We start from the raw sequence: 239,291 nt of genomic DNA, 5'->3' as shown, positions 1-239,291 counted from the left end.
ACCGGGTTCTCCCCTTTGGGCTACACGGGGCACCCGCAACGTTTCAGAGGTTGATGGACATCCTCCTGCGGCCCCACTGCATGTTTGCAGCGGCCTACCTGGACGACGTAGTCATCCACTCCTCCACATGGGCCGACCACCTGTTTCATCTAGGGGAGGTCCTGAAGGCGCTCCGGGAGGCCGGCCTGACGGCCAACCCCAAGAAGTGCCACCTAGGGCTGACTGAGGCCCAGTACCTGGGATACCACATTGGCCGGGGGATGCTGAAGCCACAGACGAAGAAAATCGAGGCCGTAAAGGACTACTCTTGACCCACATCGAAGAAACAGGTACGTGCCTTCTTGGAGTTGGTGGGGTACTACCGGAGGTTCGTGCCTAACTTCTCTGCTGTAGCTTCCCCCCTCTCAGATCTCACAAAGAAGGGCCAGCCAGACCGGGTCAGATGGTCAGCCGACGCAGAGAGGGCCTTCCAAGCCCTGAAAGGTGCCTTCACCAGCGCGCCGGTACTGTGCAACCCGGACTTTGCCCTCCCATTCACGGTGCACACTGATGCGTCTGAGACCGGGCTTGGCGCCGTCCTCTCGCAAACCTTCGACGGAGAAGAACACCCGGTCCTCTATATCAGCCGGAAGTTGTCCCCTGCTGAGAGGAAATACGCAGCTGTCGAGTGAGAGGCCCTGGCAATAAAGTGGGCCATCGAGGAGCTGCGGTACTACCTGGCTGGCCAGCACTTCGTCCTCGTAATGGACCACGCCCCCCTACAATGGATGGCCAAGGCCAAAGACACAAACGCCCGGGTAACACGCTGGTTCCTCGCCTTACAGGATTTCTCGTTTCAGGTTCAGCACCGGGCGGGGGCCCAACATGGTAATTCAGATGGGCTCTCGCGACGAGACGTACTCTGGGCCCACCACCGAGCGGCAGTAGGCTCGGAGCTGAGGGGGGGTACTGTCGCGACGGATCGACAGCCAGCGCACATAATAAGAAAGTCGCGCCTTCCCCAACTGCCGCACCAGCACGAAGCGGACAGCCTCGTGCCAAACACACCATCAGCCGGAAGGACCGTCACGGTGGGGCGGGACCGTTGACGCTACACCAGCCGGTGATTGGGGAGTCCGTCGAGGAAATTCCACCACTCAGGCAATGGCGGAGGAGGATAAAAGGACGCGCTTCCGGCTGGGTGGAAAAGACGGCTAAGAGACAGACTCCGTGCGTGCTCTTCAGCGGCATATAGGAACGCCAACATTGAGCACGACGGTATCCTCTCTCAAATTTCTAATCCCTTTCTCTCTCTCTCCTTCTCTCCCCGAAGGTGCGAGTGCGGACGAGACCGCCAGGTGGTGAGATCGCGTTCAACGGTGGATGACGGCACGGGAGACCCACGCACATGTCTCGGGAACCCTGACACGCCCTCGAGAAGGTCACAACGCCAGCCACACCCCCACGAAACCCCTCGCACTCACACACCCTCACCTCCTCACGACAGACAGCTCACACATGGACAAATAAAACACCCATTTTGACTGCAACCTGTCTCTTGTGGGTCTGTGCTCCGCCCTCCTCCATGCTAATTCCCCTACAGTACCCATGTTAGTTTTTTTTTAATACATTGTGCATATAGGGGTCAACATTACCATATTGGTCCTAATATAAGATATAATATCCTTATATATTATTACTATATTATATTTTCCTTGTACTCTGGCAAATACAGTAATACATAAAAACAAGTTTATACTGTATATGACACTTTTTGAGTCACGATTATTTCAGTGGGTAATTATGTGTTGCTTATGCCAGATGCCCAAGAAACCAGCAGTCAACAGGTATTCCATTTTCACAGTCCTCTGTTCATCAAAAGAGGCCATAGTCCAAAATGGCAACATAGCTACTCCTAATCAGAGCATCTGGACAGAGCTTAGTGAGCAGTTAGAAAATAAGATCACTGCAAAGGCTCTATATACTTTTGTTAAATTGAACAGACACAAAATCTGGACTGCTTTAGGGTTTATATATGAAAGTGATCATGAAACAAGTGCAGTAGTGATGACACTGATTTTGAGCCAGGGTCCCTTTCCCCAGACTAAAAGATTGCTCGACTTTTGAATTTTCTTTGTGTGAATTTCCCTCCAATCTGATGCTCCAAGAAGAGAGATTTACTGTAAGGGCAGCCATTGCTTTCAGAAGAGGCTTAACCCAGGATGCTCTTGGACATTATGTGGCCTACTCTAGGAGGTCTCCATGTGTCTGGGAGATCTATGACGACCTGAGAAGTGGAGTGACGGGAATGTCAGAAAAAAAAACAAAATGTGCCCACATGCTGTGTTATACACAATAGACTGATTGCACTGTTTAAATTTTCTTTCACAAATTCAAGTATTTTTGTTGTAGGCCACAAACCCTCATTTTCCTACTCCTGCTTGGAGAAGTCATCTCTGCTTTTCTGGAAGTCGGGCTTGAGACCATTTGGGGTGAACGATTGAGACCATTTGGGGTGAATTTGGAGCATGTGGGTGGGCTTAGTGACCTCAGAATGACCTATAAATATTCTTTTAATATCTCCAAAACCAAAGCAGCACAAACGAAATTTTTTACAGCACAAACCAACTTCACCCAGGTCCCAAGAAGATGTTTTTAAGTGGCATACTTTTTAAGTGGCAGTGGCAGTGGTGGTGGAAGTGAGAGGTATATGGGTTTGGGTTGTTATGAGTGCCAACCAAAATTAACAGCGTACTTTTATTTCTATCTCACCCCAGGGGCTCCATAGCTTGTGTGTAAGCAGTTAGCTATAGGCCTATCATTACACATCAAACTGCATAGACTCCGCAATGTAACTAAATTCAACACTTCATTTTAGTGATGCACTAATAATATGCTAATATTAATAACATTAACTTAGCACTGTTTCAGTACTGTCATTCTTTTATCTTTGTCTTAATGAACTATTCTTTAAAATATTACTTGAAAATATTCTATATTATTTTCTGCCTGCTGTTTGCCATTTTTATTTGCTAAATGTGTGGGCTGCATTATATGTCTGTTTCAGTGGCTTTAGGGCCTTTCTGCCGCAGATTTAGGCTACTCAATAAATAAGTACAATTAGTAGTAGCTCTACACAATTTTTACCCATTGTTTTAAGCTGTTATGCTTCTTTTTCTGCATTTTATATTCTAAAATGACTTCTGCATTTAAGATGTTATGCAGCCTCTACTTTGCTCTCTTCCCCCTCTTCATTAACTGTCATCTGATGACAAAAATGTGTGCTTAATGAAGTAATGTATGTTATTACTACCAATGTTGCATACACCATTAAAGTTAAAATCCTTGAAATAGCTCTGTATGGGGACTGTGTGACCCATGAAGACTAATATGAACTGGTTAAAGAACAGAATACAATCATATGACACTCATTTATGATAAGATTAGAAGTAACCATCACACATAAGAAGAATTGGTGTAGATAATTTTACTAATTTAAGTTCACTGGCTTGTTTCATGAATGTAATACCTAGATTTCATAGAAAGATGGCAGTAAATTCAATTACTAGCGAAGACAGAGATGTTTACTTTTGTTATTTTTGCAAACAAAATAAAAATAAATGTTTGTTTTATTCCCAACTACTGTGTAATATTTCTCATATCATATAAATACCAAATACTGATTGTATCTATATGTTTATGTTCAAGCAAGAAACAAATTATAGAATTATTCCATATAATTACACCATACTGAAGGCACCATATTGATTGTTGATTATAGTAAACAACAATTGAATTAAAATAATTCATAATTTTCATTAAAATGTGCTCAAACAACAAAGAATAAAATGTGTTCTTTCAGAGCTCTGATGTATCGAATGTTTCCTCTGTGTCCTTCCTGTCGTGGTTACATCAATGCTTTTTCCTCCTACTTATTGTGAGGAACCAGAAATGATCTCTCAGACCTCTGCTGCTGACTCCTACATCATGCAGCTCACCTCAAAGACAAGACACAACATTTTAGAAAAAGACCAAAAATGTATAGTTATATATCTCACTGTGCTGAGCTTAGAAAGTATGGTGTACAGAAAATAATGCAAACATTTCTGAGGACTCTATCCTTTTTCCAAGGTAAATTAATTACATTTTACATCAACTTTGTTTGGGAACATCACTCTGTTGTGTTGGATAAATGCAGATTTTCTATACTATTTAACTGATTCTGTCTTTTCAATAGTAAGTATTAATGACTCTTAAAATAGTTATGAAACACATACAAGGCCTTTGTACCTTGCCAAATACTAAATCAAGTTTTTTTTTCAGTAAATACAGGAAGTATTTATGTCTATGTAAAGCACTAAATTTAATATAGTAAAGTTTTTGACACATCTTTGTTGTTGCTTATCAGTTGCACTGAGCAAGCATATACAATATTTCTCTGTGTGTTTTTAGTTCTGATATGTGTGACAATGAAGATCAAGGCTGAAAGTGTTTTTACTGGAACAGAAGGAGGCAGTGTGGATATCTCCTGTAAATACCCTGCTGGATATCAATATACACCCATGTACTTCTGCCGTGATCTATGCTCTTACTCTGATGTACTAATTAAATCTGTAAAGGCTGATACGGTCATCTCTGAGGGAAGATACACTGCACTAAACACTCTGTCTACACGTAGCTTCTCTGTCACCATCAGACAGCTCACATTAAAGGACTCTGGAGTTTATTACTGTGGAGTGGATAAATGGGGCAAAGACAAGTTAACTAAAGTAAAGCTTACTGTCAGTCAAGGTATACATAACTATTTCTGAATGTCTGAACTCATATGTCTGTTATGTTGTCTGTACTTTTGTTAAATAATATAGACATACTGTATATATTTTAAGTAGCAAGAGGTTGTTACTACTGTATCAAGAAAATATCAATACTAGCAAAATTATTATTATATGGCATGTAACAGGTGAATAAATAAAGTGGTGTGTTTATAAGAGTATGAAGTAACACTGCCTTAATATTCTGCTTGGGGTCTTAAATTGAAAGTCAACTCATGAATGCATAACTTTATCTGAACTATGCTACAGCTTCATATATCTTTATGATTTTAATTCTTATACATAACAGTTCATGCTGTGTCTACACATGCTCCAGTGTCCAGGCAGAATCAAATTTCTGAAGTTACACTGCTATTCAATGCTACAAAAGTGATAACAACTCCTTCAGGTAGAAACCATGCAAGCACACTCAGTAAGCTCCAACTCCTTACTGAGCCTCTGTTAACCAATTAGTAGCATCAACAAAGTCATATTAAATTAGAATAATCATAGTTGGATTAATAATTTTGTTTTCATTGTTTTCATTGTTGTTGTGAACATTTATTTCCTTTTTTTTTTAAAAAAAAAGAAGAAGAAGAAGAGGAAATAGACATGAATTTCTTGTAAAATATAGATATTTATTTATTTTTAGATCATTCTACCTCATATGAACAAGCATCATCCACAAATCAAACTCAACATTCTTTAAACCCACATGGTAAACAGTTCATTTTTATAATTCTGTTTTGCAGTATTCAATATTCTTAATTGCCTGTGTAGTGATCAAAATGGGTTCTTTGATTTGAAGAAATTAAAATAAAATTGATAATTAATTTTCAAGATTATAGCCATTTGAAACAATGGCTTCATACACTTCTTTTCTGTTTCTTTCCTAACAGGACATCTGCTTCCTGTTTGTGGAGGGGTGCTAGGCCTAATGCTGTGCTGTGTTCTTGCAGCTCTTGTGATTGTCTACAGGAAAACCTCCAATACATACAGTTCATGTAGGTGTGCAGAAGAATTTTTTTTTTTTTTTTTTTTTTTTTTAAACCATATTCTTAGTAGTTATTTCTGTATACATACATTTTTCTTCAGGGAAATTAGCCTGCTGTTTACCACCTGCTCCTGAAAACCAAATTCCAAATTCATCAGCTGATCAGGTATGTTATACTGAGTACTGAACCAGAACCACTACTCTCATTAGAGAAAAAGCAATATGCCAGATCTAATTGTTGTAGATTTTTTCAGCTTGTTTCTGACAATCTTTTCACTGGGTTAAAACATCACACTAAAGTAGCGATGCACCAATACTAAATGTCTCAGCCGATACTGATAATCGATTATGCAGCGTGATATTGGCCGATACCAATAACCGATACCAATAGTTCTGCCTTTTATACCTTCTTTTAAATTAATAATAATTAATCCCACAATTCTGAAAGAAATGCAAATAAAAATTTTATTCTCTCCATTTCAACAAGTTGTTTCACTGTAAACAGAAAACACATTACTCAAATTAACATTAACACATTAACTAAATTCCGAAGATTAAAGTAAGATTTCTTAACTTATTGAATGTTATTAATTCATATCATCATTGACTGAATGAAAAAAAAAACCCTCCTGTTAGGCTCACATTCACTCAACACAAACAAAAGCATTTCTACTTCATCACTGAACATCAACCTGGTAATATATAGGCCTACTATAAACCTTTTTTTTTTATGATATTAACTCAAATTAACATTAACTGGATATGAAACATACTACTCTACAAATATAATTTTCTGTGCAATGTATACTCCTTTTTTGTCACTCATCTTCATTTAAATCTTTCAACGTTGTACTGGTGCTTTAATTCAGCGTGAGCAGCATGGGAGCAGCGAGTGTGTAGCGCTGGGGAAAAAAAATTGACTAGACGCCGCTTCACTGCTTCTCACTTCCGATGTAAAATTTTAGCGGTACAGAGCTTACAAACTGCAGTTTTGTGATCATTCCACACAAGAGACATCATCTTTACACACAGCACGAGCGTAAAAAAAAATGCTCTGTAGAAGTTATATTTTATTTTATATGTAAATGGTAAAGATGTAAACCTATGCAAAGAAAAACTCTTGGAATTTGAGTGTGCATCTACTTTATGTGTTCATATTTGCACATGCATCGAAACAGTGATGTCAGTGCAAATGCCTCTTACCATATTCTTATACCCCATCTATACTGCAACTAAGTGACTGCCATTTTTCCCACACTCCCAGGACATTTACCATGTGTATGATGAGATGTTGGCTGTACATAGTTCAGCTGGTCCACCTGTAGGAGATGATTCTTCAGCCACCTACAGCACCATTCAACTCCCTGCTCCAGCAGATAATGATTGCAGTCCATACTCTCTTGTAGCTCCTCACTGAAAACAGTTACAACAACCTATATATGTGATGTGCATAATACACAAAGGTAAAAACCATTCTGTCCATTTCAAGAAAATAAGCACTCTTTTTGGGACACAAGTTTTCTTTTTAGCTGATTACTATCTTATTTACACTTCTGTATTCCTCACATATTTAAACAATTAGCAAGAGTTTACCTGAGGTATATTATAGGCACATTAAGAGAACCCTGAGCTTTCTAAAAACATCCTGTGACAAACTGACACTTGGGCATCTACATAGTGCTTCTGGTGGGTGACTGTGAGGCGTATTTTATCATCCTGACTTGCAGCTCTTATGGAAACACATGTGCATTTCCTACGTATGCAAATTGAATGCACACTAAGCTAAACCAAGAGCCTGTCTTCACTGACCACCCACTGTTTCCTAACTTCTGACTAAATGTTCCACGATTGCGAAATAGTGTTGGTGTTCACTATGGGCTACACTTAATGTAGGTGTGTAATACATAAAAGGTTTCATAAATCAGAACAATCTCAGTATTTTATTCTCTGTGTCAGAAGTGGGTTTAACACAAAGTTATCAAGAGTTCAATTGAGAAGTAGAAAATGGAGTAAAATAGGCTTTCATATGTACCCAGTGAATGTGTTATTATTAAAATGTGACTGAAAGTCATGTTTGGCAAAACTACTACTACTATTATTAATAATAAGAAGAACCAGAAGAAGAAGGTTAAAAATGTCAGCTATAAACAAAAAAAATCTTATCTTAGTAAATATTAATAAATGTATATCTAAGTACACATGAATGTTTATGTACAGTATCTCACAAAAGTGGGTACACCCCTCACATTTTTATAAATATTTGATTATAACTTTTCATGTGACAACACTGAAGAAATGACACTTTGCTACAACGTAACGAAGTGAGTGTACAGCTTGTGTAACAGTGTAAATTTGCTGTCCCCTCAAAATAACTCAACACACAGCCATTAATGTCTAAACCGCTGGCAACAAAAGTGAGTACACCCCTAAGTGAAAATGTCCAAATTGGGCCCAATTAGGCATTTTCCCTCCATGGTGTCATGTGACTTGTTAGTGTTACAAGGTCTCAGGTGTGAATGCGGAGCAGGTGTGTTACATTTGGTGTCATCGCTCTCACACTCCCTCATACTGGTCACTGGAAGTTCAACATGGTACCTCATGGCAAAGAACTCTCTGAGGATCTGGAAAAAAGAAATGTTGCTCTACATAAAGATGGCCTAGGCTATAAGAAGATTGCCAAGACCCTGACACTGAGCTGCAGCACGGTGGCCAAGACCATACAGTGGTTTAACAGGACAGGTTCCACTCAGAACAGGTCTCGCCATGATCAACCAAAGAAGTTGAGTGTACATGCTCAGCATCATATCCAGAGGTTGTCTTTGGGAAATAGACGTATGAGTACTGCCAGCATTGCTGCAGAGGTTGAAGGGGTGGGAGGTGAGCCTGTCAGTGCTCAGACCATACGCCACACACTGCATCAAATTGGTCTGCATGGCTGTCGTCCCAGAAGGAAGCCTCTTCTAAAGATGATGCACAAGAAAGCCCGCAAACAGTTTGGTGAAAACAAGCAGACTAAGCACATGGATTACTGGAACCATGTCCTGTGGTCTGATGAGAACAAGATGAACTTATTTGGTTCAGATGGTCTCAAGCATGTGTGGTGGCAACAAGGTGAGGAGTACAAAAACAAGTGTGTCTTGCCTACAGTCAAGCGTGGTGATGGGAGTGTCGTGATCTGGGCCTGCATGAGTGCTGCCGGCACTGGGGAGCTACAGTTCATTGAGGGAACCATGAATGCCAACATGTACTGTGACATACTGAAGCAGAGCATGATCAGTATGCAGTATTCCAGCATGATAATGACCCCAAACACACCTCCAAGACGACCACTGCCTTGCTAAAGAAGCTGAGGGTGAAGGTGATGGACTGGCCCAGTGTGTGTCCAGACCTAAACCCTATTGAGCATCTGTGGGGCATCCTCAAACGGAAGGTGGAGGAGCACAAGGTCTCTAACATCCACCAGCTCCGTGATGTCGTCATGGAGGAGTGGAAGAGGACTCCAGTGGCAACCTGTGAAGCGCTGGTGAACTCCATACCCAAGAGGATTAAAGTAGTTACACAAGCTGTACACTCACTACTTTACATTGTAGCAAAGTGTCATTTCTTCAGTGTTGTCAAATGAAAAGATATAATCAAATATTTACAAGAATGTGAGAGGTGTACTCACTTTTGTGAGACACTAGTGATACATGCACATCTATATCTATATCTATATCTATCTATCTATCTACACACACGGCTGAATCCTGATTTCTTCTGTTGTTGTGTATATCTCATTTTAATAATTTTAGATCTTCAAACGAAATACAACATAAACAAGGAAACTTGAGTACACACACACAATACAGTTTTAATTAACTAATTAATTAATTTTACTGAAGCAAAAAATTTATCCAACACCTATCTCCCATGTGAAAAACGAATTGCCCCCTTAAACTTAAAATCTGGTTGTTCCACCTTAACATCAACAACTGCAACCTAACTTGATAACTGGAGATCAGTCTTTCACTTACTTCTAGGACTACGATTTACTCCTATGGTTTGGATCATTGTCTTGCTGCATAGTCCAGTTGCGCTTGAGGTTCAATTTAGGGATTGAAGACCGGACAGTCCCCTTTAGGATTTTCTGGTAGAATGCAGAATTCATGTTTCCCTCAATTATTGCAAGTTGCCAGGTCTTGAAGCAGCAAAGCATCCCCACACCATCACACTTCCACCACCATGCTCTACTGTAGGTATGATGTTCTTTTTGTGGAATTCTGTGTTTGGTTTATGCTAGCTGTAACGGGACCCTGTCTTCTAAACAGTTCCACATTTCACTCATTAATCCAAAAAACATTCTACCGATCAGCAAGGTGTGTTTTGACAAAATTCAGACGAGCCTTAATGTTCTTCTGGGTTAACAGTGGTTTTTGCCTCACCACTCTTCCATAGATGCCATTTTTGCCCAGTGTCTTTCTGATAGTTGAGTCATGAACAGTGACCTTTATTGATGCAAGAGAGGCCTTTTGTGACTTCCTGGATGAGTAGTTGCTGTGCTCTTGGAGGGATTTTGGAAGGTCAGACACTTCTGGGAAGGTTCACTACTGTGCTGAGTTTTTCCATTTGGAGATAATGGCTCTCAATGTGGTTCTTTGGTGTCCCAGATCCTTTGAAATAGCTTTGTAACCCATGTATTTCAATCACCTTCTTCCTCTGGAATTTCTTTCAATGTTGGCATAACATGTTACTGGATAAGACCTTTTAACCAACTTCATGCTGTTGAAAAAGTTCTATTTAAGTGTTGATTTGATTGAACAGGGTTTGCAGTAATCAGGCCTGGTTGCGTCTAGTCCAGCTGAACCCCATTATGAATGCAGTTTCATAGATTTGTGGAATTAGTAACTATGACGGCAAATACATTTTCACACTGGCCAGATGGTATAGGATAACTTTTTTGCTTCAATAAATAATATTATCATTTAAAATCTGTATTTTGTGTCTACTCAGGTTGATGTTGTTTTATCTCAGTTTTTGTTTCAATTTCTGAATAAATTTAGTACGAGATATACACAAAAACAGAAGAAATCAGATATTTTTTCACAGCACTGTAGATGGGAAGAGGGCCTGCAGAAACTGAATTTGTACAATGCGTATGCCTGTGTGCTACATGTGCTATTAAAACAGTTTGCTCTATGTCAAATTCCGCAATATCTCTGTATTACAGTTCTACAGTGCCCTTATTTTGGATAAGAGCAGGGTATTTTTGTGAATTTTTATTAAACAAAAGATCAACAGGTTAAACAACAATTTTTCACAGCCTTCTTTGCTCATATTTACCAAGGGTGCCAATATTAATGCAGGGCACTGCACATACACAAATCGTATTTAAATGCAGCAAATATTAAACTCTTTTTAATGAAGGGTTTGCATGTTCATCTGGATATCATAGATTGACTTTTATATAAACAGAAATAAAGTATTTTGTTTGGTACTCAGAATGCATGTTCTTTATTTAAAAGTGTGTACACCCATTTGTTAAAGCACATTTTGCTTGTAATAAAGCACAGTCTTTTTGATTTGGCTATTTTATTGCACCCTTGCGCACCCTTGAGTATAATGGATGTCACATACTTGATCTAGGTAACAGATAAGGCCCAAAGCTGTAACTTTCATGCTAATACTAACCACATTATATCATTTTCTATGGATGCACATTATTATTTTACCCCACACTAAATTGCCACCCCAGTAAACTCATCGGATCTAACCTGGCCACCCCTTTGTGAAACGTCTGGCTACACCCTGCACAAATATTTCAATATAAACATATTTAATGTATTTTATGGTTGACTTCTTCTCTTATACCAAGTGAATATCAACAAAGTGTACCAAAATGTGCCAACGTGATAAAATAACCAGTGAAGACAAACACAAGGTATGTGTATAAACTGTTCACTAAGTGCACACATGCCTTCAAATTGTTGTTTTAATCCGTGAGCTGCGCCATGTGTGCTGCTCGGGTCAGGGTGTCTACGCCGTTGCCCTTTTAAGGACGCTGTGGGAAGCAGGAGAATGACGTTTACAGGCGCGAGCCCGGAGTCGCTGCTCTCAGCGCCAGGCGGAGCGGCGAGAAACAACGCACGGTGAGTTCCACTGCTAACTTTCTCTCTTCATCAGTCTTGCTCGTATGTAGGAGTGTGTCCCGAGACAGCGCTATACGCTCGAACAACGACAACACTATAAGGGGTTCGAGTGAACAGGAATAGTCTCAAAACTCAGGAGAATACGGTGTTATTGGGGCGCGCGGTCGGCGCAAAGCTAGTGAGCTAAGGTAGCTAGCAGGCGCCGCTAGTCCCGTATAAACACACCAGTGTTTGGTTAGCAAGCTAGCGCTAGTCGGGGTTAGCAAGCTAAAACTGAGACTGGCGCTTGTTCAAATATGGCGGTGGAGGATGAGATGCCGCTACACATTTAGCTCCAACTTTCTGTGTCGTCTTCAGTGACATATCTTGTGTACTTGTGTATTGTGGTCTAAAGCGTTACCGCGAGTTCACCACTGAAGGGAACTCAAACTCGCGGTAGCTACTCTGTGTCTGAGAGAGAGAGAGAGAGAGAGAGAGAGAGAGAGAGAGAGAGATATCGAGCCAAGTCAGCTAGCTAGTCTGCAGTCCATATTGAGTTCAGCGTTAGCCTGCCAGCTAACCTAGCAAAAACTTCTTTAAGCATTTTTGTCTACAGCTAATCAGGTTGTAATGTTTAAAACTTGCTTTTTTTTTATTATATATTAATCCTTAGATCACTTCTCAGAGACGGCCTTGCTAGTTATCTATTTAGCTTAGTTTTCGGTTATATAGACTGAGCGTGCTCGGGTTTTAGCACAGTTACAACAGGCGGTTAATCTTATGCCAGTTATTTACATATGGCTGTATCATCTTGTACTGAACCATCCATGAGTGATGTGCACACACAACTCTGGCTCATATGCACTGAAGTTTTGTAATGAGGTAACGAGTTTCCCGAATGCTAGCAGTGATGCTATGATGGGCGTTTCTCAGTGTTTAATTAATCTTCTGATTCTTCTCTTATTATTATTATTATTATTATTATTATTATTATTATTGCCAGTCTGTTGGTGTTTATTGAGACCTTGCGTTCTGTGTTATTTTGTTTGACCCATCTTATCCATGCACACATTGGACAAGTAATGAAAACTTTTTTCATTTGTAAAGGGAAGTTGGAGAAGTCACAAGTAAAACCAAGATTTTTTTAGACCTCTAATATGCAGCCAAACTGTTGTATAGTGTTATGAATGCTTGCAAAATTTGCAGAAGTAAAATAAGAAGTAACTGATTTGTACAAATAAGACACTGGAGTGGTAGGAATGCCCATTTGTGGAGTGTAGTGGGTTTTTTATTTTTTTATTTTTTTTTATTATTTTTTTTTTACTTTTCTGGACACATCACCTTATGTACAGATGGTAAAGTTTTAACAAACAGAAACTTACACAGTTTACTTTTGTTTTTCTTTTGGCCTTCTTTAACTCAAGCACAAAGCACTTTTTTTTTTTGTTGTTTTATTAAAAAAAATATTCAGAATAACAATTCATTACAATTGCGAAACAAATCTTCTGTCTGACCATGTTAAAATTATTACTGAGCGTAAACAGCCTCTGACCTATAACTACATTTTCAGTGTTACTCATCCATTTAAATAAAAACATGTCAACATGGTTATTAATACACTTTTGAGGAAGTTTCTTCTATATAGTTTTGTTTGAGTTAAACAAAGAGCTAAATGTTTTTTAGGTCTTGCTTCGTGTCGCACACATCTAGTCATGTATGCAAATCTAGTCATGGATGGTGACTGTCATGGTGTTAATTATGGTTTGGGTTTGGTTTCCTTACAGAGCTCAACCCAAATCATGGACTAAATTGCCAAGCCATTGAAGATTCACCAGACAAACTCCTTATTGGTATTTATTTTGGGTTTAATCCAGGTGCGTCCAGCTGTGTCCTGTATCTTTTTTGTCTCAACACAACATGCTGCGTGTTCTGGGTGCTGTATGCTTGAAGATGTCTAATGCTGCTTGTGTGGTTGTTGGACCGTATCTGCTTAGTAGTGTGTAAATACCAGGAAGGCTCTCAAGCTCTTAGCAACCTCTCACAGTGGCATTTCATAATGTTTACTGGTTACAAAGGCAGCCGAACAGATGATCCTGACAGCGGCCTCTCTGATTCACTACCACCCCTTCAACTGTTCATTACAGGTTTGTAACATGATGTAACCTGGTTTAATATAGACCTATTGTAGCTGATGATTTCATCGACCAGAGCAGTACAACACTCCTGTGCTACAGCATGTACAGTATTTAAAAAAGGTGTATGACTTATTTAGGATGGCAGGAGTTTTCAGAGTAGGTTAGGCTTCGACTATCATGGCTGTCTATTGAAAGTTTCTGAGACTCGAAACCATTTTTTGTGTGATGCAGGTGTAAGTGTTTTTTTTTTTTTTTTTTTTTTTTTTTTTTAATATTATTATTATTATTTTTTACATTTATGTTCAAGCAAAATATTTAGGAAATGAATAAGTAATAAGCAGTTATGTATACAAAACCTTGTTATCGATACTATAGCGTCATCCTGTTTGTTCCAGTTTATTACTTCAGTTCCTAGATGAGTCATCTATGTTTTTTGAAGCTTTATTATTTTACAGTTACTTCACATGCACTATTGACTGTTTGGCCTGTTAAATGGATGTTATTAACTATCCTGTGGCACATAAAGACCTGGGACTGTATTCACAGGTTTTCTTACCAGCAGTTAAATTGGCACTAAAAGTTCCCGGGTAAGAATTTGTTTTCTAAAATTCGTACATAAAATGCACTTAAAACTCATAAGCAGTGTTTGAGGGTGAGGTTAACTCTGTTACAGATGATGTTGTTTTGAGAACATAGTTCATCAATGATTAATGCAGTAGCCGTGTTTGGTAAAATCTTAAATGAAACTGCAGTTCATGTTCCTGTATGTTCAACCGATTGCCAGCATGTATGTGTAGCAAATTGGACACTAATTAGAGGATAGAAAAAAATAGTAACTAATTCACTTATTTAAATGATTTATTTGGCCACTTTATGCGGTAGGTTTAATGAAAATGTCAAATATCTCATTGTGTCGAAGTAATTAATACAATGTTTATTAAATTCCCATTCAAGAATCAAAAAAGTATTAGTGCTGAAATGCTTTGTGAATTACTCTTACTAGTAGTCTTAAAAAAATTGTACTAATAGGTCCATTTTTAAAAAGAGGTTTCTCCCAAGTTGACCTGTCAGAAGCAGCGTTTTCTATATGGCCTCTGGCTTTTTCTCTTTGTGAAGTATATTTCTTATTAAACCTCTCAAGGGCATGTCAGAAAATTACGTCTGTGTTTAAACTAGTGTGACCGATCAGCAAACATGAGCTGTATTCAAGACTTAACTGGTTTCAGAAGTCAGAGACTCTGATTCGGTTTGATTTGAATGTAGATGCAGTTCTACTTTAAGCTGCATAGAGGCGATTGTGGGTTTTTGTTTTTTTGTCGTCGTCTCCCCCCCTCCCCCCCCCCCCCATTTATTTATTTTTAAAATAAATTTGGTCTAGATCTTGGTGTGTAAAATACCACAAAATAAAATAATGAATGTTTCGTTGATTGTTTTGTCTATCCCGTCTGTCAGGCATTATCTTCAATCAGGATTTATCAATGACATAATCATTACCCTTAATTGTTTAAATGTATATGTCCATGCCATAGTAGCGTTCTTGCCAACATGCTTGTAAAATGTGAGACGTTAGGTAGAGCTGCATAATAATGTATTAAAATCACGATCTCAATTTGATTTTCAATGCAATTTGATTGTAGAAAAGCATCTGACCACCACCACCTAAATTTCTCTGCGTCTGTGTGTCTACAGAAAAAGGAGAGAGTGAAAATTTTTTTTAAAATTTTTTATTTTTTTAAGAAATATATAATTTTATTAAATTATTTGTTTTTAAAATGACCCAAATGCATTTTATCCTAAAGAAATGTTTCATATTATATACGTAGTATTAAACTGCCTCTTACTAACCAAGCAAATGGCATCTAAATGAACACTTCGCTCAACTTCTCAGTGACTCATGGAGCAAAGAGTGATTTATCAAGATCAGCAAAGAGTGAGAATTTAATTTTTATTTTATTTTATATGTATATTTTTAAACACCCACAAGCGACTTGTTTTTCAGTCTGCAGAAGAACAGAAACATTTCCACAGCTAATTATTTAACTGGCCATTAATATTTCTTGTTTCCTTTTAATTGCGAGGACACATTGCACCCTTGGCACCTATATAATGAAAGTCTTATTGTAATTGGCAGTCATTTTTGCTCAGTATTTCACAAGTATAAATGTGACTGAATCACTATTTCAAAATGCAGCTGAGCAAATGTCTGCTAGGAAAGTATAGCTACCTCTGTCTGCTACAGTAATGTAAAAAAATATATACATATTGTTTAATACAATGTTGGTCAAAGAATTGAATAATAATCATAATCTCAATTCTATCCCAAAAAGTCGTCATTCCTCTTTCATGAAGAATTGTGAAGCCCTAATACTAGGTGGCTTTTTCTTTTTGTGGAAACTTGGTCCATGTGAGGATCTGTGTAGCTGAGACTGTAGGGATTACCAATGGTGTTTTTAGAACTGATTACAACAGGCCACTAGGACTTGGCTTTCCTTTGCCATGTTGCACAATATTGACAAAAATAGGATTGTGTGATTTTTAAATAGCTGCGTAAACACGAGCCTCATCTGAAAACAGATCAGTGAATTCATAACACGTCACAGTTGACACAGTTTGCCTGCATAATTTGAATGTCAGTGTTTCTGTTTAATATTATCAACAAAAGATTTGTCTTTAGAGTACAGATATTACAGATGTAATTGTGCAGCCACAGATGAGCATATGTGAAATTATAATGCTCAGGTTTACAGTTGTTTTCCTTACTAAAGGTGTGAAAGAAAAAAAGTGGTGAAACATAAGTTCATCACCCTGCTGAGAACTGATCACCTGGGCATAGTGTACATCAACACTGAAACTAAAACTTGCATAAAACTAGAACCTGCATATTTTCTAAGGGGGGGGGGCAAATGATCAGCAAACAAAATTATTAGTTACAGACAAGGCAGCTGTTCAGTAAATTATACTTTATTATTCTAGTCTTTATGTTGGTTAAGATAGGAATACAGGCTGCTTGTGGTTTTTATGGGTGTGAATGCAGGTGTGATACAGTAATCTCTTGTTCTGGTTCTTTTAGTCGATACAGGAATGTTTCTGTAGGTGGTGAGCTATTTCCTGTGGGCTTACGGATATGATGAAGTATTTTGTATTAAAATTAAGCACATATTTCAAGCAAGATTTATGCAGCTTGTCTAATCAAGCTGTATAATCCTGCTTTTATAAAAGTGCTTAATTTTAATACAAAATGTCGTCATATCTGCTGGTTTCAGATATGGTTTCAGGTAGTTCAGTAGAAATGTACAGCAGAAATGTTCAATAAAAATGAAACTGGAAAAAAAAATCTGCTGGTTTCATTTTAATTGGTTTTATACTAAAAAGTATACAAATATAATTAAATTTTTCTAATTGCCAGTTATTTTTGCTTAGGGTATTGCCAGTACGGATATAACGATGAATCACTCATTGAAAACACAGATCAAGTCAGTTGCTACTGTTGATCTTTCTTTTCCTTGTTACCTGTTTTAGTTGACATATCCTGCATACATCCTGTGAACGGTTGAAATACAGTTGCAATGTGCAGCGTCTGTGTGGGCAGGATGTTTGAGGCTGCTGTATAGGGTGTGGTGAGTCGTCCCACTCAGGCAAACACCAAAGTTTGAACAGGCGAAGATCACAATGGTGGTCAGCATTATGGACACTACATTGGCTTTCTCATTTTTTGATTACTGACATCTTGAAATTGTGTGCACTAGTATACTATCTATCTATCTATCTATATATAACATAATATAATATATAGTGGATCTAAAAGCAGCCACAGTGCGGTACTGTACAATACTATTGACAGACTCACATTTTCACAATTATATTTTAGAATTTGGTCATTGGAACTTTTGGAAGCACATAATTTGTGAGGAGGATTGTGATCAGTCACAGAGCTCAAAATGTTTCATAAGAAGCTTTATTGGTCACACTTCTCTGAGCAGTAGTCTCTTTTTGTAGTGAGTGCACTAAATATAATGCAGACTTGTTATTACTTATGTATTAGTCTCTTTTATACATAATATAGTGTGATTGAATAGTTGCAATTAACCTAAGCAACTTAAATGGCTCTAACCTGAAAAGAAGTGAAAGCTTAAAACATGAACATGTTTTTAAATTTTTCTTTTGTCTTTGAGGCCAAAGACATTTTCCATCTGCTTTTTCTAATCGTGTGTGTGTGTGTGTGTGTGTGTGTGTGTGTGTGTGTGTGTGTGTGTGAGAGAGAGAGCGAGCGCGAGCGAGATAAAGCTGCATAACAAGTGCTATTTGCAACCACTTTAGCCTTTTAACAGTAGAGCAAAAGAGCAATTAGCCCAGTTTACTGGTCTGCTATGTTGCTTCCAGCTATCAAACTCCCAGCTTATCTACATGGCCGCCTTTAACACCGAGCTGCTGCTAACACATACATGTACAGAGCTGCTGACCATTTCACACTTGCCATTACTGCTGGTTGCGGTTACAGCACAAAACTTATTTGGGTTTGTTCAAGCCTACACAGTTGGCATACACTTCACTGTCTTCTCTTTGGCAGATGATCACTGCTGTCCATGACCTTTTAATTAAAAAAAAAAACAGAAACATAATAATAATTCCATGTATAATGCCACTGCCCCTATGGTATTCATTTTGGTTTAATTTTGTATGTTGTATAGATTTGTAAATGGGGTGCATTTTGTTTTATGCAGATTCACATTAATACAAGTGCTTATTTGTTTGCTGGTGAAAGAGGACAATGCGTGCTTCGTGCCACTCTGCCATCTCGCTCCCATGCAGGGGCGGGCATTAGCAATGCTAATGAGGTGTTCGTGTGTGGGGTTGGCACTGCTAGCCTGTATATAATGAGAAGAGCTGTACCTACAGGGCAGGAAGTTGCCTGGGGCCCCACAATATTGAGAGGGCCTCTGAGGGATGATCATTTAAATAATCAGAAATTTTCATCTTAAAGTAATGCACAGCAACATCTCAGACCCTTAAAGTTGGCCCCTTTGCGGTCTCATTATCACGTTTGAGGACTCATTTATCCCCCTGCACCACTCCTCCACACTTCAGTCATGCAATCTCTAATTCCTGAAAATCAATCTTGAAAATGAACTTGAATATGAAATCTGGCAGCCAGAGGCTTAAGGGAACACGAGGAGGCAGGAAATAAAAAACAAGATAGTTGTAACTGATCGAGATAATGATGAATAATTTAAGAATAATTAAAGACAAATGAACCCGCATCTAGTTGTCCAATTTTTATGAGACAAATTACTGGTAATGGTTAGCTAGAGTTAGCATGTTTTGAGTCATGTTAGCAGGTATTAATGTGGGCTAAAATGCAATAGGTACAGGGAATGCTGCGCACAACGCCGATGGCACCGATTGGCATGTACTGGTACTGTGTTTCTTGCTCCTGCAGATCAATACTGTACTTTAGCTAATACCAGGGGTGTAACTTGGCCTGGGCATTTGGGGCTTTAGCCCTGAAGATCTTTTCTTTATCCCTGAATAATTCTCCACTTGGAGTAGTTTGTCACTACGTAACTTAACATCGGGGGAAAAAAAGATGGCCTGTAATTTTGTATCTTTACCGAATGGAGTGTTGTATTTTATTAATTACTTTTAAATGTACATTGTATAATTATATCTGTAGGAGCCTATGAAACATTTTGTTTCTTTCACAGGGGAACGGATACGGTTTTGAGACTGTGTTCAACAATTGTAGGATAGCCTCTTTCTTTGTTGTTCTATGTTCTTCCGGTTGCTTTCAATAAAGAAACTTGAAACGCACGTCTACTGCGATTCCTCCATGGAAGTAAAGAGTCAACTATATCTCTGGGTAACATGAACACATAATCCCACATAGGCCCCCCCCCCCCCCCCCCCCCCCCCAATTAGGTTTGCCTCTGATAATGGGCAGTATCCCTATAAAACCTTGATGAGCATGTAAGTCATGTAACGGTTTCTTTTCAGTCCCTAAGTGAAATCTCCCCAATAAAGGAATTAAATGAAGGCTTATTTCTTGCATCGAAGCACCCATGCTGTAAAAATTTATTTATTTAGGGTTTTTTTTTTGCCACCTCATCAGGGTGCTATAATTACGTTATTACATTAATTGCGAGTCTGTATATTGTCATTGAATGACTAGCCTTTGAGATGTTAAGTGTAACTGTTTTTGTGCTCTCAATAACAACTTTCTTCAGTTTTGTTTCAACTAGAAATTATTCGAACAAGCTTACAATAAAGCACTGCTGCATACACCGATCAGCCATAACATTCAAACCTACATACATTGTGTAGGTCCCCCTTGTGCCACCAAAACATCTCTGACCTGTCGAGGCATTGACTCCACAAGACCTTTGAAGGTGTGCTGTGGTATCTGTCCCCAACACATTAGCAGCAGATCCTTTTTAGTCCTGTAAGTTTTGAGGTCTGGTTTCCATGGGTCGGCTCGGATTTGTTTGTCCAGTACATCCCATAAACACATCCCATAGTCTTTTCTAAGATTTATTCCATTTTCATTTTTGTTTTGTAAAATCTGTATTGAAAATATGATTGGTAGTCCCATCATGGAGAACATAAGCAAACAATTCCAAAACCAAATTGAATTCCAGTTTGAATTCCTAAGCAGCTGAACTGGCTTTAGTGCTGATGTGATTTGTTCTCTCTGTTGGTAGGCTGTAGAGGTGTGTGCCGAGAGACCCCAGCATGCGTGAATATAAGCTTGTGGTCTTGGGCTCGGGAGGTGTGGGGAAATCTGCACTGGTAAGAGAAAATGCACATACTAAACTATACATTAATTATGATGGTCTCCAAATGTGTCAAACCAGACATTAAAGACTGAACAGGTTTATTAACCACCAAAATTACACTGTTCTTGGATCAGGTCACTTCATTGGTGCATAAAATTTTCACTGATTTGCAGTCTATAGCTGCAGCCATGCTGTAGAATTGCTTAATAGTAATTCATACTGCTTCTTTTTTTTTTCTTCACAGACAGTGCAGTTTGTTCAGGGAATATTTGTGGAAAAATATGACCCCACAATAGAAGACTCGTATAGGAAGGTAAGACAAAGTTTTGAGAATGTCCATATTTAAATTGTATTTTTGTATCTAATTGATCAAATGCACAAATTTAGTGTTTGAGACAACACTAAATAATACTTCTTTCTACCTCCCAAGACTGGAACAATGTGATCTCAAGCAATAGTCTGTGTTCTTCAAATCACCACGTGTGAAATCAGTATGTTAAAATGCTAGGATAAGATTTGACTGCAAGCTTTGCTAGGAGAGAAGGAGCACCAAAGTCATTTATAAGTGAATTGGCTTAAAAGCTATATAGATCGGAAGAATCATGATTCCTTTTGGTGATGTCATATAAGAAGGAACTTGTGGCAAGAGATCTGCAACTTCTGTCCCACATGGAGGTGTGTGTCAGGACTGGAATCCCACAGGACCCACCGAAAAAGTAATGAGAATGGGTAGATTTTAGTTTCATGCAGATGGTAGGGGGCTGTCAGATATGAAGCTTGAGAGAAAAGAAACTCCATGTTGATTAACATGGGAGCATATTAGACACACAAAGCCGCCTTTACCAATTTTGGGGTGAGTTGGGTTTTACTTCATTTATTTTTCATTCAGCTTCAGTTACTGCTTTATCCTGGTCAGGGTCAGAGTGGTTTATCTATATTTATTTTATATTTTGGGATATGGAATCAACAAAGTTCATTATAAAATAATGTGGGCAGTTGCAAACAAAAATCACTGCAGTAGCTGGTGGGATTGGTCAAACTGTCTGAGGGAGTGGGCACTATTGGTAAAGAGTGTTTGAGGGCAAGCCTATAGATCAGACAATAGTTGGAATTTATTTATTTATTTATTTATTTATTTATTAAATAAAAGTGCCACCTCTAGTCCCACCTGATGAAAAATGCATAAATGTACACTGACATGTTTAGGTCTTGCAGATTATTTGATAAATCAACAAATAAGGGCTTAAGTAACTTGAACACGGGACCAGTATCTCAGTAATCTTATATTAATTGCCTGTGACTTGGCCTGACCAAACGGAAATGTTTACTAATCTGTGCCCTGGTGTTCGCTTACATTTGCCTTCCCTTATTTTTGCATTCTTCATTATTCTGCTTCTCTCTTTCTAGCAAGTAGAAGTGGATGGGCAGCAATGCATGCTAGAAATCCTTGACACAGCAGGCACAGTAAGTACAATATTGACTTTTACTCATTACAGGACATTAAAACCTAAGACCAGTGTGATCACTCCAACCAGATTATAATATATTACATGGGATTAAGATTAAGAATTGTGAGAATTTGGTAAGAATTTTGAAACAAGTAGTTAATTTTTCAAATAATTCAATTATAATGAGCCTGTTAAATCTACTGCTTATGTACGTCACTGCTGTGGTTGAGGTTCTTTTAAACACGGTTTCATTTGTATGTGTTATAGGAGCAGTTTACAGCGATGAGGGATTTGTACATGAAGAACGGACAAGGCTTCGCTCTGGTCTACTCCATCACAGCACAGTCCACCTTTAATGACCTTCAGGACCTGAGAGAACAGATCTTAAGAGTCAAAGACACAGAGGATGTGAGAATTACAGCTGCATTGTTTTATTTTTTCACCATATCTGGGCCTAAGCCTAAGGCTGGTCCTGTTTTACTGTTTGTTTACCTATATAATTATTGGGAATTTAAATCAGTAAAAATATTTTGCTCTTTACTTTCAAGTAAGTTTTTGCTTCCTTTTAGCATGTCTGTGTATATTTCGATTTGTCAAGATAACAGCTTCATAATAAGAATGAATCTTACCACTGAGTTCAAAAACTCATTCATTAATGCAATTATGTCTGATGCATAGGAAAAATGTGCACTAGTTCCCTCTTTGTGCGTGTGAGCACAGATTGTTCATGCCAGTTTCATGTTTCGTAAATTGTGATCTGTATGTCACTTTTAATTGAAGATAAAATGCATGGAATTTAAAATGTAAGATGAATTTAAGATTAATTTGATAAATTAGGCCCCTGATGTAAACTTATGGTTTAATCCATGACTAATTCAGAAAATTGGTAAGCAGATCTCAAGCGAGGTTATCATCGTTAACAAAAACTAAAACTATCGGTGGAGAGGAAAAAAAAACAAACAAACATTTTCGTTAACTGAAATAAAAATGAGATCCCAAATAAACGAAAACTGCAGCTATAATGTTCACCTGCAATATGAACGAAAACTAAATGGAATTTCAGAGAATAAAACTAAGGTTTTTGTATTTTAAAGTTTGGTTGGTCTGAGTTTAGAATAAAGGTTGACCGGAGAGGATCCATCAATATTGTCGAATCATAAATAGCCAGTACTTGTCCGAGGAACATGTATTGACTCTTCTTGGCACAGCAGTGATTTAGTAGCAGTGGAGCGCTAATGGTGAAAGTAATGGGTAGGAAAAGATGGCCCAAGTTGGGATTGATTTTATTTTATTTTTTAAAGTATGATTCAAATACACATTTACAAATATCAAGGCTTTTACCATGATATTAAACATTAAGTCGATACTAAAACTAATGATTTTCAAAACTATTTATACGTCATTAAAACTAACTGAAATTGAAACCAAAATACAAAATGATATGTAGCGATTATTTATCTTTAAAACTATAATAACCCTGGTCTCAAGTCAGTGGTTTACTACCTGTCTCTGTGACTAGGTGCCAATGATTCTGGTGGGGAATAAATGTGATCTGGAGGATGAGAGAGTTGTAGGGAAGGAGCAAGGCCAGAATCTTGCTCGCCAGTGGAATAACTGTGCCTTCCTAGAATCCTCCGCCAAATCAAAGATCAACGTCAATGAGGTGGGTTTGCTATACTTTTTACTTTTTATTCATGTCAGTAGATTCCTTTCATGTTTGATGTCTGTGTGCACTTGTCAAAAGGCAGTAACGTCTGCCTGCTGCTTTGTAAAATGAAATAAACATTTCATGCCCCGAATCATTATGGACTGTGCGATTAAACCTATTCCCAATGAAAATCTCTACCAATATGTGATGACATTATTAGTACTATTCATTGAATTTGCATACAGTTAAAGATAAGGCCAGACTGATGAAACACAAAGTTGCACAGCTCTATCTGTGTGTGTTTCAGAAAACAAAAGTAATATATGGAGTGTGCTGCTGAAAATCTAGTACTTTTTACAGCTCTTAGTACTGTTGTTTTTTTGTGTGTTTGTGACAGATCTTCTACGACCTGGTCAGACAGATTAATAGAAAAACGCCGGTGGAAAAGAAGAAAGCCAAAAAGAAGTCTAATTGCACACTGCTCTAAAATGCACATACACACCCTACCAAGCAGCAGTTCTGAGCCAGGTAACCAGTGCTGTTTATCTCGGTTATTTTATCTCGGAGTGATGGTTAATATAGCCCTCTTGTAAAATGTTGGTGGAAAACTTTTTAGCAATTTGCCTTTTTACATTAAATAAATAAATAAATAAATAATTGTTCTTAGTAATATAATTGACAATATTATTTCCACACTCCCTCCACTATTCACTCCTGTGTATTGTCACTAGTGTTAATGATTTGGGTTCAGCTGTGATGGGCATAGAGAAAACTGGTCAACCAAATCATCATCATAGTTATAGTAGTAGTAGTAATAATAATAATAATAATAATAATAATAATAATAGTTAATAAAAAACAATTATGTGGTAGGTTTCTGAATGATTTTATCATACTCACTAAATATTGAGATCAGTATCTGCTTAACTCTTTGGCTACTATTTTAGCTGATTTCAGTTCAAAGTTCAAGATGTTGGAACATCCATCTAGATGCACTTGTTCGGGGGGGTATTAAGATCAACAAGTCCAACTAACTACATACCATATTCCAACAAGTGCAGAGTGGTTGGATAATTTATGGGACGGATTATATAGATGTAAACTTTTTACCAGGATGCTTTGGTTTGAGCAGAGTTGATGCAGTAAAATGTTTAAATTTTGTGTGTTTTAAAGAAGGCACCAGGCTTTGCAAGCATTGCCAGCATTGTCAGTGGGTTGTTGGGAAATTAATACATTTCAGAAGGATTTAATACAAAGAGGTTATCTGAACATAGCTCCACAGCTACATCCCCTCCTGCTGGTGGTAACAAGTGCAAGACCTTATCTGTCCTGCATTTTGAAGAAGTTATTTAGGTACTGACAACCTGGAAAAGGAATATCCCTTTGGATCATATTACCAAATCAAATGAAATGTTTTGAAAATTGGAATTATGATTAATTTTGAATAATGGGAAATTGTCAGCCATAATTGTTTTCTGTATTTGTTTGTTTCCTAGAATGCTGAGATGAAGACCTGTTGCCCTACTGGCCAGCATTCCAGCCCCATTCAGTAGTTCTTGGAAACAACGTTGGCAAAGGCAGAACATGTTTAAGACTCACTCCTCAGCTTACAGAAAGGAGTGAAGAGAAGTTTACCTTCTCACATGTTCAACATTTTTGCTTTTTCTTCCCAAATAAACTTAACTTTTCCTCTCTCCCCCAAACCCCCCACCCCCAGATATGATACATGATAAAACAGAAATGAATTGTCTTTCTTGAGCTTTTACAAGTTTTTGCAATTGCGATTTTTAAAGAAGGACTATAGGAACCGGACTCTTGTGGATTCATTTGGGGGAAGTGGGTAACATGCTGTTCATTAATACATTTCAGAAACACGACCACATTTAAAAATAATCATATTAATGTTTGCAAAAGTTTAATCATGATCGTATACTAGACTTTTTTTTTTGTTGTTGTTGTTTTATCCCCATCTTCATGACCAAGCCTCCTCCTCCTTGCTAATGTGCACTCCAGAAGTACGTCTGGGGCTATACACGCTACACACTTCTCCCTATTCAACCGGACCAGCTCATCAAGTAACATGTTTTTGCCCAAATTACTTTTTTGTAGTTGAACTGTCATCATTTTTCATATTTCCCATAATTTATGATAAATTCTGTTTTCTGCATAGAAAAGTTTTGGGAAATGGTTCTTTTTAATAAGAGATGGGCAGAAATAACAAATGGGTTTCTTTGTCTCATGCTGAAAAATATATTGTACTAAAACCAACTCTAATTACTTTGTGTTGTCCTATCATGCTCAAAGTGGTAATTTTTTCAGCTTTTATGAACAATTAAATTTTAGTACATTTTCATTAAGTTTTTGGTCTTTTGTATTTTGTTAAATCTCCCTCCCCCCTACTTGGATCTGTGATCTTTTGTGCCTGTATAGGAGAAGAATGAAAATCAGTCTATAACAGTGTTGACTTCTCCATCCATAACCAATAATTGTTTAATAGCTCTGCATTGTCAAGAACCAAATAACCATACAAAAGAAAGAATATTTTCACATATGTTTGATTTTACACTTTCCTTCCTGATGATTTCCTCCATATTGTCATGGTGATATGCTTAATTTTATTAAGATTATTATTTTTTGCCTTGTTCATAATCATTTCTGCTCTTTTATGTTGATTTAAATAAATGTATTTCATATTGAGTGTATACATTTTTAGGTTTGTAGATCCCACCATCAAATGTTCTGTTGTATGAATTACCATTAAAACAAACAAAAAAAACCTAAAGACATTAACACAAATCTACTAGGTTCATTGTCATAGCTTTATTTTATTTATTTTCTTATAAAACATTTCTCATAATTTCGATTATGTCGAGCCATGCGTTATCTTTGGGCTGGTTGTCAATGCATTTTTGTCCACTAGAGGGTAGCGCTGACCTTGCTCATCTTGACAGGATAAACGCACCAAATCTGATGTTAGAAGATAATGCTGTGTGTTGTGAGTGACTTTGCTTTAAGATTCTAATGTTTGAAGAACACAGCATTTGATGAACAGCTCTTCTGTTAGCATTTTGAGCCTTGATTACATTAGCGATTGTCCTGTTTGTCATCTGTGCCATTAATCTCTCAATTCCAAATATTTACTCACATTTTTCATTTTCCAAATTCTTTCATTCAAATAGGTTAAGTAAAAAAGTCTCAGATGAGAACTGAGAACCTCGTCACAAGCACGGAGCTCTGAGTTTCACTTCCAGGAGTCACTGCAGTGCTTTTCGTAATCTTCATATGTATTATTCTGCCATCTGACCGTTCAAGTGAATCGTACATCGATGAATTAAGTGTGACTAGCAAAACTAGCTCAAACACTTGGTAATGAACTTTTCATCATGATTATGATCTTAGGAGAAACAGGCTGACCTTTTCTTTTCTCAGGGTCACTGTCAGATTATAAAACTGATTATGTAACCAGTTCATCTTACACATTTGAGCTATACATTTGTGTTCTGTAATTTAAGTGCTGAGAAGATATTGAGAGAAAACATCAACCCCGTTTGTGTTTTATTAATTACATTGATCCCGGCTCTTGAATTCCCCTAGTCAGCTTAGTATAGTGCTGATCTGCATCTTGTCAGACTAACCTGGACAAAATAACATCCACACATCTATCCTTTTTCTGAACTGCTTGTCGTGTGGAGCCTGGAGCTTTGACTGCACAGGCCTCATTTTGTGTGATGGTGAATCACTCAGTGAAACAGTGTTCCACTAAAATGTCACTTACACTAAATGTGACCGTTTGTAAGGTTGAGGAAGCTCTAGGGCACTTGACTTTGTGGAATCCCTGGCCAGTGTGTAATAACAGCATTTTTAAGTCTAATTGAAGTGTGGTGTGTGGAAAACAGTTTAGCAATTATGTGAAAAACACGCATGGTAGGCTAAACATGGTAAACACCTCTGCATCCCACACCCAGAACACGACATAAACAAACATGTGACTACACAGTTTACATTGTAGCCCATCTTTAACGTTTATTCTAAAAAAAATTTCTTTTCCGGAGTGGCACTTGCCTCATAGAAGACTGGATTTGTAGGCTGCATTTAGCCACTGATGCTGCCTGTCGGTGTAGTTGAAGCGTTTTCATGGTAAACTTTGTGTGATTTTGTAAAGAATTCGTTTTTTCAAATTTGCACACTACCACCCCTGGCAAAAATTTATGGAATCACCACACTTAGAGGATGTTTACCTGCCTTTTTTTACTTCACAGCAAATAAACATCACAGATATGACAAAAAACATTTTTATTTAATAGTTCAACACTCTGGCTTTGTGAAACATACCTCAAACAAGTTAAATGAAATGATTTTGATGAATAGCATATTTTTTCAGATCAAGTAGAGGAAAAAAAATTGGAATTACCTTGTACTTTGCATTTCTAAAATAAGTACCAGCACAAGTCTAAAAATGCAAATTAGTCTGCAGTTAAAAGAGTGCGCTTACCGACCTTAACCTCGGACATTTTGACAGGAAACATGCTCTCAGCAGGAGAGCTGTCAATTGAAACAATGGAAAGAATTATAAAACTCCTTCAAGAATGAAATCCAACACAGATTTTAAAAAATTTGGTGCAAGTATATATAAAATGGGAAGGTTATAAAAGGAAAACATACAGATCGACCAAGAAAGACATCAAAGCGTCAGGATAGAAAATGCAAAGCATTATGCCTTGAAAATAGAAAATTGACAACAAAACAAATGAAAAGTGAATGGGTGGAAATAGGAGTCACTGTTTGTGACAGAACTGTAAGAAATGGACTGAATTAAATGGGATTTACATATAGAAAAGCCAAGGGAATACCTGCACTAACTCCTAAACAGAAGAAAACAAGGTTAGAGTAGGCTAAAGAGAAGCAATCATGGAGTATGGATGAAAGTGGTATTTGTTGTTGAATCACAAATCTGTATTGGCTAAGGAGATGATACTGGAACTTTTATCTGCTTTCATTTTACATTTACGGCATTTGGCAGACAGCCTTATCCATCACAACTTACATTTATCTCATTTATACATCTGAGCAGTTGAGGGTTAAGGCCCTCACTTGAGGGCACTGCTGAGGTTTGAACTTTTGACGTTCTAATCAGTAACCCATTGTCTTAACCACTGAGCTACCACTTCCCTATTTTGATGAAACATATAAAGAGGACTGAAGGAAACAGCCAAATCTCCACACTCATTTATGATATGTCAGGTAATGCACAGGTGTACATTGAAATTTTGGACAATTTTCTCATTCCACTGATAGAAAATAGTTTTGGTGGTGATGAAGTCATTTTTCAGGATGATAATGCATCTGGCCAAAGATCAAAGAGAGTTAAAGCTTTTCTTCAGCAAAGGCATCAACTCAGTGACATGGCCAGCATGTAGTCCGGATCTCAATCCGATTTCTAGAAATTTATAGTGGAAATTAAAAAAAATTGTCCATGACTAGACAAAACTGATCTGTCAACCGCTATTCCAAAAAGTTGAAATGAGCTTGATGGAGAATATTGTTTTTCATTAGTTAAGAATTCAGGCCTGAGGAAGAGCAAGACAATACTAATTATGTTTTTTTTCTTGATGTTTCCATTTTAAAATGCCATTAATTAAAACAATTGAAAATAACTTGTTTGAGGTATGTTTCATGAAGCCAGAGTGTTCAGCTATTTAAAAAAACAGTTTTGTGACTTATCTGTGAATTGATTATTTGCTGTGAAGTAAAACAGCTGGGTGAGGATCCTCTAAATGTGGTTATTACATAATTTTTGCCAGAGGTTGTATAAGCATGTATGTAAGTCAAATGACAATCAAATGCATTTTATATAAATGTAGCAATGTTCACTTTTTTTTTAGGATAAACTACATAAAAAGACCTTCCATCTGATCTGAGTATCCAAAACCCAAAATATCCAGCCTGGCTTTTTAGCTACAGATCAAGGTTAGCCTTGTCACACACCCTGTAAGTGTGTGTGTGTTTTCACAAGATTGCGTGTGAGGGATATGCCAACAGCTGTGGAGGTTGAGTAGGTGAACAGAAAAGAACATAACAATATGATGTTTTGGCAGTGGGGGGAGTGTGCGAATGATTTCATGTACAGCTGTAAAGGTATGAAGTATCACCTCTAATGTGTTCACACGCAGAGAATAGAATCAGGACAGATTTCTGCCCAAAGGTAACTGAATTCTATACGACCTCTCTAACACCCACACCTGTTTATCCTGCGGGCTGGTTTTGCTTTTGAGGTGTGTGTGCATGTAAGTGTGCGTGAGTTTGCACCCTGTTATTAGAGTCCTACATTAATAGTCATTGCATTGATCATCGGGGATGACTGATGCTGCTGTGTGTCTGCATCTGGAGCTGGAATCTACATCTGTGTCTCTCTCACTGAACATGATTCAGAGATTTGAAGCTATTAAGGAGTGGACCTTTTTTTTTTTTTTTTTTTTTTACTGCTTAGTGAGTTCAAAAGTAACTGTGTTTCTCTAGGATAAGTTGGTTTGCTTGATTAATGTAACACTGTCAGGGTTTACGTTTTTAAACTGTGGTTGCCCAGTAGACAAGTAAGTAGCAGCAACTGTAAAAAGAAGGGGAAAAAAACACTACTCCTCACTTTATTTAGCAAAAAAAAAAGAAAAAGGTTTTAATTTGATATGTAGCTATATGTAACTCTAGCTTCTGCTACTTGTTCTGACCCCCAATGCTCATGAAACCGAGCCAAATAAAGTCCAGACTGTTATATAACTTTTTCGCTAGCACAACACAAAATTTCCTCACAGTTAAAAATTTTAGTCACTCTGTATTAATGTGCTAATCAATAATTAATTAATTAACTATCTAACTAGTTCATCATATGTTATTACATTATATGTATCACTGTCAATTAGGTTTCTAGGCAACCAAAACATGGGCCTTGCAGCACACTTGTGTTTTTAATTGCACAGTGGGCTAGCTACAAAATTTTATGTGCCCATCCCTATCTTTTGATATTTGATCATAGGTTTTAGGTAAAGCAGTCATCCCATCCTAGATGTGGATCAGCTTTCTGAGATTGCTTTGTGTAATGTTGTACATACACTGATTATAAGATGGACCCAGCCTTGGGAAAGCTCACTATTCCATGTTAGTGTACATTGTTCACTGGATTGTAGGTGAAATAGCTCTGCCTATGCATTTAGTTAATGAAGCTCAGAAATGTGAGCGCTCATGCTGACATGGCTTCTTGGAGAAAGCCTGACCTGTCAGTTTCAAGCCGATAGCCTCCGGACTCACCCCTCATGGCCATGCAGGAGGGGAGAGGGATTTATAGTCTTCTTTGAATTAAGATTTACCACACAGGATCTTTGGGCAGTTAATGTTAAGCATAAATAAGTTAACTTGCTTTAAAAAAAAAGGAGAAAAAACTGGAAGTGTGTTTCTGGGAGTATGGGTCTTACTGTATGATCAGGTAAATGACATTATAGAGCTGATGCTTGACAACAAACTGCAGCATATTGTATAATCACAGATTGAGATCAGTGGACTAGGTTACTACTGATAAAGAGTTTGTTATGTAGTCTATGGGTAAAATTACAACATTAAGTAAAAGTACATTATATCCGTGTTAAGGTTTTCTTTTTTAATGTTATTTTCCATTAAGATATTCAGACAGGGTATATTAGGTGTCCTTCTGTTCCCACTGTATTATACCATATTACTGGGAAGAGTGTCAGTTAAGCATGTGTCTACTGCTTCCTGTTTGCAGAGTCAAAATGGAAGGAAATTGTTTAGCAAAACCTTGGCCCACCATGCCTATTAATATAGTAAGGGCTTTGTGTAATAAACCACATAACACATTTATCCATCCCCAATTTAGTGAAGGAAAAATCTAGATCTAGTTAAACATTCCATTCACCTAATTTATTTAGTTTAAGCATACATCAAGCAACTTTCATTTTTGTATTAAAAAATTATTTCACACAACATAATTTGCATAGATCACTTTTAATGATTAGATTCTCAATAGAAACATGAATTGATTTGTCAAAAAGAAGCTCTTTGCCATTATAGAAAATAATTAGCATAAAAACAAACAAACAAACAAACAAAAAAAACACTTAGTTTATGGTAAGCTCTTTTATGTACACACTAAAGCTTGGACATTCACAAAAAGTGAATGGATTTCAAACATGTTCAATAAACATCACTTAATTCTGAGTTAATATTTGACCTGATATATATCCTTATTTCAATTGATCAATTAATCATAACTGTGCTGTGTTCCAGTAAGTGTGCATGTTAAGTGGGTGACTGTATATGCTAGAGGGACATTTACTGCGTGATTTACTGTATGTGTATAGAATATTATGTGTTCACAAAGGAATTATGTTCATCATACATGAGTTTCTAAGACAACAAGAACATACAGTATGTGGAACATCATCAGTAGAGCATTTGCTGTTACTTGTTACAAACATTTCATCCTTTATTGTACTGTTACAGTTATGTATATGAACATTTTTGGTTTCTTATATAAGAAGTAATTAGATACTTATGGTTTGGGTATTCAGCACTTGATTTTGACTGACAGTTATACACTCCTACCTTTAAAGGTTGTCTAAACAGGCAGACAATCAATGAACAGATTGACACTAGTTAATTTGACTCATCAGGAAGTGACGGCTTGTTTTCCCTTAAAATTACCTTCATAGAAAAAGTCTTGATGTGCTCACTTTTTGCAATTATATACTAATTTGAGACCATTGTATACATTATTCTTACACAAAGACAAAGTACATAGTGTATATGGATGATGCTATGTTAAAGGAATGTTTGGTAAAGGTAATTACATGCTTCAGCTTAGCCTTGGGAACCTGCCATATTCTGAAAACAAATGGATACCTTTACCATCAACAACAAGGTTGATGACAAGACAGAAAGAGAGAGTTAAACAAACCCCCCTCTGTTACACACTGAGCATGTGTTCATTATTGGCATCTAAATTTCAAATAGGTCCTGAGAATAACTTGCAGTATTTCCACAGTTATTTGTTGGTAAACAAGTCATCTGTTTTTGCACCTGTGATGATCAGTGTTATATGAATAGCTCTTAAACCCAGACTGCGGAGCTATAATCAAATATTGGCCCTTTTGAAATTTTGATTTCTGCATTGTCTGGTATTGCTTTGCTTTTCCCTCTCAGTCCACCAGCTCTTGTCCAGAAGGGTCTGTAGACACTGTCTTTAGGTTTGGACCCTTTATTCTTCTTCTTACCCCTTTTACAGAGGGTTTCCTCCTCATCCTCTAAGTGTAACCATCCTGATCTCTCTTTGAGAAGTTTCTCCCGGTCAGGTCGAATGCTGCGCAAGACCTTTTTGAAGATGCTGGTGGTTAGAGAGAGTCTTCTGCAGAACTCCTGAGAGCAGCTGAGTCGTAGTGGATGATGAGATGCTTCAGCAATCCCTCCTGTGCTCTCTGCCTCACCAGATATTCGACTCTCCAGTTCAGGCAGGTCAAGCCAGTTACCCACTAAATCAGCAAAGACATTGTCTCCTAGCACTAATGGCTGCCTGTTTCGGCTTTGATTCATCAGAGAGGACGTCCAGTCATTGGAGTCGTCTGTGTCGAATTGAGAAAAATCACTGTCAATAGAGGGCCCTTCCCGTGAAAGTGTGTCCATTAGTCCTTGGAGCTCAGCCATTGTGGCTGAATGGAATGAAGGTTGACACTCTTCAAAAGTAGATCTTGAGGTTGAATGGCTTGCAGTATTGCATAAAGGGACACTATCTCGAGAACCACAGGAGGAGAAGCTGTCATCCTCAGAGCTGGAGAAGGAAGCAGAGTTGCACAGACTTCCTCTGTGGTGGGTTCCTCTAGGTTCCTGTCTTCTAGGTGCATGGTGTGAAACCAGACTATGTTTCTCAAATGGGGAGCTGGTGAGGTATGTACAGGGTTCCATTTCTAGGTCAGACAGTCTTGATTCTCTTGTAAAAATATGTTTTTTTGGCTCTTCTGAAATCTGTGTATAATTTTGTCTGCTTCCTCTTGAGATATGATTCAGATGATGTGTGAGTGCTGTATCTGAGGTCGTGGGTCTATGAGGAGAGTGTTGATAAAGCTGACTGTTTTTGCAGGAGATCTGAAGTTGTTCCAGAGCGGTCTGCACTTTAAGGAGTTTCAGCTCCTGCAAAGCTCCCATCATAGAGTTCATCTGAGTCTGGAGACCATCGCCTGCCTCCCGCATGGAGGTCTGAAAAAGAAAGATACTTTAATATACAGTAACCATCAGGTTTTTACCAGAGATCATGTTCAAAGGGGAACCAACATCTAAGTTTGTATCATTAAAGTCCTAAAAAATGACATCATTTGGCATCCTCAGATATAAAATATGTCTGAATACATGAGCAGAATTTTGTGGTTGGTGGTGATCTCCCATTCCACAGTCTCAGATTTCCCCTCAGGGATCTGACTTAGGAGGAGAACAAAAGAGCTGAGTCCCGCCTTTTGGTTTGAACTGGCAATGCTCTTACCTACGTGTAATATCATGCCAAGCATAGGGGGGAAAATAACACCTGGAAAAATAGTAGCAAAGCTGTTTTTCATACCTGCCACCTGTCAGCGTTTTGTATCAATCTCTTGCTATTCTGTATTCATCTTTCATAGTTTTAATAGTGTTCCTTCTTCTATGTCTCTCACACACCTGTTATTCTGTAACTGTATCTCCTCATGGCTAGCAATCAAGGTGAGACTCAAAGTCCCTTCACCATAACAGCATCAAATTGTGCATGTCTGTGTGTGTTCAGTCATGGGTAATTTTGAAGCTAGTAGCAACAATGAAATGGCTTTAATGGAAAACCTTTAATCTTTTAAATGGCTTTAATGGAAAACCTTTGAAGCAATTTGCTTCAGATTCAATGAGCTGTACATCTTCCTTTCTTTAATGTACATATATACATTAACAGTGCTGCCTGTAAAAGGTCTCTGCATCTCTTAGATTACAGATCAATAGCTGTTATCAGCTTCTGGAGAGGAAGCTGTGCACTCCCGATACAGTAACCTCAGTCAGAGGGCAAAAATACTAAATTCTTTTAAGAGAATCTTAATATTTGATAATGATCTGAATGAATACACCTACTTGAAAAGCTTATAAAGTTTATTTCAAAGAATATATTAAAAAAAAACAAAACAATGTGCTTTTCTAATAGTTGTTAGCTAGCATAGAAAGCTAAATACTCACATTTCAAGATGCAGCAACAGAATAATTAGATCAAAGAGCTTATATGAAACACTAAAATTAAGTTAAGTAATCTATAAACATGATTTTAGAAATATCTCTGCACTCCAGTAGTGTTTTGCCATAGTTATGCAATCCATTAGTTCAAAAATAAGCACTATCACCTTACCATACTCCAGTAAGCTCTCTCTCTCCTTTATGCCTCTCTTCCTCTCCCTTTCTCCCCTCTTTCTTTCTAGTGTGTATCTGTCTGTTAGCCAATCAGGTGACTGTCCAATTCATGCGTCACATTGATTTTTTTTCCCCCCAAGAATAAATTACAGGGCACAGTGGGTGCTGTAGTTTTAAAGAAGAAATTGCTTTATGAATCAAACCTGACTACTCTTATGGCTGAGACATGTCTTACAATAAATTGCTCATAATCAGTGGACTTATGTAAGAGGAAGTTCATTCGTCATTGTGTGTGTGTGTGTGTGTGTGTATCCATGGAGAACTTCATCACAGGTCATCAATTAAGCACATATCTTAAAAGCATTTAAATGATTGCAGTAGAAGGATTTACTGAAGATGTGACTATGTCTGTGTGTGGGAAAGAGAGAATTGCTCATTATTTGCCTGATCTATGCATCACACTTGTCAGAGCTGTGGATTATGATTACATTCATGTGACTGGGGATTTATAAAGATTTATAAAGATCAAATACCTTCTACCAGTGTAGACATGCCACACACACACATGCACACGTAGCACTCTGCAGTAAAATCAGGCAGTTTGGGTTCCCTTCAATGGTGTATATACATCTGTGTACACAATGTTATATTAACCAACTTAAATGAATAGAAGCTATCCTCAGCTATTTGAATATTTTCCTATAATTTCCTCCATAGTAATCAGGTAGTAGCGAATAATGTTCTTATTAAATTAGTATCTCACCTTTAGAATATTTAGAGAAAAATGTCTGTAGTAGAGAAAGTTACTGATGAGTCTAAATGACAGAATTGAGACATGTTCATTTGCAGTAACTAGCTATCAAGTGTATTTCTTGAAGACTGTGAGAAGCCATGTTTTATTTTGAGCAGCTCATTAAATATAAATGTGGGCATGTTGTAAAGTGCTTTTAGAGGTCATGTGGGGAAACTGACTCTGAAGTCATACAAGAAGAGAGTCTGTTGTCAGTGTCGACTAACACTATGACCTCATAATCATTTAGACATCAATAATGTCTGTGACACAAGTGACGTGGAGAAAGACTTCTTTGTATGGAAATGTCAAAAGTGCACAGAGGCATCATTCAGACTGAATGGGGAAAAAAATCTTTAAAGGGCCAGTACAGTATTTATACTGCTGCTGATTAAGAAATCTTTAATCAGAAGCAGTATGTATATTGTAAAATAACAGATTTGTAGTACTGTGGAAATTCAATTCAAGTCCATTTATGTCTGTCTTGGTTTTCTGTAACCGCTGCTATCTCATCGCCCTGGCATCCTGTGCTCTCCTTCTGGATGAGCCCAGACACATTGGAGGATTTAGTTTACGTCACCATAACGACTCACTCGTGACGGATGTGGTTGTGAGTAACATCCCTAAGGCAATCTCACATCCGCTAGCTAGCACCATGCATGCACACACACGAACACACTGTGGGAGTGTGTCTCCTTTTCTCAATTGTCAACAACTACATGTGACATGAACAGTGAATGCACAGATCATCAACACAGCATGCCTATCATCACAAAGCCCCCTCAGTGGGTTTATAAATCAGCAAATGTATTGATCGCTTCTTAATGATCTTTATTGCACTTCTGGAAAGGATAAGTGCAATTACTTCTCTTATAAACAGAGGAATGAAAAGGAGGTATTCATTCACAAAGTGCAGGAACACTGAATAAAAGCAGTAGTAAAAAGTTGAGGTAGTATACTCAATACCCTGATTGTTTAAGTGTGAATGCCATGTTATATTCACAATCAGCAGGTTTTTAAGCTAAGATTTAATGTTGTTTTCCTTTACATGGGCTAGAGGGAGAGAAATTTCAGCAAACAAGCACACTCAGTTTCTGCGTGTCAGGAATCCCAAGTTCTAATAATATTATGTGTATGTACACAAAATGTTTTCCAACTTTATATGACTGTATAACTGAAAATTGTGTGAACACCTAAATGCTGTTTTAATTGGATTGAAAAGTCTACTCATGAGTCTGAGATCTCCTTCTTCTACTTGGCTTCATACATGGAGCTGTTCAGAGGTCACAGACTGAACTAAGACACACACACACACACACACACACACACACACACACACACACACACACACACACACACATACACCCCCACACCCACCCATCAGCCCTGCAGGCAAAAGGAGTACAGGTAAAAAGCCTTGGAAATGACCGTCTGTACTGAAGAACTTTCTAAAAAATCTGACATGACTTAATCATTAGTAAATTTGCTTTTCACTAACATACTATGTATTCTGTCATCTATACTATTAGTTTTGGCGTAATTATACAACAATATTCGAATTCTACAATGCAGTGCCAGGCACATCAATGGCTTAGTCCCTTGTGTTTAGAGCTGTCATTAGCAGTTATGATCACTTGAGGAAAGCCATCCAAAATAACAGGGAACTTTCACTTTGTAAATGACAATTCATGCTGAACACAGCCTTAAACCACTGTACATACTGGACATTGCCTTACTGGCAAATTCCAGTACTTACTGAGTGTGGCATTACTAATAAATTCCAGTACACACTGAACATAGACATATTGGTGGCTGCCAATACATACTGATCATAGGCATATTGGCGAATTCCAGTATATACTGAACATGGACATATCACTGAATTCCAATACATACTGATCATAGTCATTGAAGAATTCCAGGACATACTGAACATAGATGTATTGGCAAATTCCAGTACATTCTGATCATAAATATATTGGCAAATTCCAGTACATAGTAAACATAGACATACTGGGAAGTCCAGTAAATACTGAACATATATGTTAATCTCAGTATGTACTAAACCTAGCCATATTGGTAAATCTCATAACTTGCTGAATATAATTCATTCATTCATCTTCGTGGTGGATCCTGAGCCTACCCTGGGAATACACCTATTTTGGGATGGCAGTCCACAGGGCACGATGCAATCACACACACAAATTCACACCTAGGAGCCCTAGGAGCAATTTATTGTAGTTAATCCACCTATACAGGAAGTGGGAGGAAACTGGCAAATCTGGATGAAACCCAAGTGTATACAGGGTTTGACTAACCCAAGCTCAGGATTGAACCAGGGACCCTGGATCTGTGAGAACACTAGACACTGCGGTGAATTTTCTTTTATTACATTATATTTGTTAAAAGGATTTGACAGTCCAATTGGATAGCTGACTTGAACATAAAACTCCCAAACAGCTCAACTGTAGCAGTGCATCATTTCTTTGTGTATGCACTCTTCAGCACTACATTCTTGCATTGTTGATATGCTTGAGGCTTTTTAAACTCTGGTGCCTTGTAGAGACAGACATATCAAGGCTTTAAGACTCTGTTTAGGGAAGCTCTGGACCATAAAGCCAGCCTTTGTCTCACGCCATTCTCCAAGACTGCATCATGAACCACCGCTCCCCCACAATGAAATCCTCAAACCTTTAACAACTCAGATTGCATAAGATTGCATACTTGACTTTACTCATTACAGACTGATTTACCATGAAAGAAAAAAAGAAAATGAACAGAATGATAATTTCTTCACTACCTATCATCTGGCAGAGTTGTTTTTTTCCCCCCGAAATTTAACACTATTTAGAAGTACTCCATTATATTTCTAACATAATAACAAATGCTAGGTATTGTGACCGAAAACAGCAATAATGCGCACTGGAAAGAGTTGCATCAAACTGGTGTAACTCAAATCGACCTGGGACACAAGATCAGGGAAAGGCAAGAGGCAGAACAAGCCAATCAGCAATAGGATGGTATAACAATCAGCCAATCAGCTTCGCTTATTTTAAATCACCGTTTCCAGCCCGTCGCGGGACAAACTTGCCCAGACTCCCAAACTTGACACAGTGCACTAACAAAGCGTGTATACTCCATTATTTCATTCCATATTTAGGACACATAGGCCCTAGGGAGTAGGAAATCATTTGGGCTCAGCCACAGATCTAAGAGTACAGTCCCTCCGGTAAAAATAAATAAATAAATAAATAAACAAAATCCAGAACCTTATTCACATGTCCAAGAGTCTAATAAAATAGAATACTTACCAGTTCCTGCTTTAAACGTTTCAGGCATGTGTCCATCTTTTTGCTCTCTGGTGCGCGCTCCATCATGCAAACGAGTTATTTAATATTTATTAAAGTGTGTATTAAACATAAGCACAGTGTATTAGTTAGAAATCATGAAGTCCAGTTATAGCAATGAAAGTCTCCGTGATGATGTGCGCCTTCTTCTGCGGCTCCTCTATTTTCAGCACCACAAAGCTGTGAAGATCTTTACTCCACGCGCACGCACTTCAACACACAAACTGCGCTTTAATTCTGCAGATCTCTCTCAACGGACATTTCTTCAACCCAGCACTCCTCGCACTCTAGTCCGTGATGAAGTGAGACTGCGGCGCAGTGCGCGTCCGTGGGAAAGTGCAGCAGTATGATTTGTCTCCACGTGTGGCGTTCAAACTTCATTTAAAATCTCCAGGACACACCTAATTAACGGGGGGGGGGCTTTCCGAGTACAAAACAAAACGAGCTTTACGGCCATTAATCTAGTCAATTGATGATCAATGGACACTTCAACAGGGGTTCATCCATAAGAATGGGACTGTCCCTATTGTTTCTTCATGCCCTGGGACAGTGAATGTACCTCTGAGATCCAGCTCTGATTAAATCACAAATCTGTGAAAAGGTTCTCTACAGATTTGTCTCGTGTTTTTTTATTTTTTATTTTTTTTTATTTTTTATTTTACATAGCTTTACGTCAACATTTAGGCAATGAAATATGGAATCTTGATGGCAAATCAAAACAGATAAGAGACCACTATTCCTCAAAAAATAATTAGTTAGTTTTATTTGACATACAGTATTTTGCTACATTTCTTATTTTTCCACTGGTATCTCATGTAATCGCTACCTTTATTTCTATTTTCATTATTGCTTATATTATAATAAGTGGGCGTGGTTTGATGCATGGGCGGAGTCTGATGCGTTATTAGTTATGGTTGTGCACAATTAGGCCACTGTGTATTCTAACGTATACCATATTAAGATCCCAGTGAAATTACACTTAGAAGATTCATTCAGCATAATTTTGCACAACGATCTGAATGGTCCCCTACTGTTAGCATTTGATTGCCCATTGTTTTTTCTTTTTTTTTTTTATTAACCATTTTATAACATTCTGTGAATGTTCTGTTTCAGTTTTGGTTAACAAAGTCAGCTCTGAATTTTAAAACACAAAGTTCTCTTATGGTTCTAGGATAACCATCTCTTATGGTTATGGTTATAGGATAATTGACCAGGAATGTTCATCAAAGTTCGCTAAAAAAAAAAAAAAGATCTGTTCTCAGAACGTGGAAAGACAAACGTTCCAAGAATGTTCTGGGAACTGATCATTCTTAGCTGGGAATCTGCTCACATGGTCAAAAACATTAGCACAATATTTTGGATTGGACTGAATAAATTTGTGAAAATATTTAAATGATATGTAATATGTGAGGCATGGTGACTTAGTGGTTAGCAGGTTTGCCCTGGACTTCCAGGGTTGTGGGTTTAAATTCGGTCTCCACCATGTATGCGTAGAGTTTGCAGGTTCTCCCTGTGCTTCAGTGGTTTCTTCCTGGTACTCTGGTTTCCTCCCCCAGAATACATGCCATGTATTCTGATTGGCATTTCCAAATTGTCTGCAGTGTGAATGTGTACACAATTGTGCCCAGCAATTGGTTGGCCCTGTGTCCAGGGTGTCCCCTGCCTTGTGCCTCAAGTTCCCTGGGATAGGCTCTCCTGTGACCCTGTATAGGATAAGTATAGGCCTATAAAAAATAGAACAATACCATCATTATCATTAGCAGCTTGTTGGGCAAAGGCAAAACAGTTGATCAAAACCTCTCAGAGCTGATGTCTAGTATCTCTAGCTTTAAAACAAGCTAATTTATTTTTGTTTTCATTAAACACATGGCTTATGGATAGCTCTTGGGTAAAATACAATATGTACTGTACGTGAATGTGTATATGAAACTCTTGTCTGGCGCCATCTTCTGGACATTAATATGCATCGCACATGAACCTCCTCTTTGTCCACTAGAGGGCACTATGGTCTCGAATAGAAAGAATATATTCACCCACGAACAAGTGAAATAAGGCGCACAGTATCATTCAGGGAGTGAGAAGTATGGCGTCGTGTTTGAGGAAGGCTGCTCATGCTATTGATGTAAGAACGCGAACAGACGATGTCCTCTCTTCGAGTGGAGTGGAGTTCAGCTCCTTACTGCTTTCTAAACCTGTTCTGAAGGGTTTGGAAGCTTCCGGGTTTCAGAGACCTTCACCAATCCAACTGAAGGCGATTCCACTGGGGAGGTGTGGACTGGGTATGGAAAACTAGTAGCCTCAGTTACTCTACAACGTCACTAGTAAATAAAAGAATAACAACAACAACAACAACAACAGTAGTAGTAGTAGTAATAATAGTAATAGTAATAATAATAATAATAATAATAATAATAATAATATTTAATAGCGCTTCCTATTTAGTTGCAAAGTTCGTGTTAATGCAGTATCAACTAGTTTAGGGGCCTCAAACATTTTGCAGTCAGGGACTACTTCAGCTATTTTAAAAAACCCAGCAACCTTCAGATTAATTTTTGGCGAGCTATTAAGATATTATGCTCTTTATTCAAACGTGAGCAATGAATATTATGGCTATTTATTTGTTCCAGCCAACCTTTTATTACTTAACTTTCAGACAGAATTATTCCAAATGAACATTTCATGATCTGTCCACCTTTTTTTTCCACTTGAGTTTGGATTAAACCCATTCAGTTCATGCCAAATAGGCTACTAACTGTAAGAACCCAATAAATACAGTTTTTATTAATGGTGGGATGAGATTTCCTCCATTGAAACTCCTTATATTTTAAAAAACTGTTTGTATTGGGCATAATGAATAACCGAATAGTGATTTTCAGTTTTCAAATACTGGCTTTTCAGATGATTAACCAGATTTTGAGATAACCCCTGTGCATTCTTATTATTTATCATTATTATTTACAGTTTATATTTTGTCTCTGACCTCTGCTTGTACATAGTTGTACCAAATTCAGATTTCACCATCATTGTGTGGCATTGTAGCCTGATTTTCTGTTGATTTTTCTTTAAAGATCTTATTGTTCAGGCTAAATCTGGCACAGGAAAGACCTGTGTGTTCTCCACCATTGCCCTGGACTCCCTGATACTGGAAAATGCTGCCACTCAGGTACTGTAATTATTATATTTTTTACATTTACTTTTCACATGTTAAGATTGAATGATTTTATCCTCACTGCTGATTTCAATGCCTGTCAATATATAAGAGCAAATTATTACTGGGTCATTCCATGAGAAATCATAATTTTGTGGTATAATTCCTCTTATGGTAGACCTTGTTGTATGTAGGTAAAATACATACAAAAAAACCTCCTCATAAATCAGAACATTTGAGTTCTTTTAGATTTACACCTAGTTAATTAAAAAGAGCTATAACATGAGTTAAAGATTGAAAGGTCTGATGTGGTTTAGTGTGGAGATATAGAGGGCCAAAGCACTTCGTTTTTCCCCACCACTCCACTTTTAAGCAGGTCGTAAACTGGAAACATGCAACTGTGGACCTTATTTTATAATATATATATTATAGTAGGCAACAATCTCTCAAAATTTCATGCATCTACCGAGAATAGTTAAAAATTCATGACTTGTGGGACATTTGCTCTAGCACTTGATTTGATAGGGCCACATCCCCTTATTTAAGCCACTATATCTCAGAAATGAATGCAAATACCAGCCTGAAATTGTGTACACAATTTAAAGGGAATAGGGATATTATTTCGAGAACGTATAAAGCAAGTCTGAGATGCTCATTTTTTTTTTTTTTTTTTTTTTTTTATTTATTTTTTTTTTTAAATCTGGTGATTTGATGTGGCTTTACCCTGCTGATGTTTAAAAAATAAAATAAAATAAATAAAATTCAAAAAATGTATTTATTTATTTTGAAACAGGTCCTTGTTTTGGCTCCGACCAGAGAGATTGCTGTGCAGATCCATGCAGTAGTGATGGCGATAGGCAGTGCCATGGAGGGACTGGAGTGCCACGTGTTTATTGGTGGACGACCTGTGAGTCAGGACAAACTCCATCTGAAGAAATGTCACATTGCTATTGGATCACCAGGTTTGTGTGAATAAAGCTTACATTTTGCAGAATGTACATTGTAGGCAACTCTTCTACCCTCCCTGTAAAAAGTAAATAAATAATAAAATACATGTTGTTAAATGTTTTTGTAGCTGTTTTTATAAAAGGTTTTTGTTCAAAAGCTTGACCACGGCTTTCCCATTCATTGGCTTTGAACTCGGAACCTTCTAGAAACTTTTGCGGAACTGCAACTGCTGATCCCCAGAGCCCCTGTTGAACCAGGAGCAAACACCTGGACCTTTTTAAAAGCTTGTATTAAAGTTTATTAGCTTTTTTTCCCCCCACCTTATGACTTATGAGGTTTTTTTACACTAATGGGGGAGTGAGATCTGAGTTCTAAAGGGCTGATTTGTATGTGTAGAGTTGTTTTGATTGTGGACCTGATGTTCTTTTTAGGTCGTATAAAGCAGCTGATCGAGTTAGGAGCTCTGCTGACAGCGAGTATCCGTCTGTTTGTTCTGGATGAGGCGGATAAACTGCTGGAGGAAGGCAGCTTCCAAGAGCAGATCAAGTGAGACACACAGACCCTTCCCAACTTATTTCTGCTGCATTAACTTTAATGTGTGTATCATATTTAATGATTTCATTATATTAAACTCACTGCTGTGCAGATTAGACGAGCTTTTAGGTAAATATCGATATCTTCACGTTTCAGCTGGATCTTCTCCTCTCTGCCGGCGAATAAACAGATGCTGGCACTCTCAGCAACTTACCCAGAATCCTTAGCAAAGCATCTGTGCAGGTACATGAGGGAGCCGACATTTGTGCGACTGAACCCCACTGATCCCGGACTCCTAGGTGAGGCTATACCTCCCTTCTGTTTTCTTTCTAATGGGCACATGTTATTTACCAAAGAAACCATGACTCTTGGGTGTGTTTCTGACCCATCCTTTCCCATGCAGGTCTGAAGCAGTTCTATAAGCTGGTGCACGCTCATGCCCTGCCTCATAAGATCTTTGAGGAAAAGGTGCAGAATCTGCTAGAACTGTTCAGTAGAGTTCCCTTTAACCAGGCACTGGTCTTCTCCAATCTGCATACAAGGTTTGTGATGTTCATTTTATTTATGTCCTGCTTTTCTAAAAGATCATCTTTGTCAGATAAAGTCCTATTCACTCTGCTGTATCCAATAGTTCATATGACTTAGCAACCCAGTGACCAGCTGAGGTCATGTTTGAGTAAAACATGCTCCTAGGTGTCTACAGTTAAAGCTTGTGTCATTTTGAGCTTTGATGTAAAATCAACTGTTTTACAACTAGTGGAACTTATGCAAACCTGTGGGTGAAAAAATATTCAGGGACTCTTTACTTAACATCTACAAATATTGATTATTCAGCATGGAAAAGAAGGGACAATAAATTATTTTGAACAAAAAATTGAGATTAAATCAAGTTGCCCAGGAATGGTGCAAAAAATTATTATTTGCATGCTGGGAGAATATGTTTCAACTGTTCGTTTGCATTTTAACTCTACTGATTTGGAGAGGTTCTGTTCCTCTGTAGAGCGCAGCACTTGGCTGATGTGCTCTCCTCCAAAGGCCTGCCTGCAGTCTGCATCTCGGGTGAGGCTCTTGGTTAAACAGCATTCCGCTGTGTATTTCAGTTCGTTCTTAAGCAGTTTGTGTACATGAAAATGGCAGATTTAAATGTACTTTTGTGTGCATTTGTGTGTGCAGGTAGTTTGAGTCAGGAACAGAGGCTGGAGGCGATGTCTAAGCTAAAGCAGTACCAATGTCGAGTTCTTATCTCCACTGATTTGGTGAGATCAGACATAGTGTGTGCATCAGACTTAGTGTGTGCATACAAACATGCCTGTAGCGCTGCCAACAAGTGAACCTCTTTCTTTTTCTTTCTTTCTTTCTTTCTTTCTTTCTTTCTTTGGTAGACATCACGGGGTATAGATGCAGAGAAAGTGAACTTGGTGATTAATCTGGATGTGCCTCAGGACTGGGAGACATACATGCACAGGATTGGTCGCGCCGGACGCTTTGGTCAGTACAGTCTCTGCTTCTGTACTACACTGTTTATGCAAGTTAGAGTCTACATCTGTTTCAGTATTAGACATCAGATTCCTTTGTTATTTTCCCTATGTTTCCCTCAAACTCCTCACAGGTACACTGCAGTAAATTTGCATTGGTGAGCTTTCTTAGAGTTGTAAGGATGAGGATCTGCAAATTTCTGTTTTTACCTTCAATGCAGTTAAAATAAACATAACTTTTATATATTTGAAGATGAATTAAGCGTGAAACTGCATTGCAGTTATTGTAGGTAATTGTTGTAGCTGTAATATGTTATGTGAACTCCATAGTTTCTAGAGAAACAGGATGCTTTGGACCAAAGTTACTTGTGCAAGCACTCTATAATGAATAGGATAGCTTTATGTATATTTTTATGCCATGCTTTGTAATAATTTACTGTAAAAGTTTTCACATACATAACCTAAATAACCTTCGTCAATAATTCAGGTAGAAACTTGTATTTGCAAGGTGTATTTGCAAAGACTGCAAAAGAAGCGCAACTCCCAAGGACCAATTTTTCTCCGAGGTTTTCACTATTTAATTTGAAGCTCATTTACAACAAAATGTGTGTTTTGTCTCAGGAACTCTGGGGATCGCTGTAACATACTGTTGTCACGGAGAAGAAGAGAACAAAATGATGGCCATTGCTCAGAAGTACGGCCTGGCTCTTAGCCCCTTACCAGGTAAATGGAGAAAAGGTGCTCAAATGTTGGTTCCCTTTGCTGACACAATACAATTGTCTCTGCCTTGCCTTCTTCCTGTTTAGAGGCACTTTCATTCCTAAAATTTTTCGTAAGATTTCAGCTGCAGGATTTTTTCAGGAAATCTGAAACAACCAAATTTCTACTGCCGTTCCTATTCCAGTTGTAAAACAGCTGTTTCCTTGCTGTTGTTGTGCTTGAATGGCCCAACTGAGCATTTGCCCTGATGATACCATTGATGTGTGACATAAGATTCCATTAGAGTATAACTGGCTCGAGTTTCGGGAAGGGTGGCATTCCTCTTTCCCTCTAGATCAGAGCAGAGTTCAGGTATTTGTTAAATCATGTTAAAAGAACAGTGCAGGTATCCCATGTCATTGCATGAGGAGTGGCTGGCTTCACAGGAAGCACAGTTTAGCCTTTACCCTTATGAAGGTGTCCATGAGTACCCCACACCACTCCACTTTGTTGCTCGAGTGCATGGAGGTCAAAAATGACATAATTCTGAGCTTTGAATTTCCACTTCCAAGGCAAGTTGAATGCAGCATTAGTTACATTGTGTTCTTATGGACAGTTCTGAATCACATAAAAGGTGCATTAGACTGTAAAGTCTATCATTGTGAATGCATTTTTTTATTTGAATTTGTGACTCCTTATGTGTCAGTGTTGTCTCTGCTCATTGTGCTTTTCTGTGGTGTACCTCAGATCCAATCCCAGCTGGGCTAATGGAAGAACCGTGTGATTGGAATGTGATTGTTCAGCCTCCTTCAAAAAATGACCTTGGCCTTTCCCTTGGATCCAATGTAAGAAAAAAACGGCCCAAATCTGAGCAGGCAGTCTCCAAATCCCCCAAAGAGCCTAGGAACACACTTCTCACTAAAGAGCAGACTGATTGTCACAGTCCAGCTAGAACCCAAAAATCTAATACTGACAGGAACAAGGTTAATAAACCTGTCACTGCCCCTGACCACTTAGCCAGTGCTGAAAATCTAGAGCCTCATCCAGCTCTTACGAGAGAGGAAATGCAGGAGGCCCTTCCCAAAATCCCTCCCCTGCCCTCTTTTAAACCCCAAGCAGTGAGACCGATTTCCTTCGCTGAGGCCATGGCTGACTTTGAGAACTTTATGACCGCTGGCCCTGGACGATCAGTCGAGATCATAAGACAGTATGGAACACATGACGAAGTAAACACCATGGTCGATGGGCAGTATAAAAGCAATGCTGACCGTGGTGCTGGGACAGATGGTACTTGTATTAAATCTTATAGTGAACATGAAGAGCAAGTCTTAATGGATGGAATTGCTCAATCTCAGCAGTCGGTAGGTTCAGTCTCTTGTCCAGTGACCTCTAGGCGCATGTCTGGCAGCTCTTCTTCCTCTTTAGACAGTGAGTCCGAGATGGAGACAGAACAGAAAACGGATGCCTCGGCGTCCAGTTCTGTGTCCAGCGCCCCACACCTGAGCTGTGGACCACAACACATTGCAAAATCAACGACATACGCAGCCAGTGCGGCAAAGCAGCCCATCAAACTCAGCCCTACTCCTTACAAACCTCAAATCAAGACTCCTCATCCTAACAATCACGCTCCGGCTCTTCAGTACTGCAAGTCAAGGTCAATGTCTGAGGAAAAGAGTTCTGGGAAGACTGCCAAAGTAAAGGAAGGGAGCTGGAGGACACAGAGAAGGACACAGGAGGACAATGAGGAAGTGGACAGTGAATCCTCTCAAGAAGAAGGGAATGGACATGAACAGGATTATTGGAAAGCATGTTACCAAGCCTGGGAAGAATATTACAACTCTTTGAGTTCAGCCTATTACTACCGCTCACATTATAACTGGCTGGCTGCATATCGCATGAATGCTGTTTACATGATGGAAATGATGAAGCGCTGATTCAACAACAATAGAAATGCAAGAAACCTGGTGTCAGATGTCCAGCACCTGTAGGAGGTCTGAATCTGAGAGAATCTGCACTAGTGGCAAAATGAAAAGTCAGATGACAAGCCATTAAGAGAAACTGCTGAATTATGGCACTGTTTACTATATCATGGATCAATTAATAATCCTCACTTTACAGTGTATTTATACCATTGGCTAATAAAGTTCTCCTAATTGAAATAACTTTATTATTATTATTTAATTAAGGCAATGGACATTACTTGGGCTGTTTTAAGGACAACAACTATATCATTGTTCATTATTATTTTTATTTTTTACTTTTTTAGTTCAGTAGTGTTCATTTGCATAGTTGCATACTTGTCCACTTACCTACTTGCCAAGTGGCTAAAAGTGTACTTGCCTAGCCACCTGCCTGCTTGCATCTTTTTTTTTTGTATAAACCCTGATTAGATTACTATAATTCCCATCAAACAATTTTAAAAAATGACTCCTTACTCATGTCAGAAGTTTAGCACACATTACACCCATTCTCCAAAAGTTACACTGCTTTCCCATTTCACAACTAATCAAATACAAGGTCCTACTTCTAACTTACAAAGCAATACATGGCCTCACCTTCCCCACCTTATCTCTCTGAGCTCCTGTAGACGTTCACCTCTGGTCAAACTTTCAGTATTTTTACCAATACTGGTCTGAAGGTGGTGGCTAGATGTGACTGACATCAATGAGGGGCAGATCTTTTAGTGCCATAGTCTCCAACCTTTGGAGTGCCTTTCCCCAGGACTTGCATGACCGTACTTCCTTCTCTAAATTTAAGAGCTGACCTAAAACTTGTGAACAAATTATTATTATTATTATTATTATTATTATTGTTATTATTATTATCATTATTAAATGATTAGGGTCACAGTGGATCTGGAGCCAAACACGGAAACATGCCCTGGAAGGGATGCCAGTTGATCATAGTGCACTGTGTACACACACATTAACACATATTTACATCTAGGGGTAATTTATCTTAGCCAATCCACCCACCAGCATGTTTTTGGGAGCTGGGAGGAAACTGGAGGAATCCCATGTGGAGAACATTCACAAAAACTCCACAAAAACAGTAACCTGAGCTTAGGATTGAAACAGCTGTGAGATGGCAACTCTAACCACTGCCCCATATTGCCCTGTATTTTATGTGTATCATAAAGTCTTTTATTTGTTCCACAAGAAACATGTCCTCTAACATTATGATAGAAGTTTGCAACTATAATCTTGAAATAATAACATGATTAGATTGTCATTGATCACATTTTGTGGTGTGGCTTGTGATGTTCTGCTTAATGCTTGTGATGTTTTTCTGTATAATGGCTGCTATAGTTTAACAGGTTATGCTGCAGTAAGTTTATAAAAAATTTTCATCAATTTGATGACTTTACTTTCTAAGGGTTTCTGCACAGCTCCGGAACAGTTAGAATAAAAAAAAAAATTGCCACAAAGCAAAAGTACCCACGTGCACACCACCGTGCGATGATTGGGCCGTACTTCTCTCTCACAAGCAGGCTGGCAATCTGACAGCTGAGAAGTGATTCACATTTCCTTATCAACTATACATTACAGTGACGTTCATAGAGGTTAACAGAATCAAACAAGCTCTGTATCGATCAAGCAAAACATCATTATAATTGAAAGAGATTATATTTGTTTTCTTTTACATTATTTTCTGTAAGAGTCCTAAAAAGGCAATCAGAGTTCCTTCAGCCTCAGTGCAGTGATGAAGTGATCTTGTGTTGATTACCTGTAATCAGAGCACACACTCCAAATCACAGCCTACACATACTGACCGCAGTGACCTTACCACGTAAAACCACGACAGATCATATGCGGCTATTCGACAATGCTGATTTTCATTCCGTTTGTTTGTATGGACATAGACAGACAGACATTGCTAGATAAACAGATAGATAGACAGACAGACAGAGAGAGAGAGAGATAGATAGATAGACATAGATAGACAGATAGATAGAGAGACACATAGACATAGATAGATCTTCCGAAAACACAGTGCCTCAGTTTCTATTTCATCATCATCTTTGAACCTTTTCATCACCTGACGTCACTGATGTGGTCTGTGGGTTGGTCTTTCATCAAGCAGATGATCTAATGGAGTAACTTCTAGGGTAATTATGAGGCAACTGTCTCAAACAGCAGTAATGAATCATGCGATGTAAAGCAGTCTCATGCCTGTGCGATGGGAAATCCATGGACAATGAACACAACTTCTGCGTGTAGACTGGAGCAGTCTAGGACACGGTTCCTGATTTTGAATTACTCTCTGCTCTGTTTGACTTTCCTCATCGGGACTGCGGCGAATCTGCTCGTGTGTTGGGTCGCTTTCCGAGATAAAAGCCTGCGCACTGGCAGCAACGCGCTGCTGGTGAACCTGGCCGCTGGAGATCTGATCAGATGTTTAGTAGACTCTCCGGTGTTCTTGGCCTTGTTAGTTCTGAGAGAGAAGCGCGTGAGGAACGGCTCGGTGCTGTGCCGCGTTCAGCAGCTCACTTATTTACTGTGCAGCTGCGCTCAGTTACTCACACTGGCGACCATCAGCGTGGAGAGATCCCAGACCATCGCGTCTCCGTTTAGCACCGACAAAAGGAAAGGACGGGTCCGGATCTGGATCCTGATTATTTGGATCTTTGCACTTACAGTCGCCGTGTCCTCTCTGATTCTGTCCGCAGATCCCCTGTCCTACTCAATGTGCCGCCACCTGCACTCTTTCGACGCCTATGTTTTGATTCCCATCTGGACCTTATGTGTTATTTTGATAACCGTTAACTACTTGCGCATCTTCGTCGTCGTGAAGCAGCACTCTAATAAGATCTTGGACTCGGGAGTGCAGCCGAGGCTGTGTGTAGTGACGCGCGTCTCAAGCGGCCGGCTGGCCCAGTCCAGTGCACTAGAGGCGGGGGGAGGTGAGGGGAACTACCCGCGCTCGGGCCCTGAGATCGTGGGCGCTGTTTGTGTTCTCACCCCTAAAGCCAAAGCGCTGGGCAAAGCAAGAGTAGAGGGAAAATTAGCCAAGAGACTCGGCTACATCATCGCAAATGTGGTCGTGTTCTGGATGCCGCTGGTCCTCCTACTGACACTCAGACTGGTGCTGGAGTGCACAGAGTGCTGTGTGAGTAAACTCTACTCAAATACTGTACATGCAGCTTGTTCATGAAACAAATCATTTACAGACATCAACTGAATATACCACCAGAGTTAAGTGGCTTTTTAAGATTTGGGCATGTGTTTGGCAATGATTGGGATTACACCTGAGTCAGTGATTCAGATGAGAGAGAGAAAAAAAAAAAAAAACTACTGCACTGTGTGCACAGTTTTTCTTCTGTTTGGTTCCAAATGAGCCATGGGTTCAGTATTGCAAATTATCAATGACATAAATCTCAATTTTAATTGAAATTAAAAATATCTTCTTGTGGTTGATCATCATTTACAGCTGTAGAGTGACGTAATTGCATGAGTTTGTAGCAGACAAAATATTTCTTGTATATAAATTTGGTTTCTAAATCTTTCCAAATGGAGTGAAAAAGGGAAGGAATGTAATTTATATGCTTCTCGACACATCAAAGGTACTGTCAGAACTTCAGAGCACATCCCCATCAACAGTTCACTGTTTAGATTCATGATAATAAAATACCAAATATGTGCAGAACATTGCAAAGCAAGAATGGTTTTATTTATTTTTATCAGACAGTCTGAAAGAAGATGGTTGGTTGTCCTTTCAAACTGTAACCAAGATAATCTGCTTAAATCGTAAATGGTCTGTGCTTATACAGCGCTTTTATCCAAAGCGCTTTACACTGTGGTCTCATTCAACCATTCACACACACACACTCACACAGCAATGGTAGCAGAGCTGCCATGCAAGGTGCTAACTTGCCATCAGGAGCAACTTGGGGTTCAGTGTCTTGCCCAAGGACACTTTGGTATGTGGAGTCACGTGGGCCAGGAATTGAAACACCAACCCTACGATTAGTGGACAACCCGCTCTACCACCCGAGCACAACCGCCCACTTAACAAGCTCAACCAACCCCCCCATGTCTTCACAGAATTCATATTATTGTGTATAAACAGTCAACTTTTATCATGGAACTTGATAATTAAGGTGTGTTAAAATGAAACATTTTGAAATATGACGAAACAAATGAATTATACAATCAAATGAGACCCACTATTAATATTCTTTAAATATTTCATATGATTCATTATGTGTGTATGTAGATTTGGGGAATGTGGGAGCTGGAGACCTTGGCGACAGTATTGACGTGTGTACCTGCTGCTGTGGACCCGCTCATATACACGCTGCTCCATCGCCACTTCTGCACCGAGTTCCGCAAACTCTTCTGCACCAATCAGAGCTGCTGATAACTGATTGACCAATCAGGAGCCGGCTCTGTGAAGAAGATGAAGCCTTGTTTGATCTGTATCAAATCTACTAATCTAAAACATCTACTGGGATAAGAAAGGTTTAATATTCTGGTCTTGAAACAGAAATATATGGTTAGAAGGCAAAGCTTCTTTAATAATTAGACCAGATTTTTGACTCCTTTTTGTGTTTTCATTAATGATGAATGCAAACCAAAATTCCCAGATGATAGTTTCTCTCTGAAAGAGCATTCAGGGATCTGCACAAAATCACATAATTAAAACCATTGCATTTATAATGCCTGCACTTGACATAGACTGGGGGCTTGGATTCATGAACTACCACACATTACTTCTCAAGAAATTGTGCCTGATAACCTTTTTAGAAACGCACAGATTTATGTGTTCAACTTGTATAAACATTTTGTAGGTCTATTAAGGTTCTGTGTTTGTGTCCAGAAGGTTACAAGGTCAAATCCCACACCTTCTAGCAGGCCACTGTTGAGCCCTTGGATTGTGCTTCACTTGTAAATCCTGTTGGATGAAAGCGACTCCTGAATTAATAAATATAAATGTACAAACAGCACCAAACACTATTTATTTATTTATTTATTTGGTGTAAAATCTATGTTTAATATAAGTTGATACAGACATTTAAAACATGTAATTGATAAAGAGAGAAATGAATAACTTTCTGCTTCTTTGACTAACCAGGAAGTGTTTGGGCTAGCTGTTTTAAAATGCAAAGGACTCTCAGTACTTTTATGCATCGAGACCACAGAAATATACAGAACTGCGTAAATGTCAGAGACCACCCTTTCGTTTTCAATCAAACGGTCATTTGGTACTTATTGCTAATTATTTAATGGCAAAGAATAATGATGGGAAAATGTACAGTACATTCATTCTATGTTCAGCCATGCAGTACTTTATGCAGATCAATATGCAAGTGCATTAATAAACAAATAAAACATGTTTTCTTTACCTTTGTGTCATTTATGAGCAATAACAAACAGTAATGATGGGAAAATGTAATTAACAGAAAGTTTATTCTGGAATAATACAGTAAATATTTGATTTGTAATATTATTAATTATTAATATTAACATTGGCTTGTATAAATTAGTACTGAATGGCCATTTGAGTGGAAACAAAAGGGTGGTCTCTGACTTTTGCACAATTCTGTAGGTTCTGACAATTCTATGATTTTAAGATCACAGATTTGGGCCTTAAGCTCTGATCTTCAATACGGACCAAGCAGATGTAACTTTTCAACTATTTGTTTCATACTTGTAATTGTAAAACACATGTTTTCAGACTCACATACACCGATCAGCCATAACATTAAAATCACTGACAGGTGAAGTGAATAACAGTGATTATCTCTTTACAGTGGCACCTGTCAAGGGGTGGGATATATTAGCCAGTTCTCAAAGTTGAAGTTGGAAACAGGAAAAATGGGCAAGTGTATTGACCTGAGCGACTTTGACAAGGGCCAAATTGTGATAGCTAGACGACAGAGTATCTCCCAAACAGGTCTTGTGCGGTGTTCCCAATATGCAGTGGTTAGTATGTACCAAAAGTATGGACAACCAGTGAACTGGCAACAGACCATAGAGCAATGGATGAAAGTGGTCTGGTCTGATGATTCATGTTTGCTTTTACATGTGGATGGCTGGGTACATGTGCGTTGTTTACCTGGGGAAGAGATGACACCAGGATGCACTATGGGAAGAAGGCAAGTCGGCGGAGGAAGTGTGATGCTCTGAGCAATGTTCTGCTGGGAAACCTTGGGTCCTGGCATTCATGTGGATGTTACTTTGATAGGTACCACCTACCCAAACATTGTTGCAGACCAAGTACACCCCTTCATGACAACGGTATTCCCTAATGGCAGTGGCCTCTTTCAGCAGGATAATGCACCACTGCAAAATAATGCTACACTGCAAAATATGTTCAGGAATGGGTTGAGGAACTTGACAAAGAGTTCAAAATGTTGTCTTGACCTCCAAATTCCCCAGATATCGATCCAATCGAGCATGTGTGAGATGTTCTGGACAAACAAATCCAGTCCATGGTGGCCCGACCTCACAGCTTACAGGCCTTAAAGGATCTGCTGCTAACGTCTTGGGGACAAATACCACAGCACACTTTCTGAGGTCTTGTGGATTCTATGCCTCAATGGGTGAGAGCTGTCTTGGCATCACAGGGGGGACCTACACAATATTAGACAGGTGGTTTTAATGTTATGGCTAATCTGTGTATATTCAGTAGTATGTAACATTTAAAATATTAACAAATTTTTGCCAAAACGTCCGATAAAACCTTATAATATGAAGGTCTCAAGATCTGGAGATTTTGGTGAATTCCAAGTTCATCCCTGATTTGATTAGACATAAGAATGATATCTGAATGAAAAATTGCACACACAGCAAATGGGTTAGTGACATATATAGATCTTTTATCAGGCGTTTCACAGTAGTGACAAGACAAGATCATAAATTATATTCAGCTTCTGACAGGGAAGGCCAATAGAACAAGGTGATAATTCCATTCAAACTAAAGCAAAAAAAAAAAAAAAAAAAAAAAAAAAAAAAAAAAAAGGAACAGCAAAATAAATGCTGAGACATTGAATAGGGAAACTAACTGCAAGGCAGACAGATGAGTACAGTTCTTTAATTACAAATATGACAGGACAGATCTTGAACCTTTGATTACTTTCACCATGTCTTAGACAGACACTGATTTACTTTATAAACAGTTTTTAAAAAAAAAAAAAAAACTCTGGGTCTTGTTCAACTATCTTTTGAAAGACTGTCTTATTTTGCTATTATACACTAGCTCATTTGTGACAAACTTTTTTCTCAGTCTGAATTCCTTTATCAGAGACTGATTTATTTGGTAATTACAGGCACAGATTTAACATTGTATCTAAATAAAGAAATATCAATGTGCTTTTCTCTCTTAATATTGACAAGACTGTGTGTCTGATACAATGCATCACAATTCCTAACATGAGATCACAGTCTAATGCAGGGGTGTCCAATCTTATCCGCAAAGGTCCGGTGTGGGTGCAGGTTTTCATTCCAATCAAGCAGGAGACACACCTGATTCCACTTGTTTATTCAATTGATCTTACCTTTCAGTAGAATGACGTGTGGCTTCTGCTTGGTTGGAATGAAAACCTGCACCCACACCGGCCCTTTGCAGATAAGATTGTACACCCCTGATCTAATGCTTTGTAGATACGTGTTATGGTATAGAGTAGATCTCATTTTTCTTTTTCTTTTATTTAATTTCTTTATTTTTTAAATGTCTAATTGAATAAAAGTGACATGTAAATATATGAAAAATTGCATTTGAAATGAATTGAATCATGTAATTGTTGTACACAATTTGATGGATGCATGTAAATGATTAATGATAGTATGGAAATAAAACAATTCCTGTCTCTGTATATGGCTATCTCAGATACCATGGCTTAAAACGAAGGTAGAACATCAGGGGGAAAATCTTGTACTTTGATCTTGATGCTCTTGCCCATTTAAGAGCTTTCATTCTGTGTCTTTTAAATATCTAAAAGAATGTTAAAGAAAAACCCACATTGGTACAATGTGGTAAAACGTGGCAGTGTAAGTCTCAATAATCAGACACAGGGAACCGATGGTCTTGAACAATAATTATAATATTCCTAATTTCCTGAAGTAAGAACATTTACACTATATGCTGGTGTTTCTACTATATCATTATTACTATGAGAAAATATTGTATCTCTAATATATTTCCAAAACAGCCTTTCAAACCAAGAATGTCTTTTACACAGTTTTAGTTATACAAGAAGTTATCGTTTGAACTCACAGAGCTGTACAAAGCTTAGGGGCATAAATAGTGTTAGTAAGATAAAATTGTGATAAACCAAACAAAAAAAGCTAAATAAAACACAAACAAACAAAACAAAACAAAAAAAACAGTAAGGCTGCATTTACATTCTTCTGACAAAGATTGAATATTGTTGCATAAGTATAAACAGGTTCTAAATCTGAAATCTGGTCATTTGTCTCGTATCTGAATGCTCACATCCAATTTTCTCTGAAGTTATTGTCTTTGTTATGAGATGATAGGCCAGTCATGGCTCTAATGGCAATATAAAAATATAGCCAAAAGCGGCAATCTGCTTGGTACATGCACTCTTTGCAAATATCGCCTCCAGTGGCCAGTTCTTGCCTAGTTATATAAAATAAAGAGACCACAGATTAATATCTTATCAAGTTTTAGATCAATGCTTGTGTGAAATGCCTGCTGAAAGCTGATTGGCTGACCGTGGCTATGTTTTTCGAATAATCCAGTCATCATTAAAAATTCACTTACAGATTAGCACAACAATGCAGTATGCCAAATCTCAGCTTTGTTTGAATTTACAGTTCTTGAGAAACAGCTAATCAAACCGATGACCACACACCAAGATCTCCTCAGAACCTTATAAACATGCCTTGTATTTACAGCTGTTTGAGTAAATTAGGCTCCGCCTTGATAGAATTGATTGGCATGTGACGGCCATGCTGTTTACAAAACTCAACATGTTGACTCTGCTTAATTGTTCAACACCAGTTTTCTTAAGATACGCCCAAAATCCTAGGACTAATTTGCATAAGTAGCTTTAGCATAAATGCATATTAGCTTCAAATGTGGGCGGGGTTAATAAAATTAGTTATAAAATGTATATGTTGCTCTATAACACCACCATTAGGCCAATTGGACCCATCTCTTGCCTGAGCAGTGGGATGTAGTACTACCAAAATTTCACGTTTATGTGACTTACAGTTTGGTCTGCATAATTCATTTTAGGGAAGAAAAACAAGAATAAGAAAAACTTAAGCAAAAACCACAGGGTTCCAGCACATTTGGTGCTTGGAACCCTAATTAAAGGCCAAATACAAAGAGGCTAAAAAACAGTAATTACATGTCTTTCTACAACCATGGTGGTGCTACTGGTAAAAAGTTGCTGTGTCCTCGCCTAGCACATTTTGGTATGGGAATGATGTTAACATGGGAATTGGATATGGGTCATTTCTTACAGGACAAAGAATCAGATCTGTGTCAAAATATGGGAATTGTGCATCGAGGCCCACAATGTAAATGCAGCCTAAGAAATAACACATCAGATAACTAATTCAAATACACATCAGATAACTAATTAAAAGTGGAGAAATAGATCCAGGGCAAGAAAAAAAAAAAAGGAAACTCATAGCCTTTAAATTCTTTAAATGCAACTTTGAATTGAGGAAAACAAAATATAAAGCATGAAACAAGTTAGTTATCCCTGTCCTAAAGCACAAACACACATATCTACACTATTATTGGCAAAGCCATTCTCCCTACAAATGGCCATCATGAAGAAACAGGGACTAAGTAATGAAGAAGACGTCTGATTGGTCCATGGATGTGTCAGTCAAAACTCTTTGTGGCTTCACTGTCACCATGGCAACAATGACTCAATGCTGAGTTCATTCGAGACAGTCTGTTTTCCGAGAAGAAAAAGACAAAATAAAGCAACACAGAAGAGTGGCCAACACCAAAAGTTTCTATGCAGGTAGAATACACACATACACACAACAAGGTTTACTTTTTTTTTTTTTTTTTTTTCCAATAAAATGCCCACTGAGCAGGAAAGAAAACAACACTTAGGACCAAACCAACTATCAAAAGCATGGTTTTTCAGAGACACGAGCAGACAGGGCAGCACTGGACCACAGTGAAAGAGGAAAATGGCGGCAGCTGCACTCGGTTTGCCAAACAATGGCCAAATATTACAAAATATCCTATTAACAATATTCACAAACGAACCAAGGCTTAGTACATATCCTACTCACAAATTCTCAGCAAATGCCTTGTGCTTATAATCACAGATATTTTGAATACCTATTTGATATATATAGATTTTTTTTGGTTCCGCTTTACATGGTTATTACTGACGATTTGGAGATTGACACTGTTTGTCCACTCAACATCTTGGACCCGAAGAAGAAGTAAGGGGAAGTGGATTAGAAGAGGAAAAAAAAAATCCTTCCCCCAAGAGAGGCACATACTGTGTGAAAGGCTCCAGGCACGCTGAGAGCTTACGAACACGCACACACACCTATGGAAAGATCCTAACATATCAAATACACTCTGTTTCTCTTAACCTTACAGGAGTGAGGAGTGACCCTCTCACTCACTCAAAAAGAAATGTAAAAATCGTCCCATATTCTTTGTCAAAATAACCCTATTGTCTTTACAGAGTTCGGATATGGAACAATTTTTTTTTCAAAGCTGCATGATAGCCATGTAATTATTGACTAATATATCTAATAGCAACAACAACAACACCACAGATGAAAAAGACTTGAAATATTACATTATGCTTATATTAAAACCTCCTTGTGTCTTGAATATTCCAATTAATTGATAATCTACGAGGTGTTCTAGTAACTAAACATTAAAATTTTAATTTCTTTAATTCATCATTTGCTGTCTCGTGAGTAGCTTCTCACTATTATTGTCATTGTTCTCACTATTATTATTGTTAGACCAGAATTTCATCACGTGACTGTTTTTCCTCTGTAGTTTTGTATGAAAGCCATAAATGATGGCTGGTGGCCAATTAAAAAAAAAACTTTGATTGAATATTTTTCTCTAGTAACTATTAATTCTGAGAAATGCTATAATAGGAAGTAATGGCAGGAGTGGACAAATCACAAGTCCGGGCCCCAGGACAAGGACGTTAACGTATCCGGGATACTCATGTTTCATTCACAGTTGCCGAGCGGACAAGCAGGTTCAGCAGGCTGTTTATAAAATGGTCATCGGCCTTGATTTTTCCTCCTCTTATTCAACCAGAGAAAGAAAAAAAAACCTTCCTGTTTACATTTGCAAAAGAAAACTTCATTTGATATGTATACTCTCTCTCCCCTGTCAATCACATTCACACTAGCCAATCAGAGGGGTCAGTGAGCTCATGCATGCAGAAGAGAATAGACAGTGCTTTCCTCAGAGAGTATGTTACATTGCCCTGCGATGAGCAGAGATCACTGCCCTGCAATATCGCATTCTGGACAAGTACACTGTAACTTTGACTTGCTCTATGGTCTAGCTAATGAATTATGATTTGTCCACCCTGAATGGTCATCACTATTAAAAAAACAAAAAAAAAACCGACAAAACAACTCTCAACCATATCATTAGCTAAGCTAACTACAGTATAGCTAATCCACCAATTAGTCAGAATGAAATTCCATTTAGCATGTAATCTTTGCAATGTCATCCTCTTCAGCTTTTTAAAATGGTGAAATCAAACTACGTGTGGCTGCTCATGTGGCTTACACATTTTTAATGGTTGAACAGAAATGATACGCTGTCCCTCAACGTCCTATTTTGGATTATATGAAAGTTGAAGGTTGCTTATGAGCAGCTGCTGAAATTGTTGCCTGTAACGTTGACGAAACATCACTTCCCTAAGACACAATACAAGACAATAAACACAAAAAGGAAAGAAAAAGTGCTTGATGCGGAGTGACTCTTGACATCCTCATCTAATCAATCTTGTGATGGATTGATCAAGTTGTTATGGCTCTTCTGCTATTGTTATCTCTCTCTACATCTTTCTGTCTCTCTTTCAAACACGCGTGCACACACACACACACACACTCACACACTTGTTTCCATCACCCCCTCGGTTTTTCTTGTTCAGGAACTTGAGTCAGTGCTGTTCTTCTCCCACAAGGGGGCAGGCTACTCTACAGTTTTCACATCCTGAGTGCTTCTCCCCTCTCTCTGTTCTGACGTTCGCTTGTTCTGGCACATGTCCTTCACAGCGCGGAGACCTTCACCACACCCGTGCTGGAGTTGGTGGTGGGGTTGGGCGGAACTTCTGGGCTGTTCGGGGAGTTGTTGGTGGGAGGGGTCGGGATGCTGATGATTGCTGTGGTAACCTGACTGCTGCTCTTACAGTTCAGACCTCCTGATTCATCTGGCATCATGTTGAGACTGGAACGACTGTGGGGTGAGAGAGAGAGAAAGAGAAAGAAAGAAAGAGAGAGATATTTAACATTTAAGACTCCTTATTTACCAATTATTTAGGGAAAAATACTTCGTTAAACAGATAGAATAGCTATTAATAGCTATTAGCTATTAAATAGATAGTTATTTAAAATAAAATAAAAACCCCACACAAAAATTTAAAGCAGACCAATGAATCTCAATATTTGTTTAAAAAGTTTAACATTTTTTAACAATCACAATTAGACATGGATTTGCAGAGAGCAATCAATATCAGTTCCACACAAACACTGATTTACTTCCCAAGTATAGTTAAAAGTCTCCAAATATTTGACCAGGTGGAAATAAGCATATTTCACTTTTAACCTTGATTTTATTAGACCCTTTAAAATTGACACTGCATCAGTTGACCCCACGTCATTAAGTTTGTCTTTACATGAAAGCCAGATCGCAATTTTTGTCTGCCCAAACAAAAAATTAAGTAACACATGAATCTCTTTCCTTTTTGTTATATTTTGGCCCATAAATAAAGAACATGGGTGAAAACACTTCTCCTAAAGTCTTACACCACTCTTCTATTTGAGAAAACAAAGCTTGTAGTCTCATACAGTAAAGAAATAAATGCAAAACAGTTTCTGCTATTCCACAAAAAGGACACCCCCCCTACCTGTGGATCAAGGTGTGCTCTATATCTATTTATAGCTATTATACCATGTACAATTCTCCACTGAAGGTCTCCAGACCTGTTCTCAATGGAAGGTTTGTAGAAGGTCCTCCAGCAACCTTTAGGGGAAGCACCTGACCCGAAACTCTCCTGCCGTTTAGATTCCTAAAGTCCATCCAGAGAATTAATATGTGAGACTGTAACACATACTGTATACAGTGCTGGGTGGACGGTGGCTTAGTGGTTAGCATGTTTGCCTCACATTTACTTTGGTTTGGGGTACGATTCCTGTCGCTATCCTGTGTGTGCGGAGTTTGAATATTCTCCCTGTTCTGTAGAGGTTTCCTCCAGGTTCTCTCATTTCCTCCCCCAGTGACATGCATGGTAGGCTGATTGGCATGTCCAAAGTGTCTGTAGTGTGTGAATGTGTGTGATTTTGCACGATGGATTGGCACCCAGGAAAGGGTGTTCCCTGCCTTGTGTCCAATGCTCTCTGGGATAGGCTCCAGGTTCCCCGCGACCCTAAAGGATAAGCGGTATAGAAAATCAATGGATGGATGGATGGATGTATACAGTGCTTTTTTCCTATTCCACTAAAAAACTCAAGTTCAGGAATCCTGAAGATAAGCAAAGCCCCCTCCTTTTCTTGAAATGCACCTATAGCTGGCGCAACTCTTAACTCTGGAAAAGGGGCACTGATATCTTCATCAGGTGTTTCCAAAGTAAGTTTAAACTCCATGGGTATACATTCAAGAAAATCCTTCAACAGCCTCTGTGCAAGGCATGCTGACCTAACACCAAGCTTAGCAGACAGCCTCTCTATTAAATGTCCAATTTTTTAAACTCCTGCATTCCTTAGAACATTCCGCACAGATGCTGACTTTAATATCTCCAGGTCCACAAGAGGGTTATGCGACCGGGGTTCTTCCCTGAGCCAAAGGCCTCGCACATCCCTGAGGTTCCTTGAGATACTTAGAATTCTTCAGGCTTTCAACATAGAGTGATAGAAAGATTTTAATCCAGACAGGTCAATGCTTTGAGTGCCCATCAGAAAAAGATGTCAATCTAGCCCCATCCTACCCACTCTCTTCAGGAAGGCACAAGCTACCACAGACCAGCTTATATCCTCCCCATAAATGAGTCTTTTTGCTTTCAGAAGTCTGAGAGTCATTATTCTGCTTTTAATGTCCACTAGTCCTTGACCTCCTTCTTGTCTGGGTAAGTACAACACCGCTGCTTTTAGCCAATGTTGACCAGACCAAAAAAAGTCTGTCAGACGTTTTTGGAATATTCCGGCAGTTCTTCCGGGGTTCGAACACAGTCATTTTATGCCATAAAGATGAAGCTACAAGGTCATTACAGACCAAAACTCTTCCCCTTTGTGATAGCTGGGGTAGCAGCCATTGCCAGCAAGACAACCAAGCACACACTTTTCCCGCCAGGCCCTCCCAATTCTGTCTCCTGTACTCCTCTCTTCCTAAAAATACCCCAAATACTTAAACCCAGATGCTCCCCATGGTAATCTACCTGGGAGTGTCGGTCTACTGTGATCAAAACCACACCACAGGGCATCACTTTTAACCCAATTTACTTTGGCTGATGAGACTTTCCTATCTAAAATATCTTTTAAAACCTGAACATCTTTATAATTTCTTATGATGACAGTAATATCATCAGCATATGCTGAGACTTTTGCATAATCATTGGAAACTGGAGCATTTATCTGCCAGCCCATTAACGTTCCTCTTAATTTACAGAGGAAAAGTTCAACGGTCAAACTGCAAAGCTGACCTGAAAGTGGGCAGCCCTGTCTTACGCCCCTCTGCACATTAACAGGGACTCTAAGACCAACCACCATCTTTATCATACACACAGCATTATTATAAAGCAACTTTATTATTGAGACAAATTTATCTCCAAAACCAAATGCCTCCAAAACTCTGAAAAGAAACTGGTGGTCAACTCAATCGAAAGCTTTTTTCTGATCAAATGTTAGTTACAGTTACATTTATATAGCGCTTTTCTAGACACTCAAAGCGCTTAAATGATAAAATTCCTATATTGATATTATCACTCATAGCATAATCAATAACCTCACATACTAAATGCAGATAATGAGTAATACATCTGTCTTTTATACAGTAAGTTGATCTTTATACCCTGTCCAGGGTGTACCCCACCTTGTGCCCGATACTCCCTGGGATAAGGTCCAGGTTCCCCGTGACCCTGAAAAGGATAAGCGGTATAGAAGATGGATGGATGGATGGATTGATTATGTATAATTTTATGCAATATCTTGTTTACCCTGTTGGCAAGACACTTTAATATTAGTTTATATTCGAAACATAAAATAGCGACTGGTCTCCAATTCTTTAATAAGGTAAAATCACATTCCTTGGGGAGTAGTGGTAAAATTGCTTGTTGGCAACTCTTAAGGTACATTCACACAAATGTCACATAAGTCACCAGTCGCTGTACTATGAAGTCGCCAGTAGGCATTCCTAGTAGTAACACAGGTGGCACAAGTAGCATTCCATTTTTGACAACAAATTAGTTTCCTTGCCGCTAAAATTAAACATTTTGGAGGGAGAGCGATCTTATATAAAATTTACCAGTGTATATATGCATCATATCTTACGAGATGAAGGAGAAGCAGTGTGTGCTCTTTCCCACTGCAGCCATGTATCTGCAGTAAAAGTGCAAGCGCCAATTAGCTTAACTTAGTATATGGCCTTAGAGCGTTTAAAGCAAAATAATAATAATAATCATGAAACACACTCACTTTTTGTTGTAATTGTTTACCCATGCATATTGTTTTACTGAAGGATTATTTTCTCTCCAGATGTCTGTTAAATTAAAAGTTTCAATGATATTGGCTAAAACTGCAGGTGACTAAACATGCGGTTCCTCTCCATTTCTATCAAGAGTAGAATCAAGTGTAGAATTCCAATCCCCCAAAATCATTAAATCACCATCCTGCTGTTGTTTTAAAAACAATTTCAGTTAGAAATTGATAAATTGTTAAAAATATTTATCCAATCAGACCCTCTGTTAGGTGGTAAAGTTTCCAAAATGAGAATAGAGATTAGAAAGAAACAAGTAAGGAAGAAAGACAGCATGTTAGCCATAGTGATTAGTTAATTTCTCGCCTCTTTGGCCTCCCTCTTCCAGTTTTATTTCTCTTTTGAATTGTCGAATTGTAGTTATGTGCTTCTTTAATCGAAAATGTTTCTGCTGTGATAGCTCCTCATAACTGCTAACTCCCACATTACAGACGCAACAAACTTATATAGGTCTGGAAAAAAATTCACTCACTTCAACGCGTTTACCTTCAGCTTCATCAAGAAATTCATTCATTTGAGCCAAAGTATAAAAATCTCCCTTTGGTACTTTGGGAGTAATGGAATACATGTAAAGGTGTTATGTAATCAGCATACAAAAAACTGGTAACTGTAATCTGTTACACTTCCATAAATAAACTAAGTAATGTGATTATAGGTACATTTTGGGCTCATATTCCAAAAAATTGGAATACTATCAGGATTACTATTTTTTTTTTCATTTAAAAGCAAAGAAATAAAACTTTTGACATAACACAATATATACAGCTGCTTGATTATAGTTCTGGTTCTCTCTTGCCAGTCATGGCTCAAATGAGCAACCTCCTGGTACATGTGTAAATAAATTTTTGTGCAAAGTTAATTTGGTAGAAATGAACACAAATTGTTCTCTGAAATGCTTTTGTTAGGGTGACCTTACGTCCTCTTTTTCAGACCCTAAAAAAGCGTCTAAATTTGAGAAAATGTTCGGGATTCGGCATTAGTTTCATTATGATGTGCTTATGGTCTAATACTGTATCAGGTGTGTGCATGTTTGCATTGCTTCAACCCCTTTCTGTAATTCCCACCTTCTCACACCTCAATTTGTCGATTCTAAAAGGCTTGCAGCAACTATTGGCCAAATTTCTGCCTCTCAACCATTAGCCTGCTTTCAGCGAACATGTGAGATGAAGCGCTGTTCTGTATGGCATCGAACAGTTGCTTGATAATAACAGCAAATGCCAGCTGTCCTGAGTCGAAACAATGCCCATGGCCATATAAGGTTATATTTATTTTCATGTTATCACATTGCTTCGTATCCCATGACCATTCAAATGTGTAAATGATGGCAGAAGGACCACTTATATTTTATTCCATGGACATTCAAACGAATGTAGGAATTTATAAATATATTTATGTGATGCTAATAGTGTGTCTTTTTCAGTGTATTAAAATCTGCAGTCATAACAACACTGATTTGAACACTATTAAGACATGAAAGAAAAGGTGTCCTCTTTTTAGAAAACCAGAATATGGTCACCGTGACTTTTGTGATGTTGTGATCTTGTGTTTATTCATTTATTTTCTTAAAACAAATCCAAACATTGAACATGTTTTTAAGCTCTAAAATAATCTCTAAATAAAAGTACTGTAGATCATATTGCTTTTCTCTTGACTTTTACATATGTGACCCATAAGGAATCCAAAAATAATCAGATTACATTACTTTCATATTGTGATACTTGGATTACGTTACTGATTACATTTTTTATGAAGTAATTTGTAACTGTAACAGAATACATTTTGAAAGTAAGCCTACCAACCCTGGTCGGATGCCATGCCGGCACGCGCGTTAAAATACACAATACTTCCTGACTCTGTTTTAATTTTAGGCAAAAGCGGGGAAAGGTAAGAAAAAGAAGCTGAAAAAAAACACAATTTTTTCACTGACGCTCCCACCAACACACTTTACTCACTCCACTACACTCACACATGCACACAGATGGAGAGAGGGAGAGAGAGAGAGAGAGAGAGAGAGAGGGAGAGAGAGAGAGGGAGAGAGAGAGAGAGAGAGAGAGAGAGAGAGAGAGAGAGAGAGAGAGAGCATAATCACAGTCACTTTATTATTTTAACTGTGTTTACTTGCAATAGACAGATGCATCATGGCAAGTTTATTACTCATATTGTTCATACTAGGTCTTGCAAAAAAAAAAAAGTATGGCATAATCACCAAAATATTTTTTCATAGCAAAATACATTACAATACACAGTATCTTACATATATACTGTATGTTACTGAACAGACTCATTTAACATGGTAACCTAAAAGTAAACAAGGGCAGAGCATTAAAGCACAGTGTTTTCTCATGGAATGCTGTAAACACAAGAGGATGCTCAATGTTTGAGCTGAAATGTTCTGCTACCGCTTTACATTAAGGTTCCTTTAACTAACATTATTTACTGTATTAAGTACCATTACCAAATGCAAAACTCATCCAGACCATGATATGGGATATGATAAGCTTTTAGAATTTTGAATGTACATGTGTGTACATTACCTAGTGGTGAGAGGCTGCTGTTGTCCACACTGGATGTGTATGGCGCTGAGCTCCTGCAGGTTGTGAGCATGTGAATGTATATGTGGGTGTGTGAGAGGGTGTGAGTGCACTGCATTAGCAGGCGGAGAGCCTTTCTTGGCTCGTCGGGAACAGCAAGACCCTATGATGCCCTCCTGGCTGGCGAGGGAAGAGCTCTGCGACGGGAAACGCTGCAGGCCGCTTTCCACATAATTCTGCTCAAACAGCTGCTCATCCATGATCTCATGGTTCTACGAAGAGAGAGAGATGGTGGTGGATTAGAGAAGGGGAATGTTGCAGTTTATAATTTTGAAACTTGTCTCTAGACCTGCGAACTTCACGTAATTTTAAAAGATACCTTAGAAAAACTGTTATTTGAAACTACACAGTGAATTGGGTAGTTTCTTTATTTCAGGAATCTGTTGGCATTGTTGTGGCCCAGAAACAGCCTCAAGAGCTGCTTGCAACCACCATTTCTTTTTTTAAAAGGCAACTCATGAGACATAGAAGGGTTGGGGTTGATTGATATTTTCTAATTATAATTTACCTTAAAGGTAGCAGAGCGCTCAAAAAATTACAAACCGATCCTTTAACTAGACCTCATTCATATAAATGTATCACTGCATGTCTTTAGGTTAAAACAGTGCATTAGGATAGAGCAGTAGACGCTAACTGCTTGCCTTAATCCAACTATCTTCGAGATATCTGGCTGAATTTATTAAGGACTTAGTAATTAGCTGATCATGGTGATAAGTGATAGGGAAAACATTGCAGCCCTGGGTTTGAGTGATGATTCATCATCGGCAGGAGGGTTAGACTTCTACAGAGCCACTCCCCATTGAGCAATCTCATGCCCCATAAATTAGTTCAACTACAGATGATCTAAAACATGACAGCACGCCTGGCCTTCAAACAAAATGTGCATGTTACAGCCCTCTTCCTGTCACCTCACTGGCTCCTTGAAGCTGTCTGCATCAAAGTAAAGTTTTTGACGTCATATACAGAACAATCTGTGAGTGAATAGCATCTTATGAGACCAAAATCTTTCATCTTGTGTTAATCTGTGATGGTGGAATGAACAGCCTAGCTTCATTCACTCTGTCAATTCCCTCACAAGCTGCTTCTGAGCACTAGCACCACGTTAAGCTTGTCAGTTGTTTTCTTGGCAGCCTTCAACAGCTGAATGCAATGCATTTCATTTCACCTCCTTTGGATGAAGAAATAAATAAATGTCTCCATCCATGCAAGTTAAACTGTTAAATGTGTGTGTGTGAGTGTGTAAATGTATGAGGGTGTGTATGTGTTGTGTTTCTGACCGTGGTTTTCTCCAGGCAGTGCAGCAGGTGGTGGCGTTGGCTGTCTATTATTGACGCCGTCTTATTCAGATGTTGCCCTTCGCCTTTGGAGCCCTGCTGTAGAGAAAACACAGAGACGTACACATATGAGATGCCCTTTATACACAAAGAATTCTCATATGTGTGCTAGGCTTCACTGCTGATTTCTGGCAAACAGCCAAAAATGGCATCCCCCCCCCCGTTTTGATAAAAACCAGGGTTTTCTGCCTGTATCATACTTTGCTTACTTTTTAACCATGCCTCCTAGGATTTTTGCAAAAGATCACATTAGGTAAATAAGCATCTAGTTTAACAAACGTGGCTGTAAAAACTGTCTGAATAAAAGTGTTTTAAAGATGCTTTCCTTCCTTATGTTTTGCCTTAGCAACAACATTCATAAGATGTAGGTAGGTAGGTAGATAGGTAGGTAGGTAAGTAGGTAGGTAGATTTATAAAAGTTCGATTTGCAAAAGTTTTAAATACCAGCTCTCACCTTACCAGTGAAGCACATGTGCCACTACTGACACTGTTGAGATGGTTGTGGACATGTTGTATTGTTTAAATGCTAATCATAAATGGGAAATATAGCCAACAGATCAAAACTAACTAAAATTAATTAGCAATTATTTCAACACTGATGTAAAAGCAGATAGTTAATCAACTGAGGCAAGAGTGATGCTGAGGCTGAGGCCTGTTTGTCAAATGCTGCGAGGGAAGATCTTCAAACAAAATCCAACATAAAACAAAGGCAACCTGAGTAAACAATTGAAGCAAAAAGGTTATCAAACAACTATCACCCATGTGAAAAACTAATTGCCCCCTTAAACTTAAAATCTGGTTGAGCCAACTTTAGCAGCAACAACGCTTCCAATAACTGGAGATCAGTCTTTCACATACTTCTAGGACTAGGACTTACTCCTATGCTTTGGATCATTGTCTTACTGCATAATCCAGTTGCACTTGAGTTTCGACTTACGGACTGACGACTGGATATTCTCCTTTAGGATTTTCTGGTAGAGAGCAGAATTCATGTTTCCCTCAGTTATTGCAAGTTGCCCAGGCCCTGAAGCAGCAAAGCATCCCCACACCATCACACAGCCACCACCATGCTTGACTGTAGGTATGATGTTCTTTTTGTAGAATTTTGTGTTTGGTTTACACCAGATGTAACGGGACACTGTCTTCCAAACAGTTCCACTTTTAACTCACCAGTCCACAGAGCATTCTCCCAAAAAGGTTGAGGATCATCAAGGTGCGTTTTGGCAAAATTCAGGCTTCAAGGCTTAATGTTCTTCTGGGTTAGCAGTGGTTTTCACCTCGCCACTTTTCCATGGATGCCATTTTTGCCCAGGGTCTTTCTGATAGTGGAGTCATGAACAGTGAGCTTTACTGATGCAAGAGAGGCCTGTAAGTCCTTTGATGTTCTCCTTGGCTCTTTTGTGACTTCTGGAAGTACTGTAGTCACAGTAGTTGCTGTGCTCTTGGAGGAATTTTGGAAGGTCGGCCACTTATGGGAAGGTTCACTACTGTGCCAAGCTTTTCCATTTGGAGATAATGACTCTCATTGTGGTCCTTTGGAGTCCCAGAGCCTTTGAAATAGCTTTGCAACCCTTCTAAGACTGATGTATTTCAATCACATTCTTCCTCATCATTTCTGGAATTTCTTTCAACTTTGCCATAGTGTTTTACTGGGTAAGACATTTTAACCAACTTCATGCTATTGAATGCCTGGTTGCAGCTGGTTCATAAATTTGGGGAATTAGTAACTACGTGGCAAATACATTTTCATTTACAGGCCCATTTGGTATTGGATAACTATTTTTGCCTTTGCCTTATCTTAGACATTGTTTAAGTTCTAAAATTATTTAGTAGGAGATATACACAAAAACAGAAGAAATCAGGATGGGGACAAATACATTTTCACAGCACTGTACATACACAGTTTAATTTAGAAGTTATTTACAGTTTTCACTGAAAGAGACAGATATAATGTGTGTGTCTCAGTACCTCATGCAACAGTTTCATCTTGTAATGTTGATGCTGTAGTTCAGAGGTGACAGAGGGAGATAAAAACATGGGAAGAAAGGTTTACTGCTTTTAGAAACTCCAGGAACAGTGTTACGAAACACAGAGGTTGCGGCATAATTGACACAGTTCAAAGCAAACAGGTCATGGAACATTGCGCCAATTTCAACACACGCACAGCCTTTGGCGGGAGCTGCTAAAATTACACCACTGTTTGACATTAACGCACCACTGAGCCAGTGCACTTCATTAGGCCTCCCAAGAACACCAGAGCTCTCTGTAATGCTACACCAACTATATGGGCCTGCGTTAGTGCATAAGGTGTAAGACTCGCATAAACATACACACACACACACACACACACAGCCCTATGCTTTCTCTTCAGTGCTATGTCGTCTTAGCTTGAAAAGAGAACCAAAATAATAGCGGTGAGTCAGTGAGCTGTGGGTAGGTAGAGAAAACAAGCGAGAGAGAAACAGATAGAGATAGAGAGAATGATCTTATACCAGTTATAGTAGAGGTATAAGGTAGAGGTAGGGGTGTCCCATGGGACACAACAAAAACGTTGCAGGTGCAGGATGTTTTTACTGTCATATGGGTGGTGAAGTGGGTGTTAAGAAATGAAAAGAATTTTGTAGGACAAAAAGAGAGCACATATTTCCCACAATGCTCAGTAAAATATCAGCAAGTCTTACTTTGCACAAAAGAGTATCTGTGTAAGTGGGAATATTTTCAGGATTTGGTGGGAGTTGTCAGAGCATTTGCAGGAGAAGGCTGGAGTGGTTAGAGTATTTGCAAGACTGGATGAGAGTGGTCATGGTATCTGTAGGAGCGAAAGGGAGTCGTCGAGGTTTCTGTGGGAGTAGCTGAGGATGGTAATTACTGTTTACAGGGTGGGAGTGGTTAGAGTATTTGAATGATTGGGTGGGAGTGGTTAGAGTATTTGAATGATTGGGTGGAAGTAGTTAGAGTGTTAGCAGTAGTGGAGAGGAGGGGTCAGGGTTCTTGCAGGAGTGGGTGGGAGTGGTTAGAATGTTTGCCAGAGTGGGTGGGAGTGGTAAGAATGTTTGCCAGAGGGGGTGGGAGTGGTTAGAGTATTTGTGTGATTGGGTGGGATTCGTTAGAGTATTTGTATGATTGGGTGGAAGTAGTTAGAGTGTTTGCAGTAGTGGAGAGGAGGGGTCAGGATACTTGCAGGAGTGGGTGGGAGTGGTAAGAATGTTTGCCGGAGCGGGTGAGATTTGGATTGTTTGGAGAGGTTAGAGTGTTCAGGGTACTTGCAGGCATGGGTGACAGTGCTTAGAATATTTGCAAGAGTTGTGAGAGTGGGTAGTGTCTTCACAGGATTGGATGGATGTGGGCAGAGCCTTTTCAGAAGTCAGTTAGAGTATCTGAGGAACTGGGTCTGAGTGGTTAGAGGATCTGTGCGAATGGGTGAGAGTGGTTTGAGTATCTGCAGGAGTGGCTGGGAGTGGTCAAAGAATCTGACGGAGTGCTCAGAGAAGTTGTGTGTGTACATGGGAGCGGTCAGATTGTATGTGAGAAGTGGGTGGGCATGACATTAAAAAACATAACTACACACCTGTTCTTCCTACCAACCTTTCAACTGCTTCCATTTTTTGTGTGCTCCTTTTGGTTTGTGTTAGGTATTGTTTGTGTATTATGGAAATTCTCCCCTGCTCAATCACTCAGCATTTGCTTGACACACAGCATTGCAGATACACACGTTGTATGACTGAACGTTGTAGTGCCTAATCTATGAGCCACTGTGAGCTGCACACATCCTCTGCATTCTGACACAAATACATTGACGTGCATCTTTACAGACGTATCAGTCAGCCCTTATAATGCTTCAGGCAGGACAGGCTGATCTGAGCGCAGTGGCATTGCCACCCACAGGTCTGTGTGGGCACAGAGCCCTGAGGCTGCTCAGCTCTACCAGTGTCAAGAACAGCAGGAATAATCACACACATTGTGTTGTAGGAGATGCCACCGGCTTCTACTCAATACCCTGAAATCCCTATTTATTCTGCTGGGCAGTATTGTGTTGTAGGAGACGCCACTGACTTCTACCCAATATCCTGAACTCCCTATTATTCTGTTGGGTAGAATCAGAGTGAGTGAGTCAAAAAGGCAGAAAATAGCAACAAAAGAGCAATATAGGAGGATGTTTGATAAAAGAGGCAAAGGTCCTTCATTATCTCTGCCTCTGTTGTTTGTGTCTGATTGTGGGACTGACTTCATTAGCCTTTGATTAAAACAGCACAGAAAGTGAGTGAGAGAGAGAGAGAGAGAGAGAGAGGGACAAAGGAGAGAGAGAGTGAGAGAGGGGGAAAAAGGTGCGAGAGATGGAAGAATTAAAACAAATAACGATCTTTTGTTCTTTTTGTGCATATCTCATGTAAAACACAAAAAATGTGGAATATTATATATACAGTGCCTTGGTTATCTGTTTTCAATATCAGATGCAAGCAGAAAGCCTTCACTTTTAATGAGGTGTCCAGCAAAAGCTTTACTCCCTCTCTCTCTCTCTCTCTCTCTCACTCTCTCTCTCGTTCTCTCTCTTTGTTCTGAGTAAGAACATGCTGAAAGCTGCTGTGTACATGATGTATGATGTCTGTTTCTGCAGTGTGTGTATAGTTCTTTCTCCTCTTTCCATGTTTTACATTTACAACCTTACAGGTTTACATTCCACACACACACACACACACAACAGGAGAGGTTGCTCTTTCTCTTACTGCTTTCATCCACAATCCTTTAAGAGCTTTTTAGCCTTGAGAGTCATTCATGCGTTCATGCATCTACAGTGTCCATCCATCTAGCTGTCTAGGGTCAAAAAACATTTCATAGACAGAATCACAGAATGATGCTGTGTGTATGTGTATGTTTCTTACTGTTAGCTCCAGGGCTTGGTTGAGCATGCCATTGCGCTTGGTGTGCAGGAAGGGGTTCGAACTGCCTGTCTTTGAGATTCGCATTCTGGCCAATCGCGCTTTCTGCAGTGAGACAAGAAGTCAGACATCAGGACTCTGCACTTATTGTGGTCCCTGGAAGACATATTAATATTCTTAAATTTCATATGAACTGCTAAAATATGGTTTTCATTTTCAATACAGTCATTTCATCATATGACAGAAATGATATGACAGAAATCACATGCATCAAAGTGAGAAGCGAGAGAGTGGGAAAAGGACAGATAACTTCTAGGTGAGCATATAAGTCAGTAAGGAAAAGTTTTTGTTCAAAACTCATTAAACATATAATAAATGATAGTACATTATAGTACACAAACATTATTCCATAGTGACTGGAGTGATTGAAGTGAACAAGTATTTTTGAGGGGGTATAAACAGCCTGCTCTCCGGGACTGTTTATACTTAGTCTTTATTTCAATATTGAAAGCCTTAATAGAATTGTAAATCAAACCACATCTGATTTGTGTTCCTGTCAAACCTCCAACATTAAAGTCTTTTTAGTAAGCAAGGGTGCGTTTCTTGTTCAGACAGCTTATCAGCAGAATGCACAGGTAGTAAATCTTCAATGTCTTAATCTAGTGCTATATAGTATGACACACACACACACACACACACACACACACACACACACACACACACACACACACACACACACACACACACACAGTGTATGAATATATAAGGTCACACACATACAATATGAATAGGATAACACAAACATGACATTGTGAAGGCAAGTCCGTTATTTTCAGATATCAGGACGCCTCAGGTGTTATCTCATGTATACTTAGCATTTTATCTAACTAAATTTCTACTCCTCCACCCCACAGATGACCATAATACAGTACAATTGCTGTCACTTCTACACACTGTGGCTTATAAATAATTCCTTCATGTGTCATTAAAATTAATAAGCACAACATTAACGCTGGCCTATAACAAAATCTGAACATAATTATTGAGGAATTCAAGAAATAAAGTTTACTGATGAGCAATAAGCTGCCAGAGGCAGTTCACAGGTGACAGCCAGGTTTTATTTATTTGCTTGCTTTTTTATTGTACATTTATTTCAAACTTGAAAATAAATGAAACAGTTACATTGATGTTAAAATTAGACAGCAAAATATGTAGTGCTCTTTTTATTTTTATTTTTGATTGACAATTGATCCCTCTGCCCTTTATAGTTGTCAGGTCATGATGTCACGGCATGCTATGGATGGGTCATAAGGACTCCCTAGTGCTAACTCCTATTCCTTCAAGGTTTTGTACTCTTTTAAGACTGATGGAAACATTTTTCTCATTTCCATTTAGTGTCAATTATGAAAATAGCAAGTTTACCTGGGGACCACGCATATAAACAAATGCAAATACATTTGTATTCTGAGTGAACAAATAGTGTTCTAAACAGATAGAAATATAGATACAAATAGGAGGTGTGCTTTTTTCACATATCATCAGAAGGACAATATAAGGTCAAAAGCCACATTCATTAATTTGAACATGAGCCAAGTATTTACAGCGATAAATGTACAGCATTTGTTCAGTCATCCTTAGTAATAGCCTGGTCAGTGGGATTTAAAATAGGCTACTAGTTTGTTTATGTCTATATTTTGGCAAATACAACCAATTAAATTCTTTACAAAACATTGAGGGCAAGTACAAGCAAAAATAATAATTGTGCAGTTGGAATTAAAAAGCAGTCCCTATCTCTATAAAAGAAAAAAGAAAAAACATTCCAGTTTAGGCCATACCCAATTTATGATAAATCGATATACAGACACAGATATCAATATTTGAAAGATTAAACAGATACAGATAGTGGCATTGCTTTCATTATTATATCCAAAATGGCTATGTATAAGGAGCATTAATTTAGAACTATATCATAAATAATAAAGTCCAAATGGAGAATAGAAACTATTATTCTAAAAGTTAATTTATGCATCAGACCAAGAATAATAATAATAAAAAAAACCCCAACTATAGTCACACTGGATGCAGGACTTTGCCCAAAGTCTTTGCCCAAAGTATATATGCCTCAAAACTCACAAAGGTCTCAACACCCCAAGCTTTCATCAATATTTCCTTACCAACCTTCAATACATAATCAAATCAAATTGACTTTCATTTGATTCCATTTTCCCCCATATCTACCGTTCAAAAACCGATAGACAAACACCATCCTTGTTTAAAAACCCACTGATGGCAGCAACTTAGCCTGGGGAAAAAGATTAGTTACATTGTATAGAAACCAATGCAAATCTTAAACAAATCTTTCAGAACAACAATTTTGTATCCTGAATCACAGCATTGGAAATATAACGCAAATAACACAGTTTCTTGAATTCCTGCTACTCAGATCAATCATATGCTCAAAATGCAATCTCAAAGAAAATACACTTGACCGTCGCCCATCGTTATCAGATTTCATTACGCAAAATTAATAGAATAAAATCTGATCCCACAATATCCATACCATCATGCTATGCTATGCTGCAGCTAAATTCAACCCTAACCTTAACCTCAGTAATAAAAGGAAACATTTTGGCTGTTTTAATTTGATAGCTGTAGTTTTTGTTAAACAAACAACAGCAACACAATGTAATTTGAATGATAAGACTGCTAGCTAGATCATTCATAACAAAGTTTTATTTTGATAATCATGATGGATCATAATATAGTGAAGGGGTCAAGGTAGTTAAGTTCACAGTTAAGAAATGCCATGATCTGCTATAAGGATGTTCAAAACCATTGTTTCCTGACATGTTGACGAGACATATTTTGTGGTTTACTATTCAAATTATTTTATACATTTGTACAATTTAGTAACATTTTTAACACTCCCATCCAACGTTTCGTCTTTTCTTCCAGATGATAGCACTTTGGCAGTGTGAGGTTTCCCCATCTCCACACATCTCCTTCATCTCTAGAGGTGAGAAATGATTCTCTGTCAGGGGTCAGGTGAGTCCACTGCAGAGTGTACAGAGTGTGAAGGTTCTCAGTGAGTCACACACACACATTTGTGGGACGATAGGAGTGCTCTCATACAACCAAACCAATTTCATTCTTCATAGACTGTTTGTGATTCTAATGAACAAAAAAAATAAAAATATGCTGAACAAGTTTATACTACAGGAAAAAAAAAAGAAAATGAAATGGAGAATGACTTCAACAAGATGTAAGATGTAGCGATTGATCAAAGTAATCCAGAGACCATCACGAGCCAGCATGAAGTCGTTCAGCAGCAGACCAGAAGCATATTGTTTCTGCGTGCTCGGTGATCGGATGTGTTGAGTTGGACATGAGGAACAACCGAACAAGCTCATTTTCACAGCGGGTATCATTCAGAGACGCTTATACAAGCTTTTCTATGGTACATTACACAGCGGTCGGAACCTTCAACCTAGCGGCGGTTTAATGGAAAAACGTAAAATACAAAATAAAAATGTTCAAACTCGGTGTAGAGTGAAAATTTGAATTCAGTCTAGCACTAAGGCTCTGATTTTCATGAAGGCACTGAAGCAAAATATTATCAAAACTGACACAGAAGGATGGAATGAATTAAGCTGGAAGCAAACGTTTATTTTATGACTTTAATTCCCATTTCCCTGCGGTTGAGGAGACATGAGTATGGTTACAGTGCGGATTATCTTGCTCTAAGAGCCACATGAGGTCAATGCAAATCATTAGCACAGCTCCTCTGAACCTCAACACCACATGATAACCATTAACCAACAACCAGACTGCACTAAATTAAGTCACAGTGTACTCTAACTAGTTGTACATTTATTTCTGCCAGTTGGCCAAATAAGCTATAAAAAAAATCACTTGTGAGTTGAATCCAGTGTCGGCTATGTTGATCTTTTCAAACTCCCAGATATAGCTGGCAGGTCCAGTCCTCCTCAGTTATGGAATTACTTTTTCTAATGACTTTATAATGACTTAGGTTTTGTATTAGTTTTACTGTACTTATTGCATAATAAGATGAATAGCAGTAATAAGCTGGGACATAAAGAGGTTAATATAATTATTTTGACTTAATGAGTTAAGAATGTACAGTATGTATCTATGAGGAAAGCATATTAAGTACTTATTTATTCAAAAATATTAGTTTTCCACTTAGTGCCTCGGTGTCAGAACTTTATACAGCTCTGTGGTATAATAAACCATTAAAAAAATATCTCATTAAAATGTTTGACATCTGGAGTTTCCAGCAGATTAGCAGATTACTTTTAAATTAGGCTTTACATATTAATGCAGTAAAGATACAAACAAATATGGTTAAATGTTATTTTTAAAAGGAAACTGCAGTCATTTACATAGGAATAGCTAAAGAAAGAATGTTCTTGCATTCCATAAATTTCCTTTGAGAAATTTTAATGACCATTTCCACGTTTCTACAAGTGGTTTTACACTGTAATACATGTATGCCTCTTTTAGCTTTATTTTTCTAAATTGGTATTGAAAGCCTAAGGGCATACACAGTCTCCTGTGAGCAAAAAGGATATGAAAAATACAAGCCTATTTTTTCATTCCGGTCAATATTGTGAGTGCACAGGTTTCTTCCCCTCTTTATTTTCTCGCTGTTTCAGCGAATGTTCTGTAGATGCACAAAACCCCAGATGGCAGTCTAATTGTTATGGAAGATGTGAACTGTTCAGTGTTAGCACTGGACGAAGATGGATGTGTAGGGGAGATGGGCAATGAGGGGCTAATCTGTGGCACGGACCTGTCTTTCAATCTGATCAGCGATGCACGACGCTGGGGAGATGGTTTGACAGGAGCCATTCTCCGTCTCCATCTCTGACTTTTTGCTTGTGTCTCCTTCTCATAATGATGGAGTAATGGAGAGGAGAACTCTCTTAGGCTTTCATTGTATTTCTCTGGATCTTTACCACTAAGTCATCTAGTTTGAGCTGCTATCTTAGGTGGAGGGGGGCTGATAGACCATTAAAATACGCAGTACGATGGGAATATTTTCCTATATAATGATAGGGCTGTCTGCAAGCAAACAGGAACTGAAGTGTCATCAAAGTGCTGTCAGCTGGCTGGCTAAAACTCTTCCTGAAACCCTGAACTGTTCCCTATGCAGTGGAGACGTACAGCAGTTACACAACAGCACTGGAGGAGCTGCGCTTATTATCCACATGAGCTACTCGAAGCTCAAACTAGTGGGCGGAATTTAAAGTGGCCTCTCGCTCCTTTGATGTATGCTTCATTAGAGTGAAGGCCACTTCACAGATTTTGTTTATCAACTAGCTGTCATTTCTCTTCAGTGCTCTATGGCACTTCCAATTTAAGATGAAACATGGAGAATTAGACAGACTTACAGTAAAACACGATTGTGAAGGTGGCTATCACTTCACAAGTTTACAGAGGACAGGACAGTGGGGTAAGTCTGAGCAACACCACCCCATGTCATATACAGTACTGTATCATGTCCCCCAAACTACATCAATAGATATTAGAGCAAATGCATTTTTACACTGTTTGTGTTTGCCTTGCATTTGAAATAACAAAGACAAAACATGTTTCTATATCATGCAATCACAATCTAAACCTATCACAATTCTAGGTTTAGTAGACTAATGCTAGGTTTCCTTACTATTTAACTATCCAGATGCTATTTAACAGTTCTGCATGCAGTCAAAACATAGATTGGTATGGTGAATAATACCGTAGTATTTTATAATACCATAGTATCTTAAACCTAAAGAATCCTTCAGCAATGCTGAGGCAAAATGAAAATACCAAAATTGCTGGGAACAGGTACAATTAATATCATCAGTGTTAACTAGGGTATGCATACTAATATAGCTGGAGCACCACTAGCACCTGTGGTCCTCTACTGCAGCCACCAAGCCTTAGTGCATACATCAGGTTTATACATTCATTCATTTCTGTAGGTGCGTCATCCTGGTCAGGGTCACAGTGGTTTTGCTAACCTACAATATTTATTTATATTCCCCACTGTGTGCATTAGGAAATGCATACTGGCTAAAACAAAACCTAAACAAAAGCCTGTTTTTGTGCCTTTTGGAGTTAGCATATAATGGGTATGTGTTGTGTGAGACTAGCAAAACTTGTCGAATATTTCAGGATTTACGGATAATTTATTTAATATATAATTCCATGACAGTTAAAGCCAAGTAGTTTTATTTGTGCAAGAAAAACATGCTCTTAATCAATTGTAATTAATTCATTTGGGCTGATGATCGTTATTGAATTGATATTAGTTTACTACATAAAACGATATTGAATCAAACGACATTTGGACTATGAGAGGAACCAGATTCAAAAGGGATTCTCTTCTCGCACCAGTAAAGCATACACTCTATTTAGTCATATAGGGGGAAAAACGGCCAAGAGGCTTACGTGTGTTGAAGGATACAGTTTGCACATTGTGAGCAGAGTCCTGGGATGAGTACAAGACAGCATTTTTGATCACAGCAGCAGTTATTTTGTACAGGTCTACAGTATTCAGGTGAGATGATCCCAACCTAGTCTCACCAATGAAGCATTTGCATGTTATATGCAATGACGTTTTAGTCATAAACTGTTTCTGAGGAGTGCACATCTTTAGGGTAACTATAGGAAATTATCCAGACTAAGCATTAGTCTGACGATATATAAGTATTTTATATTATAGTGTCAGATGTATTTCAAATTGGGTGCAAGCCCATCTAATGGATGAAATGCCAAAACGCCCACATACATTATGTTAACATTTCACACACACACACACACACACGCACACACACACACACGTCTTAGTATCCTTGTGAGGACCTTCCACTGATATACAATAATTATTAATGCAGCTAATTAATGCTGTGCCTAAATCTAACCATAATTTTAACCATTTTATTCTTGTAAAAAATAAATGTTTTCATCATGGGGACCAAGCAAATGTCTTAACAAGGTAAAAACTGTCAGATATTCCTAATATTCTGGAGACATTTAGTCCCCTCAAATATATAAGAACCCCCCTCCCCCACACACACACACACAAACAGAGTGCGAGAGAGAGAGAGAGACAGAGACATAGAGAAAGCGAGAGAGAGAAACAGAGAGAGAGTGAGTGAGAGCGACAGAGCGAGCGAGAGAGAGAGAGAGAGAGAGCAACATCCCGCTGCTCTATGATTTCCTGTATTTACGCTTGGTAAATTATACATTTAAGACTACTGAGCTGGCCCAACTTCACTTCCCTTACTTTTAAAAAGATCATGTCGCTTCTCAAATAAGCAAATTTAGGATTAATTACAAAAATGAGTAACAGACTGAAACAGATTCAATATCAATTGGACTTCTGGAACATACTGAGAAGCACAATGTAGTAGATGACATGCTATTATTTTTGGCTGCTTTTTTCTCTCTCTCTCTCTCTCTCTCTCTCTCTCTCTCTCTCTCAAAATAAGACCTAATACATTTTAAACTGATTTTAACATAACATTTACAACCTGTCATAGTGGCCATATGGAATATTATCATGTGCAATATTTGATGAAGTGTATTCTGCAGTACGGTTTGGCAGACAGGTGAGATGATACAAGGTCGTCTGCCGAAAGTGACAGCAGGAACAAACAAGGCAGCACATCGGTGCCCAGACAGTCGGCTACATCTGGGAGAGCTATTTGTAGAAAGCGTGTGCTGCGCCTCTCCGGCTCATTCCGCCCTCCCATCTCCCTCATCAACAGTAAGCACAGATGTTCCTGGACTGAAGGTTAACTCAGAGGGCTGGGAAAAAGGCGCTCACTGTTATTAGTTAAGGCTGAAATGCTCAGGGAATTCACAGTTACATGTATTTTAATACATAAAAATATATTACGCAAAAATAATAATTAATCTCCTAGACCAAATACTATTTCCACTGTATCAGAAAAAGCTTAAATCTAGCAGGGTTCTTTGTTTATCCTTCTAAAAAAGGTCTCCATAACAGAAAGAGTTCCAGTTAGAACCCTTTTTGGAAGGTTTCTGGAAACTATCCAAAAAACCTTTGAAGGGTTCTTTTTCGTAACAGTGTAGTACATACAAATACACCTCATAAGCTTTTTCAAAGCACTGTTCAAAACTTTCCATCTGCAGAATCTCCTGATGCACATTACAAACTGATCTCAGGTCAGCTAATGAAGCATCTGGGCTGCAGTCGGAACATTAACACATCGTTAAGAACTAATGCAGCGTTGTTTAATATAGCATAACAAATAAGCTATGCGCAATGCACAGATGCGCACTAATATAGTAAAACAGATCTGTAGAACAGCCTCATTAGAATGCATGACACATAACAAGAAGTTTACTTTAGCACTCTGTGTGCTGTGGCTCTGAAGTCAACAGCAACGCGACCATTCACACTCCAGTTAGAGCAAAAGCCTCCGAGTGCAGTTATGGGCTCCCATACCAACAGTCTGTGGGAGGCGTCATATAGCAGTTAACACTAAAGTCAGTTGTGGTGATAAGCTGGAATATTCACACCAGGAGAGAAAGCAGAGAAACAGGATGCTCAGAAAAATGTGCAAGCAAAGTCTCTGACACCGTAGACTAGTGGTCACCAACCCTGTACCTGGAGATCTTCCTTCCTGAAGACTTTGTAGCTCCATCTATAACCGTACCCACCTGACCATCTAATCATTGCCTTAAGAAGTTCTTGATCAATTAAAATAGGTGTGTTTAACTAAAACAGGAGATGAAACCTGTAGGAAGGTAGCTCTCAAGGAAGCAGGTTGTTGACCACTGCTGTAGGAGGTGAAACCAAAGACCAATGATGCAGTGGTTGCTATCAAAACATGACCTTCATTTCACCGGGTTCGAACGTTCCAAGAGTGTAAATGAGCTATTTTTCCTTACTTCATTGCTCCCATAACAATTAATAATGCAAACAGAGATGTCATTAATGTACATCACTGCTGAAGTGTCTCTGCCACTGGAATGGAGAAATACTTCATTTTAATGGTATGAAGGCATTTGACAAAAAGATCAGCCAGTCTTCTCACTGTTGCTCTGGTGTACAGCTTATTGAATTTTGTGCAGGAAAGACAATAAACAGCTCCTGCAGTGATGCATATGATGAGTGATTGACAAAAACGGATCCTTTAGGGCTTGTGATTTTATAGACTGTGTCAATAAACGTTGTGGAACACCTAGAACAGTCGCACGTAAGAATGCTGTACACAGACAGAGAGAATATTATATTTACTCAAAATACGGAGCAGTGTCTATACTAATAGATTCATTTAGCACACTGTGTATCCTGAATATAACTCTGGGAATGGTAATAGTGTGTGCAAATGAATATGACAAAATGGCAGGTATTAAATTTATCAGTGCCTGTTTCGACCATTAAATATCAAAGTAATAGCACTGTTTTATCAAAGTTTCTGAAAAGTAGGTCTCGGTTTCTAAAGACACTGCAAAACATTCTCAAATTTATGACTTATTATTATTATTATTATTATTATTATTATTATTATTATTATTGTGGCACAACTAGCCGTTAGATCATATTAGATACATATTAGATAGCAATAGTTTTTAAAAGCAAAAGATTGTCTTTACATTTACCTTATGTGTGTAAGTCTAGAATTCTTCATGTCTACACTTATTTGGAGTTCATATGATATTGTGAAAGTGTGTTGATACATTATTGAGGTTTCATCAATAAATGTGTTATACTTGATGCAGATGTCATTTGCACCATTGTTAGGCCCACATCAATGTTATGTGTTTCTAATACCTGTGGAACTAAACATGCAACTACAGCATAACTACTGAGGATTTATGCACTGCTACACATGGATTATAGCAGTACATGTTGTGTGAATACACGTGCATCAACTTCAGTTTTGACTCATGTAAGTACACAAATGAAACAGGAAATTCTCTCTTGGGTGACTTTTAAGCTGTGCATACATTGCAGCCCTCCATGATGTGCTCATCGCAGAAACTCACACTGCAGTATCATCATCATCATCATCAACAAAAAGACAAAACTATAAGTGTTTTGCAGCTCTACGAAGAACCGTTATTAAATATGTACTTAATACAATCAGCCTCAATATATCTCAATTTTTGATATATTCTCAATCAGATTCAGTATACTCAGAAAATCCCCATATACAGTATACATTATCTACCATTGTGTCTTCTGCAGTTATGTTTGCAACTCTACATCCTGCGATCCTGCACAACCTTTCAGGACTTTCTTCATTTGTCATGCGGCACTGTCTATCATCAAACTAATCTACAGGAAAACTGACTCAATCATTAGACTGCACATGAGAATGGGAAATGAGGGAGACAGGCCCGTGGTGATTTTACAGGCAATTAGATCACACTTAATTAAGCAATAATAAACACTTGAGAGAGGAGAATAGAGGGAGCGAAGGATGGCTGGATGGAAGGATGGATTTTGCTGTGGGCCTCCGCGCTGTCACTGAATGAGTTTCCCCACGGAGTGTTTGTTTAACATGACGGCTGGTGGTCTGGTGTGTGTCATTGCGGAGCAGCATGTGGAGAGACGCACAAGGCAATGACAGAGCTAATACTCTTATTCATCACACTGCAGAGACAAGGGAACACACTGTGTTATTAGCCATCTTCATCTGGATAAAGCAAAACATCTGTCACACCAACCATCCAAGGCTCAGTGCAGCAGTACAAAACCCACACATGCATACACACATACACAACACACACACACTCACACAAAGATGTTCTAGATCATGTTATTTATGACAAGGTTCTTCTGTAATGTTTAGACAAGCTGTCAGAGCAGTTATAACTCATTCTTGATCTTTTCCTCTGAACCACAAAAAGCCTTTTGAACCACATCATGTGTTTTTTGAAAAGAATCACATGCCTGTTTGCTGCCTGATGCACAAATCTTGCAAAATCAAACAAATGTGATTCAGACGCAACAGTCTGCATTATGATGGATGGACCATTTCAAATCTGATAAGGATTGTACTGGATAAAACACAATTCTGATCCTCCTGTGTATAGTTCAGACTTGTGTAACTGGTATTAACCCCGGTTACAGTCTCCATAGCAACCAGAGAGGAGGTTTCACTCAACATGGCAACGTGAGACTCACAGTAACCTTTGGCCTTGTTGTATCAGGGTTCCTGACTCATGAGAGACACAGATACAGAGCACAGAGACATACACTCATTAGCTGGGTAAAAGGGCCTCATTGTAATTCAGGACAGTGCTGATTGGCCTGTGTGTTTTGGGAAGACGGGGGTTACTAATCAAATCTCCTTTCTTAACCTCATTAGCGGATGCTTGACCGACCTGCTGTCGCCTAACGGCTACTGAAAAGGCTCCGTCACTGGGAGTATAATGGCCTCCAACTCTGTCACGTCTCCACTATCTAATGAGATCTTTAAAAACTGAAATGAGGTGGAGAGGAGCCGTTCTGTTATACGTAGATCAAATAATGGAGGTTTCACTGCTGTTTGAATCAAAATGTAATCAAACGTTTTCCCTTTGAGTCAAACTGACCTGTCCAGACATTGGAATCATCTGACAATTCTGTAATTTCAAGATATTGAGCTTTCCAGCTCTCACAAGCAATAATATCTACTGCTTCCTTGTTTTTTAACAATTTTTATTTCTCTATTTTTGGAGGTGGTTTAATGGCAAATTGGTAATGAGCTGGTAAATATGTAACGTGTAAATATGGATTATGTAAAGATTTTTTTAGGTGTAGTTTATTAGTACATATAGAACATACTAGCTTAAAAACTCGTTTCGAGTTTTGATTGGTCAATGAATCTGACAGTAACAATAAACGTCTGAACAATAAAACCTGAATTGTTTATTATTATTTTTTTTAATAAGCCTGAATATCACTTCAGGATTGGTGATGGTGTTTACAAATGAATATGACCAAATAGCAGGTATTAAATTTGTCAAAACCTGTTTCTACCATTTAAAGTCAAAGTAAAATCACTGTTGTATCAAAGTTTCTGAAAACTGTCACAGTATCTCAAAAGAATGTGAAACCTTCTCAGATTTATGACAGTTATATTAGACATCATATTAGATATTCACCTTCCATAATATACATTAATGATAAAAAATAATGTTTAATAATAACCTGTGAATATATATATATATATATATATATATATATATATATATATATATATATATATATATATATATATATATATATATATATATATATACCAGGAACTTTCTTTAAGATGTATAGTTGCCACAGCTATCAGGAAATGACCCCAAATCTATGGCTCTGTCACCATCTCCTCTGCTTACTGTATTCTTTAAAAACTGAAATGAGAATAGATGTTCTCTCTGTCTGAGCCAAAATGTTATGTCTGGGTTCAAATGACCAGTTGAGACCTTTAATTCAGGCACTAATTTCTTGCTAATCTCTTCATTTGTCTATTTTATGGAGGCTTAATGGTAAACTGGTGAAGATCTGATAAATATATAACATATAACATATAAATATGTAATATGAAAAGGTTCTTAGGTGTGGTTTATTCTCACTCATAGGACATTCTAGCTTAACAATTCTGTTCCTGTGAGCTGGCCTTAATATTAAGAGAACTAGTTACAGATCTATTCTGCTCAACTGAAATGAAAAAATCTGCTTTATATTTCGTGAAACATGCACATTCATCACATTCAGACTATTCCTAGTTGAACATTTGAGATGTATTTTTTTATTTTTATTTTTTATAGTTGTTCAGTGCATAAAGCTTGACTGCACCGGGCACTGGCCCAAGCAAGGCCATCTCCCTCACACCTGCTGCTCAATCACAAGAAGTGCATTATGGGGCTGCTATGGCTCTCGGAGTGCCAGGAAGCCTGGTAGCGTTTGGACACTAGCCATCGGAGAGGGAGAGCAACACTGACCTGCATTTTCTGTGCCCGTCGCTTGTCTGCTCTTTGGTTCTGGTGGTAAATGCGGCTGAAGTTGGAGACGATAACAGGGACAGGCAGTGCGATCACCAGCACTCCACTCAGAGAGCAGATCGAGCCAAATATCTTCCCTGCTATTGTCTTAGGAACCATATCACCATACCTGAAAGAAAGAGAGAAAGCGAGAGGGGGTGGGGGTGGGGGGTGGGGGGTTCTGGCATTAATACACGTGCAGCTTGTTTCTACAGATTGTCTCCCTGAGGAGTCGGTGCCCTAACTAACAAAGTTAAACATATGCATGCACATACAAACACACACACCCCACCCCAACACAAACACCATAAACAAACGTTTACAGAGACATCATCCCAAAGATTAAAAAAATAAAAATAAAATCATAATAATAATTTATACTAGTGTCTTGCCAACCAGTGTTTACAATTCTTTGGTGGATATCCTGGCACAGTCTTGCATGTTTAATGGCAAGTCATCTTTTCTAGTTATTTCTGTTCCCATATTTCCAAGAATAATAATATTTTCTGGTTTTGCACAGAGTAGTCCTGTTTTAAAAAAACAAACAAACAAACAAAAAAAAACTATTCACGACAAGAAAAGCCTTAATAAATGGGCTTTCACATTCATTAACTGTGAAAGTGTGTTTAGATTAAGTAAAATCATCTTCATCTAAGATGATCATTATCTTCAACCATCTAAGTTCTGTGGCTTTGGATTTTTAAAATGTATTTATTCAAGTTTTTAGGTCTTGTGCTCCACTAATGATCTCATCCAGTGAATCTAAACAACCTCCCAGTAGATGCTCAATGTCTACCATTTGGAAGGAAATAATGATTAAAATATCATTCGGTTATTATCTTAAAACATACACTCACCTACCACTTTAAAATGAACACATGTACCCCTGATCATTCATACAATTATCCAATGAGTCAATCGTCTGGCAGCAATGCAATGCATAAAATCATGCATCAGAATAAGGAACAAATGGACAGTTAAACATTTCCTGGTCTTTTTCCAATCGTCATCTGGCCAGTGTCAGTGATCCTGTGTTCAACATAGCCTCAGATTCCTGTTCATGGCTGACAGAAGTAGAACCCAGTGCGGTCTTCTGCTGTTGTAACCCATCTGCCTCAAGGTTTTACATATTGTGCATTCTGAGATGCTTTTCTGCTCACCCTGGTTCTAAAGAATGATTATTTGTGTTACCATAGACTTGGTAAAAGGTCAGCGCTTTTATCCAAAGTGCTTTACACTGTGTCTCATTCACCCATACTCACACACCAATGGTAACAGAGCTGCCATGCAAGGCACTAACTTGCCATCAGGAGCAACTTGGGGTTCAGTGTCTTCCCAAAGGACATTTCGGCACGTGGAGTCACGTGGGCTGGGAATCGAACTGCCAACCCTACGATTAGTGGACAACCCACTCTACCACCTGAGCCACAACTGCCAGACTTCCTGTCAATTTGAACTAGTCTGGATATTCTCCTCATTTCTGCTCACAGAACTGCCGTTCACTGGATGTTTTTTGTTTTGCACCATTCTGTGTAAACTCTAGAGACTGCGTGTGAAAATCTATGGAGATCAGCGGGTTCTTAAATACTTAAACCAACCCATCTCGCACCAACAACATGCCACTGAAATTATATTTTTTTCTCCATTCTCATGTCTGATGTGAACATTAACTGAAGCTCTTGACCTGCATCTGCATAATTTTACACGTTGCACTGCTGCATTTTGATTGGCTGATTGGATAACTGCGTGAATGATCAAGGTGTACAGGTGTTCCTATTAAAGTGGCTGATGAGTGCAGTATTTAGTAACTACAACGAAATTAGCAGAAAAAATGTGCGTAATAATAAGCTTTGAAATACAGAAACTCTCTGGTATGCATTGTGTTAAACTGCCTTTCTTATATGGGAAACTGGAAAAAAACCAAGACAAAGATAAGACTAATTTATGGGTGTTTAAAAACTCTATTTGTTTTCCATAAGTGAAGTCTTTAAAGATTAACGTTGTTAATTGTGCATTTGTTTGTCCCTGCTGATGGCGAGGAATATTGGATATAAAAATGATTTAAAACAGAGAAACACAACAAAGCGGAGAAACAAAACAGAAACACACACAGGTATTGCGCTCTTTAATAATGCAATAATTTCCTTAAGCGTGTGCTATCTAGTAAATTTTTTTCTTCTACATTTTAATGGGATAGTAACATTAGTTGTGTTTCCCTTTGATACATATAAGGGATCTTTTCAGTGACTGGCTGAGTGGGTTTATTAACACAGCTTATCCTGTTCCATCATTACATCCATTTAGTAAAGGAAAGGCATAATAAAAGTAAACAGGCTAATGAAACACACATATCAGTGCTGGCGAGAGATTAGAGTGTAGACTTTGTGGGCTGAATGATTTCGAATAAAAATTGTTTCATGGCAGAAAGACATAGAACGAAGCGTAATATCTTGATCCACCCTGCCAGATCATTACCACATAACAAAAACAAAAGCTTATTCATCAGAATCACACAGACACAGACGTGACTCATTTCCTCTCTAAGATTAAAGCATATGAATCACTTTGGACAGTCATATGAAATGGAAATTTGACCAAGAAGTGGCGTCAAAGTTAAAAAAATAAATTAATAAAAAATACTAATAATTCTAATGAGGGGATGTATTCATTAGTAATAAAAGAAGTTTAGTTTATTCTCTGATGGCCTTTGAGAGGACTGGGGTTAAAAGCAGCAGTGCACATTTGCTTAGTTTTCTTTTAAGTTCCTGGAATTGAGATCACAAACAAAAAAAAAAGAGCTCTTGTCACAAAAGTGTGTCAGGCGCTTTTTGTCCTTCTTTCTCACTCAATCTTTACACCCCACCTTGCTCCTTTTATTTTTCTTTCACGCTTTCTCCACAGGCATTATGATTAACCTTTTCTGTGACACACGGGGGGGGGGGGGGGGGGGGGGGAAGAGAGGTGAGAAGAGAAAGAAAGACATACACAGTGAGGAAGAGCACGAAAGAGCGAGCTCATCACTTCTCCACTAAGTGGTTTCTTTTCACAAAGCTAGCGAGACACTAGGATGAGTTCTATGTACAATCGACGTCTTGGAACTTCACACAAAACGCACTTAAGCATCTTTTGAATCCTTTTTTTTTCGGGGGGTGGGGGGGGGGTGTAAAAACTTTAAAATGCATCTCTGCATTGATTTAACCAGTTTCATCAGATTCTCTCTCTCTCTCACTGTTGGTTATGGACCCTTGCTCTAGACACTACAACTGAACATCGTAGCCAGCATGAGAATATATATATATATATTTTAAAAATCGGATATCAATCGTATTTTGGGCATGCCCTGGAAGTATAACTTCTCTACTAGTTGGACAGGATAAGATTTCTAAATACACAGTATGTCTGTAATTTAAATTGTATCATTTAAAAAACTGTATCATTTACAGTATATGAAGATTTCTGTAAAGCTGCTTTATGACAATGCTCATTGTTTAATGCACTATATAAAATACAATTTAATAAAAAAATGGAATTGTTACATTATGTTGCTGGAGGATGTCTAATGATTATGTATTTTTAGCATGGGGTAAGTGATCTCTGTAAAAATTCATCCATGTCTTCAAAATGTATGGTTGATTTCCATGCAAACTACTGTATATTCACCGCACTGTAATACAAACGGATTATTTTCTTGCTTGTTGTCGTATGCTATATGGTAGGGCTGAGCGAAATGACAAAAATATCATATCACGATACTTGAAGACATTTCTGTGATACACAATGCTTATCACGATATATAAATTAGCTAACAAACTGTCTGCAAAACAGTAGTAAAAGTTTGACTACTAAGACAAATAAGTAGAGATGCACTGATGTATTGGCTAATACCGATTATAATGGCAATAAAAAGCTAATTTTTCACACTGTCGGCTATCGGCCATAGTTTAAAAACATCCGATGATCAGGGCCAATTATATCCTGTCCATCAAAAGAGGACGGGAAACACATCGATTTTGTGCTGTGTGTAAAGATGACTTCTCTTGTGTGGACTGATGACAAAACTGCAGTTTGTAAGCTCTGTAATCTCTGCACTGATAAAATTTTACACCGGACACTGCAGCAGTGAAGCGGGAGTTTCGGTGTTGAGTCAAATTTTTTTCCCCCGCGCTGCTTGAGCTGAATTAAAGCGCCAGTACATGGTTGAAAGATTTAAGATGGAGACGAGTTGACAAAATATTGTCAATTATTAAAGTATTAAAGTATATATATTGCAGTATATATATTAAAGTATATATTAAAGTATATATATTGCACAGAAAAATATATTTGTAGAGTAGTATATTTCATATCCAGTTAATGTTAATATATAAAAAAGTTTGTATTATATATTACCAGTTTGATGTTCAGTGATAATGTAGAAATGCTTTTGTTTGTGGTGAGTATATGTGAGACTAACAGGAGGTTTTTTAGATTTCAGTTAATGTTAATATGAATTAATAACATTCAATAAGTTAAGAAATCTTGCTGTAATCTTCAGAATTAATTTAATTTTAATAGCATTTCCTTCAGAATTGTGGAATTAATTATTATTAATTTAAAAGACAGTATAAAAGGCAGAACTATCGGTATCGGCCGATATCACTCTAAATAATCGTTTATCGGTATCGGCTGAGAAATTTAGCATCGGTGCATCTCTACAAATAAGACTAAGTTTAAAAAATGTCAAATCAACAGCATCTGTTCAGTAGCAATTAATTTGTAATTATTAAAAATGTAAAAAAAAAAAGTACATCACCAGACCAATGATATCTCAGAAAAGTGTAGCGTGTAATCATTTATCACGATACCCATATTACATCAATATATCGTCCAGCCCTACTACTGTATATGGCTAAAAGTATTTAGAGAGCCGAGCATCACACCCGTAAATGGTTCTTCCCCAAACTGTTGTCATAAAGTTGAACGAGCACTTTCTTGGAAAATCCAAAGATACTCAGATAACAATTTAAACTAGTTCAATCTAAATACATCTTTGTTGTATGTGTGGTAAACACTGATTTGAGTTTCCCACATCTGGAATAAAAAAACACAAACAAAACAAGCGTCTATTTGGTCTAAGAGGAAGTAACATTACAATGAACAGCTTTCTCTCAGCTGTAGACATATGTGTGTGTCAGTCAACTATAGCTCAGAGCCAATGATGATAGACAGGGCAATTCTCTCGCCCTCCACAGCGAGGGGTTGAATGCCTGGAAGAGGTCATTGTGGGTGTGTGCATGTCTCACACACATTCTATTCATTCTATGCTCTTGTTCTGAATTTCCTCTTGTGTAGCTCTTTGTCTGAGATGCTGTTGTTCCTGTAGTGTCTCTCAGACAAGCTAAACAAAGGCCTGTGTGACTCATGTCCGAATGAGGCACAAACCGATAACAAACTGACTCAGTCACTTTCCATCACACACACACACACACACACACACACACACACACACACACACACACACACACACACACACACACACACACACACACAGAGCTGAGGGTTAGAAAAGAAAGAACGAAAGAAAGAAAGAAAGAAAGAAAGAAAGAAAGAGTCTTGCTCTCATGATAGCTTGGTAATGAAAACATTGACGAGTCTTCCTCGGTTCTCCACCTGACCTGCTCCAACTTTTTGTTGCCTTGTTATTTGTTTACAAAGTTCTAAACTTCACCCTTTAAAATAAGAGCTGATCTAGGATCTCTCTATAATAGATTCAATTAAATATTTATTATAGCTCTAGAAACACTTTTAAACACTATGACTTCTCCCAGAGCTTCCATTAGTTTCATTGGAGTTACTGAATAATTCAGTAGGTAGTAAGTAGGTACTGAACAATATGTTTTTAAATTTCCAACAAATAAACTGCACAGCAAAAACCCCAGTGTTGATTTAACACCCTACAGTGTTTATATGGAGAGAAATAACACTCTGGGTGTTAATTCAACATTAGGGATTTTACTGGGTGGGACTTTAAGGGGTTATTCAATTAGTGTTAAAAATAAAGTTTGCTAAAGAAGTTTGCTATCATTAACTTAAGCCAGTTTTAGACTGCATGATTACAGTGGTCTTTGAAGATTATCACTAATCATAGTATACGAGATGATCCTAATGTAATCTTGGCCAAATTCTATAACAGACTGGCTGATAATGTGTTCTCTATGTCAGATTATATGATAGAGATCCTCGATGTTTGCCTGTGATTTTTGCATCATCCTCATATCGGTGGCTTTTAGAAGAGTGTCATAGCAGCAGTCACACTGGAATTTTAATAATAATTTCTGACACCGCCAAAACTGTCATCAGCAGTCTTTTCATCTCAGCAGTGGAACTAAATTGGCCACTGATTAGTGTCACATTATGTGTTCTCAACTTTATGTGTTTATGTCACATTATGTGTTCTCGTTTTACGATTTTTTATTTTTTTGTCTGCAAGGGTCAAATCTGGCCTAATTTTGTGCACTGTAATACAGAGTTTTCAATCACTTTATTTATAAAGCACAATAAAAACAACTCTGGTTGACCATTGTGCTGTACAACCAACAACAAATAAGTACAACTCCACAGAAGTGAAAAGACATCATTGCACATGGTAATAGACTCTAAACAGAAAACCAGCCAAAGTCCTGCTCTGGGTTTAGTTATAGGCCAGATCAAAAAGAGAAGTTTTCAACTTAGTTTGAAATTCTGACTCTGACTAAATGATTCTGAGAGATACTGTTTACAAACTGTTCCACAATTTTGATCCTTCTGACTTTAACATAGATTTAGGGACCATCAAAAGTCTCTGGTCTAAAACATAAAAGTCTATGTTTCTATAAAGCTGCTTTGAGACAATGTCCATTGTTAAAAGTGCTATACAAATAAAATTTAATTGAATTGAAATTGAATCTGCTCAGATGATCTCAAATATCTGACATGTGAACTAATGTTCCACAGGTCAGAGAGATAGCTAGGTGCCGATCCGTTTAAGGATCTAAACGTGAATACGAAAATTTTTCAAATCAATTCTATAACAAACTGGCAGCCAATGCAAAGAAAGTAAGACAGGGGTGATATGTTTAGATTTACGATGGTTTCTCAAAAGTCTAGCAGCTGCATTTTGAACAGTTTGTACCCGGTTTATATAAGATTTACTTATTCGAAATTAAAGTGAATTACAGTAGTGAAGACGATAAACAAAGTGACACAAAAGTATGTATCACTCTCTAAAACTCTGTAAATCAAAATAGTATTTGTTTTAATATAAAAAAGTTTTTAGGACAAGGTAGTTAAAATGTAATTCAATGCAAACTGGGTTTGCGAATAAGAGTGAAAGTGCAGAAAGCCAGAGCATTCGGAAAAGGGAAATATCTTCACATTCTTGACTATTTGACTGAAAGCTGATGTTTTCACAGTGTGTTCAACACTTCAATGAGTTGCATTTACCACCAAAGTAGACACAGGAGAAGAGAGGATGAGTGATTATGTGAAAGACAGAGAGCACTACTGAGAACTGCAGGACATGGACTGGCAGAATCTGCAGTGCGGTGTTAGTAGAAGAGGATAAATGTAATTTGCTGATGTTTTGAGAGCACTAATGTGAATGAATCAGTAGGTGGGCAGATGATGGTTAGTGGAAGAGAATAGAGGAGCGAAGAACAAGGCTTAGGAAGAGTTCAGCACCACGGTCAGCTCCTCCTGCTCAAGTGAATGTCTGAGTAAACAAACCCAGTTTCACAGAATACACGATCACATGCACCTTCAAAATGCTAAATATCAACATTCGGGCACAAACATACATTCAAATTTTCACTCAAATGCTGTGTATAAGACGTTCTGAACTGACAAGTGGTACTGTGCAAATGTCAGGCACAGGCAATTAAATGCTGTAGAGCAAAGATGCCTTCAAAAATAATTAAATGAAATGTGTCTACATTTTAAAAAATACCATAAATAGCAAAAGCGGTAATAAATGAAACAAAATGATGACCCTTTGCTTAAAAAAATGTAGTCTCAAGTACAGTTTGTGCAGTTTGATGAGGAAATGAGCTGTAAGTTTTACTAAGCATCCTGCAGAACCAGCCAGGGTTCTTCTGGAGACTTTGACTGTCGCACTTGCTTCTTATTTTTGCAGCAAAACCCATCAGCTTTCATGACATTTTTTGGTCTCTTACCTCTTACCATAATATGCTGCTTTCTTTACTGACATACAAACATTGTTCTGTGACATTTCATTTTCTGCTGGAAAACGAACGTTTGGGAAATGTAAAATGTTTCTGTATTGACTCGATAATGCAGAAGTCTTCAAATAAAAATCTATAACAAAGTCTGTACTAAAAATGATGGTGCCTAGGACTTTTGGACAGTACTGTATTTAAACCAACTGTGGCTCAGGTGGTAGAGTGGGTTGTCCACTAATCGTAGGGTTGGCGTTTCGATTCCTGGCCCACATGACTCCACATGCAGAAGTGTCCTTGGGCAAGACACTGAACCCCAAGTTGCTCCTGATGGCAAGTTGGTGCCTTGCATGGCAGCTCTGCTACCACTAGTGTGTGAGTGGGTGAATGAGAACCAGTGTAAAGCTCTTTGGTACCATTAAGGTTAAAAAAAGCGCTATATAAGTATTTACCATGTGTGATAAATAATTTTACCTATTTAAAAAAAAAAAAAACATTATTGAGAATGGATCACTTGATCACCGGGCTCAGGAAAATTATCCTCTTCTTAGCAAACACAATCAGGCTTGCAAGTCATGGTAATGAGGGAAGCCTGAAGAATTTACCACCAAAAAAACTATGTGCATTTTGAAAATACACAGGTTTTTTTTTCTGTACTGCATTTCCATGGGGCTTGTAAGCCTGATTGTGTTTGCAGAGAAGAGGAGATGTTTCATTCATGAGCCTGGTAACTTTAATCATACTGTACGTTGTGAAAAGCACAAACTCTACTCCTGAAGTAGGTGGCACTCAATATGTAACATTTTTTAAAATTACGTATCATTCTTATTCAAATAGCAAAGTGGTAGAGGTTAGCTTGGTTTAAAAAAAAAAAACAATAATAAAAAATGGGCCGAAACCAAAATGTGAAAATATATCAAGCTTTTAATGGTCTTAATAAAAAATCATTGGTCAGGAAATTAACAAGAATTAAACAAATAGATAAAGTAACTTTAAATGTGACAGCTTCTCGCGTTGATTTCTTTAAGTGTTTAAGCCTTGTGTGTAAACATGCAGACAGCTTTTTATTTATTTAATAATTTTTTTTACTTTATTTTAATTTTGTACACCCAGTTTGAATTTTACATCAAACATTTAAATCATTGAAACATGATTAACCATGAGTTTACCTTTGCATACAAGATAATATACTGTATGTGATAATATAAATATTCTGTACTATATAAGTGAATTTAGCTCTTTCTTGCTTTTCTCCACTGCAGCAAAATTAAATGAGCAAATGTTGGCACAGGAGGTCGCAAGAGTGCGTTTGTTTAAATCTTGCTAATTTCCTGAATAATGATTTGTTGTTAAGACCATTACAAGCTTTATACATCCCCCATACATCCCCTCTGGAATGTAGGTTTGCTCCAAAATGTTGATATTCACTGTTTTGAAGGTGCTACAGATAAATTGCATGTGGATTTTTTTCCCCTGTGAGACTGGGTTGGACAGTAAACAAGTTACACTATCATCATGTTCATGTTCTTGTCCTTGGATCTGTTTCCTAAAATCTCTACATGATAATGATTATCACTGCACCTGCTCTACCAAATAATGATGATCTTTGTGCTATTATGCTTTTCAGACACACAGAACTGCTTTATTATGATCACCTCAAGTACCCCCTGCTTTCTCTCGCTCACTCTCTCCTGAGTGGTAATGAATGTTAATGGACCTGATCTGCCAAGAATGCTTTGCTGAACTAAATCTCAGGTAGTTCCAGTAGAAGAGGTTTTAGTAAAAGAGGTGCGTGGGTATGCGTTCCTGTGAAAACAAAATCACACTGAGAAACGTTTGAAACTAAAGATTAAACACAGATATGCTATAGTAACCAAACCCAAATCCCATTATCTGCATTTATTCCAGCTAAATGAGAGATTATCAGATGGAAGACACACAACACAATGGACTGGAAGGTCTTCATCTTTTAGTTAAGTATGCTACACAGACAGGAATAAGGACTTGTGTTAGGATTGGTATGTTTTGGCAGGTACACTCATGTTCACACCGCCAAGGAATCCCAAGTCTTGCATTCATTCATTTTCATGTATGAATGTTAAAGCAGCTGAAACACTCCGTCTCTGAATGAACTGTAAATTTAGTTTAGTTAGTGAAAGAACAGAACAGAAGCGAACAGAACAGAAAAGAGGTTATTTTTAACTTGACAGCAACAACATAACAGCATATAATTAGTCATTTCAGAATTTAGCATGTAATCATAGGTTTGTGCTTTCCTTTTTTTTAAAGCCTCACAGATTTTGGAAAAATATAACATCTGTAATAAAGCCTGTGGATAATTCAAGTGCTGAAAATGTCGAAGACAAAGTTGATTAAATGGCTCCGACAATGTTAAGGAGGTCAATTATTTCCATAGTGTCCCAGAGCTGTATCACTCAAAGCTTTGCTTCAAAGAGATGAAGAAATGGACTGATCCAGAATGATCCAGAGGGGAAGAGAGAGACTCAACCAACCAGTGCAGAAATAAACCAGTACAGGGTGGATAAAATTTGGTGTCGGTGCAGCAAATGTCCATCCTACTGAAATCAAACATCTGCACTGCCATGATTGACATTTCATAAAAGCACTTGTTCAAAACCATAATCTGGCTGGAGATGACAGCGTGCCATACATTACAAATGACTCAGGATTCTCAGGCCCACATCAACTCTGCAGTCTTTTTGGTTTTTTTCCATCTGCTTAAAATTAATTGGAAGAAAGAGTCAAGACCAGAGGGACCTCATGGCCAGATGTCAACTGATTAAGTGAACTAGAAGGAAGTTATTTAATTGTGGTTTCCTGTACTCAATATGTTGTGTGTCAGATTTATTTTTTGTCTATGGTATAATAAGGCATGACCCCCAAGTGTAGTTTATTGTGCATTTTTCATAGCAGCAGTACATGCAGTTTCCTTCAGGTCATTTGATGGATACTAGTAACCTCAACGTTCACACAAATCAACACGACCCCACCTATGTGAGAAAAATACAGGTAGGGTGTAGAGGAACATACTGAAGTCCCTACGGGGTTTGTGTATGCAGGTCTTTCATGGACTGTGAAAGTTGAGTTGAATGTGAATTTTGTATATTTAAATTATATACACATCATATACAATACACGCCCTCATATTTTTGTTGTGGATTTAATAAATGTACATTTTTCCCCAGTGTTTTTTCTTTGTTTTGAACTAGTGAGGGGGTAAGATTTAATTTTTGAAAAACTTGAAACTACAGGTTTTGGTTTTGAAAACAAACAAACAAATAAATAAATAAAATACAAATCTCAAAAATAGAGATTTTATGTTAACTAGACCAAATTTGAAGTATTTTATTACTTACTGTAGTTTTATTTTTTTAATGTTCTACTTAAACAATGTCAAACACTACATACACTTTTGAATTATTTACTTAAGCCATTTATTAATACCTAACAGCCAAAGATAGCTGCTTAACAGGAATCCACGTATTTCAGTAGAACATAAAACACTTTACAAGCACTTACAGTTCCACTTAACGCTTCTCCAAGTCTGTTTAATGGACACGAGCATGAGAGACAACTGTCACTGTCTAAATGTTGAGTTTGATTACTCTGAAAGCATCTACTTTTCCCTGGGAATCCTAGTGTAGATCCCAAGTTCAAAACAAAGAGAGAAAAATTAGGATTTTTTTTATTTATTTATTTTTTTACATTTATTAAATACATCACAGAAAAAATGTATATAATTCAAATATACAAAATATTCATATTCAAATATGTGCGTCAGCTTCCAAGCTCTACAGTGTTTACTGCTAAGGTTTGACATTGTTCCTGTGTGCATGTAGAGATGTAGAGTAGGTGCTTTGTGTGGAAATACAGTCATTAGTCATTAGATTGTTCTTGGAAATACCTCTTGGAAATACCTTAAACTCAAGCTTAGAGATGTGAGAATTAAATAAACACTGTAATTACCGAGGCACCTTAATCCTGCTGTCTGATTTAAACTGAATTATCAGATAAAGTGCTGTCTCTTCAACATAATTACTCTCACACTCTCTCTCCGTCTCTCTCTCTCTCTCTCTTTCTCTCTCACCACAATCTTGTTGGCGATATTAGTATAAAAACCAAACATTTTTGTGCCACAAAAGTATTTTTTTTCCTAATATTATTATTTCCTTATTTTTGAAATCTGTGCAGATGTGTACACGTATCTCTACACTAACTCTTTGCATAGTTTTCAGAGTTTGTGCATGCTGCTTCTGTTTACACGAAGCTGAGAAACATGGGTGCAACCTGCAGTACAACTGTAACACTATTGTACAGTATCTTGCTTCAGAGGGTCACAGAACAGTGAAAGCTGGCAGCAGTGCGACAGAAAATTTTCACCCTCAAACAATGGATTGCAATGGAATTCAGAGCTTTTTTTTAATCAATGAATTATATTTAAACCATTCTAACCGTACAGTGATACAAGAAAAAATAAATACAAAAAAAAATTCAAACAAAAAGAACCAAAAAAACTCATTTATGAGGTCTGCACCATCAATCAATTACAATACATGTATAAACAGGCGACTGTCCTGCATGCATGTCTCTGAATGTGCTTAATGGACATCCAATAATTAAAAATATTGTAATTAATATTGTCCAAGCTATGCTCACAGAGTAATAGATGTATGACAGTTTCATTACATTTACCATGTATAGGGTTTTGTGAACGGTGTTATAATTTACCCATGCAGTGTTACAATCATTCAGCTTTGCTGTTATAGTTGCAACATTTTGGTTTCAGTAAACATGTACAGTACTTACTGACAGCAATTGGTAAAAGAAAAATACAATGGGGGAAATAAGTATTGGACGTGTCAGCATTTCTTTCAGTAAATATATTTCCAATGAGTCTATTCACATGAAATGTTCACCGTAAATAAGGTATAATTACTCAGGGATTTCAGCGGGTTCCTTGCCTTATCTTGCCTTGGAGAACTGCTTTTTCTTAGCATGTTCAATATGTTTTCCCTGTGTCATTCCACTTTATTACACATAACTTTATTTATGGACTTTACTGTTGTGAATTCTTTATATTTGCAGATTTCTTGAGTTAATACTGATGTCTGGTGAACATTCCATGTGAATAACCTCATTGGAAATATATTTACTGAACACAATGTTGACGCGTGCAATACTTATTTCCCTCACTGTATATATGCATGATACTAAGTATGATGTCTGCAGCTTAAAATCTTTGAGTAATAGCGTGGTGCAGGAATGAGTCCTAACATCCGCAGAATGAGTTTCCATCGTCCCAAAGTCAGTGGGTTTTTTCAGTGGGTTTTTGGTTAAATGCCGGAAATAAAGTTAACACAAACTCAAGATATTTTTACGTTTTATTCAACAACATAAAATACATCAGTAATAACCCACTCGCGGGATTTTTTTAAGCTTCTCTGTGTCTTGAAAAAGTCGGTTACTAACAAGTGGCTAAATGGGACTACAGAGGTTGTTGGGGACATTAAACGTCATCACGCCAAACAGGAAAACTCATCTACTACACCCTCGTTGTGTTTATACTTGCACTCTTGCGAACCATCCCAACTCAAACTTTTCAACTTCTACATTAATCAATCTATAGTATTTTCCATTTGCAGTGTTTTTTAAATAAAGATTGAAAGCGTTGTTGGAAGCTTAGTGGTGGTGACGCTGTAGTCGTGCGACCGTGGTTGTAGTTCGTTTATATGCTAAGCTTTAGCTCTGATGATTGTATTTAGGCTTCAAAATTCATAAATGCTGTGTTCATTTGTGCAGATTATCTTACTGAACTAAACGTGTAAGAATCATAAACTTTTGTTGGTCACAGAGCTTATTTTCAGCAATAATCTAAAAGCCAGTGGAAAAATCTTATTGGATTTTTGTCGAGAGAACCAGGGTGATGCTAAATTCTGGGTTGGCCTACAAAAATACATCATCCCTGCAGCACTCCATTTAACACCCCCCCCCCCCCCCCCCCCCATTTTTTTTTACAATCGTGCTGGCTGTCCTCTATGTACCGTATGAGCATAACTTTATGACATATAAACTTATATCAATAGATCACCAATTTCCAAAATGTCAAAATGTTCCTGATACAGCAGAAATTCCTGGGGCCTCAGTTATAAAATGCTGTATGATCAGATTTGATCATAAATTCCATGGATTTGTTAATGCATTAAAAGTGATGTGCAAATCATGCTTTAAAAATCCTGAAACTGACGTGAAAATGTTCTTACATGTACACAAATGGAAAAAGTTCTCCTGGTGAAGCTTTTAGTCTTTTTGGTGTAACATTAGCTGTGTTTACATGGACGATGATAATCCACTCTTAATCCGATTAAGACCATACTCTAATTAAGAATCTACCATATAAACAGCAATTTTTACTTACCTTAATCTAATTAAGGTCATAATCGAAGAAAGCAATAATCTAACTAAGACAGGTGGAGTACTCCTGTTTTAGTCGCATTATGGATGTGTATTACAGACATGTAAACACCTTAATCACATTATGAACGTCGTGTGGGAGTTTTCACAGCATTTTGCGACAGGACACGTACACACACGGCAGTTTTATGTTTTACGGCGAACAAGAGAGTTCGGTCATGTCCCAAACCGCTACTTGCCTACTATAGGCCTGTAGTGAGGAAAAATACATGTATCTCGGCTACTATACAGACGGTAAGTACGTGGTTTGAAACCCACGGCTTCAAGCAGTCATCTATTAGCACGTACAGCATTAAAAATAATTAACTGCAGTTAAACTGCACGTAAAATTTTTTAAAATAAAAACACCCAAAACTGTATACAGTACCATAACGAAGACGAACTGTATGCTGATACGTGAAATTCTGGAGGGACGTCGGACGGCGGACAGCATGGTGCGGTGACGTAATGATGCAGGCTGTTAATCTAATTATGTTCTAGAACATGTAAAACGGGAACATGACAGGAGTATTCTAAAAGCGACTCCTGTAAACACCTTAAATCACATTACTATCTTACTCAGAGTAAGGTCAATAATTAGATTAATGCTGTCCATGTAAACTAGTCAATGTTGAGTGTGACTGAATGAATGAATCAAAATCCCAAAGATGTATAGATAGAGCACTAAAAATTGGTCCATAAAATTGTTTTTTACAGAATAAAAGTACATTTAACCAGTGTTACACTATCCTCTATTTAAGGATATTTGGAAATGTTCTCTGTGTGGAGTAAATATACTTGTTCATGATCATGTCATACTTTGCAGTTAATAAACAAAGCACATGTAGGAAAGATTTAGGGTGCAGGCGGATTTTTTTTTATATAATGAAATTTTAGGAAACAATTGTCCACTTTTAGAATTAAGACCACGGTTTTGAATCTTTTTCTTTAACAGGATGTCAGTAGGAACCACTAGAAATAAACAGCATTTTCATGGAGGTGTGGTATGCTGGGAGCATCACACTCGTTTACATTCTGTCTGTTATTCATGGACGGAAAGGAGAGGCAGCAATCAGGGAAGCGCATTTCCTACCACTCACGCAATTATTCATATATTTATTGAGTGTTTTATTACATTAAGTCTGTCATCACCATTACATTAGACAGAGACAGAAGAAAAGGAAATGGGAGCGAGAAGAGGTGCAACGTGAGGTGAGTGGCTACCGAATGAAGGCTTATGATAAAAAGCAGCAGAAACCTGAATTATTATGCGTGTGTCTGTGTGTGTTTATTTCTGTGTGTGATCATCTATGGCTGACTCAGTAAACAGCGTCTCTTCCCTACTGAGTTGAAACACTGTTTACTGAAAGAGTGTAGGCTCTCTGTGTGTTTATACAGACTGTTACTGAACACTCATGTGGACACACAGCTCACTGGTGGGAGCTGGAAAGATATTTCTTGTATCTGTCAGAACGTGGATGAGTTCCTAAATTATAAACAAACAAAAAAACTATATGTATATAATATATAGTGTGTTCAAAAAGTATTCAAACTTTATGTTATATTAAATTTATTTTTGCGATTTATTATTATTATTTTTTGGAAATGATTACAAATGTAAAAACTGAAATCTCTTATTTACAGAAGTATTCAGACCCCTTACTCAGTACTCGTAGAAGCACTTTTGGCAGCAATTTACTTCAAGTGTTCTTGAGTAAGTCTCTATGAGCTCTGCACATCTGGATTTGGTCAGTTTCTCCCATTTTTTCCTGGCAGTTCCTCTAAATCTCAATCAGATTGGATGGGGAGTGTCTGCAAACTGTCATCTTCAGGTCTCTCCACAAATGTTCTGTGGAGTTCAATCCTGGGCTTTGCCTCGGCCACTCAAAGACATTAAGAGACTTGTCCCCGTCATGCTGAAGGGTGAAACTTCATCCCAGTCTGATGTTGTGTGCACTCTGGAGCTGGACCTCACTGTATTTGGCTCAATTTATCCCTTCTTCTTTCTGACTATCCCTGCCACTGAGAAGCACTCCCAAAGCATGATGCTGCTACCACCATGCTTCACCACAGGGGATAATGATAATGATAATTTACTGGTCACATATACAGTAGAGCACAATGAATTTGTTTTCTTTGCATACCCCAGCCTGTCAGGAAGCTGGGGATACCAGTATTCAGTTGATGAATAGTATCTGGTTTGGCCTGACATAGCACTTGTAGCTCATCCCAAAAGTGTTACACTTTGTCCAATTAGACCAAAACATCTTTTTCCTCATGATCCTTCCCCCTACGCCTTCTACTCAGGAGTGGCAAGTAAACAACACTCTTGAGAGAGGACACGTAAAACAAAACAACATAGTGTTTAAACTTCAAGCAAAGAGTTTAAGCAAATGTGCAGTGGCATAAAAATGGTAGCTAGACTAGTTTATTATCTTTATGCAACTAAAAATAATGAAACAGATAGGTGGCTTGACTAGGGTTGCAAGGTTAATGTCACCGCACCCATCCAGTGAGTTTCCCTCACCAAATCCATTATCCTTTCATGTATTTATTTTCAGTAACCCTGATCGTGATGGATCCAGAGACATTGCTGGGAGCACTGGGGACGAGGGAGAAATTTAATATAAAATGAATTATAAATGGAATAAATAAATAATATCTTGACTCAGTTAGTGTTTATATCTATGAAGCCAGTCAATTTATTTACAGTGGTGGAAAGCACTTGAGTCATTATGTTATGCTTTTTCCCAGTGTAGTCACAACTATTCTCTAGCAAGCCTGTTACTTGTATGTATGGTATATTGACAAGTGCAGTCTCTAGAGTTTCTGATCATGAATAGTTTCGAGCATAGTTCAATTGTAAACATGAGTTAAGGGACTGAGGTTCAGTGTTAATCAGGGCATTTCCCAGGTGTAGCACCTAGCGGGGGATTGTGATCTGCAGGATATGTTTGCTGATAGAAACCTTTTGATCCTTCCACTTGACAAGAGAAAAAGCAACAAATAGAACCCCTCATCTTAAACCAGCAAGGAGCTTTGGAGTCAAAGTGGGATTTCAAAAACTAAACATGACACTACGCAATTTGTGTTGAGCCAGCTGGACAATATTGACTGTTCAAAAGACAAGTACTTGAGTAAGATACAAATACAGACAAGACCAAAGCTGAATTTCACATGTCCAGGCAAAGCAGTGTTAATTAGTTTAAACTGAACAATGTCAGGTTATACCAAACTGGTATGGTCTCACTGCATGCCTTATACTGAAATAAATAAATAAAATAAAATAAAATAAAAACACAAGCCATGACCATTGAGCAAGACCTTTTCTGGCTGCCAACCTGCCACTAAAGTCCAATTTCCTTTGTCTACAGAGAAATGTACGTGTCTCAAGTGTGTCTGTGTCAGCATGTAGGTTATATCTGACCTGTCCTCTATGCTGTCAGGTCAGAGAGGTCTGGTCTTACAGGACTCTGACAGCCTGAAGCAGCACCAAGTGCTCAACTCACAGATGGAGAGTCCTGATAGACTTCAACACCCCCTTTCCATTCTTCTTTTCCCTTTTCTTCACACAACAACACTTCTATCTGATTCTGTCTTGGTGACATGCAAAAAAAGGGCTGAAAACCTCTAAAGAAAGAACATTTGTTTCAGCCGCAGAAGAAAGCCTTCTGGTGTGCACAAGCAATGGAAGAAAGTGCAGGAAACGAGTGAATGCTCTGTCTGCACGTTGCAGACCATATCTCTGATCCCATATCCTTGTGTTTCACACTGTATAATCACTGCTGTTTTAAGTATGAGCTTCATTAAAGAAGATTCATTAGAATTCATACTGACAATTAACTGCTCCTCACTGACATGTCACTACATCATGTACATCTTCAACAAGCAGCAGTGCAGCAGCTCTTCATTGTCATGCTGCCTCATTGCTAATTAGCTAGCTTTGTTATGTTATGGTACAACTGGGATGTTTATCTCAGCAGCCAAGTATTGCTAGCAGACATGTTAGTTAGTCAATATTGATTTCTCTTCGTATAATGACAAACAAGGAACAGCTTGGGATCCTTTACTAGCTTTGAGGTGCTCTTAACTGCATTGCAGGCACTTTATAGTACAGTGACAGCGTTTGTGTATGCATCTGTATGGTGGTGTTGTGCAGCAAAGCCAGACATTTGCTCCCAAATATGGTAACCACAACACAACAATCACGTGAATGAAATGCTAGGATATGTTGGCTCAAAGAATTTTTCATATTTATGAAATATCATGGCGTGTAGTCATCTACTTAAAATGATTTAAAAATCTCAGATATCCTGTCAGATTAGCTCACGTTAGCTGAGGATTATTAACATACACACACACACATATATATATATTTATATATATATATATATATATATATATACATACATATATATATATATATATACACACATATACATATACATATATATATATATATATATATATATATATATATATATACACACACACACACACACACACACACACACACACACACACACATATATATATATATATATATATATATATATATATATATATATATATATATATATATATATATATATATATATAAATAAAACAATCTACAAATCTTCTCAGAAATCTTGTCAGGTTAACTCACATTATTAGAATCTGTGAGAATGATCTAAAATTCCTCTCAGAAACCAGGTTAAGGTAGTTTATGTTAGCTACACTGTTAGCCACAGATGTAATGATTATGAACTATTATAAATATGAGCTAAAATTATTCTCAGAAAACCTATCAATTTAGCTCATGTTAGCTAGCGTTAGCAGTAATGGTTGTAATCTTTCTAAATCTATGATTTAAAATGATGAGATATCCTGTCAGGGTTGCTCATGTTAGCCACATTGTTAGCAACGGCTGTATAGATTACAAACAGCCATGAATATGACTTGAAAGTCCCCTCAGAAATCCTGTCAGCTCATGTTGGGAACGTATCTATGTTCCCTGGGTGCTATTTATATGAGCTCCCCTGATTTATATGGCACATAATGAACACATGACAAAGGGTCCTATGATCCCCAGTTCCCAGGGTCCTATGTTCCTCAGCTCTACATAGCACATAATGATAACTGAAAACTGTATGTGCTTAATATAACATGGATTATTGTGGGAACTCCTCAAAGAGGTTTTCTGTTCCCCAGCACTGTCATATGACTCTCAATATAAGACTTGAGGGAACTAAACAAATGGCTGGAGTGATGGAATCACAAAAGCTAATAGCTTCCTTAGGTAAATACTAGCCTAGTATGTTTTTGAATCTAACACTCATGACATCATGAATAATGCATCTAATTTAATAAAGGTTGTTTTTGCCTCAAAATAGGCTAGTGCATTTTTTTTCTGCATTTATTTTAATTCTCACTGTTGAAACGTCCAAATTCCCATGCAGTGATATTGTTACATTATGTGCCATATAACGTCAGCTCATGTCAGCTAGCTAGCTCTCTGTGAAAATACATTGTATTTTGTGCATTGCGTTTTTTTCTTACTTGTTGACCCTCATGCCCATGCCTCAAAATGTTAAGTTGTGAAGTTGTTGAGATGTAAATTGTACACATCATACAGTATGCGTTCTATCTCTGTCCATGTTTGTCATTGTTATGTGCTTTATGTGTTAGTAAGAAGTTCTAACCCAGTGCCTCCAGTTCCTAGAGGGAAAGTCTAATGATTAACGCTTTACACTTGCATCATCATCATCACCCTTATATATTATGGTTCTGTCTTTACTTATGTTACACAACACAACTCTTACACAGTTGAAACTTTCAGCCCCCTCATGCTTGCTCGTTCTGCTTCTCGTCCTCCACTCTCTCCTCTTCACTTCTTTCTTTCTCTCTTCCTCCACCTCTCGTAGTGTGTTAGTGTGCCATACTGAAGTAACAGATGGGCAAAACGCTCGCTTTCACACAATCGTGGAATCACTTACACCATCCACTGCAGCAGATGCATAACAATAGCAAAGCACTACTGCTCACTAAATAGCCACCCTCAGGAGAAAGACATTGGCTTTGGAAGACCAAGTATGTTTTAATGTTATTACATTAGATACTCTGCTTTTTCCAGAATCAGATTTAAATCTGGAAGCCAGACAAGGGCAATTTCTAGAACTACTGTATAGGCATGCTTTCATGGTGTGTTATCTTTCCGAAGCTCACCACGACAAAAACGTATAAGCTCAATCTAGGCTGAATAACCCAGGGGACATAAATGAGGGAATGCAGCCCCACAGGTGCACTGCTCTCTGGCACCAAGCTCTCAAACGATGAAAGATAAAGAAATTACCAAGACGTGAAAATACCTGTAGGGATTTGCTTTGAGCAATGCTCACCACATGTTCACAAGGTTTTTTGCTTTTGTCCATTTACGGAACATTTGCTGTGGTTTCACAGAAGACACATTTGGCATGGATTCAGCCTGAAATGCCCCTTGTGGAATTGGAAGCTCATCTGAATTCAGCTGCCTGGTTCTGTTTTGAAGTTTGTAAGTAGGTTGCAAGGGAAACTAGGCCACTGGTACACCACCACTCTGGAGATGTTTTTCTGTCTCTTCCTTCAGTAGGCGATTGTCCTACTTCTCCAACACACTCATGTGGTTCCACACACACACACACACACACACACACTATAAGGCAGGTGACAAAGCATTTTGAGGCAAGTCATTGGAAGCATATGGAGCAGACTGTAATGTCTCAGTGACAACACACTGTCAGGATGTGAACTGTCTTAAAGCTTTGATCAGTCATTTTCATGAGAGTTAGCTGATGCTAACTTTGAACTTTAAAATTCAAATTACAGTGGTGCTTGAAAGTATTACATTTTTCTATATTTCCGCATAAATATGACCTAAACCATCATCAAATTTTCAGTCCTAAAGTCCTACAAGTAGATAAAGCGAACCAAATTAAATAAATGAGACAAAAATATTATACTTGGTAATTTCTTTATTGAGGAAAATGATCCAATATGACATATCTGTGAGTGGCAAAAGTTTGTAAACCTTTGCTTTCAGTATCTGGTGTGACCCCTTGTGCAGCAATAACTGCAACTAAACGTTTGCGGTAACTGTTGATCAGTTCTGCACATCGGCTTGGAGGAATTTTAGCCCATTCCTCAGTACAGAACAGCTTCAAGTCTGGGATGTTGGTGGGTTTCCTCACATGACCTTCAGGTCCTGCAGGACCTGTTTCAGGTCCTTCCACAACATTTCTATTGGATTAGAGGTCAGGTCAGGACTTTGACTTGGCCATTCCAAAACATTAACTTTTTTCCTCTTTAACCATTCTTTGGTAGAATAACTTGTGTGCGTAGGGTTGTTGTCTTGCTGCATGACCCACTTTCTCTTGAGATTCAGTTCATGGACAGATGTCCTGACATTTTCCTTTAGAATTCCCTGGTATCATTCAGAATTCATTGTTTCATCAATGATGGCAAGTCGTCCTGGCCCAGATGCAGCAAAACAGGCCTAAACCATGTTACTACCACCACCATGTTTCACAGATGGGATAAGATTCTTATGCTGGAATGCAGACATAACCCTTCTCAATTAAACCAAAAATTCAATTTTGATCTGATCTATCCACAAAACATTTTTCCAGAAGCCTTCTGGCTTGTCCACGTGATCTTTAGCAAACTGCAGAAGGGCAGCAATGTTCTTTTTGGAGAGCAGTGGCTTTCTCCTTGCAAACCTGCCATGCACACATGTACACTGCCATGCACACATTTCCATACACGTCTGTATATGATGGCCTAAACTAGAATGAGTTTTAAATTAAATATGAAGCCGACCACTGTGCTGCCAGAAACACTGAAAAACACTAGGGAAAATCCCAGAGGTAGAAATGCCAGTGCTGTCAGTGTGGTCTTTTAATTCCACCTCTGACAGTTCCTCAACCTCAGCTACAACCCACTTTCAGTTTTTTTTTTTTTTTGCCTGCCTGTGATGTATTCTAATAAACTAGTGGCCTAATCCACCATGATCCAGACCAGGACGTTACTAAGGATGAATGAATGAACACTGTAAATAAACTTGGTGTTTGTCCTGAGCTTACCTCACTTCTACTCTCAACCAGATACCCTGTGAACTCTTCTGGTAAGCTTTCTAAAAAAAAAAAAAAAAAAAAACCCAAAAACCTAAAAGTATGCGTCCAATCCATATGTGTATTTGGTTACATGCATAACTGGTTGAAAAATGGTCAGATTCAAGGGACATCGGGTGAGTGCTCAAGATGGTAGCATGCTAACCTTATTAAGACTTCCATAAAACAAAAACTATCTGTCAAATGCAAGATGGATATGTTCTGCAATCGGTAAACTACAGCCACATTCTTTCACATCCTTTGTAATCAAATTCTGTTGATTGATAGACTTGATCTCCAGTCCAAAAAACTAATTCAGACCAATTCATAACTTATTCATCAGATTCCTATCGCTTATGTTTAGAACTCGCATTGTTCCTCTTTAAAAGTGAGCTCGGTTTCGTCTCTGCTAGCTGTCTGGCTAAGAGTAAGGTAATACCCTCTGATAAGGATCACCAGTCTAATCTGAATGGAAATGTGGGTTAATGGTGAAATCATCTGACTGGTGTACAACGTTAAACAGCTTGACCAATCACACAAGAGTTTGCGTTCCCTAATTGGCTATTAATGGTCAATGATCCTGATCGAATCAGTTAAATATACCCAAAGAAGTCTCATTTAAACTTAGCAGGACGGAAAGTGAAACTTAGTGGTCCACTACTTTCCCTTTGTGCTTTTCATTCGTCTTAACTTTTGAGCATATGGGGATGACAAACACCTGCCAAATGAATCATTGGCCAAGCAAATCCCATTCCCTCATAGTAGGGGGCCTATTAAAACGCTGTGAAGTATCATGCTTGTTTTAAACACCGTATGGTGCAAAAAATATCCATTCAGTGAACAGTTTTGACCCATTATATTCAACTAAAAATAAAAATGGTTTAAAAAGACAGCAATGGCACCTCATTTTGTTGCCAGCTGGGCTGTTTATCTGCCCTCAGCCCCTAGGAATCATGTAGCAGGACCATACTAATGCACCCTAGACCAGCCTAAACAGATCTAACCCACTCCCACAGAATCCAAATCAAACTCCAGATATCTAGGATAAATACAGGGGTATATGGAGAATTCCCTGAGCCACCAGCATGTCATTTAGGACCCCTAAATGTTCAGAAACAGCTCTGGATAAGAATATTACTATCTACATTTTATCCCCTATAATTTAAGTCATGAATAAATTGAAAGAAAAATCGGGCCTTTTCATTTAACATGAGTAGATTAGTTGCTATGGTAGCAAATTCAGTAAGTAATAGAAGCAAGGGTGTATTAGCAGGAATTTCTCCCTTCCCTTTTACAGTGTCATGGATAGAGACAAAAACTCGGCTTGTACAGTTTCCAAAGGATCCAAATGCACTTTAAAACGAAAGCATGAAAGAGCATTATACTGTATTGCGAGAGACATTTATTTTACCATTAGTTAGAAAAGGGGCATTAAAAAAGCAAATCATGATACATGATGTCCATCAGTTGCATAAAAGATACTCACTTCTTACACAGGAATCAAGACAGATTCGTACAAGAGTGTGAGAGAAGGTGAAAAAGACAGAAAGAAAGAAAGAAAACTTTTTTGGGTGACAAAGTTACACCCAAATATTAATCAGTCAATTTAAAATACCTTTCAGTGTGGGCTTTTTTCCTTTTCCACACATATGGCATAATAACCATGACAAGGCTCCAAGAAAACAAATCGATAATCACCTTTACCTTTGGTATAGTTGAACTAATTGCCTCAAAATTCGCAGGCCTCTACATATATGAAAAGTAGCGATGGAGGTTGAGCTCTCCTGGTCATTAATCAGCATGACAATTATGCCACATATGACATCTAAAATGACTGAATTCTGTCAAGTTCTTTCTGATAGGCTATTTACGAGCCACAAAAGAGAAGCTTCAGGCCAACACCAGACTCATAACAAGCTCTTTGGCAGGAAGGAAGCGGATAAAATAGAGTAAATCAAAAGCCTGTGTGTGTGTGTGCCTCTTTTTCTGGCTCCAAGCCTGCTTTGCCCAGGGCCTGGAGATCTCACAGATGGACATTAATAGTTTCATGTTGGAAAGCTTCATCAAGCCCAGACGTCCGTACTCTAATCCCAACGCACGCTGCAAACTAAGAATGCTTCTCTCTCTCTCTCTCTTATTTCTGTGGCTCATGTCAATCTCTTCTTTTTCTTTCACTGTCATAGTTCTCCCATAGGTTTCTGTCTAGTGGTTTCAGTCGTCCGTGTAATCCTCTTTCCTCCATTCTCTCCCTCCCTCCCTTTTTTTTTTTAACCATGAACAAAAGGCTGAATGATTACTGGATGAATGTGGAGCCAATAAATAAATAAATAAATAGCGCAAATGAAGATTTAGTATCAGGCTAAACTTTCCACTGACGCCATCCAGTCAGCAGGTAGGAAACTTCATTAGCTGTTGATATATTTTCAGCATCTTTAGTAGGGTCAGTTGTAACATTTATCACATTTCTTTCTTTTTTTAAACGACATTTTAGGAGTAAAACTTCTTGGATACACGAGTACATTTGTCTGTTAAATATTAATAATAAACATTTGCCATTTTCATGTTAATACCAGAGCACATGAAAAAATGTATCCCCAGTGGTGGTGTCACAAATTACAGGTAGATAGATGTATGCCTGAGCTTAATCTTTATTAAAAATCCAAATAGACATGCAGTATTATGGTCAAAAACAGAACAATAAAAAAAAAAATCACTAAATTAAAAATATGGAAGACGAAAATGATAGCAACCAGGAAAATCTGAAACTAATGCTTAGAGTTACAGACAGAAAAGATGGCAAACCTCACGCATGTGCATGAACAGTTTAAATAGCCAGAGTAATTGAGAGAAAACAGGAAGCAGGTATGCTAGGAGTCAAATGAGTGTGTGTGTTGTAATGTCTGGGCTGGATTTGGATCAGGATGAGCAGCCGTGGCTCTGGATGTGACAGTTGCAATGTCTCATTAAAAAAAAAATGTCTGTGAGAGATATAAGTATACAATGGATATAAAAAGTTTACACACCCCAGTTAAAATGGCAGGTTTTTGTGATAAAATCATGGCAAAACTTTTTCCATCCTCACTGTGAAATTACAACATAAAAATGAGGTGAAATACAATACGAAACATTTTAGGGGAAATAGGAAAAATAATAAAAAATGACAATACCTTGGTTGCATCAGTGCGCACACTTTTATAATCGGGGATGTTGCTGTGTTCAGAATGAACCAATCAAGCACGACAATGACCCAAAACATCCAAATCAACAAAGGAATGGCTTAACCAAAACATCATCAATGTTTTTGAGTGGCCTAGCCAGAAGCCGGACCTGAATCCAACCAGAAATCTTTGGCGTGACCTGAAGAGGCCTGTGCACAGGAGATGCCCTCACAATTTGACGGATCTAAAATGTTTTTGGAAGAAAGAGTGGGGAAATATTGACAAGTCAAGATGTGCCACGCTGACGATGACTCTTACCTACTGTAAAAAGACTGAGTGGTATAATAAAATCAAAAGGTGCATCAACAAAGTATTAGTTTAGGGGTATGCACACTTATGCAACTAGGTTATTGTAACTTTAAAAAAAATAAAGTTTCTGATTGTTTTTCACTTGATTTGTATATTTTGCAATTTCAAATTAAAGTTGAGAAATGATCGGACAAGATTTACCTTAGTTTCAGTCTTTTACTTCACAAAAACCTGCCATTTTAACAGGGGTGTGTAGACTTTTATATCCACTGTGTAACTACTCATGTACTTGTTGAATGTTTGCACTAGATGAAGCACTTTCTTTGCTAAAACATATTCTTAAATGGGTGCATAAATGTTGCACTGCAAGACACACAAATACAGCTGATATTCTCGGGTCTTTGAACTTTATCCTTACGCAATGAAGTCTTCCATAAAGGGTTAGGGTTAGGGGTTAGGGTTAGGGGGTTAGGATAATAAATAGTATCTCTTTAGTGTTTTCAAAAATATCTTACATTCCTGTACTGGTAACACTGTTACAACTGACCCCAAGCTGTCAACCAATGTATCCCCTGGGATACACTGATAATTGATAATTAGGAAATAGTGCACTCTCTCCTAATTATCAAGGTAAGGCAGAGGGAATTGTCGCTTTCAAGTTTTTACCAGCTTCCCTGCTTTATAGTCACTATTGTGACTCCTATATTATCACTGTATTGCTGTATTCTCAAATCCAGAATCTCACCCAAGTCACTGAATCAGGGAATAAATGTGTTCTTGGCTCTTGATGATGTGTCTCCAGTGTGCTGGATTTGCATAGGATCAGCTCTTTCTTACAGCTTCCTCGGTTCCTCAGCATGTTAAGGCTGTAACACAGCAATTCTGACTGATTACATCACCTCACATTTTCTGTGAAAAGCTGCACTCAAACACACCGCAACGATGAAAGCTAACATGCATAAGATCGGTGACTGTGTGAAAGAAAATATCTCACCAGGAGGTGGCAGTAATCTGTATTTGTTTTCCAAATCATATACTACTTTACTGTTGTACATACTGTAATAGAAGTTTGTCAAAATAGCATGCCACCATGTATCAGTACCAGTGATTACAGTGACACCTGTTTTTTGTGGTAGTATGCATTTTGTGATGTACTAGCCTTAAAAACCCCCAACAGCCCTAAAACCCCCATTGTCGTGCCACTTTGAATCTGTTTAAATAGTTAGATTGTAGTGTACACACTCTGCTTTGACATCTGGGAGCATCTTTGGAGCAAATATAGACAAATAATGGGCCAGAGGTTGAAAAATGAGCTTTCCTCTTGACGGTGTCATTTGCTTGCTTCGATCTCTTCTGGTTTGCTTCTCCAACATTGGTTAACTAGGCTGGACATCCAATCAGTGAACTGCTGACGTCTGATGCCAGTTCAACTGGAGCTGACGGAAACCAGCAACACCTGACTAGTCAAAAATGGTACGGGAGACCAAGAACAACAGCGTCCAATAGACGGCAGTCAAGTTGGTGTGTCAGGGTCCTTATACGGCAGCTATTCAAAGCAGGTCCCTGCAGATATCTGTGTCTCTGAGCATCATGTTGAAATGCCCCCTGAGTTACACAGCCTGGGATAGGTGACTGACATTTCAGATTCGATTAGCAGAATGCCTATGTGTGTGGTGGCTTGGGAAAACCCACTGGATGCTGCTGTTGCTGAATTCAGACAAACAATGAAAAAATGAAGGAAAATATTTTTGGCTTGTGACACAGTTTTGTATCCCTACTTTAATAAACTCTGAATATATTTCACCAAAACAGTGTGCCAATGTTTTTATTTACTTTCTAATCTTGCCTTGATCAAATGAGCTAATGAGCCAGTTTAATGAACACCGCAGTAAATACAGTCTGTATCCCTAAAATGTGTCAACCTTTCTAGCTATGTGTGCTTTTCTCACGATTTCTGCAATTTGTTGGATAGTTATGTGCTAATTCAATTAATAAAAAAAAAAACAACCTCAGATACCAGCTTTCAAAATGTCTGCGATGCTCCTGCGCCAGCAGCAAAGAGCTTTTCTTAAATCTACAATCAAAACTTGTCTGAAAATCGTTGTTTTTTTGAGAAATAAATGTATACATGGTCATAAACTTCGCTATTTACATTTGTCTTCGAAGCTAATTTCAACTTTAAACTTTTCTCAAAATGTCTAATACACTGAAAAATATGTATTCAATCTCTTCTGCCCAGACTTTTGATTGGATAAATACTGCTCTGTATGTTTTCCTTCACTGCAATAACTATGGACAAAAGCTGATGGCTGACAGTCGACTTGATGCGTCAGGGTCTTAGTCCTTATTGTGCTTTCATTGTCAGTTGTTAGAGCGCACGCACACACACACACACACACACACACACACCCCCCAACCATCTCTGTGATGGTGAAATGTTTTGACAGGCCACTGAAGATGAGCATACACAGTGGAAAGAATGCCAGAAGACCGACACCTTAATTACTAGCCTTTCCCTGAGCTTCAGCCAGGGCGTGTGTGTGTGTGTGTGTTCAAGTGTGTGCGTAGGTGTGTGTTCGGTTGTGTGAGAGTGTGTGTGTGTGTGTGTTTGAGTGTGTTTGGGTGTGTTCGGGTGTGTTCGAGTGTGTGTGTGTGTGTGTTTGTGAGTGTGTGTTTGAGTGTGTGCGTGTGTTTGGGTGTGTGTGTGTGTGTGTGTGTGTGTCTTCCAGTGTGTGCCTGGGTGTGTGTGTGTGTTTAAAAACAGCAAACTCCCTCAAGTACCAACATCCACTTCATGTTGTATTCTATTGTTGCTTTCAGTCCTCTGTGTATTCAGATAGGTGGATTCAATCAAGCAGCGCTTCCTTTACCCCGGAAAAGCCGGAGAATTTCTGTTCATCTGTGCACGGACATGCTTATAAAGATATTGCAGGGAAACAGAAATAAAGTGCATAAAAGCACTGCCGATGCCCCGAGGGCGCATCCTGCATCCAGCTCAAAGGCCCAAACCGGAGCTCCATAAAGACTGACACACTGTCTCTAGGAATCAGTACACAGTTAGTGATGAAAGTAAAGTGGTGTGTAGAACCGTTCTGAACACTAGGGGTGCTGCGATAATTCCTAATATGACAATATAGTCTAAAAATATCACCGTTTCACAGTGTCACAGTATTCCAATTAATTGACAATTTAATATCACATTAAATACTATCTTTGCATATCCTTGAATACTGTATATGACACAAAACAAACAGATCAAATCCATCCATCTTCCATACCGCTTATCCTACACAGGGCCGCCAGGGAACCTGGAGCCTATCGCAGGGAATTCAGGCCTCAAGGTGCACAAAACAACCTGGACAGGGTGCCAACTCATCACACACACACACACACACACACATTCACACACTACAGACAATGTGGAAATGCCAATCAGCCTACAGCACATGTCTTTGGACTAGGGGAGGAAACCAGAGTACCTGTAGGAAACTCCCAAAGCATGGGGAGAACATGCAAACTCCACGCACACAAGGCAGAGGCAGGATTTGAACCCTAACCCCCAATTTCTTCTTACTCTGTCAGTATTTATCATGTTGTCATTATTAACTGTAAAAGAGAGCAGCTATAAAGAAAGGTGGTACACTGAGCCTGACGAAAATTCATTCTAACGTGCATGACAGTGTGCAGTGCTGCTTAGCCAAAAATAGAAGGTCCTTTAGTTTAGTTTTGGTTAGCATCGCCATGTTCTTCTGTTTGTTTGATGCTGTCATGTACAGTATGATGAAGTTATGAAAGTGCTGCAGTGGTAGCAATGCAATGTGCGTGTAACATTTCTGTGTCCCCCACATAGAAAAAGGAGTTTGCTATAGTAGGATTGAGTCCAGAGTGAGAAGGTTGTGAAATTTCTGGGGAAGTAGACTGCTGCTTATCCTACACAGGGTCTCGGGGAGCCTGAACCCTATCGCAGGGCACAGGGCACCCTGGGCGTGGTGCCAACCCATCGCAGGGCACAATCACACACATACTACAGGCAACTTGGGAATGCAAATCAGCCTATAGTGCATGTCTTTGGACTGTGGGAGGAAACTGGAGGAAACCCCTGAAGCAGGGGGAGAGCATGCAAACTCCACATGCACAGGGCGAGGGGGGAATCGAACCCCTGACCTTGGAGATGCGAGGCAAACATGCCACCGTGCTCCCATGTTGTGATTTAAATAGACATAAATGCATTTTAATTGGAATTTTGAAAAAAGTCAACCACCTGATCATACACCATGACTAACTGTTAAACTGTGACACTGTAACAACCCTTCAAACCCACGGGGAAGCCAAAAAGAGCATCCAAAAACCTACAGCGTAAGAAAAAAACCCGCCTGAATAACAGTGCTGTTGTGTTTAGGATTTTCTAAAGAAATATGAATGACCTTGCCACAAACAGCCTGCCCGACCATCTGCAGAAATAAAGAGACGTAAAGACAGAAATTTGACAAGAAATGACTTCAAAACCTTTTAAGCCATATTGTCAGGTAGTGCTAATAAGCAATTAAAAAAACAACAACAACTTTATTGATATACCTTGCATGTGCACTAGAGTTATTTTTAGAGGATGAATGATACTTTCACTCTGAAACTTCACCACATGAGAAGCACATAAGAATGATAAATAAGGAAAAGACTCTATAAAGGACATGATCTCAATTGCACGGCAAGAAAAATGGGATAATAAGCAACAATGGATTTATTTAGCAATGGGTGACAGACATTTGGGACAGACTGTACCCAAAGAGTACATTTTGTTAGGTCAGGACACTTTATTATAGATGCTAGGATCGACTGCAGATTTAATATTTTATATTTAATATAAAATATATCAAGACAATAGACAATTTCAGCAAGTTTTTTTTTAATGATTTACTCAAGGACATATGATATAATTATATTTGTAACGTCAGGTCTTAGGTCTTCATTGCAGCCTTTGGATGAATTCAATGGATGAATAGTTGCCTTGTACTTGTAGCTCTCCTTTAATAATGATAATAACAACAGATAATTATTTAGATTTATATAGCACATTCTTACATTGTAATTGTATGGAGGGAAATTTCCTCAGCCACCATACTAGTGAGTAGCATCCACAGTGCGCCAGAACATCCACCAGCTATTGGTGGCAGGGAGAGTGATGTAGCCAATTGAGGGAGGGAGATTATTAGGTGGTCATGCAAGAGAAGGGCCAATGGGGGAATTTTCACAGGGCGCCTATACCCCTACTCTTTATGAGAAGTGTTACAGGATTTTTAACCCCCCCCAAAAGTCTGGACCTCACTTTAAATGGTGTAGGACCCACACAGTGAGCACCCCCTGCTGGCCTCCCTAACAGCACTTCTAGCTGCAACCTTAGCTTTCCCCAGGAAGTCTCCCATCCAAGTACTGGCCAAGCTCAACTCTGCTTAGCTTTAGTGTGACCCAACACATGAGCTACAGGGTGATATGAGCTGGCATGAGCAATATAAAGCTGTGTTGAGGCAGAAGGGTGAGAGAGAGAAATTCTACACACAGCTTTCACACCTAGGGGAAATTTAGAGCTGCCAATCCACCTGCATGCTTTTGGGAAATGAACGGAAACCCACATGGATGCAAGAAAAACTCCACACAAGATAGCAACCGGAGCTCAGGATTGGACCTCAGATCCTGAAGCTTTAAGACACCAACACTACCTGCTGTGCCACCACTACCTGCTGTGCTGTGCTACCTGCTGTGCCACCAAAGATAGCCTAAAACTATCTTTTTATTTTTTTTTATTGAATAACACTAAAAGGTGGTGTGTTAGCAGTTTCAACAGTTCCTGTTTCCCGTCTTGAAATGGTTCATCGTTGTAGATTTGATTTCCTTGCATGATAATCAGATCTCCACACATTTGATTTCCTTATGCAATAATCCAGTCCACACACATGTGATTTCCTTATTCAATTCCTCGTACTTGATTAGTGTATAAGGAAATCAAATCAATATGTCAGATTCACATACAACATGCAGAGCAAAACAACACCAAAACAGTTGTTATTAACTGAGCGTTCATTCAATCATTCTTCAGTAATCGTGTTACGCTGAGCAGGTTTGTGGGAGCGTATTCCGGAAACACTGGGCGTGATGCGAGCATACACCCTGGATGGGACGCCAGTCCACTGTAGCACACACAAGCACAAAACTTATTCACAGCAAAAAATGACATCTTAGCCAGCGGAAATACCTTGAATATAGTCAAACTGCTCTACTATTTCCTATTATAAGATTACAATAAAACAAATATAAGATTATGAAACCTGTTTCAAGCCAGTTGTATCGGCGAATACTTTTGCTCATTTTAAGCACATATTTCTAGAAAGAAGCTAAATTATCTACCAATAGAATAAGAAAACGACAACCTTGAAATGAGAAATAATGTTTGATTTATTGTAAATACTAAATAAATTTCACTATATTCAAGATATTTTCACTTGCTAAGATGATTTTGCAGTGTCCATATTTAGGGGGGGAATTAGAGTAGCCAATTCACCTACTGTCATGTTTTTGGGATGTAGAGGGAAGCTGGAGAACCTGAAGGAAATCCATGGGTGGAGAACATACGGTACTCAGTAAGACAGAATCTCCCCTCAAAAAAAACCCCCAAACAAACTGTTGGGCTGTGAGGAAGCAATGAAATGTTCTGTCTCTGGAAATGTGTTATCATGACCAGTGCTTTCCCATAACAGACGTTTTTTCACGACCTGAGGTATGATTATTATTTAATTTTTTTTGCATAGTGAATGATCAGTAATCTCTACAAGCCCATAAAAGAACTTCCTTGAAATGGCTATTTAAAGAATGATGTACAGTCAGGATCATCTCTGTGGCAATTTTAGCTACAAAACTCCAGCAGACACCCTGAAGCATGATGAAGGAACAGTGAGGGAGAGCATTACTGCGAATATGTGGGACTCCCTGCCTTTCCCTGATTTGTCAGCTGGTAGAGTGTGTAGTTGCCAGTGAGTGCAGATCTGCCAGGATCATGCTCATGTACAGTGGGAAGCCTGCTGCCTCCGGAGAGGCCCGTATGCCTTCCCCCAGGAACGTCAAACTACTTTATGAGATTTAAAGCCCTTACAGAACATGCGCGCTCTGCCAGCAACCTCTGGGGTCTGCATTTCTTACAGAAGCTCATGGGGCTTGGTCATTGTGGAGCGGGATCGCTTATTCCCTGCTCAGTGATGGAGGTGTAGAGAGAAAGCAGAGCTCTCGTATTAGATCAGTGCTACATTATTTGAAGTTATTTCACGAGTGCAGGCCTGGCTGTGGGATGCCAGGAGTGAAAAACAACAGACATGTGGGACAGACTGCACCAAAATAGTACATTTGATTTAGACAGGACAGTTTATTATAGATGCTGGATAACTGTGGAGGAAGTGGTGGAACAGAAAACAAAGTTCAGCTTAGAGAAATTAGTACAACATGAAAGACATCAGAATTTGGTAATAGTGTTAACATACATTCAACGGATAAAGAAAGACCCAGAATCAACTCCAATCCGATTTTTGTATGAGATCATGTATCCACCTCAGTGAACTCACTAAAGAAGAAAGACGTGTTGCACAACATAAACATCCTCGCATGGAGTTGCATAGTGGATGAATATGTATGTCTGAGCTTTGGGTACCTCCTCTTTATTTGCATATGTGGTGCTGTGGCTTAGTTGGTTAAAGCGCCTGTCTCGTAAACAGGAGATCCTGGGTTCGAGTCCCAGCAGTGCCTAACATGAGATTTAAGAGCTGTAGTTACTCAATGGTTAAACCTTAGTGGGTGAGAAATACCCAGGTGGTGTTCTTCTTCCTGTGAAATTTTGCAGTATGCAACCGATGGACACTACGTCAATGGAGTCAAAAATCCCATGATGCAACGGGATTGGTGCGGATGAGTTCAGAAAAGAAATAAAAAATGCGGACGACAATACGTCTGCTCTTGTTAAGTATTAAACCTTGGTTAAACAGGACTTGTTTAATAATACCTGAATAAATTGTTTACTTGTTGAAGGTTTAAACAAGAAAACAGTTGTCACAGTGTTTGAAACCTTTTTGTGATCTCCATCATGCCTTAGCCGGCCAAGCTAATGGTAACGAATTTATCTCAGCCTGTTAACCCCGCCCACATTACATTGCTAATTCAATTAACTTTCCTGATGTGCATTTTGACGTTTGTGCCGTCAAATCTGGTGGTCCCTTTAAGATTTTTGTGTTTATGATGACATTGATGACATTGCATGACATTGTCACATGACAATGCCAACATGGCAGATGTAGTACATCCAGGATTGTATTCATACTACACACGCATACTGATTAGTATGTACTGGTTCAACAGTTGTGCAGTCACAGTACGCGATTTCGGACGCAGCCTTAGTCATGGCCCCCCAGGGGTAGTTCCATTCCAGACCACTAGAGGTCCCCATGTAGAACTTCTTCTTCTGTTGTCTCCCTCCTTTCCTGTGTAACCAACCCATGTGTTTGCTACTTTCCCTGCTTGATTAGTGCTTTATTTAAGTTCCCTGGTTCTTCTCTTTAGTTGCTGGAGCATTGCAACAAGTCTGGTTATGTTTGTGGTTCTGAGTTTCTTACATTCGTTATTGTTTGATTTATGCACCATTTGTTTATATTTAGTATATTCTAGGTTTTTTTTTCTAGTGTTCTGAATTTCTGGTTGTCCTGGTTCCCTAGTGTTTTCTATTCCTTGAGTCTGTTTCCCTGTGTTTTGTCTTTAACAAAGAATTTCTGCATACGCAGCCGTCTCCCTCATGACATAGTGAGACTGATTCAATACAAAAAAATATGCAGGAATAAAGACATGTTTGCTGTACAGCTATAGCTTTTGCACATGTAAGTCACTAAGAAAAGATTGAGATGCAGTGTACATAGAAGAAACATAATGGAGCATGTGGTGTTGGTGATTAAAGAAGATAATGTGTCCAGGTTATCATAAGACAAGGGCAGGAGAAAAGCAGATGAGAAATACCACTTAAGCAGACTATGCCATAGCTCAGGGCTTCCCAAAGATTTTTTTTCTTTTCAAATTGTGAGTTCTCATGTAAAAACATTTTATTTTATGTCTCATTTATAATACTCTGATCATAACATTTAAAACCACCTACTTAATATTGTGTAGGTCCCACTTGTGCCTCCAAAACATCTCTGGCCTGTCGAAGCATGGACACAAGACCTCTGAAGTTGTGCTGTGGTATATGGCACCAGGATGTTAGCAGCAGATCATTCAAGTCCTGCAAGTTGTGAGGTGGGTCCTCCATGGGTTGGATTTGTTTGTCCAGCACATCTCACAGATGCTCAATTGGATTGAGATCTTGGGAATTTGGCGGCCAAGTCAACATTTTGAACTCTGTCATGTTCCTCAAACCGTTCCTGAACAGTTTTTGCAGTGTGGTAGTGCACATTACCCTGCTGAACGGTAGGTGGTACATGTCAAAGTAACATTCACAGGACCAACGGTTTCCCAGCAGATCATTGCACAGAACATCATACTCTTCCCCACGTAAGTGATGCACGCACAAGGCCATCCACATAATGTAAAAGAAAACATGATTCATCAGATCAGGCCACTTTCTTCCATTACTGCATGGTCCAGCTCTGATGCTCACGTGCTCATTGTAGATGCTTTCAGTGGTGGACAGGGGTCAGGATGAGCACCCTGGCTGGTCTGTGGCTACACAAGCTGCAATGCACTGTGTTCTGACACCTTTCTGTCATAGCAAGCAAGACCTTTTAGCAATTTGTGCTACAGTAGCTCTTCTGTGGGATCGGACCAGATGGGCTAGCTTTCGCTCTCCTCGTGCATAAATGAGTCTTGGACGCCCATGACCCTGTTGCCGGTTCACTGGTTGTCCTTCCATTTTGGAGATGCTCTGACCCAGTTGTCTAGCCATCATAATTTGGCGCTTGACAAAGTTACCCGGATCCTTGCGCTTGCCCATTATTTCTGCTTCCAACACATCAACTTTGAGAACTGACTGTTCACTTGCTGGATAATATATATTCTACCCTTGATAGCTGCCACTGTAATGAGATAATCAATGATGTTCACTTTATGTCAGTGGCTTTAATGTTATGGCATACACATACAGTGTATCTCATTTATCAGTCTCATTGTAAAGTCGTGTATAAGTGATTTCCTTGGCCAAACTTTCATAACCAAATGAAAATAAGACCACTTTTTATTGAACTTAAATATATATATATATATATATATATATATATATATATATATATATATATATATATAAATCTCAGTATCTTAAATGAGAACGATTCTCAACTGACACATTTTCATGTTAGATATATCAGGGCATTTTTGCACGTGGCTACGTGTCACAGACCCTTGGTGGTACACAAGCCCCATGTTGAGAAGCACAGTTAAAGCTGAATTAAAAAAAGCAGGAAAATCCAAATATTAGCTGTGAAAGTAACACAACCCAGAAACCCAAGGCTGAAGAACCAGTAGTGGCTGCATGCCAATAAGTATAAACATTAGAAGCAGATTGATTTGTCACTGCAGCAGCGTTTTCTCTGGTTATTACTAAATCTCAGACTATCTCTTGCTTTCATCTTTTTATTTCTTTCCTCGTCTTTCTGAAGTCTTTTGATCATTTTTGATTCATCATGACTCGGTGCTCATCCAATAAGTGAATATTTCAATGTTTCAGTTTCATTCAGCTGTTTTGAGGAGTTTAATAGAAAACATTTTGCACAACGAGTATATAGTCATTCAGTTTATAGCTTCTTTAATCTCTCTCTTTCTCGCTCACACACACACAGCACGCTATTAAAATCTACAAGCAAGTGGAATGGTGTAAGACATTTTTAGATTTTTCCATAATCATGCATGAATATAGATAAGGGATCGTGAATTAAAGTGGCAATGCTGCAGCACAACCATATCGGAATTGGAACAAAACAAACAAACAAACAAACAAACAAAAAGGGCTAGATATCTTACCTCGGTAATATTCAGTCATGTTTGGGAGATCGTATGATTAGTTGGAAGGAAATAAAGTTGTATTTCATTTGCTGCCTCTGCTCCTTTAAAGGGAAAGACTGTGTCTAGGGTGTTGTTGAGTCACTGTGGAAATCGATGGCAGACAAAATGGAATATGAATGGTGAGCCAGGGGCCACTAAATACCAGGAAAATCCATCTTGTCTGCTACAGTATTGGCTGCAAAACCTTGTGTTAAAATAGATATCATCTGGCACCGATAGGTCAAATGGTCAAATGAAAGCTTTTTGGCGAACAGTTTTAAATGCACCTACAATTATATACAATAACAGATGAATAAATGCATAACGCATGTATTATGTGCTGTTTCATGAATGCTTTATGAGCTGGCTTCTGACTGGTTCACTAGAATAGCAGTAAATCAGCCAGGTGTGAACCTGCTGCTTTATGATTTCCTTGACATGGGCTGCAGAGTTCAAACTGCATGTTTTAAAGTGTCAGAGTGATTTATGCCTGCAACTCGAATCTTCAGTCTGCAATCAATTTTAGAACAAAGGATGTGTCCGTCACAGAACTATAGCAGACAGTAGGCTTTCATATGACGAGAGAAACGTATTCAGACCTCTTATAGAGGACCTAGAATGTGTGTGACCATCTGGGATACCATACAGACAGGTGGCTTTAAAATACAACACATATCGAAGTTTAACAGGTTATATGAGCTTTTCTGTATCCTCAAGTCGATAACGATGAATGGAATTTGGAAATAAAGTGATTCCAGATTGTCAACCATTAATTAACACAAGTAAACAAAAATGGTTCTCAAAGAAGCCACAGCTGGATAAAGTGCTGCGTGTTGCCAGGCAACGCTCAGACTGACTGGCAGCTCATAGTAAGTGTAGTAATGGTTTCAATCTAACAAATTATTGCTAGAATTGGAAATTTATGTAGCAAACACAGACAAGTTGAGTGATACAAATAGTGAAATGTCCCAGTGATGTTATACTAAATAACGGTACTCTTGGAATGTCCCTTGTCCAATCAAATTAGTGCACTGGAACTAACTGTTGTCTAATCTAATACAAAACTACTGTTGAATCCTCAAATATGATTGGTCAGAAGAAGTTGCGTAATTTTATATAAGATTAAAACACATGCTTGAATTTATAACAGCTAAAAATATATAATGATATAGTGAAGCTTTCTGTACAGAGATGCTTATTTAGCTTTCATGGAATGAGTTTCCAGTACCAATGGTATGATTTCTATTACAGGAAAGTGTTTTTGCATTGCTTTGCATTGTTTATTGTAATTGCAACTCAGTCTAAAGGCAGCAGAGGGCTCTTAATATTACAAACTATTATCCAAACTATAAAGCCACCTCTCTCACCCAGAGAGCATGGCTAATTTGGCTGCCTTGGACTTCTGGCCACAGATGGCTGTGGTGTGAACGGGATTGTTGAATGGTGAATGCTTTTCTGTTGCACCATTCGTGAGCTATTTCTGTTGCGCCTCTCTGGAGTTCTCAAACTGCTTCTTTAAAACTTTTTCAGTAAGTGAGTTTCCCAGTCAGTTCAGCAGCAGCTATATGGCAATTTGGTGTTTGGTCAACATTACTGAAATGGCAATTTCCCATAATGTGAGTTAGAGAGAATTGGTTTTGCAAACTGGTCTGATCATCCATCCATCCATCCATTTTCCATACTGCTAATCATACACAGCGTTACGGGGGAGCCTGAACTCTATCCCAAGGAACTTGGGGCACAAGCTGGGGCACACCCTGGACAGGGTGCCAACCCATCGCAGGGCACACACATCACACACACATTCACACACTATGGGCAATCTGAAATGCCAAATGGAAGCACGGGAAGAACATGCATACTCTCTGCACACTGGACGGAAGCAGGATTTGAACCCCCAACCCTGGAGGTGTGATGCAAGCGTGCTAATCACTAAGCCACATCATATTTTTTGAAATTTGAAATGTACCATGTGCATGGACAAAGACAAACCATAAAGTCCTTTCATTTGTCCTCCTAAACCATGTATTATTCATGCTGCATAGATTACTAGTCAGAACATGTGGACATATCCCACTTATTCCACACCTTTCCTATGTGCACTTTGGAATATGTATGAGTGCCTAATTTACTCTGGACACAATTCATGACCAGTATATAGTTCAACCCTGCAAGCCTCAAGCAGGCAGCCTACAGCTCATCTATTAGCATCAAATAATCCAAAGCAAGATGAACAGCTCCCAGAATTTTTTCCATGCATCCATCACATTTTGTTCTTTTCTTTTCTTTCTTTCTTGTTTACTAAAAACCTCAGTCCATCAGTCCAAAGCATCATTCACTTCGGTTTTACTCTATCTGCATCTCTTTTGTTTTTTTAAGCGAAATCATAATGGATTCAAGAAAACTCATCATGGATCAGCACCACTATACTGCAAATGAATAATAAAAAAAAATCATTAGAAACTTCTGCTTCTGTAAAGCCAAGGATATCTGATGAACACTAATGAAATCGTCATTAAATGAACAAAATGACTAGAGTTCAGTAGAATTATTAATCGAGACAGAAAAGATATACAGTGTGCCGTGTGTGTGTTAACATGGAGTGGTTTAGTTTGCACTGACTTCACTCTGAACCCAATTATTCAGATGCCCAGTGCCATGCTTCAGCAGAAACAATGAAACTAAACAAACTGCCATTGATACATTATGTAACAGTGTATTATGTGAGAAGCTATTCCCACTCCTTCAAACATGTGAGAGAGTGTACTGGGGGTGAAGGTGTAAATTCAGTTTTACTCTCTCACCTTGGTAGATTGTGGGGAACTGGTGTGATCCGGTGTACTCACACTCTCTCTCTCTCTCTCTCTCTCTCACACACACACACACACATACAGACACGTACACAGGGGTGGTGGAGAAAAGTATACTGAAGAAAATGGAGGAACAATACGAAAGAGCTGGTAGAGAAACAAGTGTGGGTAGAGTACAAAACTGCATACTCACATAGTGTAAATAACATTCTGACACTGTCTGCCAGCGGAGCTACTGTTCTGCTACTACACACACACAATCAATCTTTCTCTCTCTCACACACACTAGTACAATGGTTACATAAAATAGAACATTTATTATATATTTATTATATAAATATAATATTTATTCTATATACTATTGGCTGGTCTTGGCACAACACACACACACACACACACACACACACACACACACACACACACACACACACACTTATCCTCGTAAAGACCTTCTATTAACATAATCACCAATTAAACTAATCTAACCTTAACCTTCACCTCATTAACCATAAATAAACTTTTAAATAAATAAACTTTTATAAATTTTAATACATTTAATACATTTTCTTTTACTTTTCAAAACGCAAGTAAGAGCATTAAGTTAAGAAAAGTTTTCTTATGTGGTCTGGTTCGTCCCTGTGAGAAAAGCTTTTTTCCTATTTTTATTTTATTTATTTATTTTTTTACTGTAAATGTCAAAATTATCAGATATTCCAGTACTTTTATATCTTTTTCCCCATCACCAAACATGTAAAAATATTCCTCCCCCCATAACACACACACACACACGCACACACACACACACACACACAGAACTTGCCTTCTGTACTGAGGAGGCTCAACAGCTTTGACATTTATGTTAATGAGGTAAACAGTGTGTTAGAGACGAAAACACAAACACACAGAAATGACAGCAAAATGTTTTTTACAGCCAAATAAATCTTGACTGCAATATACTGTAAAACCCATTACTGTTACTTTCTCAAAGCAGAATTGTCAGCTGTTTAATATTTGATGAATATATGCACAGTACACTTGCCCTAACAGATTAAAAATAAGATAAGTATGAAAACCAGGACTTACCTACAGCAAACACAAGCACAGGCCACAGATCATCAGACATAAGGAGAACAAAAAGAGAGAGAAATAAACACAGATTCAATTAGGATAAAGAACCAAATGGTTACTTTTACAATTAAAGATGAGGATACTTCATTGTCATGCTTTATTATTAGTGCCAGGAAGCCAAAGACAGACTGAACCCAGATCCCTCTGCTTAATGTAAAATCGTCAGACATGGAGTCCGCATCACCAGCAGCAACCTATGCCTGTATTAAAGGAGCTGTTTGTCATTTTTTATCCTGCAATTGGAATCATGATGAAAACACTGATGGGCCTTCACCTTCTTCCTAACCAACGCCTCATCAGCAGCATAACAAAAACATGACCAGAAATGGCATTATTTATTCTGATCATTTCTGACTTTAAACAAATGTTCTGTTACCAGCGTGGATTTCTAGATGTAATCAGGGCTGGACTTATTTCATTTCATGCTTTCAAAATGCATTTCTGTGCTGACAAACATACTCCTCAAGCCAACACTAGTGAGAGAACACCAATAATCAGTCCTCGTAAATATATAGAGGTCAGGTAATTATGACAGGTTTATTGGTAGAATATAAATAAGAGACTGGATAAAACAGTGGGCATTTTTGAATGTTGTTACTACTAGTTAATATTGGTTCTAACCCCTCTCACGCCACTTACCCAATTTTCAAACACATCCTTTAGGGATGACATACTGGACCATGAAAACTAAAACCTCGAGGCACAGACACAGTGGGTTGCGTCTCAATCAGCTCCCTCGTTCAAAAGTCAGTCGCTCGTTATATCATTCAATGCATAACATCATGCAAGTTCAGTTAATGTTCACAGCACATTAAAATGAAGAACTATGGTTGTTGGTACGTACCAGATACCAAATACTAGTTTGCGTAATTCAGAAACTGCTGATATCCCGGGAAGTTTACACACATCAATCATAAGAGTTTATGCAGAATGTTGCAGAAAGAAAAAAAAAAAAAACCATCCAATGAGCCCTTGTTTTGCAGGCTGAAAACCCCTGCTGAGGAGAGAGGACAGAGGAGAATGGCCAGACTGGTTCAAGCTGACAGGAAGTCTAGAGTAACCACTGTTTACAACCATGGTGCGCAGAAAAGCATCTCTGAACGTGCAACACATTAAACCTTGAGGTGAAATGGCTACAACAGCATAAGTCCACACTGGGTTCTACTTCTGTCAAACCAAGAACCGGAACCTGATTCTACCTTGGGTAATGGTTCACAGAAAATGGACAGCTTAAGATTGGGAAAACGCCAGGCGATGTTTCTCCAATTTCCAAATGAAGTCTAGTGTGGTGTCTTAATGTTTATTTATTGTGCAGTTCAATCTATTTCACTTATACTACCTGTCACTTATAACCAGCATTATTATAAACATGCATTACAACTGTATACAGTACAATCCAATAAAGGTTATTAGCATGATTAAATGAGCTCAGTGTGCATGTAGATGCGTTCTACATGTCAGGGTTAGGAGGGGCCGTTATTAATGTGACATCCATTATATTACTTCAATGAGCTTTTACAGTCCCATTTGAAAGTATTGGAAGAGTGAAAGGGGAAAATGCAAGGTTTTAAACTGGCCAAGTCAATCACCAGACCTTAACCCAGTCGAGCAGCATTTCACCTCCTGAAGAGGAGACTGAAGGGAGAAACCCCTGTAACAAACAACAACCGAAAGAAGCTGCAGTACAAGCCTAGAAAAGCAGCACAGAAGAAAAATGCAACAGTTTGGTGGTGTCAGAGATTCACCGGCTTGATGCAGTTATTGCAGGCAAGGGAAATTCAACCACATGTTTAGGAGTAATTGACTCAAAGACGATCTGTTCCTATACTTTTGCTCACAAAAATTGGGCCTTGCTGTTCCAATACTTTCGCAAGGGACTGTTTTTCTAGTAGTAACGTATATAGACATCCAATAGAGAGACAACACAGGCTACATTACAGTGCTGTCCAGATTTATTGGCACCTTACATTAATATGAACAAAAATATATACACTACCAATAATTAAAAATGTCCACTAAAACAACAGGAGGAAAGCTTTGTCTTTGTTCTAACAAAATATCAATTGTTTTCATTAAAACACTTTTTTTTTAAATTGTATTTTCACTCAAAAAATGCATGTGCCGGGGAATATTTTAGATAAACGCCAACAAATGTTCATTGTTTTTTTTTCTCCCAGTCTCCAGAAAATCTGTTGTTACCTGTTTCTCTGGGGGTATAAATATGAGGCTACACACATGTAAAAGCCCTGTGTCATCCATTATCATGGGTGGAAAAAAAGAACTATGAAAAAGAGACAGACGATTGTTGACCTGCACAAATCTGGTAATGGATATAAAAACAAAACTGGCATTACAGAAGGTTTCACATTTCTGGAATTTGCCATGAAAGTGAGCCATTAGCACATTGGGCTGTTATCACAGAGTATAATGTAAAAAGGCCTGATGTGGAGAATCCTACATAAGGACACTTGTGTGACACAGCACCTAATCTCTAGCTTGGGGCTATTAGGTAATGAAGGACCTCAAACACATTGCACAGTTGGTCTAAGTTGGCCTTCATCATTAGCCATCATGAGTGGAATGAGGTGTGTTAGAGCAGCATCAACCTGTGCTGAGTTACAGGTCTGCTATACAACCGCTTGTGCTAAGTGGACATGTCTGTCCACTTGAGCCGATTATAAGGGCTTAAACTCTCACTGAATACAGATGTGTGTAACAGCCAGAACGAAATGGCAAGTGAATGTGATCAGAGTCAGTGGAGGACAGGATAATTGCATTAAGTGGAGGTTATTTCAGCAGAAAACTGTGGTTCAGCTCCTGTTCAAGGTTACACATAAAGTGTCCCTAAAATTCTCTGATGAAAAGGCTCATAACACAGCATACAGAGTAGCCATCTTTCATCAACCGTCAAAGGCGCTGATCTGAAAGCCCTGCTGTCTAGTTATTATAGAGGATAAGATCTGATCTGAAGGACAAACGTTCAGCACTCTAGATGTCATAGATAGAAAGTTTTATTTGACATTTAAACCGTATTAATGGCAGCATGATGGCACTGCTGAGCTCGATCCTTAGTGTGGAATTTGGTATGATCTTCCGGTTTCTGTGAGTTTCCTCATGGTTCTCCAGTTTCCAGACCTCCCCAAAAAAATGCTGGTAGGTGAACTGGTGAGTCTAAATTGTGAGTGACTAAAGATGAATGAATAAATGAACAGTGTTTAGAGAAATTTTCAAGCACCATCCATCCATTTACCAAACCACTTATCATACATAGGGTCCCAGTGAACTTGGGGCACAAGGCAGGGGACACCCTGGATGGGTTGCCAACCCATCGCAGGACATTGTGTAGTCGATACCCACACACTATGGGCAATTTGGAAATGTCAATCAGTCTACAACACACGTCTTTGGACGGGGGGAGGAAACCACAGTACCCAGAGGAAACCCCTGAAGCACAGGGAGACAATGCAAACTCCATGTACACAACGTGGAGGAGGGATTCGAACCCCCAACCCCAGTGATGCAAGGCAAACATGCTAACCTTTAAGCCACGAATCCCCGGTTCAAGTGTTATAGCGGAAAATATTTCTGAACTTACGTAAGGTCATGACCTCACGTTGCTTTCAAATCCACTATTACATTCACATCACAAACAGTGTTGGATGCTAGCCATGAGATTAGCAAAAGCATAAGCTGCCCATTACATTAATAAAGTATTTAAGCCCTTCTTAGATGGAGCTTACTGCAGTGTGTGATGATGTCTGAAAGCTGACTGTTGATCAGGCCAGAGCTGGCTGCCTACCAAAATCTCTATAAGAAACAGAAAACGGCAGAGCTCGTTCTATCCAGCTAGTGCCTCTTACAACAATCAATTATATTCAAAACTAAATCTTCCTCCATTGTCAAAATCAATGAGGAATGAAAAGCCAGCGTGCTAATGCTCCAGAGCACCAATGGCTGACTGAATGGCTCCGCTTTCTCATCCACACTACGCTAAAGACTCAGGGAGCCGAGGGATGTGAATCTGCAGGGAAAAAGCATAAGCCTGATGTCATCTTTTACACAAAAGACACTGATAATAGAATTTCAGCCCCTGCCATTTCCTTTTCCCGCTCTCTCCAAATCACCTGCCCCTCTGAGCGCACATGAGGGATGCAAACCCGCGCGGCGCCGGCCTCCCTCGGGCTACGCTAATTGTGATATTTGTCATTCGCTCCATCAGGCCACGTTTCATTTGCTGCGCTGTTATTGTGTTGCAAATTTGCAGCCACATCCTGAGAGCTCTTGTTTTGTACAGGGAGCTCGTCCCCTGCCGTATATTCCACAGGCATGAGCAAGACCACTGCTGTGCGTGGAAGGCTTCTCTGTATAAATGCACTAATAGGAGTGAATGGGGGGAAAGGTGCAGGCAGGTAGGGAACCTCTCTTTCATCACTAGGTCACAGTGGGGGAGAAATACAGAGGGGGAGAGTGACAGAGAATGGGTGTGTGTGTGTGTGTGTGTGTGTGTGTGTGTGAAGTACCATGACAGAGTGCTATTTTTAGCTCACTCTCCTTCATTACCATGCTCTTAACTCTTGGAAGGCATAGAGAGAAAGCAGAACCATGAAGTAGCAACTATATAAATAAGCCATGGCATTCCACTTGGAATGAGACAAAGGGAATAATGACAATAACAAAACAAACATGATTATTCCACAACAACATATCGAACCTACTGGAACTGTTCCAGGGTATTAAACTGATGCCTGGCTTTTTAGATCACTCAAATTGAAGACTTGTGTCACTCCAAGTGATCTCTTTTAGGGGTCTGGGTGTGTCCTGTCCTGCTTCACACACTATTGACCTGACCATGTTACTTCTGTTTATAAGCTGTTCTAGGCTAAACACTGTTGAATGAGAACTAAAATGCAGGAGCTCAAGATGTAAGGGAGAGAATTGTAGGGACGTTCACTGAGAAATAGGTAAAAGTGATTATTATGTGGATTATTTAAACTTCAAACAATAAATCATTAAAAAGAAAAAAAGAAAAGAAACAGGTTTGGCCAATCCACACTGGATCCATTTCTTCATTCACTCTGAAAGCCTGTCCTGCTGGGCTTAGTCCATGTCTCTGTGTTTCTCATTTGCGAGCCTAAGTGAAGTGTACGCTCCAAAGAGATGTATTCAAATTTCGACATGCTGTGAACTTTATTCAAAATCATAACCCAACAACAATGGCATGAATGTGCAGCTTGTAGTCAGGGAGCAAAGTGTTTGTATGATAGTCACTACTACACATTACGCATGGAGAAGAAAAAAAAAAACAAAAACAAAAAACCCCCCAAGCATATTGTATTCTCATTGGGCGTCTACATATGCTCGGTTTTATTGAGCTGTGCTGTAATTAACCTGACTTCCCTGATGCCCTGACTTCAGTGTTTCATTGACACTGTTGTAGATTTGGAAAAACTGAAACTTGGTATGGTGTGGATTGAAAAGATGGTCAGTACATGATGATTCAAGTGTGACCTTTTGGGTTACTACCAGAAAGTAGGCTTCATTTAAGGAGTCAGTACTTCTTATTATATCATATTCCAGTGACATTAAAGTTAAAGGCTCATTTCCCTTGTGTCCCACTTTCGAACTTTCTTCCAGGTATATATAACGCATCAGAACGGCCAAACTACAATATAACGAGTCCAAAGTTACTGCATGCATGTTGCATATGAGCACTGATTATTCATAGTAGTAAGATATTTATAAGAAAAAAATATTTTTTTATTGTGTTTTTTCTTAATATATTTTATATTTACTGTTTCTGCCACCGATCTTTGTATCCCTTATATCATATATTTTTTATATTTTTCCTTTCCTACCTGGATAGAAGCAAATTCTGGTTTATGTAAACTCTATTGTTTATGTCACAGTCAAAAAAAAAAAAAAAAAAAAAAAAAAAAAAAAAAAAGGATTTCACTGCATGCCACACTGTGTATGGTTGTATATGTGACCAATAACATTTGAATTTGAATGACCTCACTTATTTAGTAAAAATTCTGATTATTTTAATGCCACTGCTTTCGTGTTTATGCTATGTTGTTAAGCACTGGCTCCACTGCAGGCTGTGACCATGGACTGTACCCCGGTAGCCTACCGGCTTAACATGTGTCTGGACATCACCAACTGTGCCATGGGATTGATCCAGGAAATTTAGTTGAACCAATGATTTTGGATTTGTTCCTTATCTGTGTCATAACTGATTTTTCCACTGAATTTAGAAAATCTGTATTGATATGTCACTTGGTGCGATTGTACGTAAGAAATTAATGTCACCTGTCACGTTATCAAATTACAGTGCACCACTAACATTAGGCAGAGACTGAGAGCATTAACAAGGGGTTAGGACAATAGCAAAATAATATATAGCTACAAGCAGCAATTATGGGGCCAAGTACAGAAGCAAAGTAAGGAGCTAAGCAAGCATCAGACCATGACCAACATTTCGGTTTGGTCTATCAACATGAAATCCATAACTTATTGCTGGCATGGACTGAAGATGATCCGAGTTGACTTTTGGTGAAAAACAGACGAATATATTATTATTTTATAAACATTATTTTTTCATATCTTGTGAGCACTAGGTGGTGCTGTTCTGAAACTCTGCAGGTATCCTCAAGTCATGATGGCTATGACATATACAAAGTTTGGTCTGAATACACTAAAGCATTATGGAGATAGAGCATCAAGTCCATTTGTTTGCACGTTATTCAAGAACAGTTTGACTAATCAACTTGAATATTGTTGGCATGGGCTGAAGATGATCAGGTTCGATTTTCATGAAAATCGGACAAACAGTCTAGGAGGAGTTCAAAAAAGTAGGTTTTTCAGAAAATTCAAAATGGTAGGAAAAATTTTCATGACGGAAACTGACGTTACAGGGAATCAGACGAAAACAGAATTTTGTTTCTAGTCCTTACAGTTCAAAAGTTATTAGCATAAACATGACTGAAACTTTGAGCTGTTGATGGCAGTAGATGATGTGAGATAACAACTCCGAATATCCTATGGTAACAGTTCACACTGTCACCTATCTGTGCGCCAAATTTCATAGGAAGAAGAAGACGACTAATGATTACAATAGGTGCCTATGCACCTGTGGTGCTTTGCCCCTAATAAAGAAACTGAAACGCCAAAAGAAGTCAAAATGGGTGTGCAGTGTGTGGAAAGCCACAAAAGACACAACCAGGGTCAAGAAAATAAATAAATAAAGAAAGAATTCTTACTGCAAATTGTGCATATAAACCCCTTCAATTGTTCCCTAAACACAAAACCTTCCATAAACAGTGTGGGAAGTTTGTTTTCAGTGATCCTATAACTGCTCTTTCCACCCAGAGAACACAACCAAGCATGGCTGTGGCATCGTCTGGACTCAAACTTGCGATCATCCAACATTTGAAACGCTTTGCTCTTGCACCACTCTGAAGCCTGAGGCTCATTCAGGAATAATATAACAGTGACTATTAGATATGGCTTTATGGGTAGTTTAAACCCAAATGGGTGCGTACATAACACCTAATAAGCAGCGATTGTAAGTTCTCATGAGGATTTTTGTGGTTGTGTGTCATTCTGGTGAAAGTATGTGGACTGGCAGAGACCTTCATAGCACAATGATTCTAATCTAATATACTGGGGAGGATATTGCATTCTCCAGCAGCATGAATCACTGTTAGAGGCAACATTGTGAATGCGCACAGGGACAAGCATAAGCAGAGTAATTGTCTATGATGAGTGAACTGCAAATGATGCACTTTAAGCTCATTTTAGCCTTCTTTAACAGGAATGATAGCGCAAGAGGAGATGGAGAGAAAGAGCGAGAGAGAGAGAGAGAGAGAGAGAGAGAGAGAGAGAGATGCAGTATCAGGATATTCTAGCTGGGAACATTACAGCTGAAATGGAAATTCTTGAATGAGTTTTGTTATAAAACAAATGGAAACTGACACAGATGGAAACTGACACACATCTAGAGCTGGATATTGAGTACAGTCCAGACACATTTGATCCTGAACGGCTCCAATTTTTAAGGCAGAGATCAGAACGGGGACAAATTTTATTAAACAATTTGACACATTGACACAGGCATATTGTAACAGGCGCAAGAAATAGAATTACTAAAGTTCTTAACAAAAACAGTGAATATTATAAAAGTTAACAAACAGTGCAAAATTATGTACAAAATAGAGTATGTGTGTTGTAATTATACACATATTTAATAATATGTACACAATTTGGGAGACCGGAGATTGTCATGTCAATGGTGGACTCAATTTCCCAGAGAACACCGCGGTCTACAAACATGGCAGACATGGACTGCTACTCGCGTCACTCACACCCATTATCACTGGTTACATCTCAATCAGCTCGCTAGTGTAGCCAGGGCACTGATCAGGGAGTCGGTCATTTTAAGGGCTGTCTCAATCACAAAATCCTGATCATCCTCAATCGCAAAATCCTGAGCATCAATGCTCTCTATGTTCCCTTACTGGAAATAACATCATCTTTTCTGAAGGCTCTCAGCTCGAAAGAAATGTGGGATGAACTCTCAGCCAACTTCGTCTACAAATGAAGGTAGCTTTTTAACTTTATCGATTGTTAACTTTATTTGACGTTCTATATATGGGTTGTTTGAATCTAACGACTTTTAAGTGATTAACGATTTCAAAAATTCCATTAGCTACCCTAGTATCCTGTGTGAAGTACCATGACAGAAAAATGTGTGATTAAGCTAACACATTTATATGACATATAATGTCAGAAAGATATCGGCCTTGCCTGTTGTTGATAAACGCCAGTGGTGACGTTTTACAATGCAATAATAAAGTCATGTCTCTGGGAAATTGATTCATCAGTGTCCCAATGTTTTGTGAGCCAGGGTCTTTACCAGTGCCCGATCTACTCATGTACACGATCTACTGATTCACAAACAAACAAACAAAAAATATATAGTTTGTGAACTGTATCCAGTATTTATTTTTTCCCCCCAGTCCAGATATCCAGGTCATATGACATGTCTGCTGTCTACAGTAGCTACAGCTTATAAATAACTGAAATAAATACTTTGTGTTAGGCAAAGCAGCTAAGTAAATGAGTATACGACTGTTTAATCAGTAAAAAGTAACTCCGTGTACACAGTGGCAAACTGCTTCAAGGCCCACTTTTATGTTTGTGTCATGAATTGCCGGAAGGAACTCTGGACTTCAGTTCCCAGCCGCCACTGCACCGCTGCATCACTGTCACATGACCATCTGCACCTTATTCTCATTCATGTTAAGCAGCACTTATGTGTGTATATAGTCACAGTTTGCACTGCACTCGCTTTAATTGTCTTCCGTTGCCCCGTTATACTCTCTCGTCTCGTCTGCATTGTTTTGTGTTTGTTTTCATTTTCACATGTTCATAGTATTTTGTTTTGACTTTTATTAAACTTAAAATCTGCACTTGCATGCGTCTCCGCCACGAAATCATGACGGTGTGACGCTAAAAGTTTTTATTAGAGGGTCTTACATCCTGTTGATCTTATGCTTTTAAAAAAGGGCTGGGGGGAAAAAATATATAAAGAGATAGATCAGATGGCTGTTTCTCAAATCCAACACGAGGTGGAAGGGGTGCATTGTGCTCAGCGGTGGCTTTGTCTCTCCTCACAGCAGGTCACATGGACTTGTGCAAATGTCACCAGGGCGACATTTACAAGGGCCGGGCTAAAGCGTTGCTTTGGAGAAGGAGAATCCTACCGCAGAGCTGCCTCTGCACATCCCACTGTCTCTAATGACCTCTTTTCCATAATGGAAACAGATCCCTCCTGCGTCAGGCACAAGGCTGGAATGAAAGCAGTCTAAATAAAGTTAGATTCAAATATAACAGCGGGGATAAAAATGTATTCATGACGAACGAATGAGAGACCGCAAAAAGAACACAGAGAGAGAGAGAGAGAGAGAGAGAGAGAGAGAGAGAGAGAGAGAGAGAGAGAAGGGGTGGGAGGTAGTTTAAGGAGGGGGACAGAGAATGAGACAGGCAGAACAGGTAAAACAAGGGGTATTGGACAAGGAAATGGATAGAGATCTCTTGCTGGGGCTCCTTTTCTCTCCATAACCACCATTTAAAGAGGGCCATCTGCCAATCATCTCGTCCTGAAGGACCGGTGTGTGAGTGTGAGGCTGTACGGTGTTTGTATGAATGCAGCTTTTAAAAGCAGGATAAAATACGACAGGACCTGCACCACATTTTCTTCTACTAACGATTAAAACAATTATCAATATCAATAACAAGTTTTTATTTATTAACAAACATGCTTTTTAAACGTTTATAGTTACGTTTAATGTTATGGAACACCTGCGTGACAAGTTACCTTGTGGTATCATTTACAAAATAGCAGCTACAAAGAGTCATTCTCTCACCAACCTCTCTGTTTTTCTCACTCTTGAAGTTAAGACAAAAAAACAGTTTGGCATGTTACAGAGGAACCTGAAAACCTACTGTTACAAAGCACTAACACTGAACACTCATCATCATCATCATAATAATAATAATAATAATAATAATAATAATAAAAATCTAACTTCTAACTTAAAGCTTCACCATTTCATTTTTTGTTTTGTTTAATTTATGTTTGTTCAAGCCATTTATTATGAACGTTAATTCCTTTAGATCAGGGGTGTCCAATCTTAACCGCAAAGGGCCAGTGTGGGTGCAGGTTTTCATACCAATCAAGCACGAGGCACACCTGATTCCACCTGTTTAATCAGTTGATCTTGGCTTTCAGTAGACACGGGTGTGGCTTCTGCTTGGTTGGAATGAAAACCTGCACCCACACCGGCCCTTTGCGGATGAGATTGGACACCCTTGATTTAGATCATCCACCATACAAGATCCTGTTACTGAATTGTTATTAAAATTGATAAAGTATTAGAGTGAGTGCATTACTATAAACCTGTGATTAATTTCACAGACAGAACTACTATCAGTGCTGCTGTTATAGAAAACTAATCAACACATTCTGACCAATCAGATTTGAGAATTCAACAGTACAGATGTATAGAGTAGAATATTAAAATTAATACATGTGTGTGTGTGTATATCAACTCCAAAACTACACAACAAAAGCTTTAGTTCTGCCCTTTCCACACATTTTTCGAACATATTTTTGAAAGCCTAGTTTCTCCACTGTGTTTTGTTCTTGTGTCCATATGAACACAGCATTTTGGGTCACTTGAAAAATGAAGCCTTTTGAAAACGTCCTTCAGAGTAGGAATTTTAACACTCGACGTTCGATGTGTTTATATGGGCAGGAAGAACAATTGCTTTCGAAAACATGGACGTCACAGTGTCAAGCTACGCAGCACAGTTGTGTGTGTTATCAGTGTTCCAGGATGCTGCTGAACAGGTTGTGAGTTTCCATCCATCCATCCATTTTAAATAATGCTTATCCTACACAGGGTTGTGGGGGAGCCCAGAGAATATCCCTGTGGCACCCTGGACAGGATGCCAACCCATTGCAGGGCACAATCGCACACCTATTCACACACTACGGACAATCTGAGAATGCCTATCAGCCTACAACTCATGTCTTTAGACTGGAGGCGGAAACCAGATTATCTGGAGAAAACCCCCAAAGCAAGGGGAGAACATACAAACTCCATGCACACAGGTTGGAGAAAGGATTCAAATCCCCAACCCCAGAGGTGCACACGTGCTAAGCCATCGTACCCCCCCCAATGGTTTTTAGTCTGTAATTTTTTTTACTTAATGTGTTTGCAATTGAATTTTGTTTTGGTTTATTATTTCACCCTCATGTGGAAGCAGCATAATATGATAGGAAATAGCTACTGCAGAATCCACTGCTCCACCGGTAAAATCCATACTGTGATCTGAGAACTTGGATAAGACAGGCGAGCATGTAGTCTTAAACAGTAGTTTATCTGACTGTCAGTCCAAACATATTAATCTTGTGTTCGTGTTTTCATTTAGAACTTTGAACTACGTTTGGTGTTTTTCTGCATTTCAATTCGTGTGCTCTTAGCGTGTCTTTCTAAAAACACTATACATATGGATAGGAAATTTAATTTGTAAAATCTAAAAGTCTGCCTAAAACTGAACTCAGACCTTCAATGAGTGTTGCTTGATCTTTGGTCTCAGGATTTTTACTCAGACTCATATTGAAGTAGCTGTATTGAAAAAAAAAATCCATTTAAAAAAAAAAAGAACATTCAGGTCTCTGAAAAATATTATTTTAGTTTTGGGCTATTAACCTCTTAGCCTCATCCATCAAGAAGAGAGAAGAGGGATAGAAGAAGTGCTAGAGAAGAGAAATGCTGCTATCCCGAATGGGAAAATGGATTTGGAATGAAATGTCTTTAATATCCCACAGGTCGTGACAGAACGTCCTGCTGGTGAGAGAGCGAGAGAGCAAGAGAGAAAGGACTGTGAAATTAGGTCTGTCCATCTGTCTTTCCACCCTGTTGAGGACAGATTGACCAAAACTGAGAACATGCATCAGTCTTCCGCTGCACTGTACCCATCCCTCTCTCTCTCACTAACTGTAAATTCGAATGTAAAAGCTGTTCTCCTAATGCTTTCTCAGTGAGCAAGTGTTCACTCAATCACCCGAATATGAATGTGTGTGTATTCGTGTGTTGTGAGAGACAGAGGGATGTAGAAAGAGTTGTTATGTTTCTTCACCTGTTTAGTTGATATATGTGTGTTAGGGGTGCAACGCAACGTCACTATATCTGTATTTGGATTTAAACCTGAAGTGGGCGTGGCCTAAACCAGAAGGGTATTTAAGTGTATAATGTGCCTTCTATTTGTATCTGTATCCGATTAGAACGCATTATCTGTTCATTCTGAATAATGCGTTCGCGTTCGGTTACATCCCTAATTAATATGAGCTTCATTGACGTCCATTTTAATTAAACATTTTAATAAAAGAGCTTGTTCATGTCCCAGACGAGCGCAGACGCTCGATAATCCCCCTCAAAATACTAAACAGTTCTACTCAGAGGGAAGGAGAAAGTTAGTGGAGTGTAATTCAGGCACAGAATGAAAAGTTTACAGACCAGACCAGTGCTAAGGAAGCGCTAAATAACACAAACCCACTGACTCCAATCATGAAAACTAAAAACAAGAACAGAGATCCGTTGCCACTGAAGCTGGGGGGATTTAAAGGTGAGTATAGAGCAGGATGGTTTAGCCAAGTGTAACAAATAACATGGCTTTAAAATGAACAATCATCAATCTTCCTGTTACAGCACCACAACACCCAGCAAACGCTCGTAGAGGAAAAGAGCTTCCTCGGGGGCTCTGAAAGGAAAACAGTGTTGTAGGATTTTTATATAGGACCTTTAATGTTTCTCGCATGGGGACACTTGAAGAATGCTTTTCTTAAGATTAAACCATTTTTTTTTTCTCTAAAAGTGAAGAAATATGGCTTCATTAGGGGTTGTTTGGAAACGTCTCTGAGTGGAAAACACGTTTGTAGTGTTTCTACTTGAGACCGTTAATGGTTCCCACGATAAAATGCTTAAGGCTCTGGGTTACTGATCAAAGGTCAGGGATTCAAGCCCGAGCACTGCCAGGCTCTGGGTTACTGATCGGAAGGTCGGGGGTTCAAGCCCCAGCACTACCAGGCTCTGGGTTACTGATCGGAAGGTTGGGGGTTCAAGCCCCAGCACTGCCAGGATGCCACTGTTGGGCCCCTTGAGCAAGGCCCTTAACCCTCTCTGCTCCAGGGGTGCTGTATCATGGCTGCGAAGAAAAGAATTTCACTGTGCTGTAATGAATATGTGACCAATAACGACTCATTAAGGAACCGTTAAGGTTTCTAGATTTAATTTAGTTTTAAGTGAAAAGAAGGGGGCTCTTTTGTAAACTAAGGGTTCTTAGCTTCCCATAGGGGTTCTGTCTGATATGAAAACTCGTTGTACATAGAACCTTTAATCAGAAAGACCCATATAGTTCTTCTTTTTAAGAGTGACAAAACAAGATCCATTGTAAACTGAACTATCTCTGAAAGGAAAATTCTTTCAAAATGTTGAAGGCTATTACACAGAACCTTTAAATGCTTACATAAATTCTCATATGCAGCTACGTACACAAATATCATTGGATGGTGTTGAGACGAAATGATTGATGTTTATTATTAGTGCGTCTATCTACGTTCAATAAGGAGGATCAATGCAAATTATGACATTAATCCAAAGCCATCAAATGATGTTTGTGTGGGCAGCTTCATAGGGCAAATTATAGAAACAATTTGGAATTATGCACATTTAACTCATATTCTTTCTTACAGAGCATGTTTTATTTAGTTTACCCCTACGTGTTAGTTAATACATTAACTAATGTACATGTACTAACGTACTTAAGGTGGTCGTTATTTACGCATGAATTCATAAGACTCACGTCGTAGTGAAGGTTAGCTCTTCATTAGTTCATGATTAGTACAGGCCTTAAGTCATCATTAGTTCATATTTAAGTAAGTATTCATTCAGGTATCAGTGCATGATTATTCATGTACTGTTATTGTAAATGTACATGTTTTGATGATAAACAAAATATTTGAATGTAAACTATACGTAATATGTTCTCTTAAATATGATTAGCCACATCTTTTTCCAGTGTACCTTTTGAAAAACGGAAGCTTTTGAAATACTCAGCCTGGCATTGCATTCATAGCCCTGAATATAAGAATTTGAAAAGTGGTGTGATTTAGCACCTATCACATATTTCCCCACGTGATCCTCTTGAAACGAACGTTTATTATCTGTCATGACAGGCCTGTGAAGTGGCAATAAAATAAAGCTGGAGAAAAAGCCTGAGCTAATTATGACAGGCGTTTCAATCTTCTAGCGAGGGTCCAGATTTACAATTCAAATTCAGGCACATGAGGTGAATATTTACATTTGCATATTGGTCTTGCCACTAGAGTTTCATTCCTTTATAAAGAGGTTAAGTGTCAGATTTCTGACTTTCTGTCTTACAAAGGGCTTGTAGTTTAAAAAAAGAAAAAAGAAAAAAAAAGAGCCTTGGCATTGTTTGAGTGGATTACACCGGGCTTCAATCTTAATTTGAATGAACCCTGTATAAATAACTAATGAGCCACTGTGTAATTGAAATGCTTAATACGCAAATCCGAAAGAAAAGACTACTGTACCAGCGGTACTGTCAATCAGGAGCATGTCTTGGTCAGAATGCACAGTGTGAGAGCGGCAGTGTTGAAAGCACAGAGTAGGCGCGCAGCTAATCCCCTGCTTTAAGAAAGAACAGAAATAAAGCAAGACGGGTGAAAGAGGAGAAATGCGGCTATTTCAAAATGGGAAAATGGATATGTAAAGAAATGCCTTTAATATCCCACAGGTCGTGACAGAACGTCCTGCGGTGTGTGGGAGAGAGAGAATGAGGCAGAGAGTCTGTGTGAAATCGGGGCGGTCTTTCCACCCTGTTGAGGAACAGATTGACCAAAACCGAGAGCACATATTACTCTTTCACTGCTGTGCTCTGAATAGTAAGAGCATAACTAATCCCCGGCTCTACAGCAGCACTAAGAATGCTCAATGAGCAAATTAATCTGCGTAAAATTTAGCAAAAGAAACAAACAAAAAAAAGGAAACAAAAGCAAACCCATTCCTGCTGGAAATAAGCTCCTGGTACATGTTACACTACAGCTTTCAGACGTACTCATCATTTACAAGTCATTAAGATTGTTCTCAACGCAAAAGCTCAACAAAAAAAAGAAAAAAAAAGAAAAAAGAAACAGCCAGGTAGCACAAAAAGGTTTTCAGGTTTTACTGATTTCTCATAAAATCATTATTCAGCAAGCAAATTTCTTACTAGATAATTTGCGTAAAAAGGCTTAACACAGTCTACTACCGTTGGCTATTTTCAATAGGCCTCAGCCTGCTCTAATCTCTGAAGATTACCAAAGAAATTTCTATTCTACACTACACTACAGCTATGAGGTATACTCTGATACTCTAATATAGTATCTTATCACAGGGAGGAAATAAAAAAACATCATCTTACCTACTGGAATCTGGTCTGCACTTATACAGCACTTTTATCCAAAGCGCTTTACACTGTGTCTCATTCACCCATACGCACACGGTAGCAGAGCTGCCATGCAAGGCACTAACTTGCCATCAGGAGCAACTTGGGGTTCAGTGTTTTTCCAAAGGACGCTTTGGCATGTGGAGTCACGTGGGCCGGGAATCGAACCGCCAACCCTATGATTAGTGGACAACCCTGTCTACCACCTGAGCCACAGCCACCCCAACTTCTGATCAAAATTTCAAAACACAACCGCGCCTGTCTTCCCGTCTGTAGTATCTTTCATACATTTATTTATATACAAGGATTTAACTAGGACCGTTTCTCGACCGTTTTCTCAGTCGTATGTGAACTTGTGTCCTTCACAAGCCACTGCCGAAGTTCAATTCCAATACTCAAGAACGCGAGTACCGGGAATGCATGAAATTACCCATATGTGTTCTTGACATCGAGGATGCATCGGATGCAGACCTCGGCACACCGAACACGCTTGAAGTCCCAGAAGTCACCGCAGCAAAACCATAGCGGATGACGTGAGCCTGACCCGTAGCTGTAGTTTTAACATCTTTTTAACGACAGTAATCTAAATGAATCAAAATATGCATCTAAAAAGAATAATTGAGATATATATGAGGTTGTTGAAAAGTCTAATTTATCCCTCAGAAGTATTTTAATTAAACTATGCTAGCGTTAATCCTGAGGCGTTTAGTTTTTACCGAGACATTTGTTGTAGGCTGACTGGCATTTTCAAATGGTCTGTAATGTGTGAATGTGTGTGAGTGTGTGTGATTGTGCCCTGCGATGGGGTGGCACTGATTAAAACATAAAGACAATATCTTTATATGACCTGCCTAATAATGTCTTCGTTCCATGTTCTGTGTATACACCACAGACGTAATATTGGGACGGAATGTATCGCATGTTTACAATGCGTGGATGTGAAGAGTGACAGAGAGAGAAGATGTGTCACTCCAGTTTTATCGGGAACAGAAAGAGCAGTTGGTTTGCGTGAGCTCTCAGAAGCCAGTTAGGGAGTGTGCATAGGCAAGTACTAAATCCCCAAATGTGAGCTGCTATTTTCGGTTCAGCCAGACACTCTGCGATTAAAGTCAGTGAAGTCCAGCGGAGAACACACACACGCACACACACACACACACACACACAGTGCAGCAGGAGTGTTATGAATGGCAAAGCCCACACTGACCACACACTCGCCTTGTCATCCTCACACACCATTTCAATCAAACCCTGACTTCTTTGAACCGTGTTGTGTACTTGTGTTGCTAGGCAACTAAAGCCAGAGGGAACAGAGCTCATACACGCTTTATGGAATCAGGAGCCTGAAATCACTAGAGGGTTTTCTGATCCTTACAGCTTCACATCGCTGTACAGACGCTGCTGTAGTGCCAGCTGGTGCAGTCACGCATTCATATCTTCAATATGAGGCATCGCTGCAGTTCAATATAATAAAAACAGAAGGACTTTGTTAGATATCTCTTGACATTGGAGACCGGACCATATTATCAGGGTTTGATTTGTTTCTAAGAGGTTGACCACGTTCGTGTTTCCTTTTCCTCTTTCGCTGAACAGGCTCAAGATAATGACAGGACCGACACGACTACAGCTCGTGACATAGAAAAAGATGGGAAGTTTAAGGGTAGGGTTAAGAGCTAAACACTTCTCTTGAGAAGGGACGTGTCCAGAATTACCCGTAAACATAAACATCTTAATATACAGTATCATTAATATGAATGTTTGGGTTTCCGCTTTATCAAGTTTTTTTTTTTTATAAATAAGAACTTAGAGAAAAGAGAGAGAGAGGGAGAGAGAGAGAGAGAGAGAGAGAGAGGGAGAGAGAGAGAGAGAGAGAGAGAGAGAGAGAGAGAGAGAGAGAGAGAGGAGGGATAAAGTAAAGAAAAAGTGTCTTGTGCTTCTTTTCAAATGTTCCCTTTTTCACTAAGTCTTTCAATAGAAAACTGTACTTCAATCCTGGTTAAGTGCATGCGAAAAAAAAAAGAAAAGAAAATAGACTCATAATCGCATAGAAAACTGCCCAGTCTACATTTAGTCGCTGAGGCAAAGCTTTCCTTTTATTTAAAAAAAAACCCAAAACAGATAAACGTAAGTTTTCGCAGCAATAATAAGCTGAAAGCAGGCTTTCTAGGAAGCGCTTTGGGCCACATCTTCACAATAACACAACTGACATAGGTTGCCGTGTGTATATAAGATGACTGCAAATTCATATTTTTGTGTGTACGGATTGAAAACTAATTACAGCAATGTAAACACCACTAGCACACCTGCTCTTTTCTTCCCCATAGAGGCGCATGTGTGTGAACTCCTAGACGTCCCCCTGGGAGAGAAAATGACTGTCACAGTAATACAGTTTACCAAACCACAAAATGTGCAACCGTGCTCTAATCTCTCTATGTCCTGCGGAGTCTCCTTGAGTCCAGTGCTGGCTCAGTACAGTACTTTTATCACACATTTAACTAAAATAATGACAAAATGGTTACATTTTGGAAACAATTTACAATTTCAACCTGTGGATTTTTGTAAGGAGTTTAACATGTAAAGGTTCTTTTTTCTTCGGCTGCAGTCTGAATCTTCAATCCGATACGCTAAAAGTCCACAAAGCTGTCCACCTATTGTCCTGTATGTAGATATAAAACATTCAGTGCTCTACTTAGAGGTGTAATAATTGTATAATCTTATAAAGCTAATTTGGCTGGGTGTAAACCAAATTTTTCCCTTATTTGCATACAAAAGTTTCAATATTTACGCAATCAGCAACCGACACACCTGCACTGACCTTGGTGGAGTGCTTCAATTGGGAGTGTGACAATTAAAATCCACTAGTGTAGTCGCATTTTTAATCCCCCGTTTGTGCTAACATAACCTGCTGGGACTCCTTATTATGCAGATAATGTCACGTAATTTATAGCTTTAATAAAATTAAAATGCTTGCCTCGCACCTCCAGGGTTGGAGGGGTGTGTGTGTGTCAAAACCCAAAGAAACAGAAAGAGCCCCGTACTTCAGGGGTTTCCTCTGGGTATGCCGGTTTCCTCCCCCAGTCCAAGGACATGCATTGTAGGCTGACTGGCATTTCCAAATTGTCCGTAGTGTGTGAATGCATATGCGATTGTGCCCTGCAATGGGTTAGCACCCTGTCCAGTGTGTCCACCACCTTGTGCCCTGAGTTCCCTTTGCTAGGCTCCAGGCTCCACCGCGACCCTGTGTAGCATAAATGGTATAGAACATGGATGGATGGATGGATGGATGGATCTTATGCCTTATATTTGTGCCACGGTTACGTAAACTCAGCGTGGTATTCATTATGGACAACCTGAAAATCATTCAGAAACGAGTGAGAGTTAAAACCAGGAAGTCACAGAGCCAGAAAACAGGACAACACAGGTGCATGATAAGACTTCACAACAAGACTATGAAACAGTAGGGTATACATAAATAAAATAAACACAGAGCGCATAGATACAATCGCTACCGCACCAAACAACAGACGGGGTGGAGACAGGGCTAGAACAGAAAACAAAAGGACATGGTGTATGATGGGAAATAATTTTTTTCTTTAAAAAAACAAACAAACATGAAAGCAACGCTCAGAATTTTATGACAAATGGACAACAGATGACTGGAAGTGCATCTCCCCACATGTTAACTTTCACAGAGATAAGAGATATCTGCGTGGATGTTTCTTTACATCACACCAAGCGATGACTCAGACTGACTAACTTTTGATAGTGCTGCGTTTACATAAGACTTAAACATGAAGCTGATTCCCACAATCGCTCTTTTGTAAAAAACAGGAACGTCAGATCTGCAGCAAGTGCAGCACTTTTCATAAAGCCTGACCTTCAATTCTAGAGTGTTCATACTTAATAATACAGAATTAAAGACAACTCAGCTTTAATTGTGCAGCCTCCAACAGATATTGACACAAAGAGCACCAGGCTCTCAATAATCAAAGAAGAGACCTTGAGAAGACTGAAAAGAGGAGCGTTGACTCCTGTCACCAGCAGAAGGCAGAAGGACAGACATAACTGATAAGAACATGAAAAAGAACAGGCCCCTAAGCTATACTATTAGACGTTGCTACAGCTCGAGCAACCGGCCTATATCGCTTCCCATCACATACTCATAGGATGTCTGCCATCGTTCAGCCTGCATTGTCTTGCTTTGATGGATATCCATGTAGAGACGGTTCATTTTTCATTACTGACTATGGGAGAGCGTGTGATTGAATAACATGATAAAAATATATAAATAAAAAACTGAATCTGTCTCCTAAATTTATTGCACCACAAGGGTAGACTTGTGTAATGTACACCAGATACTTAAGGCTCACTCAGCAGGAGCATAAGCTAAGTAAAAGCACACCATTCATATACACAACACTGTGACAGTTTGAATACATTCCGCATTCGGTAGCGAGACACTGGAGAGAGCCATACGGGCCCCTTCTGCTAGCTCAGTAAGGACCGATATTATATAACGGGAGTTGAGATTCTCTCCCCACACAGAAGCGCAGCGTTGGACTCTATTCTTCACAGTCACTGAGAATCTTGTGGTGTTGCAAACCTGCTCTACTAAATCTCTACCCACTCTGAACAGATTCACTCTTTCATCCCTCTCTCCCTCGCTTTCTTGAAACTACGGATCTGTGTTTTTGTGAGTGTTTCATGGACCTGCTCTTGTATTAACATCATAGCCAAAACCGAGCATAGCCACCTACGTTAACTGCCTACACATGCACACACACACGCACACACACATGCACACGCATACATGCTAAACAATATAAACCTACAGTATGTTTTTTATGACAAGCTGAAGTTTGAGAGGAATATTGACATGAAAAAAAAAAACACTTTGGAAGACATGGGAAGATTTATGAGGGACCCTTTCAGTGTTTAGTCATCATTTTGCCATTTTCAGCTCTTTGCAAAGTTTTTTTTCCCTTTCTGGAGTTTAGTGGGCATCACTAAATGTAAAACAGCTATGCCATGAGTACACTTGGTAATAACAAGTGATTGGCATTGATCAACATACACACGAGTATACATCCAAAGAAATAACTGTGTTACCGAATCGTTTGTAAACCGGCCAGGTTTTTGTTTGTTTATTTATTTGTTTGGTTGGTTGGTTTGGCCTACAAAAATATTTACACTTTACTAATATATAAAAAAGTAGTAAAATATTGCTCAAAAATAAATAAATAATTAAGTACACATTCCCGATCCTAAGGGTGGGAATTGGCGAGAAATGTGTGTGTACTATCTACTGAACCCGTGGTGGCTCCGTGGTTAAAGGCTCTGGGTTACTGATCCGAAGGTCAGGAGTTCAAGCACTGGCAAGCTACCACTGTTGGGCCCTTGAGCAAGGCCCTTAACCTTAATTGCTCAGATGTATAAATGAGATAAACGTACGACGCTCTGGATAAGCTCAACTATTTCACATCATCGCACACAAACAGAACATATGGTGACAGACAAAAGCCAGCAGCCAATCAGGAGACAGTGAAAGTCTGATACTGCACTGTAAGGAAAAAAAAATGTTCATAGTTGATGGAATTTTTTTTTTCTTGCTGAACTGCTAAGGCATTAATTTGTTCTATAATTTGATCGTAAACTGGTGAGTATTATAGACACCAGCTGATTTATCCTTGTTTATTCTTGAACTTGTATCGTTGTATCGATTTTTTAGCTAAAAAATGACTACTATAATTTTAGCTAAGTAGCTAGAGTTAGTATGCTATCTGTGTCTAACAACCCTGGAGATACACAGCGAAAGCCTGTACGTTCAGCCCTTTCCTCTTTAATAGCTTACTTCCATTTAGCTAACATTAGGTGACTAATGCATTCTGCTGTTTACGAAACCACAGAATAAGCACAGTAACAATAAGCAATCCATGCACATAATCTATTGTTTAACCGTTATCCTGGGGTCTAGATTGCTTTTAATGAATAGCATGTGGTGAAGTGAGGCATAAGATAATTAAATACGGTTGGTCTCTTTACAGGAGTGTATGTATTTGAGTTATATATGCTTCAGTACCAGGATTAAAGGGTCAGACTCGAGCAGTTACTGTGACTAATGTCAGAGGGTTGTTCTTTTTAACCCATGCTGATAAATAATGTTATCATTTTTGGTGCATGCAAAGGTTTTTAATCAGATGATTCATTATATACCCTAACGTGAAATCCTATGTATTTACCACTAAAGCCCACACACCTATATGCAATTACCTTGGACACTGCTCAGTGTATGTGTATGTGAAAAATGTTTGTCAGGGAGTTGACAGTCAGCACAGAAAGTTGTTGAAGCGTAAATCAGTGTACATGATTGCACTGTCACCATCTATCCGTTTTATAGCTTAGCGAGATATCCTTATAACCAACTGCCTTGTCTGCATGTGTGTGTTTGTGTGCACCTTCCACTTTTGCGGTGTAATCAATATCGTCCTGCTTGATGAATGACTTCGGTCCCTCTATGTTGGCTTTTGCATCATGGCTCTTGTGTTATTTAAATCAGCTGGCTGGCTCCTGTGCTGCACGCTGAACTCATTCACTGATCTCATTTCTGCTTGTCATCCTTCAGTGTTCTATGGCTGTCCAGTCTGAAATGAAGTGTAATTACCTATATTGTTTGGTAATTAATCAAAACGTTTTAGTGATTTTCACTGATGATCCAAAGCCTAAAAAAGTGTGTGACATTTTTGCATTAGGAAGTCCCAGGAAACTTATATACATAATTGTGTTCTAATCCGGTTAATGCTGGTCTTGTGGGCACATGGTACACTGCACAAAGTATGAATAATTAGTCATTTTCTAATGACTATGCACCAGAAATTCTTGGCTTTTGATGTAAAGTGGGTGGTCCTAATCTTGGGTACATCGCTACACTGATATCAACTGTCCCTTCCAGAATGCAAAAACAAACTACCAAGCCAACTGTGACAATTCTATAACTGGGCTGAACAATCCTGATTCTCTCTGCTGGTGCTAGGGTTGCCAGATTTCAACTATTAAGGACAGTCCTTGCTGCAGAACCAAGTGTCTATGGGGTAGAGCCGGACCCAATCCAACTGCTTCTATAAGCCAAACCACTAATCCCTAACCTTAAACCTTAACCAGGAGACACTGGACAACACGAAACAAGAACCACACTTATCCAGCCTGCAACTTTGGTTCAACTCCACATAGATAGGAGGCGCTGGATCAGGTCTGACTCTACCCCCTGGTACTCTAGAAAGGAGTACCTAAAATCAGACAGGCCAGGGACAAGGGAAAGGAGGACTGGGGCAACAAGCATCCAATATATCACCAGCATTCACATTGCACCATTTAGTACGCACTGCAGCATGAATTAAAAGTCATTTGCTTTAGCTAACACTATCTTTACTTTAGCTGCAGACAAGCACAGCCCATAAGTCATACTACTCCATTATTACGATGAAAGCATGTGATGCAATAAATGACAGCTTTTGATGCTACTCAACACTCACTGGTTAATAACTGCTTTTCAACATGAAATGAAATAGATTTTTTTTTTTTTAATGTTAACTAGTACAAGGAACAGGTCATTCCAACCAATCATGTTACAGCACTTGGTACATGAGGAGCTAATCAGCAGGTTTTAATTTGTCGCAATGCCAGAACAGTTATTAATGCTCATGCTAAGAAGGTTACATAACCTAAAGTATACAGTATGAGCAAAATATAAAAAACAAACAAACAAACAAAAACAACACACAACAAGAGACATCAAGTTTTAACCAGGACAAGAACGTTAACTCATTTATAATAATTGGAAGATGGTGTTGACATTGCACTTGTCCTAGTTTTTCACCTGGAAAATACGCATCTTTGTAATTACAAACTTACACAATTTTAGAAAGACCATTAAAAACAAAACAAACAAACAAACAAAACAGTACAAGTAGGCCAGACACCTGAGTAGACCCTTCGACATTAGTACATTAGATAGTATGTTAGATACTATGGCACTCTTGCTGAAAATTCATTTCTATTCTGCAGGCATAACGCTGCTACCAGTGCAAGGTTATCAAAAATGCACCCTGGGAAATGTCACTGCAACATCTGAGCTGTTCTGTAGAGTAGAGTGATTTTTGTTAGTGTGAATACTGAGGCACGTCTTTGACTCTCACCTGTGTGTCAACACAAGGTTTTCAATACACACACACACACACACACACACACACACACACACACACACACACACACACACACACACACACACATATATTATATAACACCGTGTTGTTCAAGTATTCAAACAGATGAAAAAGTCATTTGGATGAAGAGTGCACTTTAATTTGACAATTTTATGTGAAATAAACACACAGGTAAACAACAATTGCTCAAAATATTGCAAATAAGTCTGGTCTGGAAAAAAATAAGTAGAAGGTTATGTAGATGAGCCAACAAATGATCTGCCTTACTGAAGAAAACTGAAATTCCCATCACAAGTGTAGATCTCTTTGATCGGCAGGGTTTTGGACAGAAAAATGTCAAATTAGTTGAAACAAACCTAGAGCTCCACATCCACCTCGCTACTTCACTGTGTGGAATATTTCATACGAATTGACTTGAGCAAGTTCTTACAAATGCAGTGTGTGAATGTGTGTGCATGGTGCCTGGTGATGGACTGGTGTCCTATCCAGGCTGTATTCTTTCACCTCTCACCCAATGTACTTTAGATAGGCTCTGGATCCACCCCCACCCTGAGCAGGATTACGGAAGATAATTATTATTTTTATTCTTTCCTTATTCTGGGTGGTTTAGTTGTTAGCGTGTTTTCTTAGAAACTCTGGGGTCGGGGGTTCGAATCCCGGCTCTGCCTTGTGTGCGTGGCGTAGACATGTTCTCCCCGTGCTTCGAGGGGTTTCCTCCAGGTACTTCAAGTTCCCCTCCCACTCCAAAGACATGTGTTCTAGGCTGATTGACATTTCCAGATGGTTTGTAGTCCGTGAATGGGTGAATATGTATGTGATTGTGCCCTGCAATAGGTTGGTACCCTGTTCAGTGTGTCCCCCGCCTTGTGCCCCAAGTTCCCTGGGATAGACTCCAGGCTCCCCTGTGATCCTGTATAGGATAAGCGGTACAGAAAATTGATTTTATTATTATTAATTTACCCATAATCATACAGCACACCCTGCTACTCTAGTCTTAAAAATCTTGGCTTGGGAAAACTGCTCCAACCACAAAATTACTGAACCAGAGACAGAGACAAGCCCAGGTGTGTGTGTGTGTGACTGTGTGTGTATTGTATGTGTGTGTGTGTGTGTGTGTGTAAATGTGATTGTGTGTGTCAGTCATTAGCTGAGCTGAGCACTTGTCTCTATTCATTTTTAATGAGCATTGGGGCAAACCTGTCTCCATTAAGGGAGTATTAGTGATGACCAGTCCTACACAGGTAACACTGCTGCCTCTACATGTCTCTCTCTCTCACTCACTCTCTCACTCGCTCTCCCTCCTACATACATACACACTTCCCTCTTTCTCTTTTTCCTCTCTCATTATCCTCTTCTGGTTAATGACTGTTCTCTTTGACTGTCTCAGAGAGAACAGTTTGAGAAAAGGTGCCCTGGTTTTCTTTACAAAGGGCTGCAAGACTTAATTAAAGCTTACGCAACCTCACTTTGCTCCAAATGCTACTCTATACAATGGATTTTTGAATTTTACAATGGACCTGATGTTTTTGGTAGACTTTGAATTAACCTGGTCTTTCCAGTACATAGTTCAACCACATGCTCCAAATAAGGCACAGGGGCAAATGAACACTTTTTAGCAAAATGTCTTCCAAATTTTTTTCATATTTAGTTTATTTTATATATACATTTTTTCAGACAGCCTTTCATAAAAGAAGAACGTATTGAGATCATTCTCATGGCTGGATTGGGAAGCTGTCGCAAGGTTGCGATGGACTTGAACAGGAAACATGGCGAGCACATCACACACGACACTGCTGCCAAACTTATTAACAAATTCAAAAAGACTGGATGTGTTGTGGACCAACTGAGAAGTGGACGTCCACCAACATCCACTGACAAAGGCAAAACAACGTAATGCTGGAAAACACAGTGTGTGTGTGTGGTCGCTTGTGTGTGTGTGTGTGTGTGTGTGTGTGTGTGTGTGTGTGTGTGTGTGTGTGTCCCTCCATACATGTATAGAGACTTTTGGGACACCCTGTAGTCAAAAATGAATGCAGTTTTTAATTGTCACATTTCTCATAAAATGTGAAAAGAGACATTTCATTATTGAAATGTTCTTATCGGCTAAAAGCAATGGCACATCGCTTGACGCATGCACACGAAAAAACTGAACAAGCAAGGGCAATGTGTTTAAGTTAAAATCGTTCCTTCAGTTTCATTCATATTTATGTTATGAGAACATTTTAACTCTCGTAACATTTTAACATTTTAACTTGAACTTTCATACAAATTTTGTTGTGCAATTTGCTATGACAGATAAATAATCACATACTGCTACGACATAACAGTTATTTATTCATTTTTTTAAATCTCTGTCTGGGAAAACCTTTATATTGTCAAATTGGCATATTACATATACAGCAGTCATGAAAACTATTAAATTTTGTTCCAATTTTGCATGTATCTCAACCACAAGTGAATTCTGTTTATCCACAAAAATGAAAATTGCATTTAAAGATTTCATTCCAACTCCACTAACAGAAAACTCTGATCATAAGCATCATCCGCCTCTCTCTCATCTCCTGAGGAAAATATCAGTCTTGGCATTTGGCAAACAGGAGACTCATCATTGCTCTTGACTCGACTGATCAGTGCTCTCTAATCACTGATTTATTCGGTTCGTTTTCTCATGTTGGATTCACTTTAACATCTTTACAGTGTCACGGACAGCATGTGTGCATATTTAAACTGTTTACAGCTTGATCAACGCATGACCTTCAATGTGTTCGAAAAGCATACTTAGCAAGCAAATAAAATATCTTCAGGCAGACTGTTTGGACAGATGTGTTTGGACTACATAAAGTGATCAGAAAGCGTATCAAATACATTTTCTATCCTTTGGTGAACATCTGTTTTGGTGAACTGTGTATATTTACAGTTTCTTAACGCAAGGATGTCCAAGCAAGTTACAAGCAGACAATAAAAACAATTTTGCTCAAAACGCCGTTTGCCAAAATTCAGCCACAGTGACATCTGACATGTTCTCCCAGAACGTGACATCTATATTTAGTCACAGCAATAAAAAAAAAGCAAAAAAATAAACAAGATTATTCAGATATACAGTCAGGTCCATATGTATTTGGACAGTGAAACAATTTTCGTATTTGCCATGAAATAACCAGACAACAGGCCACACCTGCCTACGAAACTGCTCATCACTCGAATGTCCAATTACCTTTGAGCCGGTGAAAATGGAGGTAGTCTGTAAAAAATGACTGTAATTCCTAAGCGAAATGTTTTGTTAAACCCCTTAAATTAAAGCTGAGTGAAGTCTACACGTCAATCACATCTGCACTGCTACATTTCAAATCCATTGTGGTGGTGTACAGAGGCCACCTGTACCAGAAAATTGTTTCACTGTCCAAATACTTATGGACCTGACAGTACTTGAATTTTCTGCATGCAGTATGTCAGTAAACAGGTAAAATTCAGTCCATACAGGAGTTTTTTGTAATCACTGCGGCCACAAATGCTTGATTTTGCTGCAGCTTTTATCAAAATTTGTGATTTAATTTGTGGAGTTTTTGTGCTCTTTTGCTGAAAACTACTTGAATTGGTGAAATTACAGTTCCACAAAATTGTTTTGCTCGGTCTTTCGCAGTGATGTTTGGTGGTAAATGAGACCTCTTAGCTGTACTTATGTTCGACGCATGTGAATCGAAGAAGGCTTTGGCTGAGTGCGTATTGTGATGACGTCACCTGACCTATCTTGGCCCAAATCTGAGGAAAACCTGCGGTAATTTTGAATATTGTAGAGTTTCCTTGATTTTGCGTTCATTTCCACGATCGGAAAATCCTCGAAGGACCAGAAATTATGTCTCGTGTTACAAGGTATTCAGGAGTAGTAAGTATGTGCGGAGAAAAAGATTTTGGCGGTGTATGTTGCAGTATTCAGCTGAGCTCAATCCTCAGGATACACTACATAAAAGTGCAACTTTCAAACTAAATGGTCAGGCAAAAAAAAAAAAAAAGAATCCACCGTGCTATCACATCCTGCTGGACATCTTTCTAGTTAATTCTCACATCACACTGACAAATACGACAGCTTTGAAATTGATCTAATATATCCTTTGCGTTTCTATTAAAACCCAACTATTTTCCCACATGTATAAGGAATTCTATTTCAGACAAAAATCATTTCACTCTGCCACACCAGTCAAAGAAAATGCAAACCTCAGTGAAGACAGGAACTTCACGTCACCTCAACAGAATCAAGAAGACATTCTATTACATGACTCACTGTGCTACTCATGCTTCATAAGCTGCATAGAGCAAAACTCATCACTGAAATATGTATATATCATTTTGACTTGTGAGTCATGACAAGAAACTTCCCAATACACATGAACCACATTACACAGTAAACAGAAACTACATTATGTGTCTTTCTTTGATTTGTGATCTTATAGCAGGGTCGAAAAATCTGAGTTCACAACCTTGAACTGTTTTACTTCCTAATTTATCAAACACACAGTTAATATTTAAAGAATAAATGATTAATCGTGCCAAAAACTTCAGATGATACTTTAAAGATGAATTATTTAAACCTGAGACAAACCTACTTAAATGTTTCTAAATATTGTGTTTGCACACTTCATTATTAAAACTGTTGTGGTGCTAAATATTTTATTCAAACAGCATTAGATATGTATTCCTAATGCAAAGTGTTACACTTCATAAATGCTACGATTGATAAGGAATGTACCCAGATATAAATACATTATTTGGAATGAACAGATAATATTTTGTTTTGTTTTTCTATCTTCAGTATCAACACTGACTTACTGAGCTCCAGAATAAACCATATTTATCATATTTCTATACAAACATACAGTGCCCTCCACTAATATTGACACCCTTGGTAAATATGAGCAAAGAAGGCTGTGAAAAATTCTCTTTATTGTTTAACCTATTGATCTTTTGTTCAAAAAATTCATAAAAATACTCTACTTGCATGGATATCAAACAATTGCAAACAAAACACAGATTTATCCCCTAAAAATATTTAAATATAGGTGTGCAATAATTATTGGTACTCCTATGAATTCATATCAGAAAAATATATTTTAACTATATTTCCATTGCTATTTTACATTTTTAGTACACCTGGGTGACTAGGAACAGGAAATTGTTCATCCATGACTTCCTGTTTCACAGGGGTATAAATATGAGGTGACAGATAGGCCAAATTCATAACAATGGGTAAGACCAAGCTGTGATGTGCAGCAAAAGGTTGCTGAGCTTCACAAAATAAGAAGTGGCTATAAGAAAATAGCAAAAGCATTGAAAATGCCCATTTACACCATCAGGGCAATAATTAAGAACTTCCAGTCAACTGGAAATGTTATGAATTAACCTGGAAATGGACGTGTGTCTATATTGTCTCAACACACTGTGAAGAGGATGGCTCGAGTGGCCAAAAAATCTCCAAGGATCACAGCTGGAGAATTGCAGAGGTTAGTTGCGCCTTGGGGTCAGAAAGTCTCCAAAACTACAATCCGAAGTCACTGACATCACCACACGTTGTTTAGAAGGGTTTCAAGAAAAAAGACTCAGAGCTGTTATGACAAAGGGAGGTAGCACAAAGTATTGACTAAAAGGGTGCCAATAATTGTTGCACCCTTTTAAACCTGTGTTTTGTTTACAATTGTTTGATATTCATGAGACCAGATTATTTTTGTGATTTTTTTTAAACAAAAGATCAAAAGGTTAAACAATACAGACAAATTTTCACAGCCTTCTTTGCTCATATACCAAGGGTGCCAATATTAGTGGAGGGCAATGTACAGTATATTTGGAGCACTAACCAGATACATATTCTGATAGAGACAAATGGTTGCATTAAACCTCTACTATGTGTACCATTCCTTCCAATGTATACCGGCTATATAAAGGAATGACAATAAAAACTCACTTGAATTTAATTTACTACAATATATACGGGTTGTTAGCAGGCTAATCTCGCACCTCTAGGGTTAAGGGTTTAATTCCCACCTCCGCCCTGTATACACAGAGCTTACACGTCCTTCCTGTGTTTTCTCCAGGTACTCCGGTTCCCTCCGTGAGTCCAAAGACCCGCGTTGTAAGCTGATTGGCATTTGTAAACTGTCCGTTGTGTATGAGTGTGTGCGATTGTGCCCTGTGATGGGCTGGGTTGGGGTGTCCTCCACTTTATGCCCAGAGTCCCCTTTGATAGTGGACTTATCCTCCTGTGTACGATAAGCATTACAGAAAATGGATGGATACCAACATATAGTTCCCTTACTCTTATAGTCACCACTTCTTCAAGTAAATAACAACAAATAAACTAATACACAGAGGATAACAGTACACTATTGAGCAAATTCAAACAAATACACTTGAAACAGTGAATAAAATAGATGTCATAAATAGAATAGAATGATTAACAGAACTTGTGGACCCTACAGTATACCTGCAAATGACATTACTATAGTTCAAATAGTTTGAAACTGGTATCTGCATTGCACATCTCGAAACGCAGTCGTGTCCTCTATCTTGGGATTGTTGTGCAATACTGTCCAGTGCTGAAAAAGTTGAAAACTACTGAAGCACAGCACTTCAGCAACTCTCAACATACAGTCCATCTGTTGTACAGAGCACACTCGGGAGCTGAAATCACATCAGTGTTTGATGTGGGCTGTATTTTGAACAACAATGCATGAGTCTGGATGGAACAAAGAGATTACAGGTTTTTCTTAAAGCGACCTGATGAGAACTCTGTTAAACAGCTGTAGCGTGGCTGGATCACACAAACACACAGTACTTGAGGTATTAACACTAACACACACACACACACACACAAACACGGCCCATGGCCTAGTGATCAGTCATATTCATTATTATATATAGCACAAAAATAAAGCAGCCGGAGGGACCCGAGCTGCTGCCTGGTTGCATAATGACAGTTATTTACTGAGTGTTCTTCTAATCAAATCATAAAATCTGCACTGCCTGACAGATGGCTTAAGATCACTAAAGTGAGCATCAATATGTCAGAGAGAGAGCATTTCCCTCTCTCGTTCTCTCATGCTTCTACCCAGGAGTCAAAACAGAATCATATTTTTGTAACATTTCCTCTAAATCCTCGACACATAATACATTCTAAATGCATTTATAATGTGTTGTATGCCATGAATACATAAGCTATAAGTACTCATACTGGCTGAGTTTGCCAGAAGCATTGTAGTGCACAGCATAGTCAGAGTGTTGTGAAAAAGTATTTGCCCCATCCGGATTTCTTGTTTTTGTGTATATCTCATATTAATCTAAGATAAAACAAAGGCAACCTGAGTAAATGCAAAATATTTGTTAAAAAATATATATAAATATATTTATGATATGATATGATATGATATGATGTTATTTATTGAAGCAAAAAAAAAGTTTTCCAGTACCAAGTGTACACTTTTTAATGCACTTTATGCAAGGACATGGGCTCTGTTCTGATATATTACAACAGTTCTATGACAGTTTTATGTCTTACAGTCCTGCTTTATAAACGCATTCATAATCTATTATGTGCATGACCCAAAGGAAATGTTGCACATATTTTCATCATGGAAAAAAAGGAAGTTTTTATACCATGGCTGACACTGAACATAAATAGCTTTCAGGACACAGACAGAAAGAAAGAGAGAGAGAGAGAGAGAGAGAGAGAGAGAGAGAGAGAGAGAGAGAGAGAGAGAGAGAGAGAGAGAGAGAGAGAAAGACAGAAGGTTATGAGTTATGGCTATCTCTTCTGGCGGTGGTTTCTAGGTTGTAAATAAACACATTTTTCTATAATAATGTCATCGAGGCATACACACCCCATCACAACCTTTTACTGCAGACTAATAAACCCAGGAAGGCCAACAAGGGCAGGCTGTTTCCTGCTCACACCTTCAGTGACTGACCTGAGAAAAGTTTGAGCTTGGTCTGAATAGCATGGTTTGCTCGACACACACATCTGTATATGACAGCACTGAGCACCTGAAGCACTGTTATGGGCTCACTGTGTACTGCTAATGAAAGAAACTTGGATATATATCAAAAGATTCAGTACACAAAGCATGGCTTAGATATATGGTTTTACCTGCTATAACTGTGGTAAGGAATAAAACATCATGGAGAGTGCTGTTATAGGCAAATAATCAACAGTGGGGAGGTGTGATGCAGCCCAGCATGAAACAGATTTACTGTTACCACCTCAAAGTTGATCATATTCCCAAATCATTACATGCTGAAGAAAACTTCACCATATTAACAATTACTTTAAAATATTTCCTCATTTGTAAGTCTAAATGAATAAATGTAAATGTAAATAACACAGTTTAAAAAAAAAATCTGTTCATGTGGGGCACCAACCATACAAGTAAGTTGTTACTATAGAAATCATAATATTTTAGATTTAGCCCATTAATATAAATCCACTGCTCGAGGTGCTGTTACAGAAAATGAATCAACACCTTCTGACCAATCAGAACCATGCATTCAGCATTCATATATTCTTCCTCATTTTCTAAAGTGTGCATGCAATGTGCAAGTGCAAAACCGGTCAGTAACGCAACCGGACGGGGTCAGACCTTGTCTAGACATCATGCTATCATTGGCAATAAGACTGAGAGAAGTGCCTCAGACCTCTGCAAGCCTTGTGATCTTTCATCTCGCTAGCATTAAACTGTAAATTCTATATCCATACGGTGCTCTGACATTAGGTGCTAATTTCACCTGGCATTATATTGACTTAAAAACAATAATCCAAAAAAAACAGATGCTTGCATGTTACATGAGTTCACATGTTAATTTCAGATATGAAAAGGATCTGTGTTAATGTTATCCTCTAATTATTACTTACACCCACCTACTGAAAAGCTGAAGGTCCTTATCTGTCCTTGTGCTCGATCCTGTTTTCAAATAGCACTAAAAATCGTTCCTAATAAGGCTGTGGAACATGGACAAAAAATATCATATGCGGTATATACGACGTCACCCACTCAACTAGCATGAACGTGTCCCTCGCATCCCAGAATCCAGACCTAAAATCTGCTTTATGCGCAAAGGACCAATGAAACCTCCAGCTCAAAATCATAAAATGAGACGCACATATTTGCTTCACACTAGCAGCAGTGATTCATGCTATTTTGTATCTATGCAACAGATGTCCTTCTTATTCTGAGCAACAAGCTGATCGGCTCCCAAGCCTCTACACACTCACTGATCCCACAATTAGCCTGCTGACGTCAATCGGCCCCAAACCCAGGCTACGGGAAACTAATCAACCCCCCACTTCCTCTCCTCACGTCCTCTTGCTGCACTCTCCTTTTTCATCGCCGCATGCTTGACCCCTGCACGCTTCTCATTGTGTAGCATGCCTAAAATCCGCTTTTAGACCGTGCGATTTCATTTGTCTTTTAAGATTACTTGTCACGATGTAGGACATGATCCCAATAATATTTTGGTTGAATTCTATAGCGGACTGTGTGAGGTCTTCTGCATTTCAGATTATATGATGAAGCTCCTCTAACTGTAGACTTGTGATGATAAACATCATCAATAAGGATGCAGAAAATGGGGCAGCATAAACAGAAACGTTCTTCAATGTGAACTTAAGATAATAAGGTCCATTATCATATTGTGTTTATGTTTTTGCCATTGCCACTATTGTATTTGTTATTGTCCTGTTAGTGTTGCATCATCCTATGCCGACTCTTTTAGACGAGTGTCTCATGCTGAGATTTTAATAAACAGTTTCTGACACTGCCAGAAGTCTTAACCACCCCAGCATGTATTACTTTTACATAACAGCGCAGTCTAAGTGATTTATTACTCTTATGCCACAGTGATTTGATAACAATTACAAATATTTTTTATCACCGAATAAAATTGTGCTTTTTAACAGTTTATAGTTATGTATTTACTGTAATGTTGTGGAATGTCTGCAAGACAAGTTATTTCTTGTTACCGCTTACATTATAGCAGTCCCGTATCTCCTTTTCCTTTTCTTGAAGTTAATGAGACTAAAACATAGCTTGTCATTTTTCAGAGAAACTCCTCTGTCCTGAAGACTTTCCCATTCCAAAAAGTTTTACAAAGCACTGTGAACGTTACAAAGCATGGATAAGCAAGAGTACTTCCATAAATGTTATGCAAACGTCTCCAACAGAAGTAAATGTAACGTTTTATATATATATATGTATACAGTGAGGGAAAAAAGTATTTGATCCCCTGCTGATTTTGTACGTTTGCCCACTAACAAAGAAATGATCAGTCTATAATTTTAATGGTAGATTTATTTGAACAGTGAGAGACAGAATAACAACAAAAAAATCCAGAAAAACGCACGTCAAAAATGTTATAAATTGATTTGCATTTTAATGAGGGAAATAAGTATTTGACCCCTCTGCAAAACATGACTTAGTACTTGGTTTAAAAACCCTTGTTGGCAATCACAGAGGTCAGACGTTTCTTGTAGTTGGCCACCAGGATTTCACACATCTCAGGAGGGGTTTTGTCCCACTCCTCTTTGCAGATCTTCTCCAAATCATTAAGGTTTCGAGGCTGACGTTTGGCAACTCGAACCTTCAGCTCTCTCCACAGATTTTCTATGGGATTTAGGTCTGGAGACTACCTAGGTCACTCCAGGACCTTAATGTGCTTCTTCTTGAGCCACTCCTTTGTTGCCTTGGCCGTGTGTTTTGGGTCATTGTCATGCTGGAATACCCATCCACGAGCCATTTTCAATGCCCTGTCTGAGGGAAGGAGGTTTTCACCCAAGATTTGATGGTACATGGCCCCGTCCATCGTCCCTTTGATGCGGTGAAGTTGTCCTGTCCCCTTAGCAGAAAAACACCCCAAAAGCATAATGTTTCCACCTCCATGTTTGACGGTGGGGATGGTGTTCTTGGAGTCATAGGCAGCATTCCTCCTCCTCCAAACACGGCGAGTTGAGCTGATGCCAAAGAGCTCCATTTTGGTCTCATCTGACCACAACATTTTCACCCAGTTGTCCTCTGAATCATTCAGATGTTCATTGGCAGTCTTCAGACGGGCATGTATATGTGCTTTCTTGAGCAGCGGAGCTTGCGCGCGCTGCAGGATTTCAGTCCTTCACGGCGTAGTGTGCTACCAATTGTTTTCTTGGTGACTATGGTCCCAGCTGCCTTGAGATCATTGACAAGATCCTCCCGTGTAGTTCTGGGCTGATTCCTCACTGTTCTCATGATCAATAAAACTCCACGAGGTGAGATCTTGCATGGAGCCCCAGGCCGAGGGAGATTGACAGTTCTTTTGTGCTTCTTCCATTTGCGAATAATCGCACCAACTGTTGTCCCCTTCTCACCAAGCTGCTTGGCACTGGTCTTGTAGCCCATTCCAGACTTGTGTAGGTCTACAGTCTTGTCCCTGACATCCTTGGAGAGCTCTTTGGTCTTGGCCATGGTGGAGAGTTTGGAATTTGATTGATTGATTGCTTCAGTGGACAGGTGTCTTTTATACAGGTAACAAACTGATATTAGGAGCACTCCCTTTAACAGTGTGCTCCTAATCTCAGCTCGTTACCTGTATAAAAGACACTTGGGAGCCAGAAATCTTTCTGATTGAGAGGGGGTCAAATACTTTTTTCCCTCATTAAAATGCAAATTAATTTATAACATTTTTGACATGCGTTTTTCTGGATTTTTTTGTTGTTATTCTGTCTCTCACTGTTCAAATAAATCTACCATTAAAATTATAGACTGATCATTTCTTTGTCAGTGGGCAAACATACAAAATCAGCAGGGGATCAAATACTTTTTTCCCTCACTGTATATATGTCATATCACAGCAAACCAGTGACTACATTTCCCATCCTGAACTGTGGCCTACAAACATGGCCGCCGTGGACTGCAATTCCCAGAACACTCATTCATTCTAATCACACACACCTGCATCCAATCTCACACACTCACTATACAATATAAAGAGACTGTTTTCTAACAATGTCTTTGCGAAGTATTAGTGTTAACACTGTACCAAGCGATTATACCCTGTTCCTAATTTTGTTTCATGGTTCTTGATCTTGTTCTCATTTCTAGCCTTGCCCAGTTTATGCCTGTTTGCCAATCACCTGACCCTTTGCCTGTTTCTTGACCTCGCTATTGTCTTGTGTTTTGGATTTGTCTGCCTGTCTCTCTCTCATTAAACTCTTATCGGCATTTGCATCCGTGCTGACCTTCATTACGTTAATAACGTGACAATATATATATACCTGTATATATACAAGTGTGTATATATATATACACACATATACATAAATATATATGTGTGTGTGTGTGTGTGTGTATATATATATATATATATGTGTGTATGCATATGTGCATGTGTAATATTTTATGGGCTTAGATTACATGGAGCATCTGCCATACAAGTCCTTGTCTATGAGTGTGTAATAGGAACAATAATGCATTAGATTCTATTGCTCATGCTACATCTGGAACTCCTCTCTGAGCCATGTTGTTATATAAAATTAATGCACACCTTCTGACCAATCAGATTCAATAATTCATCTGCACTGGGGTATAAGTCACAATAATGCATTCCGCCGAAACCTCAACACACTTCCATGCAATTCTTTGATGGTGTGCGATTTTTATCTGTGGGCTGAAGAGCACACTGTGTAAAGCTGGCTTAAGGCTGTGTTTGTTACACGTTATGAGACTGGAATGTGAGCCAGGCCTGTACACCAAATAATGTCTTTCCCTCATCTTTCTCTGTCTCTCTCTCTTCCTTTATTTTTTATGAACTCTATCAGCCACATTCATATCCTTCTGCACAAACCGAGTATTAACCTTGAGGGGTTATCTGAGAGAAACACAAGACCCGGTTCAAGACTAATAGACTTCCATTCCCATTCATTCATCTTCACAGGAGCCTTGAAGAGCATGTTGAATGCTCTTCAATTTTTATGCTCAGAGGAGCTGATTCCATATCAGTGATATAATTAAGCTTGTATGTTGATGCGGTGGTGGTTCTCTGTGCTCAGTTGGACATCACGGTCAATCTATTCTAACTTTCAAGAGACATATGCATGGACATGAACATCGCTGTAGGTGCTTTCTTCTCTTCTCTTCTCTACATCATCCCCTTTATATTTACAAAAATGTCCCAAAATGAATGAACAGTTGAACGGAACAGTACACATTATACTACACATGACCCTCTATCCCCCCATTCTCTCTCTCTCTCTCTCTCTCTCTCTCTCTCTCTCTCTCTCGTTGTTCTCTCAGTGCTGTAGATGAGAGCACATTAAAGTTGCATGCAAAGGAAATTGAAAAATCCCACTTTGGTGCATACAAATTAAGCCCTTTTATTTGGCTCTGGAAGAACACAAAAGAAAGCAGTGAGAAAAGAGGACAAATGTGCCATTACGTAGTGCTGTCAGCGCCAGTCACTAAATCAAACCTCTGAATGAAGGAATCATTCAATGATTCCAGCTAATTACCTCCAGGAGACATTTGCAGAGTAACTGTATATAGAGCAATAGAGCAATGAGGAATAGAGCACCTGACATCTCTTATGGGTCATTCCAACAGTAAGCTCATATGAAGACACACACAGACACACACAAAGTCTGGGAAGAATTTTGTCAAAAAGGTCGCCACACAATCTTGACTTTTATCTAGGGATTAGCTCATTTCTTCCTTTGGTCTCTACCTCCAGCTGCACTTCTTTCTCTATGCCACTCTTCTCTGAAAGTTTGCTGTTAGTTCCCCTGAGCTGACAGGATCAGTGGTCACATCATGTAATTAACCTCACCTGCGTTTGCCGCCCACACCCACAGGAGGAGCGAGCTGACACTCAGAGACAGACACGGATGGATAAAAAGAGCAAGAATGAGGTGAGTGAACGAGGAAAAAATCTCTGTCATATCATGCAGCGCTGTTGTGTGTTGTATCACAAATCAATTTTATGCCAGCAATGAATGGAGATACTATACTATACTACTGTATATATGCTGTATACACTCACCAGCCACTTTATTAGGAGCACCTGTACCTGCAGCATGGTTATATTGGTGGCAGATGAGTATTTCAGAAACTGCTGTTCTCCTGAGATTTTCATACACAGGTTATTAGAATTTATACAAAATGGTGCAAAAAATCAAAAGCATCCAGTGTGCAGCAGTTCTAGTGGAAGGAAGGCCTTGTTGATGAGATAGGTCAGAGGAGAATGGCCAGAATGGTTCGAGTTCACTGACATAACCACTCTTTACAAACGTGGTGAGAAGAAACATATCTCCGAACACAGCAGGTTGAACCTTGAGGCAGATGTGCTACAACAGCACACGATCATACCAGGTTACACTCCTGTCAGCCAAGAACAGGAATCTGAGGCTACAGTGGACACAGATTGGAAAAATATCAGCTGGTCTGATGAATCGAGATTTTTGCTGCAACATGCAGATGGTAGGGTAGGAATTTGGCATCAACAGAGTGAATCTTTGGAACCAGCTGCCTTGTGTCAACAGTTCAGGCTGCTGCTGGTGGTGTAATGGTAGGGGGGAATGTTTTCTTGGCACACACTGGGTGCTTTAAAACCAACAATATCAGAGATCTACCTATCTGATATTGTTACTGTTCGCATTTGGCCCTTTGTGGCTATAATTTACCCATCTTTTAATGGCTACTTTCAGCTCAATAATGCGCCATGTCACAAAGCACAAGTTGTCTCAAACTCGTTAGATGAACATGCCAGCGAGTTTAATGTACTTTGTAGAATGGGGGATTTGCAGAATGAATGTGCAGCTGACAAATCTGCAGGAGAAATGTGATGCAATCATGTCAACATGGACCAGAATCTCAAAGGAATATCTCCAACACCTTGTGAAATCCATGCCATGAAGAACTGAGAGGTCCTAACCAGAATTCTTAGTGTTCCTAATAAAGTGGCTGGTGGGTGTACCTAACCGATCAACAAAGCAGCAGAACCGTTTTAAGACTGAGCCTTCATTTTGAACTGTTTTTATTTTATACATAATCTTAAAGGTAATTGTGCCCTCTTTGTCTTCGGACATGTGGTGGTGGAGATAAACATCAGCTGTGAACATATTGTACATTCATGTTGAAAATACCATATGTTATCCCATATGTTTACATATAGCACATTAAAGGGGGAAAAAACAAAACAACAAGTGCCTTATTATGGTTTGGAGCCAGCAGGAGCCACCATAATCGTGTCAGTACTCTTTGGCACACTTTCTACAAGTCTCTGGAACTGTACTGGAGGAATGAACACCATTTTTCCATGAAAATATTGGTGTTTTGATGATGGTGATAAAGAGTGCTGTCTGACATGTCAGTCCAAGGGCTTTCATATGTATTCACTTGGGTTGAGAAGGACATAGCATATGATTTGCATACTTTTCATAGCCCTTGTACCTTGTGAATGGGAACATTGTCACCTTGGAATGTTTATATAGTCTTCTGGAGAACACTAGGTTAATAATTAGTGTATAGCCAGTGGATCATTATTATTTTTTAATGATGTTATAGTTGTGGGAGTCACTATTAACTACTATATAAATTTCTGAAAGCCCACTCACTCACTCACTTTCAGTAACCGCTTTATCCCGATCATGGTCCTGAGCCTATCCCAGGAAGACTGGGCCGTAAACAGGAATAAACCCTGGATATAGTCCACCGCAGGTCACCATAAACACACACATTCACACCTAGAGGCAATTTATCTTAGCCAGTCCACCTACTGGCATGTTTTGAGGAGGTGTGAGAAACCTGGAGAAACCAGAGGGAACTCACATGGAGACAGGGAGAACAGGCACAGAAACTCCATGCAGACAGTAACCCGAGGTCAGGATCGAAGACAGGACCCCGAAGCTGTGAGGCGGCAATGCTACCCACTGCATGGCCCTAATTCTTACTGCTCTTTATTATTAAAGTTTATTACTGTTTATTTCTTAGAAAGATAATAATTAGTAACAAGCTACAATAGTTAACATAATTACTGCATAATCAGTTATCGGATTGATTTGGTTCAAACAAGTACTGTATACATAACATTGATGCCTTGGTGCTCACGTACAAGACCTTGTCTGGAACAGCACCCCACTACCTCAGCACTCTTGTTGGCTCGAATTTAGCCTATTACCCAAAAACATTTAAAATTCAACTTAGAAGCCAATACTCACATCTACCTCTGAGATAGAAAAAATACACCAGCCGTGAGTGAGAAGAAGCAAGGGTCCAGCTTTATTGTTCCATTCCACCACACGAGATCCACACCGATGAGAATTCTCAGAAGTGATCCCAATATCCTGAGCTTAAGCTCCAGTATTTATACTGTATTTACACACTAGATAACCCATAGGTTTCCAGAAAAGGCCTATTTCACATAGAATTGAAACCAGGGGTTTTAATTTACACATAAAATCAGAACCCAGGCATTTCCAACAACCCAGGAAACAAAAACCCAGAGTTTCTAGTTACCTAGGTTGTCAAAAACCAGGACTCTCATTTACCCAGGTTGTCAAAAACCAGGATTCCCAATTCCCTAGGTTAAAAAAATGACGTAAGCAAGACGACTAAACAACCGAGAGGGACCTTGGTCTTATCGTTATCTCGAGGGGGGGGGGGGGGGGGCAGCCACCCTTATAACTGGCTTTCTTCATGGTTCTCTAAAAATTAAGGCTTTCCTTGCGAGACGAGAATCTTCACCATCTGAATCATGAGTAAGTTATATTTTCCTTTTTTTCCTGTATTTCTCGTTTATAATTTATTTTCATATTTGCACTATATTTCTTAGTTTATATATATTTATACTACTTGAAAAGCGGTTTACTGTACTTCCAACTTCTTAATATTATTACAGTTCTACTGTCCTGCATATCCTACTATTCTGTTTTTTATAGAGTTTCTCTATTACTATAAGATTTTATTAAAGTTATTCATGTGTGTGTATGAGGAAGAGAGTGTGTGTGTGTATGTATGTTGTGTCTACTTGCCCGCCCTTGACTGTACGAGTGTGTGTGTGTGTGTGTGTGTGTTTTTAGCACTCCTCAGCTTGTACACTTCTTTTTGACTTTTTTGACTATTACTGCTCTTAAATTGCTCTTAATTCCAATCTGTCAATGTCCGCCTAATCCCGCTTCTATGTGTCTAGGTGCCCGTTTTTCCTTCTTCTCCCTTATGTTTATTTTATGACATTTTTTATCCACAACATTTCCCCCTCTGAGGCTGTGAAGCCTCATACACTACCTTAATTAAGCGGGTATCTGTGGAGGAACTGGTTCTGCCGCACCCCATGGCCGTCCCCCGCTAGCTGTCGGAGGATTACTCTAACAAGGCCATAATCCCTGCGCCCGTCGTCCCCGTAATCCAATGGGTCCCTTACATTAACCACTTCTACGCAACACTGATCCGAACAGGAGCTGAGGAGGTTTTGTAGACCTGGTGGGAGACGTGCTAGTGTTGTGCGCCCCGGGGTCTCATAGTAGATTGGCAGCTGGAGAATGGGCCTTAGGACCCCCCTACATCCACTTTGCGCCGGACATGTGTAGATGTACCTAGCCATAACTCTTAACCCTTAACTTACTTCTCCTTTTAACTATGTATATATATATCTCATTTCGAATTTAACTACCTTGATTATACGTTTGTTTGCCTTGAAGTTTATGTTCCCTCACGCAACTTGCGATGAGTTAACGATCGATACACGGTAGGGCCTACTCAGCAAGGCATGAGGTCCCTTTCCAGAACCTTCAAAATGACTGTGGAATGAACTTCCAAAAAGTATCTTCAAAAAATGGCTAAAGACCCACCTCTTCCCTGAACACTTAACTAACCCCTTAACTAACCAATTAAATTTGTTAAATTAGTTAATAAGTAAAAACTGTCAGGGAATAAATCAATTATGGACATATCTTCCTAATTTGCCTAATATTTGAATAGGGGAATAATGCTTAGACAATAAACTGTATGTAGTAATAGGATCAGAGGGGGTCCTTAACAGAAAACAAGCTATAAAACCCCTGCTATGGAAGATATGAACACTGAGAAAATGAGTGACTTGTTCAAACCAGATACAGTCTATAGATAAATGCATGTTTTGGCACGATTTACTAAAGAATGTTTCATAAAAGGCACCAAATTAAGATTCAGTCACCCACAGATACCACCTAAGCCAAAGTGACATCACAGGTTTATCGTTACAAACGCTTAAAATAGAGCTTCCACAATTAGTCAGAAACACCTCTCCTACAGAATATCTAGCGTTGGTTAATAGAACTTATTAAGTACTCATCTCAAACAACCCTTGATTAGTTGTCTAAAATGTGTTAGGAGATGCAGAAGACCAAAAATGAACAGGCTGACTTTGCTCAAGGACTGCGTGGCATTTGCTCCACTGAGTTACAACATTTGTCTCTGTATTTATCTGAGCTTAAAATAAGATGTCTAACAGGAAAGCAGACAAACACTTTAAAGCCAATACTCAGGTATCCATCATCAGATCACTGCTGTCTGGAGTATCAGTTTGTGTCTGTCAGTGCGTATGTGTAACCCTAGCTTGTGAATTACGAATGATGTGTAAACAATGAACATCGGCCCATATTCATCGAAATTCCATATAAATGAGTGCAGATTTGAGCACACATAATGGCATATAAGCGGAACTGTATCTCATTCATGAATGACATCAAAACATGCAGTGATTTGATCAGCTTTATCTGTGTAGAAATAAACTCCCACCCACTAGCCATTTATATACAGTTGCAATCAAAATGATTCAACCCCCACTGCAAATCAGGTTTATTATCAAAATGTACAGACTTTCAGCGGTTTGCAATGAACAAATCAAACAAAAGCAATTGAAATAGTTCAACACAACGAATGCTTCAAGAGGTTTCCCCAAATTCAACTGAAAATGCAGCTTATAGTGAGTTCTCCAGTTTCAAAATTATTCAACCTCTTCATGGCAAGCATCTTTAGTACTTAGTAGAGCACCCTTTGCTGTTATGACCTGCTGCAAATGAGATGCATAGCCAGACACCATCTTCCGGCAGCGTTCCTGAGGAATCGCAGCCCATTCCTCATGAGCAATAGCGTCCAGTTCAGTAATATTCTTGGGTTTGCGTGCTGCAGCCACCTTCTTCAAATCCCACCAGAGATTTTCTATGGGGTTCAAGTCAGGTGACTATGATGGCCCTGTAGAATCTTCCAGGACTTCTTCTACAGCCAAGTCTTTGTGGAATTTGAGGTATGCTTGGGATCATTGTCCTGTTAGAAGGTCCAATGACGCCCAAGCTTCGGCTTCCTCACAGTTGGCATGATGTTTTTTCCTAGGATTTCCTGATACTTCAATGAATCCATCGTGCCTGCCACACGCTGCAGGTTTCCAGTGCCAGAGGATGCAAAGCAGCCCCAGAGCATCACCGAGCCACCACCATGCTTGAATGTGGACAGTGTTCTTTCTTCATCCTTCCTCCAGACATGCCACTGAAAGGTTCCAGTTTTGTTTCACTGCGCCACAGAAAAACCCCCCAAAACTTCTGTGGCTTATTTATATAATTTTGCGCTGACTTTTGTGCTTTTGAGTCAGTAGTGGTGAACGTCTTGGAGTTCTGGCATGTAAACCTTCTGTGTTTAGAACGCGCCTTACTGTACTCACTGAAACCTCAGTGCCTGTTGCCACCAAGTCTCACTGCAGGTGTTTTGCAGTTACTCGAGGGTTTCACAAACCTGCCTTCTCAGAAATCTGCTTGCAGCCATTAATAGCTTCCTTTTTCTGCCCTGTCCAGGTATTTCATACAGTTTCTACCCCTAGCCATTTCAGGTATTTCATGTGTTCCAGCTCAAACACACCTGGTACAACTAATGAAGCCCTTGATTAACTGTATCAGGTGTGCTTGAGACAACACAAGTTTGTCTCCTTTGTGCTGTTGTGAGGGATTCTATTCAGGGGGTTGAATAATTTTCAGTTTGAATAATTTTCAGTTGAATTTGGGGAAACCACTTGAAGCATTTGTTGTGTTTCAATCGCTTTTGTTTGACTTGTTCATTGCAAGCAGCTGAAAGTCAGTCAATTTTGACAATAAATCTGATTTGCAATGGGGACTGAATCATTTTGATTGCAAATGTACATACTGAATGCCTCAATTTACTTGCATATACATATAATTTAAAATTAAACATGCCCTAATTTATGCGTGTGCTGTGAGAAAGCCAACAAAAGCAAAGCATTTATGATGACAGAGGAAAGAAAGAGCAGTCTAACATCCGAGAAAAGCACACGGAGAGGGGAAATATAAATTTAGAAGTGCTATTGACTAAGGGTGCTGCAAATAAAAAGACAATTATGGACAATTATAAAGCTATTTAATGCCATAATCAGGCAGAAAATTGAACCATTTTGCAGACTCACCTGTAGTTAAGTGAACTTTATTTATAGCTCGAGTAGTGATGAGGTGAAGAATGTTGCTGCCTCACAGCTCCAGGGTCCCTGCTTCAATCCTGAGCTCTGGTTACTGTACTGTGGAGTTTTCTATGTTCTCCCAGTGGAATTGCTCCTCTAAATTGAACCTAGGTATGAATGTGTGTAGACTGGTGTCTTGTTCAGGATGACTTACCACTACTACCGTGACCAGAAAAGAACAACTGAAAATCTGCAAATCAATATTTATAGCTAGCTCGAATGGGTCAGATTTGAATAGCTCACTTGCCCAAACCTGTGCATTCTATTGTACACAAATGCATCTATTACTCAACTGAAGAAATAATGAGCTGAAGATTCACATCTACGCATTAATTTACAAATTACAAATACAAAATACAAATTACAGGTAGACACTAAACCCCATTACCTATATTGTAGTATGTAGGACTACATAGTGTTGGGGTACTCGATCCAGGACTCTGACCTGAGTCCGGACACGAGTCCAATTATGAACAAACTCGGACTTGTCACGCACTTGGGTAAATTTGTACAAGAACTTGACACGGGACTCGGACATTTTGGACCCTGTCATTTTACAGTACAGTCTGTACTGTAAATTTGTACAGTACAGTCTGTACATTTTACGAGTACAGTCGTGTCCGCGTCATGTGTAACATGAAAAGAAAGATTAAAAAAATAAATAACAAAATAAACAGACATCCCACCTCTCCCAGAAGTTCCGGGAGTCTCCCGATAACGGCTCCCTGACGGCTGCAAATTATATACAATATACCAGAAATCGATATTTTTGAGCACGTTCGAGAGACCAGTAGGAGCAGAGGGTTAGGCTGCATCCGAAACTGCATACTTACCTACTGTATAGTAGGTGAAATACATGTATTAGGTAAGTATGCGGTTTCTGACGCAGCCTGAGTGATAAGAGTGAGAGAGTGACAGAGAGCGTAATCTGATTGGTCTCTCTTTCTGCTAGCTAGACCTATCAGTTTTCTGTGTGTGGGCTTTAATGTCAACCTCTCGCTCTCTCTACAGTTCATCCATCAGTTCAGTGTACCACTGTAGTTCAATATCACTGTAGTGTTCATGCGTGTCATGGCAGAGTGTCCAAAAAACAACAACAAAAAAGAAACTACAAAACGCACTTCACCCCAGACTACACTAAAGTATACCCCTGCTTCATAGGGGTCAAAAATTACAACAGTTTTGCAAGTTTTCAACAGTGACTTTTCGATTGCCCATGGTGGGTTAAATGATTGTAAAAGACATGTTTGAGGTGAGTTTAACAGGTATCATTTGTTCATTAGCATAGTTAACGTTATTTAAAGTAGCTGAATAGCTGCTAAGGAGTTACTCTGTTGACGTCCCACGTGATGAGGCCAAACTTCCTGTAGACTTGCTTAAAGTTGTAATAGAATAAAAATAAGCCTAATAGAGTTGAATTAATATAATAGTACATATTAAGTGCATATTTTAATGTCACATTTAGCATTTAGCTATTAGCACTGAACCTGCCAACAAAACACTTACAAATGGGTCAAATGTGGTTGCAGGGGTGATGGAGCTACCTCTCTGAAATGAGTTTTTTCAGGGTGGGATGTCAGCATAAAATTAAGATAACAAGAATTTACTGAATGTCTCCCTGCTACACTTGAAGCACGCGCACAGAAAGCAGCCTCATCGTGCGAGTACCGAATTGAGTTCTCTTTAGCGACTTATTACGCTTGGACGGTCAAATAAATACACACACACCATGTCAAAATGCAGGCCTGGCCGAGTAGTCATGCAAACACAGTCAGTTATGTCTTAAGTGTATGTAAAAAATCGGAGGTGGATCTATGCATTAGGTCTTAAAGTGACAGCAGTCTAATAAACCTGCTGCTGTCTGTTTCATTAATGTTAATCAAACAGCAAAAGACAAAGAGAAAATCACTCACTCGTTTGAATAACTTCAGTAAATGTAATAAGAGTCTCTGTATATGTCATACAGTAATGTCTATTTTATTTTATATTTAATTGCGTTATTCAATTTCCATAGTATTTCTTACTCGAATACAACTGATAGACCTACTGTACCTGAGAAAACATATTGTTATAGTGATATAAGATTGTAATCGTATCACCTGCCCCTAAACATTAGCATTTGGTGATTCCAGTCGTAAATTTCATGTTTAAATGTGAAATGTACTTCTTAATGTAGTAAATATCATAAACCCAGCTGATAGGGATTTTTTATTTATTTCATTTTAGGAATTAAAATGAAAAAAGTTACAAGAACAGAGCTGTGTTCAGAAACAAGTTTGTTGTCATTCATAGACAGATTAAAAGCGGTAATAAAGCCTAAAGCTTGTTGTTATTACATGCTGCTAAATGTAACTCTACTCTGTTCTCTCTCTCAGCTGATATAACTTTGGGGGAGAGGCATCAAATCATTGTAATGTCAACTCGAGCTGGAGCACACAATATAGTGTGATACAATAACAAAACAGGCTCATTTGTATTTTCATACACTTGTAATATAATAAAAGGTCTACACATACCTCTATATCCATTTTTTTCCTTTCAACCCATTTTTGATAGGAAATTAGTTGAGGTGCAGATGACATGAAATAAAAATATTAAATGGCAATGGCAACATGTAATAGTAGTATTTTTTTGTATAAAATAGTAATTTAACAGCTCAGTGTTGAGTTTACAATTGCAATTTAAAATCTTTTTTCAATTTTATTACTTTTTGGACTCATTTGGACTCGACTCGGACTCAGGGCTCGAACTTAAGTCCAACTCGGCCCCTTTTGGACTCGGACTCTATTGGTTAAGGACTTGGTCTTGACTTGAACTTGACAAAAATGGACTCAGACACAACACTAAGGGTACATGCCTTTCATGTGTATCTATTACATAGTAATGTGGATGTAATTTCCTTTTAAAAATGATTTCATTTATGTAATTGGACCTTAAAGACCACTGTTATGCCTTTAATTAGCTTTTTTTCTCCCCTGTTTTCCTGGCCAATTCCCACCCATCCTCCAGCTCTCCTCTCACAGAGCAGCTGAACACACTCGCTAGAGTATCTACCCTTTTCCGCATACATGAGCTCACAGACGCAGGTGATTGTTTAATGTAACCGTGAGGTTACACTTTCTTTGTACCAAGGAAACAACAAGGAAATGAAATTGCTTGTTTTCATTGCCATTACTCATCCTACTCCACTTTACTGATTACACTTGCTTTACTTACTCATGATGTTGATTTTGATTATTTAACTGCAAACCACACATTTTTGCAGGTTGTTAAAAATATTTCACACTCCGACCAGTTGTGAGTTTCATCGCACAGATATTCCAGAGACCAACTGATGAATAAGAGAACTGTTGGTGAAATGTGTTCACGGTCGTTTCAAGATTTTGTCCATATGCAACTTTGATGAATAAGAGCCAGTGTGTTCCTGACAAAGATCCCGTCAGGCGGTGTGTGTTCTCTTATTGTTATTATGTTTTAGCTTCTAAATAAGAAATCATCCAGTCCGGTTAGCAGTGAATCAAACCACAGGAGCCCGAGGGCACTCAGCCAATCAGTGCCAGAGCGGTTCAGTCCGAGTTTTGCATCATCGGAATGAGACGTATAGTGGGAATGTCGAGGTGCTGAATAATGCATCAGCAGCCTGCGCACTTTCGATGAACGAGAGAGGGCAAGAAAGATAAACGAGTGCGAACGTCTGTATAATCCATCAAGGTTATTGTGCTGGTGGCAGGATGGCCAAAGCAGGAATGTGAAGATGTTTCTACTGTCAGATCAAATATGCACAGGATGATCTCTGACTCTGCCTTGGGAAAGAGCACAGCCACACGTAGTTCAGGGAAAATACGCTTTAAATAAGGTCACGTTTGATGGTCAGAAAAGGCAACTCGGTGTCAAACTGTCATGTTTTAAACAGTGAATATAACCCAGATAGTAGCTACAGTCCATTGTGTTATGATCACGACTGTACTGTCATCTCTCCAAAGGCTACACCAGTCACCAAGATCCCTCTCTAATTGGGTTCGGTGCTATTTTTTTGTTAAAGCTGATGATCTAGTGTAGCTGACACTTACATAAACTTTCACATGGTTACAGTAAGACAAAAAATTTGCATGCCGTTACATCATAAAACAATAAAACCATGAAATGTAACTTTTTATTCCTTGTAATTAAAATGACAATTTCAGTAGAATCTCAGGGGTCAAGGATCCATTGGTTGTTTACTTGAATAATTTACACGGGCTCTCTGAAGTAAATAGATTTTATCGCTTTGGTCTGAAATGAACATGCGCTCTAAAATGATTTCCTTAAGTTGATAGGTAGTGTTCTAGCTCTCTAAAGAGTCTTTTATGGTGCTTTATTTCTAAGTACACAGATGTTTTTGAAGCGTTCCTCCCTCTGTAGGCTTCATTACTTCAGAATGGCCTAGACTGTTTGACATGCAGTATAGCTCAAATACTGTCATATGATAAACAAATACTTCCGGTCATACGCAATGTTTAAAATGGTATATATGCTGTATACAACACAGGTATCAAACTGAAGGCCTGCACAAACTTGCAAAAAATAATGTTGAAATGGCCTGTAATACACATTTTCACGCAATCTAGAATTCGGACCTGACCCATGTGAGAATGATCGCTTGAATTACTACACTATGACTTGTGACTATGTGCTAGTTAGATTCACAGAGATACTGCTGCACTTTTGTGACACTTTTTCAGAGTTAGTGTGACACAAAATAAGGGTTACATTTTGATGGTTAAAGCCAAAAATTATGAAAAGGAGAATGGCTTTATTTGGAAACAGGACTGCAGTAGCGTAATGGCATAAATATGTGATTCTTGTGTATCACGTATGAAGCCTTCACAGCCAGTTACGAATTCAGAATTAAACAGCTTTTGAGGAACAATATTAATATTAAATGAGTTAGTCAATCAACAACAAAGACACAAAAAAAGTATTAAAACCCTTTTAATAAAACCTACTGAATAATATCAGAATACTGATTCAGATATAATCAGAACACTGACTGAATAATGTCTGAATAATAAAAAGTGCTGTCTGAATAATGTCTAAATAATACAAATAATGTCTGAATAATATAAAGTTCTGACTGAATCATGTCTAAATGATACAAAAACTGTCTGAATAATGTCTAAATAATACAAATAATGTCTGAATAATATAAAGTACTGACTGAATCGTGTCTAAATGATACAAAAACTGTCTGAATAATGTCTAAATAATACAAATAATGTCTGAATAATGTCTGAATCAGGTACTGACTGAATCATATCTAAATAATACAAACTGGGAGGCAGTGCATGTAAACATTCTGGCCAGTTATTTGATAGAACAGTTAATCAATTGCAGCATGTGCATAAATCAAAACTAATTGGCCGAGAGAATTGCCTTTGGACAGAAATTTTCTGCAGGCTCTGTTTTGTTCTGTTCAGTGTGCCTGATGGAAGAAATGGTGCGTGTATGTGGTTGAAGAGATGACGGGTGTGTCTGTGTGTGTGTTTGTGCAAGTGTGAGTGTAGTGTTGTTTTGGGCAGGCAGAAACACGACCTGCGTATCTGCCCAAATGAGTGTAAATTGGATTGGTTATTTGTGAAAGAAGGAGGCTGGGAGATAACTTTCTTTTATTAGTCAAGTTGCTCCATGCGAGTGGGACAGGTTTCAAAATAACACACACTGACATACTTCCTTACAGCCACACCTCTGACCTCAGCACTGCATATCTGCTTATAAGCGCGCGCGCACACACACACACACACACACACACACACACACACACACACACACTGGGTTTACCTGGTCAAGGCTGTGGTGGATCTGGATTCTATCCTGGGAATACTGAGCGTGAGGTGTGAACACAGCCTGAATGGGATGCCAGGACAGCATTCACACATAGGGACCATTTAGAATAGCCAATTCACCTGCTGGTATGTTTTTGGACAGTAGGAGGAAACGGGGGAACCCAGAAGAAACCCACATGGACAATTGGAGAACAACATAGACAGTAATCTGAGCTTTGAATCTAGCCAGGTTCTCAACACAACCCGCTGTGATGCCATGCTGCCCACTAATAAATGAGTTTTCATTTATTGTCCTATTCATAACAATTCCTTAACAAATTAGATTTCAGATATTAGGCTATTTCTAATATTTGTTATACTGTTTTATTAGCCTAGCAAAGTGCATACACACATTGCACTGTTTCAGGATAGCTGCAGTGATAGCAGTAAGACTGACGCAAAAGAGAAAAACTGGCATTACCTCCCTAAAGACAATGCTTTCAGTGCACTTTTAATGAAAAGCATTTTACTGGCATTCTTACTGTGCTGACATTCCTACTGTGCATGTAAAAATGTGTCTGCATTTTAACTCAAAATGATGAGTGGCAGCTTTTTCCCTGGTGATTACCGTAATACACTGTATAAACATGCACTCCAGTTTATGGGCACAATGCAATGATCACGTATTATTTATACATGGCTACTCTTTTCCTCACGTTACTAAGTCATGGGCACAGCTTAATTATCTTATTCTTATGCCTTGGTAAATCATGGCCATCACTTTGTATCTCATTCCTTTGACTTATTGATCTCTTTCCCGTGAATTACTAAATTGTGGCTGTTAGAATCCTGTTCCCACGTGTTAAATTGTGGCAGTGCATTAACTTTATTAAGGAGGGATGTCTCCAGAGAGGCTCTGTAGCATTTTAATCTTGACTAAAATAAACCCACACCAACACACAGGTGAGGTTACATCTGCTGCGTACTGTAACTCCGCCCACTCCACTGAGAGATGGCAAGAAGTGCAAGAGATATGTAACCTTAACTTTTCTCAATCACCTAACCCTTTACTGCATGGTGTTGCCTTATGGCAACAATTCATTTTCTCCATTTTTTTTTGACATAACAGTTCATTGACATAACAAAAAAACATGTGCGGTCACATAACCAGGACACGCTGTTTGCACTTACTGTTCTGCAATCACATGGCACAGTGAAGGTCATCATTGGAGGGCTCTCAACATGCTTTCAATATTTAGGCAAAATTACGTAAACAAACAAACAAAAAAACACTCTCTGAGCTAGCATTTATTTAACTTATTAAATAAGTTAGCATTTATTTTTTGACATTTAAACAAGTTTATATATTTTGAGTATTCTGTTAAAATGTAAAATATTATTGTTACCATATGGCAACATTTTATGATGGAACTTACTTTTGGAAGTTTTATGATGGAACTTACTTTCAATGAAACAGGCCTACATATCAAAAAAATTTTCGTATTCAAAGTAAGAAAAACTTTTTCAGACATGATTTCAGACATTTTTTAATTGCACCTTATTGACTACATTTTATGTTGCAAGAGAAAGAATTAAGAATTCAAGCGAAAAAATGTAAAGATACTTCACCCAAAACATGTTTGGATCTAATATTGTGAGTAAAGCCATCCACATACTTTTATACAGCCGTAATTCCTTTCTAGAAGATAGAACTTTTACATGCTTACTAGTTGGCAAAAAACCCTCAGTCTCTAGTCACAATTTATCAGTCCATACATGATTTCATGGAGGTTTTGGTGATTGTTGCAGTCCAAAATGCTTGATTTTGCTGCGTTTTTTTCTTCTTCAGAATTTGCGATGCAATTTGTGGAGCTTTTTCTTTTTTTTTAGAAAACCACTTGATTTGGTGAAATTGCATGAAATTGTTTTGCACAGTCCTTCGCAGTGATGTTTGTTGGTAAATGAAACCTTTTAGCTGTAGTCATATTCGACGCAAGTGAATCGAAGAGGGCTTCGGCCGAATATGCGTTGTGATGACGTCACACGGCGTGTTTTGGACAAAATCTGTGGTAAATTTGAAAATGTACAAGCTCCTCTGAATATTGCTGAGCTTCCTTGATTTTGCATTCATCTCTGCCATCGCAAAATCCTGGAGGGACTGTGTTATAGTCTGGAAAATGCAATAACTGGAATTGTAGCCTCATACATGTTGTGTTATTTTTTGACTATATGATACTTTCCACGACTGCAATTTACCAACCACTCCACATAAAAATGTCAGCATTTTTTAAAAATATATTTTTATTACTTGAACTAATTCAAGTAATAAAAATCTGTAAAAACTTTTTTTTATGCAAATGTAATAATTCATGCGGTAGAGGGCTAATTTAAAGATATTACATTACCATTCATGTCAGATCTTCTCAACAGTCCTGGTATTATTGGATTATTTATACCGCATTTTCTCAGAATTTACTCATACCCAAATCCTGCTCACAAGCAAGTTGTCCTCTAGTGAGCAGCAGCTAAGCTGGGAGGGTGAGAGTTAACACGTGCTTTCTCTTTGACACATTTCTTTTTTAACTGTCACTTATTCATCATCATATGGCAGCTGAATGCGCTTGGCAGCAAATGGGGAAAAAAATGATGTGATGTCTGCGTTCATGCGTGAAAACAAGAGCATCTCAGAGACATTTCGCTTAGCTATACTTCTTAAAATGGTGGGTCTGAGGGTAAGTCATTCTGTGAAGCTTGTGTTTAACCAACAACAAACCTTTGGTATGATAAGTTCCACCAGGAAGTATACTTCATACTAATTACTGGTCCTTAGAAAAGTAGAATTTTTTGCTTATGGCAACTGACTTACAGGAAGGGGGGAATGAAAGACAGAGAGAGAGAAAGACACAGAGAGAGAGAGAGGAAGAGAGAGAGAGAAGATTAGTTCTTGGTATTACTAGGTTTGTGTTTTTTTGTGGCTGCCTCTGTCTGGCTCTCAGCTCTCATTTATGTGTTTCTCTAATGGAGGCAGGCGAGATCCTTGTGTTAAGTAGCTGTCCCTTTAGCCAGGGTGTCTGTAAACTGCCTTCTTTCTTTCACACACACACACACACACACACACACACACACTGTATCTCTTAGGCCACATCTTACTGCTGTATGCTAAATCTTATTCAGTTTTTATCATTTGTTTAAGTGTGTGTGTGTGTGTTACATGAGTAATTTACCTAAGCCTCGCCATAAGCATTTTAGGGTACTTGTTTGTCTGTGCAATGATAGAAATCTGGAATCATGTGACCCTGACAGTTTGGATCACACACACGCACACACACACATACACACACAACCACACTCAAATATGTGCACACATGCACACACAACCACATGCAAATATGTTCATATACAGTACACACACACACACACACACACACACACACACACACACACACACACACACACACACAACCACACTCAAATATGTGCACACATGCACACACAACCACATACAAATATGTTCATATACAGTACACACACACACACACACACACAAACACACACACACACATACACACACACAAACACACACACACACACACACACTCAACCACACTCAAATATGTGCACACATGCACAAACAACCACATGCAAATATGTTCACATACAGTACACACACACACACACACACACACACACACACACACACACACACAACGAGTGGGAGATTGGTGCTGTGTGCTAATTGAGTGTGAGCAGTAGTAATGGATGAGAGATGAAAGTCTTTCAGTGCTGTGAACTTCTTTCACTCTTAACATACACAACCCTGCAGAGCTCAGCGGCAGCAGCATTCAACTCACACACACACACTCTCACACACACATACACACACACACACACACACTCTCACACACACATGCATACGCACACATGCACATACACACACACACACACACACACACACACAGACCCCGTAAGAACAGGGGATGACTGTAAGAAGAGAACTGAGGCTGTACTCTTAGAGAGAGTGTGATTATGCATGTGCGAGTTTGAGTGTTTGTAAAGGAGAGGTGAGTGGGAGGAGTGTGAGTCGAGGGTATTTTTAGATCGGCTGTGAATCTGTGTGTAATTGTGACTGCAACTGTAAGTTTCTTGCAGCTGAGTTATCAGCTGTATATCTGTAGTAACTCCCTATTAGAATAAATATGATATGCAGTACTGGCGTCTCAAAACGTATTCACTCTTCTTCTTCTTCTTCTTCTTCTTCTTCTTATTATTATTATTATAACTCCTCTGTTTCTGTTGATGTTCTGTTCATCACTGTCATTTACTACTGTTTCTTTTTCCTCAAAATATAACATTTACACATTTCTTTATTTGCAAGTGAGAAAAGCACATTACAGAGGCCCTTTATTGACTTCCTGTCTCCCTCATAATTAAACTTGTGTATGCATTAGTGGTGTCAAATTGATTTGAATGCATTTCAATATTAATGAGCCAATCATTTTACACCGCCACAAACAGAAGAATCATTAGTTGCTGAGCTCCACTACATATTCATAGGCCATGCAGCAATGTAAATCTTTACAACAGTTTGCTGCACTGCTTGTGTTTACGTCTTTTCATTTAAAAAAATCAACAAAACACTGCTGGCTGTGGTGCCCAAACTTTTGCACACAACTGTATTTGTTAGTATGTTTAATCGTTCGTTTGTCTTCCTTTGATGTGCTGCCACTGCGATTCCAAGCCTAGTTTCTAGTTCCCTGATATGTTTGTCTCCTCCCTCGCTACCCTGGTGCTCTACAGGACTACAGTACACGCTATGACGTGACTAAAACTGGAGACGTTCTACTGTACGTGGCATCACAACAATTTCAAAATGCTTCTAGCAAATGTTATGTGAATAGCGTGTTTAGGGTACGACTGTATATCAGTTTCATATAAGAATGTTTCAAGCAGCTCAAAAGTGGATTAGTCTCCGTTTTAAATGATGTAATCTTAAACAATATGTACAAATGGAGTAAAGACTGCTTTTGATAGATGATCAAATAATGCAGTCCTGGGGTTGTGTAGTACCTTTTGGATCTGCTCTATAATAAAGTGTTACCAGAGGACATTGTTTTTAACGTCTTTAAATGTTTTTCCCTCAACATGAATTTGCATATTTATTTGAAAGCCTGCAATGAAATCAGCACCACCATGCAGACTGATGAAAAGAACCGGATAATTAGTATTTAAGACCATGGACTCTGTTCTTTTGGGAGAAGACGGCTACAGAACAGTCTCTCTCTCTCTCTCGAAGCCATTCCCCTTCTACATGCCTGCCGCTGTCTCACGCTGTTCCCATGCACTGTGTGTGAATAATGCATGCATGGAAATGGAAAGAGGGTCAAGCTTGTCAACTTCAACTACGTCTTTATCTGATCAATCACACAGCCGGTTATTCAGTGAACCTCTCAAAAGTACCATAAAAAGGGCATGTATCTCAGAATCTGGCCTCAGTCACACACGTTTCAATTCATTAAAGCATTGTAAGGTCTTTATGTCTTGTGTCCTTAAGTCTATTTAACGCTTCATCTGAGGTGCTTCTGAGATCTGCCGAAAACAACCTGCCTCAAAGCCCTGAGCACTCGTGATCCATCAAAGCAGTAGTAAGGTCTTTACCTGTCAATCATATTGTCAGTCTGTAAATAGCAACTGACCGGGATGAGAAAATGATATGGTCTAAAGCACATGTGTCATGCGTGAACTAGCAAAAAAATAATATCGAAGTCACTCGTAGTACACCACTACTCAACATTTTCACACTATATAATTCCCACGTTCTGCACCCGCCTCTGTACAGCGAGCGCAGGCTCGCACCTCGCAGGGCTGAAGCGCTCCTTAGAATGGACGCCTAGCTGTTGCGTCTAGAAATGATTCAGAAACACATCACATGTTGACCTTTAGTGTGATTCAGTGATGACTCCAAATCCTGAAATGTTACAAAAAGTGTAGAGTGGGGAAAAATGATGGAGGGCAAAGATGGCAGAGATGGGAGAGTAAGGATGTATGAGTTCTTAGCGGGGATAATCCGCTGTGAGTAAGAATTGAGCTGAATCTCCTTCTTACGGATATATATATTTTCCATACTTGGAATACAGATATACTTTAATCAGATTAATAAATGTCATCACCTAATATGTTAGTGTATACAGTTGGATAAGTTTATACAGATTCCCCCCCCCCCCCCCCCCCCCCGGCCCCCCCAATAAAAATATCCTATATGACTTTCAGAGCATAACTTATTGGTGTTAATCAATAGTATTCATAATATATCATATAGGGTAATGCTGATAATATTGATAATATGTCCTATGATATTTATAGGACATATTATAGGCTATTAATTTTTATTGATAATAAAAAATTTTTATAGCTTTATATTATGGCCCTTAAAGAGATCACAGAATTAGATTTTGACATCCCTGCTCTAATGAGTTGATATACTTATTAAAAATGGCTGTAGTTCAATGACTCTAGGTTTTTAAACATGAACTAGTGCTACAGATTTATCTGACAGCAGCTCATTGGACAGGAGACTAGCTACTAGCTATTTATTTAAAAGCATATTCTAAAAAAATGGTAAAATTATCCATCCATTCATACTGCTTATCTTACACAGGGTCACGAATGAGCCTGTAGCCTATCTCAGGGAGCTATTGGCACAAGACAGGGGGACACTTCTGTTTGGGTTGCCAACCCATTGCAGGGCACGTTCACACACACATTCACACCCTATGAACAATTTGGAAATGCCAATCAGCCTATTACGTATTTCTTTGGATTGGGGGAGGAAACCGGAGTACCCAGAGGAAACCCCTGAAGCACGGGGAGAACATGCAAACTCCACACACACAGGGCGGAGGCGGGATTCAAACCTCCAACCACGGAGGTGCGAGGCAAATGTGCTAACCTCTATTATGGTTTGATATAATTGATAGACTACTACATGACTTCACTACGTAACAGCTTTGAAATTTATTCTGACTTTCTTATTCCCATTGTGTCCGATATTACAATACTTCAATGTGCAAACTACACTGAAAAAAAAAGGAATATGTGGTTGGTCAGATTTAAGAAAAACACTACGTATAGTTTACATAAAAAATAAAGTTTATCATCAAAACGTGGTTTCATTACTTATTCTAAACTTAATTTAAACAAATTTCTAATTTCTAGACTGGATTATGTACTGTAGAGTTGATACAAGTGTGATCAATTCATGTCGTAGTAACATAAACCAATTTCATTATGAATGTTGGCACTGACGTGAACTATAACTATTGCATTAAATTAACACAGTAGAATAGTGCAGTGGTAATGTGGCTGTTGTGTACTCAGTTTCATTCAGGGCTTTGAAAATACATGTACAAATCACATTCGATGTACAAAAACAATTTGTGTTAATGTAACTCATTTCAATCACATGTATTTGAATGAAGTAAATTCAATGTACCTTTTCAGTTTACTTTAAAAATGTAGTCCCTAAATACTATAAATAATAAAATAAAATAAAAAAACCAGCAACATTGCATTGACTTGAAAGAGAAAGCAGCTCCAACAGACCATCTTGTTAAATAGGGTCTACACTACGTTTTCATTTTCAATGTTCATCCATCAAATAAAAAAATGTAGAATACTTTAAGCAATGAAACAGCATGATGTTTATCTCCACTCCTCAACTATACTGTATGATAGTTTCTCTCGTTATAAGCTACTTGATTTATAAATTACATTAGACAAAATAATAATTAAAAAGACATGTGCTAAACATGACTGAGGAGGAGAAACGCACTGTCAGAGCTCCCGCCAGTTCCCGCTAGTTATTTATTCACATGTCTTCACAGAGAAAGTGGGTAGGCTGAAGCCATGAAGTGCTTTTCTGATGCTCTGAAGGCTTCAGAAGCTTGTTCGGAGGAGGCTTACTCTCTGATCTGAGAGCATACTCAATGCCGCGCACAGTTAAGAGTCAGAATTGGAGTAAAACCGTTGTTCCGAGATCAGATCATGCATGGCATCGGTGGTTCACAGGCCATCTAGCAATAATTTTAGCATATTAGGATATGTGCATACATTTGTGCCTCCGCGTGTGGGAGTATTAGGGCTGTCAAAGTCCTGTAATTAGATTTTGATTGAGTATTTACAGTGAGTATACAGTAAATATGACTGAGTCTTTTAAATAATCTGAATATGTTTGGCTTTGCTGGCATAGACAAAAAGGTAGTAGCACTGCACGGTGGGTTTGTATTTCATACACCATGGAAAATTAAATGGTTGCTTTCCTGAACAGCACAAGAAAGCACAAGAAGGCAAAATCATAACTTTTTCATAAACAGTAATGTTTCTGATTTTGTTTTTATATACTTACAGCTATAACACAAGCTTATATTGGAAGTAAGAGAGTTTGCTCTTTCACCTGGCACTGGGTAAATGGTCTGCACTTATACAGTGCTTTCATCCAAAGCACTTTACACTGTGTCTCTTTCAACAATTCACACACTCAGTCGCACACCAGTGGTAGCAGAGCTGCCATGTAAGGCGCTAACTTGCCATGGGGAGCAACTTGGGGTTCAGTGTCTTGACACTGGGCCACTTCGATACGTGGAGTCATGCGGGCCAGGAATCGAACCGCCAACCCTACAATTAGCGGACAACCCGCTCTACCACCTGAGCCACAGCCACCCGTGAGGTAACCATGAGAGTCATGTTGATGATTTTATTTTCACCACTTCTGTAAAACTGAGTTGACAGCAACTGATAATCACATCCCTAGAGTCCTGAACACTTGGAGTGGTTCAAAACCAAGAACCTGAAAGTGTTAGAATCGCCCAGACAAAGCCCAGAGCTTGAATCTGTGACTAGAAAAGAATGGGCAAAAAATATCAGGATCCAGATGTGCATAAGAAATGTTCAAGGAGGGTGAATACTTATATATATATATATTATATTCATTGTACATGCTCAATAGAATTCCACTGAGATTCAGCCACAGGAAGAAAAAAAAAGTGAATACAATAAGTGTCTGTTGGAAATTGTAGGTTGCTTACATATAATATTACTTAATAGTAATTGTGTTTGTCCATTTTTATATTTAATTAGAAATTTGGTACATAATAAAAAGTAACAATAAAATATATCATAAATTAAAGGCACATTATTCACAGCGATTTCCATACATTTCTGGGATTGACTTATGTAAGTCAAGCCTAAAAGTACAACTTAGGATCTTCAACGTGCAAATGAGAATTTTTACATATTTAAATGCTCTAGAAATTATAACTTTTTCGAACAATGAAAGTCCGACAGCATTATTGGATATCTCTGTGTGACTATCATTCAAAGAGCCTTCAGTTCACAATCAATTTGTACAAATATACTGATCTTACTCCCAAAAACAAAATAAAAACGGATGTGTTGATGTACACTCTTTGGCCCAGTACACAGATATTCATACGTTTGGATAAAATGCAATGCGAATGATTGCCCTCGCTGTAGAGAAAAATGATGCAGTTACACTAGTCATCTTTTGATCTTCTTACGTCCTCTCTTCACTGTACTTGCCAAAACACACGGCCTCACGCGGAATCTTCTTGTGTGCTGTGATCACACACCACACCAACACGGTCCATATGGTATTCAATTCAAATTTGTAAAGGTCCAGTGACATAAATTTCCTTGCTTGCAAAGCTCTGGATAAGAAACTAACATAACAGTAAGGTGATAATTGCTACCTTTTAATGCTGAACCATTACTTATTTGGAGTGTTTAGCATTAAAATGATTAGCATCATGATTAGCATCATGGTCTCTGAACTGATGAGAAACATCCAGTGAATTTAATGTGGAGGGAATTAATGCATACTTCTCTGTACATTCTGTTTTAAAAAAAAAAAAAATTTTTTAAACGATCTTCAAAAAACAGCTACAGACCCACCTCTTTCATGAACACTTAACTAACCCCTAAAATGCCAACCCTACATTAAAAACCTACTCTAGCTCTTACACCTCTACTCTGCGCACTTTGCTTTTCTAGAACTCAATTAAAAGATCTTGCATAGTAGCATTACTTGTATTGTTCTCCGCTCAATATATTGCTTTGCTTGTAATTCCTCATTTGTAAGTCGCTTTAGATAAAAGCATCTGCTAAATGTAAATATGCTATGTTATTTGGTAAACAGACGAGCGAGGGTAAATCTAATGAAAAAATCTACAGGAGTCTATGAAAACTCTCCTCTTTCTACCCCTGTCGCTTGTCTCTCATCCAATGCGCTGCTGTCAGATAAATAAGTAGCGCTAGTTCATGTTTAAAAACCTAGAGTCATTGAACTACAGCCATTTTTAAAAAGTATATCAACTCTGCTACGCTATTTTTCCCAGTGTATCGCCCGGTCCACTGAAATACTCTACTTTGCCCTATTCTGGACCGACCTTTGCTGCATATAACACCTTTACTTTGGTCCACTCCGCTATGCTACAGTCACACAGGGTTAAACATTTCAAACTGCAGCTCATCGGCACATTGTAACAGACACACAGTTATACAACATACAGGGATCTACATTAATAACCAACCTGTTATGACCATTTAGAAAAAACACTAATCAGGGAAATATTGGGAGGATGACCAAAGATAGGGCTGAGCAATAACGGCTACAATAATCTTTATCTGTTTCCTTGATATTCAAATAAATACTATTATCACAAATCATATATCAACACAATGGTTTAATTGCACTTCATGAAAACAACAACAACAACAAAAACAGCTTTTTGCTTTCAATGCAAAGCCCAATGTGAAAAGGAAGGCCTTTACCAGCGCGAAGTGGACTATTTTCCTATAACACATACATCACATCAAAATTGTTTTGTTTCTCTTATATAACAGCAATTCCCCAAACACCTGTATTAATAAATGACACATTATGTTTTTATCATAATTGCATTTAATGTTGTGGAAGACCTTCATGTCACGTTCCTGTTAACATTTACGTTGCTATTATAGAAACGCTATATACTAGAACATGTGCATATTAAAACATAGATATATTAGAACAAGCACGCTTATATAACTGGAGCTACTTTCAGAGCCATGCTGCTAGTACAGATTTAATCAACACCTGCTGACCAATCAGATTTGAGAATTCAACAGTGTTGGAATATGTTCATTAAAAATAAACAGAATCGCACTCAAAGGTAATTGTAATTTAATGCATCAAAGAGCATAAAAAGCAAACTGTAATGTTTGTCAGCATTATTACCTTTAGCTAATCTCATCATTATTGCATTTTCCTTCAAAAAACAAAATACAATTTCTTTTTATTGCTCTAAATACTTAAATCCAGTGACAGCAAACACATTAAAAAGCTTTCTACGACAAGCAGCTTGCTGTTTGTGAATCCTGGTGCATGGCTCGCTCTGCTTTTTATGTTTCCTCCTCCACTTTTATATATTTGCATCAAAGCTGTTCAAAACTGTTTGTGGGTGTGCGTGTGTGTACGCATTTGTGCTGGTCTTGATAAATTGTTTATGGCTTTACTATGGATCTAAACATCAGAAGCATTTCTTTGTGTACGACTGCCTTGATAAGTCAAGCTGAACAGGAACTCTGTAATGGCGATACCAAATGAGAAATTAAAATCTAGCATGAGCGCACCTACATATAAAATGTATGGTGTGTGAGGGTGTTAACAGCTTTAGCACATTTGCATGTCTTAAAGCAGGTGAGGCTAAAGTCTCAGCTCATACAGTGGTGGTTCTAGTCATGTAGAGAGCAGAAGTAGGGATGGAAACTGACTTGCTTTATCACAAGCAAACAGAGAGAGCACAGAGCTCCTTTTCCAAAAATGGTCAACCCAACTACAATCAGATGAAACAGAGAAGAGCAATCAGCATATAACCACATAAACATATCACCCTAATCCCTATAGCAAAAGAAGAGAAAAAAACAAATCAGAATAACAGCAAAGCTGAAGCACTTTTTTGGTAACATGCTGAGGGGAAAAGTAGGTGGAGAGGAAGATTGTGAGATAAGGATTGGCATCAGAATTTCAAAGCCTAATCAGATTTCCACTTTAGTCATCTAGTGGAGCAGACTGCCCAGAGAGCACACTTTGAGCTTCTTATCCTTTATCATCAATTTCGGTGAGCATCAGCACACCCACTTTAGTAACCTCACAACAGACTGGGAGGTGATAAAACCAGCAGTAGGTGTAATGAGGGCCATCAGAGAAACATCAAGGTGTAGCAGGGGCAGTCATGGCCCTGCGGGTGATAACCTGATAACCTTGAGATCGTTCACATTGCACTGAAAAGGGTGGCGTGCTGAATTTACTTCATTCAAGCGTCAACATCAAATCAATGGTAAGTAGTAGAATTTGATGTTAATGGTGTTGACAGAGATACCTCCACTGCCAACAAGTCTAGTCCTTCTTGTTACTAATGTCTATGCTTTAAATAATCTTAAAATGTACTTCAAACAGAGAAGCTATTGAAAGGAAACTATTTCAGACATTTAACCTTGCTGTGACCTTTGGCTTGACCTGTTTGGATCAATTCCAAAATGCAATCAGTTCATTTGTGGGTTGCGATGATAATTCCATAGAAATCCTACAAACATTCAACCACTCGATCTTGAGATACTCTTGAGCTAACGGGAATCTCGGATGGACAGATGGATCGATGGCAATAAATTGTAGATTAGCCAGAAAATGTTCCTTGAATTCCTGAACATGAATGTGTAAATAAAATCTCTGTTTGACAAACAAGAAGGAAGCTACTGAAGAAAAACTGTTTGAGATATTTAACCTCGCTGTGACCTTGACCCTGTTTGGATCCATGTTAAAATCTAATCAGTTTGCTGGTCACAATGATAATTTCATATAAATCGTACACACATTCAACCGTTCACTCTAGAGAATCTCAGACAGAAGCACACACAGCCCAAAAACATCGTGATGGAGGCATAATAATATATGTCCTGCCATGGCGATCCCAGTCCCCTGACTTGAAACCCATAGAAAACCTGTGGGGTGCCCTGAAGAGGAGAGTCCACCAGCATGGACCTCAAAATTTGAAGGATCTGGAGAGATTCTGTATGGAGGAATGGTCTCAGATCCCTTGCCATGTATTCTCCAACCTCATCAGGCATTATAGGAGAAGACTGTTATCTTGGCAAAGGGAGGTAGCATTAAAAGGGTGCTAATGATTGTTGCATACCTATATTTAACAAAGATATTTTTTATAAACCTGTGTTTTGTTTGCAATTGTTTGATATCCATGAAAGCAGAGTATTTTTTGTAAATTTTTTAACAAAAGATCAAAAAGTTAAACAATAAAGAGAATTTTTCATTCTTCTTTGCTCATATTTACCAAGGGTGCCAATATTAGTGGAGGGCACTTTATACATAGAGCCTTAGCCATGCTTTCTAGTAGTGGCACAATGCATACTCTCTCAGCCCTGTCAATCAGAGTGAAACTAACCAATCATGTGAGCTCATGTATGTGGAAGAAGGTTGGTAGCTCTTGTCCAGCTGCTCTGTGACGCAGTTTGAAATGCTGTGGCTGACTTCAAGTGTCTCAGAAGAAGTACATGCTAGACTTCACCAGTTGTTAGCTGTCATGTGATAGGGGACACCTACTTACTGGGTTGGACCAAATTGGGGTAAAAAAGAAAAGACCAAAAAAAAACAACAGTTGGTTATCAAACTTATTATTAATATGCATATTTCCATTATAAAAAAAGAATTATCCTATCCCATCTATCCCCAAAGAAAGCCATGAAAGAAATAGTCTTACTGTATATATGAGCTTTACCATTTCCCTTTACAGCATAGGTAACTAGGAATATCTGCTAAAATAGCGGAATCAGACATTAACCAAGCAAGCTGTAAAACACAGTGGGGTTTCACTCCTTTCAGCCCACATTAAATTAAATATTTTTATTAAATCTCCTACAGAATAGCACGGACACTCAATCCTGATTAATTCACTGAATTGTTGCTATGAACAACTAATAACTCTAACGTAAACACTTAGGAAGCAAGTAAACACACTAAATGCTGTGTATGTTAGAAGTTAAAATTAGAGTCTCACCAGGGGGACTCATCTAGAAGAAAAAAAAAGGCTCTTGCAGCCTACTGTAGTTTACAGACAGCAACACACATCACTGGGTACTCAAAAACTTTTCCTGATTAGGCAGTTAGACGTTGCGTGCAGTTCTTAATGGTCAGCCAATAAGAATAATACTATCATGTGGAGAGATTTGAAAGTAGCAATAGAAGTGCAGTTACATACACATTGGGGTAGTTTGCACAGTTTGAGGGTGATGGCACTAAAGGACCTCCACCTAAAGCACAACATGCCAGCCTGTTGTGGGTTTCTGCAAGCAGACCGCTGCCAGATGACCTCAGGGTGTGAGATGAGATGTACAGATGGAGCTCAGAGAGGGAGGAGCGAGACCATAAAAGGCTTTAATAAAAAAGCAGCTTATATTGAATGAGGGGACTGATACGGCATGGGTGTGATATGAGCAGAGTTTTGAACGTATAGATTTATCTGTGCTTGCAAGAAAATACACACATAATAGAGATGCAGGAATGTAGGAATATCTTCGTATGCCTGGGCCACACTAGACAATAATCAGGCAGATTGTGAGGTCAATTTGCTCCTTCCAACAGAACACAAATCACTAGCTGTTAGTTTATTATTCATAGTTTCCCCACATACAAGTCTGTTCAACAACCAGAAAATAATAAAAACACTATTCCATATTGATAACAACTTTCATTTGGGATGTAGGCTATGTTTACACTTAATATGCTTCACCTCGATGCTGTAACTCTAGCACAAGTTACTCATTCTCAATCGCACCACCTGCTGCACTACATACATCTACATCATCCCCAGACACGATCTGGCTGTTGGTAGAATGATTTTACTAGGTGGATTAGTCAGCATACTTAGATGACAGATGATCTTTTTGTCGTTTACCTCAACATGCAGTCACTTCATAGTTTTATAGACATGCTGAGAGAAAATAATGATGCTTGCCTGATCTGGTCTGAACACTGCAGCTTATAACTCAAATGTTGGATAAGGACTTGCTGACTTGTTGTTGAGGGTGTAAACATGTCATTAATTTCCCTTACTTTCTACTATCATAGTATTTCATTAGGATAGCTACCACTATTTAGCCTAATCAATCAACTGGGTTTCCAGGCAACCAAAGCATAGGACATGGGCTTCTACTTGCTCAGTGGGCTAGCTAATGAATTCATGATATATAATACTGTATATTTATAAAAGATGGTTAAACAATCAATAACCAGTGATAGCTGAGCTCCATGTTTGTTTTGATCTGAAGTAATGTTTGCTCATAAGAAATTAGTGTAAGATCCATGGTTCTGAGGGCTTTTTATCAATTATACAGTATGTACAGATTTCGTACAGGATTACAGTTTTTATTTGTGATTCTTGTGGCCAAAAATGCTTGATTTTGCTGAGTGTTTTTTTTTTTGTTTTGTTTTGTTTTAAATTTGTGGAGTTTTTGTGCTTTTTCGCGGAAAACTACTTGAATTGGCGGAATTCCGATTGCACGAAATTGTTTTGCAGGGTGTTTTGCAGTGATGTTTGCTGCGGAAAATGAGACCATTAAAATGTGAATGCGCATTGTGATGATGTCACATGACACATCCTGGCCCAAATCTGAAGAAAAGCTTCTCCGAATATTGCGGAGTTTGCTTGATTTTGTGTTAATTTGTGTGATCGCAAAATCGCTAAATCCTGGAGGGACTGATTAGATCAATATAAAGAGCAAATGTTGTAGCAAACAATTGTTTAAATTGTTTGTATAAATGTAACAGTTGTTTAAACTAATTGTGTAAATGTTGTAATGTGGCTTGGGCATAAGACTTTTGTGCACTGTCACGATTTCCCCTCGAGCTAGCGCTGTAGCATGCAGCGTGCTCGGAAACCCGAAGTGTGAGCTCGATGCGTGAGCTTTTGGGTTTTCAGTGACCTTGACTTTGTGTACTTTCGACACATGTATTTGTTATGGTTTATGTCCTGTCTCCTCCCCTGTATTGTCATTGGTTGTTTCCTGTATGTGTCATCATTAGTCTCAGCTGTTTTGTGCTCACACTTGATTACATTTGTCATTTAAACCCATCTTTGCAATTTGGATAGTATTACGTGAGTTTTCCATATACCAAGCGTTTGTTTTTCGGTTCATGTGTTATAGTATTGATCTTGTTCTCGCCCTCGTTCTCAATTACTGTTTTGCCTCGTTTATGCCTGTTTGCCGATCTCCTGACCCATTGCCTGTTTTTGATCATGCTATTGTCTCATGATTTGGATTTGTCTGCCTGCCTCTCTTTAATAAAAGCTCTTACCTGCACATGCATCCGTCCTAACCTCCATTACGTCAATTACGTGACATGCACTGATTCTAGCACAACTAGAACTACAATTACACAACCTTTCCACGGATTAAAAAATCTTAATTATAAGTAGGCTATGCAATAATAATATGCCCAGTAAACACAACAGTAATTGTGGGAAGTTACTCGTCTGTATAGAGTACAGCTTCATCAATTATTGCTAAAGCCCTGTTGTTAAGCGGAGCTGCAGCTGATATTTTATGAGACTGGACATGGATTGGCAGTACTGTTACATTACAATGTGCATAATGTGAAGTATTATCAGGTGCCAATAATTTACTGGTCCCACATGTACAATATCCTTATCCTTATTATTTTGTGTCTTCACATATGATTAAATATATAACTAAATTTCAATTAATAATTTACAGTATGCATGCTGAAAATGCATTTGCTCCATAATGTCACCCCATCATGATCTTTGCCAGTCGCATCTCTGTGGGATCTTTTCCTGTTCCTGTTCTTGTTCTAGTTCACGAGTTTGGAGTAAAATCAACTAAATTTGTGCACAGCCCAGAAGAAAAATCTCCTTCATCTCTTTGAACAGATTCGGGTTTACGAGGTGTTTTAATAATGTCACTTTAAGAAAATATTCATTCTGTTGACAGATCAAAATGTGCATTTGACTGCAAACTCTAGATTGTTCTAGATGAATCATTCTACTGCCAGGGCTTTAAACTCAAACAATATCACGTTAGCAAGATAGAATAATATAAGGTAATATAAGGTTTATTCCTATTTTATGTGTAAAAAAAAATCATAGGTGTAATTTAAAAAGTTGGGAGGCAACTGTGTCTGAATGGAAACCAAACCACACTCACTCATTTCTTTCTATAATAGGCTACTATTAATTAGAAATGTGATTAAATGCGTTTCTTTTTTGCACTGCATGTATGTCTTGTTCTTTCCTTCTCCTCCCTCTGTGCCTGTCAGTTTCAATCCTCAGAGTGAACACTTTCTTCAATTACAATGAAACAGTTTGCACAATAAATCATACAACTGTATTATATTGCTTCTCTGGCTCATATCTTTCATACATTGGTTTGTTGATCATAGGGATTCATGGATACCAATACTGGTGTCAGTATCAGTCTGATACCATGCTCAATTACTCATGCTTGATATCTCATCACACTATCTGACGTAAGTCTAGCTCTGATACCACATGACACTATGTGACTGTGGCATGAGTCTAGCTCTGATACCAAATGACACTATGTGACATAAGTCTAGCTCTGATACCAACTGACACTATGTGACATAAGTCTAGCTTTGATACCACATGACGCTATGTGACATACATCTAGATCTGATACCACATGATACTATGTGACATGAGTCTAGCTCTGATATCACATGACACTATGCGACATAAGTCTAGCTCTAATACCACATGACACTATGACGTAAGTCTAGCTCTGATACTGATACTAGTGTTTGAAAAGAAGGTGTGCATTGCTACCAGCACACAGCAGGTTCCAAAGTTGCAACAAACTCTGGTTATGCAAGAAAAAAATTATTGATGATGCTAGGTGTGTGAAAAAAAGAACAGCTCTTTTGCAGTATGTTGTTCCTGATGATCAATTACTGTTGGTCCTTGACTATGAAAGATTCCAATACAATACTTTACTTAGAGCTGTAGAGAAACACCTTTGTGAAGTGAAAAAAACCCTCTTCTCGACTACAGCCAGACTCAATGCAAGGTAACTTATTTAGCTATTTAAAATCAAATGGATGCCTACCTCTGGATGGAGCTCTCATCAACAGCTACAGCCTGCAGATTGCTTAGGATGGTACCACTTGAAGTACCATGAAATAGCTTTGGACCTCAATTCCACATGGACATTCTCACTGTGGTTGCTGGGACTACAGTTGCTGGTACGGCCTTGAGACTGCAGTTACCACATGCAGTTTGCACTTAGGTCTCCTTTAGTGAACAGTGGACTAGTTCAACAAAGACTTCATGTAAAATCCATAATGAACTTTCTTTTACTTTCATACTATGCGTTGTTACCCAGATGAGGATGGGTTCCCTTCTGAGACTGGTTCCTCTCAAGGTTTCTTCCTCATATCATCTTAGGGAGTTTTTCCTCGCCACCGGCTTGCTCATTAGGGATTAATCCACACACTTACAATCTGTATCCTGTCTTTATATATTTCTATAAAGCTGCTTTGAGACAATGTCCATTGTAAAAAGCGCTACACAAATAAAACTGAATTGAATTCAATTGAATATCGGTATCAGTGATTACCTAAAATATGTACTTGTGCTCGGTCTGAAAAAACAAACAAAAAACAGTACTGAAGCATCCCTAGTTAATCGTGTACTGAGAATTACATTGTATTGCCGCCAAAAAAAGGCATAAATGTAAGTAGTGAGACAGAAAAATGGGGGCATTGAGAGGTGTTTCTTTTTATCTGTCATCTGCTTAGCCTTTTCCTGTGTCTCTAGTTTTTTTTAAATGTTTGTCCTGTAAAGGGTTCCAGAGCATCTTCCTTTAAAACACAATCAGAAACTTCAGAGAAAATCCCTAAATATTGTAAAAGTATATCAAATCTGGAACGAAACACACGTGCGCGCACACACACACACACACACACACACACACACACACACACACACACACACACACACACACACACACACACACACACGCAAGACACAGAGGAGGAGAGACATAATCAAAAACATCAAATTGAACAAGGAATCCTTAAATCAGACCTCTTTCCTTAAACAGCTTTAAAAATATTTTTAGAACCTACTGCACTTTACTCACATTATACATTTCATATGGTTACATCAGACTGTACCTTTATCCTTCAAACCAAGAAGCTGGCTGATTTGGAGTGAAATTGCCATAAGTATTATTTAAAAAGAGTCAGATGGAGATAATTAAACAAGAAAAATAGGCAGCAGGCCAGAGTAGCATCTGAACATAACACACTACATAATCATTATCATGTACTGTATATTACTTTATAGTGCATAAAATTCCCACAGGAGTGACTCATTGCAAAATCTGTTAGTTGGATTGTTGGAAGAGTATCAGTTTATATTAGTATTGCTTCCAAACTCTTTAAAAATGAATTCTTGTTTTATTAAATTGTGTCATATTTTGATTTGAGTTTAATATATATTCTATTTATTTTATGGTCAATTAAAGCTGGGCACAATATGTTTTATATAAATGTGGAATGACAGCTATAAAACTACATTCTAACAATCAGTGCATTTACATGGACAACAATAATGCACTATTAACCTGATTAAGACAATACTCTGATTAAGAAACAACCATGTAAACAGCAATTTTTAATGACCTTAATCCGATTAAGGTCATACAAAGTAAACACAAATCGAATTAAGACATGTGGAGTATTCCTGTTTTAGTCGCATTATCAACGTGCATCACAAACATGTACACACCTTAATCACATTATTAATGTCGTGTGAGAGTTTTCACCGCATTTTTCGACAGGACACGTACACAGCTGGCAGCGCTCAACCGTTTTACGGCAAACAAGAGAGCACGGCTACGTCCCAAACTTCGTGCTTGCCTCCTATAGGCCTGTAGTAGGAGAAATACATATCTCAGCTACTATATAGTAGGTAAGTACACGGTTTGGGATGCAGCCCATGGCTTCAAGCAGTCGTCTATTAGCACGTACAGCATGACAAATAATTAACCGCACTGGAAGCGTTCGTAAAAATGAAAAAATAAAAACACCCAAAACTGTATATGGTACCATAACGAAGACGGACTGTATGTTAGTACGTCAAATTCTGGAGGGACGTCGGACGGCGTGGTGTGGGGACGTAATGACATGTGCTGTTAATCTAATTATGTTCTATAACCTGTAAAACGGGAACATGAGAGGAGTATTCTAAAGCACTCCCATGTGTGAACACGTCCTGTAGCAATATGCAGTGAAAACTCCCACACGATGTTAATAGTGTGATTAAGGTGTGTACATGTCTGTAATACACGTCGATAATGCGACTAAAACAGGAATACGCTGCATGTCTTAATTTGATTTGTGTTTACTTCGAGTATGACTTTAGTCGGATTAAGGTAATCAAAAATCGCTGTTTACATGCTAGTTTCTTAATCAGAGTATTGTCTTAATCAGGTTAATATCAGATTATTGTTGTCCATGTAAACGTACTGACTGATGGAAAGATGGCTGGAAGGATTGTTGCTTTTATTGTAGATTTAAAATTAAAATTTGAATAAGTATGTGTGTTTTGTAAGAAATAGTCCAAGGATTTCTATCATAACAACATAACCATAAACTAATGCGTGATGAATATCTTGCCATCTTGAAGTGTTTCATTCAGATAAAATCTGCTGTGACAAACTGTGGAAATAATAAACGTGTTGCTCATAGGCTGTGGTGCTCATAAGCTATGGCCCAGTCTTAGAGCATATGTTACAGGAATGAATACAAGCAGTAGTACTTAGACTGATTAAAAACAAACAAAACAAAAACATAAAACACAGTTTCATGTGATGAAATGCATTTCTGTATGGGGAAAGGTCACTTATAAGATTCTTGTCAAGAAGCAGGGGAGCGTCTATGAGCCTCTTTAGTCCATCAACAAGTTGACATTTATGTTCAGAGCTTCAACCAGCACCACACACACTCACACTCACACACACACACACACACACACACACACACACACACACACACACACACACACACACACACATCCATAGGGAGAGATGTACTGAGCATTTTGCACTCAGTTTTAGGCACAATTAGAATGTTATGTACAGCTGAGGTCATAAATTTACATATGCCTTGCAGAATCTGCAAAATGTTAATAATTGTTAAAAAAAGAGTTCTCATGTCATGTAACGGGGTTTGAGACAGATGAAATTGCAGTTAAGAGCTTTATTAAGAGGCAGGCAGGCATATCCATAACGTGTAGCACAAATGGAGTCGAGACAAGCAAAAGGTCAGGCGAACGGCAAACAGGATATACTAGGCAAGACAAGAACCAGTAAACGTGAGAACTAAACAGGATCAAAAACCATGAATCAGTGAATGAGGTTCAAAAGGATAGGTATGGTTCTGGCGGCTAAACACAGACACACAATACTTTGCGTCAAACAAAGATACACGAGGGGTATGAATACTAAACGAAATCAAAGCTGGAAACAAGAACAGCTGAGACATTTAGGAAATAACCAATAACACAACAGGGGCAGAGACAGGACAGAAACTAAAACAAAACACACGTGTCAAAAGTAAACAAAGTCGCTGACAACCCGGAAGCACGTGCTGTCGGGCTATGGGCTGTTGAGTGCGCTGCTCGCTCTGGCCCTCGGTGCGAGGGGAAATCCGTGACAGATCATAAAAACCTGTATTTTAGTACTGCCCTGAAGAAGCAATTTCACATAACAGATTTTTACATATAGTCCACAAGACACAATAATAACTGAATTTACACAAATGAACCAGGGGAGTATTCCAGAAAGCAAGGTTAACTTACCATCACATAAACCCCGAACTCTCGGTTGATTAACCCAAACATTGCTTACTCGGAGCATGTTAGTTCCAGAACACCGGTTAGGAGTTAGTTCAATCGACCTCCAATTGCTAACTCAGAGTTAATGCGCACGCACGGCAGGTACATAAAGACATCGTCACTGGATCGGTGATTTCAGGAGTCACCATGGAAACCCACGGCGGAAAAAAAACGAGCTGCATACTTTAGCAAAGCAGAGTTAGAGGCTTTAATGCATGCCTATGAGGAATATAAGCCATTTATATAAAGAAAAAAGTAACTGCTGCATCAGAGAGTGTTGGCTTGGAAAAAAGTAACGGATCGAGTGTGTGTGAATTTATAAGTGCATAAATGTTTCCTTTCAATATGATGCATTATGATCCTATTCGACCCAAAACATTGATCTTATTACACCCGTGCCGTAACATTTTATAAATATGCCTTTACTTTTAGCCCCCCATCAATTTCTTAACATTGTACATAGTACTAACAATACAATAGGCTTTATATTTTAGCAGGTGTAATCCTTCTGCACCCAGAAGAACTTGAAGCCAAGTCAAAATGAAACACAAAAAAGATCATATTTCATAAACTTCCTAAATTGTAACCTAACTAATTGGCCAAACCTTCTATAATAACTTTTCTCTCCGTTCTATGTAGCCACAGCAAGAAGGCAGAGGCCTATAAAATGGGTGGGGGACCACCTGCACTTCATTCACTCTGGCTGAGGAGCGGGCACTGTCCCCTAATCAAGGGGGCAGTTCATCAGAGTCAGCTATCTCCCATGATAAGTGGCTTGGTAAAGTGTAGCATATTACTACTTAAAACATTTTTTTAAATCCTTTTTTTCTGTTGCCAGTGCTTTAAGTGATTTATCCATAACCATTCAAAATGACAATAAACACAGCCACAGCCTAAAAAAAGGAATTTAAAAATCTTTATTGGCAATGTTTCACTTGTGTATTATGCATGCTTATTTTATTTTACTGCATATGGTGTATACTGTAATCTTAATTGTAGTGCCCCTACTAGATGTTCCTTATGTCTTTGTATATTAGTTGTATTTGTTTGAGAATGTACATTGAGCATCTGATTTCACTGTCTTACAGTTGCTTATGCATTGTATTAACTGACCCTCCTGCAACAGCACGTCCTGCCACAGATGAAAGTGATTACTGTCTTCGGGTATTGTTTCTGTTTGCTAGACCGAACATCATTAGTAATTTGCACTGCAGGGTGAAGATGAAGAGACCAAAATGAAGATTCTGGGAGCCCCACGGCAGTATAACATATATAATACAGTCCCTTTTTTAAAGATGTGTGATTATTAAAACTTTGTCATTGTCGCTTTAAATAATATGGATGGAGATTCCTGTACAGATGAGGGTCCAACTACCTCCACACTGAATCTTGGCAGTGTAAAAATTGTTTGCAGTTGTCCTGATTAAAAATATTTGGTCTGTGTATGTATTCCACTCATCTATAATATCACTTATATTGAATTAGCATTCTGTCTTACTGCAAAGGAGCTGTATGAGGTCCATCTTCAAGGACAAAGCAGAAAAAGTGACATGGAGATGGACCTCCTACAACTTCAAATGGAGGAAAAAAAGGTGAACACAAAAAAGGCCAGGCTTGAAATTGAATTGCTAAAGCACAGGTTAAAGGTAGGCAAAGTATTTGCCTACTGATTATTATTATTATTCTGTCAATTACTGTTGAATGGTAAAGCAATGAATTCAAATGTCTTTTTCAATGACAGAAAATAAAGAAATAATGAACCACACTCAACTGTTCACTTTGTGCATTAGTCATTTAATTAGGAGTGATTCTGGCAGATCACATCTCAACAACACTGTGTGAGTGCAAGGCGTACTGTACGAACGGCCCTACACACAGTTGCCTTTCCCACATGCTCTGCATCACCCACGTTATACAGAAAGCTCCCTCTGGCAGAAAAAACGAAGGGCAATCAATAAAATGTGCTCGTGTTAAACACTGATCCACGATGTGTCACACTGGCGATGTGAGGTTTTGAAAGGTTTGTTAAATAAATTAAGGATTCGCGTGAAAATGGTTACGTTATGTTCAGAGAGTAAGTTGCTATGGCAACTTACATACCCTGAAAGTTACCTCCGTTTTTGGAATCCGTTAACTCTGAGTAAACTTACCCAGGTAAGTCGCATAACCTGCTATCTGGAATATCCCCCAGTACAAAAATAATAATAAAAATATATATTTGTAAAAAAAGAAAGAAAGAAAGAAACAAACAAACAAAAGTACATTTCAGCATGACTATAGGCTATTCTCTGATGTAACCTCTGAAACGTTCATAATAGATGAACATGATAAAAATGGAATCAAGATATACAGATTTGGTTTGATTCAAATCATTTTCATTTGCAGTAAAATCCTGCTGATTTGTTTCAGCTGCCACGTCTCTTGCTATTTTTAAGACGCACATAGTGATCCATATTATCAGTGCATCAGGCACTAACAGCAAGCTATAATCTTCCTTTCTTGCTACTAGCTATCCAGTAATTGCCGATACACACCCGGCTCATTCAAGATTGCTCATTCATTTGCCCAAAATGAATCTGAAATGATGAAAAACAAGCAAGGTAGAAATGTGAGAGCTTTTTTGTAATATTTACAATTTTAAAGCTAAGAACTGTTTCTGAAAATGTTCATATGTGCATACTGAATTGAACGTTCTGCTTGATTTCCTAAAGTTTGGGCAGTTAGTCACGGTCAGTTTTGTGCAATTCATTTCCTGCCTCAGACCAGTATAGCCAATGTTACCAGGTCCAAATACTTTTGAACTGTAAGTGCAAGTACATTTTTTTGTACTGGTAGATGCCCTGTAGGCATTTTTCATACATTCAAATAATTTAATTCATATATCAAATCATTCACTAGCAAAGATCCAAGCTGGTTTACATTCTTGTCCTTCTCTATCCCAATCGTCACATAAACTCTGTATATTACTTTATGAATTCGTGTCAATGACTTGCTCTATTTTCATAGTTTCACTGTTTTATTACCTTGGTGAAAGAATTACTACCTGTCTCCTATGTGTCATACATCACATGAACATACAACAACTGTCTAATTGCTGTAAAGAGGATATACATGCATTGCAGTCCAAAAGAAAAACAGAACATTTTGTCTGGTATGTTATTGTGTTGCTACTATTAGAGTAAAACCAATTAGGAATGTAAATTGAACTTGCATTTTCTCTTTTTTGACAGCTCTATTGTTGCAATATTATCTACAGCCTGTGTTAATATCAGAGTTACACACATATTTCAGCGACATAAAGTTGTGTTTGGTGCTGCGCCTCCTCATGGCCCACAATGTTGGAAGGGCAAAGGGCTGAAAGTGTATATGAGGGATGAGTCTGAGATATAAGAGAATAAGTGGAGGCAATAGATATGGAATGAAAGTAGGAGCAATGACATCCCCCAGGATGGAAGAGCTCTGCTGTAACTCTGTGATAAGACACCAGATGAGGAATTTGGCTTCTGTGTTTTTTTTCTACAGGGAAATAAACAATCCCATTACCATCTGCACAAACCGAGGAGCATCATGTATAAACAAACCACAATACTATCCAGCCATCATCATTAACTCTGACCTTGTCAAGGAAAACACAAACGTAAACACACACACACACACACACACACACACACACACACACACACACACACACACACACACACAAACACCTGCTTTCACTTTCACACACATTCAGTTATTTCTTTTGGTTCCGGGTGTCTCGACAAAGACGTGAGTGAGTTAACAAATGACAAAATATTATGTAATACAAATCGGTTTCTGTGACCTTTCCATGACCTTTTCTTTAAAATGAGTCCTTTTCTCATTCGATCACTGTTTCTTTCCAAAAAAAAGAAAAAATAGATGTATAAAATATGTAGTACTTTAGCACATAAAATATGTATAATGATTAATTTTATATATAAAATATGTATAAAATATGTACAGTAGCTATGAATGTGTCATTCTCTGCTGTTTTATATAATTAGTCACCACATCTAATTTATTCTGAAGAGGTTAAAAAGTTTGAAAGATGTTTTTCATTTTGAAGGAAGTGTCAGTGATATCCAGAGATTAGTCATGTAGAACCATTCATGATGATGACCAGTTTCAAACCCATATTTATGAATGAATTAAAAACATATATATAAAGCTTACATTTTAATTTCCTACCAGCATATAATTAGACTTTCATGGCTGATACGTAATATTATTTTAATGATCTTTACTATACTATCAATCTAACGATAGTACTAATGTTCTGTGAAATAACCTTGATGTAATTATGCAGCTTTATGATGACAAGGTGGTTGTGAATGAATGTCTCTCTCTCTCTCTCTCTCTCTCTCTCTCTCTCTCTCTCTATCTCTCTCTCTCTCTCTCTCTCTGTGTGTGTGTCCCCTCTCATTCTCTTGCAGAAGTAACAGCCTAAGGGAAACAGGTACTCTGATCAAACTGCCAAAAAACTGTGCTTTTAAGCTATTCAAGCATGGCCTACATAAAACACTGACACAGAACAAAACAATTTAAATAAATAAAAGGAAATATGAAAGGATCTGGGATCAGCCATAGGAGGAGGTATGAGAACAAAGACTCTTAGAAAATGTCAGGATATAAAAGACAAGCCTCTATGGAAGGCAGCATTAAGACTGAGAAAGTTTTGGTGCTTTGTCTTAATGACTCAAAGAGAGCTAGAGAGCCATGCAGAGGTAGAGACAGAGAGACAAAGACAATTTTATAACTATGCGAATGATGTGGGGGGAAAGAGAGGGAAAAACTCTATACCCTATAAGTCTGTTCTTCCCCATCTTTAAAGCCTACATCCTGCTGTTTGTACCCCAACACTCTACTTCTCTACATCCACTCCTGTTGCATATCCTCCCATACCCTCTATAACCCCACCTCTCCACACGTGTGTATACGCCCATCTTGCACTTTATCCTCCATTCTCAACCACTTGACTCCTTTACATTATTCTAGTTCCATCTGTCTCCCTGCATGCCATTCCCAACAATTTCACATCCACCTAATCCCATCCCACACAGCTGCCCTCCATAACTCACAACTCCACATCCACCCAATCCCATCCCACGATCTGCCCTCCACACCGCACATCTCTACATCCACCCAATCCCATTCCACTCCCTGCCCTCCACACCCCACATCTCTACATCCACCCAATCCCATCCCACATCTCTACATCCACCCAATCCCATCCCACACCCTACCCTCTATACCTCACAACTCTACATCCTCCCAATCACACCCCATACCTTGCCCTTCATAACCCACTATATGACACCTCTGCATCTTCCCCATCTCATTCTATACCTTGCCCTAACCCACACACTGCCCTACACAACTAACAACTTTGCATCCTCCCAATCACACCCATTAACCTGCCCTTTATACTCCCATCTTCACATCCTTCCAGTCCCATCCCACAACCCACCCTCCATGCCCCACAATTTCACAGCCTACCAGTCCCACCCCACACACTGCCATTTGTAACTCCTAACACCTTCATATCAATCCTGTCTCATTCTACACTTGCATTCCATACTCTTCCACTCTACTCCGCAACAATATTCCAAACCCTGCCCTCCATACCCCACCACTCCCTTCATCCACATCCTCCCATTCCACATCCTGCCCAGTTCCATGTCATGCCATGCCCTCCACATACCACTTCACATCCTCCCAGTCCCAGCCCCATATCCTGCCCTCCACAGCTTCCCACATTCCCACTTCCACTCTTTCGCATTCTCCCATACGAAGGGCATGGCCAGTGATTTGCAAAAGCAGTATTTCTGAAGCAGTAGATGGATATAAGAAGAGCATACACATTTCTCCTTTTCATCTTTTGTTGTGATGTAGTACATTTGGTGAAATGCCCTTCAATTTACATTCGGAAGAGGGGCAGTTTATGTTCTTTAGATCTCCATCCATATTTTCCCATTCTAAGCATTTGTGAGTCTACATGTGCATGTGTGCATGTGTGCGTGTGTGTCGATAGGTTTTAGAGAAATAGGAACTAGGGGTACCACATGTTATGACAAGACAGATGAAAGGAGTGTGAAAAGCAGAGTGTTCAGGATTGCACCTGAACAAAGGGACATGCACACAAGCAGTGTGGGGGGAAGGGGAGGTAACATGAATGTCGAAAGTACAGAAATCACATGCTCACTAACAGACAGGCAAAAAAATTGATAAACCACAGAGAGACAGAGAGTGTGCCCTCAGTAAGGATGATAAGCATATCTGAATAGCTTAATATGCCTTCACACTTGCAAATATATACACATATGGTATTTAAATTCTACTCGCATGTTTAGTGTACAAATTTCCTAGTCTTCCTACATTATTTAACACAGTCCTCCCCCACACACTAAGATCTTACATCAGGCTCTGCATTCAGTGGGCTATATGCTGCTAAGAAAACACTTTTGAATTAAATACATCTTGATGCCACTAATGAAAACCATCCAGCATTACTGTTAGGAAATCAGAATTAGTATCAGTAGACCAAAAAAAAAACATCTCACAGCCTGCCAGATGGCCAGTTTGCACTGTTAAATTAGGTTAGGTAAAGCCTGTGGTAAGTGATTAAACACCAACACCTGTAAAACTATATAGCAATGTAAACACACACACACACACACACACACACACACACACACACACACACACACACACAATGGATCACTGTTAACGATACAGCTATTCCTAAATATCAGATTTTTAGCATAGATATATGCTAAGTGAATATAAGTGCATTCACCCACCTCATTCATAGTCTCCCATCATACAATCACAATACAGACATGTCAACTGACTTCATGTTAACTGTGTAATTGTGTAAATAAAGAGCAGCAAGAATCACCCCCGCTGAAAATCCTGCTTAATCTGACCAGCTACCAGCTGGCAAAACACAGGTCAAGCTGGTAGACCACCTTTGCCAGCTAGTAAGTGCCAGTAGATGGAAACAGATTCTTAACTGCCGAGAGTAATGCTACATCACAGACAGCATAAGCGTAAAATGTCTTAGCCATTTTATTGATCAATTAAGGGGGCTTTCACACTGGCAGTTTAGTCCAAAACAGAGCACGGTTTGCATGAAAAATTGGTAATGTCAAAGCTGTCATGTGGACCGAGAAGAGCACCACAGTACAGAACCCAAGACTACCTGTAGGAGGTGGTCTGAGTTTGGTTGCACTGGAACTGAGCCGTGATTCCCGTGAATAAGAAGGCAACTCGTACTCGTGTCCGCACTTGTTCAGGATGTAAAGTAACCTGCGCCAGTGTTTTAGATGCCGATGATGACATCATTAGTTTCCAGAACACACGTGTACCATTAGTGGCAGGGAATTGTTTGGGACACAGAAGAGGTCCACTGCTGTGCATAATATCTGCTGTGCATAATAGCACCAAAATAATAATAATAAATATATATATATGGTGAGTTGCATCGTGTTCTCCATGCGCGTTTGTGATGACGTAAGATGAACGCAAATGCACCAGGGTTCGATAGAATCAGGTCTGAAACAAGTCTGAAACAAGACCAATGTGTCAGGAGCAATCACACTTGGATTCGGAAAACAGCAAACGTGCCCAGGGTGAAAGCCAACTTAGTTAAGTGATAAAAAAAATAACTTAGGCAAAGAAGCAAAGTTTGACCAGATCTGCATGTGTTTTAGCAGCTGGTAGCTGGTCAGACTAAGCCGTCTGATTGGTTGGGGAGTAGGACAAATTCCATTTCCATTCAGATAAAATATTGAGAGACTTGACTTGAAATTCCAAAAGCAATCAAAGCTGGGGCTCAGAATAAGAAATATTCTACCATTTTGTTTCACTGAAAAAGTCTGCAGAGAGGAGAAAATGGAGTGTGGGGAAAACTTAGAACATTCAGAGGGAAAAAACAGTCAGAGGAGATCATTTGCATTAAGTATTCTTTACTTTGAGAAATGCTGTCTTTGAGACTTCACCAATGCAGTGATCTCACTTTCACAGATAATTACGCCAAATTAGCTGGCTTATTGGACTGTTCTGAAACAACAGGGGATGAGGAAATATGCTAAATACAATCACTTGCTTGATTTGTACAATTAAATTGATGTGTGACGAGCTCATGCATTTTGGTGGATGTCAGACAGTAGTACTAGCAGAAGCAGCGGCATGATCTAACATCAACCAATATTACCACAATATTATTATCCTCAATATCCCAAGGAACTAGGGGCACAAGGCGGAAGACACCCTGGACAGGGTACAATCCTGTCACAGGGCACAAACACACACACATTCACACACTGCGGACAATTTGGAAACGCCAATTTCTGTAGCCGAACACGTAACCCAGTAAGACTTAGTACTACTGCATACTGCACTTTACACAGCTGCATCAGTCACTTTATACGATGGAACTCATTTTTGCTGCCAGTATTTCTGCCATACTTGTGCTGCTACATTACACAATAACATACAGTTTACAGTCCATGTTCTGTGTGTCTATTGTCCTGTGTATCTATTGTCCTGTGTATTTACTGTCCTGTGTATTTATTGTCCTGTGTATCTATTGTCCTGTGTATTTACTGTGTTATGTATCTACTGTCCTGTGTATTTACTGTCCTGTGAATCTATTGTCCTGTGAATTTATTGTTTTGTCCTGTCCTGCGTATTTATTGTTTTGTCCTGTGTATTTATTTTTTTGTCCTGTGTATTTGTTTAGTTCTGTGTATTATTATTTTGTCCTGTGTATTTATTGTTTTGTCCTATGTATTTATTGTTTTGTCCTGTGTATTTGTTTTGTTCTGTGTATTTATTGTTTTGCACTCTTGCACTTTTGAATGGTACTGATTCAAAAGTGCTGACACCCATTAAAGAAAAAGAACCCTCCCCCCACTCCCCACATTATAAATCATAGTGTACAGACCTAACACCAATGGCAGCAATAATAAGGCATTTACTGTGTTTCTTTTTTTAGATAATTGGATCAGTATTGGCAGGAGGCTGATCCTCTAGCAGCAGATAGTGAATAGCTTTGTGAATTTATGGCTAAGCTGTCAAACTACTTGTGCATCTTATCTCATGTCCTGTGTCACAGGTCAAATCGTTATTGAACCCTCACCTCAAGAACTAAGACTGACTCAATCAGTCCAACGCACGCATGCACGTGTTGTTGACGTAGCACGAGCTGTTCTTTTCCAGAAAAGGGGCGGGGAGCAGCAGCTCATTTGTATTTAAAGAGACACACACGAAAACAGTGTGTTTTTGCTTCCACCCAAAAAGGGGCATTTACAGCATGGCATAATAAATGATCCGCGGGGTATTTTGAGCTGAAACTTCATAGACACATTCTGGGGACACCTGAGACTTATAATACATCTTGTAAAATGTTTTTAAAAATAGGTCTCCTTTAATACAGTGCATTTAATAAAACTGCAGTTTTTGTTAAACAAACAAACAAACAAACAAAAAAACCCTGTGGGACCAGCCACTAAATAAAAACTGTCAGATATTCCTAGACTTGTGGGAACATTTGGTCCCCACTAAGATATAAAAACAAACTCACACACAAACACACACACACACACACACCATTTGTATTCAGCCTGCATTATTCTGGTTGAACACCTTTCTACGAACTGATTTTTTTTTTTTAACCCTATCCCTATCTCTCACTTTTATCTCTCACCCTTTATTGCTTTAGTTTCCTGTGCTGTGCCTTCACCTCTCTCTCACTCCCATATTCCTGCTTTTCATGCCACTTGGCGGTCCCTATGGTCACTGGCAGAGCTGCATTTACACAAGACATTGTGCCGCATGCAAACCCGCAATCAGTCAGTCTGTTTCTGAGGAAAAGAAATAAATAAAAAGCAACAAAGTGCTTGATGCCATCATATGAAAGAGAGAGGAGGATAAAAGGCTATTATATCTGCTTCTCTCTAGTATTTGTAGGATTGCCCAAGCTCAGAGGAGAGATGTGTTTTTCTTGAAGGTCAGTTGGGATGTGCAGCTCTGCCTAAAGGTCAGTTCCATCTCATTACCAATAGAAAAAAAAAACACCTCTCTCTCTCTCTCTCTCTCTCTCTCTCTCTCTCTCTCTCTCTCTCTCTCTCTCACTTTCTGCTCAATCTACATCACAAATCCTCTCTGATTCCACACAGCAGCGCTTAGAATTTAAGCACTTACAGAATTAAGAGATCAACTTTTTTTTTAATGAATTGTGAAATGGTTGATCAGATTGGCTAAATGCAGAAAAAGGACCATGATTATACACATACATAAAATTTCCATCAAGCTAAAACAATCATTTCTCAATATAACGGTTCCCCAGTGACCAGTCAGATAGGCTCAAAACTTTGATAATAGTCAGGTGTATAGCTTTGATAACACTGTATCAAAATGTAAAAAAAAAATCAAAGACCCCCTTGACTATGTTTCACACACCTCTGGATCTTACTTTGAGAACCGTGCTCTTAAAGAACATATAAGAAAGGGCTTCCATCTAGCCAGTTTATCCCATAGCCAGAAAATGTTTGTGATTATTTTCACTTAATGTTTATACGTTGTAATTTCACATTGATGGTGGAAAAAGTTCTGACATGATTTATCTTTGTTTCATTGTTTTCATCACAAAAACGGGTCATTTTAACAGGGGTGTGTAGACTTTTTATATCCACTGTAAGAGATAACAGGAGCTAACTTGTCTCAGAGATAGTTCATAATGTCACGTGTATCCCTGCACATTGCATTCAGCGCACATGAACATGGGGCAGTGGTGGCTCAGTGGTTAAAGGCTCTGGGTTACTGCTCAGAAGGTCAGAAGGTCACGAGGTCAAGCCCCAGCCCTGCCAAGCTGTCACTGTTGGGCCTTTAAGGCCCTTAACCTCAATTGCTCAGTTGTATCAATGAGATAAACTTAAGTCACTCTGGATAAGGGTGTCTGCCAAATGCCCTAAATGTAATGAACAGCCCAAAGCATGATGGCATGCACTTCCAGGTTTCCAGTGATTTTGCTTATTTTTGACACGTGTGTTTTGTTATTCTTTATGTTTTGTCTTTGCCCCTGTATTGTCATTGGTTATTTCCCTTACATGTCATCATTGTAATCAGCTGTTTTGTGTAATCCCCTTGATTTCGTTTGGTATTTAAACCCCTCGTGTGTCTTTGTTCATGGCAAAGAATTGTGTGCACGTCTGTTCTGTACTAAGCCTTTTGATTTTCGTTCTTTGTTTCATGGTTTTGGATCTTGTTTATAGCATAGTGGCTCACGATTCTTGTCCTAGCCCAGTTTCATGATTTGGATTTATCTCCCCGTCTCTTAAATAAAAGCTCTTGCATTCATCTCTCTAAAACCATTACATGGCACAAAATATTAAATGTAACTATAAATGGTTAAAAAACATGACATGTCGCTCATTAACTGTTGGCAAATTTCTCTGGTTACATACGCGGAATACAACATGTCCATGTTGCATCAGGCTGTATCACACCACCCTGGTGTGGATTATTTTCCTGTAACAGCATGCCCTGTCATGTCTTATTATTTTCCTATAGTAATGAAATAAGCTGCTATCTCCACTACAAAGCACAGGTCTCATATGTTCATTCTTACAGATATATGGGACCATGATTGAAGGATTAATCTCTTGCGCTCTCTCCAGCTGCCTGTATAGATTATTTTACAATGAATAATTAACTGAAATACAACAGAGTAAACAAGAATATCTCAACTACTCTGTACGTCATGTGACATGCACGTCCTAACTGCTATATTAGGTATATCTCTCTGTTTTTCTCTCTTTTGTATCGTTTACACCAGCGCATGTTTAATTTAGTGCTCACTTGTTAGAAGACATGGCTCTGTGTTTTGTCCTGACATGAGGGCTCGCTCTGTGTTTAAAACAAAGAAAGAAGATGAGAGAAAGCACAGAATCCTAAGAAGGGGAAAGTGATATACACTTCACACTGTGGAAAAATAAAGAATGACAACACACACACACAATTGAAATAGTACAACACAACAAATGCTTCAAGTGGTTTCCCCAAATGCAACTGAAAATGCAGCTTATAATGATTTCTCCAATCTCAAAACTATTCAACCTCTTCATGGCAAGCATCTTTAGTACTTAGTAGAGCACCATTTGCTGTTATGACCTGCTGCAAATGAGATGCATAAGCAGACACCAGCTTCTGGCAGTGCTCCTGAGGAATCGCAGCCCATTCCTCATGAGCAATGGCCTCCAGTTCAGTAATATTCTTGGATTTGCGTGCTGCAACCGCCTTCTTCAAATCCCACCAGAGATTTTCTATGGGGTTCAAGTCAGGTGACTGTGATGGCCCTGTACTCTTCCAGGACTTCTTCTGCAACGAAGACTTGGTGGAATTTGAGGTATGCTTGGGATCATTGTCCTGTTGGAAGGTCCAATGACGCCCAAGCTTCGGCTTCCTCACAGTTGGCATGATGTTTTTCCTAGGATTTCCTGATACTTCAATGAATCCATCGTGCCTTCCACACGCTGCAGGTTTCCAGTGCCAGAGGATGCAAAGCAGCCGCAGAGCATCACCGAGCCACCACCATGCTTGACTGAGGACATAGTGTTCTTTCTTCATTCTTCTTCCTCCAGACATACCGCTGATCCATCGTGCCGAAAAGTTCCAGTTTTGTTTCATCGCTCCACAGAACAGAATCCCTAAACTTCTGTGGCATATTTATATGGTTTTGAGCTGACTTTTCTTCAGTAGTGGTGTACGTCTTGGAGTTCTGGCACGGAAATCTTCTCTGTTTAGTACGTGCCATACTGTGCTCACTGAAACCTCAGTGCCTGTTGCCACCAAGTCTCGCAGCAGGTCTTTTGCAGTCACTTGAGCGTTTTTCACAACCTGTCTTCTCAGAAATCTGGTTGCAGTCGTTGATAGCTTCATTTTTCTGCCCCCTCCAGGTATTTCATATATTTTCCACCCCTAGCCAGTTCATATATTTCATATGTTCCAGCTCAAGCACACCTGGTGCGACTAATGAAGATCCTGTTTAACTGCATCAGTTGTGCTTCAGACAACACCTGTTTTCATATTTGTGCTGTTGTGAGGGATTCTATTCAGGGGGTTGTATACTTTCGAAACCGGAGAAGTCATTATAAGTTGAAAAAAATTTCATTTAGTATCTTATTCAGAAGGAGGATTAAAGAAAAGTGCTTGTATTTTCATTAACACTTGCCATGTTTACATAAAACCTATAACAAGCAGGTGATATTTTTTCAAATCTTCAACTGTCCAGTTTGGGTGAGTCTGTGCTCATGATAGCCTCAGATCCCTGTTCCTGGCTGACAGGAGTGGACCCCAATGTGGTCTTCTTCTGCTGTAGCCCATTCACCACAAGGGTTGATGTTGTTTTGTATGCATACATGCTTTTCTTTATCACCATGGTTGTAACGATTGATTATACGAATTACTATATCCTTCCTGGAAGCTTGAACCACTCTGGCCCTTTTCCTCTGACTTCTCTTATCACCAAGGTGTTTCCACTCACAGAACTGTCGCTCACTCAATGTGTTTTTGTTTTTTGCACCATTCTGTATAAACTCTAGAGACTGTTGTGTGTAAAAATCGCAGGAGATCAGCAGTTTCTGAAATACTCAAACCAGCACATCCGGTACCAACATCCATGCCAAAATGAAACTCTTGTCCTGTTTCTGCATGATTTTATGCATTGTGCTGCTGCCACATGATTGGCTGATTAGACAACTGCATGAATGTGCAGATGTACAGGTGTTCCTAATAAAGTGGACGGTGAGTGTATGTATATGATTATTATCCTCTTTTAAAGTTTCGTCCTTGTGTCACATGTGAAAGATATTGTTCGAGTCTGGCAAGCATCTTCATTTTCTTGGACTTTTATTTTGCACAGTTTTATCAGTGTTACCACATGCTATGCCTTACACTATTCCTTACACTGAAAAGACTGTGTGCCATCCAGACACACTAAATAATCCACCTAGAAAGGATAGTTGTACGGTCAACCAGACTGTGGCTGGGTATGTAGCGTAGAACGAGTTGGAACCAGAATGAGTCACGCTATCGTTTAATGATGGATATGTATGAAATGTCATTTTTTCTAAAGTCTATAAAGAGTAGGATTGTTATGCCTGTGCTACATGTGGTGGAGGCATTGTGTTTTAGATTGTCTCTCCATCCATCTGAGATCTCTTTAGAGCAGATTTGTAGGATTTTATATGGAATTATCAGTAGTACCAGCACATGAACTGATTAGATTTTGGAATTGATTCATAAAGGGTCAACGTCACAGCAAGGTCAACTGCCTGAAAGGACTAGACATGTTGGCAGCGGAGGCATCGCTAGTAACGAGTTCTAGTGTTCTTTTTCTTTTTAAGCTGATATGTACTTCTTTTGCTGAACCTTCTTGTCCACCAGGCAATGAATAAAAATTAAAAATAAATAAATAAATACTCTGGTGCCCGGGTTACTGACGTGTCCACCCCTGTTGTTATGGCAACTTTGATCATCCAAAATGCATACATTCTGTTCAGATTACATGCAACGTGCATGCAAACTTAGATTCGGTTCACTGAATGTAGAGTAAATAGAAATAAACTCTGAATGACAAAAATTCTTACATGTAAACAAAACCACTCTAAAAAAAAAAGACATTAAAAAGTGATCTCCTAAACTGAGACACTGATCAGTGATTCAGATTCCTTTCTGTAACTACACACATGCAATAGCAATATCACTAAAGATGCTTCTTGGTCTACTTTTCAAAGCAGCATCTGTGAACGGTGAGAAGCGAACTTCTGCTACTACACGACTGAGCTGTGCGGTGCATTTACAATTTAAAAAAAATCACTGAGTCTCACTCTCTTGACGTTCATTAACTACTCGTACTTGATGAGCATTGATCAGCTGTGGAAAAATGCAGTGTATGCCCTGAATGTAAATTGCTTGTACAGATAATGGAAGGAATTGATTTCATTTGCAAGAAGAAAAAGCAAGGCGACACTGCTACGTTGTAAAGCGGCTTGTTCCGTTTTTACCCACTATAATGCACACACACGCCTTAAATATACGAGCTCATAAGAGAGTCATCAAGGTAGCTGATATCAAGCATCAGGTCAGTCTGTAGGCAGCACTGTGGTCTGTTTAATATCTTGGCCATGATTTCTGTTCTTCAGGCTTTCTGAGAGAGGACACTGATGGTGAGGGCTACAGATACACAGAAAAGTTGCTGCAAGATTCATGTTGAGCGCATCTTCATGTTTGCCTTAATGGCTGAAATTCAGGAAGTCCTAAGCAGATTTGCTCTAGTGTTTCACCATTTAGCAATGTGTGACCTTCTAAATCGGTGAATACAATCTGTTTTTGTCCGAACAGACACATTTTCAGATATTTATTTTCCCCTGCTCTAATATAGTCTCTCAAACAGCTTGGAAATGTCCTAGTGGCTTACATTTGTCAGCAGACGCTCTGGAGCATGTTGTTAGTCACAACAACACAGCTCTAAAGTATGCTTTATTGATGAGGAGAGTGCCGTCTTCCCCAAAAAAAAACAACACACACACACACACACGCATACAAAGAGAGAGAGAGAGAGAGAGAGAGAGAGAGAGAGAAGATGGGTGAGAGAAAGAGAGAGAAACTCATGATAATAGTTTATATACGAGAGTCAGCAAAAATGTTTTTCTGCTATTTCAAAACCTGACAATAACACTATTAAAGGAAAAATCCACCCTGAAGGTCTTGCATGTTAATCTTTATGATTAACATGTGATCTTCAAAGGCATCCAATATTTACCTTGTAATGAAATTCTGTTGACTTTCTGCATTACCCACAATGCCTGATAATAGCAGTGATAGTGGGATTTAACCTGCGCTCTTTCAAGGGCTCCCACTTCTACCACCTGACCGCTGCAACGTCATGCGGAAACACTCAAATTAGCAGCGGCTTCAGCAGTAAAATATAGTTAAGTAGTTATAATACTTCTGTGTACTAATTCGTATAATTTACTATTATTAATGTCTTAGTAATGCTAGATTAATCTGAAAATAAACAAAAGAGAAACAATACAGTTTAATGTACCTAGCACAGAGTTGGATAACCACCTAATATCTAATGTCCGAGTCCGAGGATGTGAACAGCTCCGAGTAAAGCGTCCAGGTTGTCATTTAGTAATTATGGTCATTCTAACATGGCGTGAATGCAGCCTTAGCCCTTGTTTCATCTCCACCTAAAGAGGCCAGTGCAGCAGTGCTTTAGTCCTTTAGTCTGTCCAGCTCTCTCACCTCCTGAATTTGGAGTCCGAAGCTCCTTTTAGTAAGCCGGAGAAAGGCTTCAGACTGTATGTTTCGTTCTACTTACGCAACTATGGGTGGCTGGGTGACTGTGGCTCAGGTGGTAGAGCGGGTTGTCCACTAATCGTAGGGTTGGTGGTTCGATTCCCGGCCCATATGACTCCACATACTGAAGAGTTCTTGGACAAGACACTGAGCCCCAAGTTGTTCCTGATGGCAAGCTAGCACCTTGCATGGCAGCTCTGCTACTATTGGTGTGACTGTGTGTGAATGGGTGAGTGAGATACAGTGTAAAGCACTTTGGATAAAAGCGCTGTATAAGTGCAGACCATTAACTATGAAAGTAAGAAAATATCTTTTAATAGTTAGCTTACACAGTTCACTGCAAAGAAGATTGTGCTGTTGCTAATGAAGGGCACTGACTACGTTTACATGGACAGCATTAATCTAATTATTGACCTTAATCTGAGTAAGATAATAATTTGATTAAGGTGTTTACATGAGTCGCTTTTAGAATACTCCTGTCATGTTCCCGTTTTACATGTTTTAGAACATAATTAGATTAACAGCCTGCATCATTACGTCACCACGACACGCCGTCCGACGTCCCTCCAGAATTTCACGTATCAACGTCTTCGTTATAGTACCGTATACAGTTTTGGGTGTTTTTATTTTTTTTTTTTTACGAACGCTTTAAGTGCAGTTAATTATTTGTCATGCTGTACGTGCTAATAGACAACTGCTTGAAGCGGTGGATGTGTCCCAAATCGCGTAGTTACCGTCTATATAGTACCCGAGATACATGTATTTTTCCCCACTACAGGCCTATAGTAGGAAGATATGTGATTTGGGACACAGCCGAACTCTCTTGTTCGCCGTAAAACGTAAAACTGCCGTGTGTGATCGTGTCCTGTCGCAAAATGCTGTGAAAACTCCCACACAACGTTCACAATGTGATTAAGGTGTTTACATATCACTACTACACGTCCATAATGTGACTAAAACAGGAGTGCTCCACCTGTCTTAATTAGATTATTGCTTACTTCGATTATGACCTTAATTAGATTAAGGTAAGTAAAAATTGCTGTTTACATTGTAGATTCTTAATTAGAGTATGGTCTTAATCGGATTAAGAGTGGATTATTGTTGTCCATATAAACGCAGCTACTGTAACACAGAATGAAAACAATGTTCCCAGAGATGCGAGACCTGCGCTATTTCAAAATAGAAATATGTCATAGTGGCCCATACTGCTGTAGCACACTGTATAGCTGCAGTGCACTCTAGAAATTTTGCTGCCTCCACTACTTCTACATCGGATTTCTCATTAACAGGATGGTGAGCATCGCAGGAAAATGGTGAACGAGAAACAAAGCGTTTGCTCTTCTGTTTTTAGGAGATAACAGCAAACTCTGACATTTATCCTTTATGTTTGAGATCAGTTACATTTTTCCTTCCTATTAAACACCATTGTAACTATGCCAGTAATGTCCCTAACCTTGTGACATCAGAGTGACATGCAACCGCTAACACGTCACGTGAATAACAAAAATACAGCATCAACCAACAAATTAGCACCAGAATCTCTACGTACATCTCAGGAATTTCTAGATAAACATTTTTTTTTTTTTACGTGTTTCAGGGTGGACTTTTGCTTTAAGCACATTTCATCTGTTGCCTGTGACATGGCAAACTGCACCTTTGCATATATAACACCCACAAACACACGCCCACACACAAACTCACATACACACAGCTGATGACCCAGTTACGTGTTTTACAGCTTCAACAGTTTAGAGGTAGCAATAATCTGTCATGACTCATATCCTCAGTCATAAAACCTAACACCTCAATTATTCACTCATAAACCAATAATCTTAATTAATCCAGCACTCTCTCATAAAACCTATCATCCTACTGAGTGGATCTGGAAATCCCTCCCCCTTCTCTCTCACTCTCTCTCTCTCTCCCCTTCTATCTTTTCTGTGCTGAACCACTTAAGAGGCACAGACCATAAAGCAGTACATACTGTGCCATAAAGAATTATTGAGTTGTGCCTACTGCTTGTTTTACTGTAAGAGATGCATAAACATGGCCTTCGGCTTGTTTTACTCCACTAATAATATTAATTGGAAGATAACTGACAGTAAATAAAGTCAGCCCAAAGGCAACAAGTTAACTACAAACTCAACATCTGTGCAACACTGCTACATTTTGGAGTTACGTAAGAACATTACAGTTGAATACAGGTGTTAGTTAGTGAAGGATGACGTCAATGTTTATATATGGAGTGTTTGTATCATGTGTGTACAAGAGGACCAATGACATAAACAGCCTGAAAGACAGCTGAATATGAAGGTCGTCCATCAAAACCGATTCTTAAATACCCTTCCCTATACAGGGGCAGTGGTGGCTTGGTGATGAAGGCTCTGGGTTACTGATCGGCTGGTCAGGTGTTCAAACTCCAGCACTGCCAGGCTGCCCTTGAGCAAGGCACTTAGCCCTTTCTGCTCCAGGGGCACTGTATCATGTCTGACCCCAGCTTCGTAACATGCTGGGGTATGTGAGGAAAAGAATTTCACTGTGTATATGTGATCAATAAAGACTCGTTATCATTATCATACAAACCCATTCGATATAAACAACCTTTATAGACCTTCATTGCTTCACAGACCTGACATCCAGGGCCAGTTTTCTTAGACCTAATGTTAAATGTTTGGTTTTTGGTTCCTCTGGTCTAGGGCAACAAGGCTCTTGTAAACAGAACGGTGATATCCCAAACCCCAACTATTAGAAAGAGAACAACTCACCCCAGAGTGGTCATGGTGACAATGGTGTACCAGAAGGAGGCCGGTATGCTGGTGAACTTGCTAGAGGCAGAGCCTTTCTCAGCATAGAACATGACGGTGGCGAAGATGATGATGGCCATGGTAAGGGAGAAGAGGAGGAAGCCAAGCTCAGATGCACAACTCTTCAGTGTGTAGCCCAGGATGCGCAGGCCCTGGGAGTGGCGTGAGAACTTGAAGATGCGGAAGACACGGAAGACTCGCAGTGTGACAAAGGCGCCACTCACATCCTCATTGTTGGTCATAACCAGGCCAATGTAGTAGGGCAGGATAGCCACAACATCGATGATGCTCATCACAGAGCGCATGAAACGGTAGCGACTTGGTGCAGCAAACAACCGCATCAAATATTCCACGGTGAAGATCATGACACATGCTGTGTCCATGCAGAAAAAGGCTACTGTATAGCGCTCTCCACAAGGTATGTCCCGCTGGTTGGGTATGGAGCCACACGGTACAGTCTCCACCACATTGGTAATGACAGACACAGCGATAAAGAAGCCAGTGACATAGTAGAAAACCAGGGCCATGGTGCTGGTATGCGGGTTCTCAAAGGCACGCCACATGGTCTCACGGAAAGTCATGTTTGGCAATTTGCTGTCCTTGTTGTCCTCAAGGTCATCCATTAGGCGCTCAGCGTTCTCGCGTTTGCGGTCCTTGTACTCTTCGTAACAGCAGTCACTGATGATCTCGGGGATGATCCCAAAGAAAGCCAGCTCTTCATCATAAGCTGATATGCACTCGTAGCGTGGGTAATGCAACTTGCCAGTACGATAAAAGTTCAGGATGCTGCGGAACACATCTGGGTCACGGTCAAAGAAGTACTCACGAGTCTCTTCGTTGAAAAAGAACTCTTTCTCGGAGCTGCCGAGCAGGGTATCAGGATAACGGTCCAGGGTGTTGCGCCACGTTTGGAAACGCCGGCCACTGACGTTTAGGATGATGAGCTCGTCCTGCCGTTTGTTCATGTCAGGTGGAGCCACTGGCATGGGCAAATTGGCCACGGGCATCCAGCCAATGGCCGCTGCCCGGGCAAAAGGGAGCCAGGCTGCTACACCCGCAGCCATGGTTACTCCGTCTGGGGGCGTGGGGAATAGCTCAAACACCTTCACAACCAGCTTGACTTCAGATCAGACACCATCTACCGACGGAGTGAAAGCATAAAGTCTCAGTGCGAGTAAGTGGATCTGAACAGATTTGACTTGAGAAAAAGAGTAGGCAGAGTAGAAATACAGCACAGAACTAGGGGGAGAATGCACAGAAGTGAGAGTAGGATGAGAGAGACGAGGCAGGACGAGAGAGGGAAACAGACAGAACAGAAGATGCGGATGAGGGATAGAGAAGGAGTATGGTGAGAGTTGAGGAGAGTGAGAGAGGTGATATTTTTTCATGATATGAAAAAAAAAGCACAGGAAGGAAAGGCAGAGCAGCGGACAATGAGTGCGAGAGAGCGAGAAAGGGGGAAAAAGACAAAGTCAGGGATGAGGAAAGTCAATGGAAAAAGGGTGTGAAAGGATAAAAAACTCAAAGAAACAGCACAAGAAAGGCACAGACAGAAAGAGAAGTGGCAACATAGACTGTTTAAAGAAAAACAATTGAACACTGACAAACACGTGTAGCTATTTGGAGGATCAAAACTACAGGCAATTAATATTACATTAATACAATAATATTCTTCCAGTATCTGACCAAATGTAAATGTCTAAGCAGGATGAAACTTTCCTAACAGACCATCTATTAGGTACACTCTGTTAACAGCTTAACACTTTCCACAATATGCAAAATCTAGTTAAAGAGAAATGGACTAAACTAAGTAGGATGCGGTAAACCTAGTAGGCGGCAGCTCCCTTATTTCCTCAAGTCAGTCAGTGCAAATAAAATGGCAAGGGTTTGAAAGGCGTTGCGCCGTGATGGGCGTTTTACTGCTGATTAAAACGATATGAAATGTGTCAGCGTTATACTTGAAATGAATCCTTAGAGTAACATTTGGCTATCATGTGCTCAATGAGCCCGGGTTCAGTGCTGTGTGGAGCACACTGCCTAGGCTAGACAGCACCCAGACCTGTTGATTACGAGCACTGGGCAAAGAAAACAAATACAAGCAGACTATTAATAAACCCAACAACAGAAAGTTGTTTCATTAGGATTCACATGTGCCTGTCAAACATCTCGCTTTCACTCTGAAAAACAAAAGTGTTAAAGTAAATAGAGGTAATCATGGGGGAAAAAGAAGACTTTAATATGTTAAAATTATAGCGTGGACGGGTTAAAACAACAACAACAACACACTGTCCTCGGGTCAATACAGGCTAATTTATTCCAAATCACTAGGATAAAATAGCATTCAATAGTGTCTGTTTGAATAGTGTTTGATTAAAGTAGTATTTTTCTTTACTTACCCGTGAAAATTAATAAACTACACAAGCATCCCCGCGCCCTTAACACTTCATTAAAGTGGTCGTTCCGCCTTCAGAAAGTAGACAATACTAATACTAATAATAATAATAATAATAATAATAATAATAATAATAATAATAAAATAACGAAATAGACCAAATGGTCAAACTGATAAGGAGCTCAATTAAATAGTGTCCAGGTTGCGCTGAGGATAAAGGAAAGAAAGAAAAAAAGGATAAACTCGCGATGTCGAGGCGTCGAGAGAAATGAATGTTTCACTCCTGCATTCGGCGTCTTTGTTGACATTCTGTGCGTTTAAAGGTCCAGGTGTCCGAGCGCGTGCATCTGCTTCAGAGGAGAGAAGCAACGCGGCGCATGAGCTCTTTCTACGACTTCCGCAGGATGCTCAGATAGACAGAGGTGGCTCTCTCTCTCTCTCTCGCTCTCTCTCTCTCTCACTCATTCGACGCGGTGCTGGAAAAGCGCGAGACGCACCGAGGCAGCATCTGCTTACTTTCTCTGCGCGCGGATAAAGCGCATGCAATTTCACCGCCACTTCCAGTCGACTTCACGAGCTTCTCAAAATACTGGAATATTCAACCTTATTAAAGAGCGCACTCCAGAGTCAAAACGCAACCCTAAATGTTCTACACGTTTCACACGTCCAAAAGTCGAAAAATTCCGTTCCAGCATTGCCATGATTGAGCTGAAACTGAGACTACGCCTTATAATGTGGCATTACAGAACTATAAGCTCCTCTCTAACCTCCTACTGGCTTAACATTGGAACTCCATAGCTTGAACAATCATGTGCATTTACAGATGTGATTTTTAGACACTTCATATTTCAGATTTTTTTCACATGTCATGCATGTGTTTTTATTTCCACGTTCATGGGTACATATTGTGATCATGTATTGTTCCCATGATGTCATGTGTTTATTTGAGTTCTCATGTGCCATTTCAGAGCAGGCTGGCATGGTGGCACAGTGTTTAACGTTGCTGTGTCACAGGTTCAGGTCTCTTGTTCGAGATCAGGTTTTCTGTGTGGAGTTTCGCATGTGCTCCCTTTGTCCACGTGGGTTTTCCCAGCTTTCTCCGGTTTCCTCCCATTTCTCACAAACATGGCAGTAAGTGGACTTGCTACCACAATTTGCCCATAGGTGTGAATGAGTGTGTGTTTATGGTGCCAATTTTTACCAATATTAGTGGAGGACAATAATGTATGTGTGTGTGCTTACATGTTTATAGGGTTTAGAACGCAATGCTAATGAGTTTGTGTAAGCTGCAGGCACACACACACACACACACACACACACACACACACACACACACACACACACACACACACACACACACACACACAATTGTAAATCTGCAGATTCTGTGGTTATACTCCAAGGGCCCCATGGGATTTCTAGTGCCCACTTTAAGAAGTACTGCACTATAGGCTTTCTGGAACAATATATCAGTGTCATCATGCTCCTTAAATGAATCAGAGTTTGAACAGTGTGCAAGGAAAAATAAACCATCAACAAAACAATATATTTTCCTCCTCAATTCATGTACAATTACATTATTGTGGCTCCTAGCTGTGCATGAGGTCAGTTATCTAGTAAAATATAAGGATGATGAGATCTCAGAAGTATGCAAGTCAGAACTATACAAACATTATGAGCAGCCTTTTGTTTCTTACTGTGAACAGCGCCGACATATTCACTGCTACACCAAGCAATGCAAACTTTAATTAATTCAGCAGGGACTGCAAGTATGCTTCCTGTTCTGAAGGTCCTGAGGAATACTAATGACCGCAGGCAAGTTGCCACAGCATGCACATACAGTTGCAATCAAAATTATTCAATCCCCATTGCAAATCAAGTTTAATGTCAAAATTTTCAGACTTTCAGCTGTTTGTAACAGCTTGGTGCCTGTTGCCACCAAGTCTCAATGCAGGTCTTTTACAGTCACTCGAGGGGTTTTCACATCCTGCCTTCTCAGAAATCTGCTTGCAGCCATTAACAGCTTCCTTTTTCTTCCCTGTCCAGATATTTCATCTACTTTCTGCCCCTAGCCAGTTCAGGTATTTCATGTGTTCCAGCTCAAGCACACCTGGTGCAACTAATGAAGCCCTTGATTAACTGCATCAGGTGTGCTTGAGGCAACACCTGTTTTGCATATTTGTGCTGTTATGAGGGATTCTATTCAGGGTGTTGAATACTTTTGAGACTGGAGAGATGCATTTTCAGTTGAATTTTGGGAAACCCCTTGAAGCATTCATTGTGTTGAACTATTTCAATTGCTTTTGCTTGATTTGTTCACTGCATACAGCTGAAAGTCTGTACATTTTGACAATAAACTTGATTTGCAATGGAGGTATGTAGAAGATCCTGAACCTTCTCTAACAACCCCCCCCCCCCCCCCCAGCAATGACATGACATCTGTCTAGATATACAAGTCTAAAGTGGCATATGCTCTTTAGACATCTGTCTAGATATACAAGACTAAAGTGGCATATGCTCTTTAGACTATTCATACTTTATTCTAATAAACACAAACATCTGATTGGATGTTGAACCATAAGACATTGGCGCAGATGCTGAACCATAGGCTGTCACTAACTTTGCTGATGGGAAATGGTCCTTGCTGTAATCCATCATATTTCCCTATTTTGGATTTCATTTTAGAACACATAATGACGAGAACCTACTAATAAGTGGTGCATATCAAAGTATCAAAGGGAAGCCAGAGGCAAGTGGCTGTAAATGCTTTTATTATTTCAAGTGCCATGATCACAGTGCATTGCGGGGGTCAGAATACGGGCAGACGTTGTTAACACAGGCAGATCCATTAACAGGATCAAAGCTCAGAAAACAAGATGACTAAACCAGACTAGGGAAAGTAGAAAAATGAAAACGAGGATCTGGAGTACACAAACTGTGTCTACTGCTGCAGTATGACATTATGCCTAAAAGTATATATTATGTACTAATTTAGTGGTTTTATTATTAAATGAGAGATTTGTTAAATTTATTGCGACAGATTGCATTCCGTTCTGCCTGTGTTAGCACTCTAACTTAACTACAGTTCTGCATGTATTATTTATTGTTCATTATAAGTGACTGCTTAGACAGAGAAACAAGCAGCACCACAGCTGAACTCTGTCCCACCATTATTATTGGCTTTGTTCATATTTCTCAGAGTGAACACACTAGACAGTTATCATACTCAAAAATGGTCTCAAGTAGTCATCAATTTCAGAAGTCAGCAATTTGAGACAATCACAAACACAAGAAGATTACAAGGCTATAAGAGAATAAGGACAGAGCCAGACTGAGGCAAATGGCAAGTCTATATGACACTTTGGCATTGAGATTGAGGCGATATTTGCTCTTTGATTTGTGTTTTGCAGCCAGTGTTAAAGTAGAATGTCTTTCTAAGGTAGAAAGATACCTTAGAATGTCTTTCTATCTAAAGTAGAAAGATACGATAAAGACATGATCACATCCATCCCCAAAATGTCAAGATCTTCAAACATCCATAGAAAACTTACATCATATTCTTTTATTGAATTAAAGTTTGGGCTGGCAGTAAAAGTGTGGATAGGGGTTGATGTAGGTGATGATAGACATTGACATCATTGCCACCTTGAAATGTCCCAAATCTGCTCTTACAAAGATCTGATTAACAAAATGAAATTAATGGTGTGAGCACTACAGATTTGTGCACTGTTTGACCTCAGTACTATAAGGTTATGTCTTGTATATTGGTCAAAAATGAGTGAACCAACCATTTGATAAACTTGGTATTGTAAGGTTCTATGAGCTAGCCAATCATCATTAAGGTTGCATGAGCAGTATATGGCCATGAAATCGATATGGCCAATCGGCTTCAGCATTCTTAACAGCATTGTAGATGTTTTATGTATGCTCAGATTGGGTTTGGTCAACCATATTTGTACTCTTATGATCTGTAAACATTCTGGCCCATTAGAGAGTGGAACAGTTTGCATTTTAGTGTCATATCAGTGTCTGTACCCATGCAACACATAGACAAGCAAACTATTCTACCCACGATTCCCAGTCAGCCTCCATGTCAGCTGATGAAGTCACAAGACTCACAAGCAACATTTCCTGATCACAGATTTCACTTGCACTCCATGTTTGTTTGCAGATCATCTGACTTATTGCTTGTTTCTGGTTGCTGATTATTGCCTAACCCTCTGGGCTTGTTTATATCAGTTTGTTTTAATAAAACTAAAACTTGTATCTCTCGGCCAGCTGTTGATCTTGGCATTTTGATCTTTTTCTTCTTCTTCCATTTTAGAGAATACATTCAGAAAAAGAACACATATTAAAATACATATTTTTGTGATGTGGCTTTAATGAGCTTAAATGCCTTTCTCTGCTGAGTTATGGTGAATTGATGATTGATGAGATTAATGAATGTCTTAATGAGAAACAGCCACATAGAGCCTTAATTAAATCAATTGAGTTTATAGAATAAGACAGTTCTATCTCTTTGGCCAGTCTTCAAAAATTCACTCAATAATTGTCTCTATATCAGTGTGATGATGTAAGTATGAAGTAAGCATAAACTATAGACCTTGTTATTTGTTTCTTTCTCCATTTTCCTATTCCAATTTAGTCACCTGCCAATTCCCACATGCCAGCCATCTCTCCCCTATTATACAACAGCTATTTGCCAGCAAGAATGAAGAAGCTTCCTCCAAGACATGTGAAACCAGCCAAGCATATCTTTATTATAATTTTTTTCAACTGTTGATCATACTGCATCACTGGGCAGTGTAAAACAATCTGATGAAGGTGCTATCTACCCTCACACAAGCTCACAGATGCCCATGGTTGGCCAGTGTCGCTGTGATTGACAGTGGAGAGAGAGCATGCCATCATGCCCACTGAGAGCCAATTTGCTCACTTGGCTCCCAGCCATAGATTTGAATACATGATCTCACACTGATAGGGCAAACACTTTTCTAGTTGCTACACTCAGGATCCTAAACTATACACCAGTGGCCACCAATCCTCTTCTTTCAGATCTACCTTCCTGTACGTTTCATCTTCAAGCAGAATCTTACACACCTGTTTTAGTTGATCAATAACTTCTTAAGACTTCTAAGCATGCCATAATGAATCTTGCAATTCTCTCAATTACACAGACATACAATATACAGTATTATACTGTATTAAGACAATTAAACTGCAATCTACAATTAAATCTAGCATTAAATCAAAATACCTTTCCTCCAGTGGCTGATTAATTTTCCTTCTACTCTGGCCTCCTATAAACCAGTAGTGTATGTGTGTGTGTGTGTGTGTGTGTGTGTGTGTGTGTGTGTGTGTGTGTGTGTGTGTGTGTGTCTGAGAAACTGCAGCTGATATCCATCACGATTGAAAATTTGTCCTGTGCATTTAGAACAGTTCAAAATGTTCCACTTGTACTCGCTCACGTCACGGAGTGCGTAGAGACCATCTAAGAGAATCGATTTATGCACAGGTGTGTGTTTGGGCATCTGTGTGTGTGCATGCATACCCTCAAAAAGTTTCTCAGCCATTCACACTCCATGAGTAGAATGAAATATTACAGTTTGAATTTTAGCCACTGACCTTCAAATAAATTACATTCTAATCAGGACACATTGTTTTCACTCTCAAGTATTAAGCAGGACCAGAGTGAGTCTTAGCAAGTGTGATTTACAGTGCTTAAAATGGAACAATGATTTGAGTCTTTTAAGTGAACTGTCTTTATTACAGGAGCTTAGAAATGGAAATGAAATGAAACAGTTGGCTTGTATTAGGACATTCTCTGTATTTCACACATTTAAGCATTTTCTCTCCCATCTCCATACAACTATGTGGATGACTCACTAGGTTCTCAGGTACAGCTTAACACAATTGTAATAAATAGCCTGATCTTTGGGTGCCTAATTTGTTTGAGTCATGTATGTGTGTCTTATATAATTGAACATTATCTTTTCCCTCAAAAAGTAAACTGTGAAATGAATCAAGCCTTTGTTGACACATTTATAAGGACAATGTCCTTCGAATAACCTTTATGCAGACAATTACATGCAATCTTTTAAATCTTTGATCGCTTGTGGTCATGGCAATATCCTCTGAGATGGCATGTGGTTGATTGACGTGTGAGCTATGTGCGTAAAGCATCTCAGAGGAGTGTGTGTGTGTGTGTGTGTGTGTGTGTGTGTGTGTGTGTGTGTAAAATACACCCCTCCCCAGTCAGAATGAATAAATGAGGCTGAATGACACAGCTGTGATGTGTGTATCAAAGGTTACTGTATTCAGTACCGTGTGTGTGTGTGTGTGTGTGTGTGTGTGTGTGTGTGTGTCTGGACATACAGCACATGCAGCTGAAAATATGACTACACAATGCTGTAGCATTAAGATTTAGCTGAACTGGAATGAATTGGTCCAAAACTGTTCCAGTATGACAGTGCCCCTGTGCACAAAGTAAGTCCATAAAGACATGGTTTACCAAGGTTTTTGTGGAAGAACTTGAGTGGCCTTCATAGAACCCTGACCTCAACCCCACTGAACACCTTCGGGATGAATTGGAACACCATCTTCACAAAAGACCTCCTCAACCAACATCACTGCTTAATCTCATGTGCTCTTGTAGCTGAATGAGCACAAATCTCTAAGCCATGCTCCAAAATCTAGTGGAAAGCCTTTTTAGAAGAATGGAGGCCGTTATAACAGTAAAGAGGTGACCAACTCCATGTTAATACCCATTATTTTGAAATGGAATTTTCAAAAGTTAGGTGTCCACATACTTTTGGCTATATAGTGTAGCACTTCAATGGATATTCATGTAGAGAGTAACTGCATATTCTATAATAGTACTAGTAAATAATAAGAATAGTAATTACCATTACAGTTTGTTTTCCAGTCCCATTTGAACTGCATTCCTTAATCTAATCAGAAAAGGCCAAAATCTTTATCACTCTAATTAGGCACTTTAGGCACACCACATATTTATTTTTAACAGTTAATATTAGAACTGTTTGTGAGTCTTTTATCTGCAAGCATAACAGGTTTACCCTCCAAGTGTGTCTGCTTTTAATAAAGTTCCCATTAGGATCTGAGAGGGACCAGTTAATAAGTTCCACAAAAATGCAGATTCGGGTTCCCCCATGAGTTTTGAAATTACCATTATGTCATCCAGCACTGGTTTATAAAAGATTCAAACAACAATTAGGAATGTGTTATAAAGGGATAATGTACAGTTGGTATCCATCAGGTAAAACACTATAGCTTTTTTTCTTACTCAGTTTGGTGCATATTACTTGTATTTTGTTGTTAATGAAAAATGTCAGAACTGAACTACACTATACAGCCAAAAGTTATGTGGACATGTGACCATCACAACCATATGTGCTTATTGAACATCCTATTCCAGATTTAGTCCCCTCTTTGCTGTTATAATAACCTCCACTCTTCTGGGCAAGCTTTCCACCAGATCTTGGAGCATGGCTGTGGGGATTTGCCCATTCAGCAACAAAAGCATTAGTGAGGTCAGGCAAAAAGGCCTAGAGTACAGTGAATGTTCCAGTTTATCCCAAAGGTATTCAGTGGACTTAAATTCTTCCTCTTGAGTTCTTCCACTACAACCTTGGCAAACCATGTATTCATGCTTTGTCATGCTGGAATATGTTGGGACCCTTGAGTTCCAGTGAATTGAAATTGTAATGCAAAAATATCCTACACAGTTGTGTGCTTCAACCATTGTGGTAATAGTTTGGGGAACACCCACACATTGGTGTGATGGCCAGATGTCGACAAACCTTCAACCATATAGGCTATGACCAGTACTTCCATCACATGCCACAAAAACAACACAATCAGTACAAAGCCATCCAATACACCAAAGGGATATGATTAAAAAATATGTCATAATTACAATGTGCAGGCCATTATGTGCAATTGTTTGCTTATATAAAGTGTAGCATTCATACGGAGGGCTACAAACCAGCTGTCTGAACCAGGTGGCTTGTATACTGTTATGATTCAATCATACTGAAGGCTTGTTAATGGAGGATTTTTTCTTACATGATATCACAATTGGGAAATGCACAAAGAAGATGTCTGGTGTATTCCAGTGATTTTATGTGCCTGTTGAAAGGTTGGCCCAAATGGCCTTGTCAGCACAGCATGTGGTGATGTGTTGCCTTACCAAATAGTAATGAACCCAATAAGTAGGTAATTAGCATTAAAGCTGTTGAAAAGGAACTAATTTCAGAAGACTTTTCTCAGTCAGATAATGCACTTCCCTATCCTTAAAACCTTTCAGTGTTTTAAAATAGTGTAAACACATTTAGGACAGCTCAGGTGCAAACCACACACAATCTTATACACAGTCACACAGAGTAAACCTCTTCAGCAATAGTGCACTTAGGACACACAGGTGCATATCTTACTCTATAAGGCAACACAGCCACCAGTGCTGCTGCCACATGAGTTGTCTGTAAACAGAAGAGTAGCTCTCTCCAGACCTGCACTCCCGTGCTAAGGAATGGAAAATCCTGCCCCAACAGATCAGTTACCGCCAGATCTAAAATGCAACTGCCATATGAGGCTAACAACGTCACAAACTACCAGCTGTGTAGCTCAGATACTGTCTGGCTACAATTTCAGTAGATACTACTGAGGCTCAATTCCAGGCTTTTCAAAACAAGTCCAAATATTTTTTTCATTGAAGATATGCCTGTAATTAAGGGCCATAAACTACTTGAATCATATATAGTCCTTAAATTGTATTATTCTTTGTTTTATTCAGAGAGGCTGCTTTGTAAAAAAAGAAAAAAAAAAAGAAAAAAAAAAAAAAGAAGGTATGTTAATATCTGAGCATGTTGATGATGGTGCCCAAAATAAATACACAGTCTAGCCAGACAGCAATTAAACCAATCTCTTAGAGTTCAAAGAGACTGTGAGGCTTTTCTGAACAGGATTTTTTTTTTTAACATTACCAGAATTAAAAGAAGCTTCACACAGTTTTGAGCATGTGGGGAATATCTCCAGTTCACATCATATTTCAACCTCATATATTACAAATGCAGTACAAAAGGAGCTGTCTCTAATGACCAATGCGTATACACTGATTAAATAATGGTTTTAGAGCCATTTATTTTTCAACCACTCTAATGGCATGCTCTATGTAAACATATTTATCCCAAAACACTTGGACTCAGGACATCATTTTATTTATGATTAATGAATTGTTGTTTCTATATTAATGAATCTGTGTATCAAATTAGGTATGTCTGGAGAGTTATTGTTCAGCAGGGGTTTATTGCACAAACAAGGGCTCTATTGGAGCTGACATCACACACCAAGACAGGTAAATGGTAAATGGTCTGCACTTATATAGTGTTCTTATCCAAAGCGCTTTGCACTTTTACAATTCACCCATTCACATACCAATGGTAGCTGAGCTGCCATGCAAGTGCTAACTTGCCATCAGGAGCAACTTGGGGTTCAGTGTCTTGCCCAAGGACACTTCGGCATGTGGAGTCATGTGAACCGGGAATCGAACCACCAACCCTACAATTAGTGGACAACCTGCTCTACACCTGAGCCACAGCTGCCCCAGTGTGTTTAATGAAAATGAAAGGAAACTGAATTAACTGCCTTGCTTTGTTCAATTGTGGCATTTAAAAAACAACAACGACAACAACAAAAAGTGGTTGAGTTACTTTTTCATATTGCAAGAACAAGTATAAATGTTTGAAACTGTTTTCCAGCTACCTGAACAGAATGTTCAGTAAGCACTTGACAGGTATTAAGACATTTGTATTTATATTTAGGAATAAGTGCTTTGAAGAATCTGTCAAAACATATCCAGTGTACTAGTGCAAATAGTTATTCCATCAAATCTAGGAATACCATCATTTTAAAACCCTCTTAGAGGTGGGATAAATTACATATATTAATATAAATTAATATAAATTACAACATATAACTTTTATGAAGATGTTTTGTAAGGGATGGTTTTTGCTAATAATTTCAGGGGAGGGCAGAGATGAGCCACTGTTACCAATGGTAGAGGAACAAATTGAGATTTAGGCAGAGGAAAGTCAGGATCAAGAAGATAGAGAAGATTATGAGCATGAGGCAGGTATACAACCAGTACTTGGTGATGATCCTTTTGCAAATGTCACAAAAAAGAACGATATTTAGTGGTGTCACACACCCTTTACCCCAGCAGAAACCACATCTGAAAATCCTACCACTGACCCCCCTGAGCCACTAACACCATATGGCTACTTCAAGCAGTATGTTCTAAGTCAGATGTTTGAGATGATGAGCACAATGACCAATCTATATACAGAACCAAAGGGAGTCAAGGAGTATAAACATGCCTCAGCTTCTGAGATTGAAGTCCTTTTTTGGTCTATATATGGCAGTGGGAGTGCTTGGTTTTCCAAGAGTGAGAATGTACTGGTCCTCTAGTATCAATATTGGAATTTTCAGAGAAACCATGCCTCGAGATTGTTTTTTCAACTCTGCTCCAACCTGCATGTTCTGAACAACTATGAGAGGCCTACTGGAGACACTGACGTGCATAAGGAAACTCTGTCTGTTTCTGGAGGAAGATCTCTGTATTGATGAGCAGAATGTGCCTTTCAATGGAAAACTCTCCAATATATCAAAGGGAAACCTACACCATCGGGAGTGAAGATGTATTTCTTCTGTGGCAAATGTGGGCTTGCTTAGGATTTACTCCTCTATCAAGGTGCCACAACAGAGTTTTCTGAGTGAAGCAAAAAAGTTTTAGGGCATGGAGCGTCTGTTGTCTCCCACCTGTGCCAGAGAATCCAGGCTCCCAACCACAAGCTCTTTTGATTGGTATATTGGTATGTTGGTATATTGTTTTTGAAGTACAACTGTTTTGACCTGAAGTCCATTGAAACTGAAAAAAAAAAATTACAATTAAAGAGTGTTGAAATTTTTATTTGGTCTCATTTATAGAAGCCTCATGAACTGGGAAAATGTACTTTGATATTTTTCAGAAACTTAGAACATAATTCAGTTCTGAAGGGTCTAATCTGTGTTACATTGTGGAGGAGCACTTGCTCCTTCTTTTCCATAGGTCTGCCCATTTTGGTTCCTGCAGCAAAGGCACTAACCTTCATATCCCTCATTCAACTCCATTGAGGCTTTGCAAAACGAACAGCTCACCAACCTGCACTGAAACACACAAGGTTAAGAAAGTAGATTAAGTTCAAGTGAATTATGGATATTATTAATGAACGTTTTTATATCAATTTCTCACAGATTATGTTACCTGTTCCAGTTGAGTCTTTAAGCATTCTTCTTGAGAAATATGAGTATATCCACTTTCTCTGGTAAAACCTAGCTCTCTCCTGATTGCCTGATTCTATAACCTTCTATGAAAAACATTAGCAACAATTCCTTATTTCCCCTACACCAAGCTAAGGAATCTCTTGAGGTCAGTAGTATTGGCATGTCTCCATAAATCTGCACCTCCTTTCTTGCTCATTCTCTTGGGGACAGGATTTAATTGATTTGGTTTGCACTGTCTTTCTCTTCCAACAGCTCATTTAAAGCAGAGCGCTTGGATCTGTTTGGGTCAGCAAACACCTGGAAAAATTATATCAAAAGAGTACAGCATAATGGTTTTTCACAGGAATCAATATAGGGATAGACTGAGATTAAATATTGCAGATGATAAAAACAAAGGATATTTACAGCATTATTTTCTTTATCACACTCCCCTGATTTGTCAGCTTTTCCTCTTGGCCCTCACATAAATCACTTCTCCAGGATGCTACAGTTTTCCCAACCTGGGGTTCACTGAGGCAGCCTGGATGGCTGGATACTGCTCTATCATAAGGTGGAGTCTGTTCCACTGTCATTACATAAAGAATGCCTGCATGGTCAGGTAGACACATATATTACAGTTACTTTAAAAAAGTAAGTATTATCAAAGCTGTTGTCACTAAAACAAGCAAATAGACTTACTCACTAAGAAGCTCTCATGTCTCCTGCAGCACAGGTTTGCTAAGTTGGTGCTCTTCAGCCTTTCCACAACAGCCCTGAATTTACCAGCTCAGTGAGCATCTTCCTGCTAACTGCTACATCCATATTTGCTGCATTGTTGGTAGATATTGCTAGATTGGTAGTGTTAATATTCCATCCATCCATCCATCCATCCATCCATCTTCTATACCGCTTATCCTTTTTCATACAACTAAAAATGTTGTAAAAAGTTTTGAATAAACAATTGTTCTTAGAAACACATTGAAGAAAAAAAGAACTAAAACGTGACCTGGAAGCATAATGTTCAGAAAATGTTCTAACCTAAATATAGCTTATTATTATTTTATTCAAGTGTACACAACTCCAGCCAGTACAGTTTGGTGATTTCTCAAATCAGTCATCATGAGTGATCTAACCAATTACCGGGTTTATTAGTTGCCATACAGCAATAAAATCACCAAACCACATCCCTGAGTTTTAGATTCCTGTCATGCAAAGAAGAACTGCATAATATAGTCTTGCAAGCTGATCATCCTTGGCCTGAAGGCTGTTCAGTCTCTCAGTGTCATAATGCGGTCTTTTTTTGTCCTTCACTTTGCAAGGCTGGAGACAAACACACAGAAATGCATGACAGAGTGCCCTGGCCATGCATCTGCCTAATTAAACAAAACCTTCAGGAAAATGAGTCGTTTTCTTCCAACTGCTTTTACTAATCAGTACAGGGGGCTGCTCAGGGATGATTGCTGAAGTTGCCTATGCACTTAGAACTCCATTTCAGACAATAATGAAGAGAAATTCTAATTAGAGTCAATGTAAGATGCTGAGAATCTCCTGACTGCCTGACTCACGCTTCAACACTCCAGCATTCAGACATACACTTTTACAGCCAGGCACACACTCTAGTACTTTAATATTCTAAAATCAAAATATAAAAATGCTAATATCCTCCATACAGACACATACAGGCAGTTTGAAATCTCGGGAAATGAGGTGTGGGTGTTATATAATGCTGTCTGTTTTTCTGAAGGTCCCTTGGTAGACTTTCTAAAGTAAAAACAATCTAAACCACACACTATTGGCTGTTCTTTTTGTCTGTATTCTTCAGGTTAAATAATCATTCTATTCTGGCTTCTTTTCCTATGCACTTTTCCCATTTGAATCATTTATTTTCGCAATGAACATTTGTTACACCCCCCATTGCTGCATGGTTCCACTCCGTCTCTCCAGAATTCTGATCACCTGTTCATCATGTTTTCACGCCAAACACCATAGCCTATAAATAAACCAGAACACTCCGTCTGTTTCAGCATAATAGCAATTTTGGTGCCAACAGCAATTCTGAGCTGTCCATGTTTATTCCCAGTATTCCTTATTCACATCGCATTGTTTGGTCTTCAAGGACTGTTCATTATTTTTTGTCTTAAAACACTTTAAAACAATTACTTGTATCCCAAACTCATATATGTCTCAATTATGTCCTCAATTATGCCAATTTCTATGTTTTGTACATGGGGATGTACAGATGTTAAATTTGCTAATGAGAGGTTATTTTCTGTGGAATTTGATGTATGAATGAAAACATATATAAGCAGGAAGAGATGTCAAGATCTTGATTAAGCTTGCCAGTAAGAAAAAAAAAAAACTTAATCAAGGAGACAAATTGAGCATGTGAGAGTGGAACAAATTGGGAACAGGGATTCAACCAGAGCAGAAAAAGCTCAATATGAGTGCAGCAACGTGACTGTCAAAATGTTAAGATGTCATAGAAATGCAATCACCCAGGACACTCTTGATACTTGACAGTACCAGTATACTGATCACATTGTTGACATTGCAGAACCACACATATAGACTCACCATCCGGGATTTCCAGTATTTCATAATTAGGAACACCTGTATACCTGCACATTCACGCAGTTCACGCCCAAACTGAACAGTTAAATATTAGGAAAAAAATCACCTGGTCTGTTTCCAGTCTTCTACTGTTTAGTTTCGGTGAGTTTGTGCCCATGATAGCCTCATATTCTTGTTCTTGGCTGACAGGTAAGTGAACCCCAGTGTGGTATTTTGCTGTTCTATCCCATCCATCAGAAGGATTGATGCTCAAACCAATCTGCCCATTTTACTCTGACCTGTCTTATCAACAAGACGCTTCCAGAAACAGAACTGTAATTCACTCAGTGTTTTTTGTTTTTCACACCATTCTGTGTAAACTCTAGAGACTGTTGTGTGTGAAAATCTCAGATCAGCAGTTTCTGAAATATTCAAACCAGCCCTTTTGCTACCAACATCTATGCCATGATCAAAGTCACAGAGATCACATTTTTCTTCATTCTGATGGTTGATGCGAACATTAAATGAAGCTCTTGACTTGTATCTGGATGATTTTTCGCATTGTGTTGCTGCCACATGATTGTCTGATTAGATACTTAATAAATAATCAAAACTTACATTGTAGGGATGTAGCTGAGTACACCATTAAAAAAAATGTATTATTAATTTTTTAAGAAAATTTGCCAGAAAGGTTCACAGGGCCGGGCATGGTTGCTTGTTTGTCTCACACCTCTGTGGTTGGGGGATGATTCCCACCTCTGCCCTGTGTTTATGGAGTTTACATGTTCTCCCCGTGCTTCAGGGGTTTCCTCCAGGTACTCCAGTTTCCTCCCCAGTCCAAAGACATGCATGGTAGGCTGACTGGCATTTCCAAATTGTTCATGGTGTATGAGTGTACATTTGTGCCCTGTGATTGGTTGGCAATCCGTCAATGATGTCCCCCACTGTGTGCCCCGAGTTCCCTGGGATAGGTTCCAGGAGCCCTTCAACCCTGTGTAGGATAAGTGGTACAGTAAATGGATGGATGGATGGGTTCACAGGGCCCATCGGTTTCCTTCCTTCATCCTCAATCCAAAGACATGTATGATAGGTTGATTGGCATGTCTAAAGTGTCCGTAGAGTATGAACGGGTGTGTGAGTGTGTGTGTGATTGTGTGCCCTGCGATGGATTGGCACCCTGTCCAGGGTGTACCCCGCCTTGTGCCCGATGCTCCCTGGGATAGGCTCCAGGTTCCCTGTGACCCTGAAAAGGATAAGCGGTATAGAAGATGGATGTATGGATGTATGGATGAAACAGAAGGATTGTTATGGTCCAGTTGTGGCCATTTATGAACTCAAGTGATATAGTTGAGGTTGAGGAACTGCCAAAGCCAGAATTCAAAGAACATGCTAGAATTTTCTTCTTCAGGTTTTTAATTGTGGGGGGTAGTTTAGTGTTTGAAACAGGGGCATAGTTTTAGGGTTCATTTTTTATTTAAATAAATAAATAAATACAATCCCCTTCCAGTTTAAGCCTCACCCACCTGTTTCCGAATTCAGAAACAGATGTTGAGAGCACTAAACAGATACAGATCCTGAAATTACTGCATTGTGTTGCACACCTACTACACGGATACACAAGTCTTATTTTAATACCCCACATAACCCTTACATGACTACTTGGTTGATTGTGTATAGTTAAAGGACTGTGATGTGTATTTAGATTCAAATCCAATTTAGAGAACTCATCATTCATGGAAGACTCTATCTCAGAATAATTCCTGGCTTGACTGACTGCAATTTTACAAGGACATCACCTATTTGTGGCAAAGATTATATAAATGTCATGACAGAGTGCATATTTACCCCTTTTTGAGCTGAAGAGGAGATGATCCCAGCTAAAGAGACAAAGACACATGCCCATGCAGTAGCCATGGCAACCTGTCTAAAACACACACTGACTTTCAAAGGGGCTGATGTTGTAGAAGCATATTTGCAGAGCACAAACCCATTTTTTTCTCATTTCCTGTTTTCATGCAAGGCTTTAGAGAACCTCCTGTATTTGTACCTGCTGAGCATTTTGTTTTAAACATCACATCCATGTTCCCTCCATTACTCCTCCACTGGCTTGTTAATAAGTTACACTGAACTGAATGACATGCTTTATTCCCCAGTGAGCAAAGTGGGTCGACTGACTAATTACGATGTAGCCTCAGTTATTCACACTGAGATGAATGTGAAATATTCAAATGACGTTCACGTACATGTCGGTCAATGGTCATTAGACTACATTTATTCTTGTCCCCAAGGCCACTTTATTAGAACCAAAGAACAGGAGCATAAATTTTGTGAAACATGAACAGTAAACACTAATGGAGATTTGTAGCAACAATGATTTATCTAACTTTTCATGATTATTTGGATGAACACACCACTTATTGTTAATGATTATGCAGAAAACTGTAAAAGGTTCTGTGTAAAAGGGGAAAAAGGTGGTTGCAGAATAGTGTGCCTTTGGGAATTTATTGTATTTCAGTGTTTCAGCTTTGACACTGTGTCCCTACCTGTGAGAGAGAGCACAACCTGTCCAGATGTCCTGTGGGTGCCAGTTACACAGATACAGAATGTCATAATGTCACAGCTATATATGTGTGTGTGTGTGTGTGTGTGTGTGTGTGTGTGTGTGTGTGTGTGAGAGAGAGAGAGAGAGAGAGAGAGAGAGAGAGAGAGAACACCAGAATAAAGAGACAACCACAAAGGTTGTAACATTACTGTTCATATAATGTTTAAGGTCAAATGTCTTTTCATGTAATTATGGATTGTAATGATTACGACAGTTTGTTCTTTTCATTCATTCATCTTCTTGGATGGGACACCATGCATACACCCATTCACACACTCCATCACACTTAGGGGCAATTTAAAATAGTGCCATGTCTTGTTCAGGTTTGAGGAAACCAGAAAACCCTGAGGAAACCTACGTGGACATGCAAAACTCACACAGCTCAGGACAAACCAGGGACCCTGGAGCTGTGATGTGGCAAAGCTACCCCTTACACATCTGCAAATTTTCTACATGCAATACAACATTACATTACATTCATTGCAGCATTTGTCAGATGTGACAAATGCTTATCCAGCATTTATCCAGCTTATCCACTTATCCAGCATCCACCTTACAATTATCTCATTTATACAACTGAGCAGTTGAGGATTAAGGGCCTTGCTCAAGGGCCCAACAGTGGCAGCTTGGCAGTGCTGGGATTTGAACTCTCAACCTTCCGATCAGATGTCCAACATCTTAACCGCTGAGCTACCATTACAAATTAAAACGTTCAAAACCAAAGCTTGATAAAGCCTTAAAATGAGAAAAAGAGCCTGACTCGCCACTTCATTCTTGGCTGGCTCCTGTATTTAATGTTCCTCCTGTTAAGTAGCTAGCAATTAACTCAGTCCTGACTGTCCATGGGCAGCCAAGTGGAGAATTTAGGAACTCTAATTATCTCTACCCAGTGCACCAACCCCCGAGCTAACCAGCTAAAAAGAGATACACATTCACTTTCACATATCTCACACGCTCCAAACAGGGTACATGTAAAATGAATTTTCTCAGCTTAGAATAAAGGTGTTTAGTACAACGTTATAAGTATAGTTTTAGTTTGAGTAAGCAGTCTTCACACACAAAAAAGTATTGACATGAAAATGAAACACAAAATTACATGAAAGAGGTTAGTGTAACATGGTCAGGAATTATATAACTCGAATGACAGTGATCATTACTATTATTTGACAAGAAATAAACTTTTAAAAATACCGAAATGGAGATGTCTCCCTCTCTCTCATTTTTATCTTGTATGGTAGCACTTGACAGAGCAATCAGTGGATAAAATCAATAGTGAGTCATAAATCATGTTGCTGCAATAATTCAGAAGAGAATACTAGAGCTGGGGTCAAACATCAATTATGTTTGTTCAAGCAAATGCCCTCATTGCTGCTCTGCACTGTGTAAGGTCAGTGCTGTCACTTGACTGTGTTTTTACTAGAATAGAATAGCAAAATAAAGGATTG

At 38.8% G+C, this 239,291-nt stretch overlaps 6 protein-coding genes and 1 non-coding gene across 12 annotated transcripts; 5 read left to right on the top strand and 2 right to left on the bottom strand.

The window, feature by feature from the left end:
- Positions 1-3,958: 3,958 nt before the first annotated feature.
- Positions 3,959-8,012, top strand: LOC108265689 (CMRF35-like molecule 5). The gene is made up of 7 exons (XM_017468282.3): positions 3,959-4,110; positions 4,432-4,770; positions 5,101-5,199; positions 5,443-5,508; positions 5,690-5,794; positions 5,886-5,950; positions 7,049-8,012. Exons 1-7 carry the CDS (start codon positions 4,017-4,019, stop codon positions 7,199-7,201), a joined length of 921 nt encoding a protein of 306 aa, XP_017323771.1. The 5' UTR covers positions 3,959-4,016; the 3' UTR covers positions 7,202-8,012.
- A 3,760-nt stretch (positions 8,013-11,772) lies between these two features.
- Positions 11,773-26,591, top strand: rap1aa (RAP1A, member of RAS oncogene family a). 3 transcript variants are annotated; one of them, XM_017468284.3, is made up of 9 exons: positions 11,799-11,909; positions 13,673-13,762; positions 20,719-20,806; positions 21,038-21,106; positions 22,201-22,257; positions 22,509-22,649; positions 23,761-23,904; positions 24,287-24,417; positions 25,386-26,591. In XM_017468284.3, exons 3-8 carry the CDS (start codon positions 20,750-20,752, stop codon positions 24,374-24,376), a joined length of 558 nt encoding a protein of 185 aa, XP_017323773.1. In that variant the 5' UTR covers positions 11,799-11,909; positions 13,673-13,762; positions 20,719-20,749; the 3' UTR covers positions 24,377-24,417; positions 25,386-26,591. The 3 variants fall into 3 exon arrangements, with proteins under 3 accessions (XP_017323772.1, XP_017323773.1, XP_017323774.1); XM_017468283.3 differs by lacking the exon at positions 13,673-13,762 and having other exon boundaries at positions 11,773-11,909; XM_017468285.3 differs by lacking the exons at positions 11,799-11,909; positions 13,673-13,762 and adding an exon at positions 13,788-14,032.
- A 5,292-nt stretch (positions 26,592-31,883) lies between these two features.
- Positions 31,884-39,749, bottom strand: inka2 (inka box actin regulator 2). Of its 3 annotated transcripts, none has more exons than XM_017467213.3 (2): positions 39,400-39,749; positions 31,884-34,143 (listed from the first exon to the last, which is right to left on the bottom strand). In XM_017467213.3, exons 1-2 carry the CDS (start codon positions 39,463-39,465, stop codon positions 33,004-33,006), a joined length of 1,206 nt encoding a protein of 401 aa, XP_017322702.1. In that variant the 5' UTR covers positions 39,466-39,749; the 3' UTR covers positions 31,884-33,003. The 3 variants fall into 3 exon arrangements, with proteins under 3 accessions (XP_017322702.1, XP_017322703.1, XP_017322706.1); XM_017467214.3 differs by lacking the exon at positions 39,400-39,749 and adding an exon at positions 35,297-35,474; XM_017467217.3 differs by lacking the exon at positions 39,400-39,749 and adding an exon at positions 35,131-35,273.
- A 1,733-nt stretch (positions 39,750-41,482) lies between these two features.
- Positions 41,483-48,401, top strand: ddx20 (DEAD (Asp-Glu-Ala-Asp) box polypeptide 20). The gene is made up of 11 exons (XM_017468940.2): positions 41,483-41,714; positions 42,504-42,598; positions 43,377-43,545; positions 43,963-44,077; positions 44,222-44,364; positions 44,469-44,607; positions 45,066-45,124; positions 45,239-45,321; positions 45,448-45,553; positions 46,162-46,263; positions 46,987-48,401. Exons 1-11 carry the CDS (start codon positions 41,519-41,521, stop codon positions 48,171-48,173), a joined length of 2,394 nt encoding a protein of 797 aa, XP_017324429.1. The 5' UTR covers positions 41,483-41,518; the 3' UTR covers positions 48,174-48,401.
- Positions 48,402-50,368: 1,967 nt separating this feature from the next.
- Positions 50,369-55,025, top strand: LOC108265185 (neuromedin-U receptor 2). Its single transcript, XM_017467314.3, has 2 exons — positions 50,369-51,348; positions 52,456-55,025. The coding sequence occupies exons 1-2, from the start codon at positions 50,419-50,421 to the stop codon at positions 52,597-52,599; spliced, it is 1,074 nt and encodes a 357-aa protein (XP_017322803.2). The 5' UTR covers positions 50,369-50,418; the 3' UTR covers positions 52,600-55,025.
- A 154-nt stretch (positions 55,026-55,179) lies between these two features.
- On the bottom strand, positions 55,180-222,061 carry kcnd3 (potassium voltage-gated channel, Shal-related subfamily, member 3). 2 transcript variants are annotated; one of them, XM_017469010.3, is made up of 8 exons: positions 221,380-222,061; positions 218,945-220,121; positions 85,912-86,080; positions 72,946-73,047; positions 70,034-70,066; positions 68,009-68,104; positions 66,675-66,943; positions 55,180-60,630 (listed from the first exon to the last, which is right to left on the bottom strand). In XM_017469010.3, the coding sequence occupies exons 2-8, from the start codon at positions 220,045-220,047 to the stop codon at positions 60,444-60,446; spliced, it is 1,959 nt and encodes a 652-aa protein (XP_017324499.1). In that variant the 5' UTR covers positions 220,048-220,121; positions 221,380-222,061; the 3' UTR covers positions 55,180-60,443. The 2 variants fall into 2 exon arrangements, with proteins under 2 accessions (XP_017324499.1, XP_017324500.1); XM_017469011.3 differs by lacking the exon at positions 70,034-70,066.
- On the top strand, positions 119,918-119,991 carry trnat-cgu (transfer RNA threonine (anticodon CGU)). The gene has a single exon. It is a non-coding gene; the product is annotated as a tRNA-Thr (tRNA).
- Positions 222,062-239,291: the final 17,230 nt, after the last annotated feature.

This window comes from Ictalurus punctatus, chromosome 5 (assembly GCF_001660625.3).
Source record: "Ictalurus punctatus breed USDA103 chromosome 5, Coco_2.0, whole genome shotgun sequence".
NCBI classification, from domain to species: domain Eukaryota; kingdom Metazoa; phylum Chordata; class Actinopteri; order Siluriformes; family Ictaluridae; genus Ictalurus; species Ictalurus punctatus.
This window is presented reverse-complemented; position numbering and strand designations above follow the sequence as displayed.

Bases quoted from the DNA above. Each gene is read 5' to 3' on its own strand.
- LOC108265689 (XM_017468282.3), top strand. From the start codon at position 4,017: ATGTATAGTTATATATCTCACTGTGCTGAGCTTAGAAAGTATGGTGTA. The intron at 5,200-5,442 runs GTAGAAACCATG...ATTTATTTTTAG, and splicing joins AGTGATAACAACTCCTTCAG to ATCATTCTACCTCATATGAA. The intron at 5,795-5,885 runs GTAGGTGTGCAG...ATTTTTCTTCAG, and splicing joins CTCCAATACATACAGTTCAT to GGAAATTAGCCTGCTGTTTA.
- rap1aa (XM_017468283.3), top strand. From the start codon at position 20,750: ATGCGTGAATATAAGCTTGTGGTCTTGGGCTCGGGAGGTGTGGGGAAA. The intron at 20,807-21,037 runs GTAAGAGAAAAT...TTTTCTTCACAG, and splicing joins GTGTGGGGAAATCTGCACTG to ACAGTGCAGTTTGTTCAGGG. The intron at 21,107-22,200 runs GTAAGACAAAGT...CTCTCTTTCTAG, and splicing joins TAGAAGACTCGTATAGGAAG to CAAGTAGAAGTGGATGGGCA.
- inka2 (XM_017467213.3), bottom strand. From the start codon at position 39,465: ATGATGGAGCGCGCACCAGAGAGCAAAAAGATGGACACATGCCTGAAA. The intron at 34,144-39,399 runs GTAAGTATTCTA...TTTCTTTTTCAG, and splicing joins AACGTTTAAAGCAGGAACTG to ACCTCCATGCGGGAGGCAGG.
- ddx20 (XM_017468940.2), top strand. From the start codon at position 41,519: ATGGCGTCGTGTTTGAGGAAGGCTGCTCATGCTATTGATGTAAGAACG. The intron at 44,365-44,468 runs GTGAGGCTATAC...TTTCCCATGCAG, and splicing joins CACTGATCCCGGACTCCTAG to GTCTGAAGCAGTTCTATAAG. The intron at 46,264-46,986 runs GTAAATGGAGAA...GGTGTACCTCAG, and splicing joins GGCTCTTAGCCCCTTACCAG to ATCCAATCCCAGCTGGGCTA.
- LOC108265185 (XM_017467314.3), top strand. From the start codon at position 50,419: ATGGGAAATCCATGGACAATGAACACAACTTCTGCGTGTAGACTGGAG. The intron at 51,349-52,455 runs GTGAGTAAACTC...GTGTGTATGTAG, and splicing joins TGGAGTGCACAGAGTGCTGT to ATTTGGGGAATGTGGGAGCT.
- kcnd3 (XM_017469010.3), bottom strand. From the start codon at position 220,047: ATGGCTGCGGGTGTAGCAGCCTGGCTCCCTTTTGCCCGGGCAGCGGCC. The intron at 68,105-70,033 runs GTACTGAGACAC...TTTTCTCTACAG, and splicing joins AGATGAAACTGTTGCATGAG to CAGGGCTCCAAAGGCGAAGG. The intron at 60,631-66,674 runs GTAATGTACACA...CTCACCCCACAG, and splicing joins CAGCAGCCTCTCACCACTAG to TCGTTCCAGTCTCAACATGA.